Source organism: Ranitomeya imitator, chromosome 2, assembly GCF_032444005.1.
Source record: "Ranitomeya imitator isolate aRanImi1 chromosome 2, aRanImi1.pri, whole genome shotgun sequence".
NCBI classification, from domain to species: domain Eukaryota; kingdom Metazoa; phylum Chordata; class Amphibia; order Anura; family Dendrobatidae; genus Ranitomeya; species Ranitomeya imitator.
In genome coordinates, this window is record NC_091283.1 from 518,138,952 (window position 1) to 518,427,309 (window position 288,358).

The window sequence follows — 288,358 nt, forward strand, 5'->3', positions numbered from 1 at the left end:
ACCCGACTCGACCTGAAAAAAGGAAAAGTCGCTCAACCCTAGTTCCCACATCTTCCCTTTTTGCAATGTATGCATGTACCTCCTGCAACACATTGATATATTGTGTCACAGTCTCCCCTTCCCACTGGATGCGACCAAATAAATGCATGCACAACTTTCCAACATTAGTGGGGTCCCCATGCATCTCCTCTAAAACCTGGACCACTTTCTCAAACGTATTTTGCTCATGTGGAGGGCGGAACATCACTGAACACCAGGCCTCCCCGTCTACTGCAATTAACGCTATCTCTGCCTGTAACGCAGGGGCCATGGGGTGCATTCGCAGCATGCTCCTGACTAGTGTTGAGCATTCCGATACCGCAAGTATCGGGTATCGGCCGATACTTGCGGTATCGGAATTCCGATACCGAGATCCGATACTTTTGTGGTATCGGGTATCGGATACATAGAGATGTGTAAAATAAAGAATTAAAATAAAAAATATTGATATATTTACCTCTCCGGCGGCCCCTGGACTCAGCGCGGGTAACCGGCAGGCTTCGTTGTTCAAAATCAGCGCTTTTAGGACCTGAGAATCACGTCCCGGCTTCTGATTGGTCGCGGGCCGCCCATGTGACCGCCACGCGACCAATCACAAGCCGCGACGTCACCGCAAGCTATTAGCGCGCTCATTATTGAAAAATGAGCGCGTTAATGGCTTTCAAAGACGTAGCGGCTTGTGATTGGTCGCGTGGCCGCGACCAATCACAAGCCGCTACGTCTTTGAAAGTCATTAACGCGCTCATTTTTAAAAATGAGCGCGTTAATAGCTTGCGGTGACGTCGCGGCTTGTGATTGGTCGCGGCCACGCGACCAATCACAAGCCGCTACGTCTTTGAAAGCCATTAACGCGCTCATTTTTAAAAATGAGCGCGTTAATAGCTTGCGGTGACGTCGCGGCTTGTGATTGGTCGCGTGGCGGTCACATGGGCGGCCCGCGACCAATCAGAAGCCGGGACATGATTCTCAGGTCCTAAAAGCGCTGATTTTGAACAAAGAAGCCTGCCGGTTACCCGCGCTGAGTTCAGGGGCCGCCGGAGAGGTAAATATATCAATATTTTTTATTTTAATTATTTATTTTACACATCCCTATGGATCCCAGGGCCTGAAGGAGAGTTTCCTCTCCTTCAGACCCTGGGAACCATGAGAATACCTTCCGATACTTGATGTCCCATTGACTTGTATTGGTATCGGATATCGGTATCGGCGATATCCGATATTTTTCGGGTATCGGCCGATACTATCCGATACCGATACTTTCAAGTATCGGACGGTATCGCTCAACACTACTCCTGACTAGTTCAGTCCCACCACATCATGTTATCTCCTGTGAACTTTGGGAGGTTTCTGAGCATTGCCCCCAATGGCAGAAAGGACCTGGGGTACCCATAGTGGACTGGTCTGTGCATCTGTCCATGGACTGCATCCTGCTGACTATGCCAAATGTAATATGCAGGTGCTGGGATGCAGTAAAACAAATGCTGCAGATCAGGGGTTAGCTATATTTAGTTAGTCAACAGTAGGAAACTCCGCACAGGGAGACAGCAGGGTAAAAGGGTACAAAACTAAACTGAATAAAGGGTTGTTTAACTAAGAGTCTCTGGTTAATAGTTCACTTATCGTGGCTCCGCAGCCTGTCACTCGCTGAAGGTCCCGTGGGTAGCAGGATGCTGTTGGGGGTCGGTATGATGTCTGCTGGCATCCTCGCCCTGCACACTGTCTTACTTCTGGTGGCAGTGGGCGGTTTATGGTTTTGACTGCTGAGCCCCTAGTCCATATATCTGCGAAGCAAAAGAATAGAGCTCTCCACAGGATTCCTCCCGGAGCATGCTTCTTTGAGCAGCCGCCGTCACCTGAAGGGCTGCGCTGCAATGCTCTGCCCGGTGTGCGCCTCTCTGGATGTCAGATGACATCTGGATGTCCAAACTGCGATGCTCCATCGGTTGCACGCTCTCCTGTGCACCCGCCGGTATAGGTGAATCCCTCACGATGCAGCCCTTCCTCTACACACCGCAGCCTGTTGCTCTCCTCACAGCAGCTCTGGACCCGGTGTTTCAGCAGCTATGGCAGCCCGGTCCTCCTTCCTACACAAGAGAATTGGATACCAGTAAAATGTCACTCGGTTCACGCTCGCAGCAGAGTTTGAGCATAGGGTCATTAGTATATAGCATCTAATTCTCTCGCATGCGAGAATCGTCGGCTGCTACTCATCAGTGTGAGCAATGTTTTCCTCAACATTTCAGAGTTAAGCATATCTTTCTGATACATGCTGTATGTGGAACGTGCAGCATGTATCAGCTGTCAGGTTCTCTTAACCCCTTCATGATATGCGCCGTACTAGTACTGCTCTGCGGGAGGTGCATTTGTGCCATGAGCAGCACTAGTATGGCGCCACGATCACCGCGGCCTTGTAAGGAGGTGACGGAGACCCTCATCTGCCTCCTCCCTCTCCTTCCCAGTATATGGTCATTTATGTGTGTTATACTGTAAAGTTTGTTATGTGTATTAATCTACGTGCTGTGTTTGTCTTGTTTTAATGTGTTACCATTGTACCATGTAATATATATGTATGTTAGCTTAGGGGTAGGAAATGGTTAACTGAGGGGGCACGCTCAGCAGCTTCAAAGGAAGCAGGAAGCTCAGGCTTCCAGAGAGAGCTGGCCAGGCTTGGCCTTGGCAGGATGTGCCCCCTGCTGTGAACACACCATACCCCCTGGAAGGAACAGAGCTGCCAGTGGACTGTTGGGAAGCAAGAACAGGCACAAGGACTGTCTGTGCCTCACAAGAGACTTTTTGCTCCTGGAAGCCGACTGGGAGTTATTGCCTTCTCTGCTCCAGCCGTTGCTGTGAATAGGGACAGTGCAGGGATTGTTACCTTTCTTCTCTACCTCATCTTGATTAAACCAGTTGCCACTCTTGGGCCTGAAAGAGTGTGACATGTGGTGCATCTGTTCCAGCATAGAGAGCAGCCGTACATCTGAGGTAACCCAATGTGACTCGGTGCTGGGACTAGAACTGTAGAACTGTCTATTCATGTGAAAGGGGCCAGGGTGCTCACTGACTGTCACCTAGTGAACTCACCCACGACTAGCACCCCGTGCCACCTTGTTACATTTCACGTAGTCGGTAGGATCGAACCCAGCAGCCTTGAAACCCTAAGACTGTCTAAGAAGGATCCCGGGTCTACAACCAAGGCAGGAGCAGCTGAGATGGCATTCCTGGCACCTTTCCCCATTGGAACTGGACAAAAGGCTGACAGTGACTTTGAGAAGACTCCCGAGCTTTGTGGAGTGTTTGCCGGCATGAATTGTGACCGCTGTGAAAGAATTAAAGATGGCGGCTAACAGTGACTTAAAGATGGTTCCAAACACTGACCAGGAAACAGAGGTCAGTAGAGCAAAAATGAAGGAGGGTGCCACCATTCATGGGTGTCATGATGGAGATTTGGCACTAAAGGAAAGAAGGCCACCCCCATTTAGGGCGAGCGTAGAGAGAGCTCGCCCCTACAGGAGAACTTGGAGAAACGGGTGGAGAAGCAGGAATGTGAAAAGGTCCAAATCTGCTCGTGTGCTCTCACCCCGAAAGCGCCGTTTCGCTAAATGCTTCCTCTATGGGGGCGTCCCCTTTTCACATTTACTTACATTCAGGTATTATTATGTTTTTTGTGTCAGTCCTCCATTTAGTGACCACATCTGCGGTCTTTGTTATATTTAACACACTTGTGTGAAAGATCCCTAGACTGGTATTTGCAGACCATAGGATCATTTTCTTTATTGGCATATATGTGCTACACATTGTTTGCACAGAGCACTAAGCACTTTATACTAACACTTGCTAGTTTGTTATATAATTTTTCTAGTTAGCTATTTGATCATGGTTTACCCAAAAAACGGAGGGCGCTTCATTGTATAATTACTTGATTTTTTAAGAGATCTGATGTGTCAGGCTGATTATTTCTTTATATGTGCGCACATGAATTTTGTAATTGTTCATTCATATGTGGTTGGCATTATTTGTAGCACCTTCTGTTTACATATATGCAGCTTTCTGTTTGCACGATGCACCAGGCACTTTCAGTAGTATTTTGCTAGTCGTTGCCCTTTTTGTAGCATTATTTGCACATAGGGTGCATTGTCATTATTATTTAGTATGTCAGACTGATCATTTATCTAGGCATAGGTACGTACGTTTTTTTGTGAATTTTGGCACATTTTTCTAATCATACCTGTTATACAAACAATTTTTTCGGCACTGTTCATAGGTCTCCTCTGCAGTGTGTTCTTCTTTTTGTGTGGCTCCAGTAGCTTGTTTTGATATTTTTACATTATCTTAATATCATATTTAATAAAATTCATTATGTTTTAATTTTTGCTTGTATCGTCTATTCTACACTTTATCGAAGTGCTAGTGTGTGTTCAGTATTGTATTTGACGTTTTTTGCAAAGGATTTTTTTCAAGACTGTGTTTAATAATTATATACAGCATTTTGTATACATTATATAAGTAATACTGCTGTATATTTATTATACAGTGGGAGAAATAAGTATTTGATCCCTTGTTGATTTTGTAATTTTGCCCACTGACAAAGACATGAACAGTCTATCATTTTAAGGGTAGGTTAATTTTAACATTGAGAGATAGAATATCAAAAATAAAATCCAGAAAATCACATTGTATAAATTATATAAATGTATTTGCATTTTGCAGTGAGAAACAAGTATTTGATCTCCTAACAACCATTAAGAGTTCTGGCTCCTACAGACCAATTAGACGCTCCTAATCAACCCGTTACCTGCATTAAATACAGCTGTCTTACATAGTCACCTTTATAAAAGACTCCTGTCCACAGACTCAATTAATCAGTCAGACTTTAACCTCTACAACATGAGCAAGACCAAATAGCTTTATAAGGATGTCAGGGACAAGATCATAGACCTGCACAAAGCTGGAATGGGCTACAAAACTATACGTAAGACACTGGGTGAGAAGGAGATAACTGTTGGTGCAATAGTAAGTAAATGGAAGAAATACAAAATGACTGTCAATCGAGATAGATCTGGGGCACTATGCAAAATATCATCTTGTGAGGTTTCCTTGATTCTGAGGAAGGTGAGCGATCAGCCTTAAACTACTTGGGGGAACTTGTTAATGATCTCAAGGAAGCTGGGACCACAGTCACCAAGAAAAACATTAGTAACGCATTACGCCATAAAGGTTTAAAATCCTGCAGTGCCCGCAAGGTTCCCCTGCTCAAGAAGGCACATGTGCAGTCCCGTCTGATGTTTGCCAATGAGCACCTGGATGATTCTGTGAGTGATTGTGAGAAGGTGCTCTGTTCAGATGAGATAAAAATTGTGGTACTTGGCGTTAACTCAATTCGCTGTGTTTGGAGGAAGAGAAATGCTGCCTATGACCCAAAGAACACCGTCCCCACTGTCAAGCATGGAGGTGGAAACATTATATTTTGGGGGTGTTTCTCTACTAAGGGCAGAGGACTACTTCACCGCATCAATGAGAGAATGGATGGAGCCATGTACCATAAAACCCTGAGTGACAACCTCCTTCCCTTAACCAGGACATTAAAAGTGGGTCTTGGTTGGGTCTTCCAGCAAGATAATGACCCAAAAGATACAGCCAAGGCAACAAAGGATTGGCTCATAAAGAAGCACCTTAAGGTCATGGAATGGCCTAGACAGTCTCCAGACCATAATCCCATAGAAAACTTATGGAGGGAGATTAAGCTCCGAGTTGCCAAAATCTTAATGATTAAGAGATGATCTGCAAAGAGGAGTGGACCAAAATTCCTCCTGACGTGAACAAATCTCATCATTAACTACAAAAAAGTCTGACTGCTGTACTTGCCAACAAGCATTTTGCCACTAAGTATTAAGTCTTGTTTGCCAAAGGGATCAAATACTTATTTCTCACCGCAAAATGCAAATAAATTTATATAATTTATACAATTTGATTTTATTTCAGTGTTAAAATTAACGTACCCTATATAGTATATACACCGCTCCACTATATATTCCTTACCACAGTATATAGTGTGGAGCTGTGTACATTGTGTATACTCCTCCTATCTTGTATACATGGTGTAAATATAAGTATCTGCTCTAAGTGTGTATATATGAAAATTAGAAGCACTACGATTAATTGTGGAAAATGGAGGACTCTTTATTAGCCCATGTTGCAACTTTTCGGATCCATAACAGAACATTTCTCTGCTATGGAATTGAAATGTTACCACATGGGCTAATAAAAAGTCTTCCACTTTTCTCTTATTTAATCGGTATCCTGATTATTTTCTTGGTATAAATCCCTTTGATTTAAGCGTGTGTCCTAAAAGCATTTCACTCACTGCTTAATATTTGATGTTGCTCAGTTATGAGACATATATCATGACTGACATCACAACCCAGCTCAAGCTGGAAGTGCCGGGGTCCACAAGCTGTCGGGGACATGTCATGACAGGATCAGAGGCTGCTGGCTTGGGACACTGTGTGTGAAGGCGCAGGGCAGGAGAGGTGGGAGCCAGTACAGTGAGACGGCCAGAGAAGGAACATAAGAAGGGTGTTCTGGCAAAGTGTACTCCAAATTACCTGAGAGCTGGCTGGACCACTGACCAGGAGGACACAGCACTCCGGCTGGGGACTGCATATAACATCTGTGAGTAAAGAGTGGAAACTGCACTCTGCCAGGGCCTAGCTCTACCCGTGGAGAGCTGAAACATCTCTGCTGCATCATCATCTGCCCCAGAGGACCTGAACTGCAGCGTTGGCCATTTCCCTATTGCCGAGCACCACAGGTGGCATCACGAACAAATCCTCTATAAACTTTATTGCCCCTTTAATTGACTTTTATTGAATGCCCAGGGCCACGGACCGGGTCACTGCTGCCATGACAATCCCCCTAAAGACCTGTCAGACCCGGCCCGAGTACCCCACGGTCCTAGTGGGTGCTCCACCGGCACAGTTGAAAACAATGATTAGTGAGTGAGCCATCCGCTGTCGCTCCCTCTCCGTTCATTCCCCCTCTGTGTCTGAGCTCTGTGACGTCTTAGCACAGAGGGTGCAGTGACATCACTACAGTGCATCCTTTGTACTGAGCAGTGCAAAGGGTCAGAATATGCAGCGCCCCAGAGACCTGGTCGTTGCAGTATAGCGCTCTGCTACTAAGGGGAGCAGCAGTACGTCTGATGGCACTAAGGAGTTCTCCTGACCAGGTATCACTAGAACACATTACATTTCACACTCCGGCCACTAGGGGGAGAAAAAGGCTTTATTTATTGGGCCACTCCTCACACTGGTAAAACTAGAGGCTGGGGAGGAAGTTAGTCAGAAGCTGACTGGGTTGGAACCAGGCAACATCCTGTGGCAGGGGGTGTTGCAGGGAGAAGGCACAGGGGGGTCCCTGTCAGGCGTGGGAACCTGGCAGGTGCCTAGCGAACAGAACAGAACGTAACGGAACCGCACCTGCACAACTTGCGGCGGTATCCTAAGAGAGAGACAAGAAGGGAAGCATATTGTGGAACAGTGTAAACGAGATCAGCACAAAGGAGAGCCAGTAAGAGTCGTGCCGAGAGAGAAAGGCAACATCTTACTGAGGCGCGTAGTCGGTGGCCAGATCACCGTAGGAGTAACTGACTTCAGGCCTTACTTCAAATTCCGCTGGACAGTTGATTATAGGTTGGCTGTCTACCTTCTACACCTACGAAGACATAGGGGGCAACATTGGGAGAGGGGCATCTCTAGGGTCCCGGAAGACCTCCAAGCCTTCTCGTCAAACGGGTGGCATCCTAGCCAAAATATACCTGGGGGACGTTAGAAACTAGCAACATCTGGAACCAAAGAACAAGAGAGAGAGAAAGCTGTAGAGAATGAACGAACGAGAACAGCAGTTGTGAGGACTATTCCGAATGCTCAGCAGGGTAGGACTACAACACACAGGCGCTATTGGTAGGCAACGATTTCCATCTGCGAGGGAAACTCTGGATGTGCCCATCGGACCGGCCGGTCTCTGATAGCCCGGTTGAACGTGCTCTGGACTGAGTATATTGAAGCCTTCAGTAAAAAGGTAAAGAGACTGCAACCTTGTGTCCTCGTTATTGCCTGCACCTCACACCATCACCATCCACCTTACTGGGAAGCCCTGGGGATATATTTCACCTGTGGGAAGGTACACCATCCAGCTGCTATTCCATCACCCCAGCGGACCCCACAGCAGCGTCGGTCACCCTGACCGAACACCACAGGTGGCGTCACGAACCCCTGACAGACTGTACTACCACCTTCATTGGACGCCCCTTAGCAGGGTCACGACCGGGTCCAGCCACCGTGACAACCACAGAACAGAAGGAGAAGGGACTGGTACCGAGTGACTTGTGGCCCTGTGTCTGGGGGCGCTCCAAATACACTGAAGAGAGCAGAGAAGAAGGAGAAGGGGAGAAGTGAGTACGAGGGGCGATCCAAAAGTAATGATAATCGGTTATTTCTATTGCACACAGAAATTAAAATAAAATGTTTTCTTCTCTCTTAGGTACCCACTAGTCCAGGAAAAAAAAATTACTTAAATAGACCACGATTCCCGGGAGCTACATTCATTTGAATATGAACTGCCGAGGAGTGAACATCAAAATGGAAAAAAACGAGCTCAGAGCTGTCATCAAATACCTCTGCTTGAAAAAAATGACTACCAAAGACATACACAGCGACTTGGTGGAAATATTGGGGGACTTTTCTCCTCCATATTCCACAGTTGCACGCTGGGCCAAGGAATTTAAGCTGGGAAGAACATCGACGGAAAATGAACATCGTGAAGGACGCCCATCCACGTCCCTCAATGAAGAAAACGTGAAAAAAGTTGAAGAAGTTGTATTGGCAGATCGAAGAGTGACTATCAGGCATGTAGCTGAGGTCACAGGGATCTCATATGGCAGTATTCAAAGAATCCTTGCAAAAGAATTGCATATGAGAAAGGTCTCCGCGCGTTGGGTGCCAAAAATGTTAACCGACGAACAAAAGAAGAAACGAGTTGACATTTCAATAGCAAATCTCGAAAAGTTCCAAGCAGACAAGGAAAATTTTTTGTCACGTTTTTTGACCATGGACGAGACCTGGATCCACCACTTTGATCCCGAAACTAAACAACAATCGATGACATGGAAATGAGCCGACGAACCGACGCCGAAGAAATTCAAAGTGTCAAGCTCAGCAGGGAAGGTTATGGCGTCCGTTTTTTGGGACGCTGAAGGAATTATTATGGTGGACTATTTGGAGAAGGGAGCCACTATTACAGGCTCCTACTACGCAGAACAAATAAGAAGATTGCGGGAGGCTATCAAAGAGAAAAGGCGCGGCAAACTGCGGGCTGGAGTGTTGTTTCACCAAGATAACGCGCCGGCTCACAAAGCTGCTGTTGCCATGGCTACCATTCAAGAAGCTGGCTTTGAACTGGTGGAACACCCCCCCTATTCACCAGATCTAGCCCCCAGTGACTTCTTTCTCTTTCCTCGGCTCAAGGAACACCTCCGGGGCAAGAAATTTGACGACAATAGCGACGTGATAACCGCTGTTGGGGATTTTTTTGAGGGTCAAGATCAAGAATTTTTTTCGAAGGGAATTCTAAGTTTAGAAAAGAGATGGACTAAATGTATAGACTTGTTAGGAGACTATGTAGAAAAATAAATTTATTTTTTGACTATATTCATTGTGTTTAGTATTGATTATCATTACTTTTGGATCGCCCCTCGTATTTGATTATTTACTTTTTATGTATAGAGTATTATATAGGGACCTTTATACTGTATGAAGCTATATATGGGGCCCATAATACTATATGCAGTAATATATGGGGCCTATAATACTGTATGGAGCATTATGAGGGCCCATTATACTGTATGGAGGAATATGTGGGGCCCATTTTACTGTATGGATGAATGTATGGGGACATTATACTGTATGGATCATTATGTAGTGCTCATAATGCTGTATGGAGCACTATGTGGTGCCCATAATACTGTATGGAGGACTATGTGGTGCCCACAATACTGTATGGAGGACTGTGTTGCCCATAATACTGTATGGAAGACTGTGTGTGCACATAATATTGTATAGAGGACTATATGGTGCCCATAATACTGTGTAGAGGACTATATGGTGCCCATAACACTGTATGGAGGACTATGTGTTGCCCATAACACTGTATGGAGGACTATGTGGTGCCCGTAACACTGTATGGAGGACTATGTAGTGCCCAAAATACTGTTCGGTGGACTATACTGTCTGCACTCTGTGTGTAACTGTGTGTGACTGTAGACTTTTGAATCCCCCCAGGGCACGCACTGTGTGCTGCGAGGAGTCGCCGGTTTCTGAGCGATTGTAGAATTTACAATAGATATCACTCATGTAATGTAAGATGTCAGTGGCACTGTACCATACTTGTATTTCTCTGCTATATCTGTACATCATATATAACTAGTATCTGTTGATTTCATCCAGGAGAATGGGATGATTTTCTTTTCACTTGTCATCTGTTTGCAGTCATCTTTTTTCCTCAGCAGCTATCATTTACAGGATCATTTACATTCCCTATGTTACAGAATTGTAATGTATCTGTAAATATCAGATGCTATACTGTGGTATCCAGTTTTTTCCCCGCACCCATAGACTTGAATGGGTGAGTCTCATTCAATTACAGAATCAAATCGCAGCATGATCAGTTTGAGAATCGCACACGCCTGACTTATATGCTTGTTTACACGAGCCCTTGGCGGCATTAGACTACTGGATTGTCATTATTGGTTTATTATTTTCTACGTTCATATAGGCAAATAAAAATAAATCATGACAAACCTGTTTAAGTTATTTCAAATTCAGAAGTTATCCCTTATCTTCTGGATAGGGGATGCCTTTCTATTTGCTCTGGATCTGACCGCTGGGACCCACAGGATCCTGGGAAAGGTAGCATTGAAGAGCATCATGTAAATGGAGCTGTGGTCGATCATACGTACTGTGGTGTCATTCACATATGGGTCTTCAAATAACTCCTTTAGGAGAGTATTGAGGGGCACCACAAAGCAAAGCATAGCAAAATCCACTGATCGGGGGTGGGGAGTGTTATAGTATGTGGGCTGGTGGTGTTGGTGTGGCAGGGCTGCTTTTTTCTCCCGGTCCAGCCCTACTCATAGGCATACTCTAGGCTGTCAAGTTCTGGTCAGGAAACCCATGGACAGTCCGTGCATAATAGCATGGTCCGTACTCAAACTGTGACATACTCAGAAAAAGGTGAAAGGCATCTTTCAAGGCTTCTTGCAAGCTTTGCTGCTCTGCAGAGACACCTCTTGTGCTGGATCAGCAGGATTGTATTTGTGCCTCACATAAAGGACTCTATAATATTCTGGAGTTGGATTGCCATATCAGTAAGAAGCCAGTTATTACACACCTCAGAATGTGCACTCTATGTTGCCAAGTTTTCCTGCTAATGGCGTTAGAAATATGGTATTAATTACATTGTGGTGGTTGGCTCCAAAAAGGTCTGTATTTAGGAAATACAAACTGAGAGCTAAGTGATTTTCCTGTCAGTCTGTGGTAAGCATTATCCGGCAGATGGCAGAGTAGAATATCTATCTATCTATCTATTGTAAGATTACGCTACCTGAGTGTGTTGGGGGACACTCGCTTGGCACAAGATTCAAGCACTCAGGCACGGTACCTCACATGAGTCTGGTTTATTAAACTGCATAAACCATATGATGTACAGTCCATTGCAATCCAGCCACGAAACATTAAAGGACATCAGACAGTACATGTAGCAGATAGGCTTCTCTGCTGTATATTACAATTCCCCCAGTCCGGGGTTACCTTTCAGGAGTCCACTCCTCACACTGACTTCACGTCAGTCCCAGGTCCTCAACACAGACCATCCAGGTCTACGGTCTCCAGGTGCTTCCAGGAGGACTCCACTCCTAGGAGCCTCCAACACCGACCGTCCAGGACCTTGCAGCACCCAGGCCACTCTGTAGTGTCCAGCCAGGACACATGGAAGTCTGTCCACAGTTGCAGTCTCCCAAACACTCCCACTGTGTGCTACACACACCTACTTTTCATAGGTATAACCACACCCAGGTACCTGTCACATGGCTAGTCAGGTGAGTGTGACATCACCACAGGTCCTTCAACACAAAACCAACTTACGTATTCAGACACGCCTCTTTGGGTGGGTTTGTAGGTGACTAGACCCACCCATCTCTCCAATCACCTGGAAGCCTTCCCAATGTAAACAAATCCCTCAGTAGTAGATCTGCTTGAGCAAAACATACCCAGGCTTCCATCACAGGGCCACCTACCTCTGTGATACATAGCGTCCATCAATCACATGACCAGTTGCTGTTTCAACCCAATTATGTCTCCATGTGCATCCCGAAGTGCACATGCAGCGCCCCCTGGCTGCAACACTTGTCACTGCACCACACTATCTATCTATCTATCTATCTATCTATCTATCTATCTATCTATCTATCTATCTATCTATCCCATATCTATCTATCTATCCCATATCTATCTATCTATCCCATATCTATCTATCTATCTATCTATCTATCTATCTATCTATCTATCTATCTATCTATCTCATATCTATCTACAGTCATGGCCAAAAGTATTCACACCCCTGCAATTCTGTCAGATAATACTCAGTTTCTTCCTGAAAATGATTGCAAACACAAATTATTTGGTATTATTATCTTCATTTAATTTGTCTTAAATGAAAAAAACACGAAAAGAATTGTCCTAAAGCCAAATTGGATATAATTTCACACCAAACATAAAAAAGGGGGTGGACAAAGGTATTGGCACCCTTTGAAAAATCATGTGATGCTTCTCTAATTTGTGTAATTAACAGCACCTGTAACTTACCTGTGGCACCTAACAGGTGTTGGCAATAACTAAATCACACTTGCAGCCAGTTGACATGGATTAAAGTTGACTCAACCGCTGTCCTCTGTCCTTGTGTGTACCACATTGAGCATGGAGAAAAGAAAGAAGACCAAAGAACTGTCTGAGGACTTGAGAAACCAAATTGTGAGGAAGCATGAGCAATCTCAAGGCTACAAGTCCATCTCCAAAGACCTGAATGTTCCTGTGTCTACCGTGCGCAGTGTCATCAAGAAGTTTAAAGCCCATTCTTTGCGTCTGGAGGAGAGAAGGTTTTTCCACCAACATAGAAGAGGATTCTTTACTGTTAGGGCAGTGAGAATCTGGAATTGCTTGCCTGAGGAGGTGGTGATGGCGAACTCAGTCGAGGGGTTCAAGAGAGGCCTGGATGTCTTCCTGGAGCAGAACAATATTGTATCATACAATTATTAGGTTCTGTAGAAGGACGTAGATCTGGGTATTTATTATGATGGAATATAGGCTGAACTGGATGGACAAATGTCTTTTTTCGGCCTTACTAACTATGTTACTATGTTACTATGTTACTATGGCACTGTGGCTAACCTCCCTAGATGTGGACGGAAAAGAAAAATTGACAAGAGATTTCAACGCAAGATTGTGGGGATGTTGGATAAAGAACCTCGACTAACATCCAAACAAGTTCAAGCTGCCCTGCAGTCCGAGGGTACAACAGTGTCAACCCGTACTATCCTTCGACATCTGAATGAAAAGGGTCTGTATGGTAGGAGACCAAGGAAGACCCAACTTCTTACCCCGAGACATAAAAAATCCAGGCTGGAGTTTGCCCAAACTTACCTGAAAAAGCCTAAAACATTTTGAAAGAATGTTCTCTGGTCAGATGAGACAAAAGTAGAGCTTTTTGGGCAAAGGCATCAACATAGAGTTTAGAGGAGAAAGAAAGAGGCATTCAAAGAAAAGAACACGGTCCCTACAGTCAAACATGGCAGAGGTTCCCTGATGTTTTGGGGTTGCTTTGCTGCCTCTGGCACTGGACTGCTTGACCGTGTGCATGGCATTATGAAGTCTGAATACTACCAGCAAATGTTTCAGCATAATGCAGGGCCCAGTGTGAGAAACCTGGGTCTCCCTCAGAGGTCATGGGTCTTCCAGCAGGACAATGACCCAAAACACACTTCAAAAAGCACTAGAAAATAGTTTGAGAGAAAGCACTGGAGACTTCTAAGGTGGCCAGGAATGAGTCCAGACCTGAATCCCATAGAACACCTGTGGAGAGATCTAAAAATGGCAGTTTGGAGAAGGCACCCTTCAAATATCAGGGACCTGGAGCAGTTTGCCAAAGAAGAATGGTCTAAAATTCCAGCAGAGCATTGTAAGAAACTCATTGATGGTTACCGGAAGCGGTTGGTCGCAGTTTTTTTTGCTAAAGGTTGTGCAACCAAGTATTAGGCTGAGGGTGCCAATACTTTTGTCTGGCCCATTTTTGGAGTTTTGTGTGAAATGATCAATGTTTTGATTTTTGCTTCATTCTCTTTTGTGCTTTTTCATTTAAGACAAATTAAATTAAGATAATAATACCAAAGAATTTGTGATTGCAATCATTTTCAGGAAGAAACTGAGTATTATCTGACAGAATTGCAGAGGTGTGAATACTTTTGGCCATGACTGTATCTATCTATCTATCTATCTATCTATCTATCCCATATCTATCTACAGTTAGGGCCAGAAATATTTGGACAGTGACACATGTTTTGTTATTTTAGCTGTTTACAAAAACATGTTCAGAAATACAATTATATATATAATATGGGCTGAAAGTGCACACTCCCAGCTGCAATATGATAGTTTCCACATCCAAATCGGAGAAAGGGTTTAGGAATCATAGCTCTGTAATGCATAGCGTCCTCTTTTTCAAGGGACCAAAAGTAATTGGACAATGGACTCTAAGGGCTGCAATTAACTCTGACGGCGTCTCCCTCGTTAACCTGTAATCAATGAAGTAGTTAAAAGGTCAGGGGTGGATTCCAGGTGTGTGGTTTTGCATTTGGAAGCTGTTGCTGTGAGCAGACAACATGCGGTCAAAGGAACTCTCAATTGAGGTGAAGTAGAACATCCTGAGATTGAAAAAAAAGAAAAAATCCATCAGAGAGATAGCAGACATGCTTGGAGTAGCAAAATCAACAGTTGGGTACATTCTGAGAAAAAAGGAATTGACTGGTGAGCTTGGGAACTCAAAAAGGCCTGGGTGTCCACGGATGACAACAGTGGTGGATGATCGCCGCATACTTAATTTGGTGAAGAAGAACCCGTTCACAACATCAACTGAAGTCCAGAACACTCTCAGTGAAGTAGGTGTATCTGTCTCTAAGTCAACAGTAAAGAGAAGACTCCATGACAGTAAATACAAAGGGTTCACATCTAGATGCAAACCATTCATCAATACCAAAAATAGACAGGCCAGAGTTAAATTTGCAGAAAAACACCTCAAGAAGCCAGCTCAGTTCTGGAAAAGTATTCTATGGACAGATGAGACAAAGATCAACCTGTACCAGAATGATGGGAAGAAAAAAGTTTGGAGAAGAAAGGGAACGGCACATGATCCAAGGCACACCACATCCTCTGTAAAACATGGTGGAGGCAACGTGATGGCATGGGCATGCATGGCTTTCAATGGCACTGGGTCACTTGTGTTTATTGATGACATAAGAGCAGACAAGAGTAGCCGGATGAATTCTGAAGTGTACCGGGATATACCTTCAGCCCAGATTCAGCCAAATGCTGCAAAGTTGATTGGACGGCGCTTCATAGTACAGATGGACAATGACCCCAAGCATACAGCCAAAGCTACCCAGGAGTTCATGAGTGCCAAAAAGTGGAACATTCTGCAATGGCCAAGTCAATCTCCAGATCTAAACCCAATTGAGCATGCATTTCACTTGCTCAAATCCAGACTTAAGACGGAAAGACCCACAAACAAGCAAGACCTGAAGGCTGCGGCTGTAAAGGCCTGGCAAAGCATTAAGAAGGAGGAAACCCAGCGTTTGGTGATGTCCATGGGTTCCAGACTTAAGGCAGTGATTGCCTCCAAAGGATTTGCAACAAAATATTGAAAATAAAAATATTTTGTTTGGGTTATTTTTATTTGTCCAATTACTTTTGACCTCCTAATATGTGGAGTGTTTGTAAAGAAATGTGTACAATTCCTACATTTTCTATCAGATATTTTTGTTCAACCCTTCAAATTAAACGTTACAATCTGCACTTGAATTCTGTTGTAGAGGTTTCATTTCAAATCCAATGTGGTGGCATGCAGAGCCCAACTCGCGAAAATTGTGTCACTGTCCAAATATTTCTGGCCCTAACTGTATCTATCTATCTATCTATCTATCTGTCTATCTATCTATCTATCTAATATCTATCTATCCCATATCTATCTATCTATCTATCTATCTATCTATCTATCTATCTATCTATCTATCCCATATCTATCTATCCCATATCTATCTATCCTTCTATCTATCTATCTATCTATCTATCTATCTATCTATCTATCTATCCTTCTATCTATCTATCTATCTATCTATCTATCTATCTATTCCATATCTATCTATCTATCTATCTATCTATCTATCTATCCAATATCTATCTATCTATCCAATATCTATCTATCTATCTATCTATCTATCTATCTATCTATCTATCTATCCCATATCTATCTATCTATCTATCTATCTATCCCATATCTATCTATCTATCTATCTATCTATCTATCTATCTATCTATCTATCTATCTATCCAATATCTATCTATCTATCCAATATCTATCTATCTATCTATCTATCCAATATCTATCTATCTATCTATCTATCTATCTATCTATCTATTCAATATCTATCTATCTATCTATCTATCTATCTATCTATCTATCTATCTATCTATCTATCTATCCAATATCTATCTATCTATCTATCTATTCAATATCTATCTATCTATCTATCTATCTATCTATCTATCCAATATCTATCTATCTATCTATCTATCTATCTATCAGAAAAAATGAAACAGCACCGTACAAATGAATTCAGGGTGCAGGGCCCTGCAAACAAATATCCATTTGTATAAATAATAAAAAAGAAAAAAGGAGGCAGCACTCCAAAAAATGATGAAAAAAGTGGACTTTTCTCATTGAGAAAGGCAGGTCACTGCTGAAACGTTGCCACACCATATGGGCTAATAAAGTCCACTTTTTTCATAATTTATCGGAGTGCGGCCTCCTTTTTTCTATCTGTCTGTCTGTCTGTCTGTCCATCTATCTATATCTTTCTGTCTGTCTATCTTTTATATATCTGGAGTGGAATCTACCGAAAGGAAGTTCAATAGAAAACTATTGAACCACTGAACAACGTAGTCTGTCTCATTCTCATAGATTTGGGACACTATGTATATTAAATGTTAGATCCCAGATAATAAAAGTTTTATTTTAATAATTACATGGACATTACTTAGCTGCTATTGTGACGCCCAGGAGACCGGGATACCCAGCACCGGACCAATGGAGTCTGTCTCTTGAGGGGGATGTCACGGGTGGCTTGACCCGGTGCTGTGGCCTCAGGCAATGCACAGTGTAAGGGGTATCATGAGGGGACAGGCACTTACTTGATCAGCAGCAGGTTCTCCCAGCGGTGACGATCTCGATCCTGGATAGATGGCTATTGTCCAAATGAAAGACTGAGGCACTGAAACGTTTAACCAGTTTACTTTAACATAAAAGGATTTACAACCAGTCCTGTCACCGGAGTCTGTATGGGAACTCTGAGTTACTTTGACCCTGCCGGGGTCTTCGCCTCTTATTGTGCGCAATTTCTGTGTGGCCCTGCTGCTGTATGTGAACTGGCTGCCGGCCCAATCTGTCCCCTCCGGGTCCTGGTTCGACGGGCAACCCGAGTCCTTTTATCGGTTTACCCCCTCTGGGAGTACCGCTGAACTCTGTGTCTGTTGCTGCATCCGACCCTAGTGAAGCTGATATCACCTCACGTTTTTCCGGTTGCTGTATTATATATAATGAATACAGCCACGGATCCGGTATCCATCTTTGCGCCTGTTCTGGGTAGTGATTAATGCTACCCGGTTCTCACAATGTCCTTTTTCTCTATCCCTCTTCTCCTCAGGCCGGTGATTTAGGCCTGGTAACAGTCACAGGGCTGTTAGAGATTCAACTGTATGACCTCTCACTATCAGCTCCTTGGCCCAACTGCCATTTCTTCTCTCAGACCAGAATGGATCAAGGGGAGTCTCTGGAGCTCCCCCTTCTGGCCGGAGGTGGTAGTGCAGTCTTGCTATTTTAGTATTTGTACTTACTGTCAGTAACTATTTTTGTGGCAAATACCCCTAGGGGTGCCACATTCCCCCTTAGTTAAGAACAGTACTCCGGGACTGTGGGACAATAACATTTTGAAATAACAATTAATATGTACAGAGTCTTAAAAATGAAAAGTTACAAAAACCACTCAAGGAAACAAAAATAGAGTTCTGTAAAAAGTCACTTCAAATAGCGTCCATTAATACAGTTCTATCCTTGAAGGTATTAGGAAAGGCACTGTACTTAGTGTCCAGGAATTTAGTTCCATTTTTCCAACGGAGTTATCAATATAAAGTCTAAAGAAAGTTCAAAAAGAGCAAAAAGCAAAGTTCAAAAAGCAGTCTTTCCGGAGCTTTGATTTAGTGCCTCCGGGCTGATAAAAAGTTCAAGAATATGCAATAAGTTCATACAGACAAGTCTCTGTAGGCACTGGGCTTAAACGTTGCAGACTGATAGCAATGACTATACTACATTTTCTGTTTAACTATATACGGCATAACATATATACAATTCACATTATGAGCTTTATAGTTGGTAATCTGCATACCTGGCCGGTAATTGACCCTGGGTACTACGCTGTGATCTACGTAATAGAGGTGTCTCTTCATGTGGTGTACTACTGTCTACTGCGGATGTAGTATCTGCCCGCTCTGCTAAAGATAATTCCACGACTATGGAGTTGGCAAGTCCACCGTGAATGGGATTACTCTGACCAGGAATCTGTTCTTCCTGGCCTGGAACCTCCTGTAGTACGGGGTCAGCCTCTTCCTGTCTTGGGACTTCTGGTATTGGGTTCGGTGTTGGGTAAAAGGCCACCATGGGAACCACTACTGCACCATGGTATGTTAGTAGGGTTTTGGGAAAGTCTCCTATACAGGTGTGATACACTTCCTCTTCTTTTTCCTTTACTGGTTGAACCTGTATGGGTTGAATAACTTCTGGTTCTGGCTGGACAACGTCTGGCTCTTTCAATGCTTCCGGACATAATTTAAGATTGTCTCTTGACACTAGTACAGATGTTAAGCCTCCGTTTTTGCTAATGAGACACATTTTAGGATTATCCACTCTTGTTGGTAAAACTGTGTAGGGTACGGCTTCCCACTGATTGTCCAGTTTATTGGTTCGACGATTTCTCTTGAGCACTTGGTCACCCGGTCTTAATGGGGTCGCTAGAGCATTCTGGTTGAAAGTTCGCTCTTGTCTTTCTCTAGTTTGCTGAATGCTTCTTTCCACACTCTCTTGCACTTGGCGATACTGCTTTTGCCGTATGATATCCCAATTGGAGCCTTGAACTTCTGCGTCTGGTTTCAGAATTCCCATTTCTAGATCGATTGGTAATTGGCCGGGTCTTGCACGCATAAGGTAAGCTGGGGTGCAGTTGGTGGAGCTCACCGGGACATGATTATACAGATCCACCAAGTCAGGCAATTTCTCTGGCCATTGATTCCTTTCTGTCTCAGGTAAAGTCTTTAGTAGGTCTATTACAATATGGTTCATCTTCTCGCATAAGCCGTTTGTTTGTGGATGATAGGCCGTCGTCCGGATCTTTTTGCAACCATACATATTACAGAATTCTCTGAAGATCTCTGATTCAAAGGCTGTACCTTGGTCGGTGAGAACCTGTTCCGGATATCCATGGGGTCTACAAAAGTACGTTTGGAACGCTTTGGCTGCTGTTTTTGCTGTCAGATCTTTTACGGGTACTACTACCAAGAAACGTGAATAATGGTCCACGATGGTCAAGGCATAGACATAGCCGGACCGGCTTGGTGTCAACTTCACGTGGTCCATGGCTACAAGTTCAAGTGGTTGTTTGGTGATTATGGGCTGCAGTGGTGCTCTTTGGTTCTTTTGATCGTTTCTTCTGAGGTTACACGGGCCACAATTTCTGCACCACTGTTCGATTGATTTTCTCATCCCGACCCAATAAAATCTTTCTCTTAGAAGTACTTCTAACTTTTTCCAACCGAAGTGACCAGCACCATTATGGTAAGCTTCGAGGACCATCTTCACATCTTGTTTAGGCACAATAATCTGCCAAACCAATTCATGTGTTTTCGGATTGGTGTATCTTCTACAGAGCTTCCCTTGATACAGGAACATTTTGCCTCTCTCTTTCCAGAGTTGATGCGTCTCTTCTGGTGCATCCTCATAGGGATATGCACTTTGCTCAGTCAACAGTTCCTTCACCAACTTCACAGCCGGATTGCTGTCTTGGGTGTCAGCCCATCTATGGTGTGCTAACGGATTAAAATTCACCTCTTGTTGTTTCTGATAGGTACTTGACTGATGATGTTTTGCCTTGGGACGATGGAAGGCTGGTAGTTCAATTTCTTCAAGCTCCCCCGTTTCCTCTTCTACATCTCTCAAGTGTGGCATCCGGGATAGGGCATCGGCATTTCCATTCTTGCGACCTGCTCGATACTTGATTATGAAGTTGTAATTAGATAACCGGGCTATCCATCACTGTTCTAACGCACCTAATTTGGCTGTGTCCAGGTGGGTCAACGGATTGTTGTCAGTATAGACAATAAATTCTGCAGCGGCCAGATAGTGTTTGAAACGCTCCGTCACAGCCCAAACTACTGCCAGTAGTTCCAATTTGAAGGAGCTGTAATTTTCTGAATTTCTTTCAGTAGGCCGGAGCTTTCTACTTGCAAAGGCGATGACTTTCTCCCGACCTTCTTGCTTTTGTGACAGCACCGCTCCTAGTCCCACATTACTGGCATCGGTGTAGAGGATGAAAGGTTTATGGTAATCTGGGTATGCCAGAACCTCTTCTCCGGTTAGTGCCTTCTTTAGTTGTTCAAAGGAGTCTTCCCTTTCGTCGTTCCACTGAAAAGGAGGGTTTCGGTTTGAAGGTTTCTTCGTCTGCCCTACCAAGGTGTCTTGCAAGGGTGCTGCCAACTTGGTAAATCCTTTTATAAATCTGCGATAGTAACCCACCAATCCCAGGAATTGTCTCACTTCTTTTGCGCTGGTAGGTCTTGGCCAATCCCTTATGGCGCTTATTTTCTCGGGATCTGGTGCTACTCCCTCCGAACTCACGATGTGTCCCAGGTACTGTACCTTTGGCTTGAGAAGGTGACATTTGGATGGCTTGACTTTCATGCCATACCTGGATAAGGCTTCGAACACTTCTGCCAGGTCTATTAAGTGTTGTTCGTAAGTCTTTGAGTAGACGATCACATCATCTAGGTACAGGAGGACGGTCTCGAAGTTCTTGTGTCCGAGGCAGCATTCCATCAGCCGCTGGAAGGTACCGGATGCGTTGCAGAGTCCGAACGGCATGCGATTAAATTCACATAGACCCATTGGTGTGGTGAATGCCGTCTTTTCCTTATCTCTCTCAGCCACAGGGACTTGCCAATACCCGCTTGTTAAGTCTAAGGTGGAAAAATAATTAGCAGATTTCAAAGCAGTTAAGGACTCTTCTATCCTAGGCAAGGGGTAGGCGTCTTTATGGGTGATGTTATTAATCTTCCGGTAGTCTACGCACATTCTCATGGTTCCGTCCTTTTTTTTGACAATCACTAGAGGGGCCGCCCAGGGGCTACAGCTGTCTCTTATTACCCCGGCCTGTTTCATTTCCCTCAGCATATCTTTTGCACATTGATAGTGAGCGGGCGGTATGGGTCTATATCTTTCTTTTATTGGGGGATGGTCACCTGTGGGGATTGTGTGCTCTACCCCTTCTATCCGTCCGAAGTCCAATGGGTGTTTACTGAAGACTTGTTCATATTCCGTCACTAGCCTATACACCCCTTGTTTTTGATGGGTAGGTGTTGAATTTATGCCCACGTGTAGCTGTTGGCACCAATCCTCCATTTCTCCATCTGAGCCATTGCCTTCCACCTGACAGGTTGGTTCTAAGGGCTCAATGGTTGTGATGGCATTGTTGTCAACAGTATATAGCTTTGCCATTGTAGCATACCTTGGCAAAGTGACCTCTTCCTCTCCACAGTTCAAAAGTCGTACCGGCACTCGTCCCCGGTGTACCTCGACTATCCCTCGTGCTGTGAGTATAGTGGGCCTGCTGTCGGTGTACACTGGTTCTATTAAGGCTTGATAATCTCGTCCCTTAGTACCAATGGCTGCTCTACACCATACCAGCATTTCTGTTTTTGGTGGGATTACAATAGACGTTGGATCACTTACCCTCACACTGCCGATTTCTCCACCTGCAACTTCTACCTGTTGCCTTAACATCAATACTTTTATTTCCCTCCGGAGAACTCTCTGCTGGCAGGATTGGGCAGTTTCAGCAATTTGCTGTAAGACAGAAATGACTTCGGAAAAGCAGTTCTCTAACACATTCATTCCTATCAATACAGTTGGTTCACAGTTCCGCCGGTCAACATCAACAACAATTATACCCTGTTTATTCAGTTCTACTTTACCAATCTTTATGGTCATCTCCCTGAATCCTAGTTTCGGTACCAACTTACCATTACTGGCCCATATATCTAGTTCAACATCAGAGGGCCCTTTATCAATATCTGCATCAGCCCAGTACCTCTTATAAAGGATATACGGTATAGATGAAATCTGGGAACCTGTGTCCAGCAAAGCGTTGAGGGGAATTCCGTCCAGCACGATAGGGATAATGGGTCGTCCTCCGATGTACCTGTCGTGCCAGGGTGTTGGGCCTTGAAAGTTCATTCCTGCGAAGCGGCCCGCATTCCCAGGGGATTCCCGTTTAAATCACAATCTCGTGCAAAGTGGCCCGGCTGCTGGCAACGGCGGCAAATGGGCTGTCCATCCGGTTGGTAGCGGTCACGGGGTCGTCCTCTCCATGTCGGGTATCTCCGGGGTCTCATCCATGGAACATCCTCTCTACAGTTTGCCAACTCCATCTTGTGTCCTCTCATCTCCTGCATGGTTTTAGCCATTGAAGCAACAACATCAGCTAAAGAGTCAAGCTTTTGTTGAAGAGCCTCATTAGTACTGGGCCCCAGGGGCTTAGCAATGGCCCCAGACATAGCTGATGTCACTGGCACTCCCTGTTGTTGAGGTGCCTCTGCCATGGGTTGCGCAGGATCCTGATCCCGAGGTGCCTCTGCCAGCTGGAGACGTATAGCGCTCTCCTTTAATTGGGCAAATGTCAATTCAGGGTTCTTAAAAACAAGCATGCTCACATGCCCCCGGTGAGAAGGGGTGTAGAGTCCCTCAATAAATTGATCTCTTAGCAGTTTATCCGCTCCGGTGTTAAAAATGGGTTCAGCCAGTGTAAGTGATTTAAGGGCTTCCTGCAGGTTTAAGGCAAAGTCTCTCACGCCCTCATTAGCTTTTTGTTTGCAACTAAAGAATCGTATTTTAGCTTTGCTGCTGGCCGTGGTTTCAAATGTAGCTTTTAATCCAGCAAATATGCGTTCAACAGTGCCTTTTAGATCAGCTGCCCATGCTGTGACTTCTCGCTTAGCATGGCCACTTAACTGCATCATCAGGAGACTAACACGCTGAACTTCACCCACAGGGAACATGTCAAAATGGGCCAGCATCTTTTCTCTGAAATCGTCAAGGGTATTAGGCTCACCTTCATACATTGGAAGCCATGGGCCACCCGGGGTATATGGCATCAGCACCGGCATGATGGGCGCCACTCCTTGCACCGCAGCGCTGCCGGACTCTCTATTGACACTCTGTCTTTCAGCTGCATTAGCGTTGCCGAGTGCTGCGGCGTCTCCGTGCTGCGACATACTGTGCCCCCTTAGTTAATCCGGACCCTTCCGGTCCTCCGCTTCCGTCGGGATAGTGTAGGATTCGTTCCGCTGTGCAGCAGGATCGATTTTCCCCTTGCTCTGATGTCAGAGCGCTCAGCTTGGTGCCGCCCACAATGACACGCCCCCTGCTGCTCCCACCCACCACGCTCTGTAATGGCGGATTCTGAAGTTTTTCAGTTAGACTGGGGCTCAGGTGATGGCGTAGCTCAATTAACAGTCTCGTGCCTAACGGTTATGAAGTGATTACCTCAGGGGATGGCGGCCATCTTTACTCCATTATAACCAATGGGGAAAAGTCACTTTCAATAGTTTTCAATGGGGAATGGATTTTTCTTTAATAAAGTCAATTTTCAAGATTTTTCATCCCAGTTTTCACAGTTTTGGGCTCCAATCACGGCACACAATACCCGGTATACGGGCTGGCTAGATCCTGTTCGTGACGCCAATTGTGACGCCCAGGAGACCGGGATACCCAGCACCGGACCAATGGAGTCTGTCTCTTGAGGGGGATGTCACGGGTGGCTTGACCCGGTGCTGTGGCCTCAGGCAATGCACAGTGTAAGGGGTATCATGAGGGGACAGGCACTTACTTGATCAGCAGCAGGTTCTCCCAGCGGTGACGATCTCGATCCTGGATAGATGGCTATTGTCCAAATGAAAGACTGAGGCACTGAAACGTTTTACCAGTTTACTTTAACATAAAAGGATTTACAACCAGTCCTGTCACCGGAGTCTGTATGGGAACTCTGAGTTACTTTGACCCTGCCGGGGTCTTCGCCTCTTATTGTGCGCAATTTCTGTGTGGCCCTGCTGCTGTATGTGAACTGGCTGCCGGCCCAATCTGTCCCCTCCGGGTCCTGGTTCGACGGGCAACCCGAGTCCTTTTATCGGTTTACCCCCTCTGGGAGTACCGCTGAACTCTGTGTCTGTTGCTGCATCCGACCCTAGTGAAGCTGATATCACCTCACGTTTTTCCGGTTGCTGTATTATATATAATGAATACAGCCACGGATCCGGTATCCGTCTTTGCGCCTGTTCTGGGTAGTGATTAATGCTACCCGGTTCTCACAATGTCCTTTTTCTCTATCCCTCTTCTCCTCAGGCCGGTGATTTAGGCCTGGTAACAGTCACAGGGCTGTTAGAGATTCAACTGTATGACCTCTCACTATCAGCTCCTTGGCCCAACTGCCATTTCTTCTCTCAGACCAGAATGGATCAAGGGGAGTCTCTGGAGCTCCCCCTTCTGGCCGGAGGTGGTAGTGCAGTCTTGCTATTTTAGTATTTGTACTTACTGTCAGTAACTATTTTTGTGGCAAATACCCCTAGGGGTGCCACACTTTATTGTCTTCAATATGATTTCTTAATTATGACAAAGCTATGATCCGTGACTCCAACATAACTGCATTGTCTATTGGAAGTCTGAAGGAGTCTGAAATTGGTCTTCTCCCTTATTAGGCTATGTGCACACGTTCAGGTTTTTTCACGTTTTTTCGCGATAAAAACGCTATAAAAACTCATTAAAAACGCATACATTATGCATCCTATCATTTAGAATGCATTCTTCTTGTTTTGTGCACACGATGCGTTTTTTTCCGCAAAAAAAACGCATCGCGGTAAAAAAAGCAGCATGTTCATTAATTTTGCGGATTTTCAGCGTTTTTCCCGCTATTCTATGCATTTGGGAAAAAAACGCACAAAAAACGCACAAAAACGCGCCAAAAACGCATCAAAAACGCATGAAAAAATGCGAAAAAAACGCATGCAGATTTCTGGCAGAAATGTCCGGTTTTTGTCAGGAAAATTTCTGCAAGAAATCCTGACGTGTGCACATACCCTAAAAAGCTCAGGTTATGTCCACTCTTTCATACTTCACATAGATCTTTTGTGCAGGCTGGATTTATAAGTAACCATCACACATTAAGGGTATGTGCACACGTTCAGGTTTTTTCACATTTTTTTCGTTTTTTTTTTGCAATAAAAACGCGATAAAACCGCATTAGAAACTGCAGACATATGCATCCTATCATTTAGAATGCATTCTGCAATTTTTGTGCACATGATGCGTTTTTTTCTGTGAAAAAAAACCGCATCGCGGTAAAAAAAGCAGCATGTTCATTAATTTTGCGCTTTTTTTGCGTTTTCCCCACTATTCTATGCATTTGGAAAAAATGCAAGAAAAAACACATCAAAAACGCACAAAAAACGCATAAAAAACGGATTTCTGGAAATGTCAGGTTTTTGTCAGGAAAATTTCTGCCAGAAATCCTGATGTGTGCACATAGCCTTAATGAGACATATGAGTCCTAAAGCGAATCAGTCACCAGGTCACAATTGGCTAATTTTTGCTATTGTTTTATACCCGTTGCTCCCCTGAGTATTCTGCTTTTTTTTTTTAAATGCACCATACGGTTCCAGAGATATGTACCTTGTACTTTGTGCTAATTTCTATAGTCTTCACCAAGGGGGCGTTGCTCATTGTATAATTATGCAGAAACAAAAAAAAGCCAATATCTCTGAAACAATATGGTGCATTAATAAAATAAAACAAAACTGATTACACAGGGAGCAGCTGGAATAAAATGTGACAGGTCCTCTTTAAACAGTAGAATCTTTCAGGTCAAATTTGCCAAAAGTAGTTTCACTGCTGAGAGTAATAGGGTGTAACAAGTGAGTACAAGTGAGTACCTGGAATCATCCAGTGGTGATCACCTTGTTTCCATCGATGACTATAATTGTAGTTTTGCTATAATTTTCAGACATTGGATTTCGATTTGTGCTTCCAAAGGTTATATTATAAATGCACCTCAATTTACTGGTGTGTTAGCTCTATTATAAGCAGATTATTATTAATTGTTTGTCCTTAATATTTGATTTACAACATTGTGCCTTATTTTCAAGATGTCGGTGTGATGACATGTGGTAGACTTTGGTTAAAATGAGTTCTGTTGAAGGAGTTTGCTGTTTTTTTTTTTTTAAATAAATTGTCTTTTTAGGCCTCATGAACTTAATAAAATCCTATTATGGACCCTTAGGCTCCCCATGTCTTGTCTTATGGTGACTCAGAAAAAGATGGAGAATTCTTCATTTCCTTCCCACAAATTTCCCATGAAATTTGAGATAAAACAGAAATTCTGTATGTCATAGTATATGACTAAAGATTTTTTTAATCTGATTTGTATTCCAAATCCATACACCCCACATCTATCACAATTTCACATGCAATAGGCACATTTCCACTTTGCACCTAATTGTGGTCTGGTTCTATGTGACACATTTTGTAAACATTTTATTTTGCAGTTGAAATTAAACAAGACCAGAATATGGTCCTCATACAACATAGGACACAGCACATGCATAGATACGACCGATGACTTGGTGAACAATTAAGACAGGATCTGTTATTTCCGCCATGCACTCCTACATAAAACTTACTCAAGCATAAAACTTCAATGATGGAAATCAATATTATCTGGCTGAATTATGATGCTGTTTTATATGGCAGCAATGCTATGTTCACACTGGTTGTGATGTTGGCAAGATCGACTTCTAATATTTTTCTTGTCTTTTTCTGAAGAGGTTGTCCAGTTATAGATTATGTAACTTATCTAATACTAAATTAAACCAACATCTTTTAGAGAAACTTTGAGAACGTATATGCATGTTTAAATAAAGTACTGTTATCGTGAGATATGATTCGTTTTGTTAAGTTTTATTAAAAAGTTAAACCAAAAATTAAATAAAAAATATCTCCTAACACTCTATGCCACTAACATGGTTTCCATTTCCTACAGAAGAAAACAGTAAAATCCTTATAATAATAAACAACAATCTATTCACATTTATTTAAATATAGATAGTTTTACAGCTCTGCTTGGCATGCCAGTCTATGCCTCCAGAAAGGGATTACAAAATGATACCACGTGACATCAAAAAGTCACATAGATCTCTTCATAGCGTCTTTAGTTTTTTTTTTTTTTACGAGCATCTTCATTTCTTATCAGCCAGCTGGTTTTCCAGGGATTCAAGTCTTGCTGTCAGCTGAGATAGTAAAGAACGTTAAGGCAAATTTTTAGGATATTGGACAACTGTTTATAAGTGCTTTAACTTTCATTATATTTAAAAGGAAATGCATAGATAATTCTCTTTTTCACTAAAATGAACCATGGAGGAACCTGACTCACATATCTGTGGGCGCCGCTGGTGTCCGTCCGTGACCAATCCATCCAGAACATCCATGTGAACAGAATCTTACCAGGTAACAAGTGGAAAAACTAAAGATCAAAGTCTACAAGTTGAGGGTCTACGCTGGCCCTACACTTAAATGGGTTATGCCAAGAACAAAATGCATAACCTATTTGCATGTGGTTGGACCCCTAACGACCATATATTAATCTCCTACTGAAATAAGCATGTAGAATAAAAATCTTTGTGGAATAGCCACTTTAAGATAGCTGTCAACATCTATTCCTCCCAAGTCCTTGAGTTTGTATGTAAATTTAAATGGATAAAGAGAAATTAACAACATGCTCAAATTTGCTTGAGAGTTGCTGTACCAAATTTACATTGCCAAAAGGGTATTGTGAATATATACTCAGAAGAAAGCAGTCATAAGGGGAGGAAGGTATTAGCCGAAACGCATTTCGGGGTGGACGGGAGCGGCGTGCCTGTGGTCTTTTGATACTTTGCCTATTGGTATGTATATTCAACAAATTATTATGTAAATTAGGCACATTAACCCCTTAATGACCGCCAATACGTCTTTTAACTGACCTGAGATATAAGAAAATAGTCTCCCCATACAGATGACAATCCAGCATCTGTTGGTTGTACACTATAGCTGACAACTTGCTGTACCAGCCACGATCAGTATTTGCGCCTTCTAAATCTGTTTAACCCCTTAGATGCTGCTGTCAATAGTGACTACATCATTATACATGGTTAACAGAGGGCGGGGGCTTCTTCTTTATCCCAATTGGTGCCCTCAGATCATGATTTTGTTGTCCTGATGTTTGCGATGGCAATTCATGACCAAATAGTGGCCTTAGAGTCTGCCGGCTGTAGTAATCTGTTTAGAAGTTAGCAACATTTAGGTGGTAAAAATACACATTTTCATTTCTGTCATGCCATTTTGCATTAATTCCTGTAAAGCACCTGAAGGGTTAATAAACTACCTGACAGCAGTTTTCAATATGTTTAGGGGTGCTGTTTTTAAAATGGTATCACGTTTGGGGGTTTCCCAATATATGGGACCCCTAAAGTCACTTTAAATATGGATAAGTCCCTAAAAAAATAAATGTGGTAAATTTCTTTGAAAAAATGAAAAATTGCTGCTACATTTTTAAACCTCCTAAAATGCTAACAAAATAAAATAACATTTTACAAATGGTCCTGATGTAAAGCAGACATGTGGGAAATGTTATTTATTAATGGTTTGCTGTTGTATGACTATCTGGATTAAAGGGATAATCATTCAAATTTAGAAAATTGCTAATTTTTGAACATTTTTCTCAAATTTTTTATATTTTTTATAAATAAACACAAAAAATGTTGAACTAAATTTACCATTATCATAAAGTATAATGTGTCATGAAAAAACAATCTCAAAATCACTGGGATTTGTTGAAGCGTTGCAGAGTTATTACCACATAACGTGACACTGGTCAGATTTCAAAAATTTGGCTCGGTCACTAAGGGGTTAAATGTCAGTGCTGCTGGTTATTATGGCTGGTTAATACTTTTTTCTATACTCTTTACTGATGGATACCACTGTTGTTTGATTGGTACGGCCTCATGCACCTGCACCTGTCCCATTGTGTGTGCTGAGTTCGGCATGGGGGATTTCCCATCTGTCATTTTATGCCTGTTAACATTAATAAAGTTGTTTTGTATTTTCATATATTATGGCCTTATGACTGCTTTCTTCTGAGTATATATTCCTAGTGAATGAGCAGTTAGTCTGGTATGGTCCTGTCCAGTCATACGAATATTGCGGCTAATTAATTCACAAAAGAGTTCAATGTTACACTATTGACTAGTATGCTTTCCACTAAGTGTTTTTGGCCAAAAGGGTATTGTGCACGGTCAGTGTCGGGCTAGGGTGCAAAGGACCCACCAGTAACATTGACTCTGTTCAATTACATGCAAATATTACATTACCCTCACTCATAAATTCCTCTCTGCTTCTATATAATAATGAACTGGGTAGTTTCCTAAATGAATGATGAGATCCTGTCTTTATCTGTGCATAATGAAACAAGTGTATTGTGCTAACCACTGTTCATGTGTGTGTATGTGTGTGTGTGTGTGTGGGTATGGACTCATGGGCCAATGTGAGCTTTTACATGGATCCAATTGGATCTATGCAAAATAGTCTCCAAGCATGATACGATTCCCACAGCACCTACACCACCCATTGTGCTGAAGCATCACACGACTCCAGAGTCACATCTCCACTAGGACCTGCTCCTGCGACCTGTGCTTCTTTTGCCAGGTGCCACTGTATTCATTCTGCATCTGGCACTGGTGATAAAAGGGCATCTCAACCAGAAGCTCTGGATGGCACAGCTCTGCCAAGCCACTAAGATTAGGGTGGCTGGGACCTGCAGTGCTGTCCTGTCTGACAGTATGGGTGCGTGGTCTGTCCAGCTGGAGTTATCAGCTCCCTATATCAGTCTGTTGGAAAGCACCACACCCAGCTTAAGTTCCCAGCTTACTGCTGGAAGCTGCCAGATATAGCCTTATGCTCCTCTGGTTTAGTCCTGTTTACTTCCTGTCTAGTGTATTTGTTTCATGTTTTTTGACCTCAGCTTTTTTCGCTAACTATTCTTGTGCCTTCTGGTTTTGCACCTTCTCTGCTCTCTTGATTTGTACCTGGCTACCTGACCACTCCTGCCAGTCTGTATCTTCGAACAGAGGCTGCTTCTGTGGCCCTTGCCTTAGAACCTTGGGTAAGTCCAGATCCCTGTACAGGGATTAAAGGGTGAAGGCCAGGGCAACTCCTGGGAAACTGAGTGGCTTGAGCTAAGCAATTTTTACCTTCAATTGTATTTAGGATGAATAATATAATACTAGAACATAGAAAGGATATGTTTGTCTGCCAGGTTTCCTAGCGCCGTGAGGGTATTTGTCTGGAAACTGACGAGATGCTCACAGTCACAGGGGTTCTTAAACTCTGTCTCTCCCTTTATCTCCTCTGCAAATACAAAGTTTAATTTCTTTACTATTATGCTTCATTAATAAAACAAATTTCATGCAGAAAACATTTCCTTGGTTCCTAAGGAGAACATTCGACATATTCCTGTCTAAGTAAATCTTATCAAAAAGTTGGTCCTGTTGCAACTAGGTTAAATCACCTCAGGCAGACATTGTGTTATTTGTGTGCCTGGGCTAGAGAGGTTTAACTTGAGAAATACCATAGATCCAGTATGATAAAGATAATAACATAGGCATACTATATTACTTATTACAGATATGTATACATTTTCTGGTTTAGGATGTTATGCTAAAAGTTGTCCAAGAGTAGAAAAGGGTTGTGCTTCTTTTCCATAAATATTATCTCTGTGGTCAATATGGCTTGTTTGGTATTGCAGCTCATTCTCATTTATTGAGAGTCTGATAGCACAAAATGACTGTCGACACTAAGCACAGGGGTGCAGTGCACCCTGGCCAAGCAGTTCAGAGCACCTTTCAGCCCACCTATGTTCTACCTAATTCCAACTTTCTCTGATTTCTGTAAAGCTAGAGCTGTCAATCAAGGAAGAGGAGTGAAGAGATGCAAAACTAGTAAGCGGGAAGGTGCACCAAATGGTTTGGTCATACCAAGAGTGAATCAAATGCCTGTTTTGTTTTTCACAGTCATTTTAAACTGCCAGACTCACGTTAAGTGAATGAGTTTGAAAGTTTGCCTATGAACAATAGTGTTGTTGTTTCCATCATCGGACTGCGAGAGATGGCCCATAGGCCTCTTTTACACATAACATGACATAAGTATCATAAATGGCACTTAGTAAATGGACCGTTCTTTCACCAATGTAGCATTGGACCCAGGAGTATCAAGTCACAACTCTCACCTCATGATTAATAGGCTGATGTAGCTCTATCTTCATGGATCTGTCAATATCAAATCACCTAATTTTTCAATGGCTTACCAACGATCTTACATTCTTTCTCATTCAATGGTTGCTCACTAAACTCTTCTGTGATTATGTCCACAACTCAGGAGCCCTCTTATATTAAAGTACAGGAAAGGCCACTGGATGAAATTAGCGAGGGATGCTGGCAAGGCATATGCTCCATGTGATGGGTGTCTGGTAAAGGCACTAATAAGCCACTATGTTAGAGTTGGGCAACAAACTGAACATTAACTCATTGTGAAGGAAATTCCAAATGTTAGTTGGTGGCAGCAAATGATAATCATAATTTACATTTTACCCGCCATAGGAAGAGAACCCACCCTAGTCAGTAGTCAGTACATCTTACCTGGGCAAACATTAAGTTTTAGGTCTTCAGCAATTAAATTCATCGCAGTAAAGTCGCCTGTGTAGAAGGAATGCTTGTTCACAGGTTCTGATGCAATTTCATTGAGTTCATCTTCAACTGCTTTCCCAACACCCACAGCATACATAGTAATTCCTGCAAACCAGAATGTAGAAAATGTACTAACACCTACAGTAACCCAGTCCCTGCTCCATGTGAAATTTTGCAAATCCATGTGATTCAATCTTGATTGATTTTGTGTCAGTTAAAGCTTCTTAGTACTTACAAGTAAGTCAAATATACTGTAGGCCACACATTATTTTTCCCAAACATTTTGCCTTCTCTTACCTGCTTCCTTGGCTTTTTTGGCCCATTCAGAGATGTCATCTTGGGAACGACCATCAGTGAACACCAAACCTATTTTAGGGACATTTGGCCTGGCACCTTCCTGCTGAGAGAAGCTGTGCTCAACCATATGTTTCAAAGCCAGCCCGGTCATGGTGCCTTTCTCCATGTAAGCGATGTTATTTACAGCATTCTTGATATCATTAGCAGTTTTAAACTGGTTCAAAGAAAACTCAGTGCGCACGCGGCTAGAGTACTGAACAAGGCCAACATGTGTGCCATGGGCAGAAACATCCAAGGTATCTACGATCTTAATCACAAACTGCTTCACAAGCTCGAAGTTCTGGGGTCTGACACTTTTAGAACCATCAATCACAAATACCAAATCAACGTATCCAGTGGAGCATTCTAGGAAACAGAAAATCATGCCATTATTATACTATATTACCCAAAGGGAGCCTTAAAAAATCAATCATTTTTCGAGTGCATTGGAAATGTTGGGTTGGGGGAATGGATGGCTATAATAAACTCCTCTAAGCAATTTAGAAGAAATAAGAGATAAAGAGCACTTTTACTAACCCCTTTATTAATGTGTAATGTAAGATGTATAGATAGTTGGCAAAAGGAGAAATTTTGCTATGCACAGTAATACATTTGGAATAACTGGAAATATTAACTGATTTGTTTTGAAATAGGAGACTCTGAAAAGGAACCTGTCAACAAATATACCACATCCACCTCTAAATATAACAATAGCTGTCTACAGGTCTCCATTTCAGAAATGAACCTTAGAGCATAAAGTAAAAATTGTTATTACAGTAGTGAGCACTACCTTTAAAAAGTCAAGAGGTGGTCCTGGTCTTCTCCAGAGCCATATGTTCCTACCATTACAAGGCAGCTCCAGCGCATATGAAGCCGAGCCCAGTACATCTTACTTTACTGTGCGTGTGCCAGTTTCCATTGGAGCTACCTTTTAATGCCAAGACTACGTCACTCCAGAGGAAACTGGGATGCATTTCTTTCTCTGCTTCTCAATCTCTCTCTCTCGATCTCTGACAATCTCTCCCTCTCTCTTAATCTCTCTCTCAATCTCTCTCTCTCGATCTTTCTCTCGATTTCTTGCGCGATCTCGATCTCTCTCACTCGATCTCTCACTTGATCTCTTTCTTTCGATATCTCTCTCCCTTTCTCTTGCACTCTATACTGTATGTATATATATATATATATATACTGTATAATATACACAGTACAGACCAAAAGTTTGGACACACCTTCTCAATTAAAGATTTTTCTGTATTTTCATGACTATGAAAATTGTACATTCACAATGAAGACATCAAAACTTTGAATTAACACTTGTGGAATTATATACTTAACAAAAAAGTGTGAAACAACTGAAATTATGTCTTATATTCTAGGTTCTTCAAAGTAGCTACCTTTTGCTTTGATGACTGCTTTGCACACTCTTGGCATTCTCTTGATGAGCTTCAAGAGGTAGTCACCGGGAATGGTTTTCACTTCACAGGTGTGCCCTGTCTGGTTTAATAAGTGGGATTTCTTGCCTTATAAATGGGGTTGGGGCCATCAGTTGTGCAGAAGTCTGTTGAATACACAGCTGATAGTCCTACTGAATAGACTGTTAAAATTTATGGCAAGAAAATAGCAGCTAAGTAAAGAAAAACGAGTGGCCATCATTACTTTAAGAAATGAAGGTTAGTTAGTTTGAAAAATTGGGAAAACTTTGAAAGTGTCCCCAAGTGCAGTGGCAAAAACCATCAAACGCTACAAAGAAACTGGCTCACATGAGGACCACCCCAGGAAAGGAAGACCAAGAGTCACCTCTGCTTCTGAGGATACGTTTATCCGAGTCACCAGCCTCAGAAATTGTAGGTTAACAGCAGCTCAGATTAGAGACCAGGTCAATGCCACACAGAGTTCTAGCAGCAGAGACATCTCTGCAACCACTGTTAAGAGGAGACTTTGTGCAGCAGGCCTTCATGGTAAATAGCTGCTAGGAAACCACTGCTAAGGACAGGCAACAAGCAGAAGAGACTTGTTTGGGCTAAAGAACACAAGGAATGGACATTAGACCAGTGGAAATCTGTGATTTGGTCTGATGGGTCCAAATTTGAGATATTTGGTTCCAACCACCGTCTCTTTGTGCGACGCAGAAAAGGTGAACGGATGGACTCTACATGCCTGGTTTCCACCTTGAAGCATAGAGGAAGCACTGTTGGGGATTTATTCAAAATTGAAGGCATACTGAACCAGCATGGCTACCACAGCATCTTGCAGCAGCATGCTATTCCATTCGGTTTGCGTTTAATTGGACCATCATTTATTTTTCAACAGGACAATGACCCCAAACACACCTCCAGGCTGTGTAAGGGCTATCTGACCAAGATGGAGAGTGATGGGGGTGCTACGCCAGATGACCTGGCCTCTACAGTCACCAGACCTAAACCCTATCGAGATGGTTTGGGGTGAGCTGGACTGCAGAGTGAAGGCAAAAGGACCAACAAGTGCAAAGCATCTCTGGGAACTCCTTCAAGATTGTTGGAAGACCATTCCCGGTGACTACCTCTTGAAGCTCATCAAGAGAATGCCAAGAGTGTGCAAAGCAGTCATCAAAGCAAAAGGTGGCTACTTTGAAGAACCTAGAATATAAGACATAATTTCAGTTGTTTCACACTTTTTTGTTAAGTATATAATTCAACATGTGTTAATTCATAGTTTTGATGCCTTCAGTGTGAATGTACAATTTTCATAGTCATGAAAATACAGAAAAATCTTTAAATGAGAAGGTGTGAACAAACTTTTGGTCTGTACTGTATATACTGTATATCAAAGTGACAAATATTCTAATGTCCATATGTATAGTTAACTCTTCATCTACCGAATCTCTACTATGGATTATATATAAATTACTCTCTTTGGTGGAGGAAGAGTTAGCTAGTTGGCTATACTCTACATATGGTCAGTACAAGTAGTGTCATGTTGACTTATTATTCTCTCCTTATAAAGTATATATATCTTTACAGACAACATGCATCTGGCACATGGATACTCACTATTGCAGGTTTTTCCATCTGCTTGCAGTTCTTGTCCCTCTGGACAAATGCAGTGGTATGATCCAGGTGTGCTGACACACTTAAACTCACATCCGTGATCCACAATATTGCACATGTCAGTAGCTGAAAGTATATTAGAAATTACAATACAGAATGTAATTGTCCATGGAGAAGAGAAAACATTGATATTATTTTCTTGGCAAGCAATATTGCTTTTTTGATCCGAGCCCTTTTGAAAAATGAAAATTGTATAATAGTTATGCATGGTGGTCATGTGTTAAGTCTCACTGGGTAAGTTATTATAGTAACGCTCTGTTCACATTATATTCATGGCTTACATTTGGCATCTATGTTTACAAACTGGCATAGGACCCAAGTCATAAATGTATTCAAAATCGCATAGGTCTGCCATTGAGACTCATTGTAAAAAATATAACATAGTCCCGTATAATACTGTACATTTTTAATGAGATCCCCTTGTATTGAAAAGCATAGTTTTCTATACAGTTAAAAAGGTATACTGACACATAGTGGTCAAATATTTTTAGTAATGACAGTCTATGGCCACATTGATATATACCGTATGTAAAATGAACATAGCATTACAGAATGTTGTCTTCTTGTCCTTTACATGTTTCGACATAAGGTGGTCTTCACGGATAAAGAGGAGATTTTACCTTGGGCTTCTAGAAATATGGAAGACTAATCATCCTTTGAACCAGGGTGAATGATTCTCCTTGCATTGTTATTGCAGTGTGTCATTTATTATTATGGAAAGTTGGCTAAGATGTCTACAAAAGTGGTTACTCTCTTTCAGAAGTGACTAAACAGGAAATACCAGGCTTGCAGACCATGAACGTGAAGGATGATATTCATAAACTGAAGAAATGAAAACAGAGGCTAAAACAATTATTTTGCATTCTTCACATTGAAACTTTTTCTTGTTGGAGCAAACCATTTTGTTCATGGAGTGTATTAAATTCTGTATCGTCTCCAGTCTGAAATTAAATATGGAACTTTAACTACTGTTCTCGTGATTTCCTGCCCGAAGGGCCCTAGACTGTAAATCCTGCCAAGAAAAATTACATTGAGCACTTATCAAAGCCATAAGGTCTCACAACTGGAGTAGGACATAAAAAAACAGTATGAGAATTTCTGTATAAACATGATGGATAATGATAATCTCGCTATCGACTGACTGAAGGAGGATTGTGAAAAGCAAATTCTCAATGGTCCAAGATCATGAATAAGCAAATTTAATAGAATGCTATCAAACTATCATATAGGAAATTCCATAAGAACTTTAACCTCCAAAGTAGCTTCTTAACGAAATAAGTATTAATCAAATTATATTTATTTTAATGTGACATCAACTCTCTGTGCTTTGATTATATAAACAAGAAGTAACTTTGATATTTGAGGTGATGAAGAGTTAAGATGCCAAAAGAAATTTAAAATGAGGGAGTCAATTAAATATCTGTATACACAGTATGGCCTTAAGATCACTAGATGGCCATAGAGAAATAATTACCAAAATTTTCACAGCAGATAAACCACAGCCAAAAATGTTCTCCTCACAGGAAACTGATCTTTGTGAGGAACCCCCACTACAATGACAACCATATAGTAAATAATATTGGCATATCTTGCTGTTATTGTTTTCTGAGGACCACCCTACCAAGTTAGAAATCCTAGTTAGGAAACATCATTAATCATGCCTCTATTGACTGCCAGCCTTTGAAATATAGAAAGTTGAAGATTATTGTAAACACCAGGGCTGGACTGGCCATCTGGCAATTCTGGCAAATGCCAGATGGGCCTTTCTTGTCATAGGCTGCCTTGTCTGCTACATTGTTAACAGAATCGGTGTTCTCAAGACCTCCATACTGTTAAGAGTTGTAACGGAGCACAAAGTCGTTGACTCTGTCACTTACCCCAGCAGGCCTCAGGTATCATTAGAAATATTGGTCTTGTAGTAAATCTTGCTTTCCTCCACCCAGGGTAATAGTTGTAATATATCCCAATCTGGTGCTTGGGAATAGGGACAGCATGGGCTTGTGTGATTTCAAATGCCAGGGCTGAATTTGAGCCCCAGTAAACACCCTACATGTAGCAAGGTATAAATCAAACTTGGAAACGTTTCTCAAACACCTGGAAGGCTCCTGTTAAAAAATGGCAGAGCTTCTGGACAGTGAAATGAGTTGGCAAATCACCTAGAAATCACAGGAGCCTCCCAGAACCTCCTGAGAACCAGTGCTCTCTAAAGGTTTCTTGTTCCCGGTATCAGGATGATGCAGCATCAGACTAACCCTGGTGTCCATATGCACAAGGGGCAAGGCCTATAAAAGGGGTGTAATTGAGAAATATTTCCATCTTTAAGACAGTCATGATTACAGCTCATAATTCATCATGAATTCTAAAATGAAGAAAGGCCCCATGGGGATGATGTTCTCCTAAATCCTATTACTAGTCAATTTATTTTTTTTTAGCATGAAACCTGAAATAAACATATTAATATACTGAAGAAGACAACACAGCAGTTATTTTCTTCCTGGAATTATAATATCATGATAATGTTAAATGAGTATAAGGTGAGTAAAAATAATAAATGCAAATCAGAAAAAATAATTTTGTGAACCCTTGTCTTCTATGACAGAAGCTATAAAATAGGGATCCTTCCAATGGAGTCACATATGTCCTACATGTGAAGGGTTTCACCAATAATATGGAGTCCAAACCGCTCTGAAAAATTGATTCATAGTAATGAATCTACATACTGCACCTGTATGAACAGAAGAAGTATGAACATTTTTTACTTAGGTAGGTAGCAGTACATTTAAAAGCTTTGTGATAAGTGGTTGGTATTCACCAATTTATCAACCACCCTTATGGTTATTTTCCACCACGTAATTATTAATGAAGAAATTAATCAAGGACACATATGGAATCAACAAAGGTGACCCATTTGGGAACACCCATAATGTGACGGGACTTTACATTCCACTTACACAGACATGTCTTGCCATCGCTCTGAAGAGTGTAGCCCTCATTACAGCGGCAGTAATAGCCATTCAGGATACCCACACACTCATGCTGACAGCTGTGATTCCCATATGAACAGTAGTCAATCACTACAATCCAGAAGACAGATATTAATAATACACAGTTATGTGACTTGGATCCCTCAAACCCCATCAAATTATTTGTAATAATGCCTTCACAGTATCTGCGGGAATGTAAGACATTTTAGATTATTTGATGTTTCAGAAAGGAATCTTTGTGGAAAAAGGTCAATAAAATGAGGTAGTTTTAGCTCCAGTTGGATCAACATGAAAGTTGATTTCATTATTGTTTTAATGACACAAGCGCTGGTGTCTCGTTCAGACAGATCTTTCATGCAGGATTGAAATAAAAGCCCCTTGTTGTCTTTATGGGATTTCTTCAGTTTCATAATCAAGACCAGAAAAATGCTGTCTGTGAGGAGTCACTTGACTATAACATCTACTTACTAATCAAAAGCACAACATAAAAGTGTATAAGCAGCAACACTGGGATTAAGAAAAGACTCGGACTTTTGGGGGGCTCGGTTCTCAGGTATGACTTAAGTGGAAGTATTATGATGGTCACATGAAAGCTGGTTCTGTCAGATAGGGTTATCTACTGATTTGCTCATCTATGTAAGTCTTCAGTGTTATAAAAGATAGATGGGGAATAGAACAATGACAGTCCTGGGTAAGGGACAAAACCTCATGTACCATACCATTTGACGTACCATTGAAGAGAAAACAAATTTGAATCCAATATATGATTATGCTTGCTATGAAAGAAATCCCATTTCCAGAAAGTGCTCTGACTTTTTGATGCAGCCCTGTCTAAACCTTTCCTCTTGCACTAGATTGATGGATGGATCTTCCTTTTTTGAGGCAACAGCCTTATTGACATGCAGAGTACATGAGTAAGGACTTTGCCGACAGTAGGGAGAGTACCATAAATCCATTGAACTTGAAACTCGTGGTACACATGTGAGACTCAGGCACAAAACACTGCAATGTTTCAATAACGTGGAACTATCAATCAAAGGTAAAGGAGAGGCAATAGTTAAGGTTTACAGCAGAGAACCAGATCGCTTGACATAATTGGGATTGACTGCATAGCATTTTGTGAATTTATTTGAATGCTAGATAAAAATGTTATATTTTTTGTCTCCTACTCAGCATTGACAGACTCAGGATAAAACAAACTAAACCTGCCCATACAAATTAGACAAATTATAACAATAATAATCTAATGCAAACAGGGGCATCCTGGCAGTCCTCCAGTGGCAGGTATCAGGGAGGGTAGGTCTTGCATAAGAGGTTTGTACAATCCTTTGTTTTGTTGGAAGACAAGCCATTATTAACAATGTCGGGCAATGGCTTGTCTCCCTTTCCCTATTGGGTAAAGTTGAGTGTAGATTTTTTGAGAAAGTAAAGATTCATAAAATAAAGAACAGGTGCCTAAAAGTTACTTTATAAGTTTAGCCATGTTTAGACATAACTTCAGGTAGACCACCCAGAGTTGACTACGTAAGCGTGTATGGTAGAAGGTAAATGATGCCTTTACTAACATTTGAACAATAATTAGGCAAGTCCATTTCTGAGAAGCAGAAATACTGTTTCTGCGATTAGTGTACTAGCTTTCTTTTATTAATGGACGTGCTATATTATTCCATGTTTTCGAGTCGTAATTTTAGTTAAATAGTATTGTCATATCTGATCCAGATCTTTGTAACTTGGCCTAAAAATTATCTTATAATCATTAGCCAACTAATGTAAGTGTGTAAGGCAGCACCATCAATGTCCTCCATGCTTTTTCTGCTATATACACCGTACACTATTTCCCAATGAATTGAAGCTCTGAAAATAAATTGTAATATTGTTCATTACTCCTGAAACTCACAGCCTTTCCACAATAATTTACAGAGGAAAAAGCAAAGTAAGCGGCAATTAGTTGTACGCTTTTTATCTTAGTGCTTTTAAGCTAGGAGGTAGATATAGCAGGAACAGAAGACAATGGATGCCACAAATTTGCTGAACATACATACAATATTGATATAATGGTCTACTTACTAGTGCAGGTCTTTTTGTCATTGTTTAGCTGGAAGCCTGTTCGGCAGGCACAGGAATATGAGCCAAGGGAGCTAACACAGAGCTGTTCACAGCCGTGATTGCCTTGAGCGCACAGGTCTACCACTAGGAAGAGATAACTGAAAATTAAAACCAATTCCATTCATTTCATTAGCGCTGAGAAGCAGTGCCCGAGAATGGCCAGTACACAGGACAAGGAGCTGTGATATTTTAGCTGTCTAAATCCATGGAGCTGCAAACAGACGATCTGTGGAGGTGTTGGGTTGTTGGACCTCCGCCTATTTGATATTGATCACATATTCTAAGGATAGTTCATCAGTATTCAAATCCAGGAAAACCCATTTAGTTTAACAAATGAAAACCTCTATACTTCAAATACATTGGTTTTGGTAATCTTCTGTATAAAATACACCAATAGCACAAATCAATCAACACTACACTTTACATTAGTCTGGATAATGTGGATGTATTAGTTCTGCACACCACTGTCTGTATGTGTGTACCCAGATTGCCAAATAAATATCATCACAGCAAAAGTAAGAATCTAGAACATTGCAGTTACTATAAGTATCATCAAGATATTATATGCATTATCTTCAACTAAGAGGCTCACTGTAACTTACAAGAGTTGTACATTAATTGGCTAACCCCATCTTAAAAACTAAAAAAACAGTGCTTGAATGACATTGTTGTGTTAAATTAATGCTGCAGTCAATCAGCAGCTGGTATTAAGTTGCTTCACTCACACTTCCCTCAGATGAAACTTGGACGGCCAAGAGAAGTGTGAGCCTATTACAGTAGGCCCAGTACTGGCATCACTGAAATGGCACATACTATAAATACATCATAATTTGTATCATATGTACACTTTAACTATGAGTGACAAAATTTTAAAATAAAAAGCACAAAATCACATTGTATGATTTTAGAATAATTAAACTGAATTTTATTGCATGAAATAAGTATTTGATCATCTTCCAACCAGCAATAATTCTGGCTCTAACGCACCTGTTAGATTTTCTTTAACAAGCCTCCTACTCTGCATTCATTACCTGTATTAATTGCACCTATTTCAACTTGTTACCTGTATAAAAAACACCTGTCCACACACTCAATCTATCACACCCCAACCTATCCACCATGGCCAAGACCAAAGAGCTGTCTAAGGACACCAGGGACAAAATTGTAGACCTGCACAAGACTGGAATGGGCTACAGGACAATAGACAAGCAACTTGGTGAGAAGGCAACAACTGTTGGCACAATTATTGGAAAATGGAAGAAACACAAGATGACTATCAATCTTCCTCAGTGTTTGGCTCCATGCAGGATCTCGCCTTGTGGAGTAAGGATGAAAGCTCAGGAATCAGCCAAGAGCTACATGGAATGACATGGTCAATGACCTGAAGAGAGCTGGGACCATAGTCTCAAACATTACAGTTAGTAACACACTATGCCATCATGAATTAAAATCCTGCAGGGCACGCAAGGTCGCCCTGCTCGTGCCAGCACATGTCCAGGCCCGTTTGAAGCTTACCAATGACCATCTGGATGATCCAGATGAGGCATAGGAGAATGTCATGTGGTCAGATGAGACCAAAATAGAACTTTTTGATATGATCTCCACTCGCTGAGTTTGGAGAAATAAGAAGGATGAGTACAACCCCAAGAACATCGTCTCAGCCATGAAGCACAGTGGGGGAAACATCATACTTTGGGGTGCTTTTCTGAAAGTGGTCAGGACGACTGCAGCATATTGAAGGGAGGATGGTTGGGGTCATGTATAGTGAGATTTTGACCAACAACCTCCTTCCCTCAGTAACAGCATTGAAGATGGGTCGTTACTGGGTCTTCCAGCATGACAATGACCCGAAACACACTAAGGAGCTGCTCTGTAAGAAGCATTTCAAGGCCCAGGAGTGGCATTGCCAGTCTCCAGAACTGAACCCAATAGAAAATCATTTGGAGGGAGCTAAAACTCAATGTTGAAATGTTGAAAGATCTGGAGAAGATCTGCATGGAGGAATGGGCCAAAATGTCACATCTGACCTCTGTAATTGCAAACAAAGATTTTCTTTACCAAATATTAGGTTTGGTTTCTCTATTCTATCAAATACTTATTTCATGCAATTGAAGTTGAAGTGTACCTATCATAAAAATTACAGACCTCTCCATTCTTTGTAGGTGGGAAACCTTGCAAAATCAGCAGTGTATCAAATACTTATTTTCCCCACAGTATGTAATATATGGACATGCCAGGTGCCTAGTGGAGACCTATAATATTTGAGGCCGCTCTAACTAATAAATATGGATCCTAGCTGGAGACTTCACTCTATTATCAAGAATAGTTTATAATAGATAACCCCTTTAAACACTAAATCACCCCATGCATCTGAGTATAACTAATTTTTCTATATCATAAGTATATGAGAATATATTCTTACTTGAACAAGTCTTCTTGTCATTGTTGAGTTTGTAACCTGTACGACAGGCGCATGAGTAGGATCCAGGGGAACTGACACAAATATGCTCACAGCCCTGATTCCCCAAAGAGCACAGGTCTATAGCTAAAAAAATACATAGTTGTGTGTATTAGGCCATAAGACATATTGTGAGAGTATGTTAATGCACCTACCTTAAAATACATACACTGTGTGTTCAATTATTAGACAAGTGAATATTGTGACCATATCATCATTTTATGCCGATTTTCCAACTCAAAGATGTATAAATGTTAATGAAACAGATCAGGTGATGTGTAATGAGGTGGTACGGCCTAAGAATACAACACACTTTATCAGGGTGTGCAGAATTATCTGGCAGCTTGTTTTCCTCAGGCAAAAAAACTAAAAAGTAGAAAAAAATTGTTACAAGTGTTACAGTGGGATGCAGTAGTCTTGAAATTGCTGAGATATTGGGGTGAGATCAAAGAACCATCAAAAGATTTGTTGCAAATAGTCAACAGGGTCGCAAAAACGTGTTGAGATAAAAAAGGCAGAATAATTACCAAAGGTATGAAAAGAATCAAATGGGAAGCGACTAAGAAGCCATTATCCTCCAGTGCTGTCATATTCCAGAACTGCAACCTCCCATTTAATCAGTCCATAAAACCTTTGAAAAGTCTGTCTTTAGATACTTTTTGGCCCAGTCTTGACAATTCATCTTCTGTGTCTTGTTTAGTGGAGGTCAGGCTTCAGCCTCCTTACCTCGGCCAGGTCTCTGAGAACTGATCACCTTGTACTTCTGGGCCCTGCAGAGAGGTTGAAGTTCTGGAATATGGCAGCATAGGAGGATAGGAAGATGATCCAGACATTAGCAACTTCATGACTGCTGCATCCCTCTGTAAGACAATTTTTGACTTTTCGGAGTCAAGCTGCCTAATAATTCTGCATACCTTGATGAAGGGTGCTCATATCCTTAGGCCGCACCCTCCACATTACACAAATACACATCACCATCACCTGATCTGCTTCATCCAATAAGCATTTAAGATTATACAGCTTGAAGTTGGGAAATCTGCATAAAAATGATGATATGGTCAAAATACTCACTTGCCTAATAATTGTGCAGAGTGTATAAATATACATAGGTTTAGCCAATAACAAGTTTAATTGTAGTGCGTCTATGAGAAGATGTGATAGAGTTTACTGATAAAATAGATGTGTCTGTGTTTTGTCATATTTTTTTATAATCATATTTAATTGAGGGCATATTAGCAAAGTAGTCAGCAATATTAAGCAATGTTTGGTATACACTGTAAGTAATCATTACAGCCCTATACAGGAATTATATGTCAGTTTTATGTGCGCTACCTAAAAAAGAGTATTGTTTGGATACAGGATAGAATAGAGGCAATATTTGGCAGCAGCATCTTGGCACTGTACATGGATATTATGTTAACAGAATTTAGGATAAAAAAACATAGTTTAACATATATTTTAGACATTTAAAAAATCTTAAATTAGCAGAACAAAATTAAGCAGGAGTTATATGCATTCCACATGGTATTATAATCAAAATGTTTCACTAAATACTCCATAATAAGCAATAAGAGGAAAATATATCTAACTTTGACATGTAGAGGGTACAACATTTTTTTACCCCCACGGTCCCAATTTTCATAAAATCGGTCATGGTTTACTTGAAACCACAAGACCCTAAAGTGACTTTTAGGTCTTAGTTCTTACCTGAGCAAGTCTTCTTATCATTATTTAGCTTATAACCTGCTCTACAGGCGCAGGAATAAGATCCAGGAGAGCTGACGCAGAGCTGCTCACAGCCATGATTTCCTTGGGCACACAGGTCAATTACTGCAAAACAAAGTTTTTTTAGTGGGGTTTTTTTTGGCCATATTTGCTTTTGTAGCAAACAAATCAGTGGATCCTATTGAGTTCAATGTAACCAATAGAGATGGGAGGACCCCTGGATGTTCGGTTTCGGCGGCTTCAACCGAACAGTTAAAAAAAAGTTTGTGTTCAGGTACCAGAACAGTACCCGGACCTCATTCATTGAAATGGTGGGCCTGAACATCCAGTGTTTGTGGCAAACACTGCTTCTGATCAGTGGTAAAATTATTACCGCCAGTCAGAAAGCTGCGGTTCCCACGCTGTCAAATGACAGGGTGAGCCTGCAGCTGTGATCAGAGGTATAAAGTTTATTTCCAGTCACTGGTGTCGGCCGATGGGACTTCTGCTCCCATCAGCCTACGCCTGCTGCCGCTAATAGCGAGAGCAGGAGCGAATGATGGTAGTATTCATCAGCCGGCGCCTGCTCTCTAAATAAATAATAACAAAAAAAGATATAGGTTCCCCTGTATTTTTGATAACCAGCCAGGCATAACTCACAGCGGGGGGGCTGCAAAGTTCAGCTGTCAGTGTTAGCAAGGCTGGTTATCAAGAATAGAGGGTTCTCCACACAGTTTTTTTTTAAATTATTTAACAAAAAAATAAAAAAAACTATGTGGGGTTCCCCCCATTTTTGACAGCCAGCCTTGCTAAAGCAGACAGCTGGGGGCTGGTATTCTCAGGCTAGTAAGGGGCCATGGATATTGGCTCCCCCAACCTAAAAATAGCAGCCCGCAGTTGCCCAGAAAAGGCGCATCTATTAGATGCGCCAATTCTGATGCTTTGCCCAGCTCTTCCCTCTTGTCCGATACACCTTCCATTGGTGCACATTGGTGGTTATAGATATATATATATATATTCTTTCCTCCCATGTACAATTGCTATGTGCACCGTGCCTTGAGATATATTTAACCACTTGCATTGTAGCGGTGACAAGCGGGTTTATATTTGTAGGGCTGATGTCACCTTTGTATTGTCTGGTGACATCAAGCCCTTTTCTTAGTAATGGTTAGGTGTCTATAAGTTATTAGTAGCAGCAGATGTAGACTGATGGGAGCAGTAGTCTCATCAGCCCATGCCAGTGACCGAATGTAAACTTTATACCTCCGATCACAGCTTTTGGGCTCATGCTGTCATTTAACAGCATGGGAACAGCGGCTGTCTGACCGGTGGCAATGATTTTATCGCCGATCAGAAGCAATGTTTGCCGCGCTGTCATGCACGTGACAGCGCGACAAACACCTGGTGTATGGGGGGCCGAACCTGACCTGGGTGTATGGGTGGATGACAAACTCATATTCAGTGGCCAGTGTCAGGCAGCTGCTACAAAGGCAAATAAAATAATGGGATGCATTAAAAGAGGCATAGATGCTCATGAGGAGAACATAATTTTACCTCTATACAAGTCACTAGTTCGACCACACTTAGAATACTGTGCACAGTTCTTATCTCCGGTGTATAAGAAAGACATAGCTGAACTAGAGTAGGTGCAGAGAAGAGCGACCAAGGTTATTAGAGGACTGGGGGGTCTGCAATACCAAGATAGGTTATTACACTTGGGGCTATTTAGTTTGGAAAAACGAAGACTAAGGGGTGATCTTATGTTAATGTATAAATATATGAGGGGACAGTACAAAGACCTTTCTGATGATCTTTTTAATCATAGACCTGAAACCGGGACAAGGGGGCATCCTCTACATCTGGAGGAAAGAAGGTTTAAGCATAACAGACGCGGATTCTTTACTGTAAGAGCAGTGAGACTATGGAACTCTCTGCCGTATGATGTTGTAATGAGTGATTCATTACTTAAATTTAAGAGGGGAATGGATACCTTTCTGGAAAAGCATAATGTTACAGGGTATATACACTAGATTCCTTGATAGAGTGTTGATCCAGGGAACTAGTCTGATTGCCGTATGTGGAGTCGGGAAGGAATTTTTTTCCCCAATGTGGAGCTTACTCTTGTCACATGGTTTTTTTTTGCCTTCCTCTGGATCAACATGTTAGGGCATGTTAGGTTAGGCTATAGGTTGAACTAGATGGACTTATAGTCTTCCTTCAACCTTAATAACTATGTAACTATGTAACTATGAACAGTAACCAGGCCGAACAGTAGGTGTTCGGTACGGACGCCGAACTTTACTGTTCGGGATCACCCATCTCTAGTAACCAACACTTACTGATGTGGAAAGCTTTATCCAAATCTCATACATTGCCAGAGAGATTGCAGAAAATGTCTGCCAGCAAAGTCTGAGTTACTTGTAAGGATTTTAATACAATATAAGGATTACCCAAGTACATGACCATCAGATATTAGGGTCTGCGGTGGAAAATCTTCCACTCCAGAAAAAAGTCCAATGCAGTGTTGAAAGTAAAAGATAAGCTTTCATATGGGCACATAGGAGAATGATCGTTAATGCATTGGTGCATGAAATACATTAAAAAAGATCCTTCAGTTTCCCTGATAATTGACCCAGTAAGGCTGCAGTAAATAATAAAGTAGTAATAATGTTTATTTGGTGAATGCACCTACTAGAACATGTCTTTCCATCTGCATTAAGTTTGTAGCCTGGTTTACAGTCACAATAGTAGGAGCTGGGAATACTGACACAGGTATGTTGGCATCCATGGTCCATTTCAGTGCACATGTCCACACCTAAAAAGAAAAAGAGTTATGTACTTTAAATGAACGAGTTCTGATAGTTTTAATAGATTTCTTGTGTTCAGAAACATGAACATTAATAACACAGCACTTGTATTTTGTATACGCAATATCAGGTGCTTATATAAGGTTTAAGTGGGGTGAGAAAGATCCATTAAAGATGCTGCCTCTGGCAAAAGCCAATATTTTATTTGAATTTAAAGAATGTTGGCATCTACCTTACCACACAGTGATTTTAAACGGAATTTGTCAGCAGATTTTTGCTATGTAATCTGACAACAGCATGACGTAGGGGTTGAGTCCCTGATTCTAGTGATATATCACTTAGTTTACTAGGGTGCAGCAGTTCTGACAGAGGCACAGTTTTCTCTGCTGCAGATGTAGCAGAGCTCGGAGTGCTGAGCTCTGTCTGTATAACCCCGCCCACACCACTAATTGGCAGCTTTCTGTATACAATGGATATTGACAGAAAGCAGCTGTGGGAGTGGTTGGACAAGGAGGCATGAGACCCTAATCCTGTAGTGATATTCTCCAGCTAATAAAGCACTGATTTTTATCGAAACCGCAAAACAAAGCCCAGTATGTGACATGGAATAAGGGACTTTGCCCCTACATCATGCTGCTCACAGATTATATAGCAAAAACCTGGTGAGTTAGAAATCTATATATTTACACTCATTCTGCTGTTGCTACACTGGAAACCAGCTTATTGTGCACTGACTTGTTTGTGGGCCTGGGATAGACGTTTATATCTACACTGCAGCCAATCAGAGGAGGCGAAGCTGCAGCGGGAGTTGAGAACAGCAGCCTGGACCAATAATAAAGTAGGAGGCGTGTCTCAGACTACTCGAGACTCCTGTAGGAACAGTTGCTTGGTTGTAGTCACAGATCATAGCTCTGCCCTAATACAACTGAAAAGCAGACAAGAAGCAAAATCTGAGAAAGTAAAAATGCGAGTAAGAAGCCCCTGTAGGTTCTGATTTGCAATAATATATTTGAGATCAGGACTGGAAAATTGCTTTTACAGAGATTATGTTATAACAGCATCTCAACAACATCATGTGATCTAGGGGAACCATATACAGTCAATATTCCAAAAGCGAAGCATTACTCACCACATAGCTTATCTTGGAACTGGATTGCAAATTGCTGAATTAGATCAAATGACTCTACATAAAACACGTGGTCGTCAATCGGAGGTGATGCCATTGCACGGAGAGAGTTAACATCTGCTCTCTGGACCCCAACAGCATAGATCTCAATTTGAGCTTCGCGGGCTTGTGCAGCCACCTCTGTAACGCGATCCTGAGGCCTGCCATCGGTCACAATAACAGCGACCCTGGGAATCCTTTTAGAAAGTGGTCGAGCTCCTTCTTCAACAGTAAATGCAACGTTCATGGTATACTGTATTGCCAGACCAGTCATGGTCCCTTGTGCTAGAGGGATAATATCATTGATGGCCTTGTGCATCTCAGCCTTTGTAAAGTGTGACTTGAGAGAATACACATTTTGCACTTGGCTAGAGTATTGTACCACACCGACCCTTGTGTGAGTAGGTCCAATCTCAAGTGAATTCACCATATCAATCATGAACTTTCTCATATTTTCAAACTCAAATGGTCGAACACTTCTTGAGCTGTCAATGATGAAGACCAGATCCATAGGACCAGCTTTACATAATTGTTCTGGAACAAAGAAGAGATGACTAACATTATCAATGCCATTAAAACAAAAAATGGTGGTAAAGAGAGGGGAAGAATATTACACATTAATAAACACCCTGACCGATAGGATGGGTTGCATCCTTCTAATATTCACATAGACCTTATTCTTTCTCTCTGGCTGCATCATGGGTGCAGTAGTGAAGAAGAAGGAAAGGTTATCTAATCCAGGAAGAGCTTTCCGATAGGACAAATGAACATAATTCTCTAATTGTTTTACATTGTCTACCATGGAAATATCCTACATATGCATTACATTTCTAGACAACCACATATGTTTAGCTCAGACATCTAAATGTAACCACATCGGGGAAGGAAGTCCAATGTGTTTTATTGACGTAAACTTGGCCTAATCCAATGTTTGCTTTTAGCTGGAGTGTGGACACTGTTAACAAAAGACTTCTCTATAAATAAGCTGGACAAGGCTACAGACCTTTCCCTGCAGTGTCTCAGTGAATGGCATCTCCTGAGGCTTGATAAATCTATCTGCAGCTTGCAGGCTCCTCTGCGCTGCTGAGACCACGTCTATGCTGTATCAACAGGAATTCATTTGATGCCACATAATGACCTCTTTATTTGAACATATCTGAGCCATATTGTTGAAGGAAACCCTACCATAGCTGCAAAATGGTATCATTAGAGAAATGAACAGCTTCTAGTAACTGATATGTAAGCAAAATTAATCATTCTTACGGGAAGGTTTGCAAGGGTCTACAGAGCTTTATCTTCCACTGCACGCATTAAGCACTAAGACACGTTCACACATTCAGTATTTAGTCAGTATTTTACTTTAGTATTTGTAAACCAAAACCAGGAGTGAAAAATACAGAAATAGTGACGTGTTTCTATTAAACTTTTCCTCTGATTGTTCCACTCCTGGTTTTGGCCTACAAATACTGATGTGGGATCCAAGAAGTATCATTTCTCCTTGCGGAGAGTGACATGTTAAGCATTCCGAGATGAGGAGACTTAAAACCGCAATGTTCCTCTGGGAAATATGCAAATTGTCTCTTCAGAGAGGACAAGGACAAGAACTCTAGAGCCACCTACAGGAAGTAGCAATCCTAAAAGTCAATGTTGACCCTTTAACGAGCCTTGTCACATGACTCAGGAGAAAAGCCAAAACCAGAACTTCAATTTGCGGACACTGTTTCGGGGTACTGCTCCTTATCAGTGCAAAGTGTGAGATCTGGTTTGGCTGTGTGAGAGGTGTCTGACCGAGATCCAAGAAGTATTGTTTCTCCTTGCGGAGAGTGACATGTTAAGCATGCTGTGATAAGGAGACTTAAAACCACAATGCTCCTCTGGAAAATATGAAAATTGTCTCTTCAGAGAGGAAGAGGACTAGAACGCTAGTGCCACCAATTGGAAGTAGCAATCCTAAAAATCAATGTTGACTCTTTAACAAGCCTTGTCATATGACTCAGGATAAAAGCCAAAACCACAATCTCAAATATCAGACACTGTGTTTTGGGGTACCGCCTCTCGTCAGTGCAAAGTCCGAGATCTGGTTTGGCTGTGTGAGAGGCGTCTGACTGGGATCAAAGAGGTATAATTTCTCCTTGCGGAGAATGACATGTTAAGTCTCCTCATCTTGGCATGCATAACATGTCTTTCTTACATGTTATGTTATCATGGGGTCCGATCGTTGCCATGGTGACCCGACGTTGTTATGATGACATCCGGGTCACCAGGCTACAGAAAGCCCCTTAGACCACAGGCAGAGCATGTTCTAAGAGGCCTGTGTCAGTCCAGCACTGATAATTATAAACCTTTGCAATTGCATTGTGATTAGGCTGCTCAAAGAGAAAGTCCCATAAAGGGACAAAGTAAAAATGTAAGAAATAAATTGTAAAAATATATATTTTTAAAAATCACAAAATAAATAAATAAATAAATATATATATATATATATATATAGAGCACCCATATAGCACCGCATAAAACTATCACACTAGTTAACCCCTTCAGTTAACATCGTAAAACAAAAAAAATGGGGAGTGGGGAGAACTATGCTTTTTCATTGCTTTTTCATCACACTGCCAAACAAAAACTGGAATTAAACGTGATCAAAAAGACGAATTCAAATAAAAAGGGTATGACTAAAAAAGTTATCTTGTCCTGTAAAAAAGCAATCTACCATATAGGTCCATCAGTGGAAAAATAAAAAAAAAGTTATAGCTCTCAGAATACAGCAATGCAAAAATTCTTTTTTTCTGTAAAATAGTTTTTATTGTGTAAAAGCGCCAAAATATAAGAAACTATATAAATTGGGTATCGCTGTAATCGTACTGACCTGAAGAATAAAGCTGCCTTATCAATTATACCGCATTAAAAAAACCCATTCATTCATTCTGCCTACTCAAAATTGGAATTGAAAGTGATCAAAAAACTTTATGTGCCCCAAAATGTTACCAATAAAAACATCAACTCGTTCTGCAAAAGACATGCCCTCACATGACTCTGTCGGCTGAAATGTGATGATGCAAAAACTATTTTTTGCAATAAAAAGCGTCGTTTTAGTGTGACAGCAAGCACACATAAAAAAAAGATATAAATCTGGTATCGCTGTAATCGCACCGACCCGATCTGTTTTTGCAATGAAAAGAGTTTTTTAGTAAGTGACAGCAGCCATGCATAAATAACGAATATAAATCTGGTATAGCTGTAATCGCAATGACCCGAAGAATAATGTTGTCTAATTACTTATTCGGCATGAGGAACAGCGTAAAAAATAAATAAAAGCAATTCTTCACCTGCTGTTGATTTTTTCATTCTGCCTCCCAAAGATTGCAGAAAGGCTTGGCTCACATTTATCCTGCACTCTGCACTAAGCGCTTATACTGGGGTTTCCATGTAAATCTCTGAAATATGTGATTCAGGGGGAACCCCTGATGGAAGCTTCCCTATAATGGAGCAGATGGAGACACTGAAGATGCCATCTGGTCTATGATCCAGTGGTGTCCATATTTTAAGTGCGGTCTGCCACAGTTTTGGGCACTTCTGAAAAGATGGACAATGCTGAACGGAGATCAGATGGAGTCCAGAGTGACTCTGCTACCTCATTGAACTAAATGGATCTCTTTGTGGTTTCATCTGAATCACTTAGATTTAGATGGAACCCCCAAAGTAATTGCTCAGCGTAGAGCACCCGATAAATATGATCTAAAATGTTATGTAAAATCTTCCCAATAAAAGCTTCAATCCACATACACAAGAAAAGCAAGTCCCCACTCTGGTCCGTCATCTGTTAATGGAAATATAAGATGTTTCCACGTTACTGGTAGTACAAATACTCTTTAAAAGTGATATGGCTCCTCGTACCCAAAAAGAAATTCAGCAAATTCTGCATTCCGAAATCCAAATGTCCTCTCTAGTGTTGAGCCATCCCCCTAGTGATCGAGTTTGGTTCGGTTCGTCAAACTGGGGCGTGTTCGACGAATGTTCGTTGAATGTTCGACGAACACCGTTGAACCCCATTGAAACCAATGGCAGGCAAACACAAACACATACAAACACATACAAAACACATAGAAAACACATTAAAAGGTGTTCAAAAGCTGTCAAACTGCTCAGAAGACACAACAAACACATGGAAAAGTCACAACTACATATAGTCATGCGAAAAGAAAAGAGGTGGAGGAGTAAAAGGAGGAGGAGACACAGATATACTGTATGCATGTCATGCCCTTCTAAAATCAAGAAAGGCTGGAGTAAAAATCTAAAATCACCCTACCAACACCCAGACGGCGTTAAAAAAATAAATAAAATCTTTAGGTAGAATGGCAGTGGGTCCATTCAGAACACTTTCCTTAGAAGACGTAGGTGTACCCTCGTTGGGAGTTGTGCCAAAAAAGGAACGCAATATATTCAGACTAATCCACCATTTGTCATATCCAAGGGGCAGGTCAGTAAATGACAACATCGATGCGGAACCAAGTACAGTACTATGTACTGTACCTCCTTTGACGAGGCAATCAGGCAGGTCAAGAATTTGGGAAGGGGCACCCTAATGGCCAAAACAGACATTGAGGGGGCGTTCCGGTTACTACCTGTGTCTCCAAATAGTGTCCTCCCATTGGGCTGCTTCTGTAAAGGAGCATACTACATAGATCGCTGTTTGCCCATGGGGTGCTCCATATCCTGCTCACTATTTGAAGCATTTAGTTGCTTCCTCGAATGAGTCATCATGGACGTTTGTAAGGCAGCACATATTATCCATTACCTCGACGACTTCTTATGCCTTGGCCCAAAAATTCGCCACAGTGTGAATACACGCGGTAGACCACCTGTGAGAAGGAGAGTGCTGGAGGGAGAGTGGACACACCAGAGCCAAGGGGTTAGATTGAGAAAGGAAGAAGGCGGTGTAGCTTGCTTCATGGGTGGGGTACTCTGCTGAGTAGCAGAAATTGCTACTAGGCCCAAAAGGATTTCCTGAGCCAGATGCCGTTAAAAAATAGTACTTAGGTAAACAGGCAATGTAGCTTGCTTCATGGATGGGTACGCTGCTGAGTGGCATCAAATTCTACTAGGCCCAAAAGGATTTCCTGGGCTAGATGCCGTTAAAAAATAGTACTTAGGTAAACAGGTGGTGTAGCTAGCTTCACAGGCGGGCTACTCCGCTGACGTGCAGACACTGCTCCTAGGCCCAAAACTATTTACTGGGCTAGATGCAGTAAAAATTTAGATACACAGGCGGTGTAGTTAGCTTCACAGGCTGGCTACTCCGCTGATGTGCAGACACTGCTCCTAGGCCCAAAACTATTTACTGGGCTAAATGCAGTAAAAATTTAGATACACAGGTGGTGTAGCTAGCTTCACAGTTGGGCTACTCTGCTGACGTGCAGACACTGCTACTAAGCCCAAAACAATTTCCTGGGTTAGATGCAGTAGAAATTTAGGTACACAGGCGGTGTAGCTAGCTAGCTAGCTTCACAGGTGGGCTACTCAGATGACTATCAGACAATGCTACTAGCCCAAAAGTATTGGCTGAGCTAGATTACACCAAATGCTGTGATAAACACTTGCACAGCACTGGCACAGACCTGCCTGGCAAACAGTGCTAGGAACTGCTGTAACCTACCCTGAAAAGGGCTGATATTACAACTAGTCCCGACTCCTCCCGACTCCCTAAACCTATCTCTCTGAAAACTCACTCCAAAAAAAACCCTCAGACTGTATAGCACCCACAGCAGCAGCGGTGCCGTCTAACACTAAGCTGCAGCAGTGAGGAAATGGTGGCGACGGGGCAAATGGCTGGTTCTTATAGGGCAAGGACATGTGACATACACAGCCAATGACACATGCCCTTGCTTGTGTGCATCACATGCACATTGCTGTGTGTGTGTGTGCACTGCTGATAGGCTGAGAGACTGCACCGCCACACTGTAAATGCGGGAAAGAAAAAAAAATGGAGATCGGCATTATTTCAGCACAGATCTATCCCCCGCCCACTATACACTGAAACAGTCTATTAACAATGATAAACAATTTTAATGTGCAAATCAAGCTAGGCTTTTGGTGAACGAACAGTTATCGAACAGAAACTCGAACAGCTGAATTTTAAGCAAATTGTTCGAGTTTGATGAACGACTCGAACACCTCCCAAAACAGCTCGAATTTGAAATTGGCGAACAGTTCGTCTCGAACACCGCTCATCTCTAGTCCTCTCCCTTCTGAACCCCAGTGTGTCTTAACCACATTTATCGTCCATATGTTTAGAGTTTCTGTAGCGATGAGAGCCTGCCTAATGTATGGGGGCATGTCTCCAAAAGCATGAACTGGGCACTACAACGTTCTGGGGACTACAATGTACTGTGCACTACAATGGCAGTTTGCAATTTTCATTCAACAACAATGCTGCATGTGTCTGAAAAACACCCATGCAGTCAAAATCATCACTACACCTGTAGATAATTTCCCAAAGGGGTACAATTTCCAAAATGGAGTCGCTTGAGGAGGATTCTGCTCTTCTAGCACTTAGGGTTTCTGCATATGGCGTCTGCAAAATCTGAGCTCCAGGAGGCAAATAGCACTACCAAGTCTCACCATTTAGCTAAGCAGTACCCATTTTCCTGTGTGAAAATGTAACAAGTCTGTACTATAATATTGTACCCCTTCCATTCTGAGCTTTGCACTGTGCTGCAAAGTATTTCCTGATTACATATAGGGTATTGGCACACGCAAGAGAATTTTTCACAACAATCCGAGGTCGATATTTTCCTACTAACCCTTGGAAAAATTTAAAACTTGGAGCTAAAACAACATTTTAGTGGTGAAAATGTAATTATTCTTTCTTTACTGCCCAATGGTATAAAATTCTGTTATACACATGTGGTGTCAATATGATTACTGGAGCCCTAGCTGAATACATTGGGGGGTGTAGTTTGTAAAAGGTGGTAGCTTATGTGGGGTTTCTGCGGTTCTGGCACCTCAGGGGCTTGGCCATTGTGACATGACACCCTCAAACCATTCCAGCAAAATCTGAACTTCAATATGGTGCTTCTTCCCTTCTAAGCTTTGCACCGTGCCTCAAAAGTAGTTTTCGACCACAGAAATTGCAAAATAAATTTTGGGGTCCAATTTTTCCTCTTACCCTTGTGAAAACCAAAAAATTGAGGCTAAAAGAACATTTTTTTTTAGAAAAATATGATTTTTTATTTTCCCGGCTCTACATTATAAACTTTTGTGAAGCACCTGGGGAGTCAAGTTGCTCACCAGACATCTAGTTAAATTCTTTGAGTGGTATAGTTTCAAAAATGGGGTAACTTGTAGGGAGTTTCCACTGTTTAGGCACATCAGGGGCTCTCCAGATGCAACATGGCATCCACTAATGATTCTAGTCAATTTTAAGCTCCAAAAATTAAATGGTGCTCCTTCCCTTCTGAGCCCTGCTGTGCGTCCAAACAGTAGTTTCACCCACATATGCCTTTACGTTATAAACTTCTGTGAAGCACCTGGGGGTTCAAGATGTTCATCACACATCTAGATACATTCCTGAAGGGGTATAGTTTCTAAAATGGGGTCACTAGTGGGGAGTTTCCAAACACAGCATGGTGTCCATCCTCTATTCCAGCCAAGTTTGCATTCAAAAAGTCAAACATGCGCCTTCCCTTCTGAGCCCTATCATGCCCCCAAGCAGTAGTTTTCCCCCATATATGGGATAATGCCGTACTCAGGAGAAGCTGCACAACAAATTTTGGGGTCCATTTTCTCCTTTTTTCCTTGTGAAAATAAAACAGTTGGAGTCTAAAGTAAAATTTTTGTGAAAAAAGTTAAAGGTTCATTTTTTCCTTACACACTGCTTCAGTTCCTATGAAGCACCTGAAGAGGTAATAATGAATGTGGTTTTGAGAACCTTGAGGGATGCAGTTTTTAGAATAGTGTCACTATCGTTTTTTTTCTGTCATATATGCACTTGAGAGTCACTACAAATGTGATGTGATGTGAAAAATGAGAAATCGCTGGTCAACTTATAACCCTTCTAACTTCCTAACAAAAAAAAAGTTTCAAAAATTGTGCTGATGTAAAGTAGACATGTGGTAAATATTATTTATTAACTATTTTGTATGACATAACTCTCTGGTTTAACCCCTTCATGACCTTGGGATTTTTCATTTTTCCGTGATCGTTTTTCACTCCCCTCCTTCCGAGAGCCATAACTTTTTTATTTTTCCGTCAATTTGGCCATGTGAGGGCTTATTTTTTGCGGGACGAGTTGTACTTTTGATCGACATCATTGGTTTTAGCATGTCGTGTACTAGAAAACGGGAAAAAAATTCCAAGTGCGGTGAAATTGCAAAAAAAGTGCAATCCCACACTTGTTTTTTGTTTGGCTTTTTTGCTAGGTTCACTAAATGCTAAAACTGACCTGCCATTATGATTCTCCAGGTCAGTACGAGTTCATAGACACCTAACATGACTGGGTTATTTTTTATCTAAGTGGTGAAAAAAAATTCCAAACTTTGCTAAAAAAAAAAAAAAAAATTGCGCCATTTTCCGATACCCGTAGCGTCTCCATTTTTCGTGAGGGCTTATTTTTTGCGTGCTAAGCTGGCGTTTTTAATGATAGCATTTCGGTGCAGATACATTCTTTTGATCGCCCATTATTACATTTTAATGCAATGTCGCAGCGACCAAAAAAACGTAATTCTGGTGTTTTGAATTTTTTTCCCGCTACGCTGTTTAGCGATCAGGTTAATGCTTTTTTTTAATTGATAGATCGGGCGATTCTGAGCGCGGCGATACCAAATATGCGTAGATTTTATATTTTTTTTATTGATTTATTTTGATTGGGGCGAAAGGGGGGTGATTTAAACTTTTATTTTTTTTTATTTTTTGAACATTTTTTTCAACTTTTTTTTTTACTTTTGCCATGCTTCAATAGCCTCCATGGGAGGCTAGAAGCAGGCACAACTCGATCGCCTCTGCTACATAGCAGCGATCTGCTGATCGCTGCTATGTAGCAGAAATGGAGACCGGCGATCAGTAACCATAGAGTTCTCAAGGACCTCTATGGTTACAATGGAGACGCATCGCCGACCCCCGATCATGTGACGGGGGTCGGCGATGACGTCATTTCCGGCCGCCCGGCCGGAAGCGGTAGTTAAATGCCGCTGTCTGCGTTTGACAGCGGCATTTAACTAGTTAATAGGTGCTGGCAGATCGCGATTCTGCCCGCGCCTATTACGGGCACATGTCAGCTGTTCAAAACAGCTGACATGTCCCGGCTTTGATGCGGGCTCACCGCGGAGCCCTGCATCAAAGCAGGGGATCTGACCTCGGACGTACTATCCCGTCCGAGGTCAGATAGGGGTTAAGGGCAAAAAAATTAAAAGTTTGAAAATTGCAAAATTTTCCAAATTTTTCCTAAATTTACGATATTTTCACAAATAAACGCAAATCATAATGAACAAATTTTACCACTAACATGAAGTACAATATGTCTCAAAAAAGATCTCAGACTCAGTGGGATTCGTTGAAGCGTTCCAGAGTTATTACCACTTAAAGTGGCACTGGTTAGATTTGCTAAATTTTACCTGGTCATAAAGGTGAAAATAGGCTTTGGAGTGGGGGATAAAGGGGTCCTATACTGGTATATAATAGCCATGGTCTATGGGCTGAACCAGCCTCTGACATATTTTACTTTAAGAATAGGAAACATGTAATTTATTAATTTAAATAAAGTGACTATAGGGTCATCATACATGAATTCTGTATTAAACTTCTGGCAGTGTCTAAACTAGTGTTTTGAACCTCATGGCAAAAATATGTCTTATATTTCCATTCAAATTACTTCTTATAAGTGGATGTATAAGTTGTGATTAGGCTATACGTTGACCTAGTATTATCATTGGATCTAGTTTGTGCTTTATTTGGCTTGGTGTCGATATGTAGTGCTTGGTCATACTTGACAACTAGTAAAAAAGGATGTTCATAATTGTATTTTGCCTTTGGAAAACTTAGCTGTTGGATAGACTTTTCTGTACATACAAATGGTAAATGTAATTCAGCAGAATGATGATTATCCCATAACCCGCTCTAGAAATCTTCTTACCTTCAACTTTTGGCCTTGCCTCGACTTGGGTCCAGAGAACAAGGAGTAGTGTCGATAAATACAGCAGCTTCATCTTACAGCTTGGAAATCTGAAAGTGATTTTCTGCAGGAAACAACATGAATAAAGTGTGAAATATCATTTTAGACCATTTGTACTAGTTAAGAGAGATAGCTAAATTTATTTTTAATTAAGTTTATGCTTAGTGACCAAGAATTTCTCCTATCTTTAGTCAGGGAAAGATATCAGTGGATCTTTATGATTGCTGCAGTCAATCAACACTTAAAGGGAATCTGTCAGTAGGATCAATCTTCCTAAATCGTCAATATGGGCATGTGTCATAGGAAGTTGAATAAAATTATACCTTGATATCCGTGAGCCAATGTCTTATTCCAGAGAAACCATCATTTTTGTTAATATGTAAATGAGCTGTTAGTCATAGTGGAGAAATGCAGGCATCAACACAAAATTCAATGTTACTTTTCTCTTACGCTTTCCAAGATTTTCCAGGTCTTTCTCGTGGTATTGTGCAATAACAGTTCTAAATGCAAGACAGGGCCACCTGGATATGTTTGCCAAATGCAGTGGGATAAGAAAAAGCAGTCCAGTTATCTACAGTCATGGCCCAAATTTTTGAGAATGACACCAAAATTATATTTTCACATGATCTGCTACCCTCTGGTTTTTATTAGTGTTTGTCTGATGTTTATATCACATACAGAAATATAATTGCAATCATATTATGAGTACCAATAGGTTATATTGACAGTTAGAATGAATTAATGCAGCAAGTCAATATTTGCAGTGTTGACCCTTCTTCTTCAAGACCTCTGCAATTCTCCCTGGCATGCTCTCAATCAACTTCTGGACCAAATCCTGACTGATAGCAGTCCATTCTTGCATAATCAATGCTTGCATTTTGTCAGATTTTTGGGGTTTTTGTTTGTCCACCCGTATCTTGATGATTGACCACAAGATCTCAATGGGATTAAGATCTGGGGAGTTTCCAGGCCATGGACCCAAAATCTCTATGTTTTGTTCCATGAGCCATTTAGTTATCACCTTTGCTTTATGGCAAGGTGTTCTATCATGCTGGAAAAGGCATTGTTGGGTGCCAAACTGCTCTTGGACGGTGGGGAGAAGTTGCTCTTGGAGGACATTCTGGTACCATTCTTTATTCATGGCTGTGTTTTTAGGCAAGACTGTGAGTGAGCCGATTCCCTTGGCTGAGAAGCAACCCCACACATGAATGGTTTCAGGATGCTTTACAGTTGGCATGAGACAAGACTGGTGGTAGCGCTCACCTCTTCTTCTCCGAATAAGCTGTTTTCCAGATGTCCCAAACAATCGAAAAGGGGATTCATCAGAGAAAATGACTTTGCCCCAGTCCTCAGCAGTCCACTCCCTGTACCTTTTGCAGAATATCAGTCGGTCCCTGATGTTTTTTCTGGAGAGAAGTGGCTTCTTTGCTGCCCTCCTTGAAATCAGGCCTTGCTCAAAGAGTCTCCGCCTCACAGTGCGTGCAGAAGCACTCACACCAGCCTGCTGCCATTCCTGAGCAAGCTCGGCACTGCTGGTAGTCCGATCCCGCAGCTGAAACAGTTTTAAGATACGGTCCTGGCGCTTGCTGGTCTTTCTTGGGCGCCCTGGAGCCTTTTTGACAACAATGGAAGCTCTCTCCTTGAAGTTCTTGATGATGTGATAGATTGTTGACTGAGGTGCAATCTTTGTAGCTGCGATACTCTTCCCTGTTAGGCCATTTTTGTGCAGTCCAATGATGGCTGCACGTGTTTCTTTAGAGATAACCATAGTTAACTGAAGAGAAACAATGATACCAAGCACCAGCCTCCTTTTAAAGTGTCCAGTGATGTCATTCTTACTTAATCATGATTGAATGATCGCCAGCCCTGTCCTCATCAACACCCACACCTGTGTTAATGGATCAATCACTAAAACGATGTTAGTTGCTCCTTTTAAGGCAAGACTGCAATGATGTTGAAATGTGTTTTGGGGGTTAAAGTTCATTTTCTGGACAAATATTGACTTTGCAAGTTCAGTAATTGCTGTTAAGCTGATCACTCTGACATTCAGGAGTATATGCAAATTGCCATTAGAAAAAATGAAGCAGTAGACTTTGGAAAAATTAATATTTGTCTCATTCTCAAAATTTTTGTCCAAGACTGTATGTGCGGAACAGAGATCTGCCTGAGAATCTGCCTCCAGAATGTATTTCAAATCAAAGGGGGTGTTTCCAGTGTGAGACATGAAAGACATGTAATGACTGAAAGACTGCCCTCTGGATCTACATGTCTCACTGCATTTAAATAAGCTATGGAGGCTGACTCTCAGGGAGATCTATATCTTAATAGCTCATTTACATATTAAAAATGTTGATTTCTGAGGAAATCCTATTGAAAGAATAAAAGCATCCACACTACAGTATATATAAACAGAGAGATGGTGAGGAAACACTTAACTAATGTAAATGAATTTAAATCTCCTGGTCCAGATTAATTACATCCTAGAGTACTGAAAGAGTTAGCAGAGGAAATTGCAGAACTACTAGCTAGATTATTTGAAAAATCCTGAGAACAGTGGAGTCCCAGAAGTTTGGAGAAGGGCAAAGAAATGTTCCTTTCTTCATAAAAGGAAAGAAGATGGAGCCAGGAAATTACAGGCCAGTGAGCCTTACTTCTATACCAGGAAAGATATTTGTACAAATTATTAAACAGCATGTAAGTAAGTACTTGGATAAGAATATAGTGAATAACCAGACCCAGCATGGGTTTGTAGGAAACAAGTCATGCCAGGCTAATCTAATGTCCTTCAATGATGGAATCACTGACTGGGTGGATCAGGGAAATGCGATAGATATAGTATATCTTGACTTCAGATATTTGATAAAGTATCTCATATTATCCTTATTGAATAAATGACCAAGCATAGGATTGACAATGCTGCGGTTAGGTGGATTTAAACCTGGCTCAGTGCTCATGCTCAAAGAGTGGTGATAAATGGTTGCACATCCAAGAGTGGAAAAGTGTTTCAAGTGGAGTACCACAAGGCTCTGTCCTAGCCCCAGTGTTGTTCAACATTTTTATAAATTATCTAGATAAGGGAACTGAAGGTAAACTAATCAAATTTGCAAACGATGCAAAGCTAGGAGGGATAGCTAATACTAGAGTAGACAGAGAAAGGTTTCAGAAGGATCTAGATAAGCTTGAACAATGGGCAACTAATAAAATGGTATTTAACAGGGAGAAATGCAAGATTCTACATTTGGGCAAGAAAAATGAAAAAAAAAAAACTACAGAAATGAGAGGAATAGAACTAAGCAACAGCATGTGTGAAAAAGACATGGGTATACTAATAGATCACAGACTGCTCATGTGTCAACAGTGTGATGAGCAGCAAAAAAGGCAAACACATTTCTAGGATGTATTTAGCGAAGCATATAGTCTAGATCATGTGAAGTTATTATCCCCCTCTTCTCATCCTTGTCAGCCCTCATCTGGAATACTGTGTCCAGTTCTGGGCACTACATTAAAAAACACATTGAAAAACTGGAGCAAGTTCAGAGAAGATGTACCAGGATGGTGAACGGACTGCAAAGTATGTCCTATGAAGAACGATTAAATGATTTGGGAATGTTTAGCATTCAAAAAAGGAGGATAAGAAGAGACATAATAGCTATCTACAAATATCTGAAGGGATGTCACAGTGTAGAGGGATCATTTTTATTCTCATTTGAACATGGAAAGTCAAGAAACAATGAAATGAAACTGAAAGGGAGAAGATACAGATTAATTATTCTAAAAAACTTTTTGACAGAGAGGATGATCAATGAGTAGAACCGGCTGCCATGAAAGATGGTGAATTCTCCTTCAATGGAAGTCTTCAAACAGAGGCTGGACAGACATCTGTCTCAGATGGTTTAGTGAATCCTGCATTGAGCACAGGGTTGGACAAGATAACCCTGAAAGTCCCTTAAAACTCTAACATTCTATGATTCTATGATTCCATGAATCAAACATCGGATTTCAGATATCAAGGTATCATTTTATTCAGCTTCCTATTACCTGCATGTCCATATAGACAGCTTAGAAGGTTTGATCCTACTTATAGATTCAGGTTTAACCTTTAGAACATATCACAAAATATCTAAATATACACAAACTCAAAAGGAATCACACAACCTAAACCACAATTGATGTATTTTGGAAAGTCTCCTAGTGTTTAGGCACATAAGGTATCTGGGCTGACCATCTAATGTGTATGGGGGTCTTCAACTCTTCCTGATCAGCAGAAGTCAATAATAAGGATTGAACTATTGGATTTTAGAAACTTCATCCAATAGTCACAAAAAAGCTCTTACAATGAGCATCTATCGCTTTGGAGGGCTTGGAATGTCCCTTTGTTACATGAGCAGCCAATTGATTTCAATGGCCATATTTAATGTTTAATTTCCCCTACAGTAGGGTGGTTGGAAAATTAAACATTTGCTTCTGTTCTCCTTTAAAAATTACAAGTGATTGATGATAAACAAGGTATCATTCTAATGAAAAAAGCATTGTCAATGTGTGCAGCTCCTTCACTGAATATTTTATTGTTCTACCTTAAAGCGTGACAGTCAGCACAAAATTACTGCTCAAACAAGTGCTCAGTGAACCCTCGGTGTGGCCAAACATTTAAGTGCACCTTCTCAACTACTTATTTTTCCTCTATCGCCACCGCCTCCCTCTGCTTTAATAGCTATGGCTTTATAGAAGGTGGAAGGTAGATGGAAAACAAGGAGGTGGGAAGGTGCAATCAAGTCTTTAGCCACACCAAGGGTGCACAGAGCGCCAATACTTGGTTTGACCAGTCATTTTGTGCTGACATACTCGCTTTAACCCTTCAATGCACTATGATGTACAAGTATGCCATGGAAGTTCTTTAGTTGAGGCACCAAATTGCAGTCGCCCAGTATCATCAGGTGCTGATGTCATTGTTGTTGGTTTAAAAAAATCAGCTGATACCAAGATGGCATTGGTATTCAAAGTTGTTTTTTTTTTTTAATAGATTTCATATATATGTATACTAATATTTTCCTAAAATAAGGAAAAAAGAGTAAGTTTTCCACTAAAAAATTAAAAATTATGCAGTACTCCTAGTAATAAGCTTGAGCAAATTAAACAGAGTTTTGACTTCAGCCCAATTTTTGGGATAAGATCTCTCAGCAAAGTCAGCTTTTCATTTTGATTGGCCGAGTGCCAGTGAGTGTAGGCCTTATTAATACATTCACTGCGAAAAATTTCTTTTACTTGCACAGAAGATTCAGTGTACATAGACATATTATTACTTTGTGAAATATCTAAATTGACAACTAGATTTCCTGTAGTATTTCATAATTAGGCATAAAGATATGGTTCATACACACGCTATCAGTAAAGTTAGAAATATAAAAACTTAATACGGTTGTCTGGTCTTAGGCTACTTTCACACTGGCGTTGTTTTGAATACGTCGCAATGCGTCGTTTAGGGGAAAAAACACATCCTGCAAAGTTGTTTGCAGGATGCGTTTTTGCCCCATAGAGTAACATTACCGACGCATTGCGACGTATTGACACACGTCGCAACCGTCGTGCGACGGTTGCGCCGTGTTGTGGCGGACGTTTTTTGCTGTCGACGGACCGCTTTTTCCGACCGCGCATGCACCTCCCTGCACCTCACAATGGGGCAGCGGATGCGCCAGAGAAATGCATCCGCTGCACCCGTTGTGCGGCGCATCAAACGCTAGCGCCAAAATCTCGGCCCAACGCAATGCGACGGGCCGAATCCCCCAGGAGGAAGCGAGTGCGAAACGCGCGTCGGGGTTGTCAAGCGATAGCGTGCCACGAGGCTGGGGAACTGCGAGCTCATTCAGGTAATATGTATTGGGCAGATTGCCCATTATCTTGTATGTGTAGGTGGTCATAGGACAGGGGTGCTATCGGTATGGCCGGTGCTAATAGCATTGTTTTTGCTCAGAGGTGTTCCTTTGATGGCAGGAGCTTTTGGCCCTGGATTTTACCAATATTTTGGGACATGTGCAATATTTGACAATCTCTGTTGATTTGTATATTTGTAGGAATGGATAGACCCGGGGTCTAGAGTATTTTCTCTCTTTAGTGGACCACTGGTGGCCCATGAGCTATTATTTCTAGTGCACTGCCACTGTTAACAATTAAGCACTTACCATGAATGGATGTGTGAGCAATTTTATTAATGTCACTATATGATTGTGATATTATTTATGAAGAAACATCGGTTTTGTGACTATTTAAATCTATATTGGATATAATATATCTGCAGTTCCCGCCGCTTACCTTGACACAATGTGTAGTTTGATTTTGAGGCACCGTTTTAATGTTTTGTATTGTTTTGTTTATTTGTGAATAAAGGTTTGGTTTTAATATTCAAAACACTTCGTGACTGAGTTGAATGACTCTATGGTCAATATGTTTATAGTGTGAAAGTAGCCTTAAGCCACAAGTTTACAGTCACTTTATGTAATTGTAGACTTGTGAATCTTCACATCGCATGCACTGAGCGCTGTGAGGATTTTCCAGTGCTTAATGCAAATGCATTGAGCGAGGCCGGCCGTGAGTTGTCATATGACCACATGTGTGCGATTTGCAAGCTTCTGGCCACATTCTGACTAGACTGTATCTGGCCTTGCTCGATACACCTGCATTAAGCGAGACCAGATACAGTCTAGTCAACATGTGACCGCATGTATGCAAATCGTATACTTGTGGCTTGCAGTCATGCCCCCTCCTTTCCAGGCATATGCACTGAAGAATCCTCACACTGTGTGCGTGATGTGAGGATTCACAAGTCTGCAGTCACATATATAGACTTGTAGTTTAATACCTGGCAACCCTTTTAAGATATAAGTATATGCCACAATATAATCGCAAGTTAGCAGTTTAGTCACCCATATAGATAATTGTAGAATTGCAAGTGCCTGGAGGACTAGAATGCAAATTTAATCAGAGAACAGAGAAAGTGAGATGTGGGGGGAAAAGGGATCACTTGTTTAACTGGACAAATGTTGAAAGAATTCAGCTGGTGTCATGGCTTTTTGCGCCCCTCTTTGTTCATTTGTTCAATACTTCTTCCCTGTGTCACTTCTCATTGACACATAACTTAATTTATGGACATCTAGGTTTGATTTCTTTGCCTGTATAGATTGAATGAGTTGTTACCGACATCTGGTGAGAATTTCATGTCGATAGCATCTTTAGAAATATATTTACATAGAAAATTGGTGATGTGTTCAACACTTATTTGACCGCAGTATCCGATGCAGGGGTAATTTTTTTAATGCAAAATAATCTTAGTTACAGCACTTTAATTTTGAATAAGACACAGCATTTATAGAGGACTAAGTAGATAGTGTCACCTGGTTTCCTGTGTGTTTAGTGTAGAGAACCAAATACTGGCCTCTTTAAGAAAGACAATTTACCATTGCCCAACTTAGTTTTTGGTAATCTGACACATGTGAAAGAGCTGTAATAAGGTTAGCTTGCTCCTGAGACCAAACACTGTAAGAAAGTCGTGAGAGCCCCTCAAAAGGAAATAAAGAACACATTTCCAGCTCATTTGGTTTATGCAAGGTGAATTGAATGGCCCAGTATGGATTTGTTGGGATCACAGAGGGTATTATTCAGAGCAGAGTGTACAAAAACAATGGAATATTAATGGTGTGCATCATACTTCCTCTCCGACACAAAAACAACCATAAAACCCCAAGCTATGAAAGAACGACCAATTGTACAAATCTCTCATCCTTTTAATTCCACCTCCACTTCTTAGTTTTTATTGTTACAAGAGTATATTATTCCAACAGGAGTATATGAAATATGACTCAACACCTTGTTTCCTTTTAAGTTTTTGTGCGTAAAAATGAATGACCTTTATCTAAATGAGGGAAATAGCAAATATAAGCAAGGGGGACTAATAAGTATCAGAATGAAGGATTTAGGTAAGCCAGAATAAATTATTTTGTAGGCCTCTTGTCCCTGGTATTTTAGTATTTTAGCTCGAACCTAGCTAAATACATTACTATATTTGTGGCTCATATATAATCCAAGAAATTTGTGCCAAAATAACATCAAATTGAATTAAGGAAAGCAGGTTAACTTTTCTTAAATACTTAAAACGGAGATTTTTTTGTTCTCATTGAGAAATAAAGCGTTGAGGAACAGCAGAGGCCTAAGAAGTTTTTGAGCACTTGATCATGCCCCTGTACAACTCAGAAGTTGTGCTCAGCTATAATAAACCATGTAGATGAGACATTCTAGTTTGGTGTATTACTTTAGTTATGAGCAAGGTGAAATAATACTTGTCTTAGAAAAGTCATCAAAGGACATGGTTCTCATATGTCTTTGGCGTTAAGTGAAAGACGTCTTGTTAAACCTATTGAAGTCGGATTTATCTTCATCAGTTCCACCTTTTGGCAGACGACTTGAAAGATATTTAATTTCTGAAGTAGAGCAGTTTAAGAGTAGACATGAAACCACAAAAAACTAGGGTATTTATGGTATCAGTGGGAGATACAGCGGTCCTTGGAAGTCGTGAACCCCTCAGAAATTTCCATATTTATGCATAAATTTTAACCTAAAAAATCAGATTTTTACACACTTCCTAAATATAGATAAAAAGAACCAAATAAAACAAATGAGTCAAAAATATTAGATGTTTCCAATTTTTCAATGAGGAAAATGATCCAATATCACTTGTCTGTGGGTGTCAAAATTATGTGGACCTTTAGGATTAACAGATAATTTAAACGTGAAATTAGAATTTGGTGTTTTCAATCAATAGGATAACAATCAAGTGTGAATGTGTCACCAGTTTTATTTAACCCCTTAGCGACCGCCGATACGCCTTTTAACGGCGGCCGCTAAGGGTACTTAAAGCACAGCGCCGTTAATTAACGGCGCTGTGGAAAAAGTAAATAGCGCCCCCCAGAGTCGGATTTTCTCCGGGGTCTCGGCTGCCGGGGGTAGCCGAGACCCCAGAGAACATGATTCGGGGGGTTTTTTACTGACCCCGCATTTGCGATCGCTGGTAATTAACCGTTTACCGGCGATCACAAAAAAAAGCGATTTTTTTAATTTCTCTGTCCTCCGATGTGATCGCACATCGGAGGACAGAGAAAAGGGGTCCCAGGTAGGCCCCCAATACTTGCCTATCTCCCCCGATGCTCCTCGTGGCTCCCGGTGGGCGCCGCCATCTTCAAAATGGCGGGCGCATGACAGTGCGCCCGCCGGCCGGCCCCGCGGGAATCTTTGGTGTCTCTGCTGCCGGGGGTAGCCGAGACCCCAAAGAGCATGATCGGGGTCGGTTTTACTGACCCCTGTTTTGCGATCGCCGGTAATTAACTGTTTACCGGCGATCGCAAAAAAATAAAAAAATTAAAAAAAAGTAAAGTGTAATTCTCTGTCCTCTGATGTGATCGCACATCAGAGGACAGAGAAATAGGGGGATTCAGGGACCCTATCATACTCACCTGTGTCCCTGGATCCTCCTGCTGCTCCTCCTGGCCGCCGGCAAAAGAAAATGGCGGGCGCATGCGCAGTGCGCCCGCCATCTGTCTCCATCTGCTGGCTGGCAGGAGAACAGCAGTTGGGGCTAAAATTAGGGTTAGGGTTAGGGTTAGGGCTAGGGATAGGGCTAGGGTTAGGGTTAGGGCTGGGTTAAGGCTAGGGTTAGGGTTAGGGTTAGGGCTAGGGCTAGGGTTAGGGCTAGGGCTAGGGTTAGGGTTAGGGTTAGGGCTAGGGCTAGGGTTAGGGCTAGGGTTAGGGCTAGGGTTAGGGTTAGGGCTAGGGTTAGGGCTCGGGTTGGGGCTAAATTTAGGGTTAGGGTTGGGGCTAAATTTAGGGTTAGGGTTGGGACTAAATTTAGGGTTAGGCTTCTTTCACACTAACGTCAGTACGGGGCCATCGCAATGCGTCGGCCCGACATACCGACGCACGTTGTGAAAATTGTGCACAACGTGGGCAGCTGATGTAGTTTTTCAACGCATCCGCTGCCCAATCTATGTCCTGGGGAGGAGGGGGAGGAGTTACGGCCACGCATGCGCGGTCAGAAATGGCGGATGCAACGTACAAAAAACATTTCATTGAACGGTTTTTTGTGCCGACGGTCCGCCAAAACACAACTGATCCAGTGCACGACGGACGCGACGTGTGGCCATCCGTCACGATCCGTCGGAAATACAAGTCTATGGGCAAAAAACGCATCCTGCGGGCACATTTGCAGGATCCGTTTCTTGTCCAAAACGACGGATTGCGACGGATGCCAAACGATGCAAGTGTGAAAGTAGCCTTAGGTCTAAGGTTAAGGTTGGGGCTAAAGTTAGGGCTAGGGTTGGGGCTAAAGTTAGGGTTAGAGTTGGGATTAGGGTTAGGGTTTGGATTAGGGTTGGTATTAGGGTTAGGGTTGGCATTAGGGTTACGCTTGGGATTAGGGTTAGGTTTGGGTTAGGTTTGGGATTAGGGTTAAGGTTAGGGTTGTGATTAGGGGTGTATTGGGATTAGGGTTAGGTTTGGGTTAGGTTTGGGATTAGGGTTAAGGTTAGGGTTGTGATTAGGGGTGTATTGGGATTAGGGTTAGGTTTGAGGTTAGTGTTGAGATTAGGATTAGGGGTGTGTTGGATTTAGGTTTTTGATTAGGGTTATGGTTAGGGTTGACATTAGGGTTGTTTTGGGGTAAGGGTTGTGATTATGGTTAGGGTTAGTGATTAGGATTATGGATCAGGTTGGGATTAGGGTTAGGGGTGTGTTGGGGTTAGGGTTGGAGCTAGAATTGGGGGGTTTCCACTGTTTAGGTACATCAGGGGGTCTCCAAACACGACAGCCAATTTTGCGCTCAAAAAGTCAAATGGTGCTCCCTCCCTTCTGAGCTCTGCCGTGCGCCCAAACAGTGGGTTACCCCCACATATGGGGCATCAGCGTACTCGGGATAAATTGGACAACAACTTCTGGGGTCCAATTTCTCTTGTTACCCTTGTGAAAATAAAAACTTGGGGGCTACAAAATCTTTTTTGTGGAAAAATATATATATATATTTTTTTATGACTCTGCATTCTAAACTTCTGTGAAGCACTTGGGCATTCAAAGTTCTCACCACACATCTAGATAAGTTCCTTGGGGGGTCTAGTTTCCAAAATGGGGTCACTTGTGGGGGATTTCTACTGTTTAGGCACATCAGGGGCTCTCCAAACGCGACATGGCGTCCGATCTCAATTCCAGCCAATTCTACTTTAAAAACGTAAAACGGCACTCTTTCTCTTCCAAGCTCTGCGGTGCGCCCAAACAGTGGTTTACCCCCACATATTGGGTATCGACGTACTCAGGAGAAATGGCACAACAACTTTATTTGTCTAATTTCTCCTGTTACCCTGGTGAAAATATAAATTTGTGGGCAAAAAGATCATTTTTGTAGAAAAAATGCGATTTTTTTTCACAGCTCTACGTTATAAACTTCTGTGAAGCACAAGGGGGTTTAAAGTGCTCACCACACATCTGGATAAGTTCCTTAAGGGGTCTAGTTTCCAAAATGGTGTCACTTGTGGGGGGTTTCCACTGTTTAGGCACATCAGGGGCTCTCCAAACGCGACATGGCGTCCAATCTCAATTCCAGCCAATTCTACATTGAAAAAGTAAAACGGCACTCCTTCTCTTCCAAGCTCTGCGGTGCGCCCTAACAGTGGTTTACCCCCACATATTGGGTATCAGCGTACTCAGGAGAAATTGCACAACAACTTTTGTGGTCTAATTTCTCCTGTTACCCTTGTGAAAATAAAAATTTGTGGGCAAAAAGATCATCTTTGTAGAAAAAACGCGATTTTTTTTTTTCACGGCTCTACATTATAAACTTCTGTGAAGCACTTGGGGGTTCAAAGTGCTCACCACACATCTAGATAAGTTCCTTAAGGGGTCTAGTTTCCAAAATGGTGTCACTTGTGGGGATTTTCCACTGTTTAGGCACATCAGGGGCTCTCTAAACGTGACATGGCGTCCGATCTCAATTCCAGCCAATTCTGCATTGAAAAAGTCAAACGGCGCTCCTTCACTTCTAAGTTCTGCGGTGCGCCCTAACAGTGGTTTACCCCCACATATGGGGTATTGGCGTATTCAGGAGAAATTGCATAACAAAATTTATGGTTACATTTCTGTTTTTACACTTGTGAAAATAAAAAAAATGGTTCTGAATTAAGATGTTTGCAAAAAAAAAGTTAAATGTTCATTTTTTCCTTGTTTTTTACTTGTTTCAATAGTCAAAATAGACTTGGAGCTGTGATATTATGGTCACTTGTGTTATACATAGCAGGACTTTAGCTTTGCTATGTGTAACAGAAATATTCATCTGCTATGAACGCTGGCGACTGGGTTCTCCTGCAGACCCATCGGCGACCTGCAATCATGTGACAGGGGTGCAGATGGGTGGAGCTACTGAGGCGCTTCCGGCGCGGACATGTTAAATGCCGCTGTCAGAGATTGATTCCATCTGCGGCTGTTTCGGGCACATGATCAGATCAGATAAGCTGTCATGTGCCTGAAAAAAGATATAAATCTCAAGGCAGGGTATACATATAAATTAATCCAAAAGAAAATAAATTAAACAAAATTAGAACAAAGTAATAGCACTATTGCCTCAATGTATACCAGATGGACTATCAACCGGACTACTCGGTAATTACAGGAAAAAGGATGAAAAGAAACCGAACACAAGTCCAACAATTCACTAAAGGAAAATATTTATTGGGAATATACAACAACGTGGGGTAGGGGGGAATACCAAAGAAAAGGCGCTATACCAGGGGACGAAAACATTATTAAATACAAAGTTGATGTGGTAATAAGAAATAATTATAATATATTCAATAGACTGGCAAATTAATATAGCCAGATATTAATTCATATATATTATGCAAATACCTCACACCAGCAGGGTACTTATGACAGGTACGTGTATAAGCCAAAGGAAATAGAAGATAAAGTGCAGGTGCAAATACCACAAATGGCCAAAAGGTGCCGCTATATAGATAATGAAAATAAGCACTGACTGTGTGCAAAAGAATTAAAGATAATCCTGACTAAAGTCCACACGCTGATTACCTGATGCTGGAGTAAGGAGTCCCCTGGATGCGCCCTGCCCCAGAGATTGATTCCATCCGCGGCTGTTTCGGGCACATGATCAGATCAGATAAGCTGTCATGTGCCTGAAAAAAAGATGCAGACTCAGCACCGGAGCCCGCATCAAAAAGATTTGAGGCAATCTATGACGTAAAAGGTTTAAAGGGGTTATTCGGTATTTTATATTGATAACCTATTCTTAGGATAGGTGATTAATATTAGATTGATGGAGGTGTGACACCGGGCACCTTTGCTAATCAGCTGTTCTTGGTGCTGACAGCGGCAGGAAAGGATCAGCTTCAACTGTATAATATGCAAAACACTGAATAGTATAGAAAGCATCAACTGTGTAGTGGTTGCAGCAGGGTACTACAGATTTCAAATGAACAGGCATGGATATGCAGTACCCAACTGTCGCCACTATACAATTGACGGAGCTATGTAGTTCCACTCTACAACTGAGCACATCTAGCCACCATCAGCACTGAGAACAGTCAATCGGCGGAGGTGTCTGGTGTCAATCCCCCACTAATCTGGTACTGATTACCTTGGCCATCAACATAATGTACTGGACAACACCTTTAAAAAGAACTGTTATACTTCACATAGAGGGTTTAAAAATCTATTCTGGTAATGTGATGCTCATACAGATGCAAAGCTCGTTACTGTACAGTAAGTTATCAGGTCTTATAACGAACCATGCATCTGCTATAATATTAGGTAGCCACTGGAAAAGTAGGGAAATGTGGCCAGAATATACACCATGTAGACAAAAGTACTGGGACATACCTCTTAATCATTGAATTCAGGTTTGTCATCCAGTCCCATTGGAACAAGTATATAAAATCCAGCCCCTCACCATGCAGTCTGCTTTTACAGATGTGTGAGAAAGAATGAGTTCACGTCCCCCCGAAAATGCACTAAAGCGAAACGCGCGTTGGGGACTTTCTTCCACGTTCGGCCTTCAGGTTGGTTTTGCTTTCATTTATTGAGTATAGAGCTTGTCGTCCCCTACCTGAATTATATATATGTACCTTTCTTATTTAAGGGGCGCTCCATAGCAAAGGATTTTCATTTTGGTGATTTGACTATGGCTCTTTACAATGTCTTATTGTGCTGACTGGTTTTGCACTTATTTGTTTATAATACTACCTCATGCACTTGCACCTTTTAGAGCCTCCATACAGAACAAGTATATAAAATCCAGCCCCTCGCCATGCAGTCTGCTTTTACAGACATGTGAGAAAGAATGAGTTCTTAAGATCTCATTGATACCAGTGTGGTATTACAATAGGACATCACCACCTGTGGAACAAGGCAGTTCATGAAATTTCTTCCCTCCTAAATACTCCACAATGAACGGTTAGTGACATTATCGAAAAATGGAAGGAATCACAGCAACTGAGCCACAAATGTAAAGTCAGAATGGGGTTGGTGAGAGCTGGGTGCTGCTGCATAGTGCATAAAAGTCACCTATGATCTTCAGCTCTCATCTCTGCAGTCTCTTTACTTCCTAGTTTATGACAGAGCGGTCTCTTCTCCTTGAGTGACAGTTCTGGCAAGTATCAGAGCTGTAGTATTTGAACTATAAAGCTTAGCACAAGTTCTCTTGTAACAAATTCAGTTCTCAGTGGTTTGTTCTGGAGTGTGCAATATATTTACACGTAGACATAATAGTGCACTTAAACAAGCCCATTACTATGGAAAGTGAGTGCCATTATTAAGAAATCTGCTCTGGAAGCAGCCAATGGTGGAGGCTGGTGATTTATAACAGCAGCTTGTCAGGAGCTGAGAGGGAGTGAGGTGAGCCGCTAACTGTTGTATAGAAATCAATGGGCTGCACAGAGGTTCTTGGATCCTAGCAGTTAACGCCTCTCCTGGAATATAACTAATGGGCACACTTGGCCAGCGCCTGATGCCTGAGCCCCTTGGAAACATGCTAAACACTAGGTACCCTAAGTAAAATATTTAATTGCAGGATAATGATAGCAAATAGAAAAAGCAAGTCAATTGCAAACTGTCTAGGTAAATAAAGCAATTTAATAACATGAAAATACTTCAGAATTTCAAGACCTTTTGGACAATTGTATGCTTACAACTTGGTGAAAACCAACAGTTTGGGGAAGGCCCTTTCATGTTCTAGCATGACTGTGCCCCAACGCACAAAGCAAGGTTCTTAAAGGCATGGTTGGGGGAGTTTGTTCTGAAAACCTACACTGGTCAATACAAAACCCTCGTAATACTTTGTCCTTTCACTATTCGCATGGCGAAGAAATCACAGTAGAAGGAGCTAGATCACTGTACACTTGTAGAAACAATTTATAATGTGGATATCGGTCCTACTGGGTAGGCATCACCAGTTTGATGGTGGTCTTGAATACATTTTTTCTACTTGGTCCAGGAGCTACAATTTAATTATTTAGTCACAAAGTTTTGTGTGAGCAAAGTAATCAGTAGAGTACAATCCATAGATTCATAGGGATAGCAAAGTAAGTGCACCGTAATGATGGAAACGATGCGTGGTTCTTTATACTTCGGCTACTTTACAGGTTTGGAAGTAAATGACTTCTTTCCTCTTATTTCCAGCAGCTTGTGGCTAACAAGAACACTATTGCACAGGCCGTTAAACACCTCAAATAAGGCAACTGTCGGGGGACTCTGGGCATGTGGAGTCGAAAATTGCTGCTCTGTATTTTCCTGCTATATTCCATTGAAAAGGAACCACATTTTATAAGTCACACCTTGATAGCTGTGCATTTCTCTACATCCCTGGCTTCCTGTCTGCGGTATACAATACGGTCCTTTACTATAATGCAAATTTCTAAACCCTATGCGTCCTAATATGTAATAACACAAAGACAAGAAACCCCATAGATTAAAGACACCTGGAGTTATTTGTGGTTTAATTTAGCATGGCACAATGGTGAAAAATGTTACATGACACTTAAAAGATATGTCTGTTCCTTCCATCAAAACAAAGAGTCAATTCTTCTAAAGGAAGACGGCAGCTACAAAGACATGTTGAGGTTTACTGGTAGTAAATATGCCGAGGGCATTTCTGAAGGCAAAAAGCTCTTTTCTGGGTGAGTGCACATCGCGTCTGTTGACTTTTGTGGTAAGGAGCAAATAGGAACATGTAGAAAGAAACAGAGCAACCTACAGGTCAATATGATCAAGGTGTCAGTGAATACTTGTTGCATTAAAGATCTTATGCCTAAATGGCTTTTCAGGGTCAGTCATGGGTTTTTAATAATAATAACAATAATAATAATCTTTATTTATATAGCGCCAACATATTCCGCAGCGCCTTACAGTTTAACAGCTTCAAACACAACAGTCATAAGTAACAATACAATAATTAAAGCACAAAAAGACTACCCTGCTCGTGAGAGCTTACAATCTATGAGGTGGGGAGATACAAAGTAGAGGTGTGTATTTACAATCATGTATTTACAATGATGGTCCACCCATCTTCAGGGGATGGGGGATAGATGGAGATAGTGAATGGGCTACACACACACAAACATAAAATGACTTTGCTTAGTGAACGTAGTAGGCTGCTCTGAACAAATGTGTTTTGAGTGAGAGCCTAAAACTATGCAAGCTGTGGATGGTCCTAATTTCTTGGGGTAGAGCATTCCAGAGGATTGGTACAGCACGGGAGAAGTCTTGGAGTCGGGAGTGGGAGGTACGGATTAGTGCAGAGGTTAGTCGAAAGTCATTTGCAGAGCACATTGGTCGGTTAGGCTGATAGACAGAAATGAGGGAGGAGATGTAAGGGGGTGCTACACTGTGGAGAGCTTTGTGGGTGAGAACAAGTACTTTGAATTGTATCCTGTAATGAATGGGCAGCCAGTGTAACGACTGGCAAAGAGCGGACACGACCGAGTAAGGATTAGCCAGATGGATGACCCTGGCTGCTGCATTAAGGATGGACTGGAGAGGGGAAAGTCGAGTGAGGGGGAGGCCAATTAATAGAGTGTTACAGTAGTCCAGGCGGGAGTGGATCAGGGCGACAGTGAGGGTTTTTGTTGTTTCCATGGTGAGAAAAGGGCAGATTCTGGAGATGTTCTTTAGGTGTAAGCGGCATGAGCGGGCAAGAGATTGTATATGGGATGTGAAGGAGAGATCGGAGTCAAACATAACACCCAGACAGCACGCCTGCTGTCGGGGTGTTATTATGGTGCCACTCACGGAGAGGGAAATGTCAGATTTAGGGAGGTTAGTAGATGGCGGGAGCAGAAGAAGTTCAGTTTTGAAGAAGTTGAGTTTCAGATAGAGAGCGGACATGTCAGTGGCGTTCTGTAGTACAGCGGGAGTAAGGTCAGGGGATGACGTGTATAGTTGTGTGTCATCGGCATAAAGATGGCACTGAAAGCCAAATCTGCTGATGGTCTGTCCAATTGGGGCTGTGTAGAGGGAGAAGAGAAGGGGGCCAAGGACTTAACCCTGAGGTACCCCAACAGTGAGAGGAAGAGGAGATAAAGTGGAGCCAGAGAACAGAACACTGAAGGAGCGGTCAGAAAGATAGGAAGAGAACCAGGAGAGAGCAGTGTCCTTAAAGCATAGTGACTGGAGCCTAGAGAGTAGGAGAGGGTGGTCAACAGTGTCGAAAGCTGCAGAAAGGTCGAGAAGAATGAGCAGAGAGTGGTCACCATTACGTTTTGCTGTCAGAAGGTCATTGGTCACTTTGATGAGTGCAGTTTCTGTTTGTAGTCCTCATTTAAAGGGATTAACTGACAGTTAGGTAGTTGCTAAGATGTCACAGACTGCTCCTGCCAGCAATTCTACTTCTTCATTTAACTTCAGGTCAACAGAACAGCTCATTCTCTTCTGGGCTGCTCTGTCGATGATCTAACATCATCATGATTTGTAGCTGGCTCCCCACAGTTAGGGACCCGGGGAGCAGCCTGTCATTCAGCATGACATTGCCTGTAACACGCTATGAACAGAACAGAGCGGAAGAGAAGACACTGTTCTGTCATGACGTTACCGAATGCTGCAGAATTAGCACTGGGCAGAGCAGGCAGGTAGTTCACAACTACCTACTTGTAAGTTCTTAGGTCCATAAGAAAAATAAAATAGTCCCGGATAACTTCTTTAAGGGTTAAATATATAGAGAGCGACTTGAAAATGTATTCATACCCCGAGAACTTTTCCACATGTTTTTATGGTACACTCACAAACCAAAATGTATTTTATTGGGATTTAATCTGACATACCAAGTTGAAATGTAAAGGAAATGATACATGGTTTTCTAAATATTTTAAGTATGGAAATCTGAAAACTGTGATGTGCATTTGTACTAAGCCCCCACCAGTCAATACGTTGTAGGACCACCTTTCACTGCAATTACTACTGCATGTCTTTTGCAGTATGTCTCTACCAGCTTTGCATATCTAGAGTCTGATTATTTTGCTAATGCTTCTTTGCAAACTATTTCTAGCTCTGTGAGATTGGATGGAGACTGTCTTCAAACATCAATTTTCAAGTCTTGACATTTATTCTCAATGGGATTTTGGTCTGGACTGTGACTGGGCCATTTAAAGAAATTAATATGCTTTGATCACAGCCATTTAATTTTAGATCTGACAGTATGCTTAGGGATGTTGTCCTGCTGAAAGGTGAACCTACAGTATGCCTCAGTCTCAAGTCTTTTGCAGCCTCTAACTGGTCTTCCTCCAGGACTATATTTAGCTTCATTCATCTTCCCACCTACTCTTATCAGTTTGTCCCTGCTGAAGAAAAACATCCCCACCGCATGATGCTGCCATCACCAAGTTCAACGGTGGTTATGGCATTTTCTGGGTAATGTGTTAGTTTTCCGCCATGCATAGTGTTTTGCATTTAGCCCTAAAAGTTCAACTTTGGTCGCATCTGACCAGAGCACCTTTTTCAACATGCTGGCTGTGTCCCCTGCATGGCTTTTTGCAAACAGCAAACTGGACATTTTATGGATTTATTTAAAAATGGTTTTCTTCTTGCCACTGTTGCATGAAGGCCAGATTTTTGGAGTGTACAACTAATAGTTGTCCTATGGACAGATTTTCCCACCTGAGCTGTGGATTTCTTCAGCTCCTCCAGAGTGATCATTGGTCTCTTGTCTGCTTCTCTAACTAGTGCTCTTATTGCTTGGGAAGTGTTTTGGTGGACGGCCATGTCTTTGTAGGTTTGCCGATGTGCCACACTACTTCCATTTTTAGATGATGACTTGAACAGTGCTCAGCGAGATGTTCAGAGCTTGGGCTTATCTTTTTATAACCTCAACCTTCTTTAATCTTCTCCACAACTTTATCCCTGACCTGTCTGACGTGTTCCTTGGTTTTCACGATGTTGTTTGATTACTAATGCTTTTAGAAAATCCTCTGAGTCCTTCACAGAACAACTGTAGTCATAGTGAGAACAAATTACAAACAGTTGGACTCAATTTACTGATTATTTGACTTCTGGAGGCAATGGGTCACTCAGGATTTTATTTAACAGCATCAGACTATAGGGGGCTGAATACAAATGTATGTTACAATTTTCAGATTTATATGTTTAAAATAATTGGAAAACCATGTATCATTTCCATTACACATGAATGTAATTACACTATAAATACTATTTCAAGACACTCTATATATACACTCCAAGGCACTCCATTTTTTTTATATTTCCTTTCTGAATGTGGTGTAACCCTGCATACAGTTAGGTCCATATATATTTGGACAGAGACAACATTTTTCTTATTTTTGTTATAGACATTACCACAATGAATTTTAAACAAAACAATTCAGATGCAGTTGAAGATCAGACTTTCAGCTTTCATTTGAGGGTATCCACATTAAAATTGGATGAAGGGTTTAGGAGTTTCAGCTCCTTGACATGTGCCACCCTGTTTTTAAAGGGACCGAAAGTAATTGGACAATTGACTCCAATGCTATTTCATGTACAGGTGTGGGCAATCCCTTTGTTATGTCATTCTCAATTAAGCAGCTAAAAGGCCTGGAGTTGATTTGAGGTGTGGTGCTTGCATTTGGAAGGTTTTGCTGTGAAGTAAACATGCGGTCAAAGGAGCTCTCCATGCGGGTGAAACAAGCCATCCTTAAGCTGCGAAAACAGAAAATACCCATCCAAGAAATTGGTACAACATTAGGAGTGGCAAAATCTAAAGTTTGGTACATCCTGAGAAAGAAAGAAAGCACTGGTGAACTCATCAATTCAAAAAGACCTGGGCGCTTACGGAAGACAACAGTGGTGGATGATCGCAGAATAATCTCCATGGTGAAGAGAAACCCCTTCACAACAGCCAACCAACTGAACAACACTCTTCAGGAGGTCGGCGTATCAATATCCAAATCTACCATAAAGAGAAGACTGCATGAAAGTAAATACATAGGGTTCACTGCACGATGCAAGCCACTCATAAGCATCAAGAATAAAAAGGCTAGACTGGACTTTGCTAAAAAACATCTAAAAAAGCCAGCACAGTTCTGGAAGAACATTCTTTGGACAGATGAAACCAAGATCAACCTCTACCAGAATGATGGAAAGAGAAAATTATGGCGAAGGCGTGGTACAGCTCACGATCCAAAGCATACCACATCATCTGTAAAACACGGTGGAGGCAGTGTGATGGCTTGGGCATCCATGGCTGCCAATGGCACTGGGTCACTAGTGTTTATTGATGATGTGACACAGGACAGAAGCAGCCGAATGAATTCTGAGGTATTCAGAGCCATAGTGTGTGGTCAGATCCAGCCAAATGCAGCCCAACTGATTGGTCGTTGTTTCATACTACAGATCGATAGTGACCCAAAACATAAAGCCAAAGCAACCCAGGAGTTTATTAAAGCAAAGAAGTGGAATATTCTTGAATGACCAAGTCAGTCACCTCATCTCAACCCAATTGAGCATGCATTTCACTTGTTAAAGGCTAAACTTCAGACAGAAAGGCCCACAAACAAACAGCAACTGAAAACCACCGCAGTGAAGGCCTGGCAGAGCATCAAAAAGGAGGAAACACAGCGTCTTGTGATGTCCATGGGTTCAAGACTTCAGGCCGTCATTGCCAACAAAGGGTTTTCAACCAAGTACTAGAAATGATCATTTTATTTAAAACTATTGAATCTGTCCAATTACTTTTGGTCCCTTTAAAAACAGTGTGGCACATGTTAAGGAGCTGAAACTCCTAAACCCCTCATCCAATTTTAATGTGGACACCCTCAAATGAAAGCTGAAAGTCTGAACTTCAACTGCATCTGAATTGTTTTGTTTAAAATTCATTGTGGTAATATGTATAACCAAAATTAGAAAAATGTTGTCTCTGTCCAAATATATATGGACCTAACTGTATGTGTCATGCAGTCATGGCTCTCATCCAGTCAGATTTCACTTTCTGTGGCTGAAATTTGTTTCCAATTCATGCAATTCCATTAGTGTATCTGCTAAATGCTGGACACCTTAATTAAAACTAAAAGGCCCTCGTTATAGTTAAGCTATTTTAGTTTCCATGACTATCCTTGGGTTTGACATTTAAAATATAATCGGAGGGGCAGGGGAAGGTGCATTAGGGATCTTATTTCCTTAGCCTTTCACCCCTTCCTTTGCTTTGGGTTGGGGGGGGCACATTGGCTTCATCTGCCTGGGGCACCAATGCCTGGTCCCAACCCTGATTCTTCTTTGGGGATTTTAACCAATTTCTGACATCAGGCATAATAGTACGCTGATGTCAGACTCCCCCTGTTTGGTCCGGGCTCCGGCGCTGAGCCCGAACCTTTCTGGGCACATGACAGCTCATATATACAGCTGACATGTGCCCACAACAGCCGCCGATGGATCGCTAGTTAAATGCCGCTGTTAATCTGAAAGTGGACTTTAACTCGCGCGTCCAACAAGCCCGTTAAAAGTCCCGCCCATCAGTGACCCTGTCACGTGATTGAGGGTCACAACAGATCTCTATGGTTGTCATAGTCAGATTGCTATGAGCGCCTCCAGGTGGTTGGCACTCATAGCAAGTGAGAATTTCTGCTACACACAGGCGATCTGAGCATCGCCTGTATGTAGCAGAGCCGATTGGACAACTGCAGCTTCTAGTCTCCCATGGAGACTATTGAAGCATGCAAAAAGTAAAAATAAAATTAAAAACATTAAAAAAATATATATAAAAGTTCAAATCAGTCCCCCTTTCGCCCCATTCAACATAAAATAATTAAAAAAATGAAATATACACATATTTGGTATCGCCGGGTTCAGAATCGCCTGATCTATCAATATAAAAAAAATAATAATCTGGTCGCTGGTGTAAGAGAAAAAAAGTCAAAATGCCAGGATTACATTTTTTTTTTGGATGCTACAACATTGCATTAAAATGCAATAACGGTGATCAAAAGATCATATCTGCACTAAAATGGTATCATTATAAACGTCAGCTTGGCAAGCAAACAATAAGCCCTCACCCTACCCAAGATCACGATAAATTGAGATGCTAATGGTATCGGAAAAAGGTGCAATTTTTTTTTTTTTAGCAAACTTTGGAACTTTTTTGACCACCTAATTAAAAAATCCTATACATGTTTGGTGTCCATGAACTCGTAATGACCTGAAAAATCATAATGGCAGGTCATTTTTTGCATTTAATGAACAATGCAAAAAAAAACCCAAAAAACAACTGTGAGATTGCACTTTTTAAAATTTTCACTGCACTTGGATTTTTTTTTGCTTTTTTTCAGAACACGATATGTTAAAACCAATGGTGTCGTTCAAAAGTACAACTCGTCCTGGAAAATCAATCCCTCACATGGTCATTTTGACCAAAAAATTAAAAAGTTATGGCTCTGGGAAGAAGGGGAGCAAAAAACGAAAATGCAAAAACAAAAATACCTCTGGTCGTTAAGGGGTTAATTATCCAGATATTCATTGAGACATAGAGTCTTCTAGTTGTGATAAGAACTGTAAGATTTTCCTTTTTCGGTTGATGAACCAACCAGAGGAAATAACTGGATGGATCTCCTCCCGTCATAATATGATAAGTTATAATATGGTAATAATATTAACCAAAACATTACAAAGGGTAAACACAAACATTTTCAACTTTAGGAAAGCTAAAATCCATCAACTTAGGGAGTAGCTCAATTTCGTAGATTGGGATCATGGCCTGATAACTGGGTATACCGAAAATAAAGGGGGCATGTTTAAAGATATATTATTAGAATCCTGAGAATGTGAATACCTTCTGGTAACAAAATGTCCCGGAACAAAAATAAATCACTATGGTTAAATAGGACAGTTCTAAGTATAAGACAACAACAAAAGGCATTTAAAAAGTTGAGGGCCCTGAGGTAACAAATAGCATTCCTGTGTTATCACTTGTATATTATAGAGGTGCTACCTGTCACTGAAATCCTGCCTCCACTGATAAGGAACCTGCTAACAACTTTTCTTGAAAGGACTGGATGTATGAGACTAAAAATCCAAGTGGCAAGTGTGTAAAATGCAAGATCACTCGTTTATTTTTTCACTATGATCGTGATAGGAAAAAAACCCATTGGTATCATATTTTTAATAATACATTACGTAAAAAACCATTTACACAATAGGTAATTTTTCTGGTAACTACATTGATCTAAAGGCCTGTACTGAGATGGCTCATGTTAGGCAATCACCAAATCTTACTCAGGCACTGAATGCCATAGACAACAACAGTAACTACAGCCATTTTCACTGCACCATATCTAACGGCTAGCCAATTCATAATGTCCAGCTACTTTTATGTAAAATAATTATCATGCTCGTTAATGGGGATCTTCACTACTTGGACAACCCCTTCTAATTCCCCATGTTAGGCCCCATTAAAATAAAAACACTTATACTCACCTGTAGAGCCAGTGCCATTCCAGCAGTGTCCGCACTCACATTCCCGAGGCTCACGTCAGGTTGTTATGTCACTTGAGGCCCTGTGCCCAATTGTCACAGTCCCCGCCTTTGGACGTATTGAATACCAACAGAAAGCCAGGGCTCCGGCTGTTCTCTGACTTCCTCTTGATGTTTGATTTGTCAGAAGGCGGTAACAGTGACAATGGCATAGGCCTTGTGTGACATAACAACCTCACGTAAGCCCCGGGAGAGGGAGTGCCAACACCGCTAGAACGGCCTCATCACTGAGGGTGAGTATTCGTGTTTTTATTTTAATGGGGCCAAACATGGGGAATGAGAAGATTTTGTTCGAATAGAGGCTAACCAATAGAGGCTAACCCTTTAAGTGGCAGCTTTTTAAGAGTAAATTGAGCAATTACTTAGGGCCGCAGCCAGATTGCTCCCATTATAATCTGAAGTGCCACCATTGATATGGAGTGACAAAGCACGGAGCCAAGGATGGCTCCCTGCAACTCCCTTGCCTGCAATACACAATTATATCTGCATTTTAAGGATGCAGATAAAATTGAATACAGTAGCGGGGCCCTGACTCCTTGTCCAGCACTTTCTCTTTGACAAAGGTAGAACAATGATGTCAATTAACCACATGTGTCATTCAGCAGAATCCTGGTCAAAGAAGCCTATGCCGCTCACAGAAGCAGGGCTGCAAGAGATCATAGGCAGGTAAGTCATTTTTTAATTTTAATTTCTTTAGGGTTGAGTGGATAATGAATATGGGGGAGTGAGGCACAGTAGTAATGAGTTGGAATAAGGGATTCATATGGTGAAATATATTGGGGATAGAAGAACATAGTGGGTAATGAATTAGAGAGTAGAGCGTAAGATTGTGGTAGCATCGTACGCAGTGAAGAGGCAGTGACCCACAAAGTTCCAACACAAAAGTCTCTTTAATGTGTTTCCTCACAGCGTTAAAGTCCAATTCACACAAATGCATATAACCTTCAGTGTATATTATCAATGTTCAGCTCACACCAGTTCATAGCAATACATATCAAATGGATTTTGATTTGCAGTCCCTAAACAGGCCAGACTTCCCTTGTCCAGTTTCCCTTGGTGACTGCACGCCATTTTACAGTCTCCATACATACAACCTCATATGTTGCAGACACTACACATGCCAGCCCCTCCGACTAGTTTCCGTGGGTGTCCTGCATCACTGTATCACAATCTCTTACAGTCTCTTTACTCACACAGCTGTACACAGCTTAGGATATCCTCAGGATAGCAGCCGGGCACCATATCCACGTGTTTGCAAACTTTACACATGCTAGTCCTCTTTTGGGCACAGGACATCCACCTCCGGGCACAGGACTGTCCACATCTGTCTCTTTCAGGCACAGGACATCCACCTCAAGGCACAGGACTGTCCAAATCTGACTCCTTTGGGCACAGGACAGTCACCTCCGGGCACAGGACTGTCCACATCCGAGACCAGTACCATGAACGACTTGCATCACTGTATACCCTGCGGGAGCCAGGCTATTCAGCTGCCCTGGGTGCTCGCTCCGCTGGCCTGTGCCTCCATGCACTCAGCCAGCACTCTGCACACCAGCACATACCAGACTGACACTGACGTGCACCTCACACACCTGACACACCCATACCCCTTACTGCACGGCTTTTAAACACCCACAAACCACATGGAAAACCAGGAGCGGAAATCCGTGACTCCCATGCACTCCTATGGACTTTATCCGTCTGCATGCATAACATGGGGAGAACACATGAGTCACTGCCTCACAAGAGGTTAATGAATTGGGGGTTTAATGTGAGTAATAGATATATATATTCAAAGGGGGGAACATAGTGGCTACTGAAAGTGTATTTAAATGGGGGCTGCTTAGTGGCTACTTAATTTATTTTTTGAGGGGTTGGGGAAAATTGGCCAATTAATTAGTAGTTAAAAGGGTGAACCATAGTGGCTAGTTACAAGTTAATAATGTGGTGCATATTTGTATTCTGCGGCTATTTATGGGGAAAAAAAAGTATTTAGGGATCATATGTAAGTATCTTGTTAATTTCAGAGGCACTGTGATTTGTTGAAAAAGGGAGCAACAGCAGACTTATGTTATTATTATTATTATTTATTTATATAGCACCATTGATTCCATGGTGCTTTACATGAGAAGGGGTTACATACAAGTTACAGATATCACTTACAGTAAACAAACTAACAATGACAGACTGATACAGAGGGGCGAGGACCCTGCCCTTGCGGGCTTACATTCTACAGGATTATGGGGAACGAGACAGTAGGTTGAGGGTTGCAGGAGCTCCGGTGTTGGTGAGGCGTTAGCTTCGGTAGTGATGAGGCGGCAGCGGGGTCAGTGCAGGCTGTAGGCTTTCGTGAAGAGATGGGTTTTCAGGTTCCGTCTGAAGGATCCGAATGTGGTTGATAGTCGGACGTGTTGGGGCAAAGAATTCCAGAGGATGGGGGATATTCGGGAGAAGTCTTGGAGGCGGTTGGATGAGGAGTGAATAAGTGTGGAGGAGAGAAGGAGATCTTGGGAGGACCGGAGATCACGTGAGGGAAGATGTCGGGAGATTAGTTCAGAGATATATGGAGGCGACAGGTTGTGGATGGCTTTGTAGGTCAGTATTAGTAATTTGAACTGGATACGCTGAGCGAATGGGAGCCAGTGAAGAGATTTGCAGAGGGGGGAAGCAGAGAAGTAGCGAGGAGAGAGATAAATTAGTCAGGCAGCAGAGTTAAGAATGGACTGGAGAGGTGCAAGGGTGTTAGCAGGGAGGCCGCAGAAATGGATGTTGCAGTAGTCAAGGCGGGAGATGATGAGGGCGTGCACAAGCATTTTAGTAGATTGACGGTTGAGGGAAGGATGGATTCTGGAGATATTTTTGAGCTGTAGGCGACAGGAGGTGGAAAGAGCTTGGATGTGCGGTTTGAAGGACAGGGCAGAGTCGAAGGTTACTCTGAGGCAGCGGACTTCCGGTACGGGGGAAAGCATGATGTCATTGATTGCGATAGGTAGGTCAGGTAAGGAAGATCTATGGTATAGAGGAAAGATGATGAGTTCAGATTTGTCCACATTGAGTTTGAGGAAGCGAGAGGAGAAGAAGGAGGATATGGCTGATAGGCACTCTGGGATTCTGGACAGCAGAGCGGTGACGTCTGGGCCAGAGAGGTAGATCTGAGTGTCATCAGCATAGAGGTGGTACTTAAATCCATGGGACTTTATGAGTTGCCCCAAGCCAAGTGTATAGATGGAGAAGAGTAGGGGTCCTAGAACAGAGCCTTGGGGGACTCCAACAGAGAGAGGGTGGGATGAGGAGGTAGTGTGGGAGTGGGAGACGCTGAATGTGCGGTTGGAAAGGTATGAGGAGATCCAGGATAGGGCGAGGTCTTTGATGCCAAAGGAGGAGAGGATCTGTAGTAAGAGGCAGTGGTCAACCGTGTCGAAAGCAGAGGACAGGTTTAGAAGGAGGAGTACAGAGTATGTTAGGAAAACTCTCCACAGCCAAGTCAGTTAGAAGAAGTGGACAAGAAGGTCTGAGCAGATGGAGAAAGAAAACTAGTCTATCAGATGAGAGGTCAGTGAATGTAAATATTTTTTCTGTATCTATATTGTATGGTCTGCAGGGAGATGATGTTAATAACAGTCTTGTTTGTAAATCAACCTCACTTATTATCCATACTAGCATACTTTATTACATAATTTCCCAACTTATTATGTATAACACTGTACATTGATACATAGTGTCCTCGCTTACTGTACAGGTGCTGAATCCTCTGTGTATGGTTTCGCTTTTTTGCTACTCTTTTATTGCCTCACAAATGTGTACTTGAGCAACTATATGTCATGTGACGTGGTATTTGACATGTCTGTTGACTTGTGGCCTTCCTGTAACGGAACATATCACATGACACTTTGGGTGAATGGTAAATTCACAAAGTCTGGACACTCCAGGGCTTTGTTTCCCCTTAATCTGCCCCATGTGCACAGTGGTTACAATAAAGGTTGCACTGCAGGACCAAGAAAATGATGTGTTGCACAACATTGCTGGAGAGCAGAAGGACACCTTTTGATAAGGTTGGAGGACTTTTCTAATAAAAAAGAAGATTGTCCATGTCAAACAATCCCTTTAATCTTTTCCAGACGTAGGGCATAAAAGTACATCTTTTAGTCCCCAAATATGAATTGGGCTCCCCAAGTCCCAATAGCAGTGAACCAATGGGTTGTCATGGCAATTAGGGGCCTGCTGAAGCCCCCCAATGCTGTTATCATGATTCTTCTATGACTCTCAGCCTGTGTATGGTCTTTATAGGACTTTACACCACATTCCAAATTATTATGCAAATTGGATTTAAGTGTCATAAAGATTTGTTTGTTTTTTTCAAATAAATTTAAGGAAGGCATAGGATCTCAGGGCTCTTTCGATTACCGAAATCAATCTCAAACACCTGTGATAATTAGTTTGCACAATTGAAAGAAAACTAATTAAAATAAGACATTCCACATTATTAAGGTTTCAAGCATGGGAAAGAAAAAGGATCTATATGCTGTTGAAAGCATCAAATATTACAGTACCTTGAACAAGGAATGAAAACATTAGATATTTCACGAAAACTTATGTGTGATCATAGCACTGTGTAGAAATTTGTGGCAGATACAGAGAACAGATGTGTTTAGGCAGATAAAGGCATACCGAGGAAGGTTTCTGACAGAAGAATTGATAGAATTAAGAGAGCAGCTGCTAAAATACCATTACAAAGCAGCAAATTAATCTTCATCCCTGATAATGCACCTTCTCATGCTACAAAGAATATCTCTGAGTTATTGGTTGCAATGGGCATAAAAGAAGAGAAACGCATGGGGTGGTCACCACCTTCTACCCTGAAAACCCTTGGAGCATCCTAAAGCAAAAGATTTATGAGAGTGTGAGGCAGTTCACATCTAAATAGCAGCTCTAGCAGGCTACACTTACATCCTGCAAATAAATTCAAGCATACCTAACCAAAACTCACCAGTTCATTGGAAGAATTGCGAGGGTAATATCAAGGAAAGTGGTCCTATGTTAACATGTAACTTGGCCTGTTAGGCCAAATGCACACATTCAGTATTTGGTGAGTTTTTTTACCCCAGTATTTGTAAGCCAAAACATGGAGTGGGTGATAAATGCAGAAGGGGTGCAAATGTTTCTATTATGCTTTTGCTCTGACCGTTCCACTCCTGGTTTTGGCTACAAATACTGGGGTAAATAACTCACCAAATACTCAATGTGTGCATATGCCCTTAAGATGTTTTTGATAGAAACAGCTTCTGATTACAGTATAGGCAAGTGCGCACCACCAGATTTTCAAACGTAGTTGGAAGCAATGTTAGTCTATGTGGCAGGGCACATGTCTGATTTTTTCCTCGGACAGAGCCTGTCTGAGGAAAAAATCACAGTATGGCTGGAGTCACACACAATGTATAAAAAATCTGTCCTATTTTGTCTGCCGAGAATCGCACAAATGTTCTCCGTATGGTAATCCGTATGTCATCCGTGTGCAATGCCAGGATGCGTTTTTTTCTCAAAAAAGTATCCGTGTGTCATCCGTATGTCATCCGTATAGTGAGATTTTCTCACACACTTGCAAAACCAGCAAATAATGGCTGAGCCAATTTCCTGTCACCTGCGCCAGGCCTGAGAATTTCTCGTAAGTCACACGCATGGTCCGTGTGCTGTGCGATTTTTTCTCGCACCCATAGACTTGCATTGGCATTTCTCAGCTGAGATATGCGGACAATTGCAGCATGCTGCGATTTCACTCGCAAGTATAATACGGACGAGAAAAAAATGGATGATGGGATCTGCCCTATAGATTAACATTGGTCTGAGTGCTATGCGATTCTTTATCGCATCCGTAATCTGTATTACACTGTAGTGTGACCCCGGCCTATGTCTGATATTTAGATTGCACTGCTATGCAAGTCAATGAGTGTCTGGAAATCATTAGAATTAGACTGCACTCGGATGACAATTTATCCAATTTATCTGCGCTGGCACAATGGAGAAGATAGAGAACTTTTATTCTCTATCTTCCCCTTATCTGTGATATGATTGTCTCATCCAAGAGAATCGGATTATACTGTGCTGACACTGATCTAAAGGTACCGTCACACTGAACGATAGCGCTAGCGATCCGTGACGTTGCAGGGTCCTGGCTAGCGATATCGTTGAGTTTGACAGGCAGCAGCGATCAGAATCCTGCTGTGCCATCGTTGGTCGGAGCAGAAAGTCCAGAACTTTATTTCGTCGCTGGACTCCTGCAGACATCGCTGAATCGGCGTGTGTGACACCGATTCAGCGATGTCTTCACTGGTAACCAGGGTAAACATCGGGTTACTAAGCGCAGGGCCGCGCTTAGTAACCTGATGTTTACCCTGGTTACCAGGGGACTTCGCATAGTTGGTCGTTGGAGAGCTGTCTGTGTGACAGCTCTCCAGCGACCATACAGCGACGCTGCAGCTATCGGGAACGTTGTCTAGATCGCTGCAGCGTCGCTAAATGTGACGGTACCTTAACTGTGATATTTGCATCTGGGATGAAAGAATCTATGGCCATCTTTACCTGCTCTAGATGTGACCTCTTAAAGCGGCAAATTCAGCAAGAGACCATTTTCGGTTCTTTACAACCTATAAAATGTTTGGAAACTCTGTTGTGCATAAAAATTTGGAACATCGCATTTTGAGTTTTTTTTTTTTCGTTTTGAAAAGCAAAAATACTTTTATCATTGGGAGGTTTGTCCAATAACATTTCATTTATATTCTAACAGTTTAAGATTTGGACATTATACCGACTCATTTGCAATGATCATTTAGGAAAATCAGAGAAAATAGCACTTGCATAACAATTTGGAACATGGCGTATAGGAGAACATCTTTATAACTATGTATTGCAAAACTGTGGTCTTGCAGTTTATAGTGTAAGAAATCATATCATTGCTAATTCAAGTCCCCTATGGGGACTGAAAATTAAAAAAAAATATGAAAATTAAAATCACTCACTTTTTTGCAAATAAAAATAAAAAATAAAAATATTTGATATTGTTGTGTCTGTAAAAGTCTGGTCTTTCAATATATAAGATGAATTAATCCGATCGGGTAAAAGAAATTCTAACACCAAAATTGCATTTTTTTGGTTACCACAACACTGCAGAGAAAGAAGAGAAAATCAAAACATCGTATATATCCTGCAATGGCATCATTAAAGACATCAACTTGCCATGCAAAAAACAAACCATTTCAAAATTCCATTGAAGTAAAAATTAAAATGTTATGGTATCAGAAACTGGCAAACATTTTTATCATGAATTTTCAATTTTTTTTCACCACTTAAAAAAAAAAAAGCCATTGAAGTTTGATATCGCAGTAATCATACTGACCTTGAAAATCATGTTACTAAGTAATTTTTACCACACAGTGAATGTTATAGGCATAAAGCTCAAAAACCAATTGTGGAAATGCGGTTTTGCACCATATCTCCGCACTTGTAATTTTTTTCCTATATTACGGTACATTGAATGGTAAAATGAGTGGGACCATTTAAAACTACAACTTGTCCTACAAAAAAACAATATGGCTGCTGCTCAAGGAGCAACCAATCAAAGGACAGTTTTCACTTTGTACTCTGTCACAAAAATGAAAGCTGCACTATGATGGGTTTTTATGGGCAACCAAGTTTTAGACAAATTTTATGGATCTGCCTCATTATGTGCAACTCAATGGGGGATATTCATGAAACTATCTAAAAGAAAATTGTCTCTCACAACCGATCACGCTGCAGCTTTCATTTGATCAGAACGGTTTATGAAATTAAAGCTAGGCTCTGATCAGTTGCTATGGAAAGGGTGTTTTTCGACAGTTTTGATAAATGTTACAATCAATGGCATTGATTGAATGAGAAACAGCAAAGTATTGCAACTCCATCTGGTTTTGGGGAATGAACAGACCGGCCTTTCTGGAATAATAACCTACAATCTCTTACACCATTATTTCCTGTGGGAGTGACTTGTTCTATTCAGCATTCTGTCACCTTAGCTGTTGACCTCCAATAATAATGTAATGAAAACCAAACATTTTGCACATTTTACAGTTGCCTGAAGCCAAATATTATTCTGCAGGAGAGACTATACATTTAAATCAATTAGACCACAGGTCAAAATTCTTCTACAGAGGCGAATCATAGAGGTCATGTAACAGAGGACGCTCTGTGGCGGCCCTACCAGCACACAGACATCTCCTGAATACCTGCATTCAAGCATCTTCTGTGCCCTGGTAAAATAGCTCTACAAAACCTACATTCCAATCCGATCGAACAATCGCCCTTTCTAACCACACCAACACTGACGGCTATTTTTACCCGAGACCATAAAATCCAACTGTTCGCTAAATCTCCACTGCTCCATATGAGAAAATAATTCAGACCATGAAGGACACCTGAACAAATAGTTGAATGTCACTTTTTGTCTTTTCCAAGGTTTAATTTCTAAAAGCCTTTTTTGTTCATTTTCAAAATTACTGCATTGGATGAAAGTTATACTTATTTTATTAATGCCCATATAACTTTTCTGCCATTTTCTCAATTTCTTTGGTTTCACTACCATCATCAACATCTCCATCCTAATCAATAACAACATCATCACCACAATATATGATGCATTCCATTCTGATGCAATAATTCCTGCTGAACGTACAGTAGTGTCAGGGAGAACACCGCTGTCACCAATTTGACAAGCAATGCAACTCTGCTGCTTCCAATCGTCAGGAGAGTTGTGCAATTGACTGATGAGGGATGTACAAGGCTGCAGCTACTACTGGGCCAGTTATTGTGGAATTCCAGGGTGAGCATATGGTATATACAGTTGTGATGAAAAGTTTACATACCCCAGCAGCATTTTTGCTTTCTTGGCCTTTTTCCAGAGAATATGAATGATAACACCAAAACTTTTTCTCCACTCATGGTTAGTAGTTGTGTGAAGCCATTAATTGTCAAACTACTGTGTTTTCTGTTTTTACATCATAATTACAACCCAAAACATCCAAATGACCCTGATCAAAAGTTTACACACCCTGGTGATTTTGGCCTGATAACATGCACAGAAGTTGACACAAATAGGTTTGAATGGCTACTAAAGGCAACATCCTCACCTGTGATCTGTTTGCTTGTAATCAGTGTGTGCATAAAAGCTGAGTGAGTTTCTGGGATCCAGACAGACTCTTGCATCTTTCATCCAGCCACTGATGTTTCTAGATTGTGAGTCATGGGGAAAGCAAAAGAATTGTCAATGGATCTATGGGAAAAGGTAGTTGAACTGTATAAAATAGGAAAGGGCTACGAAAAGATATCCAAGGAATTGATAATGCCAGTCAGCAGCATTCAAACTGTGATTAACAAATGGAAAAGCAGGGGCTCTGTAAAAAAAAAAACATGGTCAGGTAGACCAACAAAAATTTTGTTCACAGCTGCCAGGAAAATAGTTTGGGATGCAAAGAAAAACCCACAAACAACATCAGCTGAAATACAGGACTCTCTGAAAACTAGCGGTTTCAAGGTGCATAATAAGGAGGCACTTGAAGAAAAATGGGCTGCTTGGTTGAGTCGCCAGAATAAAGCCATTACTGCACAAATGCCACAAAGTATCTCACCAACAGTACACTAAACAGCACTGAGACAAGCCTCAAAACTTCTGGAACAAGGTAATTTGGAGTGATGAGACCAAAATTTAACTTTTTGCCCACAACCATAAACTTTACAATTTGAGAGAGGTCAACAAGGCCTATGATTAAAGGAACACCATTCCTACTGTAAAGCACAGAGGTGGATCGCTGATGTTTTGGGGATGTGTGAACTACAAAGGCACAGGGAACTTGGTCAAAGTTGAAGGACAGATGAATGCAACATGTTATCAGCAAATAATGGAGGCAGATTTGCAATCATCAGCACAGGAAACTACGAATGGGACATACTTGGACAAAACACAAGGCCAAGTCGACCTGTCATTGGCTACAGCAGAACAAATTGAAGGTTCTGGAGTTGTCATCTCAGTCTCCTGACCTCAATATCATTGAGCCACTCTGACGAGATCTCAAGTGCGCAGTTCATGCAAGACAGCCCAGGAATTTACAGGAACTGGAGGCTTTTTGTCAAGAAGAGTGGTTAGCGTTACCATCTGAGAAAATAAAGAACCTCATCCACAACTACCACAAAAGACTTCAAGCTGTCATTGATGTTAGAGGGTACAGTACACGGTATTAAGAAACGGGGTATGTGAACTTTTGATCAGGGTCATTTGGATCTTTTGGGTTGTCATTATGATTTAAGTGAAAACAGAGTAGTTTGACAATAAATGGCTTCACCCAACCACTAACCATGAGTGGAGAAAAAGTTTTGATGTTATCACTCATATTCTCTGAAAAAAGGCCAAGAAAGCCAAATTTCTACGATGGTATGTGAGCAACTGTGCATCTCCAATTCCAAAGCATGGAATATACTGTATATACAGTTATGGCCGAAAGTGATTGGCCCAGAAAATGATTGCAATTACACATGTTTTGTTATACACATGTTTATTTCCTTTGTGTGAATTGTAACAAACCACAAAAAAACAGAAAAAACGCAAATTGGACATAATTTCACAGAAAGCCCCCAAAATAGGCCGGACAAAATTGTTGGTACTCTCAGCTTAATATTTGGTTGCACACCCTTTGAAACAAATAACTGCAATCAATTGCTTCCTATAACCATCAATAAACTTCTTACGCCTCTCAACTTTTGGAAACTGCTCCAGGTCTCTCATATTTGCAGAGTGCCTGCTCCCAAAATCAATTTTAAGATCTCCCCACAGGTCATTAATGGGATTTAGATCTGCACTAATTTCTGGCCACTTCAGAACTCTCCAGAGCATTGTTTCCATCCATTTCTGGGTGCTTATTGAAGTATGTTTGTGGTCATTATCCTAGGACACAAACCCAGCTTTCTTACACTTACATTGTGTCCAAAATCCTTTGGTAATCTTCAGATTTAATGATGCCTTGCACACAATCAAGGCACTCTGTGCCAGAGGCAGCAAAACAACCCCAAAACATTTTTGAATCTCCACCTTATTTGACTGTAGGTAATGTGTTCTTTTGTTTCTGGGCCTCATTCCATTTTCGGTAAACAGTAGAGTGGTATGCTTTGCCAGAAAGCTCTATTTTAGTCGCATCTGTCCACAAGATGCTTTTCCAGAAGGATTTTGGAGTGGAGTTTTGTGGTATCTCCTGCTTTTGCTCTTCATTTCATTAAAATGTGGACAGATAAATTGATCTGACACTGATGCACCCTGAACCTGGAGAATAGCTTAAAATTCTTTGGACCTTGATTGAGGCTGCTAATCCACCATCCAGACTAACCTTTCATTAATTGTTCTTTACCACGTTCAAGGAGATCAGCTACAGTGTTTCACGTTGGGGACAAAGGAGTATACAGATCTTTGTAGATGGACTAGTAACCTTGAGATTGTTAATATTTTTCAATACTTTTGGTTCTCAAGTTATAAGACAGTTCTTTTCTCCCCTTTCTGTTCTCCATGCTTAGTGTGGCACACACAGACACACAATGCAAAGATTGAGTCAACTTATCTCATTTCTGTCTGGTTTCAAGTGTGATTTTCATATTACTCACACCAATTTTATCGGGTCAATTTGGGTTTTTTGTGTGAAATGAAGTTCAATTTGTCTTTATTTTTCTCAGTTCTTTTGTGATGTTTCAATTCACACAAAGGAAGTAAACGTGTATAACAAAACACGTATAATTGCAATAATTGTCAGGGAGGAATATTTAATTTTTTGGAACAATTTCAAGGGTGCCAACACTTTCGGCCATGACTGTATAAATATGTATATGTATGTATATATATATATATATATAAATATATACAGAGGGGGATCAAAAAGTAGGTGGACCAAAAGTAGGTGGACAGAAAATAACATTTATTTTGATTATATATAAAATTACATTTACTAACACAAGCATAATATTGACAATTAAATTTTATTCTGAACAATAATACAAAAGCCCTTAAATTTTATCAACGCAGGTGCTCAAACTGTTTTACATCACAATTTGCACATCTCTAATGTTAAATAGTGTTGAGCATTCCGATACCGCAAGTATCGGGTATCGGCCGATACTTGCGGTATCGGAATTCCGATACCGAGATCCGATACTTTTGTGATATCGGGTATCGGTATCGGATCAATAGGGATGTGTAAAATAAAGAATTAAAATAAAAAATATTGATATGCTCACCTCTCCGGCGGCCCCTGGACATCACGCTGCTAACCGGGAGGCTTCTGTGTTTAAAATGCGCGCCTTTAGGACCTGCGAATGACGTCCCGGCTTCTGATTGGTCGCGTGCCGCCCATGTGACTGGCACGCGACCAATCAGAAGCCGTGACGTCATTCGCAGGTCCTCAATTCCAAGAATTAGGAGTTTAGTGAATGAGAATGACGTCGCGGCTTCTGATTGGTCGCGTGCCACCCATGTGACCGGCACGCGACCAATCAGAAGCCGCGACGTCATTCTCATTCACAAAAACTCCTAATTCTAGGAATTAAGGACCTGCGAATGACGTCGCGGCTTCTGATTGGTCGCGTGCCGGTCACATGGGCGGCACGCGACCAATCAGAAGCCGGGACGTCATTCGCAGGTCCTAAAGGCGCGCATTTTAAACACAGAAGCCTCCCGGTTAGCAGCGTGATGTCCAGGGGCCGCCGGAGAGGTGAGCATATCAATATTTTTTATTTTAATTCTTTATTTTACACATCCCTATGGATCCCAGGGCCTGAAGGAGAGTTTCCTCTCCTTCAGACCCTGGGAACCATGAGAATACCTTCCGATACTTGATGTCCCATTGACTTGTATTGGTATCGGATATCGGTATCGGCGATATCCGATATTTTTCGGGTATCGGCCGATACTATCCGATACCGATACTTTCAAGTATCGGACGATATCGCTCAACACTAATGTTAAATGCATATTCTCATTATACCAGCAAATACAATTATGTCTGTTAATATGGCTATATAACAGACTATAGACTAATGAGTGCTCACTGCTTTAATGAAGGTGCTCAGGAGAAAAAAAATAGTCCAAGATTGATTATCCTATAATCAAGAAGAAGCATCCTCCATTATTTCACAGATCACTACTCCAGGAACTTTTCTACATACTCCTTCTGAAGAACTTCGGACCAGGGACTTTGAGAGAGATCTTAGGAGGTTCACAGCATTGGACCTTCATAGCATTCATTACCCTGGCAGAGTACCATCGGGTACAACGCATCCCGAGGGGTCTAAGAGTACTACTAAGACCCACCCTGTTCCAAGATAATACGGAATTTTGTGCAAAGTTCGAATCAATACTTAATAAGTGTTCTATGGATTTAATTGTGTTAACAATTGATTTCTTACAGAAAGAAATTTCTGAACTCAAGACTAAAATCACATCATCAGAGTAACAATTGAAAAGTACCTCTTCTTCACCTGAGGACTTTAAGATTTTGAAAGATAAATTGGACAAAACTATCTCGGATCTTCGTGAAAATCTACAGGTCAGGAAAAGAAATAAGTTCCTGAGAGACACTGAGGACTATAGGAATAACCAGGTATACCGATGGCAGTCTACCAACTCCTTCAGAAATCAGAGGCCTATACGACGAGAATATAGTCCCATCTCTACCAGCTCGGACAGCTATTTTGGTACCACTCGCTCATCTTTTTTAGATCCACGTTGGGGCCGAGGCTATCGAGGAAGACGAGGAGGGGGAGGCGATTACGGACAAGAACAACAGGATGACAAGAAGATCTCAGGTACTGACATTCCCTCCAATATTGTCTACAATATCTCCTTGTATTGTCTTTCCCCATCCGAAATGACAATGTTACAAAAAGGTCTGACGTTCTGCCTGGTACCCAGGTTTAGCACGTTTCGGCTGGATCAGGAACTTCGTTGATTCTTCAGGAATGTGAGATTAAAAGCCCATTTTTCCAATTTATCTATGTCTACTGTTCCAGCACCTGAACTTGTAGAGACAGCTTTTACTTCCAAAGACTTGAATTTACATGTTCCGAGTTCTTTTCAACCACCACGCTCATACCATCCAGTGGAAACATATATTGACTGTTAGGGCTAGCGGAACGCACCAAATAATAAGACAGATAGAGTATGGTGCGTTCGCAGCCCGGGGTCCACCGTGCAGAGATGGAACCTGCTGCCAAGTAATGACGGACTATATGGCGGTACAAAGTGAATACACACACGGGTTAACCTCACCCTGTGTGAAGGAAGCGTACCCTGTTGCGTCACAGGACCGCGGTACTGCACCAAAAGCGCAAGCAAGGAGTCTTAGAACTCAATCCCAAGACACAGGATTTGAGTGCATAGAGACCTCATGCGCTCGACACCGCAACTGTGGTGTCAGCGTGACTGAAATAATTATAACAAAGAAGCACGAGAGTGCATGCGGTGCCGCACTGGCGAACGCCACTAACCACCCAGGCTTGGGTCAGGAAAGCGCTGTGAAAGCGCACGGCGCCACACTGGCGGTCACAGCAATTAGAGGCTGTAATGTGTGTAACGTGCTGATGGTTAAGTCGGGCGCTAGGTAGCAATCATCCACCTTCCGCGAGCAGTCATACAGTAGGGAGGGGATTTTAAAGAGCGACTTTCATCCATCGACATACATCCATCAATACACACACATTATCAAGACTATGCTAGCGCATGGCCGTGCGGTCATGCGCAGCTTATATAGTTGCAGCACGTTCAGGACCTTCCAATAAAGGACCAATGGGAAGCTGCTACCAAAGTTTTGCCCTTTCAGGACCTTCCTGGAGGACCAATGGCATGTGCTGCAGTACCTGAGCATGTGATCCTCGATCTCCAATGGGAGATCTTGCCCTGGGCATGCTCAGAAAGAGAAAAGCAGGACTTAGCCCCAAAAGCATCTGCTCTCCGCTGCCCAACACTGACTTCAATGGCAGAAGCAGGAAAAACAGCAGTAACTCTTTGTACAGAGTGAGACTGAGCAAGACGCTGGGACTGACGTCTCTGCTGAGCAGACTCCACTGCGGCTGGAGAAGAATGGGAGACCGCAGCGGAGATGGCTCGAGATTCCCCCTGTGCAGAAGTGGGAACTCGACACCTAACATTGACTTTGTTAAGAAAGATATTAAAGATGTTTTAGGGTCCATAGAGAGAGGGCACGTCCACGTTAAAAACAATCTCACTAGTGACGAGTATATGGCCTTGACAACTTTAAAAGAGAACAAAGAGTTAATTATAAAACCGGCGGACAAGGGGGCGCCATTATTATATTGGATCGGAGTTATTATATAGATGAGATACGTATGCAGCTTAATGATTCTGACACATATCAACCTATCAGTCATAATCCTACATTTGACATAGCTAGAGAGATCAAGGACCTCATAACTCACTATAGTCGATTGGGAACTATAGATGAAAAACTGGGGGGATTTTTGATTAATCCACATCCGGTTATACCTGTGTTCTACACCCTTCCCAAAATACACAAACATTTGCAAAAACCCCCAGGACACCCTACAGTAGCGTCAACCAACTCTATTCTTTCTCCTCTAGCCATTACTTTGGATAAAATTTTGTCCCCACCTTATACCGCTAATTGTATCTTTTCTGAAAGACACCACACATTTTTTGACGTCCCTACAGAGTTTGGGCACCTTACCCAGGGATTGTAAATTAGTAGCTATGGACGTTAACAGTTTATACACTAGTATCAGACATCAGGATGGAGTGGAAGCAGTTATGCTGTTCCTTTCTCGACATACAAATTTTTCTACCGACCAACTCAATTTTTGTAAAAATTTGCTTACACTTATTCTTACTCGGAATTTTTTTCTTTTTGAAGACCAATTTTATATACAAAAGAGAGGTACTGCCATGGGGTCCAACGTGGCACCCCCATATGCGAACATATTTATGGGGGAATTTGAGATATCCCATGTATATTCACATCCTAGTTACAAGTCACATATAATATACTGGAGACGTTTCATAGATGATATTTTTTTCATTTGGACTGGTGACGATGAGACCCTTATTTATAATTTTTTCAATTAGTCATGACTCTTGCTCTATGAATTTTTTGGATACAACAGTCATTATTAAGAAGGATGGAAGCATAGAAACAGATTTGCATGTTAAACCAACCGATAGGAATAGTTTGCTGAAATATGACAGTTGCCATCCCAAACATGTGAAAAGGGCTCTTCCCAAATCTCAACATGTCAGAGTTGATAGGATAGTGTCCAATCCAGATATCCGACAGATTAGACATCATGAAATGAACATTAAATTCCATAATAGAGGGTACCCTAATTATACATTGACCAATAATACTAACGATTAGAGTTGAGCGACCTTGACCTTTTTAGAGTCGAGCCGGGTTTCGCGAAACCCGACTATCTCAAAAGTCGGGTCGAGTGAAATCGGCCGATTATGGCGAAAAGTCGGGATCGACCGAAACACGAAACCCAATGCAAGTCAATGGGGCAGCATAGTCGGCAGTGAGTGGGGGCCAGGAAAACACCTAGAGTGCCCATTTTAATGTCAAAACCATCCATTCTTCTTAATGAAGCTTGTCAAGCGTAATTTACCTTATAATAATTGGAAGGCATTTGAAATTGGGGGTCATTTGGCTAAAGTTGTGTGGGGTAGGGCTGGTTCAAGTAATTAGTGGGCCCAGGAAATCTGGACCACGTCACGGCAGTGGAGCAGGGAGAGGTAAGTATTTCAACTTTGCAAGTGCTGTGATCCTGAGCAAGCAGGGGGGGCCCACTTGTTGGCATTGGCACTGGCACAGGGCCCCTCAAAGTACAGCGGTGTGTTTGCACGGCGGGGGCGCCTCCCACCGGCAGCAACACTTTTGCGTACTATGAGAGGCCCTGTGCCAGTGACGTCGCCAACTAGTATTCCTCCCCCCACCTGATGAAGGAACCTGCACTTTCATCTGCACCTTCCTCTTTGTCCCCGTGTAAGGTGGTATGGTATGCGGGAAGAGCAACCTGACTTTCAGCAGGGTCACAATGTTGTTGTGTAGCATGCACGGGGAATGTTGCGTTATGGGTCAATGTACCAGCAGACTCATCTATCACTGGCTGGGCAATGGGCACGATGAAGTGGAAACACAGATATAGGCCCAAAGAATAAAGTGGGCTAAATGCAGTTCAAAATTGGTAACACAGGAATAACCAGGGGGCATTGCAGTGGAGGACAACTGGAATGAGAGGCTGACACAGAGAGTAGGGCCAAATCAGTAAGTAGTCGAAATGCAGTTCAAAATTGGCAACCGTAGTAAACAGGCGGCACAGCTTTGTTCAGTGGAGGAGAACAGCAAGGAGTGGCAGACACCGATAGTAGGCCCCAACCCAACTAGTAGGCCAAATGCAGTCTAACATTAACAACTACTTAACGAGAGCCTGAAAATGGAATTTCAGGACAGGAAACCAGGAGAACAGCAAGGAGTGGCAGACACCGATAGTAGGCCCCAAACCAACTAGTACGCCAAATGCAGTTGTTCCATTTAACCACAATTTAATGAGAGCCTGAAGATAGAAGCTCAGGAAAGGCAACCTGGGGAACACCTTGGAGTGTAACACACCATCTCTCTCCACCCCATACCCATTTTGTAGGCCTAATGCAGTGTACTTTTCTACAACTACTAAACGAGAGTTGGAAGACCGAAGCAATGGCAAGGAAACCTGGGGAACACCTTGGAGTGTAACACACCATCTCTCTCCACCCCATACCCAATTTGTAGGCCTAATGCAGTGTAGTTTCCAAGAACTACTAAACGAGAGCCGGAAGATCGAAGCTCAGGAAAGGCAACCTGGGGAACACCTTGGAGTGTAACACACCCTCTCTCTACACCCCATACCCAATTTGAAGGCCTAATGCAGTGTAGTTTCCAAGAACTACTAAACGAGAGCCGGAAGATCGAAGCTCAGGAAAGGCAACCTGGGGAACACCTTGGAGTGTAACACACCCTCTCTCTACACCCCATACCCAATTTGTAGGCCTAATGCAGCGTAGTTTCCGACAACTACTAAACGAGAGCATGAAGATCGAAGCTCAGGAAAGGCAACCTGGGGAACACCTTGGAGTGTAACACACCCTCTCTCTACACCCCATACCCAATTTGAAGGCCTAATGCAGTGTAGTTTCCAAGAACTACTAAACGAGAGCCGGAAGATCGAAGCTCAGGAAAGGCAACCTGGGGAACACCTTGGAGTGTAACACACCCTCTCTCTACACCCCATACCCAATTTGAAGGCCTAATGCAGCGTAGTTTCCAACAACTACTAAACGAGAGCCGGAAGATCGAAGCTCAGGAAAGGCAACCTGGGGAACACCTTGGAGTGTAACACACCCTCTCTCTACACCCCATACCCAATTTGAAGGCCTAATGCAGTGTAGTTTCCAAGAACTACTAAACGAGAGCCGGAAGATCGAAGCTCAGGAAAGACAACCTGGGGAACACCTTGAAGTGTAACACAACGTCTCTCTACACCACGGAAGGGCTGATTCTTAGGAAGGAAGGCTGTTGGAAATAAGCATTGCGCGTCCGAGGGTGATTATATTCTTATTAGGTATATACTCACCCTCGGACGCGCCCTGCTTCTTTATTTGGAATGAATGTTTATTTGCAATGTGGTGTTGACTTTCTCTATTATTTTGGTAATTAATGATTTTATTATTTTCATTGTTTTGCATCTTCTCGGCAATAATATAAAGAAGACGCGACAGGACAACACTCGGTGGATGCCATATCTGTGTTTTCAATTTAAAAAACCTTTCAGTTAAATACTTGCAGGATAAAGTAATTGTAGCTGGTGGCCATTTTTAGTACTGTACCAGATTTTAGTTGTGTGTTTGTTTTTAATGTTAAAATGTCTGCATTTGATATCTCACCAGTATTTTCTTTTTTATAAGCAAAATACTTTTTTTTTTATTTTATGATGTTGGTTCAAGGGGTACATGGGCAGCAGTAGACAGGTCAGTGGAGGCCTAGTGGAAGGAGGGACCGCAGACAGGCTTCGAAGCCCTAACATAATAAATTGGGCTGCCTGTAGGCAGTTTAAAATTGGTTCCAGGGGAACACGGGCAGCAGTAGACAGGTCAGTGGAGGCCTAGTGGAAGGAGGGACCGCAGACAGGCTTCGAAGCCCTAACATAATAAATTGGGCTGCCTGTAGGCAATTTAAAATTGGTTCCAGGGGAACACGGGCAGCAGTAGACAGGTAAGTGGAGGCCTAGTGGAAGGAGGGACCGCAGACAGGCTTCGAAGGCCTAACATAATAAAATGGGCTGGCTGTAGGCAATTTAAAATTGGTTCCAGGGGAACACGGGCAGCAGTAGACAGGTCAGTGGAGGCCTAGTGGAAGGAGGGACCGCAGACAGGCTTCGAAGGCCTAACATAATAAAATGGGCTGGCTGTAGGCAATTTAAAATTGGTTCCAGGGGAACACGGGCAGCAGTAGACAGGTAAGTGGAGGCCTAGTGGAAGGAGGGACCACAGACAGGCTTCGAAGGCCTAACATAATAAATTGGGCTGCCTGTAGGCAATTTAAAATTGGTTCCAGGGGAACACGGGCAGCAGTAGACAGGTAAGTGGAGGCCTAGTGGAAGGAGGGACCGCAGACAGGCTTCGAAGGCCTAACGTAATAAAATGGGCTGGCTGTAGGCAATTTACAATTGGTTCCATGGGAACACGGGCAGCAGTAGACAGGTCAGTGGAGGCCTAGTGGAAGGAGTGACGGCAGACAGGCATCAAAGGCCTAACATCATAACATTGGGCTGTTGGCAATTTAAAATTGGTTCCAGGGGTACACGGGCAACAGTGGTCTGGTCAGTGGAAGTCTAGTGGAAGGAGTGACGGCAGACAGGCATCAAAGGCCTAACATAATAACATTTGGCTGTTGGCAATTTAAAATTGGTTCCAGGGGTACACGGGCAACAGTGGTCTGGTCAGTGGAAGTCTAGTGGAAGGAGTGACGGCAGACAGGCTAAGAAGGCCTAACATAACAAAATTGGGCTGGCTGTAGGCAAGTTTAAATTGGTTCCAGGGGAACACGGCCAGCAGTGGCCTGGTCAGTGTAGTAGTTGTAGAAAGAACGGACCGCAGACAGGCTTCGAAGGCCTAACATAACAAAAATGTCAAAACAATGGTATTGTCAGTGCCAGGCATTGAAGGATGTCAGCGCATAGACTAAACATTGGTGAAGCTGTGAGAGATAATTTTGCTAGTGGTAGAGCACTGTTTGAGCTGGGGGGGGAACTGTCTTGTGGCCGGCGGTACAGGCCCAGGGCCCCTCATATTACAATGGTGTGTCTGACGTTGGGTGCGCACCACCACCGCCAGAGACACTTTATTGTACTATGAGGGACCCAGTGGCAGTGCCGTCGACCAAAAGCGGGCACACCCACCTCTTCAGACAAACAGCACTCTCACGGGTGCTGGCGCAAAGTGGCGATACCACGGCCCCGTGTGGGGAGTTTGGCCATTTTGTTAGGAGTAAACATGTCGTATGCTGGACAATCAGGTGCAGAAAATTACGAGATTGGAAAAGTCATTCAGAAGAGTCCACAGGCAAGACCTTTTCATAGGAAAGTTAGGTGTCAGCCGGGCAAGGTGGGGCAAAAGATTTCGAAATCTAGTTGTGGGTCATTTTAATGAAGGTTAGATCATCTACATTTTGGGTAGCCAGACGAGTCCTTTTTTCAGTTAGTATTGAACCTGCAGCACTGAATACTCTTTCTGATAGGACACTAGCTGCCGGGCAAGCAAGCTCCTGCAATGCATATTCTGCCAATTCTGGCCAGGTGTCTAATTTGGATGCCCAGTAATCAAATGGGAATGACGGTTGAGGGAGAACGTCGATAAGGGATGAAAAATAGTTTGTAACCATACTGGACAAATGTTGTCTCCTGTCACTTTGAATTGATGCTGCAGTACCTGTCCTGTCTGCGGTCATAGCAAAATCACTCCACAACCTGGTCAGAAAACCCCTCTGGCCAACGCCACTTCTGATTTCAGCCCCTCTAACACCTCTGGTCTGCTGGTCCCTGGAGCTCGTGTGAGAACGATCACGGGCGCTGTGTGCAGGGAATGCCAGAAGCAAACGGTCAACAAGAGTTGATTGTTTTGTTGCTAATATTAGTTCCAAGTTCTCATGTGGCATAATATTTTGCAATTTGCCTTTATAGCGAGGATCAAGGAGGCAGGCCAACCAGTAATCGTCATCGTTCATAATTTTTGTAATGCGTGTGTCCCTTTTGAGGATACGCAAGGCATAATCCGCCATGTGGGCCAAAGTTCCAGTTGTCAAATCTGTGGTTGTGCTTGGTTGAGGGGCAGTTGCAGGCAAATCTACGTCACTTGTGTCCCTCAAAAAACCAGAACCCGCCCTTGCCACGCCACCAATTTCCAATGACCCCGGGAAAGCTTCCTCATTAAAAATATACTCATCCCCATCATCCTCCTCATCCTCCACCTCCTCTTCGCCCGCTACCTCGTCCTGTACACTGCCCTGACCAGACAATGGCTGACTGTCATCAAGGCTTTCCTCTTCCTCTGGTGCAGACGCCTGATCCTTTATGTGCGTCAAACTTTGCATCAGCAGACACATTAGGGGGATGCTCATGCTTATTATGGCGTTGTCTGCACTAACCAGCCGTGTGCATTCCTCAAAACACTGAAGGACTTGACACATGTCTTGAATCTTCGACCACTGCACACCTGACAACTCCATGTCTGCCATCCTACTGCCTGCCCGTGTATGTGTATCCTCCCACAAAAACATAACAGCCCGCCTCTGTTCGCACAGTCTCTGAAGCATGTGCAGTGTTGAGTTCCACCTTGTAACAACGTCTATGATTAGGCGATGCTGGGGAAGGTTCAAAGAACGCTGATAGGTCTGCATACGGCTGGAGTGTACAGGCGAACGGCGGATATGTGCGCAAAGTCCACGCACTTTGAGGAGCAGGTCGGATAACCCCGGATAACTTTTCAGGAAGCACTGCACCACCAGGTTTAAGGTGTGAGCCAGGCAAGGAATGTGTTTCAGTTGGGAAAGGGAGATGGCAGCCATGAAATTCCTTCCGTTATCACTCACTACCTTGCCTGCCTCAAGATCTACAGTGCCCAGCCACGACTGCGTTTCTTGCTGCAAGAACTCGGACAGAACTTCCGCGGTGTGTCTGTTGTCGCCCAAACACTTCATAGCCAATACAGCCTGCTGACGTTTGCCAGTAGCTGCCCCATAATGGGAGACCTGGTGTGCAACAGTGGCAGCTGCGGATGGAGTGGTTGTGCGACTGCGGTCTGTGGATGAGCTCTCGCTTCTGCAGGAGGACGAGGAGGAGGAGGAGGAGGAGGGGGTGCGAACGGCTACAGCCAACTGTTTCCTAGACCGTGGGCTAGGCAGAACTGTCCCAAACTTGCTGTCCCCTGTGGACCCTGAATCCACCACATTTACCCAGTGTGCCGTGATGGACACGTAACGTCCCTGGCCATGCCTACTGGTCCATGCATCTGTTGTCAGGTGCACCTTTGTGCTCACAGATTGCCTGAGTGCATGGACGATGCGCTCTTTAACATGCTGGTGGAGGGCTGGGATGGCTTTTCTGGAAAAAAAGTGTCGACTGGGTAGCTCGTAGCGTGGTACAGCGTAGTCCATCAGGTCTTTGAAAGCTTCGCTTTCAACTAACCGGTAGGGCATCATCTCTAACGAGATTAGTCTAGCTATGTGGGCGTTCAAACCCTGTGTACGCGGATGCGAGGCTAAGTACTTCCTTTTTCTAACCATAGTCTCATGTAGGGTGAGCTGGATTGGAGAGCTGGAGATCGTGGAACTAGCGGGGGTGCCGGTGGACATGGCAGACTAAGAGACGGTGGGAGATGGTATTGTTGCCGCCGGTGCCCTAGATGCAGTGTTTCCTACTACGAAACTGGAGATTCCCTGACCCTGACTGCTTTGGCCTGGCAAAGAAACCTGCACAGATACTGCAGGTGGTGCAGAAAATGGTGGCCCTACACTGCCGGAAGGGATGTTGCGTTGATGAGTAGCTTCATTGGCCGAGGGTGCTACAACCTTAAGGGACGTTTGGTAGTTAGTCCAAGCTTGCAAATACATGGTGGTTAAATGTCTATGCATGCAACTTGTATTGAGACTTTTCAGATTCTGCCCTCTGCTTAAGGTAGTTGAACATTTTTGACAGATTACTTTGTGCTGATCAATTGGATGTTGTTTAAAAAAATGCCAGACTGCACTCTTTCTAGCATCGGATACCTTTTCAGGCATTGCAGACTGAGCTTTAACCGGATGGCCACGCTGTCCTCCAACAGGTTTTGACTTTGCCACGCGTTTTGGCCAAGATACGGGCCCGGCAGATGGAACCTGTTGCGATGTTGATGCCTGCTGCGGCCCCTCCTCCTCCGCTTCAGAACTGCTGCCGCCTGCACCCTGTTCCCCCAATGGCTGCCAATCGGGGTCAAGAACTGGGTCATCTATTACCTCTTCTTGTAGCTCGTGTGCAACTTCGTCTGTGTCACCGTGTCGGTCGGTGGTATAGCGTTCGTGATGGGGCAACATAGTCTCATCAGGGTCTGATTCTTGATCAGCACCCTGCGAGGGCAATGTTGTGGTCTGAGTCAAAGGACCAGCATAGTAGTCTGGCTGTGGCTGTGCATCAGTGCACTCCATGTCAGATTCAACTTGTAATGGGCATGGACTGTTAACTGCTTCACTTTCTAAGCCAGGGACGGTATGTGTAAAGAGCTCCATGGAGTAACCCGTTGTGTCGCCTGCTGCATTCTTCTCTGTTGTTGTTTTTGCTGAAGAGGACAAGGAAGCAACTTGTCCCTGACCGTGAACATCCACTAACGACGCGCTGCTTTTACTTTTACCAGTTTCACGAGAGGAGGCAAAAGAGCTAGAGGCTGAGTCAGCAAGATAAGCCAAAACTTGCTCTTGATGCTCCGGCTTTAAAAGCGGTTTTCCTACTCCCAGAAAAGGGAGGGTTCGAGGCCTTGTGTAGCCAGACGACGAACCTGGCTCCACAGCTCCAGACTTAGGTGCAATATTTTTTTTCCCACGACCACCTGATGCTCCACCACTACCACTACCCTCATTACCAGCTGACAATGAACGCCCCCGGCCACGACCTCTTCCACCAGACTTCCTCATTGTTTTAAAAACGTTACCAAACGAACGGTATTTGTTGCTGTCACACAACTTACACGGTGAGCTATAACTTCAGTATGATTTAGCTACCCCTTTACAGGTGGGTGAGACCACAACGAAAATCAGCCACAATGTGTTACACACTCTGTTGTTGTTGGCAACAAATGAGATGGCACACACGCAGGACTGTCACTGAAGCGCAAATGTAAATATTTATCTCCCACTGATTTGTGTTTGTTTTTTTTAAAAGGGAGACTTCAGAAAAAAAAAAAATTAAAAAAAAATTATTTTTTACAGAAGAATTTATAAAACAAATAAAATGAAATGATTGTTTCAGGGAGAATTTAGGAAAAAAAAAAAAAAAAAAGGCTTTGTAGGGCCCACTGAGTGAGAGAGGACGCACACAGGAGTCAGGAGTGGCACACAAGCCCAGAGGCCAATATTAATCTCCCACCGATTGATTTAGTTATTTTTTTTGGTAGATTTTGGAACCCAAATCAAGCAAAAAAATTAATAGGCTTTCTATGGCCCACAATTGGGGAGAGAGAGAGAGATGGCACACCCAGGAGTCAAGACTGGCACACAAGCAGAAGGGGCAATATGAATCTCCCACAGATTTTTTTTTTTTTTTTTTTTTCAGGGAGACTTGAGAGAAAAAAAAATACAAAAAAAATGATTTTTTTCAGGAATAATTTAGAAACCAAAGAAAATAAAATGATTGTTTCAGGGAGAATTTAGAAAACAAATAAAACAAAAAATAGGCTTTCTAGGGCCCACTGAGTGACAGATGACGCACACAGGAGTCAGGAGTGGCACACAAGCCCAGAGGCCAATATTAATCTCCCACTGATTGATTTAGTTTTTTTTTTTGGTAGATTTTGGAACCCAAATCAAGCAAAAAAATTAATAGGCTTTCTATGGCCCACAATTGGGGAGAGAGAGAGAGATGGCACACCCAGGAGTCAAGACTGGCACACAAGCAGAAGGGGCAATATGAATCTCCCACAGATTTTTTTTTTTTTCAGGGAGACTTGAGAGAAAAAAAAATACAAAAAAAATGATTTTTTTCAGGAATAATTTAGAAACCAAAGAAAATAAAATGATTGTTTCAGGGAGAATTTAGAAAACAAATAAAACAAAAAATAGGCTTTCTAGGGCCCACTGAGTGACAGATGACGCACACAGGAGTCAGGAGTGGCACACAAGCCCAGAGGCCAATATTAATCTCCCACTGATTGATTTAGTGATTTTTTTTGGTAGATTTTGGAACCCAAATCAAGCAAAAAAATAAATAGGCTTTCTATGGCCCACTATTTGTGAGAGAGATGGCACGCTCAGGACTGGCACACAAGCCCAGAGGCCAATATTAATCTCCCACTTTTTTTTTTTTTTCCAGGGAAAATTTATAAACCCAATAAAAAAAATAATAATAAATAGGCTTTCTATGGCCCACTATCTGAGAGAGAGAGATAGCACGCTTAGGACTGGCACACAAGCCCAAAGGCCAATATTAATCTCCCACTGATTGATTGATTGATTTTTTCAGGTAGAATTATGAACCCAAATCAACCAAAAAAATAAATAGGCTTTCTATGGCCCACTATTTGTGAGAGAGATGGCACGCTCAGGACTGGCACACAAGCCCAGAGGCCAATATTAATCTCCCACTTTTTTTTTTTTTCCAGGGAAAATTTATAAACCCAATAAAATAATAAACAAATAGGCTTTCTATGGCCCACTATCTGAGAGAGAGAGAGATGGCACGCTTAGGACTGGCACACAAGCCCAAAGGCCAATATTAATCTCCCACTGATTGATTTATTGATTTTTTCAGGTAGAATTTAGAACCCAAATCAAGCAAAAAAATTAATAGGCTTTCTATGGCCCACTGAGTGAGAGATGGCACATACAGGAGTAAGGAGTGGCACACAAGCCCTGAGGCCAATATTTTTCTCCCACTGATTGATGTTGTGATTTTTTCTGGTAGATTTTGGAACCCAAATCAAGCAAAAAAATAAATAGGCTTTCTATGGCCCACTGAGTGAGAGATGACACAGACAGAGATGGCACTCTAGCAGAAATGTCAATCTTAATCTCCCACAAAAAAAAAAAAAGGAACTGTCCTTCAATTACTATCTCCCTGCAGTAATCTCAGCCAGGTATGGCAGGCAGCAATAAGGAGTGGACTGATGCACAAATTAAATAAAAAGTGTGGACAAACAAACAAGATAGCTGTGCAGAAAGGAAGGAACAAGAGGATTTGTGCTTTGAAAAAAGCAGTTGGTTTGCACAGCGGCGTACACACAGCAATGCAGCTATCAGGGAGCCTTCTAGGGCAGCCCAATGAGCTACAGCGCTGAGGAAAAAAAAAAAAAAAGGAGCTTCCACTGTCCCTGCACACCGAAGGTGGTGTTGGGCAGTGGAAATCGCTACAGCACAAGCGGTTTTGTGGTTAATGGACCCTGCCTAACGCTATCCCTGCTTCTGACGAAGCGGCAGCAACCTCTCCCTAAGCTCAGATCAGCAGCAGTAACATGGCGGTCGGCGGGAACTCCCCTTTATAGCCCCTGTGACGCCGCAGACAGCAAGCCAATCACTGCAATGCCCTTCTCTAAGATGGTGGGGACCAGGACCTATGTCATCACGCTGCCCACACTCTGCGTTTACCTTCATTGGCTGAGAAATGGCGCTTTTCGCGTCATTGAAACGCGACTTTGGCGCGAAAGTCGCGTACCGCATGGCCGACCACGCACAGGGGTCGGATCGGGTTTCATGAAACTCGACTTCGCCAAAAGTCGGCGACTTTTGAAAATGTTCGACCCATTTCGCTCAACCCTACTAACGATATTCGGACATCGATTACGGATCGTAAAACACCTCGTTTGGCATTTGTGAGGACATTTCACCCTTTCAATCATCTCTTTAACCAATGCATATTGAAACATTGGAATATCTTACAGAGGGCATACCCACATGTTAAGGAGTTTAACTCTAATCCTATTATTTGCAATAAAAGATCCAAGAATATAAATTTTTTGGGGGTTAGAGTAGATGTAGGTCCATCCAATAAAGGACATGCACAAAGGGTCCCCTCTACACCACGTAACGGAACTTTCCCATGTTTAAACTGTCTTCAATGCTTGAACATTACTAAAGGTGATTCTTTTACACACCCTAGGACAGGTCGAAGGTACCCTATTAAGGGACATTTTTCATGTGATTCATCCTTTGTGGTTTATCTCATAAAGTGTCCATGCCGTCTCAGATATGTGGGAGAAACAACCCAGCATATCCGGGACCGCATCTCTCAACATAAATCTACCATTAGGTGCGGGAGAACACTTCTTCCTATTCCAGCTCATTTCCAACAGCATAATCATGGCATTCCTCAATTAAAGTACCAAATCATTGATCATGTCCCTCCACTTAGAAGAGGTGGTGATAGAATCAGGAAATTGAAGGAAGGAGAGTCCTTCTGGATCCATACACCTCAGACCCTCACTCCGTTAGGTCTCAATAGAGAATATGAGTTTTTTTATTGATTCATTTTTACGGTTTGCTCATTGGCCAAACCTCTGTCTCTGTGTATCCTATTATTATCTTTTTTAATACCTTAGCCCTTTATAGGTATCTTAGTCCTTGAGTCATATTATAGTATATTCACTAGATATTTGGGTATGATGGATACTATGTATATAGGTATAGGTTTCTTTTACCTGCATGTGATCTTTATCTAAGTCTTCTACAAGAATAATCATCTGGGAATGTACTATTTGTATGTATATTATACAGCTGTGAAACATTTCTCTCTTTAATACCCTTTTTTTCTGTCCTTTTCTCAACAGTACACCAGCGGAGGTCCGAGATAAATCGTGCGCCTTTGTTAATTCACGCATGCGCACTCTCCATCTGTCTACATCGAGCCGTTCTCGGGTGTTTTTGGCTTTTTCCAGAGGGCACATGCGTACAACGCTCTGCGCTCTTTATTCCTGGTACCGGAAGCACTCACACACTTGTATATATAAAGCCGACACTGTGCATCCTTATCATTAGGACTCACAATTGCCGATCTGCACAGCTCTTGCTCCCGGACCCCGCACCACGGAGGCACACATTGTAACCATCTCTCTTATGAGATTTCTGCAGATAAGCCACCCGGACTATTTCAGTTCAAGCTGACTGGACAGTGTTCCTCTGTTTTACCCCCTTTCCCCCCCCCCCCCCTTTTTTGCCATGGGGATTTATAATACATTTCTTTATATCTACAGTGCTATTTAACAATTTTCCTATGAAGAATTTCTCCAAGTAAAGTATAAACCTATTTTTCATTTTCATACGCCGGGTGACGGATATTATACCCGATACCTATTACATCCATTATGATTATCAATTGTCACGTTTGGAAGGGGATTTTCCATTGTTGTTCTGGTTCTTATGGGTGACACAAGGGGTGCTTCTCTTTATAGGATTCCACATAGGGTTGCACCTATTATACTTACTTCATAATTTACAGATGGCTTTGCATATTATATGTCAAAATAATATGACGGGTTTTCTTATAGCATAGGTAATCATCTTATGATGTTTTTGTGAACCCTTTTTTCTTTGTTATTTCTTTATCATGTATTTTCTTTTATATACTTTTTGTTTTTATATATATTTCAGCTACAGACTTTTCTTGATAAAGGCTGGTTAGCCGAAACGTTGAATCTCATGTCTGTAAAGAGGTTTACATATTTGTGAAAAAATTTTAGTTTGGAAAACATTACTTTGGACAATTGGAGTCCTATCATTGGGAATTTCTTGTTGAAAAATAATAAATATCACCCGTATCATCTCTGTGTGCCGGAGTTTTTTTCTATTATCTTGTTAATATGGCCAGATAATTTGAAAGAAGCTTCATCACTTCACATAATGTTATCTAAAATTACTGTATTTTCTTCAATTTCTTTAAGCATTATCTCACTAAATTGCAGCCGCCTGTCTGGATCATCCTCCAATAAACCATGACTTAGATGTGGACAATAAGCTTTCCACCCATTAGATTTCAGGATTTGCTTGATGGAAGCTCGTGAAATTCCCAGCTCTATAGAGACTCATCTGGTGGACTTTTTTGGACTCTGAGCAAATGTTTCAGCAACAAGTTGTTTATTATTTTCTGTACAGGCTGTTTTGGGTCGACCAGTTTTTGGAGCATTAAGGATTGAGCCAGTGGCATCGAATTTGTCACGAATGCGGTAAATGGTTTGTCTCTTTGGGGCTTGAGTACCAAATGTTTCAACCCAATTTGCTCTAACTGTTCCAGAATTTTGAGATTTCCAATACTCCTTTAAAATCCATTTTCTTTGATCTGTATGTAAATTATTTGCCATTATGGGTTATCTGAATTATCTGAAAAGAAAACAGAATTGGGGGAGATTTATCTGTGAAAACTGGATCTGTGAAACTGACTCAGTTGCCCTTAGCAACCAACCAGATTCCACCTTTCATTTTCCAAAGAGTCTGTGAAGAATGAAAAGTGGAATCTAATTGGTTGCTAAGGGCAACTGAGTCAGTTTCACTTTACACCATGTTTGATAAATCTCCCACTTCATAACCCTGTTACACATACTGTCCACCTACTTTTGGACCACCCTGTATATGTTAATGCAATATGGTTGTCCCTTCATTACGACGTGGAAAATATATCTCCCATGAATATTGGATCAATGCAAACCTCAATACTCATCTCTGACCACTGGCTATAGAGAGTCTCAGATAGTTCCCTTGAACAGAGGAAGCTAAGAGGAAGCTCTGATTCTTAGCATATGAATCCTAGACTTGTTGGCTGTTTTTCAGCAGATCTCTGATGTAATTACCTGTTCAGTGCAGGAGGTCATACTTCAATGGAGGTTGAAGTGTCATCTCTTTCTCACTTCCCCTGTTATAATTCCCCATATGTTCAATGTGAGGATGATATGTGTCCTCTCCGAAGAAGTATTTATGGATTTTACATTTTTTCTCTATGACAAGTAGTAAATAACATAATGCATGGCATGTTGTGTTTTTACATGATAGATGACAAACATGTTCACTGACAATTGTCAAAAACAGGTGGCTATTTACTAACAGAGGGCAAGAGTGCAAATATGCACATCCAACCATAGTAACACATAGTTTCGAACAAGTCATTAGCTATGCAAATAAAAAGTGACCAGAGTAACATCTGTCTGATTTATTAGACGAGTTTTCTGGATAAGAAAGCCCTGCTCCAAATACCTTTTTAGATAAGCCTAGGTTAAAATATGCAGACTGGTCAAGGTGGGATTCCAGACCAACAGAAATATTCCACCTGAAATGCTGTAAGCACCTTCTCCAGGTCCATCAGAGCACCAAGTGCCTGTTGGGCTGAGCTGGGCAGATTACCTCTACACCTTGTAGTTTTGAAGAGGGCGTTATCATTCTTGGCTCACCGACATAGTGACAGTTCAAGCTCCCATCACCATAAAGCCCTGCTGCATCTATGAGGTCTACATGAATCACGACCCCAGCAACAGCTCATCCAAACCCAACCTGACAGAAACACCAATAACAGCAGCATGACAAAAGTAAGAATTAAGAAGATGGTAGAGGAAATTCAGGAGAGGTATGTCAGTGACTGTAGGAATGATATCATCATCTTCCAGAAATTGAAGATATACTGAAGTCTACATAGAGACTACATACTGGATATATAACTGGAGAAACTCCCAAACCCCAGTGTCCGCCAGATCCTGAACCAGTATAAACTCAGTAACCACAGTCTGGCCATCAAATTCGACACTCACTTGAGAAGACTCTCTGATCTCTTCTGGGATTTAAGTTTAATGGAGTAGGAAGAGAAAACATATATCTTACAGGAGGAAGAAGAGAACACGGTGGAGATAGCAGCACAATATGTGTGCGTACGCCACAGACTTCGCGAAAGAGAGATATAATATGTCATGGATTTCCATAGCCACCATCCATCATTCCTACAGCCCTACTCATCACCCCCACAGTCCCTAGCACTATTTCCTATGCACACTTGCTTTGGCAAGACTAATGTGGTCCTGCCAATAAAGCTTCTTTGAATCTGAATATAGAGAAGTCTAACTTGTTGAGAACCATTATCTAGTTAGGAGCTGCAAAGAGTGGTTCTTGTTCCAAAGTGTCCTACACATCCATTTATTACATAGACAGCCCCTTCATTTCAAGGTGTTCTGTGTAATACTTCATTCCTCCTATGGTGGTGCTGCAATAAGTTGCTTTCTTTTTAATGGATATCCCATAGTTTACAGCTGATATGAGCTGCTCATTAGCTTGCACAAGAGTCTTATTGATAAGAGTGGTATACACAATAAAAAGGATATCAAGTTTCCCCTTGCTAAAAAATACTGATGAATGTCTGAAGGATTGACTTAAAGGGCCACTGTCACCCCCCTCCAGCCGTTATAAACTAAAAGAGCCACCTTGTGCAGCAGTAATGCCGCATTCTAACAAGGTGGCTCTTTTAGTTTTGTGTTCATGTATTACTAAAATAAAGCGCTTTGAAACTTTTCAAAAATACCTGTCTTTGTCCACAGAGGCGGGTCCTCAATCCCCAGCTTGAACCGGTACTCTGCCGTCACTCACATCTTCAGGGGCTTTCGGCACCGCCCCCTCCGCGCTGTTTTCTCTTCAAAACCGGCGCCTGCGCTGTGTAAAACTGTGTTGGGCAGGCGCAGTAAGCTCTGGCCGTCTGACGTGCCAGCCAGGCTTGCAGACTGCGCCTGTGCGGGCAGTGCGGCCACCCACCTCGGGAATCCCTGCCCCGCACTGTGTTATGCATTATGCACAGTGCGGGGCTAGGATTCCTGGGCATGCGCACTGTGTGTGTCAGACTGTCACCCAGGTCCCCCGCCTTACAGTGTCTGTCTATTCAGCTGATCGTGCCTCCTCCTCCTAGCAATCGCCAGGAAAGAATTGCTAGGAGGAGGCACGATACCTATAGCATTCCCATTTTTCATGATCTCAGGTTGGTTGAGGGCTTATTTTTTACATGCCGAGCTGATGTTTTTAATTATACCATTTTGGTGCAGATATGCAATGTTGCGGAGACCAAAAGAACGTAATTCTGGCATTTTGACTTTTTCATGCTACGCCGTTTAGCGATCAGGTTAATCCTACTTTTTATTGATAGATCCTGTGATCCTGAACACGGCGATACCAAATATGTGTAGGTTTGATTTTATATTTATTGTTTTATTTTGAATGCAGCAAAAAGGGGGGTGTTAGGGCTAGCGGAACGCACCAAATAATAAGACAGATAGAGTATGGTGCGTTCGCGGCCCGGGGTCCACCGTGCAGAGATGGAACCTGCTGCCAAGTAATGACGGACTATATGGCGGTACTCATAAGTATACACACGTGGGTTAAACTTCACCCAGCGTGAAGGAAGCGATCCTGTTGCGTCACAGGACCGTGGTACCGCACATAGAGCGCGAGCAAGTAGTCAGCGAACTCAACCCCAACTAGGATTGAAGTCCGATTAGCCCCTTGCTGGCACAACACCGCAACTGGGTGTGTAAGGAAACTGAATAACAATATTAAGGCACAAGAGTGCGTGCGGTGCCGCACTGACGAACGCCACTAACCACCCAGGCTTGGGTAAGGAAAGCACAGAGGAAGTGCACGGCGCCGTACTGGCGGTCACAGCAACTGGACGCTGTAATGTGTGATTCGTGCTGTAGGATAAGTCGGGCGCTAGATAGCAACCATACACCTTCCGCGAACAGACATTCAATAGGGTAGGGGTATCCAAGGACGACTTGCACTCACAACATACACACATTAACAATTGTACACTAGCGCATGGCCGTGCGGTCATGCGCAGTTTATATAGTTGCAGCACAGGAAGTGGCCACAGAAACTTTGCCCTTCCAAGACCTGCCAAGAGGACCAATGGAATGTGCTGCAGAGCCTGAGCACATGACCCTCGATCTCCAACGGGAGATCTTGCCCTGGGCATGCTCAGTGTGTGCAGACAAGGACTTAGTCCCAGAGAAGTCCGCTCGCTGCTGGCCAGCACTGGCTTTAATGGCAGAAGCTGAAGAAGCAGCAGTAACTCTCTGTACAGAGTGAGACTGAGCAAGATGCTGGGACCGACGTCCCTGCTGAGCAGACTCCACTGTGGCTGGATAAGAATGGGAGACTGCAGCGGAGATGGCTCGAGATTCCCCTTGTGCAGAAGCGGGAACTCGAGACCTAACAGGGGGTGATTTGAACTTTTATATATTTTTTTATTTTTTTAATATTTTTAAAATTTTTTTTTTTACTTTTGCCATGCTTCAATATTGATTATATCCGTTTTCATCTAAAGGCAAGGAATATAAAGAAAACATAATACAATAAGATAAAGTCATCAAGGTATATAGCCTTCAGAGGAAAACAAAAAAGGTAATGTGCACACCATAACTCAAGGTAATCAAATAAAATAATGACAATACAAAATAGAGATAACAAGAGTGAATAAAGATACCCTGTCTGTGGTCACACACCAGTGTACCCCTTGACATGCGTTTCAATGTACAATCTTCTTCAGAAGGGGTGGCACTCTGGGTGTGACAGAGCACTTACTAACCTTCTGGCTTTGAAGATTGTTGCCCCAACAAGTAGCAGCCATTTTATCATGATTGATAGCTTACTCTCAGTGTGACATAAGGCACCAGGCAAGGAAATCAGTGAACCTCCAATCAAGCTAATGAGAGTCATTTCTAGAAAATGCAGCAACAGATGGAAGATATAAAGGTTTCTATAGATTTACATATGAAAACCTGCATGTCCATACCCAGTTTGGGGAGCTGAAGGGGGGATTGATTTTATGAACAGTCGGGAAGCATGCATCCGCGGTGGATCGATGCCACTTGCTTGGATAATACCTGATCTGAGCACGTTCACTCAACACTACTTACAATCTATAAGGAAAAGTGGGTGTGGAGGACACAATAGGTAGAACATACTTGTCATGCATGGTCCAGCCATCATAATAATAAATAGGGGTTAAGAAGATATAAAGCTGCATGATCCAGTTATCAGCCAATGTCTAAGTACAGTTACCAAGTGCTATTGGGTGCATGGACGATGTGGAGCCAGATGAATAAAAGGGAACAGATTCTGAGAAATAATTGGAAGGGGGAGCAGGAGAAAGTTAGATTAGTGAAGTGAGGTAATAAACCTGTCTATAGAGATGTGGTTTTATACCTCTTCGTGCCGCAGCCCTTTTTCGTTTGTGTGTTTTCGTTTTTTTCTCCCTTTCTTCCCAGAGCCATAATTTTTTTTATTTTTCAGTCAATATGGCCATGTGACTTGTTTTTTTGTGGGACAAGTTGTACTTTTGAACGACACCATTGGTTTTACCATATCGTGTACTAGAAAACGGGAAAGAAATTCCAAGTGCGGTGAAATTGCAAAAAAAGTGCAATCCCACACTGGTTTTTTGATTGGCTTTTTTGCTAGGTTCACTAAATGCTAAAACTGACCTGCCATTATGATTCTCCAGGTCATTACGAGTTTATAAACACCAAACATGACTAGGTTATTTTTTATCTAAGTGGTAAAAAAAAATTCCAAACTTTGCTGAAAAAAAAAAAAATTGTGCAATTTTCCGATACCCGCAACGTCTCCATTTTTCGTGATCTCGGGTTGGGTGAGGGGTTATTTTTTGTATGCTGAGCTGACGTTTTTAATGATTCCATTTTGGTGTAGATTTTATTTTGAATGGGGTGAAAGGGAGTGATTTAAACTTTTATTTATTTATTTTTTCATATTTTTAAAAACTTTTTTTTTTTACTTTTGCCATGCTTCAATAGCGGCCATGGGAGCCTGGGTGGCGCTCACAGCAATCCGGCATCAACAACCATAGAGGTCTTCAGGAGAGCTTTGGTTGTTATGCCGATGCACCGATGATCCCTGATCACTTAATGGGGGTCAGGGGTGCGCGCATTTCCGGTCAGATGACCAGAAGCGCACATTAAATGCCGCTGTCAGAGTTTGACAGCGGCATTTAACTAGTTAATACCGGCAGGTGGATTCCGATTCCACCCGCCACTATTGCGGGCACATGTCAGCTGTACAAAACAGCTGACATCACCCGGCTTTGAGGTGGGCTCACCGTCGGAGCCCACATCAAAGGGGGAGATGCGTATGTCGCAAAGGATTAAAGCACGCTTTAAAATGTGGGGGCTAGGTATTAATTGGATTTTCCAGGGTAGTGCATTCCTGAAAACTGGCGCAGCACGAGAGAAGTCTTGGAGACGAAAGTGGGAGGTTTGGACTATGGAGGATGTTAGTTACAGAATGGAGAGCACAGGCAGGGCGATGGACAGATGAGGGAGGAGATATATGATGGTTCAGAACTGTGGAGCGCTTTGTGGATGAGAGAGAGAAGTTGTAATCTGTAAGTCTCAATAGCACACTGTCAGAAACAAAAGTATCATCATGTTTATACTAGCACTAAAGATAATACTTACTAGGAAGAAGTAGCACCTTCTCCCTGTGCCTCTCTTCTTCTGTCTCACTCTATTATTGCTTTCTCTTCTTCCCTTCTCCTCTTGAGAAAACAGAATGTAACCTGATCTCTCAGTTAGCTGAAACTCTGTCTAGTCTAAAAAATACATTTTAGCTGTGTTTTTGCGCAAATAATGAGACAGGCAAAGAAGTGGCTCATAAGTGGAGAAAAATCATTTGCATACCTTCACTTCTCCTATTGATTTAAGCAAAGTTTGTTGAAATAATATTAACCAATTAAATGTAGCAAAGACATGAGGTATGTATGATGCCTATTCTAAATTGATGGATGATACATTTTTTTAGGTCTACTAATCAATGTGATGACTATTCTTCTGTGAATTATTACCCAGTCATTCCCACCAATGCTAACACTACATCCTGGTAAAAGGTACAAATATTAGTACTAGCTAATGTAAATTAGTGGTTGCCATGGTTACACCACTTTTGAATTATTGTCTTTAGAGTGTTTCCAGTCTTAGCCAGCTATTTACAAAACCCTGCTGATAGTAGACCCTATTCAAACCTATGCACATAAATCACTCTTGTATGGGTGAACTGTCTATATACCTAAGAAGAACAGACAGCTGGGGTGTTAAAATTGTCTGTAAATCTGCTGGGACATCCGAGAGGGTCAACATTCCAGAAATAGTAAGGGGGTGCAGAATTTAAACCTTCCCTTTAAGAAAAGGCTGGTTTGAAATGGCAATATATATATATATATATATATATATATATATATATATATATATATATATATATATATATATATAGACAAATGTATTGGAAATATGATTTTACTGCAGATTTAATGTCTATAGCCACTAATAGCTGCATAACTTGTGAATGCTCATAAGGAAACAATTATCTTCTATATGTCACCACTCGGCCACGGAAAGTCATATGTCACATGTAATTAATTACCCCAAAGCTTCAGGTTATGATGTATTAAAGCAGCATTTCAATCACCAAAGTAAACAGACATGGAAGACTACAAAGTTGTAGAAGGCACAGATCATTACTAATACTACACAATGCCACCAGTGTATACGGCTCTGCGTCTGACAACTGGATATAGTTTCCTAAAATAAACCTCTGGATTAAATAAGTGATTGCATTTGATAGAAAGCTATTTGTATTCATTGGGCAGTCATTCAAAGGAGAACATACGTAATAAAAAGGGGTCACAAATATCACATATCTACTATACCCAATCTGCCAGTCCAAAGAGCGCAGTCTGTTAGGTAAAGTCAGAAATACTTGGTTATAGGAGAAAAGCAACCTAATAATCTCTGTATTCTACTTTCTGAGATTTGTAGTCCTATAACTGGTGGACTCCCACATTCTTGGAGCCATTAATTGGATATCTAACTTGCAATCTGCTGGGATTTCAAATCCGACAAAATGCAAAAGTTCCTAAAACAATGTCCTGAAATAATTCTACATTGTTGCAGGTTCACAGGTTTTTACTAGTACAAGGAAAACAGTGGCAAATAATGTCATGCTGCCTGCCAAGAACGGCTGATCAAAGCCTCTTTAATGAAGTAATGTTTCCAAAGCATCTCCATGTATTTAAATGCTTCCTATCCGAGCCGTTATTACGCCTGGACCAATGAGAGATTGGTGAGACTGGCAGCATCCTGCTGGGGCAGACTGTACAATCCTGGCCCCCATCGGTGTGCTGGGTTATACACATTCCCTAAGACTTCATCTAAATGAATGCAGTCTGTGTACAGCGCCATGGAATATGCCACCGCTAGATCAATAGTAAATGTCTGTAAAATCAGTCACACATGCATTAGACATTGTCCCCCAAAATGTAAAGCCATCAGCAGTATCCCTGCCTCCAGCATCTGTCACATATTTCATCCTAAGTCAGAAAGCAGCCGCCAACATAAGAGCAAATAGGGGGTTCCTTACTGTGTCGTCTGTCCACCTTCTCTTTTCTAGCCTTGGTTTGAGGAGCACTGAGGTCCGTGCAGGTTTTTAATTCTGGGAGGTAAAAAGGGGGCCCCTCCCATCATGAAATTGGAACTGCTGCAGCCAGCCTAAAGAACAACACAGATTAGCACTAAAGCTGTCACCGTCCAGTTGCACAGGAGTTTTCCTGCTTGGGAAGACTATACATGCAGTATAGTATTATACTGTAGAGAAGTAAATCAGGAGGACCACTAGTGTCCTCACCTGTACCTGCTAATAGGAATGTGACGTTCACAAGTGACGTCATACTTCTACACTTTGCCCATTCTGCTCTTATGATGGAATTGTGTGTACAGAACTTTCCAATCCCTTATTATAAGCTCCGCTTGTAAATACCAAAAAAGACAAAAGTTTTCTAGGAGTTATACTTTTATTGGCTAACCCGAAAAAATATAATTGCAGGCTATCAAAGCCTTCATCAGGCAGGCTTACAAATGAGTGACTAAGACAAGAGCACAACACTAGAGATGTGATAACAAGACATTGGTGCATGGGTGGTATGGGGTGATGCCTCCTATAGATAAGCAATGGTTAAAACATTACAGGGCTTGTCCGGTCTACATCGATAAGTCTATGTGTGATTGCAGACATATGAAAACCCCCCAGGTGAACGAACTGTGCGCTGCGAGGATTCTCTGGTTTCTGAGCCGGAAACGGCGGTGATGTATGCGTTATACATACTCCCGGCCAGAGCCCAACTAGTGGGCCCGACCTTGCTCCACACACTTGTATGAGAGAGACAGCGCCCAGTAGATGGCTATGCTCACTGGATGGCCATGTCTCTAGATAGGGGGTGGCCTCGCTCAGTAAAAGTGTATGGAGCAAGGTTGGGCCCACTAATCGGGCTCTGGTCAGGAGTATGTATAACATATACATCACTGCCATTCCTGGCTTAGAAAACGGCGAATCGTCACAGCACACAGTGCATGCCCTGGGGGGATTCATAAGTCTGAAGTCACTGCAGACTTTTCATTTTAGACCGGACAACCCCTTTAAGTTTTTTTTTTACAAATGAAGTTGTGGTTGGAGTCAGTGTCGGACTGGGGTGACAAGGGCCCACCAGTAACATGGACTTTGGGGGGTCCACTTTTCACCTGCATGCAAATATTATACTACCTTCGTTAACAAATGTACCTATATCTCTATATAGTTATAAACTGGGTAGCGTGGTTAATGAATGATGAGATGCTGCTTTTTTCTGTACAGGATGGATAAAGTGAATTATGCCAAGTACTGCCCATACAGTGAGGTTGGGGGCCCAGATCTACAAAGGGGCCCACAGCGGGATTCCCCTTTTACCCTGTGGGCCAGTCCGAGCCTGTTTGCTACACCTGGAGGAAAGCCAATTATGGCAGCTAAATAGGAAAGGGTTCTTTACAGTAGGAGCAATCAGACTGGAATGCCGACCACAAGAGCTAGTAATGGCAGTTACTATAACAACATTATACAATATATAACTTTGAAAATAGGTTGAACTTAGGTCTTTTTTCAACCTATGTAATTATGTGAACTGTACTTTAGGAAAATGCTTGAAATGTAATTCCCTATAATATTATTTTACAAGTAATGTCCCCTTATTTTTTTCTGTGTAAAGTGCTAGCTATAAATCCAATCTCTGGATTTAAAAAGTGTAAAACACTCCGGAAACACTTGCACGTTTAATCTGTATTTCTTAGGGTGCCTAAGGGAAGCCATAATGATAGGTGCCTGCTTGGTAACAAGTGCAGTTATTTGCCTCTATAATGAAGGGAATTACCAATGATGAAAGGGTTAATACTTGGGTCCTGCATCAGTAATAGCCCCTGCAGTAACCATGACAACTGTTATGAGGTCATAAACAAGTGTGATAAAGAAGATTCCATAATAGAAGGCCGTGCTGCCACGATCAGCGCCATTACTGATGTGCCTGAGGACGTTGAGCTTGACCACCCCACGTAATGTGCCGACCTTGGTGAAATTTGGAGGTTCTAGCAGGGAAAGGGTTTGTCTGCTTTAGACACCCCCAGGACATGGGAAGGTAACCAAGGGGGTCCCCAGCACAGGATCCCCTTCTGTTACCCTCTACAAAGAGCTGGTCTCCTTTGGGAGTTCATGGCAGCACCTATGACTTTAATGGGTGATAAATTGGGATGGAGAAGGGGGGAGGGGGTATTTCTCCTATTAGGGGTTATCCATTATGAATAATCCCTCTAATCAAAAGTTTTAATTTATGAGAGGTGGACCTGGATCTGTAAGGAAGAAATGGTTCATCCATCTGAGCAATCAGATCAACTAAATTGGATCTAACATCCAATGTGGTGACCGATATCGCAGCCAGATCTCTCCCACATCTGGTTTATCACATTTATAGTCTATATTTGTTATGTCATTCTCTGTAAATCTGGTAAAATGTACAAATGTTAAAACTTGTTACATCTGCTATATATCGGCACTAACTCTCTAAGCCCAAGGGAAGGGCGATCCTCCAGCCATGGTTTCCTAGAGGTTTCCACCACAGGGGTTTTTCCTCTCCTGAGTGCTGGAGGGTGACTCTTCGTGAGTCAGGGGTTGTGCCATTTTTGCTGTCATGTGAATGTAAATAAAATTGAGAACGTTTGACACCAAATTATATTTATTTTGTGTGCATCTGTGTGATTCATTTTGTTTGGGAGTTAGGGTCCATCACATGTCACTGTGTCATAGGGCCGGACATCTGCCGGCCACAGTTTTGCCCCAGGTGTTGCTCCTGCACTGCTGAATATCATAGAGCAGAAAAGACAAGCACGTGTGCACTCATCATTGGAATAAGGACTTATATTACAGCAGGATTACAAACAGCTTCCTCGCCTCATTCACACAGTGAGTATTTTGGCCAGTATTTTACATCAGTATTTGTCAGCTAAAAAAACAGACAGGAGCAAACACTAAGACAAATAATAACTGAATGACTTTCACCTCTTCTGTGTTTTGGATCTGATCCCGGAGTCTGTTAACAAATACTGATGCAAAATATCGCCATGTAAAAGTGCTGTAAATCCTTACTGACTTCATCATTACATCGATGACAGCGCTGCAGTCAGTACCTTAGCTCAGTGACCATGCTTGAGTTGACATTATAAGCTGCTGAGCTCACTAATTGTCTGCAGCACTGTCGATGTGAAGTCAGCACTAGGGTTGAGCGACTTTTACTTTTTTAGGGTCGAGTTGGGTTTTGCGAAACCCGACTATCTCAAAAGTCGAGTCGAGTGAAATCGGCCGATTATGGTGAAAAGTCGGGGATCGACCGAAACACGAAACCCAATGCAAAGTCAATGGCTACATTTTTTTTCTCTCTCTCTCTCTCTCCCTCTCTCTCTCTCTCCCTCTCTCTCTCTCCGTCCCTTTTCTCTCTCTCTCTCTCTCTCTCCCTCTCTCTCTCTCTCCTCCGTCCCTGAACAGAAAAGCTGGTGTTACACATTGCAAATCGCTACAGCGCACAAGCGACAAAATGGCGATAGGCGTCCACGCCCCTAAGACCTATGCCATCACTCTGCCCACGCTCCTTCATTGGCTGAAAAAATGGCGCCAAGCGTGTCATACGAAACGCGACTTTGGCGCGAAGATCGCCGATCGCATGGTTGATCCCACACTAGGATCGGGTCGGGTTTCATGAAACCCGACTTTGCCAAAAGTCGGCGACTTTTGAATTTGTCCAATCCGTTTTGCTCAAGCCTAGTCAGCACTGTAGACAATAATAGATACCTTGAGTGGCACAAGACATTCAGCTCTGGAGCAGGGGAGAGTGTGTAAAGTACAGGGGAATAGAGATTTCACTTTCTGAATAACCTTCACAATAGTGGCAACCAAAGCCCCCATTCAAGGAATAATGGTAACCAAAGCTTTTCCACAAAAATCAATCACCCAAAAGCAGTATACAAAGATCCAAGGGTTCCTACAATTACCCCCCATTCAGTTTTCTCCTATAAAGAACTACCAAGACACTGTCACATCCAGCTTCAAACATCTCCTCTGACAGGTGGTGTCATCTTGTCTCCAGCGTACCATAATTAAATCATCTCAAAACCCCTAAGACCATTATATGTGCATCCAGATCTGCTCTTCTGTACAGGGCTGCTCACAAAATTCACCATTTTCAGATGTGCTCTTCATGTCTGTTTGCTAGAACTGGAGCTAATGCACCAAGCTGACAGACAGCTGCGAGCCACAATTCATGGGACCGCGAGACACATGTGGCTCCCGAGGTACAGGTTGGGGATCCCTGCCTTAGAGTGTAATTTCATTGATTGTGAGACGGGAGATGAGAGACAAGTCTGCTGCCAATGGGAGAGAATTTGTGGTCTAAATTATGAGATTGTGCAGCTAAGAAAAGAGTGCACAAAACCACGCAAAACAAAACATTTTGATACGCTATTTTGAAGAATAAGGAATATAGGGGTGTCCTTTGTCCGTGATCCTGGTGGTCAGTGTGGTTACAGTGAACATGTCTTGCTCTTGCCTCTGGACAGCTGTTATATCTTGCAGTAACTGACAATCCAGAGATATGAATAAGCGTTGTATTGTGAGCGGCAGCCAGGGCCGTAGTCATGGCCCACATAGGTGTCTGCTTTAGTGTGCCCTGACCACCCGCATCACATATATGGAGTCCCACTGTCTCACTTGCCTGGTTCTCAGAGGCCTCCATTAGACGCAGGGACACTCCTTCACATAAGGAGACAGAGTCCAATTCCAACTTAAAATGTAGAATTTTGCTTGTTTCCAATCGCAGCACGTCCACATCAGTTAGAGCATCAACACAGAGTTCTGCACAGTTCACATCCTTCGCTTTCCCTGTGCTCTTCCCTATGACCTTTAAGTTGTACCCGGTTTGTCCCGTTTTGAATGGTACTGTAACGTCCTCCCTGTTCACCTTTGCTATGTTCAGGATTCTCTTGTCTGTTTTGCCCCAGACATAAGGGCATCTGCCCAAGTAGAAGCTGCCACATTTTGGAGTGACCTGCGTTTCTGTTCTGCAGTGACTTCGGCTATCACCTCTGCTCTCACTTCTGCTGTCCTGCTGCTCTCACTTCTGCTGTCCTGGACAACTGGGCTTCACACTTAACATTAAGTGGCCCAATGCTTAGCTGGGGGCCCCCAGCCCAGCTGACCTTCCTGGGCTCCCTAGCCTGACTGACCCAAAACCAGGAAATCCTCCTGTCTTACCCACAGTTGGCCCCTCCTAGGTTAACTGTAACTGTTCCTCAGTTCCTATCTCTAATCTCAATGTGTGCTATAATGCCTCCTCTAGTGGGTAACCCAGACTCTTAGAGCTGCTCAAAATGTACAGAAACTGGCCAATACCCCATCACCATTTTTTTTCTAACAAAATTTAGAAAATTTAAGGGAAGCGACAGTTTAATAAAGAGATACAAGTCTCCTTTAGGAGCCTCTAAAAGCCAGCAATGGTCTTTGTCCTGCACCGGACAATGTAAAGTGCTAACGAATATATATGCCCTATCTAACAATTTGTAAACAGACATATATCCTGACAAGGGACATCTGAACGCTGGACTGGACATGGTTGCTGACTGTTGTGTCTGTGCAAATGCAGGTTGTGGGCAAGAGGCATCAGCGCCTCCTTCCTGGACAGCAAATTGGGAAGGGTGTAGCACAGGGGAATTGAATTACTCCATGCATTTAAATCAGGTACATAAAGCACCCATCCGGAGTCACTTCATTGATGCAAGAAATGCAATTTGTAAAACAGTAACAGACCTACAGTACATAGTGTCCTGATGGCACCGAAAAAAGCTATGTTGACCGCATGGAATCTCATTTATTCAGGAAACTTTTTTGAAAGTTTTTTTCCTCTTAATACAGTATATTGCAATCATCATATAGTATATCACTGTGTACTTACAATTGCTCATTTTGCTTTTCTACCCAGCTAATTCTTCTCTTTTCCATTAGCTCTATATCACGTGATGTAGAATTGTAGTTCTAATGATAACTCATGCAGAGAAGAGAGGCTTCCTGTTTCTACATAGAGCTTAGAAGGATTCAGCTAATCTGTTTTTAATCATGTGATGTCATAGACCTAATAGAAAAGAAAATAATGAACTGGGAAGAAGGGAAAAATGAAGGGCAGAACGGAAAAATGAGCAATTGTAAGTACACAGTGCCCTATAATATGATGATTGCAATATATTAAGAGGAGTGCGTTTTAAAATTTAGTTTCCTTCAGTTGACACATTTTGTGATGCCGTCAGATATTATAGCTTTTCTTCTAGAGTTTATTTAGGTGTCTGGTTCATGTAGGAAACTGGGCTCATAAGATGTGTTTCTCTTCAAGAACTGCAATGAGAAATCATATCTATCCCCTTCTATGGATTCATTTTCGTCAATGATTTTTAATTGATTTTTGTCATTTTTTGGTCACGATGTACATTTTTACCATAAGTGTGGTTTTTGTTTGAAAGGACTGAAAAAGATCAACATTTTCCAACTTCTACCTATTTGACAGTGAAAAGTGGACAGAATTATGACGCCACACAGATAGCGTCAATTTATCTATAAAAAAGCTGGACATGTGAGCATGCCCATAGACTATAATGAGTACTTGTTTATCATGGATAGAGACACTATGAGAATATTGGATGAGTGAAAATGATCTAATATTTCTCTATCTTATACTCATCATCGATTACAGGCTGTTAATAGCCAACAGCTGCATTCACAATTTTACAGAATAAATAGCAGTAATCTGCCGGCAGTAATTTCTGACTCAGTGCCTTGAGGTTTAGATTATTGATATGTAGAATAGGCCCGTATAATCAGATCAGTGGGACTCTACACCCCCCATAAAGATCAGCACAAGTTCTGTTAGAATGAGTCACAGCACTTGTTCAAGCACTACAACCAGTGTCGGACTGGGGTGACAAGGGCCCACCAATAACATTGACTTTGGGGGGCCACTTTTCACCTGCATGCAATTATTATACTACCTTCTTTCACAAATTTACCTATATCTCTATATAATAATAAACTGGGTAGCATGGTTAATGAATGATTAGATGCTGCTTTTTTCTGTACAGAGTAAATCAAGTGAATTATGCCAAGTACTGCCCATACAGTGGGGTTGGGAGCCCAGATCTACACGGGGCCCACGGGGGATTCCCCTGTTACTCTGTGGGCCAGTCCGAGCCTGGTTGGAGTAATGACTTGGGAGTTTGGTCATCTGGCTTATAAACTTGGATTATCTTTTGGAGGCATCACACCATTCACCCCATGCACAAATGTTCTGTTATAATATCCCTTAAATGTGCTCTTATCTCATCAATTAATTTGCAAATTTGCCTGATGAAGGAACCTCGGGGGTGTGAATGCTGCATATATAATTTTCTATTTAGCCAATAAAGGTATCATTCTTAGGACTTATTCACACATCTGATTTTTCCACAAATGAGAAAAATGTTTGATCAGAGTTTGATCCCAGAGTCATCCATTTTCCTTTTACCGTACATACTCGAGTATAAGCCGAGATTTTCAGCCCATTTTTTAGGCTGGCTGAAAGTGCCCCTCTTGGCTTACACTCGAGTCATTGTCTCAGGGGGTTGGCAGGGGAGGGGAAGCGGCAGCTGTCCATCATACTCACCTGCTCCCGGCACGTCTCTGCATTTCCCTGCTTCTCTGGCGCCGGCAGCTCTTCCTGTGTTCAGCGGTCACTGGTACCACTCATTAAAGTAATGTATATGGACGCGACTCCACTCCCATAGGGGTGGAGCTGCATATTCATTAATTTAATGAGTGGTACCAGTGACCGCTGAACACAGGAACAAGCTGCCGGTGTCAGAGACCATCGCGGAGAAGCAGGGACCACGCCGGGAGGGTGAGTATAATGGGTGAGGTGAGCCATGAAATATTCACCTGTCCCCGTTCCACCGCTGCGTACCGCTCCATCTTACGCGTCCTCGGTCTGTGATGTTCAGGTCAGAGGACGCGATGACATGTTTAGTGTGCGTGCCGCCCTCTGCCTGAACAGTCACTGCAGAGGACGTGGAATATGGAGCGGCTCTCAGCAGTGGAACGAGGACAGGTGAATATCGCAAATGCCGGTGTCCCCGCCTGCTCAGGACAAGAGGTGAGTATGTCACTTTTTTTTAAGTTGCAGCAGCAGCATATGGGGCAAATGTTTCTACGGAGCATCTTATGGGGCCATAATCAACCTTAATGCAGCATTATATGGGCCATATTTTCTATGAAGCATCTTATGGGGCCATAATCAGCCTTAATGCAGCATTATACCAATAGAGAAACAACTGAAGGAGCAATTCCCAGTATAACAATCTTTATTAAACAATCTTAATAAGAATATTACATTGCAAAAAACTTTCTTTTAAACACGTATAACAAAATGAGTACATTCCAGATGGTTTTACCTATCTGTAGAGAGGTTTAGCAGAAAAAGAGAATACAGAATCACAAAACTAAAGACCATGTAGTCATATTCAAATGCTATAGATGACCGTATATCTATCCAGCCAATCCATGGGTATCAAATGCTGATATCATAGGGATGAAAGTGCATATGTGCCAATCCAAAAGAAACTCACTCGTAATATACAGTAACAACGATCATTGCACTCCACCCTGTAGCCTATATCCATATATTAATCCCAAAAGATAGTCTGATTATAGTAACAACCGTATTATACCTGCAGTCATGGTGTCCTCAGTGTGATCCAGAAATTACTGCACCTCGACGCGCGTTTCACCACATCCGTGGCTTTGTCATTTGCCCCAAGTAATGAAGCATTACTCGGGCAAATGTTATACACATGTTTCTTTGCTTTTTGTGTATTGGAACAACACAAAAAAACAGGCCGGACAAAATTGTTGCCAACCTCAAAATAATATTTGGTTGCACACCCATTGGAATAAAGAACTGAAATCAATTGCTTCCTGTAACCATCAAAAAGCTTCTTATACCTCTCAACTGGAATTTTAGACCACTCTCACTCTGCTCCAAGTCTCTTAAGTTTGAAGGGTGCCTTCTCCCAATAGCAATTTTAAGATCTCTTCACATGTGTTCAATGGGATTTAGATCCAGACACATTTCTGGCCATTTCAGAACTCTCCAGCGCTTTGTTTCCATCCATTTCTGGGTGCTTCTTGATGTTTTGAGTCATTGTCCTGCTGAAAGACCCTTGACCTAGGATGCAAACCCAGCTTTTTGACATTAATTGTAATTGTATGAATTTTCTGGAAGAAATACTTCACTTTACGGAACAATTTCCAGGGTGCTAACACTTTCGGCCATGACTGTATTTAATTATGTATACAGCTTGTACTTTGAAATCTAATGACAGATCCACTGTAAGCAATAGGCAGATCATAAAGTAGCTCCTATTGGACCTTCAGCAATCGGTTATTTATTAGAAAACGTGATGTGCTTGATTATCCTACAACACCACCTCTTGGTTTATTTAGCACTGCACAGTGAACACTGAAATCAATGGCCCTGATTACTCCAAGCAGAAAGTCAATAAAAGTCTATAAAAGAACGGGGATAAATCACTCTATTGAAATTACATAATGATGTAAAGCGAAACTTGTCAGGAAAACACCATTGGATCCTAATATGCCCAATTTCTTTCACTTGCCTAGATAAGTGGAAGTATTTAGGGGCCAAAACAATACAGACACAATGTAACAGACCTAGTAATATCAGAGCGGGGTCGAGTTCTGAGGCCCATAGTGTGTAAAGGTGGTGAGTAGAGTTGAGCGACCTTGACCTTTTTAGAGTCGAGCCGGGTTTCGCGAAACCCGACTATCTCAAAAGTCGGGTCGAGTGAAATCGGCCGATTATGACGTAAAGTCGGGATCGACCGAAACACGAAACCCAATGCAAGTCAATGGGGCAGTATAGTCGGCAGTGAGTGGGGGCCAGGAAAACACCTAGAGTGCCCATTTTAATGTCAAAACCATCCATTCTTCTTAATGAAGCTTGTCAAGCGTAATTTACCTTATAATAATTGGAAGGCATTTGAAATTGGGGGTCATTTGGCTAAAGTTGTGGTGGGTAGGGCTGGTTCAAGTAATTAGTGGGCCCAGGAAATCTGGACCACGTCACGGCAGTGGAGAAGGGAGAGGTAAGTATTTCAACTTTGCAAGTGCTGTGAACCTGAGCAAGCAGGGGGGGCCCACTCGTTGGCATTGGCACTGGCACAGGGCCCCTCAAAGTACAGCGGTGTGTTTGCACGGCGGGGGCGCCTCCCACCGGCAGCAACACTTTTGCGTACCATGAGAGGCCCTGTGCCAGTGACGTCGCCAACTAGTATTCCTCCCCCCACCTGATGAAGGAACCTGCACTTTCATCTGCACCTTCCTGTTTGTCCCCGTGTAAGGTGGTATGGTATGCGGGAAGGGGGACCTGACTTTCAGCAGGGTCACAATCTTGCAGTGTAGCGTGCACGGGAAATGTTGCGTTATGGGTCAATGTACCAGCAGACTCATCTATCACTGGCTGGGCAATGGGCAGGATGAGGAGGAAACACAGATATAGGCCCAAAGAATAAAGTGGGCTAAATGCAGTTCAAAATTGGTAACACAGGACTAATCAGGGGGCATTGCAGTGGAGGAAAACTGGAATGAGAGGCTGACACAGAGAGTAGGCCCAAATCAGTAAGTAGTCGAAATGCAGTTCAAAATTGGCAACAGTAGTAAACAGGCGGCACAGCTTTGTTCAGTGGAGGAGAACAGCAAGGAGTGGCAGACACCGATAGTAGGCCCCAACCCAACTAGTAGGCCAAATGCAGTCTAACATTAACAACTACTTAACGAGCGCCTGAAAACGGAATTTCAGGACAGGAAACCAGGAGAACAGCAAGGAGCGGCAGACACCGATAGTAGGCCCCAAACCAACTAGTACGCCAAATGCAGTTGTTCCGTTTAACCACAATTTAATGAAAGCCTGAAGATAGAAGTTCAGGAAAGGCAACCTGGAGAACACCTTGGAGTGGAACACACCATCTCTCTACACCCCATACCCAATTTGTAGGCCTAATGCAGCGTAGTTTCCAACAACTACTAAACGAGAGCATGATGATCGAAGCATTGGCGAGGAAACCTGGGGAACACCTTGGAGTGGAACACACCATCTCTCTACAGTGGAACACACCATCTCTCTACACCCCATACCCAATTTGTAGGCCCAATGCAGTGTAGTTTCCAACAACTACTAAACGAGAGCCGGAAGATCGAAGCTCAGGAAAGGCAACCTGGGGAACACCTTGGAGTGTAACAAACCCTCTCTCTACACCACGGAAGGGCTGATTCTTAGGAAGGAAGGCTGTCGGAAAGAAGCAGGGCGCGTCCGAGGGTGATTATATTCTTATTAGGTATATACTCACCCTCGGACGCGCCCTGCTTCTTTATTTGTAATGAATGTTTATTTGCAATGTGGTTTTGACTTACTCTATTTTTTTGGTAAATAATGATTTTATTATTTTCATTGTTTTGCATCTTCTTGGCAATAATATAAAGAAGACGCGACAGGACAACACTCGGTGGATGCCATATCTGTGTTTAAAATTGAAAAAACCTTTCAGTTAACTACTTGCAGGAGAAAGTTATTGTAGCTGGTGGCCATTTTTAGTACTGTACCAGATTTTTGTTGTATGTGTTTGTTTTTAATGTTAAAATGTCTGCATTTGATATCTCTCCAGTATTTTCTTTTTTATAAGCAAAATACTTATTTTTATATTTTCTGATGTTGGTTCCAGGGGTACACGGGCAGCAGTGGTGTGGTCAGTGGAGGCCTAGTGGAAGGAGTGACCGCAGACAGGCATCGAAGGCCTAAAATAATAACACATGGCTGTAGGCAATTTTAAATTGGTTCCAGGGGTACACGGGCAGCAGTGGTGTGGTCAGTGGAGGCCTAGTGGAAGGAGTGACCGCAGACAGGCATCGAAGGCCTAAAATAATAACACATGGCTGTAGGCAATTTTAAATTGGTTCCAGGGGTACACGGGCAGCAGTGGTGTGGTCAGTGGAGGCCTAGTGGAAGGAGTCACCGCAGACAGGCATCGAAGGCCTAAAATAATAACACATGGCTGTAGGCAATTTTAAATTGGTTCCAGGGGTACACGGGCAGCAGTGGTGTGGTCAGTGGAGGCCTAGTGGAAGGAGTGACCGCAGACAGGCATCGAAGGCCTAAAATAATAACACATGGCTGTAGGCAATTTTAAATTGGTTCCAGGGGTACACGGGCAGCAGTGGTGTGGTCAGTGGAGGCCTAGTGGAAGGAGTCACCGCAGACAGGCATCGAAGGCCTAAAATAATAACACATGGCTGTAGGCAATTTTAAATTGATTACAGGGGTACATGGGCAGCAGTGGTGTGGTCAGTGGAGGCCTAGTGGAAGGAGTGACCGCAGACAGGCATCGAAGGCCTAAAATAATAACACATGGCTGTAGGCAATTTTAAATTGGTTCCAGGGGTACACGGGCAGCAGTGGTGTGGTCAGTGGAGGCCTAGTGGAAGGAGTGACCGCAGACAGGCATCGAAGGCCTAAAATAATAACACATGGCTGTAGGCAATTTTAAATTGGTTCCAGGGGTACACGGGCAGCAGTGGTGTGGTCAGTGGAGGCCTAGTGGAAGGAGTCACCGCAGACAGGCATCGAAGGCCTAAAATAATAACACATGGCTGTAGGCAATTTTAAATTTGGTTACAGGGGTACACGGGCAGCAGTGGTGTGGTCAGTGGAGGCCTAGTGGAAGGAGTGACCACAGACAGGCATCGAAGGCCTAACATAACAAAAATGTCAATACAATGGTATTGTCAGTGGCAGGCATTGAAGGATGTCAGCGCATAGACTAAACATTGGTGGAGCTGTGAGATAATTTTGCAAGTGGTAGAGCACTGTTTGAGCTGGGGTGGGGGGAAACTGTCTTGTGGCCGGCGGTACAGGCCCAGGGCCCCTCATATTACAACGGTGTGTCTGACGTTGGGTGCGCACCACCACCGCCAGAGACACTTTATTGTACTAGGAGGGACCCAGTGGCAGTGCCGTCGACCAAAAGCGGGCTCACCCACCTCTTCAGACAAACTGCACTCTCACGGGTGCTGTCGCCAAGTGTCGATACCACGGCCCCGTGTGGGGAGTTTGGCCATTTAGTGAGGTGTAAACATGTCGTATGCTGGACAATCAGGTGCAGAAAATTACGAGATTGGAAAAGGCATTCAGAATAGTCCACAGGCAAGACCTTTTCATAGGAAAGCTAGGTGTCAGCCGGGCAAGGTGGGGCAAAAGATTTCGAAATCCAGTTGTGGTTCATTTTAATGAAGGTTAGATCATCTACATTTTGGGTAGCCAGACGAGTCCTTTTTTCTGTTAGTATTGAACCTGCAGCACTGAATACTCTTTCTGATAGGACACTAGCTGCCGGGCAAGCAAGCTCCTGCAATGCATATTCTGCCAATTCTGGCCAGGTGTCTAATTTTGATGCCCAGTAATCAAATGGGAATGACGGTTGAGGGAGAACATCGATAAGGGATGAAAAATAGTTTGTAACCATACTGGACAAATGTTGTCTCCTGTCACTTTGAATTGATGCTGCAGTACCTGTCCTGTCTGCGGTCATAGCAAAATCACTCCACAACCTGGTCAGAAAACCCCTCTGGCCAACGCCACTTCTGATTTCTGCCCCTCTAACTCCTCTGGTCTGCTGGCCCCTGCAGCTCGTGTGAGAACGATCACGGGCGCTGTGTGCAGGGAATGCCAGAAGCAAACGGTCAACAAGAGTTGATTGTTTGGTTGCTAATATTAGTTCCAAGTTCTCATGTGGCATTATATTTTGCTATTTGCCTTTATAGCGAGGATCAAGGAGGCAGGCCAACCAGTAATCGTCATCATTCATCATTTTAGTTATGCGTGTGTCCCTTTTGAGGATACGTAAGGCATAATCCGCCATGTGGGCCAAAGTTCCAGTTCTCAAATCTGCGGTTGTGCTTGGTTGAGGGGCAGTTTCAGGCAAATCCACGTCACTTGTGTCCCTCAAAAAACCAGAACCCGGCCTTGCCGCGCCACCAATTTCCAGTGGCCCCGGAAAAGCTTCCTCATTAAAAATATAATCATCCCCATCATCCTCCTCGTCCTCCTCCTCCTCTTCGCCCGCTACCTCGTCCTGTACACTGCCCTGGCCAGACAATGGCTGACTGTCATCAAGGCTTTCCTCTTCCTCAGCTGCAGACGCCTGATCCTTTATGTGCGTCAAACTTTGCATCAGCAGACGCATTAGGGGGATGCTCATGCTTATTATGGCGTTGTCTGCACTAACCAGCCGTATGCATTCCTCAAAACACTGAAGGACTTGACACATGTCTTGAATCTTCGACCACTGCACACCTGACAACTCCATGTCTGCCATCCTACTGCCTGCCCGTGTATGTGTATCCTCCCACAAAAACATAACAGCCCGCCTCTGTTCACACAGTCTCTGAAGCATGTGCAGTGTTGAGTTCCACCTTGTTGCAACGTCTATGATTAGGCGATGCTGGGGAAGGTTCAAAGAACGCTGATAGGTCTGCATACGGCTGGAGTGTACGGGCGAATGGCGGATATGTGAGCAAAGTCCACGCACTTTGAGGAGCAGGTCGGATAACCCCGGATAACTTTTCAGGAAGCACTGCACCACCAGGTTTAAGGTGTGAGCCAGGCAAGGAATGTGTTTCAGTTGGGAAAGGGAGATGGCAGCCATGAAATTCCTTCCGTTATCACTCACTACCTTGCCTGCCTCAAGATCTACAGTGCCCAGCCACGACTGCGTTTCTTTCTGCAAGAACTCGGACAGAACTTCCGCGGTGTGTCTGTTGTCGCCCAAACACTTCATAGCCAATACAGGCTGCTGACGTTTGCCAGTAGCTGCCCCATAATGGGAGACCTGGTGTGCAACAGTGGCAGCTGTGGATGGAGTGGTTGTGCGACTGCGGTCTGTGGACGAGCTCTCGCTTCTGCAGGAGGACGAAGAGGAGGAGGAGGGGGTGCGAACGGCTACAGCCAATTGTTTCCTAGACCGTGGGCTAGGCAGAACTGTCCCAAACTTGCTGTCCCCTGTGGACCCTGCATCCACCACATTTACCCAGTTTGCCGTGATGGACACGTAACGTCCCTGGCCATGCCTACTGGTCCATGCATCTGTTGTCAGGTGCACCTTTGTGCTCACAGATTGCCTGAGTGCATGGACGATGCGCTCTTTAACATGCTGGTGGAGGGCTGGGATGGCTTTTCTGGAAAAAAAGTGTCGACTGGGTAGCTCGTAGCGTGGTACAGCGTAGTCCATCAGGGCTTTGAAAGCTTCGCTTTCAACTAACCGGTAGGGCATCATCTCTAACGAGATTAGTCTAGCTATGTGTGCGTTCAAACCCTGTGTACGCGGATGCGAGGCTAAGTACTTCCTTTTTCTAACCATAGTCTCATGTAGGGTGAGCTGGACTGGAGAGCTGGAGATCGTGGAACTAGCGGGGGTGCCGGTGGACATGGCAGACTGAGAGACGGTGGGAGATGGTATTGTTGCCACCGGTGCCCTAGATGCAGTGTTTCCTACTACGAAACTGGTGATTCCCTGACCCTGACGGCTTTGGCCTGGCAAAGAAACCTGCACAGATACTGCAGGTGGTGCGGAAAATGGTGGCCCTACACTGCCGGAAGGGATGTTGCGTTGCTGACTAGCTTCATTGGCCGAGGGTGCTACAACCTTAAGGGACGTTTGGTAGTTAGTCCAGGCTTGCAAATGCATGGTGGTTAAATGTCTATGCATGCAACTTGTATTGAGACTTTTCAGATTCTGTCCTCTGCTTAAGGTAGTTGAACATTTTTGACAGATGACTTTGCGCTGATCAATTGGATGTTGTTTAAAAAAATGCCAGACTGCACTCTTTCTAGCATCGGATACCTTTTCAGGCATTGCAGACTGAACTTTAACCGGATGGCCACGCTGTCCTCCAACAGGTTTTAGCTTTGCCACGCGTTTTGGGCAAGATACGGGCCCGGCAGATGGAACCTGTTGCGATGTTGATGCCTGCTGCGGCCCCTCCTCCTCCGCTTCAGAACTGCTGCCGCCTGCACCCTGTTCCCCCAATGGCTGCCAATCGGGGTCAAGAACTGGGTCATCTATTACCTCTTCTTGTAGCTCGTGTGCAACTTCGTCTGTGTCACCGTGTCAGTCGGTGGTATAGCGTTCGTGATGGGGCAACATAGTCTCATCAGGGTCTGATTCTTGATCAGCACCCTGCGAGGGCAATGTTGTGGTCTGAGTCAAAGGACCAGCATAGTAGTCTGGCTGTGGCTGTGCATCAGTGCACTTCATGTCAGATTCAACTTGTAATGGGCATGGACTGTTAACTGCTTCACTTTCTAAGCCAGGGACGGTATGTGTAAAGAGCTCCATGGAGTAACCCGTTGTGTCGCCTGCTGCATTCTTCTCTGTTGTTGTTTTTGCTGAAGAGGACAAGGAAGCGACTTGTCCCTGACCGTGAACATCCACTAACGACGCGCTGCTTTGACATTTACCAGTTTCACGAGAGGAGGTAAAAGAGCTAGAGGCTGAGTCAGCAAGATAAGCCAAAACTTGCTCTTGCTGCTCCGGCTTTAAAAGCGGTTTTCCTACTCCCAGAAAAGGGAGCGTTCGAGGCCTTGTGTAGCCAGACGACGAACCTGGCTCCACAGCTCCAGACTTAGGTGCAATATTTTTTTTCCCACGACCAGCTGATGCTCCACCACTACCACTACCCTCATTACCAGCTGACAATGAACGCCCCCGGCCACGACCTCTTCCACCATACTTCCTCATTGTTTTAAAAACATAAACAAACTAACGGTATTTGTTGCTGTCACACAAATTACACGGTGAGCTATAACTTCAGTATGATTTAGCTACCCCTTTACAGGTGAGTGAGACCACAACGAAAATCAGGCACAATGTTACACACTCTGTTGTTGGTGGCAACAAATGAGAGAGATGCCACACACGCAGGACTGTCACTGAAGCACAAATGTAAATATTAATCTCCCACTGATTTGATTTTTTTTTTTTTTTCAGGGAGACTTCAGGAAAAAAAAAAATAGAATAAAATGATTTTTTCAGGAAGAATTTAGAAACCAAAGAAAATAAAATGATTTTTTCAGGGAGAATTTAGAAAACAAATAAAACAAAAAAAGGCTTTCTATGGCCCACTGAGTGAGAGATGACGCACACAGGAGTCAGGAGTGGCACACAAGCCCAGAGGCCAATATTTATCTCCCACTGATTGATGTAGTGATTTTTTCAGGTAGATTTTGGAACCCAAATCAAGCTAAAAAAATAATAGGCTTTCTATGGCCCACAATTGGAGAGAGAGAGAGAGAGATGGCACACCCAGGAGTCAAGACTGGCACACAAGCAGAAAGGGCAATATTAATCTCCCACTGATTTGTTTTTTGTTTTTTTTTTTCAGGGAGACTTTAGGAAAAAAAAAAATAGAATAAAATGATTTTTTCAGGAAGAATTTAGAAACCAAAGAAAATAAAATGATTTTTTCAGGGAGAATTTAGAAAACAAATAAAACAAAAAAAGGCTTTCTATGGCCCACTGAGTGAGAGATGACGCACACAGGAGTCAGGAGTGGCACACAAGCCCAGAGGCCAATATTTATCTCCCACTGATTGATGTAGTGATTTTTTCAGGTAGATTTTGGAACCCAAATCAAGCTAAAAAAAATAATAGGCTTTCTATGGCCCACAATTGGAGAGAGAGAGAGAGATGGCACACCCAGGAGTCAAGACTGGCACACAAGCAGAAAGGGCAATATTAATCTCCCACTGATTTGTTTTTTTTGTTTTTTTTCAGGGAGACTTTAGGAAAAAAAAAATAGAATAAAATGATTTTTTCAGGAAGAATTTAGAAACCAAAGAAAATAAAATGATTTTTTCAGGGAGAATTTAGAAAACAAATAAAACAAAAAAAGGCTTTCTATGGCCCACTGAGTGAGAGATGACGCACACAGGAGTCAGGAGTGGCACACAAGCCCAGAGGCCAATATTTATCTCCCACTGATTGATGTAGTGATTTTTTCAGGTAGATTTTGGAACCCAAATCAAGCTAAAAAAATAATAGGCTTTCTATGGCCCACAATTGGAGAGAGAGAGAGATGGCACACCCAGGAGTCAAGACTGGCACACAAGCAGAAAGGGCAATATTAATCTCCCACTGATTTGTTTTTTTTTTTTTTTTTCAGGGAGACTTTAGGAAAAAAAAAATAGAATAAAATGATTTTTTCAGGAAGAATTTAGAAACCAAATAAAATACAATGATTTTTTCAGGGAGAATTTAGAAAACAAATAAAACAAAAAAAGGCTTTCTATGGCCCACTGAGTGAGAGATGACGCACACAGGAGTCAGGAGTGGCACACAAGCCCAGAGGCCAATATTTATCTCCCACTGATTGATGTAGTGATTTTTTCAGGTAGATTTTGGAACCCAAATCAAGCTAAAAAAATAATAGGCTTTCTATGGCCCACAATTGGAGAGAGAGAGAGATGGCACACCCAGGAGTCAAGACTGGCACACAAGCAGAAAGGGCAATATTAATCTCCCACTGATTTGTTTTTTTTTTTTTGTTTTTTTCAGGGAGACTTTAGGAAAAAAAAAAATAGAATAAAATGATTTTTTTCAGGAAGAATTTAGAAACCAAACAAAATAAAATGATTTTTTCAGGGAGAATTTAGAAAACAAATAAAACAAAAAAAGGCTTTCTATGGCCCACTGAGTGAGAGATGATGCACACAGGAGTCAGGAGTGGCACACAAGCCCAGAGGCCAATATTTATCTCCCACTGATTGATGTAGTGATTTTTTCAGGTAGATTTTGGAACCCAAATCAAGCTAAAAAAATAATAGGCTTTCTATGGCCCACAATTGGAGAGAGAGAGAGAGATGGCACACCCAGGAGTCAAGACTGGCACACAAGCAGAAAGGGCAATATTAATCTCCCACTGATTTGTTTTTTTTTTTTGTTTTTTTCAGGGAGACTTTAGGAAAAAAAAAATAGAATAAAATGATTTTTTTCAGGAAGAATTTAGAAACCAAATAAAATAAAATGATTTTTTCAGGGAGAATTTAGAAAACAAATAAAACAAAAAAAGGCTTTCTATGGCCCACTGAGTGAGAGATGATGCACACAGGAGTCAGGAGTGGCACACAAGCCCAGAGGCCAATATTTATCTCCCACTGATTGATGTAGTGATTTTTTCAGGTAGATTTTGGAACCCAAATCAAGCTAAAAAAATAATAGGCTTTCTATGGCCCACAATTGGAGAGAGAGAGAGAGATGGCACACCCAGGAGTCAAGACTGGCACACAAGCAGAAAGGGCAATATTAATCTCCCACTGATTTGTTTTTGTTTTTTGTTTTTTCAGGGAGACTTTAGGAAAAAAAAAAATAGAATAAAATGATTTTTTCAGGAAGAATTTAGAAACCAAAGAAAATAAAATGATTTTTTCAGGGAGAATTTAGAAAACAAATAAAACAAAAAAAGGCTTTCTATGGCCCACTGAGTGAGAGATGACGCACACAGGAGTCAGGAGTGGCACACAAGCCCAGAGGCCAATATTTATCTCCCACTGATTGATGTAGTGATTTTTTCAGGTAGATTTTGGAACCCAAATCAAGCTAAAAAAATAATAGGCTTTCTATGGCCCACAATTGGAGAGAGAGAGAGAGATGGCACACCCAGGAGTCAAGACTGGCACACAAGCAGAAAGGGCAATATTAATCTCCCACTGATTTGTTTTTTTTTTTTTTTTTTCATGGAGACTTTAGGAAAAAAAAAATAGAATAAAATGATTTTTTCAGAAAGAATTTAGAAACCAAAGAAAATAAAATGATTTTTTCAGGGAGAATTTAGAAAACAAATAAAACAAAAAAAGGCTTTCTATGGCCCACTGAGTGAGAGATGACGCACACAGGAGTCAGGAGTGGCACACAAGCGCAGAGGCCAATATTTATCTCCCACTTTTTTTTTTTTGTTCCAGGGAAAATTTATAAACCCAATAAAAAAAATAATAAATAGGCTTTCTATGGCCCACTATCTGAGAGACAGAGAGAGATGGCACGCTTAGGACTGGCACACAAGCCCAAAGGCCAATATTAATCTCCCTTTTTTTTTTAAGGGAGAATTTATAAAACCAAAAAAAAATAAATAAATAGGCTTTCTATGGCCCACTATTTGTGAGAGAGATGGCACGCTCAGGACTGGCACACAAGCCCAGAGGCCAATATTAATCTCCCACTTTTTTTTTTTTTTCCAGGGAAAATTTATAAACCCAATAAAAAAAATAAAAAATAAATAGGCTTTCTATGGCCCACTATCTGAGAGAGAGAGAGATGGCACGCTTAGGACTGGCACACAAGCCCAAAGGCCAATATTAATCTCCCACTGATTGATTTATTGATTTTTTCAGGTAGAATTTAGAACCCAAATAAAGCAAAAAAAAAAAAAAAATGGGCTTTCTATGGCCCACTGAGTGAGTGATGATGCACACAGGAGTCAGGAGTGGCACACAAGCCCTGAGGCCAATATTTTTCTCCCACTGATTGATGTAGTGATTTTTTCAGGTAGATTTTAGAACCAAAATCAAGCAAAAAAATAAATAGGCTTTCTATGGCCCACTGAGTGAGTGATGATGCACACAGGAGTCAAGAGTGGCACACAAGCCCTGAGGCCAATATTTTTCTCCCACTGATTGATGTAGTGATTTTTTCAGGTAGATTTTATAACCCAAATCAAGCAAAAAAATAAATAGGCTTTCTATGGCCCACTGAGTGAGAGATGACACAGACAGGGATGGCACTCTAGCAGAAATGTCAATCTTAATCTCCCACAAAAAAAAAAAAAAAAACAGGGAGTGTCCTTCAATTACTATCTCCCTGCAGTAATCTCAGCCAGGTATGGCAGGCAGCAATAAGGAGTGGACTGATGCACAAATTAAATAAAAAGTGTGTACAAACCAAAAAGATAGCTGTGCAGAAAGGAAGGAACAAGAGGATTTGTGCTTTGAAAAAAGCAGTTGGTTTGCACAGCGGCGTACACACAGCAATGCAGCTATCAGGGAGCCTTCTAGGGCAGCCCAATGAGCTACAGCGCTGAGGGGGAAAAAAAAAAAATGTAGCTTCCACTGTCCCTGCACACCGAAGGTGGTGTTGGGCAGTGGAAATCGCTACAGCACAAGCGGTTTGGTGGTTAATGGACCCTGCCTAACACTATCCCTGCTTCTGATGAAGCGGCAGCAACCTCTCCCTAAGCTCAGATCAGCAGCAGTAACATGGCGGTCGGCGGGAACTCCCCTTTATAGCCCCTGTGATGCCGCAGACAGCAAGCCAATCACTGCAATGCCCTTCTCTAAGATGGTGGGGACCAGGACCTATGTCATCACGCTGCCCACACTCTGCGTTTACCTTCATTGGCTGAGAAATGGTGCTTTTCGCGTAATTGAAACGCGACTTTGGCGCGAAAGTCGCGTACCGCATGGCCGACCCCGCACAGGGGTCGGATCGGGTTTCATGAAACCCGACTTTGCCAAAAGTCGGCGACTTTTGAAAATGAACGACCCGTTTCGCTCAACCCTAGTGGTGAGGATGATGTTGCATCCTGTAACATCCCCTAGATGTTAAATGTATGATAATGTATTTTACATGAGTTTTACTGTATTGTAACTGTCCTGCATTGTAGTTAAAGGGGATCTGTTAGCCTCCGGGACGTATATGATCTAATAATATGGGCATACAGTTGATAGAATGTTATACTAGTCCTACCTGTATGCCTCATATTAATGGTCTTGATGCTGAGAAATGTTATATTCTTACTTTATGTTAGGCTGGTTTCACATTAACGTTTAAAAACGCAGCGTGTTAAACGCAAACGCATGTGGTGAAAAAAACGCGTTTAAACGCTGCGTTTTTTAGACGCATGCGTTTTTGCATGTGTTAAAACAAATGTGGTGTTTTTACGCGTTTACATGAGTTTTTTCCTGCGTTTGCGTTTTTGAAACGCATCATGAGAAGTGTGTGACAGCTGCCAATCATCAAAATCAACTAGAAAACCCACTACAAACAGAAATAGCTATGGTTAGGGTTAGGGTTAGGATCCCTAGTAACCCTAGGGATCCTAACCCTAACCCTAACCCTAGGGATCCTAACCCTAACCCTAGGGATCCTAACCCTAACCCTAGTGATCCTGATCCTAACCCTAACCCTAACCCTAACCCTAGGGATCCTAACTCTAACCCTAACCCTAACCCTAACCCTAGGGATCCTAACCCTAACTCCTTAAGGTTAGGGTTAGAGTTGGGGGGGCTCAGCAGTGTTTATTCTTGTGTTTTTCTATTAAAACGCATGCAAACGCATGTGCTTAAAAACGCATGCGTTTACATAGACAGCAATACTTATTTTGCGGCAAAAAACGCATGCGTTTTTTTGCCGCAAAAAAAACGCCACTAGAAATTACTACATGTTGCATTTCTGCAACAAAATGCATGCATAGAAATGATGCATGCGTCGTCAAAACGCGGCAAAACGCATGCAAAAGAACGCATGTGTTTTTAATGTTAAGTATAGGAAAAAAAACGCATGCTTTTTTTTGCGCTAAAACGCAGTGGCAAAAAACGCAAATGTGAAACCAGCCTTAATGATTTCTTCAAGACACCGGGGCGTGCGGTGCCTGGGAAAAAATCTCTGCCTTCTGTCCTCATTATAATACTACCCACTCCTATCAGTGTCAGTTATGGCCCCGGAATCCTGCTCGTGCGCCCTGCACTCCCTCAGAAATACATACCTCATCTTTCTTTCTATGGGTGCTGCATTAGGGAGGACGTACTGGGCCACAGGCCTTTAGAGGGAGGATGACATGACAGGGTTGAGGAGACATACAGGGAGTGGAACAGAAAAAAGGGGGCAGTTCAACAAAGGCTAAGGGGATTTGAATAGCAGGATAGGGATTGGGCTATGGAGGGGGCAAGGGGTGGAGTTGAGGGGAACATTGTAAAAGAGAGTTGCCATCTTAGTGGGGCAACCATTTTAGGTGCTCCCATCATAGTTTAAACAAGCTCCCACCCACCCGCCCTTATTAATGTAATAGTTGAAGATTTAGCAAGGGACTTATATGTATGCAAGTTTTTCCCTTTTTAGGGTTATGATGCTGTTTTATTATGTTTAAGTATGCTTTGTCACGGCAGTGGGGGCATAAGGGGGAGGTCCTCGAGGTTGGTGGTGCTAGTAAATGGCGGCTCGGAAGGGGGGGATCATCAATGGTCCTGAATTCCCCCTTGGGTGGTTTAAGTGGAATGGAACTTAATGGTCACACGGAGGAGAGAACAGGGATCCGTGAGTAATTATGGCGAAGAGTGGCCGGTCGAATCTATTAGGGTCTCTAAGCTGGTGCCTAATGGCTAGAGGCATGACTAGACCTGGGAAGGCCAAGTTTCTGGTTTTTGAACTGAGGCGGTTAAATGTTAAATGTTGTTCAATGTTTATAAAGGCTGCTGTGGCCAATTTATCCAAAATTGAAAGTATGTTGAGTCATTATTGGGTCAAGGATGGGTATTTAGTTAGGTAGGGTGGAGGGGGTCGGGCTATTTTATTTGGAATAAGTTGGGTGAAACTCACAGGTATCACGAATATCCAATTGTCATAGGGATCTTCTACGCAGGCAGTGGAGAGTCACTGCGACCTCTGGTGTGAGTGCCGATAAGGGGCTATCCCCACTTCTTCCCTGCATAGTCATCTCTAGGAACTATGTGTACATGGGGATGACTACGTAGGGAGGAAGTGGGGAGAGCACATTTTCGGCGCGCACACTGGAGGTCCCTGGAGCTGAAGTAGGTACCTGTATGCCCATATTAATAGGTTATATACTTCTGGGGGCTGACAGATTCCCTTTAATATCATCAAAAAACTTGGCACTCAAGTGAAGTGTTGTTGAAAATAAGAGTTCCTTTAATTTTGCATACATTATTTGCTGTGAGCGTATTTGGTCTGCACTCAGACCTTCATCAGAACTGTATGCCTGTGAAGCAGGAACCTGAAGTATAGGTGCATGGAATAGTGTGTAGCGTCACTGAGGTAGGAGCTTACTATAGCCCATTCTCTAAGTAGGATATAGTCAGCAGTGGGGACCGCAGGGATCTGTGCTAGGACCGATTATTTTTAACCTTTTTATTAATGACCTTGTGGATGGGATTGAGAGTAAAGTTTCAGTCTTTGCTGACGACACCAAACTATGTAGGATACTAAAATCTGACCTTAATATTACAATATTGCAAACCATCTGGATAAGATGACTGAATGGGCAAACACTTGGCAAATGAGGTTTAATGTAGATAAATGTAGAGTAATGCACCTAGGATGGAGTAATCCTATAGCTGCACATACATTAAATGGGACCATACTTGGGAATACAGAACAGGAGAAGGACTTGAGTATTCTGGTTACAGCTGAGCAGCAGTACTCAATGTCAAGCAGCAGCCACAAAAGCAAACAAGATTTTAGGATGTATAAGAAGAGAGATAAAATCCTGTCATCCCAACGTATTGTTACCCCTTTATAAATCACTGGTGAGGCCACATTTAGAATATGGGATCTAGTTTTGGGCTCCACATTTTAAAAAGGATATTTAGAACTTAGAGTCAGTTCAAAGGTGGACAAATAGACTATTACAAGGGATGGAAGGCCTCTCATGATGAGAATCTTCAAAAGTTGGGCTTGTTTAGGTTAGAAAAAAGCTACCTCAGAAGGGATCTTATTTACATGTATAAATATATGTGTGGTCAGTACAAAGTTCTGGCACATGACTTATTCCTTCCAAAGACCTACCAGGGGGCACTCATTATGGGTGGAGGAAAGGCAATTCAAGCAGCTAAATAGGAAAGGGTTCTTTACAGTCAGAGCAGACTGTGGATTGCCCTACCACAAGAGGTAGTTATGGCAGACTCCATGACAGCTTTTAAAAAAGGGCTGAATGATTTCCCCAATACACATAACATTCCGGTTATAGTTAAATTAGAGACAAAATGTACAATTGAGGTGGAGAAAGGTTGAACTTGATGGACCGACGTCTTTTTTTAACCTATGTAGCTATGTGACTAAGAATAGTTTGGGGAAGGCCTGTTCTGTTCCAGCATGACTGTGCCCCAGTGCACAAAGCAAGGCCCATAAAGGCATGTTTGGGTGAGTTTAAAGTGGAAACACTTGACTGGCTGCACAGAGCCTTTCTCTCACCCCATTGAACACATTTTGGATGAACTAGAACAAAAATTGTGAGCCAGGCCCTTTCATCCAACATCTAAGTCTGACTTCACAAATGCTCTTCTTGATTAATGTTCAAAAATTTCTTCAAAATGTTGTAGATAGTCTTCTTAGAAGAGTGAAAGTGTTATGACTGCAAATGGGAAGCCAAGTTCATATTAATGTCTATAGCTTTAAAATGGGAAGTCGAAAAAGCTCATAGATGTAATGTGTAGGTGTTCCAACACTTTTGTCAATATAGTGTATTCACCACTGATTTTTTTTCTTTTTCTACTACACCTAAATTCCTATTTATTAGCAATTATCCACATTTTACTCTTAATTATTTTGTTCCATGATGTCCACTGGAAAATAAGTGTGTTTATATACCAAATAGACCTGTTACTATTAAGGATGAATTACCGTAGTTCTTGTAATAAATAAAATTAATGAAATCTATTAAAATCTTCCAGGACACTGTCTGTACTTTACTTGCTCTTGGCGTCATTGTGTCATCTTAGTCATAAGTGGAACTTTGGATACCAGGATCCATCATTTGCCGGTTTGCCTAAAACTATGTAATAAGATGCTACAGTGCTTGGTACTGTGAAAGTTGATATCAGTGATTACATGTAATGGAAAATTCCATCGTGACCTCAGTTTCAGTGTTACTGGCATTATTACATTTGTGCACTGGACTTTGCATTCCAGGCACCAAAGAGAATTTTTAACTTTCTAGGAAAATTGCTTTGAAACTTTTTTGTAGAGTAAAATCTTATGGCCACTGTACTTCTATTTTGCTCAGTGTAATCTGACTGTGACTATGGCAACTTGCAGGGCTCCTCAGTGCCGCCCTACTCACCATATTCACCGTGTGGCTTTTCCTCGCATCAGGCCGGCTCACTGACTTTTGCCTCTTGCAGCACTCCTGCATCTGAATGTGGTTCCGTGGCTGGTTTCTGCTGGAATTTAAAGGGGGTGTCCACTACTTTCAATTAACTCCCCAGTGTATCCCTCCAGGGCCCCTGATGAATTTTCGAAATACCTTATGTTGCCGTTTTTGCCTGTGAGCGGCGCTATGGCGGCAGCTGAGTCCAGGTCACGTGACCTCCAGGCTGCAGCTGCCACTAATTTTCACCAACGTCATGTCAATTTCCAGACTCATCAAGAGTGACTGGGCTGTGGGCAGTGCTGGGGGCTACCTGCGGGGCTGTGCTGGGATCTGCGGGCGTGCGGGGCTGGGGTCTGCTGGCCATGCTCATGTGCTGGGGTCTGCTGGCTGGCCGCGCTCGTGTGCTGGGATGTGGGCCGTTGCGGCGGCGGGTCTGCACGGTGAATCTGCAGTTGGTGGATCTGCTGGCGGTGGGGGTTGTGCATGGTGGGTCTGCGGAAGGTGCTGGAATGTGCGAGCGGGGGTTCTGTGGGACTGTGTGGTGGGTCTGCTTTGTGCAGTGGTTCTGCTTCGGACGGGGTGGTCATTGGTGTGTGTGTCTCTGTGTGCAGGCATCGTCCAATGGGACTACAAGTCCCATCGGGCTCTGCCTGCTACAGTGACAGTGAGTGACACATTAGCCAATGATGGTACAGTAGTACAGGTCCTTCTCAAAAAATTAGCATATAGTGTTAAATTTCATTATTTACCATAATGTAATGATTACAATTAAACTTTCATATATTATAGATTCATTATCCACCAACTGAAATTTGTCAGGTCTTTTATTGTTTTAATACTGATGATTTTGGCATACAACTCCTGATAACCCAAAAAACCTGTCTCAATAAATTAGCATATCTCACCCATCCAATCAAATAAAAGTGTTTTTTAATAACAAACAAAAAAACCAACAAATAATAATGTTCAGTTATGCACTCAATACTTGGTCGGGAATCCTTTGGCAGAAATGACTGCTTCAATGCGGCGTGGCATGGAGGCAATCAGCCTGTGACACTGCTGAGATGTTATGGAGGCCCAGGATGCTTCAATAGCGGCCTTAAGCTCATCCAGAGTGTTGGGTCTTGCGTCTCTCAACTTTCTCTTCACAATATCCCACAGATTCTCTATGGGGTTCAGGTCAGGAGAGTTGGCAGGCCAATTGAGCACAGTAATACCATGGTCAGTAAACCATTTACCAGTGGTTTTGGCACTGTGAGCAGGTGCCAGGTCGTGCTGAAAAATGAAATCTTCATCTCCATAAAGCATTTCAGCCGATGGAAGCATGAAGTGCTCCAAAATCTCCTGATAGCTAGCTGCATTGACCCTGCCCTTGATGAAACACAGTGGACCAACACCAGCAGCTGACATGGCACCCCACACCATCACTGACTGTGGGTACTTGACACTGGACTTCAGGCATTTTGGCATTTCTTTCTCCCCAGTCTTCCTCCAGACTCTGGCACCTTGATTTCCGAATGACATGCAAAATTTGCTTTCATCAGAAAAAAGTACTTGGGACCACTTAGCAACAGTCCAGTGCTGCTTCTCTGTAGCTCAAAAGTGGCTTTACCTGGGGAATGCGGCACCTGTAGCCCATTTCCTGCACACGCCTGTGCACGGTGGCTCTGGATGTTTCCACACCAGACTCAGTCCACTGCTTCCTCAGGTTCCCCAAGGTCTGGAATCGGTCCTTCTCCACAATCTTCCTCAGGGTCCGGTCTCCTCTTCTCGTTGTACAGCGTTTTCTGCCACATTGTTTCCTTCCAACAGACTTACCATTGAGGTGCCTTGATACAGCACTCTGGGAACAGCCTATTTGTTGAGAAATTTCTTTCTGGGTCTTACCCTCTTGCTTGAGGGTGTCAATGATGGCCTTCTTGACATCTGTCAGGTCCCTAGTCTTACCCATGATGGGGGTTTTGAGTAATGAACCAGGCAGGGAGTTTATAAAAGCCTCAGGTATCTTTTGCATGTGTTTAGAGTTAATTAGTTGATTCAGAAGATTAGGGTAATAGGTCGTTTAGAGAACCTTTTCTTGATATGCTAATTTATTGAGACAGGTTTTTTGGGTTATCATGAGTTGTATGCCAAAATCATCAGTATTAAAACAATAAAAGACCTGACAAATTTCAGTTGGTGGATAATGAATCTATAATATATGAAAGTTTAATTGTAATCATTACATTATGGTACATAATGAAATTTAACACTATATGCTAATTTTTTGAGAAGGACCTGTAGTTCCATCATCCAGCTAATGTGTTGAATGTAAAAAAAAAACACATACACAGTGCATACATACAACATACATTACACACATACAGTACATACAACATACAGACATACAACATACATACAACATACATTACACACATACAGTACATACAGACATACAACATACAGACATACAACATACATTACACACATACAGTACATACAACATATAGACATGCAACATACATTACACACATACAGAACATGCAACATACACCATGCAACATGCAACATGTGACACGCATCATGCAACATATAACATGCACCATGCAACATACGACATGCACCATGTGACATGCAACATAATACATGCAACATGCAACATACGACATGCAACATGTGACATGCAACATGCGACATACAACATGCACCATGCGACATTCAACATGCACCATGCGACATGCAACATACGACATGCAACATGTGACATGCAACATGCACCATGCGACATACAACATGTGACATTCTACATGCACCATGCGCCATGCACCATGTGACATGCACCATGCGACATGCAACATACGACATGCAACATGGGACATGCGACATGCAACATACGACATGCAACATGGGACATGTGACATGCAACATGGGACATGCGACATGCAACATGCGACATGCAACATGCGACATGCACCATACGACATGCAACATGCGACATGCACCATATGACATGCACCATGTGACATGCAACATACGACATGCACCATGTGACATGCACCATACGACATGCAACATGCACCATGTGACATGCACCATGCGACATACAACATGCACCATGCGACATGCGGCATGCAACATGCAAAATGTGACATGCAACATGTGACATGCAACATACGAGATGTAACATGCGACACACAACATGCACCATGCGACATGCACCATACAACATACCCCATGCAACATAAAACATGCAACATGCCACGTACAGTACATACATACAGTACATACAGTACAGACCAAAAGTTTGGACACACCTTCTCATTTAAAGATTTTTCTGTATTTCCATGACTATGAAAATTGTAAATTCACACTGAAGGCTTCAAAACTATGAATTAACACATGTGGAATTCTATACTTAACAAAAAAGTGTGAAACAACTAAAATTATGTCTTATATTCTAGGTTCTTCAAAGTAGCCACCTTTTGATGACTGCTTTACACACTCTTGGCATTCTCTTGATGAGCTTCAAGAGGTAGTCACCAGAAATGGTCTTCCAACAATCTTGAAGGAGTTCCCAGAGATGCTTAGCACTTGTTGGCCCTTTTTGCCTTCACTCTGTGGTCAGCTCACCCCAAACCATGTCGATTGGGTTCAGGTCTGGGTGATCATCTGGCATAGCATCCCATCACTCTCCTTCTTGGTCAAATAGCCCTTACACAGCCTGGAGGCATGTTTGGGGTCATTGTCCTGTTGAAAAATAAATGATGGTTCAACTAAATGCAAACCGGATGGAATAACATGCCACTGCAAGATGCTGTGGTAGCCATGCTGGTTCAGTATGGCTTCAATTTTGAATAAATCACAAACAGTGTCACCAGCAAAGCACCCCCACACCATCAGTCATCAAAGCAAAAGGTGGCTACTTTGAAGAACCTAGAATATAAGACATATTTTCAGTTGTTTCACACTTTTTTGTTAAGTATATAATTCCACATGTGTTAATTCATAGTTTTGATGCTTTCAGTGTGAATTTACAATTTTCATAGTCATGAAAATACAGAACAATCTTTAAATGAGAAGGTGTGTCCAAACTTTTGGTCTGAACTGTACATACAACATACACATAGACATACAGTACATTAAACATAGAGAACATACTCACCATCACTTGTCACCTTGATCCCCGAAGCCAGTGTCACCTGTAAAAAATATTAAAATAATAAACAAACAATATACTCCCTGATCCACAGAAGTCCAATTAAAACGAGTGTCCCACAACGATCTCCCTTAGAGAACAGCAGTATTAGCTGATGCGACCACTCTCCAGGGGCTCCAGGAATACAATGATGGAGGGTATCCTTCCACTATGTATTCCCCACAATGTATTCCTATGCCCCTGTGGAGAAAATAGTCCGTAGTCTCACTTCTGGCACTGCTTTGTGGGAAAATTCTCACAGCTTTGCCATTAAGTGAGACCCTGAACTGAGGTAACCTCAGTGATGCACTGCAGGAGCCATTGTCTCCTGTCAGTGTGTCACTGTAGGTCCTATAGAGCAGTGACATCAGTCAATGTCACTGTTCTATAGGGGAGATTGTCGTTTTTAATTGGACTGCGTCGGACAGGGAGTATACGGTTTATTATTTTTAATTTTTTTGCAGGTGATCGAGTATGGTAAGTATGGTTAAATTAAGAATATTAAAATACTTTTTTCTGGCTGTGTCTTTATTTTTTTTAACCCTTTCACTACTATAGGATTAATAATGGATAGGCGTCATATTGAAGCCTCTCCATTATTAACCAGGCTTAATGTCACCTTACAATAGCAAGGTGACATTAACCCCTTATTACCCTATATCCCACCGCTACTGGGGAGTGGGAAGAGAGGGGCTAAGTGCCGGAATTGGCGTATCTTACAGATGCGCCATTTCTGGGGTGACTGCGGGCTGGTATTTGTAGCCGGGGGGGGCAATATCCATGGCCCCTCTCTAGGCTATGAATATCTGCCTGCAGCTGTCAGTTGTCTGCATAGCCTTTCTGGCTATAAAATATAGGGGGCACCCCACGTCATTTTTTGGGGGGTCCCCCATTTTAATAGCCAGTAAAGGCTACGCAGACAGCTGCGGGCTGATATTCATAGCCTGGGAGGGGCAATGGGTGTTACCCCCTTCAAAAGGCTACAAATATTGGCCCTGGCTGTCGGCTTTCCCCCTCTGGTGCAGAAAATTGCCTTTTTTTTTTCATTTTTTTTAACTGAAACATATTGCTCATTAACCCCTCTTTCTGCCAGCTGCCGCAATAGTACGTCTGCTGGCAGTATCCCCTGCTTTGAGGTGGGCTTCGGCGGTGAGCCCACTTCAAAACTGCAACATGTCAGCTGTTATATATATAGATATATAGATATATCTCTGTATGTATCTATCTATCCATTCCATATCTATCTATCTAGCTACCTATCTATGTGTGTGTAATGGAGTGTGGGTTGGACAAATGTAAAAGAGGAGGTTGGACAGAAATGACATCTGGGCTTAGAGGCCTGTGCAATGCATCATGGAACTTGTAGTATTAGAGCACAATAAGTCAGGAGAAAGGAAGTTGTCGATTAACCCCATGAGAGCTGGATCCAGCACTGAAGATGTGCTGCTACAGCATGATAAAAGGTAATATAGCTAAAATAAACACAGTGGATGATTTCAGTGGCACATAATAGCAAGATTTATGAAAAACAAAAAAAAGTTATTGTAGTGGACAACTTCTTTAACCCCTTTCTGCCACTGGACGTACTATTCCGTCCATGTGGGGTGGGCCCTACTTCCCAAGGACGGAACAGTTTGTCCAGCGCGATCGGCCGCGCTCACGGGGGTAGCACGGCCGATCGCGGCCGGGTGTCAGCTGCCTATCGCAGCTGACATCTGGCGCTATGTGCCAGGAGCGGTCACGGACCACCCTCGGCACATTAACCCCTGGCACACCGCGATCAAACATGATCGCGATGTGCCGGCGGTATAGGGAAACGTCGCGCAGGGAGGGGGCTCCCTGCGGGCTTCCCTGAGCCCCCCGCAGCAAGGCGATGTTACCTCCCTCCCTGCTCCAGGCCCGGATCCAAGATGGCCACGACATCCGGGTCCTGCAGGGAGGAAGGTGGCTTACCAAGTGCCTGCTCAGAGCAGGCGCTTGGTAAGCCAGCAGTGCTCTAAGTCAGATCACTGATCTGACAGAGTGCTGTGCAAACTGTCAGATCAGTGATCTGTGATGTCCCCCCCTGGGACAAAGTAAAAAAGTTAAAAAAAAATTTTCCACACGTATAAAAAAAATAAATTCTTAAATAATGAAAAAAAATATATATTATTCCCATAAATACATTTCTTTATCTAAATAAAAAAAACGAAACAATAAAAGTACACATATTTAGTATCGCCGCGTCCATAACGACCCAACCTATAAAACTGTCCCACTAGTTAACCCCTTCAGTAAACACCGTAAGAAAAAAAAAAACGAGGCAAAAAACAACGCTTTATTATCATACTGCTGAACAAAAAGACAGATATAAATAACCATGGTACTGCTGAAAACGTCATCTTGTCCCGCAAAAAACGAGCCGCCATACAGCATCATCAGCAAAAAAATAAAAGTTATAGTCCTCAGAAAAAAGCGATGCAAAAATTATTATTATTTCTATAAAACAGTTTTTATCGTATAAAAGCGCCAAAACATAAAAAAATGATATAAATGAGGCATCGCTGTAATCATACTGACCCAAAGAATAAAACTGCTTTATCAATTTTACCAAACGCGGAACGGTATAGACGCCTCCCCCAAAAGAAATTCATGAATAGCTGGTTTTTGGTCATTCTGCCTCACAAAAATCAGAATAAAAAGCGATCAAAAAATGTGACATGCCCAAAAATGTTACCAATAAAAATGTCAACTCGTCCCGCAAAAAACAAGACCTCACATGACTCTGTGGACCAAAATATGAAAAAATTATAGCTCTCAAAATGTGGTAACGCAAAACATATTTTTGGCAATAAAAAGCGTCTTTTAGTGTGTGACGGCTGCCAATCATAAAAATCCGCTAAAAAACCGCTGTAAAAGTAAATCAAACCCCCCTTCATCACCCCCTTAGTTAGGGAAAAATTAAAAAAAAATTATTTATTTCCATTTTCCCATTAAGGTTAGGGCTAGGGTTAGGGCTAGGGTAAGGGTTAGGGCTAGGGTTAGGGCTAGGGTTAGGGCTAGGGTTAGGGTTAGGGCTAGGGTTAGGGTTAGGGCTAGGGTTAGGTTTAGGGTTAGGGCTTGGGTTAGGGCTAGGGTTAGGGCTAGGGTTGGGGCTAGGGTTGGGGCTAGGGTTAGGGCTAGGGTTGGGGCTAGGGTTGGGGCTAGGGTTAGGGTTAGGGTTAGGGTTGGGACTAGGGTTAAGGCTACAGTTAGGGTTGGGGCTAAAGTTATGGTTAGGGTTGGGGCTAAAGTTAGGGTTAGGGTTTGGATTACATTTATGGTTGGCAATATGTTATGACCTGGTGGTTAGGAGCACCCGGAATGACCTGATGGTTAAACTCACAGGACAAGCTCTGGGAAGTGGGAACTTTGCTGACCGCAATCCCTAATCCTATCACACACACTAGAAATAGCCGTGGAGCGTACCTAACAGGCCTAGACGCCTCGGCACAGCCTTAAGAACTAGCTAGCCCTAGAGATAGAAAATAAAGCCTACCTTGCCTCAGAGAAATTTCCCCAAAGGAAAAGGCAGCCCCCACAAATATTAACTGTGAGTTAAGATGAAAGTCACAAACACAGAAATGAAACAGGTTTAGCAAAGGGAGGCCAGACTAACTAAATAGACAGAGGATAGGAAAGGTATCTTTGCGGTCAGCACAAAACTACAAAAGACCACGCAGAGTGTGCAAAAAGACCCCCGCACCAACTCACGGTGCGGAGGCGCCACCCTGCATCCCAGAGCTTCCAGCTAGCAAGACAAAATCATGAAAGCAAGCTGGACTAGAAAACCATGAGCAGAAAATAACAAACGGGGACTTAGCTTCTTGCAGGAAGAGACTGGTCTCCAGAAGATCCAAGAGCGAACTGAACCAGCACAGGAACATTGACAGCTGGCATGGAGTAACGATCTGAGTGGAGTTAAATAGAGCAGCCAACCAAAGGATAAACCACGTCACCTGTGTAAGGAACCTCAGAAGCAGCAGCTTCACTCACAGCCACCAGAGGGAGTCCATGGACAGAACTCGCCGAAGTACCATTCACGACCACAGGAGGGAGTTCGACAACAGAATTCACAACAGTACCCCCCCCTTGAGGAGGGGTCACCGAACCCTCACCAGAGCCCCCAGGCCGATCAGGATGAGCCAAATGAAAGGCACGAACTAGATCAGCAGCATGAACATCAGAGGCAAAAACCCAGGAATTATCTTCCTGACCATAACCCTTCCACTTGACCAGGTACTGGAGTTTCCGCCTCGAAACACGAGAATCCAAAATCTTCTCCACCACATACTCCAACTCCCCCTTGACCAACACCGGGGCAGGAGGATCAACGGAGGGAACCATAGGCGCCACGTATCTCCGCAATAACGACCTATGGAACACATTATGGATGGCAAAAGAAGCTGGAAGGTCCAAACGAAATGACACAGGATTAAGAACCTCAGAAATCTTATATGGCCCAATGAAACAAGGCTTAAACTTAGGAGAGGAAACCTTCATAGGAACATGACGAGATGACAACCAAACCAAATCCCCAACATGAAGTCGGGGACCAACACGGCGCCGGCGGTTAGCGAAACGTTGAGCCTTCTCCTGGGACAATGTCAAATTGTCCACCACATGAGTCCAAATCTGCTGCAACCTGTCCACCACCGTATCCACACCAGGACAGTCCGAAGGTTCAACATGCCCTGAAGAGAAACGAGGATGGAAACCAGAATTACAGAAAAAAGGAGAAACTAAAGTAGCCGAGCTGGCCCGATTATTAAGGGCGAACTCAGCCAAAGGCAAAAAGGACACCCAATCATCCTGATCAGCAGAAACAAAGCATCTCAGATATGTTTCCAAAGTCTGATTAGTTCGTTCGGTTTGGCCATTAGTCTGAGGATGGAAAGCTGAAGAAAAAGACAAATCAATGCCCATCTTAGCACAAAAGGACCGCCAAAACCTCGAAACAAACTGGGAACCTCTGTCCGAGACGATGTTCTCTGGAATGCCATGCAAATGAACCACATGCTGGAAAAACAATGGCACCAAATCAGAGGAGGAAGGCAATTTAGACAAGGGTACCAAATGGACCATCTTAGAGAAGCAATCACAAACCACCCAAATGACCGACATCCTTTGAGAAACAGGGAGATCAGAAATAAAATCCATGGAAATATGCATCCAGGGCCTCTTCGGGACCGGCAAGGGCAAAAGCAACCCACTGGCACGAGAACAGCAGGGCTTAGCCCGAGCACAAGTCCCACAGGACTGCACAAAAGAACGCACATCCCGTGACAAAGAAGGCCACCAAAAGGATCTAGCCACCAAATCTCTGGTACCAAAGATTCCAGGATGACCAGCCAACACCGAACAATGAACCTCAGAGATAACTCTACTAGTCCATCTATCAGGGACAAACAGTCTCTCCGCTGGACAATGGTCCGGTCTATCAGCCTGAAACTTCTGCAGCACGCGCCGCAAATCAGGGGAGATGGCAGACAAAATTACCCCCTTTTTAAGAATACCCGCCGGCTCCGGAACACCCGGAGAGTCAGACACAAAACTCCTTGACAGGGCATCAGCCTTCACATTCTTAGATCCCGGAAGGTATGAAACCACAAAATCAAAACGGGAGAAAAAGAGCGACCATCGAGCCTGTCTAGGATTCAACCATTTGGCAGACTCAAGATAAGTCAAATTCTTGTGATCCGTCAAGACCATCACGCGATGTTTAGCTCCTTCAAGCCAATGTCGCCACTCCTCGAATGCCCACTTCATGGCCAACAACTCTCGATTGCCAACATCATAATTGCGCTCAGCAGGCGAGAATTTTCTAGAAAAGAAGGCACATGGTTTCATCACCGAGCCATCAGAACTTCTTTGCGACAAAACAGCCCCTGCTCCAATCTCAGAAGCATCAACCTCGACCTGAAACGGAGCGAAACATCTGGCTGGCACAACACAGGGGCAGAAGAAAAACGACGCTTCAACTCCTGAAAAGCCCCTACAACCGAAGAGGACCAATTGACCACATCAGCACCTTTCTTGGTCAAATCAGTCAACAGTTTAGCAATACTAGAAAAATTAGCGATGAAGCGACGGTAAAAATTAGCAAAGCCGAGGAACTTCTGCAGGCTCTTCACAGATGTCGGCTGAGTCCAATCATAAATGGCCTGAACTTTAACAGGGTCCATCTCGATAGTAGACGGGGAAAAAATGAAACCCAAAAATGAAACCTTCTGAACTCCAAAGAGACACTTTGACCCCTTCACAAACAAGGAATTCGCACGAAGGACCTGGAACACCATTCTGACCTGCTTCACATGAGACTCCCAATCATCCGAAAAGACCAAAATGTCATCCAAATATACAATCATGAATCTATCCAGGTACTCTCGAAAGATGTCATGCATAAAGGACTGAAACACAGATGGAGCATTAGAAAGCCCGAATGGCATAACCAGGTACTCAAAATGGCCCTCAGGCGTATTAAATGCTGTTTTCCATTCATCGCCCTGTTTAATTCGCACAAGATTATACGCCCCTCGAAGATCTATCTTGGTGAACCAACTAGCCCCCTTAATCCGAGCAAACAAATCAGACAGCAGCGGCAAAGGATACTGAAATTTGACTGTGATCTTATTAAGAAGGCGGTAATCAATACAAGGTCTCAAAGAGCCATCCTTCTTGGCCACAAAAAAGAACCCTGCTCCCAATGGTGACGACGACGGGCGAATATGACCCTTCTCCAAGGACTCCTTTATATAACTCCGCATAGCGGCGTGTTCTGGCACCGATAAATTGAACAGTTGACCCTTAGGAAACTTACTACCAGGAATCAAATCAATAGCACAATCACAATCCCTATGAGGAGGTAGGGCACCGGATTTGGGCTCATCAAAAACATCCCGGTAATCCGACAAAAACTCAGGGACTTCAGAAGGAGTGGAAGACGAAATTGACAGCAATGGAACATCACCATGTACCCCTTGACAAACCCAGCCGGACACAGACATTGATTTCCAATCCAATACTGGGTTGTGGACCTGTAGCCATGGTAACCCCAAAACGACCACATCATGCAGATTATGCAACACCAAAAAGCGAATATCCTCCTGATGTGCAGGAGCCATGCACATGGTCAAATGAGTCCAGTACTGAGGCTTATTCTTGGCCAAAGGCGTAGCATCAATTCCTCTCAATGGAATAGGATACTGCAAGGGCTCCAAGAGAGAACCACGGCGCCCGGCAAACTCCAAGTCCATCAAGTTCAGGGCAGCGCCTGAATCCACAAATGCCATAACAGAATAGGACGACAGAGAGCAAATCAGAGTAACGGACAAAAGAAATTTAGACTGTACAGTACCAATAGTGGCAGACCTAGCGAACCGCTTAGTGGGCTTAGGACAATCGGAGATAGCATGAGTGGATTCACCACAGTAAAAACACAGCCCATTCCGACGTCTGTGATCTTGCCGTTCAGCTCTGGTCAAAGTCCTATCACTGTTGTGAATTCTGTGGTCAAGCTCCCTCCTGTGGTCATGAGTGGTACTTCGGCTGGTTCTGTCTATGAGCTTCCTCTGGTGGATGTGAGTGGGGCTGCGGCTTCTGAGTTTCCTTTCTCAGGTGACGAGGTTAAGTCGTTAGGTGTTTCTCTATTTAACTCCACCTAGTTCTTTGTTCCTGGCCTCCAGTCAATGTTCCAGTATTGGTCTTGCTTTCTCCTGGATCGTTCTTGTGGCCTGTCTGCCCTGCATAAGCTAAGTTTTGCTTGTGTTACTTTTGTTTGCTATTTTTTCTGTCCAGCTTGCTATATTGGTTTTTCTTGCTTGCTGGAAGCTCTGAGACGCAGAGGGAGCACCTCCGTACCGTTAGTCGGTGCGGAGGGTCTTTTTGCCCCCTCTGCGTGGTTGTTTGTAGGTTTTGTGCTGACCGCAAAGCTTTCTTTCCTATCCTCGGTCTATTCAGTAAGTCGGGCCTCACTTTGCTAAAATCTATTTCATCCCTGTGTTTGTATTTTCATCTTAACTCACAGTCATTATATGTGGGGGGCTGCCTTTTCCTTTGGGGAATTTCTCCGAGGCAAGGTAGGCTTATTTTTCTATCTTCAGGGCTAGCTAGTTTCTCAGGCTGTGCCCGAGGCGTCTAGGTCTGGTCAGGAACGCTCCACGGCTACCTTTAGTGTGGTATGATAGGATTAGGAAATGCGGTCAGCAGAGTTCCCACGTCGCAGAGCTCGTCCTATGTGATTAGCAACTATCAGGTCATTTTCTGTGCTCGTAACCACCAGGTCCATTGTGGTTCTGAATCACCTGTTCATAACATATCACACTGCATAGGCTCAGGCCTATGCTCAGAGAATACCGCCAGATGGTGCACAGCTTTGCGCTCACGCAAGCGCCGATCAATCTGAATGGCCAAGGACATAGACTCATTCAGACCAGCAGGCATGGGAAATCCCACCATGACATCCTTAAGGGCTTCAGAAAGACCCTTTCTGAAAATTGCCGCCAGGGCACACTCATTCCACTGAGTAAGCACAGACCACTTTCTAAACTTCTGACAGTACACCTCCGCTTCATCCTGACCCTGACACAAAGCCAGCAAGATTTTCTCTGCCTGATCCACTGAATTTGGTTCATCATAAAGCAATCCAAGCGCCAGAAAAAACGCATCAACATCACGCAATGCAGGATCTCCTGGCGCAAGGGAAAATGCCCAGTCTTGAGGGTCACCACGCAACAAAGAAATAATGATTTTTACTTGTTGAACGGGGTCACCAGAGGAGCGGGGTTTCAAAGCTAGAAACAGTTTACAATTATTTTTGAAATTCAGAAACTTAGATCTATCCCCAGAAAATAAATCAGGAATAGGAATTCTAGGCTCTAACATAGGATTCTGAACCACAAAATCTTGAATGTTTTGTACCCTTGCAGTGAGATGATCCACACAAGAGGACAGACCTTGAATGTCCATCTCTACACCTGTGTCCTGAACCACCCAAAGGTCTAGGGGAAAAGAAAGACAAAACACAGTGCAAAGAAAAAAAATGGTCTCAGAGCTTCTCTTATCCCTCTATTGAGATGCATTAACACTTTGGGCCAGCTGTACTGTTATGACCTGGTGGTTAGGAGCACCCGGAATGACCTGATGGTTAAACTCACAGGACAAGCTCTGGGAAGTGGGAACTTTGCTGACCGCAATCCCTAATCCTATCACACACACTAGAAATAGCCGTGGAGCGTACCTAACAGGCCTAGACGCCTCGGCACAGCGTTAAGAACTAGCTAGCCCTAGAGATAGAAAATAAAGCCTACCTTGCCTCAGAGAAATTTCCCCAAAGGAAAAGGCAGCCCCCCACAAATATTAACTGTGAGTTAAGATGAAAGTCACAAACACAGAAATGAAACAGGTTTAGCAAAGGGAGGCCAGACTAACTAAATAGACAGAGGATAGGAAAGGTATCTTTGCGGTCAGCACAAAACTACAAAAGACCATGCAGAGTGTGCAAAAAGACCCCCGCACCGACTCACCGTGCGGAGGCGCCACCCTGCATCCCAGAGCTTCCAGCTAGCAAGACAAAATCATGAAAGCAAGCTGGACTAGAAAACCATGAGCAGAAAATAACAAACGGGGACTTAGCTTCTTGCAGGAAGAGACTGGTCTCCAGAAGATCCAAGAGCGAACTGAACCAGCACAGGAACATTGACAGCTGGCATGGAGTGACGATCTGAGTGGAGTTAAATAGAGCAGCCAACCAAAGGATAAACCACGTCACCTGTGTAAGGAACCTCAGAAGCAGCAGCTTCACTCACAGCCACCAGAGGGAGAAAATGGACAGAACTCGCCGAAGTACCATTCATGACCACAGGAGGGAGTTCGACAACAGAATTCACAACAGCAATAGGTTTGGGATTAGGGTTAGGGGTGTGTCAGGGTTAGAGGTGTGGTTAGGGTTACTGTTGGGATTAGGGTTAGGGGTTTGTTTGGATTAGGGTTTCAGTTATAATTGGGGGGTTTCCACTGTTTAGGCACATCAGGGGCTCTCCAAATGCGACATGGCGTCCGATCTCAATTCCAGCCAATTCTGCATTGATAAAGTAAAACAGTGCTCCTTCCCTTCCGAGCTCTCACGTGTGCCCAAACAGGGGTTTACCCCAACATATGGGGTAGCAGCGTACTCAGGACAAATTGGACAACAACTTTTGGGGTCCAATTTCTCCTGTTACCCTTGGGAAAATACAAAACTGGGGGCTAAAAAATAATTTTTGTGGGAAAAAAAAGGATTTTTTATTTTTATGGCTCTGCGTTATAAACTGTAGTGAAACACTTGGGGGTTCAAAGTTCTCACAACATACCTAGATAAGTTCCTTGTGGGGTCTAGTTTCCAATATGGGGTCACTTGTAGGGGTTTCTACTGTTTAGGTACATTAGGGGCTCTGCAAATGCAATGTGACGCCTGCAGACCATTCCATCTAAGTCTGCATTCCAAATGGCGCTCCTTCCCTTCCGAGCCCTCCCATGCGCCCAAACGGTAGTTCCCTCCCACATATGTGGTATCAGCGTACCCAGGACAAATTGGACAACAACTTTCAGGGTCCAATTTCTCCTGTTACCCTCGGGAAAATACAAAACTCGGGGCTAAAAAATAATTTTGGGGGGAAAATTTTTTATTTTTATTTTCACGGCTCTGCGTTATAAACTGTAGTGAAACACTTGGGGATTCAAAGTTCTCACAACACATCTAGATAAGTTCCGTGGGGGTCTAGTTTCCAATATGGGGTCACTTGTGGGGGGTTTCTACTGTTTAGGTACATATGGGGCTCTGCAAACGCAATGTGACGCCTGCAGACTAATCCATCTAAGTCTGCCAAATGATGCTCCTTCCCTTCCGAGCTTTGCCATGCGCTCAAACAGTGGTTCCCCCCCACATATCGGGTATCAGCGTACTCAGGACAAATTGGACAACAATATTTAGGGTCCAATTTCTCCTGTTTCCCTTGGAAAAATACAAACCTGGGGGCTAAAAAATAATTTTTGTGGCGGCTCTGCGTTATAAAATATAAAATAATTTTTGTGGGAAAAATTTTTTGTATTATTTTTACGGCTCTGCATTATAAACTGTAGTGAAGCCCTTGTTGGGTCAAAGTGCTCACCACACATCTAGATAAGTTCCTTAGGGGGTCTACTTTCCAAAATGGTGTCCCTAGTGGGGGGTTTCAATGTTTAGGCACATCAGTAGGCTCTTCAAACGCAACATGGCGTCCCATCTCAATTCCTGTCAATTTTGCATTGAAAAGTCAAACGGCGCTCCTTCCCTTCCGAGCTCTCCCATGTGCCCAAACAGTGGTTTACCCCCACATATGGGGTATCAGCATACTCAGAACAAATTGCACAACAACTTTTGGGGTCCAATTTTTTCTCTTACCCTTGGGAAAATAAATTGGGGGCGAAAAGATAATTTTTGTGAAAAAAACGATTTTTTATTTTTACGGTTCTGCATTATAAACTTTTGTGAAGCACTTGGTGGGTCAAAGTGCTCACCACACATCTAGATAAGTTCCTTAGGGGGTCTACTTTCCAAAATGGTGTCAATTGTGGGGGGTTTCAATGTTTAGGCCCATCAGTGGCTCTCCAAACGCAATATGGCGTCCCATCTCATTTCCAGTCAATTTTGCATTGAAAAGTCAAATGGCGCTCCTTCGCTTCCGAGCTCTGTCATGTGCCCAAACGGTGGTTTACCCCCACATGTGGGGTATCGGCGTACTCAGGACAAATTGTACAACAACGTTTGTGGTCCATTTTTTCCTGTTACCCTTGGTAAAATAAAACAAATTGGAGCTGAATAAATTTTTTGCGAAAAAAAGTTAAATGTTCATTTTCATTTAAACATTCCAAAAATTCCTGTGAAACACCTGAAGAGTTAATAAACTTCTTGAATGTGGTTTTGAGCACCTTGAGGGGTGCAGTTTTTAGAATGGTGTCACACTTGGGTATTTTCTATCATATAGACCCCTCAAAATGACTTCAAATGAGATGTGGTCCCTAAAAAGAAATGGTGTTGTAAAAATGAGAAATTGCTGGTCAACTTTTAACCCTTATAACTCCCTAACAAAAAAAAATTTTGGTTCCAAAATTGTGCTGATGTAAAGTAGACATGTGGGAAATGTTACTTCTTAAGTATTTTGTGTGATATATGTCTGTGATTTAATTGCATAAAAATTCAAAGTTGGAAAATTGCTAAATTTTCTAAATTTTCGCCAAATTTTCATTTTTTTCACAAATAAACACAGGTAATATCAAATAAATTTTACCACTATCATGAAGTACAATATATCACGAGAAAACAATGTCAGAATCACCGGGATCCGTTGAAGCGTTCCAGAGTTATAACCTCATAAAGGGACAGTGGTCAGAATTGTAAAAATTGGCCCGGTCGATAACGTGCAAACCACCTTTGGGGGTAAAGGGGTTAATGCTGCTGTGCCCTGCAGAGATTAGATTCAGGCTCTTTATTAGGCAGCTCCTCCTTCCACTCCTGTCCTGAACTTTGGTTCCTTGTCTGTTTGTCTGCTATTGTCCTAGTTGTGTATGTTTTGTTTCCCTTGTTATTGACTCAGCATTCTGTCTGATCTCTCTGCTCCTGACCTCCTTTACGTATCCTGAAGCTTTTCTTCGTGCCCTGACCTCAGATCACATCTTTGTCTTCACCCTCCTATAAATCGTACCCATTCCTCTAACCCACCTGACAGTGGCTGAAGTCCCAGGGACTTTCCTGGAGTGGTACATGAGGTCTACCAGCTTATCCTCACCATTTGAGACTCTAGAGAAGACCGGGTAGACACCTAGTCATGCCCCTCAAGGGAAAGCCCAGCCTATGGCTCAGTGGGTCCTCACCCACCAGCATTACACTGACCTGCAGTGCCTATTTTAAATCTGCAATATGTGAATTTCTCTTGCGGGTACTCTGAGTTTTATGTACGCATTTTACTAGTACAATTTCATTAGGAACTGAAAATCTACAGGCAAGAAATGCATATGCATTTTTAGCTTGTTTCCACTTTGGAAACACACTAAAAACACATGTAATACACCTATGACTGTATAAGTAGAGCTTTATCACAGCCAAACACCAGGAAGTATGAAAAGCAAAGCAGCTTTATTTAAAACAAATACCAATTATCAACAAGAGGCAAAAACAACAATGTAAAATACAGTGTAAAACATGCATGTTAAAAAAGCGCACTGACAAATGAAAGGAAAAAAAACTCCGCAAGTAATCTAATTTACCTAATAGGAACAGAAATACTGCAGAAATTCTGCAATATCAAAAACTCTTTAAAAAAAGCTCCATGTCCGAGACGAAGCCTCAGTGAAACACGTTGATGGCTGTAGAGGGCTGTCCATGCTCGGCGACCATCAAACTTAACTGAACTGGAATTGTTTTGTAAAGAGGAATGGTCAAAAATATCTTCATCCAGGATCCAGGAACTCATTAAAAGCTACAGGAAGCGACTAGAGGCTGTTATTTTTGCAAAAGGAAGATCTACTAAATGTTAATGTCACTTTTCTGGTGGGGTGCCCATATTTATGCACCTGTCAAATTTTGTTTGAATGCAGATTGCACATTTTCTGTTAGTACAATAAACCTCATTTCAAGGCAGAAACATTACTGTGTCCAACAGTTATTAGATATATGAAACTGAAATAGCTGTTGCAAAAAAAAACAATTTTTATAAAACATTAAGCTTAAGATTAATAGGGGTGCCCAAACTTTTTCATATAACTTTATTTAACTATATATTTATGTGTTTCACGTCAGTTTTGCCTGATACCTTTTCAGCATTGTGCCTGTTTTATTTGGTTTTTATTGGTATATTGAATAAAGGAAATGTTTTTACTTGAATATCTTTTCTAGCATTTATCTCTTTTTCGGTTCCAATATGAAAAAAACTCACCAAATACTTATCGTGAGAATCTAGCCTTGGAATAAGGCCGGTTTCACACGTCAGTGGCTCCGGTACGTGAGGAGACAGTTTCCTCACGTACCGGAGACACTGACTCACGTAGACACATTAAAATCAGTGTCTCTGCACATATCAGCATGTTTTCACGGACCATGTGTCCGTTTGGAAAACACGGAGACATGTCAGTGTTCGTGGGAGCGCACGGATTACACGGACCCATTAAAGTCAATGGGTCCATGTAAAACACGTACCGCACACAGATGTTGTCCGTGTGCAGTCCGTGTGCCGTGCAGGAGACAGCGCTACAGTAAGCGCTGTCCCCCCAGCGTGGTGCTGAAGCCGCCATTCATTTCTTCTCTCCAGCAGCGTTCGCTGGAGAGAAGATATGAAAAATCTTTTTTTTTTTTTTTGGTGTTTAAAAAAAAGATCCCTGTCTCCAACCCCCTCCCACCCCCTGTGCGCCCCCCCCCACCCGCTGTTAATAAAATACTTACCCGACTCCCTCGCTGCTTCTTCTCCTCGCCGCAGCTTCTCCTGTATGAGCGGTCATGTGGTGCCGCCCATTACAGTGATGAATATGCGGCTCCACCTCCCATCACGCCCCCGGAAGAAGCTAGGGCAAAACGTGCGTCGGGGCGTATTAGGAAGGCACGTACAGCTGGCACCTTGTACTTTATTTGGTCTTCTGGGTCACAACTTGTCTCAGGTATTTACAACTCTGCATGTGATTATTATACCTTATACAGAACCCGGAATAGCTTTTACTACATAGGATCTGGTTATTATGGGTTATTTTCTATGCATGGTATATACATAGTATATGGTACCGTTATGGCATAATATCTGGGATTGATGTTACCCCCTATGATATGCATATTGCATAAATAGATGACCTTTAATGGGACCTAAAAAATTCAATATTTTATAGCAGACTATATAGAGTGGATGTACTGATATGGTTATTTAACCTTTATTAATAAATTAAAGCAGTACATGATATTACTCCATCTAAAGGGAAAATAAATTCCTAAATGCTGCTATATATTTATATGGAATGCTATGTATCGTGTCCTTCTACACACTCTGTTTTTGTGATGTCTTTTCTGCCTTGTGGAGTTTAAATTTTCAAAATAAAGAAATGTGTTTTAACATATGGTTCTCTTCTTGCGGCTAATGAGATATAAGTCCGCTTTTTGTTGGTTATTAAAGGCTTGAGGTGCCATAGAATTGAATTAAGACGGGACATGGAGGTTTTTTTGTACAGATGCAGTCTGCATGATTAGATCCTTAGATTCAAATTTCTCAAATCTGAATTTAGTTGATGATTTAACATACCGTATATGAAGAAACCTGCCAGAATCTAGATGGAAATGCTTCAGGAAGTAATTAACACAGTGGTGTACCACCGATGGCGACAGGTCACGTGGCCGCTATGGGGCCCATGAATCAAGGGTAGGCTTTTGCTGCCCTCCCTCACCACTCATCTCATGTTCAACTGTATTGCCATCATGTTAGTGTTCCTCCTCCATCATTCTTCCTCTGCGTCCAATGTCCCAGTGCATCGGGTGCGATGACTTCACTACATTTAGCAAGCTGCGCTGAGATGTGTGGCGCTTCAGAGCGGAGCTGCCGGGGAATGAGCAGGAGGGGTGATTATTTTTTCCTAAATCAATGATTCCAATGTGGTGGCCACAATACTGTATGGAGGACTACAGGGAGTCCATTATAATGTATAGAGGACTATGAGGTGCATTATACTGCATGGAGGACTATAAGGTGCATTATACTACATGGAGGACTATAGGTAGGGAGTGCATTATACTATTTGGAGGACTATGGGGTGCATTATACTATATGAAGAACTATAGGGAGTGCATTATACTATATGGAGGACTATGGGGAGTGCATTATACTATATGGCGGACTATAGGGAGTGCATTATACTATATGGAGGACTATGCATACATGCACTGTGCATTCTTTTACATGGAGAACCATATGGAAGGCTACGTGGGGACTATAATATTTAGAGGGTTATAGTGGGCAATTTTCTTTGGACACTGTTGGTGGTATGTTGGCCCATTCCTCCATGCAGATCACCTCTAGAGCAGTGATGTTTTGGGCCTGTCGCTGGGCAACGCGGACTTTCAACTCCCTCCTAAGGTTTTCTATGGGGTTGAGATCTGAAGACTGGCTAGGCCACTCCAGGACGTTCATATGCTTCTTACGAAGCCACTCCTTCATTGCCCTTGTAGTGTGCAATGAATCCACGTTTCATCTTCAATGCCCTTGCTGATGGAAGGAGGTTTGCATGCAAAATCTAACAATACATGGCCTCATTCTTTCTTTCATGTACATGGATCAGTCGTCCTAGTCCCTTTGCAGAGAAACAGCCCAAAAGCATGATGTTGCCACCCCCATGCTTCACAGTAGGTATGGTGTTCTTTGGATGCAACTTAGCATTCTGTCTCTTCCAAACATGATTATTTTTGTTTCTATCAAACAGTTCTACTTTGGTTTCATCAGACCATATGAGATTCTCCCAATTCTCTTCTGGATAATCCAAATGCTCTCTAGCAAACTTCAGATGGGCCCGGACACATACTGGCTTAAGCAGGGGGACACGTTTGGCACTGCAGGATCTCAGTCCCTGGCAGTGTAGTGTGTTACTGATGGTAGCCTTTGTTACAGTGGTCCCAGCTCTATGCAGGCCATTCACTAGGTCACCCCGTCTGGTTCTGGGATTTTTGCTCACTGTTCTTGTGATCATTTGGACCCCACAGGGTGAGATCTTGCGTGGAGTTCCAGATTGAGGGAGATTATCAGTGGTCTTGTATAGCTTCCATTTTCTTATTATTGCTCTTGCAGTTGATTTCATCACACCAAGCTGCTTGCCTATTGCAGATTCAGTCTTCCCAACCTGGTGCAGGGCTTCAATTTTGTTTCTGGTGTCCTTCGACAGCGCTTTGGTCTTCACCATAGTGGAGTTTGGAGTGTGACTGTTTGAGGTTGTGGATAGGTGTCTTTTATACTGATAACCGGTTCAAACATGTGCCATTACTACAGGTAATGACTGAAGGACAGAGGAGCCACTTAAAGAAGTTACAGGTCTGAGAGAGTCAGAAATCTTGCATCTTTTTAGGTGACCAAATACTTATTTTCCACCATAATTTGCAAAATAAATCTTGCCAAATTAGACAAGGTGATTTTCTGGATTTGATTTCTCATTTTGACTCTCATTGTTGTCGTCTACCTATGATGTCATTTACAGGCCTCTCTCATCTTTTTAAGTGGGAGAACTTGCACAATTGGTGGCTGACTAAGTACTTTTTCCCCACTGTATGTGGGAGCCTTTATATTTCATTAAAAGACTATGTGGGGGCCATTATACTGTATGCAAGTAGTTATAAAGTGTGAAGGTTTGTGTGGGGTCCATCATACTGAGAGGTGGGCTGTATTGGGGGCATTATACTATTTGGAGTGCTAGTGGGGCCATTATACAATGTGGAGAGATGTGGAGCCATTATACTCTATGTAGGCCTATTTTACTACATTGAGGGCTGTAGGGGGGAGTCACAGTTTGCGGATTACACTGTGTTGGGAGTCCCCATACTTTGCCAGGGGAGTTGAGGTGGGGTGCAGTAGGGGTATAATACTGCGTGTGGAGGTTACTGTGAAGGAATTCAATGTGGGGGGATCATACAGTACAGTGCTTGCAAGACACTTTTGTTGGCATCATACTTTATGATTGCAATGAAAAAGGAATCTATGACTTCAGTATGAGGAAAATTATTTTGTAAAGAATGAAAAGTTGTGATATATGCTTTGCTGTGACACTGCTGAATACTTATTATTTTTTTTGTGGTGGCCCAATTAGAACTTCTGCAAAAAGGCCCCAGGATTTCCATTTATGCCCCTGATTAGGGATGAACAGTCCGTGGGTTTTTGGGTTCCGCAGGTTCAACTAAACTACTGCTAAAAGTTTGGTTCAGGTCTGAAATTGACTCTAAACCTGAACCCAATAAAAGTCAATGGGGACCTGAACTTTGGTGTTGCAAAATGGCTGTAAAATGGTCGTCGTAAGGTCTATGGGGCTGCAAAAGGAAGCAAAATGGGGATAAGAGCAGGAAAATTGCCCTGCAAACAAATGTGTAAAGAAAATGACTTAAATCCCTTAAATTAGTCAGTAAACATTGAGTTAATTAGTTTACCCAACAGGCTGGATAAAATCAATAGAATGGGTTGAGGCTAGACAGTACATAGTCCAAAAAAATATAAGTCAGTGTAGAATATTCTTATCAATTACATGTGTAAATAACCATCCACTCTTTGAAACTCACCAGAGTTGAATCACATTAGTAAGAAAAGCAGACAGCTGTGAGCTGGTGTTATTTGGGTTGAGCGAAACGGATCGGTCATTTTCATAAGTCACCGGCTTTTGGCAAAGTCGGGTTTCATGAAACCTGACCCGATCCCTGTGTGGGGTCAGCCACGCGGTCGGCGACCTTCGCGCCAAAGTCGCGTTTCATATGACGCATTTAGCGCCATTTCTCAGCCAATGAAGGAGGACGCAGAGTGTGGGCAGCGTGATGACATAGTTCTCGGTCCCCACCATCTTAGAGAAGGGCATGGCAGTGATTGGCTTGCTTTCTGCGGCGTCACAGGGGCTATAAAGGGGCGTGCACGCCGACTGCCATCTTACTGCTGCTGATCTGAGCATAGGGAGAGGTTGCTGTATATGGCAAATCTGTGCATCTGTGCCAGTCCAGTCTGTGATATCTGTCTGTCATTTTCTGCCACAGAAACTATACTGTAATACAATGGGCCAGATTTATTCACTAGTCTCCCATAAAAAAAAAAAAAGGGGAGATTAATATTGGCAAATCTGTGCATCTGTGCAAGTCCAGTCTGTGGTATCTGTCTGTCATTTTCTGCCACAGAAACACTACTGTAAAACAGTGGGCCAGATTTATTCACTAGTCTTCCATATAAAAACAAAAAGGGGAGATTAATATTGGCAAAACTGTGCATCTGTGCCAGTCCAGTCTGTGTTATCTGTCAGTCATTTTCTGCCACAGAAACAATACTGTAAAACAGTGGGCCAGATTTATTCACTAGTCTCCCATAAAAAAAAAGAAGGGGAGATTAATATTGGCAAATCTGTGCATCTGTGCCAGTCCAGTATGTGGTATCTGTCTGTCAGTCATTCTCTGCCACAGAAACTATACTGTAAAACAGTGGGCCAGATTTATTCACTAGTCTCCCATAAAAAAAGAAGGGAGATTAATATTGGCAAATCTGTGCATCTGTGCCAGTACAGTCTGTGGTATCTGTCTGTCATTTTCTGCCACAGAAACAATACTGTAAAACAGTGGGCCAGATTTATTCACTAGTCTTCCATATAAAAACAAAAAGGGGAGATTAATATTGGCAAATCTGTGCATCTGTGCCAGTCCAGTCTGTGGTATCTGTCAGCCATTTTCTGCCACAGAAACAATACTGTAAAACAGTGGGCCAGATTTATTCACTAGTCTCCCAGAAAAAAAAAAAGAAGGGGAGATTAATATTGGCAAATCTGTGCATCTGTGCCAGTCCAGTCTGTGGTATCTGTCTGTCATTTTCTGCCACAGAAACTATACTGTAAAACAGTGGGCCAGATTTATTCAGTAGTCTTCCATATAAAAACAAAAAGGGGAGATTAATATTGCAAATCTGTGCATCTGTGCCAGTCCAGTCTGTGGTATCTGTCAGTCATTTTCTGCCACAGAAACAATACTGTAAAACAGTGGGCCAGATTTATTCACTAGTCTCCCAGAAAAAAAAAGAAGGGGAGATTAATATTGGCAAATCTGTGCATCTGTGCCAGTCCAGTCTGTGGTATCTGTCTGTCATTTTCTGCCACAGAAACAATACTGTAAAACAGTGGGCCAGATTTATTCACTAGTCTTCCATATAAAAACAAAAAGGGAGATTAATATTGGCAAATCTGTGCATCTGTGCCAGTCCAATCTGTGGTATCTGTCAGTTATTTTCTGCCACAGAAAATATACTGTAATACAGTGGGCCAGATTTATTCACTAGTCTTCCATATAAAAAAAAAAAGAACGGGAGATTTTTATTTCCAGTGTGTGCATCTGCATCAGTCCTGATAGTGGCATATCTGTCAGCCACTGTCTGCCACTGAAGCTGTGTACTCTAAGGCTACGTTCAGACTAGCGTTGTGCGCCGCTGTGTCGGCGACGCGACGCACAACGCACCGAAAAATGCGGCAAAACGCACGCAAAAACGCTGCGTTTTGCGACGCGTGCGTCGTTTTTTGCCGAAAATTGGACGCAAGAAAAATGCAACTTGTTGCGTTTTCTTGGTCCGACACTTGCGTCGCAAAACGCAACAAGCAAAAACGCATGCGTCCCCCATGTTAAACATAGGGGCGCATGACGCGTGCGTCGCCGCTGCGTCGCCCGACGCGGCGCCGACGCACACTAGCACAACGCTAGTCTGAACGTACCCTAATACAGTGGGCCTGATTTTCCCTGCAGTCTCACACACCTATAAAGGGAGATTGAAATTCACAACAAGTTTGTGTCCACCTTGTAACTGGTTTTACAGTACCAAATACCGTTTGCTAGTTTGGTTACATATTTCCAATAATGAGGAAGTCTGGTGGAAGAGGTCGTGGCCGTGGGCGGTCATTGCCAGCTGGTAATGATGGTAGTGGTGGTGGAGCATCAGGTGGTCGTGGGAAAAGCAATATAGCACCTAAGTCTCGAGTTGTTCAGCCACCGTCATCATCTGGCTACACAAGGCCTCGAACGCTCCCTTTTCTGGAAGTAGGAAAGCCGCTTTTAAAGCCAGAGCAGCAGGAACAAGTTTTGGCTTTCCTGCTGCCTCTGCCTCTAGCTCTTTTGCCTCCTCTTCGGAAAGTGCAAAATGTAAAAGCAGCACGTCATCAGTGGATGTTCCCGGTCAGGGACTAGTCGGTTCCTTGCGTTCTTCACCCAGAACAACAGAGAAGGATGTGTCAGGCGACACAACGGGTTACTCCATGAAACTCTTTACACATACTGTTCCTGGGTTAGAAAGGGAAATTGTTAACAGGCCATGCCCATTACAAGATGAATCGGACATGGAGTGCACAGATGCACAGCCACAGCCAGATTATTATGCTGTTCCTTTGACTCAGATCACAACATTGCCCTCGCAGTGTACTGATCCAGAATCTGACCCAGATGAGACTATGGAGCCCCGTCACGAACTCTATAGCACCGGCTTACACGGTGACACAGAGGAAGGTGCACAGGACATAGAAGAGGAGGTCATAGATGACCCAGTTGTTGACCCCAATTGGCAGCCATTGGGGGAACAGGGTGCAGCCGGCAGTAGCTCTGAAGCGGAGGAGGAGCCGCAGCAGGCATCAACATCGCAACAGGTTCAATCTGGCAGGCCCGTATCTGGCCAAAAACGTGTGGCAAAACCAAAAACAGTTGTAGGACAGCGTGGCCATCTGGTTAAAGTAGCTCAGTGTGCAATGCCTGAAAAGGTATCCGATAGTAGGAAGAGTGCAGTCTGGCATTTTTTTAACCAAGATCCAAATGATCAGTGCAAAGTCATCTGTAAGAAATGCTCAAGGATCTTCAGCAGAGGTCAGAATGTTAAAAATCTAAGTACAAGTTGCATGCATAGACATTTAACGACCATGCACTTGCAAGCCTGGACTAACTACCAAACGTCCCTTAACGTTGTTGCACCCTCTCACAATGAAGCTAGTCAGCAATGCTACATCCCTTCCCTCACTGTAAGCCCACCGTTTACCACACCACCTGCAGCAAATGTGGAGGTTTCGTCGCAAGGCCAAAGCAGTCAGGGAATCACCAGGTTCTTGGTAGGAAACACTGTATGTAGGCCAACAGCAAGAATACCATCACCAACCCTCTCTCAGTCTGCCATGTCCACCGGCACCCCCGCTAGTACCACCATATGCAGCTCTCCAGTCCAGCTCACCCTACAAGAGACTCTCGTTAGGAAAAGGAAGTACTCATCCTCTCATCCGTGTACACAGGGTTTGAACGCCCACATTGCTAGACTAATCTCGTTAGAGATGATGCCCTACCAGTTAGTTGAAAGCAAAGCTTTCAAAGCCCTGATGGACTACGCTGTACCACGCTACGAGCTACCCAGTCGACACTTCTTTTCGAGAAAAGCCATCCCAGCCCTCCACCAGCATGTAAAAGACCGCATTGTCCATGCACTCAGACAATCTGAGTACAAAGGTGCACCTGACAACAGATGCATGGACCAGTAGGCATGGCCAGGGCCGTTACGTCTCCATCACGGCACACTTGAAGATCCGAGGCTAAGTGCCAGAATTTGCACATGTAATGGATGCATCATTTCTGGGGCGGTTGAGGGCTGGTGTTATTCATCTCGGAGGGGACCATTATCCATGCCACCTTCCCAGCCTATTAAGATAAGCCCCCAGCTGTCTGCATTTCCTTATTATTAAAAATAGGGAGAACCCCACATTAATTGTTTTGGTCCCCCCTTTTTAATAACCAGTAAAGGCTAAACAGACAGCTTTTAGCTCATATTAATAGGTTGGAAGCCTTTATGGATATTGGCTTCTTCCCAGAATAATGACACCAGCCCCTAGCTGTCTGCTTTCCCCCAGTCTGTGGATGGATACCATGTTTTGGCATAGGTGGTTTTCCTTTTGGATGCTGCCCTTCCCATGGTTGTTCCTTCCCGGTGAAAGACCTGGCTATTTATTGCTTGCGTTCAGAAACACGTGATGGTGTCTCCGCGGCTTTTCTACATGCATTTGCATATTTCCCATAAGGGATGAGAGCAGTGTTCTGGATCACTGCGTTGAGAAACACGTGATGGTGTCTCCGCGGTGTTGGATGTTTTGATCTCCCCGAGGTCATTCATCCTTATGTTTATAGTCCTTTTACTAGGCACTGCTCCTAATAGCCAGTTTCCTACTCCACACTGATGAGGGGCAAATACCCCAAAACAGCTGTCTGTGGATGGATACCATGTTTTGGCATAGATGGTTTTCCTTTTGGATGCTGCCCTTGCTATGGTTGTTCCTTCCCGGTGAAAGACCTGGCTATTTATTGCTTGCATTGAGAAACACGTGATGGTGTCTCCGCGGCTTTTCTACATGCATTTGCATATTTCCCATAAGGGATGGGAGCAGTGTTCTGGATCACTGCATTGAGAAACACGTGATGGTGTTTCCGCAGTGTTGGATGTTTTGATCTCCCCGAGGTCATTCATCCTTATGTTTATAGTCCTTTTACTAGGCACTGCTCCTAATAGTCAGTTTCCTACTCCACACTGATGAGCAGCAAATACCCCGAAACAGCTGTCTGTGGATGGATACCATGTTTTGGCATAGGTGGTTTTCCTTTTGGATGCTGCCCTTCCCGTGGTTGTTCCTTCCCGGTGAAAGACCGGGCTATATATTGCTTGCATTGAGAAGCACGTGATGGTGTCTCCGCGGCTTTTCTACATGCATTTGCATATTTCCCATAAGGGATGGGAGCAGTGTTCTGGATCACTGCGTTGAGAAACACGTGATGGTGTCTCCGCGGTGTTGGATGTTTTGATCTCCCCGAGGTCATTCATCCTTATGTTTATAGTCCTTTTACTAGGCACTGCTCCTAATAGCCAGTTTCCTACTCCACACTGATGAGGGGCAAATACCCCAAAACAGCTGTCTGTGGATGGATACCATGTTTTGGCATAGATGGTTTTCCTTTTGGATGCTGCCCTTCCCATGGTTGTTCCTTCCCGGTGAAAGTCCTGGCTATTTATTACTTGCGTTCAGAAACACGTGATGGTGTCTCCGCGGCTTTTCTACATGCATTTGCATATTTCCCATAAGGGATGGGAGCAGTGTTCTGGATCACTGCGTTGAGAAACACGTGATGGTGTCTCCGCGGTGTTGGATGTTTTGATCTCCCCGAGGTTATTCATCCTTATGTTTATAGTCCTTTTACTAGGCACTGCTCCTAATAGCCAGTTTCCTACTCCACACTGACGAGGGGCAAATACCCCGAAACAGCGGTCTGTGGATGGATACCATGTTTTGGCATAGATGGTTTTCCTTTTGGATGCTGCCCTTCCCGTGGTTGTTCCTTCCTGGTGAAAGACCTGGCTATTTATTGCTTGCATTGAGAAACACGTGATGGTGTCTCCGCGGCTTTTCTACATGCATTTGCATATTTCCCATAAGGGATGGGAGCAGTGTTCTGGATCACTGCGTTGAGAAACACGTGATGGTGTCTCCGCGGTGTTGGATGTTTTGATCTCCCCAACGTCATTCATCCTTATGTTTATAGTCCTTTTACTAGGCACTGCTCCTAATAGCCAGTTTCCTACTCCACACTGATGAGGGGCAAATACCCCGAAACAGCTGTCTGTGGATGGATACCAAGTTTTGGCATAGGTGGTTTTCCTTTTGGATGCTGCCCTTCCCATGGTTGTTCCTTCCGGTGAAAGACCTGGCTATTTATTGCTTTCGTTGAGAAACACGTGATGGTATCTTCGCGGATTTTCTACATGCATTTGCATATTTCCCATAAGGGATGAGAGCAGTGTTCTGGATCACTGCGTTGAGAAACACGTGATGGTGTCTCCGCGGTGTTGGATGTTTTGATCTCCCCGAGGTCATTCATCCTTATGTTTATAGCCCTTTTACTAGGCACTGCTCCTAATAGCCAGTTTCCTACTCCACACTGATGAGGGGCAAATACCCCGAAACAGCTGTCTGTGGATGGATACCATGTTTTGGCATAGGTGGTTTTTCTTTTGGATGCTGCCCTTCCCGTGGTTGTTCCTTCCCGGTGAAAGACCTGGCTATTTATTGCTTGCGTTGAGAAACACATGATGGTGTCTCCGCAGCATTTCTAAATGTATTTTTTTATTGATAGATTGGGCAATTCTGAACGCGGCAATACCAAATATGTGCAGGTTTCATTTTTTTATTGTTTTATTTTGAATGGGGCGAAAGTGGGATGATTTAAACTTTTATTTTTTACATTTTTTTTTTTACTTTTGCCATTCTTCAATAGCCTCCATAGGAGGCTAGAAGATGGCATAGCCTGATCGGCTCTGCTACATAGCAGCGATCATCAGATTGCTCCTATGTAGCTGAATTGCAGGCTTGCTATGAGCGCCGACCACAGGGTGGCTCTCACAGCAAGCCAGCATCAGTAACTGTGGTTACTGTGCCGACGCATCGGCGATGCACGCATTTCCGGCCCGATGGCTGGAAGCGCCGGTTAAATGCCGCTGTCAGCGTTTGACAGCGGCATTTAACTAGTCAATAGTGGCGGGTGAATCACGATTTCACCCGCCGCTATTGCGGGCACATGTCAGCTGTTCAAAACACATCGTTTTTAGGCTCCCCCCTATTTTTAATAACCAGTGTTACAGAACCCCCAGCACCAAGAATATGTTATGCAGTACATATTATGTATAATAAGTTCCATGTGAAATGCATCAGTCCACAGGCTGCGCCCCTGGACAAGATATTCTCTTTCTGACCTCCCCCCACCTTTGTAATTCCCACAGTAAATAGTGGCAGGCTCCGGCCCCCTGCGGCTATTGTAATGCATGTCTGGCCAGCTGTTTTCCTATTGGCCTGCCCTGTGTATCTGTGTTATATATTCTGTGTGCTGTAAATAAAGGTTGTTCTTAGACTGGAAATACGTGGGGACACAAAAGAGAATGGTAAAACCAAAAACACTCAGTTTGAAAAAATGTTTGCAGTAATCCGCAAGTGCTAGTAAAAGATGTAAATAACAGGGTATTTGGTTGATACGTTTTTTGCAAAAAATGTATACTAAGCTGCTCTACCAATCTTCACGGTATACCCATATCAGAGCAGTCCTAACTAATGTATGCAATCCCTATCTGATGTATTTAAAAACCTGATCATCTGTATATTACCTGTGTGAACAGGGTTCAGAGAGGAAAAATCCATGTGTGCATACAGGGCAGAACAGCTTTTGTGCAGCTAGCCCAAGAGGAGTGGTGGAACTCCCCAGTCTTGTAGACACAAGAGAACAATCATGGAAACAGGAACACATGGGCTACTTGCACAGTGAACAAGTCTGTAAGAACATGTTCACACACCACCAAGAAACCTGAAGACACAAAAGAGAATGGTAAAACCAAAAACACTCAGTTTGAAAAAATGATGTAAGTAACAGGGTATTTGGTTTTACTAGCACTTGCGGATTACTGCAAACATTTTTTCAAACTGAGTGTTTTTGGTTTTACCATTCTCTTTTGTGTCTTCAGGTTTCTTGGTGGTGTGTGAACATGTTCTTACAGACTTGTTCACTGTGCAAGTAGCCCATGTGTTCCTGTTTCCATGATTGTTCTCTTGTGTCTACAAGACTGGGGAGTTCCACCACTCCTCTTGGGCTAGCTGCACAAAAGCTGTTCTGCCCTGTATGCACACATGGATTTTTCCTCTCTGAACCCTGTTCACACAGGTAATATACAGATGATCAGGTTTTTAAATACATCAGATAGGGATTGCATACATTAGTTAGGACTGCTCTGATATGGGTATACCGTGAAGATTGGTAGAGCAGCTTAGTATACATTTTTTGCAAAAAACGTATCAACCAAATACCCTGTTATTTACATCTTTTACTAGCACTTGCGGATTACTGCAAACATTTTTTCAAACTGAGTGTTTTTGGTTTTACCATTCTCTTTTGTGTCTTCAGGTTTCTTGGTGGTGTGTGAACATGTTCTTACAGACTTGTTCACTGTGCAAGTAGCCCATGTGTTCCTGTTTCCATGATTGTTCTCTTGTGTCTACAAGACTGGGGAGTTCCACCACTCCTCTTGGGCTAGCTGCACAAAAGCTGTTCTGCCCTGTATGCACACATGGATTTTTCCTCTCTGAACCCTGTTCACACAGGTAATATACAGATGATCAGGTTTTTAAATACATCAGATAGGGATTGCATACATTAGTTAGGACTGCTCTGATATGGGTATACCGTGAAGATTGGTAGAGCAGCTTAGTATACATTTTTTGCAAAAAACGTATCAACCAAATACCCTGTTATTTACATCTTTTACTAGCACTTGCGGATTACTGCAAACATTTTTTCAAACTGAGTGTTTTTGGTTTTACCATTCTCTTTTGTGTCTTCAGGTTTCTTGGTGGTGTGTGAACATGTTCTTACAGACTTGTTCACTGTGCAAGTAGCCCATGTGTTCCTGTTTCCATGGAAATACGTGGGGTAGCAGTCAGCTTTTATATGCTCTCACGTAATCAAGGAAGTCCAGCCAGCGTCCTTCATTCAGAATCCAGCAAAAGCAGATTGGACCTCCTGAAACACGGGGTGGTACTGAAAGAGGTACCCCAGCTTGGTAGACCCTGTTACAACCAGCTAAGGTAAATCAGACAGCTGTGGGCTGTTATTAATAGGCTGAGCAGCTCCATGGATATTAACCTTTTCCCAGACTAAAAATACCAGCTCACAACTGTCTGTTTTCCCTTAGCTGGTTTTAAAAAGGAAGGATACTGTATGTTGTTTTATTCTTAAAATTGTTTATTTATTTTAACTGTCCTTTCAATCACAGCCATGTCATTACTTGACATGGCTGTGATTGAGCAAATAGTGCCCACAGCCTTAAAGGGACACTGTCACCTGAATTTGGAGGGAACAATCTTCAGCCATGGAGGCGGGGTTTTTGGGTGTTTGATTCACCCTTTCCTTACCCGCTGGCTGCATGCTGGCTGCAATATTGCATTGAAGTTCATTCTCTGTCCTCCGTAGTACATGCCTGCACAAGGTAATCTTGCCTTGCGCAGGCGTGTACTATGGAGGACAGAGAATGAACTTCAATCCAATATTGCAGCCAGCATGCAGCCAGCGGGTAAGGAAAGGGCGAATGAAACACCCCAAAACCCCGCCTCCATGGCTGAAGATTGTTCCCTCCAAATTTAGGTGACAGAGTCCCTTTAAAACTTGTTGATTGGCTGCACTGCAGCCTTTCAACAAGCTTTATTAGACTTCTGGACCTGAACAGGAAACCAAACATACAGTAGAAAGTCTGTGTTCAGGGTCCGTATCGAACACTAGAAGTCCACTACGAACTCTGAACTTTATAGTTTGGGTTTGCTTAACCCTACCTCTGATCAAACATTATGGATTTTATCATGTCTAATCATTGGTTCCCATGAGACATAAACTACTGCTTTTCTCTCACACAATTGAAACATGTATACTGGCCAAACTGAGATTGCATGCTCATGAGAAAGTTGAGACAGATAGCAGTACTAGAAATGACTATATATGTGACAGCTACAGAATCTATACGGCCAAGAGTAGCGTTTCTTATAGTAGCTCAATTGTTGAATTCTTCTGGTGCTTATCCTAACCACTAGTCAATCCGCAACAGACACACAGAAAATAAAATTCTTACACATTAAAACAAATGTATATCTTGATTCTCCTAATAATGTAGATCAGGGGTGTCAAACTGCATTCCTCAAGGGCTGCAAACAGGTCATGTTTTCAGGATTTCCTTGTACTGCACAGGTGATAATTTAATCACCTACACACATAATGATTACAGCACCTTGTGCAAAGCTAAGGAAATCTTGAAAACACGCATGGTTTGCGGCCCTCGAGGAATGCAGTTTGACACCCCTGATGTAGATAATGCATAGATTAATAATATTATAATGTCTGATGTTTTACCTACATTACCTGATTTCTCTATATTATTTAAATGCATGCAGAATGGAGAACTATGATTATGATTCCAGATTCTTCACCCCATCCCTGTGTTCCCGAGCCTCACTAATAAGCCACTCTCTGTATGTGTACATTCCAGCTTACAGTCTCCCATCTGCTTTTCCTAACTTGTCAGATTAAGGGTTCACTGTGATTCTTCAAAAATTTTGATCTTCCACAAGCTGTCATATAATTTATTTACACTTACATATTCCATCAACATGGCTTTTTCATATGGCCCATAGAATTTAAGTTATTCTGACATTTAGCGTTTAGCGTTTTATAAGGATTGGCATAGCAGGGCTTATAAAAACAAAAACATTGGAACATGTTGTTGCAAGGTAGAATATGCAATATGAGAGATAATTTGGAATAAAAAGGAAACAAGTATAGGCTAAGGTGAGGTTCTTTCGTAATCAATTAGAAATTTCCCTGTAGCATAAATATTATGAAATGTACTTTGCAATGCACTTCTTATTGAACTGGTATAAGCATCCACACGTGTGTATGATAGACATGACCATGAGGCTGCTGTAGGAGCCAAGATCAAGTTAACACACTCTGTTTATCTCAAATTGAACCCTTTTCCCCCAGGAACAGCAGTGGTACCCAACAATAACGGGTGGAATTGACCAATAACTAGAAACATCAACATCTCAGGCCGATTCATACATTAGTTATTTGGGTGAAAGTGCTGTCTGCTATTTTTGCGGATCAATCATAGCCCCATTTGATCAATGTTCCTTGTTACATATCCTTTGTTTGAAGACCATGACAATGACAAAAAGACTGACTGGCACTTCCAAGCTAATGTGAACAGGTGCCAACTAGGAGCAGCTACCTCCATATATAATAAAAATTGCAGAAGTTCTGCTGTGCTTCTATTATAGTTCTCCTCTGATCATCCCACTCCAGATTTTGTCTTACAAATACTGATGTAAAATAATGACCAAATAATGACTTGTGAATGAGGCCTTATGTCACTTCTTTTAACCACTTCAGGGTTCGGTAATTCTGGAAATGCAGTGGACTATTTATGGGGCCATGATACTATGTGGATGACAGTTTATGGGGCCATCGTACCATGTAGAGGACTAGTTGTGGGATCATCATACTTTGTAGAAGTCTATTTGTGAGGCCCATACTATGTTGAGGTCTATTTGTGGGGCCATCATACTATGTGGAAGGCTTTTTGTGGAGGCCATCATACTATGTGGGCGATATTTATGGGGGCCATCATACTATCCGAAGGAGCATTTGTGGGGCCATCATACTATGTGGAGGGCTATTTGTGAGGGCCATCATACTATGTGCATGACTATTTGTAGAGGCCAACATATTATTTGGAATGCTATGGAGGGCTGTTATACGGTGTGGAGAGTTGTGCAAAGGCCCTTACACTGTGTGGAGGGTTGTGTAGGGGCCATTATACTGTTTGGAGTGCTAGTGGGGGTCATTATAGTGTGTGGGAACACTAAGAGGCTTCTATAGTGGCAAAATTACCTTGTAAGGGCTGCAAAATGGTAATAAAAGCTTTTCTGTTCCCCTGCCAAATATTTGTTTTTCTTGGAGGGGCAAAATTAGGACTTTTGATATGGGGCCCCATTATTTATATGCATGCTTCTTCCTAATGGTGTGCTCACACTGAGACTTTTTGATGCATTATTCGAGTGGAAACTGAGTGGAAGCTCCAAGTTTTTGAGGAGTTTTTAGCATTTGAAGAGGATTTGGAGAGTTTCTGCTCAGTTTCTGCTTCAAAACATCATCATAGCTGAGATTGTTATTGCTGTTCTCTCAAGTAGGTTATGAAAATCTTGCAACGTTAGAAGATTTCAGCTTATTTCACCTCCATAGATCAACTGTGCAACTTTTTTTCATTAATGTCATAATGGAATAATCATTGATCTTTCCATGCATATTGTTTTATTCAGGGGTGTCAAACTGCATTCCTCGAGGGCCGCAAACCATGCGTGTTTTCAAGATTTCCTTAGCTTTGCACAAGGTGCTGTAATCATTATGTGTGTAGGTGATTAAATTATCACCTGTGCAGTACAAGGAAATCCTGAAAACATGACCTGTTTTCGGCCCTTGAGGATTGCAGTTTGACACCTCTGGTTTTATTAACTCTTTCATATTTTGATGTATCTCCTAAGCTTTATATGTGTTATTTTATTGAATTTAAAATTACGATTTTTGCAAAATTAACATTTTCATGACATAACCACCCTTTTGTCTTAGAGGTTGTATGCCTTGACTGCTACACATTTTATGCGCTCTGGTATTTTGGATTAAAGGGAATCTGTCACCCCGGGACACTTGTGAGGACATCTAGTGAGGTATGCAGTATGTCTGTCCATATTTGAACACTTCATTCTTGGAGTATGCAATTGTGCATGTGGAGCGCCCCCAGATGCAGGGCCGCGGGTTACTCGGTACGGGTCCTCTCTGTCTCCGTTCTAGGGTTGTCACAGTGGCTGGACCCGGTCCGTGACCCTGCTAAGGGGCGTCCAATGAAAGGGGGTGATGAAAGTCGGCTAAGGTTTCGTGACGCAACCTGTGGCATTCGGTCAGGGTGACCGACGCTGCTTGGGATCCAGTGTTGTGATGTGATGGCAGCTAGATGGTATACCTTCCCACAGGTGAAGTATATCCCCAGGGCTTCCCAGTAGTGTAGGTGGTGTTGATGTGAAGCATGGTTAATAACGAGGACACAGGGTTGCAGTCTTTTTACCTTTTACTGAAGACTTCGGGATCCTCAATCCAGAGCACTGCTAACAGGGCTGCCTGAGACCGGCTGGTCCGAAGGCACATCCAGAGTTCCCCTTGCAGGTGGAAATCAGTGCCTACCACTAGCGCCTGTGTGTTGTAGTCCTTCCCTGCTGAGCATTCGGGATAGTCCTCACAACTCTCGTGTTCGTTCTTTCTCTCTCTCTCTCTGTCCCCCAAGTTTATCTGGATAGGACGCACCCGTTTGACGGGAAGGCTCGGAGCTAATCTGGGACCCTAGAGACACCCCTCTTCACGCTTGCCCCCTATGTCTTCTTAGGTGATGTATGGTAGACAGCCAACCTATAATCAACTGTCCTGCGGTATTTGAAGTAGTGCTTGGAGTCAGTTACTTCCTCGGTGTTCCGTTCACCGGCTACGCGCCTCAGTAGGATGTTGGCGTTCTCGGGGCACGACTCCTACTGGCTCTCCTTTGTGCTTTGATCTCATTTCTCACTTTTCCACAATATCCTTCTCTTCGTATCCTTTCTTAGGATACCGCTGCAAGGTAGTGCAGGTGCGGTTCCGTCACTTTCTACTCTTTCTGCTAGGCCCCTGTCAGGAACCCACCCCTGACAGGTCCTCCCTGGACTCTCCCAGGCTGCGTTCTGTTTTAACTTCCTATCCGACCCCTAGTTTTACCAGTGTGAGGAGTGGCCTAATACATAGTGCCTTTTGCTCCCCCTAGTGGCCGGAGTGTGAAGTGTAATGTGTGACTGTGATACCTGGTCAGGTGAACTCCTTTAGTGCAATCAGACATAACATCACTCCCCTTTGTGGCAGAGTGACATTACTGCAACGACCAGAACTCTGGGGCGCTGCACATGATTTACCCAAAATTAATTAATGGCCTAAGAGCAACACACTGGTAGGTAGTGATTGTGACCTTTCCAAGTGTAGCTAGCTTTATATTCCACTGTTTGACATATACAATAATTTGACAGTCATATGAAATTTACTTTTTATTTATGTTTCCATAAAGAATTTAGCAATTTGTTAAAATATTAGTAGTTTACTATTTTGGCCAATTTCTTCATTATATAGGAAGTGTAGCACGTCCCATATTGTGGCTCTAGTGTGGAGTCGGCTCAGGAGCTGAGTTTGCTCCAAAGCTTGCGCCTGCAGTGTTGTACAGCCACTAACAGCAGCAATTAAAATGTGTTCCAGTCACTACAATTAAGTCCCTTAAATACAACTGGTAATCACCAAACAAAGTAAGGCATCCTGCTTGGGTGTCCTTTCGGGAGCCCATCGGTCCTCCCTGGATGTGCTTTTGGGTTATCAATGGATTGCCATGGCATCCAGTGGCCTATGGAAAGCTCCTATGGTTGCCATTTTGGGATTCCTGTGTAGCCCATCCACAAAGGGCTTCATAGGAGACTGTAATTGTTTTACTAATTTTTTTAATGTCATTGTTTTTAAAGGGGAAAAGAGGTGCAATTTAAATTTGCAGTTTTCTATATTTTTTTACTTTTTAGCTTTTTTTTAGTTCGCACTGGGAACTTGAACCTATGATCGCTTGATTGCGACAACAATACAACAATACAATAATAATAGTGTTAAAAAACCAATTGATCCTTACTTACCATGCCTTGGTCCAGTACTATGTCTTTGCCGCTGCCTCAGTTTCTATTGATGGGCTTCAGCAGTAATGCCACATTGACATCGCTGCAGTCAATCATTGAGCTAAAGGGCTCAGTCGACAATGCGCTGGACCCAGGAAAAGCTCTGTTTGTTTTTTAACGTATCACTTAGTTACAGGCAAAAGTATGTTGAAAGGACAACCCCTTTATTGATGTGGCCATGTAATATATAGACGTGCCAGTTCCTCATCGGAAGACTTGCTCTTTGCTGTTCCTCTCACTATTAACACATGATATCTTTTTAGCGTGTTTGAAAATGAGTTTACCTTTTAGGTAAGGACCAAGCCTTTCTGGATGGCACGTTCTGTGTGACACTGGTGACTGTGATCAATAACTCTTCTGTGTGCCGAGCAGCACAGGATGAATAAGTAGTGTCTCATTGACAGGATGGCGGTGCTCCAGCACAGTGGTTTGTGTGACATCATCATAGCCCGCAAGTCAAACCAGGAGTCTTTATAAGTGCCTGAGCAATGAGACGCGATTACCACTTGTTAAATATGTCCCTGCCTAACTTATTATTTGTGCAATAAACAGATCGGCACTGTTAATTGTGAATGTTCTGCTGGAAAGAATCTGGTGAGTCAATGGATAAAAGTGATCCTCAGATATATTTCTCTGTTAACATGTGCACTATATATATAAAACTTTAACCATCAACTGTTTATTGAAAAAAGGATTGAAGGTGCTGGAACCACTAACAGCTCTCACCACAGTAGACTGGACTGTCGCTTTGATCAGAAAAGATTTGCTACATCTAATATAAATGTTTTCTTTAATAACATTTCAGGTAATGGAGCCATAAATATAATATACCAAGACGTTCAAACCTCACTCATATAGTCACGGCCATATCTAAAGTCTGTCCCTGCCTTAACTTTACAGAAGTATGCTATAAATTGGTCCTTTCTGGCTGATAGATGACCAAGGGCTTTTAGCCATGAATTAAGATTTGTATTAAACAACCATTTATGAATAAAGCAGGAATTATTTGAGATGGATTTCCTAAAATTTTCAAGTCCTGGTGAATTTGAACCCGGTGCCATTTCAGATATTGATGCAGATTACGTCAGCCATAGAGCGAGTTCACATGACGTCAGACATGGCTGCACAGGCTTGCCCATAATGCTTTGCAGCTACGACATCAGATGGCCTAGCATAGTCAATCAGGGAGGGCTATCATAGGTAGTATAAAAGATACGACTAGGCAAGCAGTAGCTATTTTAGCATTTTACAGACTAGAGGTAGAAGGTCAGGGTGCATAGCTTATTATTACAGATAAGGGAGGTAATGGCCTAAACAAGAGTGTGGTGTGGTGTACTAGAACATTGGAATAGTAATCACTGTCAGTGAATAATAATACAGAGATTGTAATGATAGGGAGGTGCTGGACCTGCAGAGTCTGCTTGACAGCGAATTGATTGATTCTTGATTTACTACAGTACAGCATCAAAATTACACAATTTTTTTCATTCTTGATGCACTAAAAACAAGGAAGGCAGTTTACATCCCCTGAGTCTTAATTTTGCTACTGAAGAAAAACACTGAAATCAAGGCTTATATGTCTGAAAAAGCCATAAGCAACATAAAAAAGGTTTTAAAGATATAAGAAAAATCTCAGCATTCCACAAATTGAAATGCATCATTCTACCTCACAATGTATGCTTATTTTAAAAAAGTAAAAAATTTCTTTACACACTTGTTGTAATAGTCCAATATCACATCCCTACAAGCCACGAGTGTAATATGGCTTGTTGGTGCTTGGTTTTGGAATGTGAAAATACCTATCTTTTCTTGTCGTATCCTTAATTAGTAAAGACCTGTGGGGTGTTATGTTTTTTCAATTTTAATTTTAATTTTGCATTTATATTTTTGCTTGATAGCACTGCTTGCTGTTGCCTCAAACTACAAAAATTACAAGTGGGGAGAATTAAAAAGAAACAGTTAACGTTTTGCATAAGTATCTTGTTGGTCGAATTTAAGAAGTATACACGTCTCAATACCTGTTGCGGCAAGTTCCTTTTTTGGCATGTACTTGCCTAGCAATGTGAGTTACAGGATTTTTGTCAGGGTGGGGAGTATTTCTACAAAAAATATATTACAAAAAAGTTATTGTTCTGTGTAACTGTTTAACTAGTTTAATTTAAAAACCGTGCTTGTCACACAATTCTGCTGCTGGTACATACCTAGTAACATACCTTTTTAGGGTTACAGAATTTATGTAAGGGGGGCAGAACTGAAACCATCTACAGTTAGGGCCAGAAATATTTGGACAGTGACACAAGTTTTGTTATTTTAGCTGTTTACAAAAACATGTTCAGAAATACAATTATATATATAATATGGGCTGAAAGTGCACACTCCCAGCTGCAATATGATAGTTTCCACATCCAAATCGGAGAAAGGGTTTAGGAATCATAGCTCTGTAATGCATAGCGTCCTCTTTTTCAAGGGACCAAAAGTAATTGGACAATGGACTCTAAGGGCTGCAATTAACTCTGAAGGCGTGTCCCTCGTTAACCTGTAATCAATGAAGTAGTTAAAAGGTCAGGGGTGGATTCCAGGTGTGTGGTTTTGCATTTGGAAGCTGTTGCTGTGAGCAGACAACATGCGGTCAAAGGAACTCTCAATTGAGGTGAAGCAGAACATCCTGAGGCTGAAAAAAAAGAAAAAATCCATCAGAGAGATAGCAGACATGCTTGGAGTAGCAAAATCAACAGTTGGGTACATTCTGAGAAAAAAGGAATTGACTCGTGAGCTTGGGAACTCAAAAAGGCCTGGGTGTCCACGGATGACAACAGTGGTGGATGATCGCCGCATACTTAATTTGGTGAAGAAGAACCCGTTCACAACATTAACTGAAGTCCAGAACACTCTCAGTGAAGTAGGTGTATCTGTCTCTAAGTCAACAGTAAAGAGAAGACTCCATGACAGTAAATACAAAGGGTTCACATCTAGATGCAAACCATTCATCAATACCAAAAATAGACAGGCCAGAGTTAAATTTGCAGAAAAACACCTCAAGAAGCCAGCTCAGTTCTGGAAAAGTATTCTATGGACAGATGAGACAAAGATCAACCTGTACCAGAATGATGGGAAGAAAAAAGTTTGGAGAAGAAAGGGAACGGCACATGATCCAAGGCACACCACATCCTCTGTAAAACATGGTGGAGGCAACGTGATGGCATGGGCATGCATGGCTTTCAATGGCACTGGTTCACTTGTGTTTATTGATGACATAAGAGCAGACAAGAGTAGCCAGATGAATTCTGAAGTGTACCGGGATATACTTTCAGCCCAGATTCAGCCAAATGCTGCAAAGTTGATTGGACGGCGCTTCATAGTACAGATGGACAATGACCCCAAGCATACATCCAAAGCTACCCAGGAGTTCATGAGTGCCAAAAAGTGGAACATTCTGCAATGGCCAAGTCAATCTCCAGATCTAAACCCAATTGAGCATGCATTTCACTTGCTGAAATCCAGACTTAAGACGGAAAGACCCACAAACAAGCAAGACCTGAAGGCTGCGGCTGTAAAGGCCTGGCAAAGCATTAAGAAGGAGGAAACCCAGCGTTTGGTGATGTCCATGGGTTCCAGACTTAAGGCAGTGATTGCCTCCAAAGGATTTGCAACAAAATATTGAAAATAAAAATATTTTGTTTGGGTTATGTTTATTTGTCCAATTACTTTTGACCTCCTAAAATGTGGAGTGTTTGTAAAGAAATGTGTACAATTCCTACATTTTCTATCAGATATTTTTGTTCAACCCTTCAAATTAAACGTTACAATCTGCACTTGAATTCTGTTGTAGAGGTTTCATTTCAAATCCAATGTGGTGGCATGCAGAGCCCAACTCGCGAAAATTGTGTCACTGTCCAAATATTTCTGGCCCTAACTGTATATATATAATTGCCTAAGGGTTTTTCCGTCTGTCTGTCTGTCCTGGAAATCCCGGCTCTCTGATTGGTCGAGGCCGCCAGGCCTCGACCAATCAGAGACCGGCACAGCATCGACGTAGAAATCCCGCGTCTCTGATTGGTCGAGGCCGACAGGCAACGGGCACAGCGACGATGATGTCATAAAGGACGTAGAAATCCCGCGTCATATACTACGGGGACATGCATATTCTAGAATACCCGATGCGTTAGAATCGGGCCACAATCTAGTCTATATATATAATTGTCTAAGGGTTTTTCTGTCTGTCTGTCTGTCCTGGAAATCCGGCATTTCTGATTGGTCGAGGCCACCAGGCCTTGACCAATCAGCGACGGGCACAGCATGGCGATGATGATGTCATAAAGGTTGCCTCGACCAATCAGCGACGGGCACAGTCTGCTGCGAATTCGCCTCGACCAATCAGCGACGGGCACAGTATTGACGTAGATGTCATAATGGTTGCCATGGCGACGATGATGTCATAAAGGTTGCCTCGACCAATCAGCGACGGGCACAGTCTGCCGCGAATTCTGGAATCATCATTGTCCATATACTACGGGGACATGCATATTCTAGAATACTCAATGCGTTAGAATCGGGCCACAATCTAGTTAAATATAAATACAAAAGAAAAAGTTAGTTGCTGTTACTAGTCCATTTGTGAACTCCACAACAATACTGTGGGTTATGGTTGCGCTTGGAAGCTGAGTGCCTACCTCCTGACATTTGTTGTTAGGTTGTCCTTTTTGATCATGATAAATGAATATTTTAAACACAAAATGTTATGGTAAACAAAAAATTGGCACTGGCAACAGACATGGTTGTGTGATTGAAAAAACCCTACTACCACGACAAAAAATGTGGAAGCTGCTAGCGGCAACATCAGCACTGCTGGCACTAGCTATCCCAACACCAGTAGTATGAAACCCAGGGCACAGTTTGCCTCTTTTGCCTCTGGAAAGCGTATTAGTGGAGAGGAAGTGGAGGCTGTAATGGAATACTGTATATTTGACATTCCTCAACTCAGTCACAGCAGGATGATGTTCTCTCTGACAGTAACACTATTAACTTGAGCCAGTGTTATGCTCAGTCCACCTCTTCTGCCTCCGTAATACCTAATGTTGCATATAGCAGAATTTCAAATTCATGAACGACATCTGTATCTGGTCTTTACTAGGGCCCTTTAGCCAACAAGCAGCATACATCTTAATGTTGATTTATTGGAAGAGATGAACAACAAACCTTTGTCTTCGGGTAGCATGGGTCCATAGGAAATGCAGGACATGATCGAATTCCCTAGCTGTGCTGCTTGCTCTGAAAGTTGTAGTGTTAGAGGAAGGGCAGGCTCCAGGCTTTCATTGGCCCCGAGTAAAAGAGTCTCAGTGGGCCCCTTTAACACATAACACATATCACAGTTCATGATGCACAGATACGGCAGAGAAATATAGGTATAGTACATTGCAGAAGATTTCACTTACTTTTTACATGACATGAGTGATATCAATAGTTCAGAAACCAAACTGTATAGTCCTCCATACAGTATTAAATATTGCTCCATAAAGCATTATGGGCACCACATAGCGCTCCATACAGTATAATGAGCCTCATATATTGCTCCATAAAGTATTATGGGCACCACATAGTTTTCCATACAGAATAATGAGGCCCATATATTAAGGGCACCACATAGCGCTACATACAGAATAATGAGTCCCATATGTTGCTCCATACACTATTATCGGCACCATATAGTGCTCCATACAGAATAATTAGCCCCATATATTGCTCCATACTATATTATGAGCACCACATAGCGCTCCATACATAACAATGAGCCCCATATATTGCTCCATACAGTATTATGAGCACCACACAGTGCTCCATAGAGAATTATGAGCCTCATATATTGCTCCATAAAGTATTATGGGCACCACGTAGTTTTCCATACAGAATAATGAGCACCATATATTAAGGGCACCACATAGCGCTACATACAGAATAATGAGCCCCATATGTTGCTCCATACACTATTATCTGCACCATATAGTGCTCCATACAGAATAATTAGCCCCATATATTGCTCCATACTATATTATGAGCACCACAAAGCGCTCCATACATAATAATGAGCCCCATATATTGCTGCATACAGTATTATGAGCACTACATAGTGCTCCATACAGAATAATAAGCCCCATATATTGCTACATAAAGTATTATGGGCACCACGGAGTGCTCCATACAGAATAATGAGCCCCATATATTGCTTCATACAGAATAATCCTTGGCCAGTTCCAGAGGGTTGCTTGTGCGCACGTCTCCAGTCACCTCGGCGGACACACACTCCTGGATCTTGCCAGCGCCCTTTCTATTTGCGCATTTCTTATACCTGCATCTCTATGTGGGACACTGGACCTGAGCTGTCCCAAAACTTACCAGAGAACACCTCCAGCTCGGGGTTCAGTTGGGTCCCCATGACTAGTGTTGAGCGATACCGTCCGATACTTGAAAGTATCGGTATCGGATAGTATCGGCCGATACCCGAAAAATATCGGATATCGCCGATACCGATATCCGATACCAATACAAGTCAATGGGACATCAAGTATCGGAAGGTATTCTCATGGTTCCCAGGGTCTGAAGGAGAGGAAACTCTCCTTCAGGCCCTGGGATCCATAGGGATGTGTAAAATAAAGAATTAAAATAAAAAATATTGATATATTTACCTCTCTGGCGGCCCCTGAACTCAGCGCGGGTAACCGGCAGGCTTTGTTCAAAATCAGCGCTTTTAGGACCTGAGAATCACGTCCCGGCTTCTGATTGGTCGCGGGCCGCCCATGTGACCGCCACGCGACCAATCACAAGCCGCGACGTCACCGCAAGCTATTAGCGCGCTCTTTTTTGAAAAATGAGCGCGTTAATGACTTTCAAAGACGTAGCGGCTTGTGATTGGTCGCGGCCACGCGACCAATCACAAGCCGCGACGTCACCGCAAGCTATTAACGCGCTCATTTTTAAAAATGAGCGCGTTAATGGCTTTCAAATACGTAGCGGCTTGTGATTGGTCGCGTGGCCGCGACCAATCACAAGCCGCGACGTCACCGCAAGCTATTAACGCGCTCATTTTTAAAAATGAGCGCGTTAATGGCTTTCAAAGACGTAGCGGCTTGTGATTGGTCGCGGCCACGCGACCAATCACAAGCCGCTACGTCTTTGAAAGCCATTAACGCGCTCATTTTTAAAAATGAGCGCGTTAATAGCTTGCGGTGACGTCGCGGCTTGTGATTGGTCGCGTGGCCGCGACCAATCACAAGCCGCTACGTCTTTGAAAGTCATTAACGCGCTCATTTTTCAAAAATGAGCGCGCTAATAGCTTGCGGTGACGTCGCGGCTTGTGATTGGTCGCGTGGCGGTCACATGGGCGGCCCGCGACCAATCAGAAGCCGGGACGTGATTCTCAGGTCCTAAAAGCGCTGATTTTGAACAACGAAGCCTGCCGGTTACCCGCGCTGAGTCCAGGGGCCGCCGGAGAGGTAAATATATCAATATTTTTTATTTTAATTCTTTATTTTACACATCTCTATGTATCCGATACCGATACCCGATACCACAAAAGTATCGGATCTCGGTATCGGAATTCCGATACCGCAAGTATCGGCCGATACCCGATACTTGCGGTATCGGAATGCTCAACACTACCCATGACCTCTACTGCCACAACCTTTAGAGGGAGACTATCGGGGTTACACTCTATTCCTAAATTGGCGACCCCTGTGGCATACAGCTTAGCATCTTCGGGTTCTACGCCTGAAACAACATTTTCACTTTCTCCTGCCATTACCTCTAGGGGGAGCCTATCGGAATTACACTCTGTCCCTAGGTTGGCAACCCCTATGGCAGATATCTTGTCAATCCCTTCACTGGCTCCCCATTGCCCAGAGACTCCAGTACAAAACCCTAACCATGACGTACAAAGCCATCCACAACCTGTCTCCTCCATACATCTGTGACCTCATCTCCCGGTACTTACCTACACGCAACCTCCGATCCTCACAAGATCTCCTACTCTACTCCCCTCTTATCTCCTCTTCCCACAATCGTATACAAGATTTCTCTCGCGTATCACCCCTACTCTGGAACCCTCTACCACAACACATCAGACTCTCGCCTACCATCGAAACCTTCAAAAAGAACCTGAAGACCCACCTCTTCCGACAAGCCTACAACCTACAGTAACCACTGATCGACCAAACCGCTGCATGACCAGCCCTATCCTCGCCTACTGTATCCTCACCCATCCCTTGTAGATTGTGAGCCTTCGTGGGCAGGGTCCTCACTCCTCCTGTACCAGTTATGACTTGTATTGTTTAAGATTATTGTACTTGTTTTTATTATGTATACCCCTCCTCACATGTAAAGCGCCATGGAATAAATGGCGCTATAACAATAAATAATAATAATATCTCACCAACTGCCATTTATCCATGACCTCTTCATCACCAACAAATTCCCCTTCCTCGGCATCACTGAAACCTGGCTCACCCCCTCTGACTCAGCCTCTCCAGCTGACCAAAGAACTGAGATGGGCTTCCAGGGTCGGTGAGCAGAGATGGAAGAGATCCCATTCTGCCGACCACTTCATTGCATACTCCATAAAATCTCAAACATCTCAACTTACAATCACTCTCTGAGTCCCTTCTTCCTCTTACAGACATAGCCTCCCTTCATGACACAGATGCTGCTGCCACTTTTTATAACACCACAATAACAGCAACACTTGATTCGGCTGCCCCGCTCATGCATAGCAAAACTCATACACTCAACAGCAGCCCTGGCTGACCAGCCTAGCCAAAGAACTTAGACGGGCTTCTATGATCGCTGAGCGGAGATGGAAACGATCCCGCTCTACCGACCACTTCACTGCATACAAGCAGTCCCTCGCCAGCTTCAAGTCCATGCTCACTGCTGCAAAACAAACTTATTTCTCATCTCTCATATCCTCCCTGTCTCACAACCCTAAACAGCTTTTCAACACTTTCAATTCTCTACTCCGTCCCCCAGCACCTCCTCCCTCACCTCTCAATTCTGCTGAAGACTTAGCCTCTTTCTTTAAACAGAAGATCGATACCATCAGAGAAAGCTTTGGCTCCCAGCCCCCAATGCCTCTCTTATCTGCTCAACCTGTTCCTACAAAACCAGCTTCTTCACCATGACAGAAGATCAGCTCTCCTCCCTCCTGTCTAGATCACATCTCACCACTTGCACGCTTGATCTGCTCCCATCCCACCTCATCCCTAACCTCATCACAGTCTTCATCCCAACCCTAACACACCTCTTCAACATCTCAATCATAACTGATGTCTTCCCCTCATCCTTCAAACATGCCAAGATCACACCCATCCTCAAAAAGACCTCCCTCGACCCTCCCTCTGTCTCTAGCTATCGCCCGATATCTCTTCTCACTTATGCTTCAAAACTACTGGAACAACATGTCCATCTTGAACTGTCCTCCCACCTCTCCTCTCCTCCTGCTCCCTCTTTGACCAGTTACAATCTACCTTCTGACCCCATCAATCAACTGAAACTGCCCTATCTAAAGTCACCAATGACCTACTAACCACTAAGAGCAAGCGACACTACTCTGTCCTACTTCTCCTGGACCTGTCTTCTGGCTTTGACACTGTGGACCATTCCTTCCTGCTACAGATTCTATCATCTCTTGACATCACAGACTTGGCCCCATCCTGGATCTCATCATATCTAACAGACCGAACTTTCAGTGTCTCCCTCTCCCACACCACCTCCTCACTTCGCCCTTTGTCTGTCGGTGTCCCTCAAGGCTCAGTTCTAGGACCCCTACTCTTCTCCATCTATACCAAAATCCCACACTGTCTGTCTGCTATCTCAACCTTCTTTTCTGCTCGTTTTCTAAAACTGAACATGGACAAAACAGAATTCATCATCTTTTCCCATCTCATCTCACTCTACCCCTCCACCAGACCTATCCATCAAGGTCAATGGCTCCTCACATTCCCCAGTCCCGCTTGCACGGTGCCTCAGGGTGATCCTAGACTCTGCCCTCTCTTTCAAGCCACATATCCAAGCCCTTGCCTCCTCCTGCCATCTCAAACTCAAAAATATTTCCCGGATCCTTGCATTCCTCGACAACAAAACCACAAAAACAATAGTATACGCCTTTATCATCTCCTGCCTTGACTACTGCAACCTTCTACTCTCTGACCTCCCCTCTAGCACTCTGGCACCACTCCAATCCATCCTACACTCTGCTGCCCAACTAATCTACCTGTCTCCCTGCTATTCCCCAGCCTCTCCCCTATGCCAAGCCCTTCAGTTCCAGGGTGCCTAGGTCCCTTAGCCTGACCCAATGCTGCATGGAGGCTGGCAGAGACCGCACCATTTAGTCAACCACGATTCTCTCCATCATCTCGGTTGGGGAAAAAATCTCAGGCTGGAGCCACTCCTCCACCAACTGCAATAAGTCATTTGCCTGAGGCCTGGTGGATCGAGACCACTGGTACACCCAATGATCGCCCCTTACCTTTGGGGTCTCTTTATGACTCTGCTGATTGCCTCTCACCTTGGGGATCTCCTCTTTACACCGCTGAAGCTCTGGTAGCTTCCACTGCAGCGCCTCTTGCTGCTGCTGCAACTGCAGCTCCTGCTGCTGTAGAACCTCTGCATTGACCACTGAAACTTCAGCGCCTCTTGCTGAAGCCTTTGCTTACTGAGCACAACCTGATCTAAAAGTTCCTCCATTTCTCCAGCAGACTTGCACAATGATCTGCAGCACTCTGTGGGGTATGCCTTAGTTCACACTGCCCACACTCTTTCCACCAAATGTAGTGCTGCGGTAGCACCGTACGCAGTGAAGAGGCAGTGACCCACAAAGTTCCAACACAAAGTTTCTTTAATGTGTTACTTCACACAGTCCATTCCTCACAAGTGCATAGAATTCATGTTTAGTTCACATAAACATTGCACTGCATAATACACGGCATCTTCTAAGTCACAGTCACTACATACGCCGGACTTCTCTTTGCCCAGTTTCCGTGGGGCGACTGCAGGTCATGACCAAGTCTCTTACACACACGCAGCTTCATATGTTGCAGATACTACACACGCCAGTCCTACTCTGACTATTTCCGTGGGAGTCCTGCACCGCTTTATCACAGTCTCTTTACTCATACAGCTTTTACTCATAACTCCATTGGTTTGCAGCCACTAAGCACGCTGGTCCTCCTCTGACCAGCTCCTGTGGGTGGCGGCAGCGCTGCATTAGCTGTGGAGGTTAGGTGTCTCTGCTCCCCTGGCTGCTTGGCTCTGCTCTGTCCTGTGTCACCGCACACCGACAAAGCTCCACAGAGCCTCTTGCTCTGTCCTCCTCCAAACACCAGCTGGACACTGACCCTGACACCTGACACACACATACCCTTTACTGCAGGGTTTTTAACAAACAAACCTGTGGCGTCCTGCCTCATGGAAAACCGGACCGGAAATGAAAGGTACTGCACCATTAACATACTGCAGTCAGTTTCATAACACAAAACCTAGAGCAGGTTTTCCCTAAATCTTTCTTGGACAAACAGTATGTCCAAGACTAACCTTATTTATTATTATTATACACTGCTCAAAAAAATAAAGGGAACAATTAAACAAAAGAATATAACTCCAAGTAAATCATACTTCTGTGAAATCAAACTGTCCACTTAGGAAGCAACACTGTTTGACAATCAACTTCACATGCTGTTTTGCAAATGGAATAGAAAAGAGATCGAAATTATTGGCAATTATCAAGACACACTCAATAAAGGAGTGGTTCTGCAGGTGGGGACCACAGACCACAGACCACATCTCAGTACTAATGCTTTCTGACTGATGCTTTGGTCACTTTTGAATGTTGGTTGTGCTTTCACATTTGTTGCAGTATGAGACTGACTCTACAACCCACACAAGTGGCTCATGTTGTGCAGGTCATCCAGGATGGCACATCAATGCGAACTGTGGCAAGAAGGTTTGCTGTGTCTGTTAGTGTAGTGTCGAGAGGCTGGAGGCGCTACCAGGAGACAGGCCAGTACACCAGGAGATGTGGAGGGGGATGTAGGAGGGCAACAACCCAGCAGCAGGACCGCTATCTCAGCTTTTGTGACAAGGAGGAACAGGAGGAGCACTGACAGAACCCTGCAAAATGACCTCCAGCAGGCCAAAAAAGTGCATTTGTCTGCACAAACGGTTAGGAACCAAATCCATGAGGATGGTCTGAGTGCTCGACGTCCACAGGTGGGAGTTGTGCTGACAGCCCAACACCGTGCAGGATGCTTGCCATTTGACACACCAGGATTGGCAAATTCGCCACTGGCGCCCTGTGCTCTTCACAGATTAAAGCAGGTTCGCAATGAGCACATGTGACAGAGTTCACACCGTGGAGAGCAATCTGTTGCCTGGAACATCCATCTGCGTGACCGGATTGGCAGTGGGTTAGTAATGGTGTGGGGTGGCATTTCTTTGGAGGGCTGCAGAGTCCTCCATGTGGTTGCCAGAGGTAGCCTGACTGCCATTAGGTACCGAGATGAGATCCTCAGACCCCTTGTGAGACCATATGCTGGTGCGGTTGGCCCTGAGTTCCTCCTAATGCACGACAGTTTCAGACCTCATGTGGCTGGAGTTTGTCAGCAGATCCTGCAAGATGAAGGCATTTGAAGCTATGGACTGGCCCACCCATTCCCCAGACCTGAATCAGATTGAACACATCTGGGACATCATGTCCCGCACCACCCACCAACGTCACATTGCACCACAGACTGTCCAGGAGTTGGCAGATGCTTTAGTCCAGGTCTGGGAGGAGATCCCTCAGGAGACCATCTGCCGCCTCATCAGGAGCATACAGGCACGTAGAGGCCACACACACTACTGAGCAACATTTCCTTTTCTTGAGGCATTTCCATTGAAGTTAGATTAGCCTGTAACTTCATTTTCCACTTTGATTTTGAGCATCATTCCAACTCCAGACCCTCATGAGATATTAGTTTTGATTTACATTGATCATTTTTAGGCTTTATTGTTCTCAACACATTCCACTATGTACTGAATAAAGATTTACAACTTGAATATTTCATTCAGTGATATCTAGGATGTGGGATTTTAGTGTTCCATTTATTTTTTTGAGCAGTGTATTTAACCTACTTTGCAGTCACCGCTACGCCCGTTACCACCATTCACACCTATGGACTTCATACGTCTCCATGCACAACCTAGGGAGAATACACAGCGACATCTACCTGTGACATTGGTCACTGCTTCATCATTGCAATCACAGCTACACCTGTGACTGCAATACCCCTCATGGCCTCACTGTGCCTCTGTGCGCATTCTGGGGAGCACAAACAGCGCTCCCTAGCTGTAACAGGGGTTACTGCCTCGCACTACATAGAGGTAATATCCCTTATCCTGCAGGGGGTGTAGCATTTCCCACACAATTTCCCACTCACCCCCACCCCCACCCCCAGGATGGGGGGGGGGGGCATTCATGGGGGTCAATCTGGGTGTCCTTCCCTTCACAGACCCTAAATCTGTGGGTTTACTCTGAGGTATTCTCACACAGCTTGTACAGTTTGTTTGCATACCTGGCCCTCTTACTGAACATGTATTGTCAAAATTTTAGCCTTCCTTTGAAATGAACCAGAGATTCACCTATGCAGACGTCCGTTTGGGGGTTGTACGCCTCCGCAAATTTTCTGCTGAAGTGGTCAACAACTTGCCAAATTTTACATAAACTATCAAAGTTCGGATCGTCTCGGGGAGGACACTGCGCATTATCACTATAATGCAAACATTTTTGGATTGCTGCAAATCTTGTCTTTATCATGGCCATACTGTAGAGTATATCAGTGTTTCAGTATTGCCAAAGCTGTTTTTTGACTATGCCCATATGCAGCACAATGCCTCAAAATGTAATTATTTCTGCTGCATTTACAGGGGTTCATCTGGCATATGATGATGTGGGATTTTGGGTGAAAAATTTGGAATGACGGGCTGCAAATTTTCGGGGGTGCAATCCATATGGGATCAATTGCTGTAGGGATTGCCTGAATTTTTTGTATCAAAAATATTACAGTGATGTTCACTACACCCATGCCCTACCTATAAAGTTACTCGCCGCTAAGAATTCTTTTTTGCAAAAGAAAAATGGACATCATTAACATTGCGACGTACTGTCCCTTAAAGCACTAGTTAAGAAGTTAACCTGCGCTAACTATTCTTTTTTCTTTTTTGCAACAGAAAAACAGACGTCACTTACACTGTGACGTACACTCCTCTAATGCACTAGCTATAAGTTTTCCCCTGCGCTAACCATTCTTTTTTTTAGCAAAAGAAAAATGGACGTCACTAACACTACAACGTTTGCTCCCATGATACACTAGCTATAAATTTACCCATCACAAACAATTCTTTTTTTTTTGCAAAAGAAAACCTAACGTCAATAACACTGCGACGTACGCTCCTGTTGCTAAAAATTTACTTGGTGCTCGAACTATTCTTTTTTTGCTAAATAGAAGCAGAAGTCACCAACACTGCAGCATACACTCCCCTAATGCAATAAGTATTTTCTCGGCACTAACAATTCTTTTTTTTGCAAAAGAAAAACGCTACCTCCTTACCTATGAAGCTACTCTGTACTAACTACTATTACTTTTTTTTCTAAAAGAAATTCAGACGTCACTTGCGCTGCGATGTCCACTACTATACCTATAGCTTAAAAATGAAAAAGTTCCTTGCACAGACTCTGATCAGCTGCTATACTTATCAGCATGCTGCGGCCATGGGAAGAGCATGACTGCTTAGTACAGGACTCCGTGCATACGGAAAAAGAGCAAACAAAGTGTGCCAAAAAATACAATTGAGAGTGGGGGGGACTGCATGTGAGGGGATGAAGGAAGATCTGGAATGGGGATTTGGGAACTGCTGTTGCTGTGATCATAGACCTGTCACACAGCAGCCAGCACACATCACAGCACAGCACAGGATATCGCTGGAGACAGATTACATTGGCTACCAATTAGTTATTCTCTCTCTGGTAAGAACACCTATGGGGTCTACAACTGCTCTGCACACCAACTCTGAGAAAAAGATGGCATGCAAAGCGGTGATTGCTGATTGGTCAGAACTATTTTTCAGCCAATTAGCGCCAAACGGGTTTATCAGATGAAGTTGTGATGATCCCATCAATTGTTACTACTGTGATTGATGCTGTGTCATAATTTTTTTAAAACTTTATTGTCACATCCATAGAGATATCCAGAAAACATATAATCATGGTTATACACTCCCTGACAGAAGTTATGTTGCTTATCCATGTTATGTAAATAAAAGCTTATAACCTGAAGTTAAATTGAGCCATTGGTTGTATAAATTATTCTTTTGAAAGCTGAAACCCTCCGAAATGTGGCTTAGTGGTCAGATTTTGGCAAGACAAAGGTTTTGTCGCCCACAGAAAGTAATGTGATATTCAAACAAATAATTAACTTAAAATACAAATATATGTTGAATAACATTGGTGAATGAAGGTGTGGTGCTATTAGAGTCATATTTAATATTCTGTGTGACTTCCATGAGCTTGAAGGACTGCATCCATGCAGTCAACAATGATTCATACAATTTATTAATGAAGTCATCAGGACTAGCAAAGAATGCAGTCTTACATGCCTCCCAGAGTTCATCTAGATTCTTTGGTTTTGTCTTCCAAGTTCTCTCTTTCATCCTACGCCAAACATGCTCAATGATGTTCATGTCTGGTGACTGGGCTGGCCAGTCCTTGAGCACCTTGATCTTTTTTGCCTGGAAGAACTTGTAGAGATGGATGTATGAGATGGAGCACCATCCTGCTGCAGAATTTTACCCCTTTTATGATTTGAAATATAAGAGGTAATTCTTCTTGATATTTTAGGCTATTGATATTGCCTTCCACCTTGCAAATGTTTCATACACCCCCATACTGAATGTAACCCCAGACCATGATCTGTCCACCACCAAATGTAACAGTTTTCTGGGTGTATTTTGGATCCATACGGGCTTCAGTAGGTCTCCTGCAGTATTTGCGGCGGCTGTGGTGTAATTCCACTGAAGATTCATCAGAGAAATCCCCCCTTTGCCACTTTTCCAGCGTCCATCTGTTTAGCAGGCTGTGGGACTTTGCAAATGCCACACAGTTTTTTATTTGCCTTTTGTTTAGTGCTGGCTTCTGGGCACTGATTCGTCCATGGAGGCCATTTTGAGACAGAATCCTTCAAACTATTCTAGTTGACACAGGGACTTGAGGTGACCAGGCCTCCAGTGGAAGAGGGGCTTGCTTTAGATTTTCTAACCAACAAACGTTCCTCCTGAGCAGTTGTCTTGTCAAACACATCTCCAGTCTCTTCAAATCTTTTTTTAATTCCTTGTACTTGACGTTGAGACACATTAAAGGTGCCAGCCACCGCCGCAGTGGATCTGGTCTTCAGCCTCTTGATAATCTGGGCTTTGGTCGCAGGGTGGATTTTTGGCATGTTGTCAGAGCTCAAGTTGCAGTTCAAGTGAAGGTCTGGGGTGCTTGGTTTCTTTTTATACACACACACACTAATTATCTGATCATTTACTGAGCACAGGTGAGGATGTAAACTAGGATTGGGTGCATTATATGACCTGGCAACAAAACCTTTGTCTTGCCAAAATCTGACCATTCTGTGTCCATTAACTGATCAATATTTCTGCATTGATGCCAATTTATTTTCTTAATCTAAACCACATTTCGGAGTGTTTCAGCTTTCAAAAGAATAATTTTTACAACCAATGGATGAATTTAACATCAGGTTATAAGCTTTTATTTACATAACATGGATAAGCGACATACCTTCTGTCAGGGAGTAAAGGAGAGAGAGACATATCAAAGTTCATCTCCCCATCGTTATTAAATTGATCACAGAGTATCCAAAATCACCAATGAGAAGAATATAAAATTAAATCCAAATTTATTTCAAAATAATACATGTTAAAAAATATGAACCAAATAGTAGCTGATACATGTTGGAGGATTCAAAATAGGAGGTTGATCAAGTATAGAAAAAGGAGGTGCAAGAGAGTGGTCAGACTATGGGTAGAAATAGTATTTATATATATTTTTTTCAAACCAAGGGATACTGATAGGATTCAGATAACATATATAAGCAAATAAATAAATATAAATGAAGTTTATCAGTCCACATGGAGAGAGATGCAGTGTATTGCTTTTCCATAATGGAGTCAATGGACCATACACCGAACCACAGATGCCTCAATGCAAGTTTCGCTGTTTTGCTTTCTCAAGCACACTTCCCTTGAGAAAGCAATACAGCGAAATGTGTGTTGGGGCACTGTATCAGCTACTATTTGGTTCATGTTTTTTATTATTATTTTGCAATAAATTTTTATTTAATTTTAATTTTTAGATACGCTGTATCCTGTTATAGGTTGTTTATTGTTGCATCACTGTGACTGGCTTGTCAAAATTGATCAGAAAATCACAGTTATCACCGACGTGTGGGGGCGACGTGAAGGGTTGGCCTGCTAGTAGAGACAGCAAGCAGCCATCTCAACTCGGACACTGCGTAATGCAGCGTGGTGACTGGAAATAGCAACGCTGTATATGTGCTGCTGTTTGTGGGAACGGACTTCCCACAGCCTGTCGTGAAGGGGTTAATCAGAAGGACAAAGGAGAAGTGACTTCTAAATTGGGAAAGAGTAAGATTCTATGATAAGATATATTGCAACTTTTACATTACCTTGTAATATTGATTTGTGCAAAGTTTGCTGAAATAACAGTGACCATTTACAATTGATGTATTTATATTAGCTACATTCTTACTTTAACCCCTTCCCGACCTGTGACACAGCGTATGCGTCATGAAAGTCGGTGCCAATCCGACCTGTGATGCATATGCTGTGTCACAGAAAGATCGCGTCCCTTCAGATCGGGTGAAAGGGTTAACTCCCATTTCACCCGATCTGCAGGGACAGGGGGAGTGGTAGTTTAGCCCAGGGGGGGTGGCTTCACCCCCTCGTGGCTACGATCGCTCTGATTGGCTGTTGAAAGTGAAACTGCCAATCAGAGCGATTTGTAATATTTCACCCATTATAACGGGTGAAATATTACAATCCAGCCATGGCCGATGCTGCAATATCATCGGCCATGGCTGGAAATACTAGTGTGCCCCCACCCCACACCACCGATCGCCCCCCCAGGCCCACGATCTGGCCGGTACACTGCTCCGGCTCCCCTCCATCCAGTGCTCCGCTCCCCCCCGTGCTCTTGTCCGCTCCCCCCGTGCTCCAATCACCCCCCCGTGCTCCAATCACCCCCCCCTGCATTCAGATCCACCCCCCCGTGCTCCGTTCCACCCCCCCGTGCTCCGTTCCAGCCCCCCGTGCTCCGTTCCACGCCCCCCGTGCTCCGTTCCACGCCTGCCGCGCTCCGATTCCCCCCCCCGTGCTCCGATCCCCCCCCCGTGCTCCGATCCCCCCCCGTAGTCCCCTCCCACCCCATCATACTTACCGATCCAGCCGGGGTCCCGTCCGTCTTCTCCCTGGGCGCCGCCATCTTCCAAAATGGCGGGCGCATGCGCAGTGCGCCCGCCGAATCTGCCGGCCGGCAGATTCGTTCCAAAGTGCATTTTGATCACTGAGATAGATTATATCTCAGTGATCAAAATAAAAAAAATAATACATGACCCCCCCCCCCTTTGTCACCCCCATAGGTAGGGACAATAAAAAAATAAAGAAAATTTTTTTTTTCCACTAATGTTAGAATAGGGTTAGGGTTAGGGGTAGGGTTAGGGTTAGGGGTAGGGTTAGGGTTAGGGCTAGGGTTAGGGTTAGGGGTAGGGTTAGGGGTAGGGCTAGGGTTAGGGCTAGGGTTAGGGCTAGGGGTAGGGCTAGGGGTAGGGCTAGGGTTAGGGCTAGGGTTAGGGTTAGGGTTAGGGCTAGGGTTAGGGCTAGGGTTAGGGCTAGGGTTAGGGGTAGGGTTAGGGGTAGGGTTAGGGCTAGGGTTAGGGTTTCGGTATGTGCACACGTATTCTGGTCCTCTGCGGATTTTTCCACAAATTTATCAAATCCGCAGTGCTAAACCGCTGCGGATTTATGGCGGATTTACCGCGTTTTTTTCTGCGCATTTCACTGCGGTTTTACAATTGCGATTTTCTATTTGAGCAGTTGTAAAACCGCTGCGGAATCCGCACAAAGAAGTGACATGCTGCGGAATGTAAACCGCTGCGTTTCCGTGCAGTTTTTCCGCAGCATGTGTACAGCGATTTTTGTTTCCCGTAGGTTTACATTGAACTGTAAACTCATGGGAAACTGCTGCGGATCTGCAGCGTTTTCCGCAGCGTGTGCACATATCTTTAGAATTAGGCTATGTTCACACGGTGCGGATTTGGCTGCGGATTGGCCGCTGCGGATTCGCAGCAGTATTCCATCAGGTTTACAGTACCATGTAAACATATGAAAAACCAAATCCGCTGTGCCCATGGTGCAGAAAATACCGCGCGGAAACGCTGCGTTGTATTTTCCGCAGTATGTCAATTCTTTGTGCGGATTCCGCTGCTTTTTACACCTGTTCCTCAATAGGAATCCGCAGGTGAAATCCGCACAAAAAACACTGGAAATCCGCGGAAAATCCGCAGGTAAAACGCAGTGCCTTTTACCCGCGGATTTTTCAAAAATGGTGCGGAAATATCTCACACGAATCCGCAACGTGGGCACATAGCCTTAGGGTTAGGGTTGGAATTAGGGTTGTGGTTAGGGTTGTGATTAGGGTTATGGCTACAGTTGGGATTAGGGTTAGGGGTGTGGGGGGGTTAGTGTTGGAGGTAGAATTGAGGGGTTACCACTGTTTAGGCACATCAGGGGGTCTCCAAACGCAACATGGCGCCACCATTGATTCCAGCCAATCTCGTATTCAAAAAGTCAAATGGTGCTCCCTCACTTCCGAGCCCTGAAGTGTGCCCAAACAGTGGTTTACCCCCACATATGGGGTACCAGCATACTCAGGACAAACTGCGCAACAATTACTGGGGTCCAATTTCTCCTGTTACCCTTGTGAATCTAAAAAAATGCTTGCTAAAACATCATTTTTGAGGAAAGAAAAATGATTTTTTATTTTCACGGCTCTGCGTTGTAAACGTCTGTGAAGCACTTGGGGGTTCAAAGTGCTCACCACATATCTAGATAAGTTCCTTGGGGGGTCTAGTTTCTAAAATGGGGTCACTTGTGGGGGGTTTCTACTGTTTAGGCACACCAGGGGCTCTGCAAACGCAATGTGACGCCCGCAGACCATTCCATCAAAGTCTGCATTTCAAAAGTCACTACTTCCCTTCTGAGCCCCGACGTGTGCCCAAACAGTGGTTTACCCCCACACATGGGGTATCAGCGTACTCAGGAGAAACTGGACAACAACTATTGGGGTCCAATTTCTCCTGTTACCCTTGGGAAAATAAAAAATTCTGGGCTAAATAATTATTTTTGAGGAAAGAAAACGTATTTATTATTTTCACGGCTCTGCATTATAAACTTCTATGAAGCACTTGGGGGTTCAAAGTGCTCACCACACATCTAGATAAGTTCCTTTGGGGGTCTAGTTTCCAAAATGGGGTCACTTGTGGGGGGTTTCTACTGTTAAGCCACATCAGGGGCTCTGCAAACGCAACGTGACGCCCACAGAGCATTCCATCAAAGTCTGCATTTCAAAACGTCACTACTTCACTTCCGAGCCCCGGCATGTGCCCAAACAGTGATTTACCCCCACATATGGGGTATCAGCGTACTCAGGAGAAACTGGACAACAACTTTTGGGGTCAAATTTCTCCTGTTACCCTTGGGAAAATAAAAAATTGCAGGCTAAAAGATCATTTTTGAGAAAATAATTTTTTTTTTTTTTTTCATGGCTCTGCGTTATAAACTTCTGTGAAGCACTTGGGGGTTCAAAGTCCTCACCACACATCTAGATTAGTTCCTTTGGGGGTCTAGTTTCCAAAATTGGGTCATTTCTGGGGGATCTCTAATGTTTAGGCACACAGGGGCTCTCCAAACGTGACATGGTGTCCGCTAATGATTGGAGCTAATTTTCCATTTAAAAAGCCAAATGGCATGCCATCCGTGCGCCCAAACAGTGGTTTACCCCCACATATGGGGTATCAGCGTACTCAGGACAAACTGGACAACAATATTTGGGGTCCAATTTCTCCTATTATCCTTGGCAAAATAGGAAATTCCAGGCTAAAAAATCATTTTTGAGGAAAGAAAAATTATTTTTTATTTTCATGGCTCTGCGTTATAAACTTCTGTGAAGCACCTGGGGGTTTAAAGTGCTCAATGTGCATCTAGATAAGTTCCTTGGGGGGTCTAGTTTCCAAAATGGGGTCACTTGTGGGGGAGCTCCAATGTTTAGGCACACAGGGGCTCTCCAAACGCGACATGGTGTCCGCTAACAATTGGAGCTAATTTTCCATTCAAAAAGTCAAATGGCGCGCCTTCCCTTCCGAGCCCTGCCGAGTGCCCAAACAGTGGTTTACCCCCACATATGAGGTATCGGCGTACTCGGGAGAAATTGCCCAACAAATTTTATGATCCATTTTATCCTACTGCCCATGTGAAAATGAAAAAATTGAGGCAAAAAGAATTATTTTGTGAAAAAAAAGTACTTTTTCATTTTTACAGATCAATTTGTGAAGCATCTGAGGGTTTAAAGTGCTCACTAGGCATCTAAATAAGTTCCTTGGGGGGTCTAGTTTCCAAAATGGGGTCACTTGTGGGGGAGCGCCAATGTTTAGGCACACAGGAGCTATCCAAACGCGACATGGTGTCCGCTAACGATGGAAATAATTTTTCATTCAAAAAGTCAAATGGCGCTCCTTCCCTTCCGAGCCTTACCATGTGCCCAAACAGTGGTTTACCCCCCCATGTGAGATATTGTTGTACTCAGGAGAAATTGCCCAACACATTTTAGGATCCATTTTATCCTGTTGCCCATGTGAAAATGAAAAAATTGAGGCTAAAAGAATTTTTTTGTGAAAAAAAAGTACTTTTTCATTTTTACGGATCAATTTGTGAAGCACCTGGGGGTTCAAAGTGCTCACTATGCATCTAGATAAGTTCCTTGGGGGGTCTAGTTTCCAAAATGGGGTCACTTGTGGGGGAGCTCCAATTTTTAGGCACACGGGTGCTCTCCAAACGTGACATGGTGTCCGCTAAAGAGTGGAGCCAATTTTTGATTCAAAAAGTCAAATGGCGCTCCTTCCCTTCCAAGCCCTGCCGTGCGCCCAAACAGTGGTTTACCCCCACATATGAGGTATCAGCGTACTCAGGACAAATTGGACAACAACTTTCGTGGTTCAGTTTCTCCTTTTACCATTGGGAAAATAAAAAAATTGTTGCTAAAAGATAATTTTTGTGACTAAAAAGTTAAATGTTCATTTTTTCCTTCCTTGTTGCTTCTGCTGCTGTGAAGCACCTGAAGGGTTAATAAACTTCTTGAATGTGGTTTTGAGTACCTTGAGGGGTGCAGTTTTTAGAATGGTGTCACTTTTGGGTATTTTCAGCCATATAGACCCCTCAAACTGACTTCAAATGTGAGGTGGTCCCTAAAAAAAATGGTTTTGTAAATTTCGTTGTAAAAATGACAAATCGCTGGTCAAATTTTAACCCTTATAACTTCTTAACAAAAAAAAATTTTGTTTCCAAAATTGTGCTGATGTAAAGTACACATGTGGGAAATGTTATTTATTAACTATTTTGTGTCACATATCTCTCTGGTTTAACAGAATAAAAATTAAAAATGTGAAAATTGCGAAATTTTCAAAATTTTCGCCAAATTTCCGTTTTTATCACAAATAAACGCAGAATTTATTGACCTAAATTTACCACTAACATGAAGCCCAATATGTCACGAAAAAACAATCTCAGAACCGCTAGGATCCGTTGAAGCGTTCCTGAGTTATTACCTCATAAAGGGACACTGGTCAGAATTGCAAAAAACGGCAAGGTCTTTAAGGTCAAAATAGGCTGGGTCATGAAGGGGTTAATAGTTATAGTGTCTTAAGTTCAAATTCTGTTTCTGTCATGTACTATTGTAAGATTGTTTTAGACAGCTCTGGCGTTGCTTAGGTCCCCAAGTAGAAAAAAAAATAAGTTTAATTTCTGGTGCCAGGAAACATTTTTCCGTGCCCAGTTTGATTCACCAGCTGAAGGAGCGATGACATGATAATCACTGACTTATCCAACTCTAACATTCTGAATGTGACATACAGGAATGCAAAAATGGTTGGTAGCATCCCTTTCACATCCCACCATTTATTCTAGTGCACATCCATCATGACATACCAGACCTTCAAAGAACTATGTGTGAGGAGAGGACTTTCCAAAAAAATATCCAGTAGTTTTTTTATAACATCGAAGTGAGCAAATTATTATATTTTGAAGAAAAATTATTGATCATTCCAAAATATGATTGCAATAAAATAAAGGAAGCAATGGTTTTATATGTGAAATTAAAGAGAACTACATATAAAGTTACTGTCAGGAATTAATATGATGGCAATCCTGAACAGTTATTCAAATAACGGCAGATAACAGCAAGTATTTCCACTAGTTTCCTTGCAGCATGAGACAGTTGATTTCACAAATATGTTCAGGGCCTCCAAATACATTGGCCAGTCAGTTGAAACCGACGATACAAGCAGGTTCGTCCAATGTTAGTCTAATATGTTAAACCCAATCCATACATCAATATTGATGGGTTTGGAAAATGCTTTGATGTATTTGTAAGCCTTCGACTATTGTCAGGGGAGATATCGATCTCACATGTCCAATTTTGGACTACCGATTGTCACGACCTCCTCTGCTCTGTTCCTTCTTGGACAAAGGAGTAGGTAGTGGTCTTGATGCTGGGTTGTTGCCCTCCTACAGACCCATCTCCGAATTTACTGGCCTGTCTTCTGGTATCTGCTCCATACTCTGGACATTCTGCTGACAGACACAGCTACACTTCTTGTCACAGCTCGCATTGATATGCCATCCTGGATGAGCTGCACTACCTCAGCAACTTCTGTGGGTTGTACTGTAAACACCACCTCATTTTCAATATAATGTATTGAGTAAACTTGCCTTTACATGCAACTGGCTCTTTAAAAGCCTAAGGCTGCATGCCCATGATGAGGAATAGTAGCGTTTTGGATGCAGCGTATTTTTGCTGCTTCCATAATGCTGCATTCTACATTACAAGCACAGTGGATGTGATTTATAGAAACGTCATGCTCAGCGTCGGAGTGGAGCACTTTGAGCCTACCAGAGAAAATCATTCTTGGGGCCCACTATGCAGCTGCATAGAAATAAATATACAACCACAAATTGGGTGGTAAAGCACGCTAATAACAGGGTATAAAATAAGGTAGTACACATTTTAATTATGTAGCAGGGGTTGAGGTAACCCCCTCATAGAATATAATGTAGCCCCCTCATATAATATAATGTAGCTTCCCTCATGGAATATAATGCAGCCCCCATCATGGGATGTAATGTAACCCCCCTCATGGAATATAATGCAGCTCCCCTCATGGAATATAATGCAGCCACCCTCATGGAATATAATGTAGCCTCCCTCATGGAATATAATGCAGCCCCTCATAGAATATAGTGCAGCCCCCCTTATAGGGTATAATGCAGCATCCCACAAAATATAATGCAACCCCCTCAAGTTGTAATGCAGTCCCCCCATAGAATATAATGTAGCACCCTCATAGGGTATAACGCAGCCCCCTCATACAGTGTAATGCAGCCCCTCCACACAGAATATAATGTAGCCCCTCAGAGTAAAATGCAACCTCTTCATAAGGTATAATGCAGCCCCCCATAGAATATACTGTAGCCCCCTCCTAGGGCATAATGCAGCCCACCTCATATAGAATGATGTAGCCCCTAGAACATAATGTAGCCCCTTCTGAGAATAATGCAGCCCCCCACAGAATAAAATGTAGCCCCCTCAAAGTATAACACAGCTCCCCTCATAGGGTATAATGCAGCCCCCCTCCATCATTGTCCTCATCACCACCTCCATCATTGCCTTCTTACCCACAACCCTTTCATTGCCCATTCCAACACTACCATCATTTTCCTTTCCACCACCTCCATCATTGCTTTCTTCCCCACCACCCCATCATTGCCCATTCCACCACCTCCATCATTGCCTCCTCCCCCACAACCACCATTGTCCTTTCCACCACCTCATCATTGCTTTCTCCCCCACCACCGCCATCATTGCCCATTCCAACACCTCCATCTCCCACCACCACCACCACCATCATTGTCCTTTCCACCACAACCATCATTGCCTTCTCCCCCACCACCCCATCATCTTTCCACCATCACCAAATTGCATTCTTAAGCCACCATTCCCATTACTGCTCTCTCCATCACCCACATCATTGCCAATCTCCAATACACACACAGCACCACACACACACAGCACCACACACACAGCACCACATACACACAGCACCACACACACAGCACCACAAACACACACAGCACCACACACACACACAGCACCGGACTACATACACTCACGCAGGCAGACAAAGAGACACAGCAACACTCCCCTATCCGCACGTTCCCCGCAGCACATCTTCAGCATCGGCAGCTTTCTCTCTGAAACAGCCGCACTGAAAAATGACATCATCCAGCCACGCTGTGTCAGACAGAAAGCGCCGAGCTGCGGACAGGAAGTAGGATGGCATCGGATCCCTGCAGCTCCACTTCACTGCCAAGCTGCACGGATTAGCTGCCCTGCAGGGGCCCACCTCCGGGGCCCCAATGCAGCCGCTCTAGATTTACATGCGGGCAGTGTGAGACTCAGCCTGTGGCTAACACTGCCCGCTATGTGAAATGAATACTCACTTCTCTCCATGCCCATGGGGGCATGGGGAAGCATGAATACTCATTTTTCTTTAGCAGCGGGGACAGGCTCTTATCTCCAGCTGCTGCTCAGCTGACTCAGGGGCCCCATAGCTGCTGGGTATGCCGCTATTAGCAACACACCACTGGCTTTGAGGGCCCTAAGCAGCTGCTGGCGAGTATGCCAGCTGCTGTCAGTGCCTGGGCACACCGGAGAATCCTCCCGTTCTCCGGTGGGCCAGTCCGACACTGTCTATGCCCACTGTGATTCTTTTTAATGCTGTGTAAACTCACCTGCGGTGTGGGTTTCCGAGTATGTAAATTCCTGTAGTGTAGACACTTAATCTCATGTGCATATTCTCTCCAATAGACTTTCTTTAGATGCAATAAATCTGCATAGTTCCAAAGCACAAGTGCATAATGTAGAACGCGGCATTTTGTACTCAGCGAAAATACGCTGCTTCTAAGATGCTACATATCAAATCCTCTGTATTGCTGAATATTATGATCACGACATTAAAAACTTGATGAGCCTAAATTGCTTGATGGTTTTAACAAAGAACCAGAGTGACTGCAGATTACATTTAGATTCCTGTTAATACTGAACCATGTGACTGCATTCTAGTTTGGGTCATAAAATTGATTTATTTATTCATGTGAATACTCACCACTTGCCCCCTTAGCGTTTGATGACATGAACAATCATATCCCAGAATCGAGCAATAATAACACAGGTCAACAAAAAAAAATTTTTTTTCTGGTGTCCAAAATATTTTAATGAATTTGGGGTATTTCTGGGGTGCTGATTCTGAATATGCTATCAGTTTTGCCAGATTGGCTCAAGTTTTTGAGATTTTTGGTATCTTATTTATATTGGGCAGCACGGTGGCGCAGTGGATAGCACTGCAGCCTTGCAGCGCTGGGGTCGTGGGTTCTAATCCCACCCAGGACAACATCTGCAAAGAGTTTGTATGTTCTCTCCGTGTTTGCGTGGGTTTCCTCCGGGCACTCCGGTTTCCTCCCACATTCCAAAGACATACTGATAGGGATTCTAGATTGTGAGCCCCGTCGGGGACAGTGATGATAATGTGTGCAAACTGTAAAGCGCTACGGAATATGTTAGCGCTATATAAAAATAAAGATTATTATAGCACTTGTTGGTAAATGCGACGCATCATCTCATTAATTTCTTTGGATTAGTACTTGAACTGAGCAGTTCTCAATATAGTTTTGTGTTAATTAGTGTTCTAAAAGTTTGTTCATAGCTTGATTTTTGCACTAACTTTATGTTGTTGTCTGTTTTCCAGTGAAAAGCATGAACTCATCAAGAAGAAGTTGTCTTAACGATCCAGACTCATTCTGTTACATTTGTGGTGAATACACACTGCCAATACACACTTCATCATCATCAGGTGGGGGAAGGTCAGGTAACATGGTAAACACAGGTACAGGCACATCTTCACAATGAGGGACAGGCCTTCTTGCAGATTCCATGTTAGGATACTCCCATTTTCGTTTCTTATGCTTATTGAATCCTTGCACTTGCACTGCACAGAAATAACAGTCATCATGATGATTTTTTTGTTCTCTCCACACCATTGGAACACCAAATTTGAAGCTTTTTCTTTGTCCTTTGCTCCATTTTCGTAATAATTCGATACATGCTTTGCACACTATGTGTGGTGCCCAAAACTTGTCTTGGTCCCCAAGCATAACCCCAAAATAGGCAAAATACACTTTTTTTACGAAGTCTGTTATGTTTCTTCTATGTTTTGGCAGTGTGTATTCACCACAAATGTAACAGAATGAGTCTGGATCGTTAAGACAACTTCTTCTTGATGAGTTCATGCTTTTCACTGGAAAACAGACAACAACATAAAGTTAGTGCAAAAATCAAGCTATGAACAAACTTTTAGAACACTAATTAACACAAAACTATATTGAGAACTGCTCAGTTCAAGTACTAATCCAAAGAAATTAATGAGATGATGCGTCGCATTTACCAACAAGTGCTATAAATAAGATACCAAAAATCTCAAAAACTTGAGCCAATCTGGCAAAACTGATGACATATTCAGAATCAGCAGCCCAAAGTTACCCTAAATTCGATGAAATATCTTTGGCACCAAAAATGCTGTTGACCAGTGTAATCATAGTGTGTACATTCTAAAGAGTGGACCTGGGGATGCTCACAACCATTATAATGCACTCAATAATTACACATTTCCCTAGCAATCTCTAATAATCATTTTATAGTTTATCGTGTATTACCACATATCATTTACTATTCACTACCCTATAATTTGCATTTTATAGCGCATTGCTTAGTAATGATTGCATTCTAGAATCCCAGGTCTTCATTTCCCTGCAGCTTTAATAGTTGGTGAAGAGGCTAAAATATGTGGTCACTTTCAATAGCTGACACTTTTACATGCAATCCCATTAGGACGCAGCACAAAGCACATCTTGTTTCTTGTGTATTGTGTGGACTTCTTTGGAAGCAGCTCCTGCATCAGAAGCCAGGCCCTTTTAACTGCAGATAAGACCCATCCTGACTCTAAAGGTCATTCTCATACAATGTTCTGTTCACTTGGGTTCATTTCAGCATTTCAACGTTGCTTTGCACGAGGTCAAGTTTCTGAAACCAATCTTCCATATAGAGAGAGAATGAAGAGGACACTGTGAGAGTTTCTTATGTCACACACTGATACATTTCATATTCTTTGTAGTTTAAAGAAATAACAGCTGTCTTAAGGTAAGATCTGAGTTATTTGTCTCAATAAAAATGGAACTGCAAACATCTTGGAGCAAAAACAATTTATGGTCCTGTTACAACGAACAACATACTGGTAAACAGTGATTCCCTAATTGAGACAGCACATGCCACTGTATGCTTGGACTAGGGGGTGTGGTGCAAATAAGCAGGTCCAACTCCTTGTTAACTGCACTGACAATGCCCAGTCTAAAGTCCACCCAGCCTCAATAATGTGTGTGCAGCCCAGAAGAAGAAAGCAGAAAAGAAAATACAGTGTGGAAAATGTCGAGTGGCACATAGGTTATATATTATAAACAGTGTGTCCATAAAGTCATGGTGCACTTTTGACCTTGAAAGCAGCAAAAAACGACAGAAATGTGAAATCTGCTCCAAATAAAAGAAAAACTCTCCCAGTTTCATACCTATTCAATGCAGTTCAATGTGAACTCCATTTTTTGCCTTACACACATCCAAACAATAGCATGGTTTATGATGTCACAGACCTGGCAGTGTATTAATCAGAGTTCAGTTTATCAGGGGTTAATCTGACTGGGGGCTCAGCAACAGCTTAAATGAGTTTGTGTTGCTTGATTGGTTCATGATATCTCTCCTCAAGAACAAGTCTGATATGATTGGGCCAGAGAAAGGGCACCAAAATGTCAACTATAAAAGTGCACCATGACTTTACTGACACACTGTATTTCAAAATGGCATTTTGCATGGATTATGAAAGCAAGAAAAAATGTATTCACTGTCAGCTAATTGGTCAGCAAATGGAGATCCTAGAGAAAGCCCTTCTTAGCTAACAGTCTACGGTCTTGGTGTGGTGCACAGAGTTAGAAGTACACATCGGACTGGCTTCCAGGTCAGAAATCTTCAAAAAGGTCTGTAAAGGGCATTTTCCAGCACAAGAAAAAAAAGCAAGTGAAAACATAACTTACAATAAAAAGGGTTAAAAAGGATATTTAAGAGGTGCATATGGTTAAAAAATGTAATCCATTTACTTGTGTGCTTCAGGTTGAAAACATGAAACGTATATATATCATCATGCATTTTTTAACCATGTGCACTTTCTAAATATCCTAATATAAATATCTAAATATCAAAATATTTGCCATATGTTTTTTATGTTCCAAATATCATGGCAAAAAGTATAATGTCAAGTCTTCCCTTTTAGACAACAACATACCTAGTGCCAAACTGAAAACTTGGCTCCCTTTTGCTTCTAGCAAATGGCTGTAAATTTTATAAACCTTTTATTGTGAGTGCAGGCATCTTCATCAGTTTTTGTAACAATGTTCCATTATTGATGCAGCTGCCATTATCAGTACACTTCTTTATTGTTGGTACGATCTTCAATTGTTGGTACAGTATTCCATTGTTGAAGACCTTCCATTTTTTTCATAATTCTTCACTCTTGGTACAGGTTTCCACTGATAATGTAGTTTCCATATTTGGAGCAATCTTCCATTTTTTGTACAATACTTCATTATTGAAGTCTTTAATTTTATACAGCTTCCATCTTACAGTCTTCAATTGTTCGTGTAGTTTTACCTTGTTGTTACACTCTCCTATTGATGAAGCAGCGTCCATTGTTGGCATAGTATTCCATTTTTAGAGTAAGGCTACTTTCACACTAGCGTCGGAATCTCCCCGTCGCAATGTGTTGGGGAGAGATTCCGACGCTAGCGTTTAACGCATTGCACAATGGAGGCAGCGGATGCATTTCTCCGGCGCATCCGCTGCCCCATTGTAAGGTGCAGGGAGGTGGGGGCGAAGTTCCGGCCACGCATGCACGGTCGGAAAAAGCGGTCCGTCTGGAGCAAAAACGTTACATGTAGCGTTTTTTGCTCCCGACGGTCCGCAGAAGCACGACGCATCCGTCGCACGACGGATGCGACGTGTGGCAATCCGTCGCAATGCGTCGTCAATACAAGTCTATGGGGAAAAAACGCATCCTGCAAGCACTTTTGCAGGATGCGTTTTTTCTGCAAAACGACGCATTGCGGCAGATTGCGGTTAACGCTAGTGTGAAAGTAGCCTTATCTTTCATGTTATCCTCCATTGCGACTGTAACTTTCATTGTTGACGTAGCCTTCTATTGGTGGTACATTGTACTAATTGTTAGTGCAGTCCTCTACTGTCATGCTGCTGCTGTCATACTTCTGTAGTCTTCCATTATTGGTGTAGTCTTCCATAGATGATGCTGTCCTACAACTTTGTGCAGTATTTTATAGTTTATGAGCTTTAATGGTTGGTGCAGCCTTTGTTTTTAGGGCAATCTACCATTGTTAACCTCTAGAAGGTGTATACAGCTTTCAGAAAAGAGGACCCCAAATAATTTAATGAAATGCATTTATGTGTGCACCAGGCAGCACAGTGGCTCAGTGGATAGCACTGCTGCCTTGCAGCTGGAGTCCTGGGTTCAAATCCCATCAAGGACAACATCTGCAAGGAGTTTGTATGTTCTCCTCATGTTTGCGTGGGTTTCCTCCGGGTACTCCGGTTTTCTCCCACATTCCAAAGACACAAACTGATAGGGAATTTAGATTGTGAGCCTCATTGGGGACAGTGATGATAATGTGGGCAAAACTGTAATGCGCTGTGGATAATATCGCTATATAAAAATAAAGATTATTATTATTATGTGTGTTTTTTTATTACATTAATACCAAAGTTTTCGATTTTTTTTTACATTATTTTAGTGACTTTACAAAATCTGAATTATGTAAAAAAATGTTGTTTGTTGCCATTTTGCGAGATGCATTTTTGTAAGTTTTCACTGATGGAGCTGTGAAAAGGATTACTTTTGTGTGCTGAGCTGTAGATTTTTGCGGTACAATCTTGGAGTATGAACCAAATTTTTGTGATAATTTGTTATTGCATTCTTTGGAAAAGTGTAGCTACCAAAAAACAGCAATTTTTGATTTTTTTTAATTTACGGTTTATTTAGTTACAGTGGCTTCCAAAAGTATTGGCAATTTTGGGGTTTTGCTACCTTGCATACAGGAATTTCACTTTTTTTTAGGATTTGCATTAGTTCATGTAAAGAATAGGGTTGAGCGAAACGGGTCGAACATTTTCAAAAGTCGCCGACTTTTGGCTAAGTCGGGGTTTCATGAAACCCGATCCGACCCCTGTGCGGGGTCGGCCATGCGGTACGCGACTTTCGCGCCAAAGTCGCGTTTCAATGACGCGAAAAGCGCCATTTCTCAGCCAATGAAGGTAAACGCAGAGTGTGGGCAGCGTGATGACATAGGTCCTGGTCCCCACCATCTTAGAGAAGGGCATTGCAGTGATTGGCTTGCTGTCTGCGACGTCACAGGGGCTATAAAGAGGCGTTCCCGCCGACCGCCATCTTACTGCTGCTGATCTGAGCTTAGGGAGAGGTTGCTGCCGCTTTGTCAGAAGCAGGGATAGCGTTAGGCAGGGTCCATTAACCACAAAACCGCTTGTGCTGCAGCGATTTGCACTGTCCAACACCACCCTCGGTGTGCAGGGACAGTGGAAGTTTTTTTTTTTTTTTTTTTCCCCTCAGCGCTGTAGCTCATTGGGCTGCCCTAGAAGGCTCCCTGATAGCTGCATTGCTGTGTGTACGCCGCTGTGCAAACCAACTGCTTTTTTCAAAGCACAAATCCTCTTGTTCCTTCCTTTCTGCACAGCTATCTTTTTTGTTTGTCCACACTTTTTATTTCATTTGTGCATCAGTCCACTCCTTATTGCTGCCTGCCATACCTGGCTGAGATTACTGCAGGCAGGGAGATAGTAATTGTAGGACATTCCCTGTTTTTTTTTTTTTTTTTTTTTTGGTGGGAGATTAAGATTGGCAATTTGGCATTTCTGCTAGAGTGCCATCCCTGTGTGTGCCATCTCTCTCACATAGTGGGCCATAGAAAGCCTTTTCATTTTTCTGTATTTTTTTTTGTGGGGTGTATAAATTCTCCCTGATAAAAATACAGTGGGAGATTAATATTGGCCTTTGGGCTTGTGTGCCAGTCCTGAGTGTGCCATCTCTCTCACAAATAGTGGGCCATAGAAAGCCTATTTATTTTTTTTTTTGGTTTTATAAATTCTCCCTGAAAAAAAGGGAGATTAATATTGGCCTCTGGGCTTGTGTGCCAGTCCTGAGCGTGCCATCTGTGCCAGCCCTGAGCGTGCCATCTCTCTCACAAATAGTGGGCCATAGAAAGCCTATTTAATTTTTTTTTTTGTTTTATAAATTTTCCCTGAAAAAAGGGAGATTAATATTGGCCTCTGGGCTTGTGTGCCAGTTGTGAGCGTGCCATCTGTGCCAGTCCTGAGCGTCCCATCTCTCTCACAAATAGTGGGCCATAGAAAGCCTATTTTATTTTTTTTGGGGGTTTTAGAAATTCTCCCTGAAAAAAGGGAGATTAATATTGGCCTCTGGGCTTGTGTGCCAGTTGTGAGCGTGCCATCTGTGCCAGTCCTGAGCGTGCCATCTCTCTCACAAATAGTGGGCCATAGAAAGCCTATTTAAATATTTTTTTGGTTTTATAAATTCTCCCAGAAAAAAAGGGAGATTAATATTGGCCTCTGGGCTTCTGTGCCAGTCCTGAGCGTGCCATCTGTGCCAGTCCTGAGCGTCCCATCTCTCTCACAAATAGTGGGCCATAGAAAGCCTATTTTATTTTTTTTTTGGGTTTCAGAAATTCTCCCTGGAAAAAAAAAGGGAGATTAATATTGCCCTTTGGGCTTGTGTGCCAGTACTAAGCGTTCCATCTCTCTCTCTCTCTCAGTCAGTGGGCCATAGAACGCATATTTTTGGTTTTATTTGTTTTCTAAATTCTCCCTGAAAAAATCATTTTATTTTATTTGGTTTCTAAATTCTTCCTGATAAAATCATATTTTTTTTATTATTTTTATTTCTAAAGTCTCCCTGAAAAAAAAAAAAAAAAAACAACCAAAAAAACAGTGGGAGATTAATATTGGCCTTTCTGCTTGTGTGCCAGTCTTGACTCCTGGGTGTGCCATCTCTCTCTCTCTCTCTCTCTCTCCAATTGTGGTCCATAGAAAGCCTATATTTTTTTTCCTTGATTTGGGTTCTAAAATCTACCAGAGAAAATAACTACATCAATCATTGGTAGAAAAATATTGGCCTCTGGGTTTGTGTGCCACTCCTGACTCCTGTGTGCGTCATCTCTCAGTCAGTGGGCCATAGAACGCCTATTTTTGGTTTTATTTGTTTTCTAAATTCTCCCTGAAAAAATCATTTTATTTTATTTGGTTTCTAAATTCTTCCTGATAAAATCATATTTTTTTTATTATTTTTTTTTCTAAAGTCTCCCTGAAAAAAAAAAAAAAAAACAGTGGGAGATTAATATTGGCCTTTCTGCTTGTGTGCCAGTCTTGACTCCTGGGTGCGTCATCTCTCAGTCAGTGGGCCATAGAACGCCTATTTTTGGTTTTATTTGTTTTATAAATTCTCCCTGAAAAAATCATTTTATTTTATTTGGTTTCTAAATTCTTCCTGATAAAATCATATTTTTTTTATTATTTTTTTTTCTAAAGTCTCCCTGAAAAAAAAAAAAAAAAAACAACCAAAAAAAACAGTGGGAGATTAATATTGGCCTTTCTGCTTGTGTGCCAGTCTTGACTCCTGGGTGCGTCATCTCTCAGTCAGTGGGCCATAGAACGCCTATTTTTGGTTTTATTTGTTTTATAAATTCTCCCTGAAAAAATCATTTTATTTTATTTGGTTTCTAAATTCTTCCTGATAAAATCATATTTTTTTTATTATTTTTTTTTCTAAAGTCTCCCTGAAAAAAAAAAAAAAAAAAACAACCAAAAAAAACAGTGGGAGATTAATATTGGCCTTTCTGCTTGTGTGCCAGTCTTGACTCCTGGGTGTGCCATCTCTCTCTCTCTCTCTCTCTCTCTCTCTCTCTCTCCAATTGTGGTCCATAGAAAGCCTATATTTTTTTTCCTTGATTTGGGTTCTAAAATCTACCAGAGAAAATAACTACATCAATCATTGGTAGAAAAATATTGGCCTCTGGGTTTGTGTGCCACTCCTGACTCCTGTGTGCGTCATCTCTCAGTCAGTGGGCCATAGAACGCCTATTTTTGTTTTTATTTGTTTTATAAATTCTCCCTGAAAAAATCATTTTATTTTATTTGGTTTCTAAATTCTTCCTGATAAAATCATATTTTTTTTATTATTTTTTTTTCTAAAGTCTCCCTGAAAAAAAAAAAAAAAAAAAAAAACAAAAAAAAAACAGTGGGAGATTAATATTGGCCTTTCTGCTTGTGTGCCAGTCTTGACTCCTGGGTGTGCCATCTCTCTCTCTCTCTCTCTCCAATTGTGGTCCATAGAAAGCCTACATTTTTTTTCCTTGATTTGGGTTCCAAAATCTACCAGAGAAAATAACTCCATCAATCATTGGTAGAAAAATATTGGCCTCTGGGCTTGTGTGCCACTCCTGATTCCTGTGTGCGTCATCTCTCACTCAGTGGCCCATAGAAAGCATATAGTTTGTTACATTTGTTTTCTAAATTCTCCCTGCAAAAATCTATTTTTTTTTTTTGGGGGGGTTTCTAAAGTGTTCCTGAAAAAAATAAAAATAAAAAAAAAATAATAGTGTGACATTAATATTAACATTTGTGCTTCAGTGACAGTCCTGCGTGTGGGGCATCTCTCTAATTTGCAGCCACCAAAAAAAGAGTGTGTAACATTGGGCCTGATTTTCGCTGTGGTCTCACCAACCTGTAAAGGGGTAGCTAAATCATACTGAAGTTATAGCTCACCGTGTAAGTTGTGTGACTGCAACAAATAACGTTAGTTTGGTTACGTTTTTAAAACAATGAGGAAGTCTAGTGGAAGAGGTCGTGGCCGGGGGCGTTCATTGTCAGCTGGTAATGAGGGTAGTGGTAGTGGTGGAGCATCAGGTGGTCGTGGGGGAAAAAATATTGCACCTAAGTCTGGAGCTGTGGAGCCAGGTTCGTCGTCCGGCTACACAAGGCCTCGAACGCTCCCTTTTCTGGGATTAGGAAAACCGCTTTTAAAGCCGGAGCAGCAAGAGCAAGTTTTGGCTTATCTTGCTGACTCAGCCTCTAGCTCTTTTGCCTCATCTCGTGAAACTGGTAAAAGTAAAAGCAGCGCGTCGTTAGTGGATGTTCACGGTCAGGGACAAGTCACTTCCTTGTCCTCTTCAGCAAAAACAACAACAGAGAAGAATGCAGCAGGCGACACAACGGGTTACTCCATGGAGCTCTTTACACATACCGTCCCTGGCTTAGAAAGTGAAGCAGTTAACAGTCCATGCCCATTACAAATTGAATCTGACATGGAGTGCACTGACGCACAGCCACAGCCAGACTACTATGCTGGTCCTTTGACTCAGACCACAACATTGCCCTCGCAGGGTGCTGATCAAGAATCAGACCCTGATGAGACTATGTTGCCCCATCACGAACGCTATACCACCGAACGACACGGTGACACAGACGAAGTTGCGCAGGAGGTACAAGAAGAGTTATTAGATGACCCAGTTCTTGACCCCGATTGGCAGCCATTGGGGGAACAGGGTGCAGGCGGCAGCAGTTCTGAAGCAGAGGAGGAGGAGGGGCCGCAGCAGGCATCAACATCGCCACAGGTTCCATCTGCCGGGCCCGTATCTTGCCCAAAACGCGTGGCAAAGCCAAAACCTGGTGGAGGACAGCGTGGCCATCCGGTTAAAGCTCAGTCTGCAATGCCTGAAAAGGTATCCGATGCTAGAAAGAGTGCAGTCTGGCATTTTTTTAAACAACATCCAATTGATCAGCGCAAAGTCATCTGTCAAAAATGTTCTACTTCCTTAAGCAGAGGTCAGAATCTGAAAAGTCTCAATACTAGTTGCATGCATAGACATTTAACCACCATGCATTTGAAAGCTTGGACTAACTACCAAACGTCCCTTAAGGTTGTTGCACCCTCGGCCAATGAAGCTAGTCATCAACGCAACATCCCTTCCGGCAGTGTAGGACCACCATTTAGCGCACCACCTGCTGTATCTGTGCAGGTATCTTTGCCAGGCCAAAGCAGTCAGGGTCAGGGAATCACCAGTTTCGTAGTAGGAAACACTGCATCTAGGGCACCGGCGGCAACAATACCATCTCCCACCGTCTCTCAGTCTGCCATGTCCACCGGCACCCCCGCTAGTTCCACGATCTCCAGCTCTCCAGTCCAGCTCACCCTACATGAGACTATGGTTAGAAAAAGGAAATACTTAGCCTCGCATCCGCGTACACAGGGTTTGAACGCCCACATAGCTAGACTAATCTCGTTAGAGATGATGCCCTACCGGTTAGTTGAAAGCGAAGCTTTCAAAGACCTGATGGACTACGCTGTACCACGCTACGAGCTACCCAGTCGACACTTTTTTTCCAGAAAAGCCATCCCAGCCCTCCACCAGCATGTTAAAGAGCGCATCGTCCATGCACTCAGGCAATCTGTGAGCACAAAGGTGCACCTGACAACAGATGCATGGACCAGTAGGCATGGCCAGGGACGTTACGTGTCCATCACGGCACACTGGGTAAATGTGGTGGATTCAGGGTCCACAGGGGACAGCAAGTTTGGGACAGTTCTGCCTAGCCCACGGTCTAGTAAACAGTTGTCTGTAGCCGTTCGCACCCCCTCCTCCTCCTCCTCCTCGTCCTCCTGCAGAAGCAAGAGCTCGTCCACAGACCGCAGTCGCACAAACACTCCATCCGCACCTGCCACTGTTGCACACCAGGTCTCCCATTATGGGGCAGCTACTGGCATACGTCAGCAGGCTGTATTGGCTATGAAGTGTTTGGGCGACAATAGACACACCGCGGAAGTTCTGTCCGAGTTCTTGCAGCAAGAAACGCAGTCGTGGCTGGGCACTGTAGATCTTGAGGCAGGCAAGGTAGTGAGTGATAACGGAAGGAATTTCATGGCTGCCATCTCCCTTTCCCAACTGAAACACATTCCTTGCCTGGCTCACACCTTAAACCTGGTGGTGCAGTGCTTCCTGAAAAGTTATCCGGGGTTATCCGACCTGCTCCTCAAAGTGCGTGGACTTTGCGCACATATCCGCCGTTCGCCTGTACACTCCAGCCGTATGCAGACCTATCAGCGTTCTTTGAACCTTCCCCAGCATCGCCTAATCATAGACGTTGCAACAAGGTGGAACTCAACACTGCACATGCTTCAGAGACTGTGCGAACAGAGGCGGGCTGTTATGTTTTTGTGGGAGGATACACATACACGGGCAGGCAGTAGGATGGCAGACATGGAGTTGTCAGGTGTGCAGTGGTCGAAGATTCAAGACATGTGTCAAGTCCTTCAGTGTTTTGAGGAATGCACACGGCTGGTTAGTGCAGACAACGCCATAATAAGCATGAGCATCCCCCTAATGCGTCTGCTGATGCAAAGTTTGACGCACATAAAGGATCAGGCGTCTGCACCAGAGGAAGAGGAAAGCCTTGATGACAGTCAGCGATTGTCTGGTCAGGGCAGTGTACATGACGAGGTACCGGGCGAAGAGGAGGTGGAGGATGAGGAGGATGATGGGGATGAGTATATTTTTAATGAGGAAGCTTTCCCGGGGGCACGGGAAATTGGTGGCGTGGCAAGGCCGGGTTCTGGTTTTTTGAGGGACACAAGTGACGTAGATTTGCCTGCAACTGCCCCTCAACCAAGCACAACCGCAGATTTGACAACGGGAACTTTGGCCCACATGGCGGATTATGCCTTGCGTATCCTCAAAAGGGACACACGCATTACAAAAATGATGAACGATGACGATTACTGGTTGGCCTGCCTCCTTGATCCTCGCTATAAAGGCAAATTGCAAAATATTATGCCACATGAGAACTTGGAACTAATATTAGCAACAAAACAATCAACTCTTGTTGACCGTTTGCTTCTGGCATTCCCTGCACACAGCGCCCGTGATCGTTCTCACACGAGCTCCAGGGGCCAGCAGACCAGAGGTGTTAGAGGGGCAGAAATCAGAAGTGGCGTTGGACAGAGGGGTTTTCTGACCAGGTTGTGGAGTGATTTTTCTATGACCGCAGACAGGACAGGTACTGCAGCATCAATTCAAAGTGACAGGAGACAACATTTGTCCAGTATGGTTACAAACTATTTTTCATCCCTTATCGACGTTCTCCCTCAACCGTCATTCCCATTTGATTACTGGGCATCCAAATTAGACACCTGGCCAGAATTGGCAGAATATGCATTGCAGGAGCTTGCTTGCCCGGCAGCTAGTGTCCTATCAGAAAGAGTATTCAGTGCTGCAGGTTCAATACTAACAGAAAAAAGGACTCGTCTGGCTACCCAAAATGTAGATGATCTAACCTTCATTAAAATGAACCACAACTGGATTTCAAAATCTTTTGCCCCACCCTGCCCGGCTGACACCTAGCTTTCCTATGAAAAGGTCTTGCCTGTGGACTATTCTGAATGACTTTTCCAATCTCGTAATTTTCTTCACCTGATTGTCCAGCATACGACATGTTTCCACCTCAAGAAATGGCCAAACTCCCCACACGGGGCCGTGCTATCGCCACTTTGCGCTTGGACCCTTGAGAGTGCTGTTTGTCTGAAGAGGTGGGTGTGGCCGCTTTTGGTCGACGGCACTGCCACTGGGTCCCTCATAGTACAATAAAGTGTCTCTGGCGGTGGTGGTGCGCACCCAACGTCAGACACACCGTTGTAATATGAGGGGCCCTGTGCCTGTACCGCCGGCCACAAGACAGTTCCCCCCCCCAGCTCAAACAGTGCTCTACCACTAGCAAAATTATCTCTCACAGCTTCACCAATGTGTAGTCTAGCCGCTGACATCCTTCAATGCCTGGCACTGACAATACCATTGTTTTGACATTTTTGTTATGTTAGGCCTTCGAAGCCTGTCTGCGGTCCCTTCTTTCTACAACTACTACACTGACCAGGCCACTGCTGGCCGTGTTACCCTGGAACCAATTTAAAAGTGCCTACAGTCAGCCCAATTTTGTTATGTTAGGCCTTCGAAGACTGTCTGCCGTCACTCCTTCCACTAGACTTCCACTGACCATACACTGCTGCCCATGTACCCCTGGAACCAATTTAAAGTGCCTACAGCCAGCCCAATTTTGTTATGTTAGGCCTTCGAAGCCTGTCTGCGGTCACTCCTTCCACTAGACTTCCACTGACCAGACCACTGCTGCCCGTGTACCCCTGGAACCAATTTAAAAGTGCCTACAGCCAGCCCAAGTTTGTTATGTTAGGCCTTGGAAGCCTGTCTGCGGTCACTCCTTCCACTAGACTTCCACTGACCAGACCACTGCTGCCCGTGTACCCCTGGAACCAATTTAAAAGTGCCTACAGCCAGCCCAAGTTTGTTATGTTAGGCCTTGGAAGCCTGTCTGCGGTCACTCCTTCCACTAGACTTCCACTGACCAGACCACTGCTGCCCGTGTACCCCTGGAACCAATTTAAAAGTGCCTACAGCCAGCCCAAGTTTGTTATGTTAGGCCTTGGAAGCCTGTCTGCGGTCACTCCTTCCACTAGACTTCCACTGACCAGACCACTGCTGCCCGTGTACCCCTGGAACCAATTTAAAAGTGCCTACAGCCAGCCCAAGTTTGTTATGTTAGGCCTTGGAAGCCTGTCTGCGGTCACTCCTTCCACTAGACTTCCACTGACCAGACCACTGCTGCCCTTGTACCCCTGGAACCAATTTAAAAGTGCCTACAGCCAGCCCAAGTTTGTTATGTTAGGCCTTCTAAGCCTGTCTGCGGTCCATTCTTTCAACTACTACTACACTGACCAGGTCACTGCTGCCCGTGTACCCCTGGAACCAATTTAAAATTGCCTACAGCCAGCCCAATTTTTTAATTTTAGGCCTTCGATGCCTGTCTGCGGTCCATTCTTTCAACTACTACTACACTGACCAGGTCACTGCTGTCCGTGTACCCCTGGAACCAATTTAAAATTGCCTACAGCCATGTGTTATTATTTTAGGCCTTCGATGCCTGTCTGCGGTCACTCCTTCCACTAGGCCTCCACTGACCACACCACTGCTGTCCGTGTACCCCTGGAACCAATTTAAAATTGCCTACAGCCATGTGTTATTATTTTAGGCCTTCGATGCCTGTCTGCGGTCACTCCTTCCACTAGGCCTCCACTGACCACACCACTGCTGTCCGTGTACCCCTGGAACCAATTTAAAATTGCCTACAGCCAGCCCAATTTTTTTATTTTAGGCCTTCGATGCCTGTCTGCGGTCCATTCTTTCAACTACTACTACACTGACCAGGTCACTGCTGTCCGTGTACCCCTGTAACCAATTTAAAATTGCCTACAGCCATGTGTTATTATTTTAGGCATTCGATGCCTGTCTGCGGTCCATTTTTTCAACTACTACTACACTGACCAGGTCACTGCTGCCCGTGTACCCCTGGAACCAATTTAAAATTGCCTACAGCCATGTGTTATTATTTTAGGCCTTCGATGCCTGTCTGCGGTCACTCCTTCCACTAGGCCTCCACTGACCACACCACTGCTGCCCGTGTACCCCTGGAACCAATTTAAAATTGCCTACAGCCAGCCCAATTTTTTTATTTTAGGCCTTCGATGCCTGTCTGCGGTCCATTCTTTCAACTACTACTACACTGACCAGGTCACTGCTGCCCGTGTACCCCTGGAACCAATTTAAAATTGCCTACAGCCATGTGTTATTATTTTAGGCCTTCGATGCCTGTCTGCGGTCACTCCTTCCACTAGGCCTCCACTGACCACACCACTGCTGTCCGTGTACCCCTGGAACCAATTTAAAATTGCCTACAGCCATGTGTTATTATTTTAGGCCTTCGATGCCTGTCTGCGGTCCATTCTTTCAACTACTACTACACTGACCAGGGCACTGCTGGCCGTGTACCCCTGGAACCAACATCAGAAAATATAAAAATAAGTATTTTGCTTATAAAAAAGAAAATACTGGTGAGATATCAAATGCAGACATTTTAACATTAAAAACAAACACACAACTCTAATCTGGTACAGTACTAAAAATGGCCACCAGCTACAATTACTTTCTCCTGCAAGTAGTTAACTGAAAGTTTTTTTAAATTGAAAACACACATATGGCATCCACCGAGTGTTGTCCTGTCGCGTCTTCTTTATATTATTGCCGAGAAGATGCAAAATAATGAAAATAATAAAATCATTAATTACCAAAATAATAGAGAAAGTCAACACCACATTGCAAATAAACATTCATTCCAAATAAAGAAGCAGGGCGCGTCCGAGGGTGAGTATATACCTAATAAGAATATAATCACCCTCGGACGCGCAATGCTTATTTCCAACAGCCTTCCTTCCTAAGAATCAGCCCTTCCGTCGTGTAGAGAGACGTTGTGTTACACTCCAAGGTGTTCCCCAGGTTGCCTTTCCTGAGCTTCGATCTTCCGGCTCTCGTTTAGTAGTTCTTGGAAACTACTCTGCATTAGGCCTTCAAATTGGGTATGGGGTGTAGAGAGATGGTGTGTTCCACTCCAAGGTGTTCCCCAGGTTGCCTTTCCTGAGCTTCGATCTTCCGGCTCTCGTTTAGTAGTTGTTGGAAACTACGCTGCATTAGGCCTTCAAATTGGGTATGGGGTGTAGCGAGAGGGTGTGTTACACTCCAAGGTGTTCCCCAGGTTGCCTTTCCTGAGCTTCGATCTTCCGGCTCTCGTTTAGTAGTTCTTGGAAACTACACTGCATTAGGCCTTCAAATTGGGTATGGGGTGTAGAGAGAGGGTGTGTTACACTCTAAGGTGTTCCCCAGGTTTCCTTGCCATTGCTTCGGTCTTCCGACTCTCGTTTAGTAGTTGTAGAAAAGTACACTGCATTAGGCCATACAAAATGGGTATGGGGTGGAGAGAGATGGTGTGTTACACTCCAAGGTGTTCCCCAGGTTGCCTTTCCTGAGCTTCTATCTTCAGGCTCTCATTAAATTGTGGTTAAATGGAACAACTGCATTTGGCGTACTAGTTGGTTTGGGGCCTACTATCGGTGTCTGCCACTCCTTGCTGTTCTCCTCCACTGAACAAAGCTGTGCCGCCTGTTTACTACGGTTGCCAATTTTGAACTGCATTTCGACTACTTACTGATTTGGCCCTACTCTCTGTGTCAGCCTCTCATTCCAGTTGTCCTCCACTGCAATGCCCCCTGGTTATTCCTGTGTTACCAATTTTGAACTGCATTTAGCCCACTTTCTTCTTTGGGCCTATATCTGTGTTTCCACTTCATCGTGCCCATTGCCCAGCCAGTGATAGATGAGTCTGCTGGTACATTGACCCATAACGCAACATTCCCCGTGCACGCTACACAACAACATTGTGACCCTGCTGAAAGTCAGGTTGCTCTTCCCGCATACCATACCACCTTACACGGGGACAAAGAGGAAGGTGCAGATGAAAGTGCAGGTTCCTTCATCAGGTGGGGGGAGGAATACTAGTTGGCGACGTCACTGGCACAGGGCCTCTCATAGTACGCAAAAGTGTTGCTGCCGGTGGGAGGCGCCCCCGCCGTGCAAACACACCGCTGTACTTTGAGGGGCCCTGTGCCAGTGCCAATGCCAACGAGTGGGCCCCCCCTGCTTGCTCAGGTTCACAGCACTTGCAAAGTTGAAATACTTACCTCTCCCTGCTCCACTGCCGTGACGTGGTCCAGATTTCCTGGGCCCACTAATTACTTGAACCAGCCCTACCCCCCACAACTTTAGCCAAATGACCCCCAATTTCAAATGCCTTCCAATTATTATAAGGTAAATTACGCTTGACAAGCTTCATTAAGAAGAATGGATGGTTTTGACATTAAAATGGCCACTCTAGGTGTTTTCCTGGCCCCCACTCACTGCCGACTATGCTGCCCCATTGACTTGCATTGGGTTTCGTGTTTCGGTCGATCCCGACTTTACGTCATAATCGGCCGATTTCACTCGACCCGACTTTGGACATAGTCGGGTTTCGCAAAACCCGGCTCGACTCTAAAAAGGTCAAGGTCGCTCAACTCTAGTAAAGAACATGTCTACAACTGTGAACATTTGGTATTCTTTGTATTGTGACGCAAACAACAAATAGGACAAAATAACTGAAAACTTCAGTGTGGATAACTATTCACCCTCCTAAGGTCAGTAGTTTGTAGAGCCTCCTTTTGCTTGCTGCAATTATAGCTGCAAGTCACTTTGGATAAGTCTCTATGAGCTTTCCACATCTTGCACTGGGATTTTTGCCATTCCTCCAAACAAAACTGCTCCAGTTCCATCAAGTTAGATGGTTTCCTATGGTATACAGCGATCTTCAAGTCTGACCACAAATTCTCAATTGGATTAAGGTCTGGGCTTTGAGTAGGCTATGCAAAAACATTTGCACCTTTTCCCTTAAACAACGTGAGTGTTGCTTTAGCAGTATGCTTTAGGTCTTTGTCTTGTTGAAAGGTGACTTATTCCAGTCTCAAATCATTGACAGACTGGAACAGGTTATACTCAAGAATATCCCTGTATTTTTCACCATTCATCTTCCCCTCAACTCAGACCATTTTCTCTGTTTCTGCCCTTGAAAAATATGGTTATATGGTTTTCTGGGTGTGATGAACTGAGTTGGTTTGGCTCCAGAAATAGCATTTACCTTCATAGCCAAAAAGATTCATTTTGGTTTCATCTGACCACAGCACCTTCTTCCGTACATTTGGGGAGTCTCCCACATATCTTTTGTCAAGCTCAAAACAAGCCTTACAATTTGTGTGTGTAAGTAAAGGCTTGTTTCTGCCCACTCTTCCATAAAGGCTGCCTCTATGGAGTGTATGTCTTTGGTCTCTGTGGTGCCTTTCTGATTATTGCCCTCCTTTTCTGTGATGAGAGTTTTGGTGGGCGGCCCTCTCTCGGCAGGTTTGTTGTGGTACCAAGTTCTTTCCAGTTGATGATAATGGATTTGGTTGTAATCTGGGGGATCATCAGAGACTGGGATATATTTTTTAGCAAATTAAATACTGTATTTTATTGGAAAATGTTTTGATAATTAAGAGAAATGTAACAACAGCAATATAATCTCTAGTTTTATTAAACTAATTTCAAACACCTTGAAATAATCTCTAGTTTTAAAATCCAAACCCAAATCTCATAGATAGTGAGGGTATGTTCTATATTATTTTGTCTCAGTCACTGCACTCCAAATCTGCCAATTTGGCCTTTAAGATAGAGGTAGAACATTTTGATCACTTCAAGCTGCATGAAGCCAGGAATGGATGGAGAGTGCAATGCACCCAATTAAGGGGGCTATTAGTTCTTACATACTGTGATAAACAGGTTCAATTTTATGCATTGAAAAATAAAAATTATGATTTATCTTTATAATGGTCGGAGCTTTGTTTTTATGATAGAGGGCTTCAAATTCCCTATGTAGCTTGATATTTTTATAGAGTGAAATGATACAATTCTGCTATTTGCATCCATCATTTTGTAAAGTTTTAAAGCTTACTGTATAATGTTTATACCTTATACAGTGGCCATGTCACATTTGAGAATGTCCTAATTTATATTACAAGTACTTCTCACTAAATTAGAATATCATCAAAAAGTCAATTTATTTCAGTTTTTCGATACAAAAAGTGAAACTCATTTATTATATAGAGTCATTAAAAACAGAGTGATCTATTTCAAGTGTTTATTTTTATGTTGACGATTATGGCTTACAGCCAATTAAAACCGAAAAGTCATTATCTCAGTAAATTAGAATACTTTATAACACCAGCTTGAAAAATGACAGAAAAACGACTGGCACATCCAAACTAGTGTGAATAGGTGCAAACCAGGAGCAGCTACCTCCATATACAATAAAAAAAAAAAAGGTTGCACTCTATCGTGCCAAAGCATGTGGAATATGAAATACATGAAATATGAATAGCAAAATGGCTTTTTGAACATTACCATGTGGTTTTTAATTACATCTAATCACACTTGGTTCCGGCCAACCCATATGTAGCCTTTACTGACTGAGGTGTCCACATTCACCCATGCATACAGACTTTAGCCTTCGGTAAGTGTTCACATTTGGACAGGGAGGTCAGGGACCCATCAGATTAATGAGACCACATTGATGATGGTTGATGGGCTCACACTATTTAGCCAAATTCTGTGCAAAGCGTCTCACAAATATTTTTCCTAATGGTCAAAAAGCCATTTTGCTATTCATATTTCATGTATTTCATATTCAATATGCTTTGGCATGATAGAGTGCAACCTTTTTTGTATATTTTATATGGAGGTAGCTGCTCCTGGTATGCACCTATTCACACTAGTTTGGATGTGCCAGTGGTTTTTCTGTCATTTCTATGTTAGCTTACTGACTGAGCACTCCTCCCTTCACCATGTGGTTTTTAATTACATCTAATCCGGCCAACCCATATGTAGGCTTTACTGACAGAGGTGTCCACATTCACCCATGCATACAGACATTAGTCTTCGGTAAGTGTTCACATTTGGACAGGGAGGTCAGGGACCCATCAGATTAATGAGACCACCTTGACGATGGTTGATGGGCTCACACTATTTGGCCAAATTCTGTGCAAAGCGTCTCACAAATATTTTTCCTAATGTTCAAAAAGCCATTTTGCTATTCATATTTCATGTATTTCATATTCACCATGCTTTGGCACGATAGAGTGCACCCTTTTTTTGTATATTGTATATGGAGGTAGCTGCTCCTGGTATGCACCTATTCACACTAGTTTGGATGTGCCAATCGTTTTTCTCTCATTTCTATGTCAGCTTACTGGCTGAGCACTCCTCCCTTCACCATGTGGTTTTTAATTACATCTAATCACACTTGGTTCCGGCCAACCCATATGTAGCCTTTACTGACTGAGGTGTCCACATTCACCCATGCATACAGACTTTAGCCTTCGGTAAGTGTTCACATTTGGACAGGGAGGTCAGGGACCCATCAGATTAATGAGACCACATTGATGATGGTTGATGGGCTCACACTATTTAGCCAAATTCTGTGCAAAGCGTCTCACAAATATTTTTCCTAATGGTCAAAAAGCCATTTTGCTATTCATATTTCATGTATTTCATATTCAATATGCTTTGGCATGATAGAGTGCAACCTTTTTTGTATATTTTATATGGAGGTAGCTGCTCCTGGTATGCACCTATTCACACTAGTTTGGATGTGCCAGTGGTTTTTCTGTCATTTCTATGTTAGCTTACTGACTGAGCACTCCTCCCTTCACCATGTGGTTTTTAATTACATCTAATCCGGCCAACCCATATGTAGGCTTTACTGACAGAGGTGTCCACATTCACCCATGCATACAGACATTAGTCTTCGGTAAGTGTTCACATTTGGACAGGGAGGTCAGGGACCCATCAGATTAATGAGACCACCTTGACGATGGTTGATGGGCTCACACTATTTGGCCAAATTCTGTGCAAAGCGTCTCACAAATATTTTTCCTAATGTTCAAAAAGCCATTTTGCTATTCATATTTCATGTATTTCATATTCACCATGCTTTGGCACGATAGAGTGCACCCTTTTTTTGTATATTGTATATGGAGGTAGCTGCTCCTGGTATGCACCTATTCACACTAGTTTGGATGTGCCAATCGTTTTTCTCTCATTTCTATGTCAGCTTACTGGCTGAGCACTCCTCCCTTCACCATGTGGTTTTTAATTACATCTAATCACACTTGGTTCTGGCCAACCCATATGTAGGCTTTACTGACAGAGGTGTCCACATTCCCCCATGCATACAGACATTAGCCTTCGGTAGGTGTTCACATTTGGACAGGGAGGTCAGGAACCCATGAGATTAATGAGACCACCTTGACGATGGTTGATGGGCTCACACTATTTGGCCAAATTCTGTGCAATGCGTCTCACAAATATTTTTCCTAATGTTCAAAAAGCCATTTTGCTATTCATATTTCATGTATTTGATATTCGACATGCTTTGGCACGATAGAGTGCAACATTTTTGTATACCAGCTTGAAAAATTATTTTAAAATCGGAAATGTTGGCCTACTGAAATGTATGTTCAGTAAATGCACTCAATACTTGGTCGGGGCTCCTTTTGCATCAATTACTGCATCAATGCGGTGTGGCATGGAAGCACTCAGCCCATGTACTGCTGAGGTGTTATGGAAGCCCAGGTTGCTTTGATAGAAGCCTTCAGCTCATCTGCATTGTTGGGTCTGGTGTCTCTCATCTTCCTCTTTACAATACCCCATAGATTCTCTATGTCAGTGATTTTCAACTTTTTTTGAGCCGCGACACACTTTTTATACTTAAAAAATCCCGAGGCACACCACCAACCAAAATGGCACAAAATGGTGCGTCCAGGTTTGAGATGAAAGTCTGCAGTCATTCTATGTGACTGCAGGCTTCTGAATTCTCACAGCGCAAGCACTGCACACTTTCAGGATTCTCCCTTGCCGGTGGCCAGAGTGGACGGTCATGACAGCACAAGTATGTGATTTGGATACTTCTGGCCACATTCTAACTAGACGTGTCCGGCCTCAGTCAATTCATTTTCATTGATTGAGGCCACACATGTCTAGTCAGCACGTGACCGCATGTATGTAAATCACCAACATCAGAGAATTATGATAGCAGTGTGCACTGTGAGAATTCAGAAGTCTGCGGTCACATAGTATGACTGCAGACTCATCACAACCTTGGACATCCCCTTTAATGTTCCTAACAAATAAAAATGAGAATTAGTATCACAAAAAAAACACATTTACATCCAGGTACCTGATAGATGACGTTGTTTGTGGAGGCGCCTCTTTCTTTTCATCTTCACCTTGTCCAGATGCCATGATGACTCTTCTCATCCACTGGCAGAGCTCGTTTCTGCAGACTTCCATCTTCTCCTGTCTTCTGCAGCACATCCCGACACAACACCCTTAAAGATAGCAGTGTTATTATAATGCTCCGGAACAACAATATCTGCCCTAGGCTGAGCCCCTGAGTAAATAATTGCCCCTAACTTTATTCCCAGCACATAATATGACCCTCACTGTCCCTCTTATGGTACATGCCATCCACACTACACTCTCTCTCTTTTCCATACTTCACACTGCCTTCTCATACGGTGTCCCTCATAGAGAGCCCAGTCTCTCTACTGTGCCCCTTCATTACACTCCTCCTACTTGGCATACTGTCTCCTCCTGGCTGTTACCCTCACACTACTCAGTATCTATTATGTGTCCACTCACACTTTCATCCCCCCATACTGTCTGCACACATTTCTAATAGCCTCCTCCTGTACATCCCCCCCGCTAACATACTCCTTTGCTCTCTCCATATTTCCTCCTCACACATTCCCCCCTCACACATTCCCCCGACTCCCCATACTGTCCTCACACATCCCATCACCGTTGCTCCCAGTACTGTCAGCACACATTTTTCCCCTCGCTACTGTGTCCACCCCCATCTCCCCACTCACCCCCACAGAATATATCCACTCCCCTTCCGATAGAATAAATCCATCCCCTTCCACACAGAATAAATGCACCCTGCCCCACACATGCTAAATAAATTCCAGCCCCCCCCACGTACACACTGAATAAATCCCCCACACACTGAATAAATCCCCACACACACTGAATAAATCCCCCCCACACACTGAATAAATCCCCCCCACACACTGAATAAATCCCCCCCCACACACTGAATAAATCCCCCCCCACACACTGAATAAATCCCCCCCCCCACACACTGAATAAATCCCCCCACACTGAATAAATCCCCCCCACACTGAATAAATCCCCCCACACACTGAATAAATCCCCCCCCACACTGAATAAATCCCCCCCCACAGAATAAATCCCCCACACACACTGAATAAATCCCCCCCACACACTGAATAAATCCCCCCCCACACACTGAATAAATCCCCCCACACACTGAATAAATCCCCCCACACACTGAATAAATCCCCCCCCACACTGAATAAATCCCCCCACTCACTGAATAAATCCCCCCCACACACTGAATAAATCCCCCCCCACAGAATAAATCCCCCCACACACTGAATAAATCCCCCCCACACTAAATAAATCTCCCCCCACACACTGAATAAATCCACCCACACACTGAATAAATCCCCCCCCACACACTGAATAAATCCCCCCCACACACTGAATAAGTCCCCCCACACACTGAATAAATCCCCCCCACACACTGAATAAATCCCCCCACACATTGAATAAATCCCCCCACACACTGAATAAATCCCCCCACACACTGAATAAATCCCCCCACACACTGAATAAATCCCCCCCACACACTGAATAAATCCCCCCCCACACACTGAATAAATCCCCCCCCACACACTGAATAAATCCCCCCACACACTGAATAAATCCCCCCCACACACTGAATAAATCCCCCCCCACAGACTGAATAAATCCCCCCCCACACACTGAATAAATCCCCCCACACACTGAATAAATCCCCCCACACACTGAATAAATCCCCTCCCACACTGAATAAATCCCCCCCACACACTGAATAAATCCCCCCCATACACTGAATAAATCCCCCCACACTTAATAAATCCCCCCACACACTTAATAAATCCCCCCACACACTTAATAAATCCCCCCACATACTCCCCATAAACCCGCCCCACGCTGAATCTTCGGTGTCTTCAGCTCAGGAGCACTTACCACCAAGTCTCTTCTTTCTCCTGCGCGCCGGATAGTGGCGTCAGCAGCGTGATCACATGACTTGATCACGCTGCTGGCGTCGCTCTGACCCAGCGGTCAGAGCCTCAATTGTACTCGCAGCTGGTAGATGTCTGCGAGTACAATTGATCTCCGGGAGCCGGCGCGCTGCAGCTTCTCTGTGCCGGCTGTCAGCTTGACAGTCGGCACAGAGAACAGCTGACTCCCGTTCCCCGCGGCACACCCGACCATGTGTCGCGGCACACTAGTGTGCCGCGGCACACTGGTTGAAAAACACTGCTCTATGTGGTTAAGGTCAGACGAGATTGCTGGCCAATCAAGCACAGTGATACTGTTGTTTTTAAACAGGTATTGGTACTTTAGGCAGTGTGGACAGGTGCCAATTTCTGCTGGATAATGGAATTTCCATCTCCAAAAAGTTTGTCGGCAAAGGGAAGCATGAAGTGCTCTAAAATTTCCTGGTAGACGGCTGTGCTGACTTTGGTCTTGATAAAACACAGTGGACTTACACCAGTATATGACATGGCTCCCCAAACCTTCACTGATTGTCTAAACTTCACACTAGATCTTCAGCAGATTAGATTGTGTGCCTCTCCACTCTTCCTCCAGACTCTGGGACCTTGATTTCCAAATTGAATGCAAAATTTACTTTCATCAGGAAACTGTTATGGACCTGGTGGTTAGGAGCACCCGGAACGACCTGATGGTTAAACTCACACAGGACAAGCTCTGGGAAGTGGGAGCTCTGCTGACCGCAACCCCTAATCCTATCACACAACTAGAAATAGCCGTGGAGCGTACCTAACTCTGCCTAGACGCCTCTTCACAGCCTAAGAGCTAACTAGCCCTAGAGATAGAAAATAAAGCCTACCTTGCCTCAGAGAAATTCCCCAAAGGAAAAGGCAGCCCCCCACATATATTGACTGTGAGTTAAGATGAAAGTCACAAACACAGAAATGAAACAGGTTTCAGCAAAGAGAGGCCAGACTTACTAAACAGACTGAGGATAGGAAAGGTATCTTTGCGGTCAGCACAAAAAACTACAAAAAGACCACGCAGAGTGTGCAAAAAGACCTCCGCACCGACTCACGGTGCGGAGGTGCCACTCTGCATCCCAGAGCTTCCAGCTAACAAGGCAAAATCATGATAGCAAGCTGGACAAGAAAACAATGAACAAATAATTAACTAGCAGGGACTTAGCTTCTGCTGGAGTAGACAGGTCACCAGAAAGATCCAAGAGCGAACTGAACCAGTACAAGAACATTGACAGCTGGCATGGAGTAATGATCTGAGTGGAGTTAAATAGAGCAGCCAGCCAAAGAATAAACTACGTCACCTGTGGAAGGAACCTCAGAAGTAGCAGCTCCACTCACAGCCACAACAGGGAGTCCATGGGCAGAACTCGCCGAAGTACCATTCATAACCACAGGAGGGAGTCCGATAACAGAATTCACAACAGTACCCCCCCCTTGAGGAGGGGTCACCGAACCCTCACCAGAGCACCCAGGCTGATCAGGACGAGCCAAATGAAAGGCACGAACTAGATCGGCAGCATGAACATCAGAGGCAAAAACCCAGGAATTATCTTCCTGACCATAACCCTTCCACTTGACCAGGTACTGGAGTTTCCGTCTCGAAATACGAGAATCCAAAATCTTCTCCACCACACCAACACAGCGCCGGCGGTTAGCGAAACATTGAGCCTTCTCCTGGGACAATGTCAAATTGTCCACCACATGAGTCCAAATCTGCTGCAACCTGTCCACCACAGTATCCACACCAGGACAGTCCGAAGACTCAACCTGCCCTGAAGAGAAACGAGGATGGAAACCAGAATTACAGAAAAAAGGCGAAACCAAAGTAGCCGAGCTGGCCCGATTATTAAGGGCGAACTCAGCCAAAGGCAAAAAGGACACCCAATCATCCTGATCAGCAGAAACAAAGCATCTCAGATATGTTTCCAAAGTCTGATTAGTTCGTTCGGTTTGGCCATTTGTCTGAGGATGGAAAGCCGAAGAAAAAGACAAATCAATGCCCATCTTAGCACAAAAGGACCGCCAAAACCTCGAAACAAACTGGGAACCTCTGTCCGAGACGATGTTCTCCGGAATGCCATGCAAACGAACCACATGCTGGAAAAACAATGGCACCAAATCAGAGGAGGAAGGCAATTTAGACAAGGGTACCAAATGGACCATCTTAGAGAAGCGATCACAAACCACCCAAATGACCGACATCCTTTGAGAGACAGGGAGATCTGAAATAAAATCCATGGAAATATGCGTCCAGGGCCTCTTCGGGACCGGCAAGGGCAAAAGCAACCCACTGGCACGAGAACAGCAGGGCTTAGCCCGAGCACAAATCCCACAGGACTGCACAAAAGAACGCACATCCCGCGACAGAGATGGCCACCAAAAGGATCTAGCCACCAAATCTCTGGTACCAAAGATTCCAGGATGACCAGCCAACACCGAACAATGAACCTCAGAGATAACTCTACTAGTCCATCTATCAGGGACAAACAGTTTCTCCGCTGGACAACGGTCAGGTCTATCAGCCTGAAACTTCTGCAGCACCCGCCGCAAATCAGGGGAGATGGCAGACAAAATTACCCCCTCTTTGAGAATACCCGCCGGCTCAGGAACACCCGGAGAGTCAGGCACAAAACTCCTTGACAGGGCATCCGCCTTCACATTCTTAGAGCCCGGAAGGTACGAAACCACAAAATCAAAATGGGAGAAAAACAGCGACCATCGAGCCTGTCTAGGATTCAACCGTTTGGCAGACTCGAGATAAGTCAAATTCTTGTGATCCGTCAAGACCACCACGCGATGCTTGGCTCCTTCAAGCCAATGTCACCACTCCTCGAATGCCCACTTCATGGCCAACAACTCTCGATTGCCAACATCATAATTGCGCTCAGTAGGCGAGAATTTTCTAGAAAAGAAGGCACATGGTTTCATCACCGAGACATCAGAACTTCTTTGCGAAAAAACAGCCCCTGCTCCAATCTCGGAAGCATCAACCTCGACCTGAAACGGTAGCGAAACATCTGGCTGGCACAACACAGGGGCAGAAGAAAAACAACGCTTCAACTCCTGAAAAGCCTCTACGGCCGCAGAGGACCAATTGACCACATCAGCACCTTTCTTGGTCAAATCAGTCAACGGTTTAGCAACACTAGAAAAATTAGCGATGAAGCGACGGTAAAAATTAGCAAAGCCCAGGAACTTCTGCAGGCTCTTCACAGATGTCGGCTGAGTCCAATCATAAATGGCCTGAACTTTAACAGGGTCCATCTCGATAGTAGAAGGGGAAAAAATGAAACCCAAAAATGAAACCTTCTGAACTCCAAAGAGACATTTTGACCCCTTCACAAACAAGGAATTCGCACGAAGGACCTGGAACACCATTCTGACCTGCTTCACATGAGACTCCCAATCATCCGAAAAGACCAAAATATCATCCAAATATACAATCATGAATCTATCCAGGTACTTTCGGAAGATGTCATGCATAAAGGACTGAAACACAGATGGAACATTAGAAAGCCCGAATGGCATAACCAGGTACTCAAAATGGCCCTCGGGCGTATTAAATGCTGTTTTCCATTCATCGCCCTGTTTAATTCGCACAAGATTATACGCCCCTCGAAGATCTATCTTGGTGAACCAACTAGCCCCCTTAATCCGAGCAAACAAATCAGACAGCAGCGGCAAAGGGTACTGAAATTTGACTGTGATCTTATTAAGAAGGCGGTAATCAATACAAGGTCTCAAAGAACCATCCTTCTTGGCCACAAAAAAGAACCCTGCTCCCAACGGTGATGACGACGGGCGAATATGACCTTTCTCCAAGGATTCCTTTATATAACTCCGCATAGCGGCGTGCTCTGGCACAGATAAATTAAACAGTCGGCCCTTAGGAAACTTACTACCAGGAATCAAATTAATAGCACAATCGCAATCCCTATGAGGAGGTAGGGCACTGGATTTGGGCTCATCAAATACATCCCGGTAATCTGACAAAAACTCAGGGACTTCAGAAGGAGTGGAAGGCGAAATTGACAGCAATGGAACATCACCATGTACCCCCTGACAACCCCAGCCGGACACAGACATAGATTTCCAATCCAATACTGGATTATGGACCTGTAGCCATGGCAACCCCAAAACGACCACATCATGCAGATTATGCAACACCAAAAAGCGAATATCCTCCTGATGTGCAGGAGCCATGTACATGGTCAATTGAGTACAGTAATGAGGCTTATTCTTGGCCAAAGGCGTAGCATCAATTCCTCTCAATGGAATAGGATACTGCAAGGGCTCCAAGAAAAAACCACAGCGCCTGGCAAACTCCAAGTCCATCAAATTCAGGGCAGCGCCTGAATCCACAAATGCCATAACAGAATAGGACGACAAAGAGCAAATCAGAGTAACGGACAAAAGAAATTTAGACTGTACCGTACCAATGGTGGCAGACCTAGCGAACCGCTTAGTGCGCTTAGGACAATCGGAGATAGCATGAGTGGAATCACCACAGTAAAAACACAGCCCATTCCGACGTCTGTGTTCTTGCCGTTCTGCTCTGGTCAAAGACCTATCACATTCCATAGGCTCAGGCCTATGCTCAGAGAATACCGCCAAATGGTGCACAGCTTTGCGCTCACGCAAGCGCCGATCGATCTGAATGGCCAAGGACATAGACTCATTCAGACCAGCAGGCGTGGGAAATCCCACCATGACATCCTTAAGGGCTTCAGAAAGACCCTTTCTGAAAATTGCCGCCAGGGCACACTCATTCCACTGAGTAAGCACAGACCACTTTCTAAACTTCTGACAATATACCTCCGCTTCATCCTGACCCTGACACAAAGCCAGCAAGATTTTCTCTGCCTGATCCACTGAATTTGGTTCATCATAAAGCAATCCAAGCGCCAGAAAAAACGCATCTACATCACGCAATGCAGGATCTCCTGGCGCAAGGGGAAATGCCCAGTCTTGAGGGTCACCACGCAACAAAGAAATAATGATTTTTACTTGTTGAACGGGGTCACCAGAGGAGCGGGGTTTCAAAGCTAGAAACAGTTTACAATTATTTTTGAAATTCAGGAACTTAGATCTATCCCCAGAAAACAAATCAGGAATTGGAATTCTAGGCTCTAACATCGGATTCTGAACCACAAAATCTTGAATGTTTTGTACCCTTGCAATGAGATGATCCACACAAGAGGACAGACCTTGAATGTCCATATCTACACCTGTGTCCTGAACCACCCAGAGGTTAAGGGGAAAAGAAAGACAAAACACACTGCAGAGAAAAAAAAATGGTCTCAGAACTTCTCTTATCCCTCTATTGAGATGCATTAATACTTTGGGCCAGCTGTACTGTTATGGACCTGGTGGTTAGGAGCACCCGGAACGACCTGATGGTTAAACTCACACAGGACAAGCTCTGGGAAGTGGGAGCTCTGCTGACCGCAACCCCTAATCCTATCACACAACTAGAAATAGCCGTGGAGCGTACCTAACTCTGCCTAGACGCCTCTTCACAGCCTAAGAGCTAACTAGCCCTAGAGATAGAAAATAAAGCCTACCTTGCCTCAGAGACATTCCCCAAAGGAAAAGGCAGCCCCCCAAATATATTGACTGTGAGTTAAGATGAAAGTCACAAACACAGAAATGAAACAGGTTTCAGCAAAGGGAGGCCAGACTTACTAAACAGACTGAGGATAGGAAAGGTATCTTTGCGGTCAGCACAAAAAACTACAAAAAGACCACGCAGAGTGTGCAAAAAGACCTCCGCACCGACTCACGGTGCGGAGGTGCCACTCTGCATCCCAGAGCTTCCAGCTAACAAGGCAAAAACATGATAGCAAGCTGGACAAGAAAACAATGAACAAATAATTAACTAGCAGGGACTTAGCTTCTGCTGGAGTAGACAGGTCACCAGAAAGATCCAAGAGCGAACTTAACCAGTACAAGAACATTGACAGCTGGCATGGAGTAACGATCTGAGTGGAGTTAAATAGAGCAGCCAGCCAAAGAATAAACTACGTCACCTGTGGAAGGAACCTCAGAAGCAGCAGCTCCACTCACAGCCACCAGAGGGAGTCCTGTTGTGAATTCTGTGGCAGAGCTCCCTCCTGTGGTCACAAGTAGTACTTCGGCTGACTCTCTATATGAGCTTCCGTTGGTGGAGGAAAGTGGTACTGCGGCTTCTGAGTTTCCTTCCTCAGGTGATGTGGTGAAGTCGTTAGGTGCTGCTCTATTTAACTCCACCTAGTGCTTTGATCCTGGCCTCCAGTCAATGTTCTAGTATTGGACTTGCTTCCTCCTGGATCGTTCCTGTGGCCTGCTGCTCTGCATAGCTAAGTTCCGCTTTTGTTATTTTTGTTTGCTGTTTTTTTCTGTCCAGCTTGCTTATTTGGTTTTTCTTGCTTGCTGGAAGCTCTGGGACGCAGAGGGTGTACCTCCGTGCCGTTAGTCGGTACGGAGGGTCTTTTTGCCCCCTTTGCGTGGTTGTTTGTAGGGTTTTGTGTTGACCGCAAAGTTACCTTTCCTATCCTCACTCTGTTCAGAAAGTCGGGCCTCACTTTGCTAAATCTATTTCATCTCTACGTTTGTCTTTTCATCTTAACTCACAGTCATTATATGTGGGGGGCTGCCTTTTCCTTTGGGGTATTTCTCTGAGGCAAGGTAGGCTTATTTTCTATCTTCAGGCTAGCTAGTTTCTCAGGCTGTGCCGAGTTGCATAGGGAGCGTTAGGCGCAATCCACGGCTGTTTTTAGTGTGGTTGGAGAGGATTAGGGATTGCGGTCAGCAGAGTTCCCACGTCTCAGAGCTCGTTCTATGTTTTTGGGTTATTGTCAGGTCACTGTATGTGCTCTGACTTCTATGTCCATTGTGGTACTGAATTACCTAATCATAACAGTACTGGAGGCCCAAAGTACTAATGATTCTCAATAGAGGGAAAAAAGAAGTTCTGAGACCATTTTTTTTTCTCTGCACTGTGTTTTGCCTTTTTTTTCCCCTAGACATTTGGGTGGTTCAGGACACAGGTGTAGCGATGGACTTAAGGTCTGTCTTCATGTGTGGATCAGCTCACGGCAAGAGTACAAAATATTCAAGACTTTGTGGTTCAGAATTCTATGTTGGAACCAAGAATTCCTATGCCTGATTTGTTTTTTGGAGATAGAACTAAATTTCTGAGTTTCAAAAATAATTGTAAACTATTTCTGGCTTTGAAACCTCGCTCCTCTGGTGACCCAGTTCAACAAGTTAGGATCATTATTTCTTTTTTACGTGGCGACCCTCAGGACTGGGCATTTTCTCTTGCGCCAGGAGATCCTGCATTATGTAATATTGATGCGTTTTTCCTGGCGCTCGGATTGCTGTACAATGAACCTAATTCAGTGGATCAGGCAGAGAAAAATTTGCTGGCTCTGTGTCAGGGTCAGGATGAGATAGAGGTATATTGTCAGAAATTTAGAAAGTGGTCCGTACTCACTCAATGGAATGAAGGTGCGCTCGCAGCTATTTTCAGAAAGGGTCTCTCTGAAGCCCTTAAGGATGTCATGGTGGGATTTCCTATGCCTGCTGGTCTGAATGAGTCTATGTCTTTGGCCATTCAGATCGGTCGACGCTTGCGTGAGCGTAAATCTGTGCACCATTTGGCGGTATTATCTGAGCATAAACCTGAGCCTATGCAGTGCGATAGGACTTTGACCAGAGTTGAACGGCAAGAACACAGACGTCAGAATGGGCTGTGTTACTACTGTGGTGATTCCACTCATGCTATCTCTGATTGTCCTAAGCGCACTAAGCGGTTCGCTAGGTCTGCCACCATTGGTACGGTACAGTCAAAATTTCTTTTGTCCGTTACCTTGATCTGCTCTTTGTCATCTTATTCTGTCATGGCATTTGTGGATTCAGGCGCTGCCCTGAATTTGATGGACTTGGAGTATGCTAGGCGATGTGGGTTTTTCTGGGAGCCCTTGCAGTGTCCTATTCCATTGAGAGGAATTGATGCTACGCCTTTGGCCAAGAATAAGCCTCAGTACTGGACCCAGCTGACCATGTGCATGGCTCCTGCACATCAGGAGGTTATTCGCTTTCTGGTGTTGCATAATCTGCATGATGTGGTCGTGTTGGGGTTGCCATGGCTACAAGTCCATAATCCAGTATTAGATTGGAAATCCATGTCTGTGTCCAGCTGGGGTTGTCAGGGGGTACATGGTGATGTCCCATTTCTGTCTATTTCGTCATCCACCCCTTCTGACGTCCCAGAGTTCTTGTCTGATTACCGGGATGTATTTGATGAGCCCAAGTCCGATACCCTACCTCCGCATAGGGATTGTGATTGTGCTATCGATTTCATTCCTGGTAGTAAATTCCCTAAAGGTCGACTGTTTAATTTATCTGTGCCTGAGCACACCGCTATGCGGAGTTACGTGAAGGAGTCCTTGGAGAAGGGGCACATTCGCCCGTCATCGTCGCCTTTAGGAGCGGGGTTCTTTTTTGTGGCCAAGAAGGATGGTTCGCTGAGACCTTGTATAGATTACCGCCTTCTAAATAAGATCACGGTTAAATTTCAGTACCCCTTGCCGCTGTTATCTGATTTGTTTGCTCGGATTAAGGGGGCTAGTTGGTTCACCAAGATAGATCTTCGTGGTGCGTATAATCTTGTGCGTATTAAGCGAGGCGATGAATGGAAAACTGCATTTAATACGCCCGAGGGCCATTTTGAGTACCTAGTAATGCCATTCGGACTTGCCAATGCTCCATCAGTGTTTCAGTCCTTTATGCATGACATCTTCCGAGAGTACCTGGATAAATTCCTGATTGCATACTTGGATGATATTTTGGTCTTCTCGGATGATTGGGAGTCTCATGTGAAGCAGGTCAGAATGGTGTTTCAGGTCCGGCGTGCTAATTCTTTCTTTGTGAAGGGATCAAAGTGTCTCTTTTGTGTTCAGAAGATTTCATTTTTGTGATGGACCCTGTTAAGGTCCAAGCCATCCATGATTGGACTCAGCCGACATCTCTGAAAAGTCTGCAAAAGTTCCTGGGCTTTGCTAATTTTTATCGTCGCTTCATCTGCAATTTTTCTAGTATTGCTAAACCATTGACCGATTTGACCAAGAAGGGTGCTGATGTGGTCAATTGGTCTTCTGCTGCTGTGGAAGCTTTTCAAGAGTTGAAGCGTCGTTTTTCTTCTGCCCCTGTGTTGTGTCAACCAGATGTTTCGCTTCCATTCCAGGTCGAGGTTGATGCTTCTGAGATTGGAGCGGGGGCTGTTTTGTCGCAGAGAAGTTCTGATTGCTCGGTGATGAAAGCATGCGCCTTCTTTTCCAGGAAGTTTTCGCCTGCTGAGTGAAATTATGATGTTGGCAATCGAGAGTTGCTGGCCAAGAGGTGGGCATTCGAGGAGTGGCGTCATTGGCTTGAAGGAGCTAAGCATCGCGTGGTGGTCTTGACTGATCATAAGAACTTGACTTATCTCGAGTCTGCCAAGCGGTTGAATCCTAGACAGGCTCGTTGGTCGCTGTTTTTTGCCCGTTTTGATTTTGTGGTTTCGTACCTTCTGGGCTCTAAAAATGTGAAGGCGGATGCCCTGTCTAGGAGTTTTGTGCCCGACTCTCCGGGTTTATCTGAGCCGGCGGGTATTCTCAAAGAGGGAGTAATTGTGTCTGCCATCTCCCCTGATTTGCGGCGGGTGCTGCAAAAATTTCAGGCTAATAAACCTGATCGTTGCCCAGCGGAGAAACTGTTTGTCCCTGATAGGTGGACGAATAAAGTTATGTCTGAGGTTCATTGTTCGGTGTTGGCTGGTCATCCTGGAATCTTTGGTACCAGAGAGTTAGTGGCTAGATCCTTTTGGTGGCCATCTCTGTCGCGGGATGTGCGTTCTTTTGTGCAGTCCTGTGGGATTTGTGCTCGGGCTAAGCCCTGCTGTTCTCGTGCCAGTGGGTTGCTTTTGCCCTTGCCGGTCCCGAAGAGGCCCTGGACACATATCTCTATGGATTTTATTTCAGATCTTCCCGTCTCTCAAAAAATGTCAGTCATTTGGGTGGTTTGTGATCGCTTCTCTAAGATGGTTCATTTGGTACCCTTGTCTAAATTACCTTCTTCTTCTGATTTGGTGCCTTTGTTCTTCCAGCATGTGGTTCGTTTACATGGCATTCCAGAGAATATCGTTTCTGACAGAGGTTCCCAGTTTGTTTCGAGGTTTTGGCGAGGTTTTTGTGCAAGGATGGGCATTGACTTGTCTTTTTCCTCGGCTTTCCATCCTCAGACCAATGGCCAGACCGAACGAACCAATCAGACCTTGGAAACATTTCTGAGATGCTTTGTTTCTGCTGATCAGGATGACTGGGTGTCATTTTTGCCTTTGGCTGAGTTCGCCCTTAATAATCGGGCCAGCTCGGCTACCTTGGTTTTGCCATTTTTCTGCAACTCTGGGTTCCATCCTCGTTTCTCTTCAGGGCAGGTTGAGTCTTCGGACTGTCCTGGTGTGGATACTGTGGTGGACAGGTTGCAGCAGATTTGGACTCATGTAGTGGACAATTTGACCTTGTCCCAGGAGAAGGCTCAACGTTTCGCTAATCGCAGACGCTGTGTGGGTCCCCGACTTCGTGTTGGGGATTTGGTTTGGTTGTCTTCTCGTCATATTCCTATGAAGGTTTCCTCTCCTAAGTTTAAACCTCGTTTCATTGGTCCGTATAGGATTTCTGAGGTTCTTAATCCTGTGTCTTTTCGTTTGACCCTTCCAGATTCTTTTTCCATCCATAACGTATTCCATAGGTCATTGTTGCGGAGATACGTGGCACCTATGGTTCCATCTGTTGATCCTCCTGCTCCGGTTTTGGTGGAGGGGGAGTTGGAGTATATTGTGGAGAAGATTTTGGATTCTCGTGTTTCAAGACGGAAACTCCAGTATCTGGTTAAGTGGAAGGGTTATGCTCAGGAAGATAATTCCTGGGTCTTTGCCTCTGATGTCCATGCTCCCGATCTTGTTCGTGCCTTTCATATGGCTCATCCTGGTCGTCCTGGGGGCTCTGGTGAGGGTTCGGTGACCCCTCCTCAAGGGTGGGGTACTGTTGTGAATTCTGTGGCAGAGCTCCCTCCTGTGGTCACAAGTGGTACTTCGGCTGATTCTCTCTATGAGCTTCCGTTGGTGGAGGAAAGTGGTACTGCGGCTTCTGAGTTTCCTTTCTCAGGTGATGTGGTGAAGTCGTTAGGTGCTGCTCTATTTAACTCCACCTAGTGCTTTGATCCTGGCCTCCAGTCAATGTTCTAGTATTGGACTTGCTTCCTCCTGGATCGTTCCTGTGGCCTGCTGCTCTGCATAGCTAAGTTCCGCTTTTGTTATTTTTGTTTGCTGTTTTTTTCTGTCCAGCTTGCTTATTTGGTTTTTCTTGCTTGCTGGAAGCTCTGGGACGCAGAAGGTGTACCTCCGTGCCGTTAGTCGGTACGGAGGGTCTTTTTGCCCCCTTTGCGTGGTTGTTTGTAGGGTTTTGTGTTGACCGCAAAGTTACCTTTCCTATCCTCGCTCTGTTCAGAAAGTCGGGCCTCACTTTGCTAAATCTATTTCATCTCTACGTTTGCCTTTTCATCTTAACTCACAGTCATTATATGTGGGGGGCTGCCTTTTCCTTTGGGGTATTTCTCTGAGGCAAGGTAGGCTTATTTTCTATCTTCAGGCTAGCTAGTTTCTCAGGCTGTGCCGAGTTGCATAGGGAGCGTTAGGCGCAATCCACGGCTGTTTTTAGTGTGGTTGGAGAGGATTAGGGATTGCGGTCAGCAGAGTTCCCACGTCTCAGAGCTCGTTCTATGTTTTTGGGTTATTGTCAGGTCACTGTATGTGCTCTGACTTCTATGTCCATTGTGGTACTGAATTACCTAATCATAACAGAGTCCATGGACAGAACTCACCGAAGTACCATTCATGACCACAGGAGGGAGTTCGATAACAGAATTCACAACAGGAAACAACACCTTGGACCACTGAGCAACAGTCCAGTTCTTTTTCTCCTTCGCCTAGGTAAAACACTTCTGGCATTGTCTATTGGTCATGAGTGGCTTGGCACAAAGAATGCAACACTTGTAGCCCATGTCCTTGATTCGTCTGTGTGTGGTGGCTCTTGAAGCGATGACTCCAGCAGCAGTCCACTCCTAGTGAATCTCCCCAAAATTTTTGAATGGCCTTTTCTTAGCAAATCCTTTTAAGGCCGCAGTTATCCCAGTTGCTTATGCACCTTTTTCTACCACACTTTTTCCTTCGACACAACTTTCCATTAATATGCTTGCATACAGCCAGCTTCTTTATCAATGACCTTTTGTGGCTTACCCTCCTTGTGTCATTGTGGAAAGTGCCAATGACTGCCTTCTGGACATCCATCAAGTAAGCAGTCTTACATGATTGTGGAGCCTACTAAAACAGACTGGTGGAACTTTTGACACGGTTAGGAAGCCTTTGCAGGTGTTTTTTTGTTAATGATTCTAATTTACTGAGATAATGACTTTTGGGTTTTCATTGGCTGTAAGCCATAATCATCAACATTGACAGAAATAAACACTTGAAATAGATCACTCTGTTTGTAATGACTCTACATAATATATGAGTTTCACTTTTTGTATAGAAGAACTGAAATAAAATTACTTTTTAATGATTTTCTAATTTAGTGAGAAGCACTTATGTAACTAACTTTCAACTAATTGTTTTCTGCAAAGACAGCTGCTTACAGGTTGATGTGCTTCTTTTAACTTTATTTTTATATGTATGGTTACACAGGAAATTTGGAATCTGGTATCAGAAAATGGAGATCCCATAGCTATTAAGACATATAAATACTTTAATTGTAACTGAAAAATGGAAAGTAAAATAGGGTGCTGCTAACAGGTAGCTTTAAAATTAGTTCAAAATACAGACACTAATCCAGTGCATTTCTGAGCCACAATTCTCTGATGGCCAAAGCTTTAAAAGGGAACCTGTCACCAGGTGGCCGATACAAGTTATGGTCACCCCATTTCAGGGATAAATATACAGCATTCTATACTGCTATATATAAGCCCCCAATCAGACGTATAAGAGAAGAAAAATAACTTTTATTATGCTCACCTGCAGGGTGGTCCAATTCCGAAGGGTATCGCTCTTCTTGGTCCGGCGCCTCCCATCTTCTTACGATCCCCATCCTCCTGCTTGTTTCATGTGGACGATGCATCCCTGCGGCATCCACACAAGCACCCTGGAATTGCGCTCCTGTACAAGACATACTTATCTGCTCTGCTGAGGGCAGAGCAAAGTACTGCCGTGTGTAGGTGCCGGGAAATGTCAGAGAGGCCCAGCGCCTAGCACTGAAGGACTTTGCTCTGCCCTCAACAGGGCCGATAAGTATGCCTGCACAGGAGTGCGATTTCGGGGAGCCTGTGTGGATGATGCAGGGACATCCACATGAAGCAAGCAGGAGGACGGCATCACAAGAAAATGGGAGACGTTGGACCAAGATCAGCAATGCCCCTCGGACCGGACCGCCCTGCAGGTGAGTATAATAAAAGTTATTTTTCTTCTCTTACAGCGTAATTGTCCGAAGCCCATTTTGCAGGAGGTTCTGATGTAAGCCTTGAAAGGTCCACAAAACGGATGCCAGAATGCAATGTGGAAGCGCCCTTAAGGTCAATAGAAGAGATTTGAGTTATTTCATGTGTTGTTCTCACAAATGCAATGACATCCATGTACAGAACTCTGTGGCAGGGCCACCATCAGAACATTGCTGCCCTGACTGGCATCGGGGGCCTGGGGGGAAGAGGGGGTCCGCATTGGGCCCCGTTTCATCTGCCCATAGGGCCCTGGCCCCAGCGGCAGGCTTCTGATGGTACAGTAACTGAACCTGCATCGCACGGGCCCGCAAGGCAGTAGTTAAAGCCACCAGCCAATTGGAGGCTGGCAGCTGACGTCAGCGCGCACGTCGCTGGCGTATGACATCAATGTCATTCACTGGCGAGTCCACACTGAAATGCCTGAGACGTCAGCGCTGGATTGTGGCCAGGTAAGGAGAAAGGTGTTGTTTTTTATTTTTACTGAATGCAGCAAGCCCGGGATAGTATGTGAGACACGGGGGGCAGAATGTGAGACACCGGGGCTTGATGGAGATACAAGGGGCAGGAATGGAAACACAGGGGGCAGGAATGGAAACACAGGAGGCGGGAATGGAAACAACACAGGGGCAGGATGGAGACACATGGGGCAGAATGTGAGACACGGGGTAGGATGTGAGACACATGGGGCAGGATGTGAGACACAGGAGGTAGGATGTGAGACACAGAGGCAGGATGGAGACACAGGGGGAAGAATGTGAGACACAGGGGGCAGAATGTGAGACACGGGGAAGAATGTGAGACAGCGGGAATAATGTGATACACGGGGCAGAATGTGAGACACAGGGGGCAGGATGTGAGACATGGGGGCAGGATGGAGACATGGGGGAAGAATGTGAGACACAAGGGGGCAAGATGTGAGACACAGGGGGCAGAGTGGGAGACACAGGGGGCAGAGTGGGAGACACAGGGGGCAGAATGTGAGACACTGGGGGCAGAATGTGAGACCCAAGGCAGAATATGAAACACGGGGGCAGAATATGAGACACGGGGGGCAGAATGTGCGTCACAGGGCAGGATGTGAGACAGGGTGCAGGAAGTGAGACACAGGGGGCCGAATCTGAGACACAGGGGGGCAAGATGTGAGACACAGGGGGAAGAATGGGAGACACAGGGAGCAGAATGTGAGACACAGAGGGCAGAATGTGAGACACAGGGGGCAGAATTTGAGACACGGGGCAGAACGAGAGACACAGAGGGCAGACTGTGAGACATGGGGCAGCATGTGAGACACAGGGGGCAGGATGTGAGACACAGGGGGACAGGATGTGAGACACAGGGGGACAGGATGTGAGACACAGGGGGAGCAGAATGTGAGACATAGGGGGCAAGATGTGAGACACAGGGGGCAAAATGTGAGACACAGGGCAGAATGGGAGACGGGGTAGAATGTGAGACAGGGGGGCAGAATGTGAGACACAGGGACAGGATGGGAGACAGGGTGTAGGATGTGAGACATGGGGGCAGGATGGGAGACACAGGGGGATGGATGTGAGACACGGGACAGAATCTGAGACACGGGGCAGGATTGGAGACACGGGGCAGGATGGAGACAGATGGGGCATGTTGGAGACAGATGGGGCAGGATCATGGTGCAGGATGGATACGATGGAGACTGATAGGGCAGTAGGATCATGGGACAGATGGGTCAGGATCATGGGACAGATGAGTCAGGATCATCAGACAGAAAGGGCAGGATCATGGGGACAGATGGGGCAAGATCATGGGACAGATGAGGCAGGATGGGGAGATCATATGGGGAAGAATAGATACTCATAAGGGCAGAATGGGAAAACACATGGCTGGAGCCAGGAATGAGATACACAAGGCCAGGATGGGGGATAGTATTACGATAGGGGCTAATTAAGGGATATTATTACTGCAGTATTTATATTATTTTTTGAGGATACTGTTTTAAATGGGGGGCATTCCTGTTACTGTGCAGAGCGTCACTATGTCACCTATTTTTCTTCATCTGGTGTAGTGTAGAAGTTGGGAAAAAAACTAAGTAATGTATTCTGCAAGTGGAGCTCTAGATAACTGTTATTTCCTGCAGAGACAAGTCCTGACTGGAAGAAATTATGTCGGTCTGTGCTGGATTAAGATGAAAAGCAAAGCTGAAGGACTTCATCTAGAGACGTCACTGATGAGTCAGTGTATTACCTATACACTATATACAGAGTTCCTGTGTACTATGTCACCAGTGATCACTGCATTACCTGTATAATGGCACTATATACAGAGCTCCAGTGTATAATGGCACTAGTGATCACTGTATTACTTGTACACTGACACTATACACTGTATAATATATACAGAGCTCCTGTGTATAATGTCACTGGTGATCACTGTATTACCTGTACACTGACACTATACACTGTATAATATATACAGAGCTCCTGTGTATAATGTCACTGGTGATCACTGTGTTATCTGTACACAGACACTGCATACTAAGTACAGATCTCCTGTGTATAATGGCACTTTTGGTGATAATATTGTGTGTTTTTTATTAATGATCAGTATTGCAGTATTCAGTCACTATGTGGTGGTAATATGTTGTTTGGCCATGGTGTGACGGTATTTCTCCCTTGTATGTGCTATTATTCAGTCACTGTGGTGGTAATATGTGGTCTGGTCATGGTGTGGTGATATTTGTTCCCTGTATGTGGTATTATTGGTAGCCATTTGGTAGTAATATGTGATCTTGACATGCTGCAGTGGTATTTGTTCCTTGTATGTGCTATTATTCGGTCACTGTGGTGGTAATATGTGATCTGGACATAGTGTGGCAGTATTTGTTCCTTGTATGTGGTATTATAGGTCACTGTGGTGGTAATATGTGGTTTGGCCATGGTGTGGCGGTATTTGTTCCCTGTATTTGGTATTATTCATCACCATGAGGTGGTAATATGTGGTCTGGTCATGGTGTGGCGGTATTTGTTCCCTGTATGTGGTATTATTGATCACCATGTGGTAGTAATATGTGATCTTGACATGGGGTGGCGGTTTTTGTTCCTTGTATGTGCTATTATTCGGTCACTGTGGTGGTAATATGTAATCTGGACATGGTGTGGCAGTATTTGTTCCTTGTATGTGGTATTATAGGTCACTATGTGGTGGCAATATGGTGTCTGGTCATGGTGGGGTGGTATTTGTCCTTTTGGATGTGATATTATTGGTCATTTTAAAAATTGAAAATTAAATAAAAAATATACCTAAATTGTATTGCATAGTTTAACAAATTTCTACTAGGTTAGCGTAGAGTAGGGCCGGGCCAAAAGAGTCTACCTTATTGTGGTGGCAGATTAGAAAAATCTTTTGGCCAAAACAAAAGCTGCTGGCTATTTGTATGATCTGGTGATGGGAACTGTTAATGTGTGATTGGTGAGAAATTGAGTGTTTCCAAGAGAGAGCGGTGGGACTGTGGACAGTTTGAGGAGTGGAGATGGGGCTGGGGTGGAGAGCGGGCAGAGTCAAAAGGGGGCCCCAAAAATGTTGCCAGTATGGGACTCCAAAATTCCTAGTGGCAGCCCTGCTCTGTGGAAAATATACCCAATATCTAATGTGCTTGATTGTATATTTTCCATGTAGGGGGTAAATATACTTAACAAATTTTAGATTAGAAATTTCCAACCACTTTAAATATCACTAAAAGGCCATGTTCCCATATTCAGTATTTGGTCAGTATTTTAAATCAGCATTTATAAACCAAAACTAGGAACGGAACAACCAGAGGAAAGGCATAATAGAAAAATGTCACCACTTCTGTATTTATCACCCACTCCTGATTATGGCTTACAAATGCTGAACTCATGAACATGGTCAAAGAATTAAATTTTCACACTGTTTCCTACTGTACTTTATGAGCACAATGCAATTTCTCTATAACAAAAGGTGAATACCTGTGCAATCTAAAAATTAAAAAATATGAGGGAGCTTCAAACAAAGTTGAGTATGTGTATAGAGCAGAGAACATAATCCTGAGAGCCATAACTTGGCTGTTATGAACTGGTGATTCAGAAACACAATGGACCTGGTGGTTAAGAGCACACAAAGTGACCTGATAGTTACTAACAACATAGGACGAGCTCTGAGACGTGGGAACTCTGCTGACCGCAATCCCTAATCCTATCACACCACACTAGAGGTAGCCGTGGAGCGCTCCTGACCAGACCTAGGCGCCTCGGGCACAGCCTGAGAAACTAGCTAGCCCTGAAGATAGAAAAATAAGCCTACCTTGCCTCAGAGAAATTCCCCAAAGGAAAAGGCAGCCCCCCACATATAATGACTGTGAGTAAAGATGAAAATACAAACACAGAGATGAAATAGGTATTAGCAAAGTGAGGCCCGACTTACTGAATAGACCGAGGATAGTAAAGATAGCTTTGCGATCAGCACAAAAACCTACAAACAACCACGCAGAGGGCGCAAAAAGACCCTCCATACCGACTAACGGCACGGAGGTGCTTCCTCTGCGTCCCAGAGCTTCCAGCAAGCAAGAAAAACCAATATAGCAAGCTGGACAGAAAAAATAGCAAACAAAAGTAACACAAGCAGAACTTAGCTTATGCAGGGCAGACAGGCCACAAGACGATCTAGGAGAGAGCAAGACCAATACTGGAACATTGACTGGAGGCAAGGAACAAAGAACTAGGTGGAGTTAAATAGAGCAGCACCTAACGACCTAACCTCGTCACCTGAGGAAGGAAACTCAGAAGCCGCAGCCCCACTCACATCCACCAGATGAAGCTCATGGACAGAACCAGCCGAAGTACCACTCATGACCACAGGAGGGAGCTTGACCACAGAATTCACAACAGTACCCCCCCCTTGAGGAGGGGTCACCGAACCCTCACCAGAGCCCCCAGGCCGACCAGGATGAGCCAAATGAAAGGCACGAACCAGATCGGCAGCATGAACATCAGAGGCAAAGACCCAGGAATTATCTTCCTGACCATAACCCTTCCACTTAACCAGGTACTGGAGTTTCCGTCTCGAAATACGAGAATCCAAAATCTTCTCCACTATATACTCCAACTCCCCCTCAACCAAAACCGGAGCAGGAAGATCAACGGATGGAACCACAGGTGCCACGTATCTCCGCAACAATGACCTATGGAATACATTATGGATGGAAAAAGAAGCTGGAAGGGTCAAACGAAAAGACACAGGATTAAGAACCTCAGAAATCCTATATGGACCAATGAAATGAGGCTTAAACTTAGGAGAGGAAACTTTCATAGGAATATAACGAGATGACAACCAAACCAAATCCCCAACACGAAGTCGGGGACCCACACAGCGCCTGCGGTTAGCGAAACGTTGAGCCTTCTCCTGGGACAATGTCAAATTGTCCACTACATGAGTCCAAATCTGCTGCAACCTATCCACCACAGTATCCGCACCAGGACAGTCCGAAGACTCAACCTGCCCTGAAGAGAAACGAGGATGGAAACCAGAATTGCAGAAAAATGGCAAAACCAAAGTAGCCGAGCTGGCCCGATTATTAAGGGCGAACTCAGCCAAAGGCAAAAAGGACACCCAATCATCCTGATCAGCAGAAACAAAACATCTCAGATATGTTTCCAAGGTCTGATTGGTTCGTTCAGTTTGACCATTTGTCTGAGGATGGAAAGCCGAGGAAAAAGACAAATCAATGCCCATCCTAGCACAAAAGGCTCGCCAAAACCTCGAAACAAACTGGGAACCTCTGTCAGAAACGATGTTCTCCGGAATGCCATGTAAACGAACCACATGTTGGAAAAACAATGGCACCAAATCAGAGGAGGAAGGCAATTTAGACAAGGGTACCTAATGGACCATCTTAGAGAAGCAATCACAAACCACCCAAATGACCGACATCTTTTGAGAGACGGGAAGATCCGATATAAAATCCATAGAGATATGTGTCCAGGGCCTCTTCGGGACCGGCAAGGGCAAAAGCAACCCACTGGCACGAGAACAGCAGGGCTTAGCCCGAGCACAAATCCCACAGGACTGCGCAAACGAACGCACATCCCGCGACAGAGAGAGCCACCAAAAGGATCTAGCCACCAAATCTCTGGTACCAAAGATTCCAGGATGACCAGCCAACACCGAACAATGAACCTCAGAGATAACTCTACTAGTCCATTTATCAGGGACAAACAGTTTCTCTGCTGGGCAACGGTCAGGTCTATTAGCCTGAAATTTTTGCAGCACCCGCCGCAAATCAGGGGAGATGGCAGACAAAATTACCCCCTCTTTGAGAATACCCGCCGGCTCAGGCAAACCCGGAGAGTCGGGCACAAAACTCCTAGAAAGGGCATCCGCCTTCACATTCTTAGAGCCCGGAAGGTACGAAACCACAAAGCCAAAACGGGAGAAAAACAGCGACCAACGAGCCTGTCTAGGATTCAACCATTTGGCAGACTCGAGATAAGTCAAGTTCTTGTGATCAGTCAAGACCACCACGCGATGCTTAGCTCCTTCAAGCCAATGACGCCACTCCTCGAATGCCCACTTCATGGCCAGCAGCTCTCGATTGCCAACATCATAATTACGCTCAGCAGGCGAAAACTTCCTGGAAAAGAAGGCACATGGTTTCATCACCGAGCCATCAGAACTTCTTTGCGACAAATCAGCCCCTGCTCAAATCTCAGAAGCATCAACCTCGACCTGGAATGGGAGCGAAACATCTGGCTGGCACAACACAGGGGCAGAAGAAAAATGACGCTTCAACTCCTGAAAAGCTTCCACAGCAGCAGAAGACCAATTGACCACATCAGCACCCTTCTTGGTTAAATCAGTCAACGGTTTAGCAATACTAGAAAAATTATTGATGAAGCGACGATAAAAATTAGCAAAGCCCAGGAATTTTGCAGACTCTTCAGAGATGTTGGCTGAGTCCACTCATAAATGGCCTGAACTTTAACAGAGTCCATCTCGATAGTAGAAGGGGAAAAAATGAAACCCAAAAATGAAACCTTCTGAACACCAAAGAGACACTTTGACCCCTTCACAAAAAAAGAATTAGCACGCAGGACCTGGAACACCATTCTAACCTGCTTCACGTGAGACTCCCAATCATCCGAGAAGACCAAAATATCATCCAAATACACAATCAGGAATTTATCCAGGTACTCTCGGAAGATGTCATGCATAAAGGACTGAAATACTGATGGAGCATTGGAAAGCCCGAATGGCATAACCAGGTACTCAAAATGGCCCTTGGGCGTATTAAATGCTGTTTTCCATTTGTCGCCCTGTTTAATACGCACAAGATTATATGCACCACGAAGATCTATCTTGGTGAACCAACTAGCCCCCTTAATCCGAGCAAACAAATCAGACAGCAGCGGCAAGGGGTACTGAAATTTGACTGTGATTTTATTTAGAAGGTGGTAATCAATACAAGGTCTCAGCGAACCATCCTTCTTGGCCACAAAAAAGAAATAATGATCTTAACTTGTTGAACTGGGTCACCAGAGGAGTGGGGTTTCAAAGCCAGAAATAGTTTACAATTATTTTTAAAACTCAGAAACTTAGCTCTATCTCCAGAAAACAAATCAGGAATAGGAATTCTAGGTTCTAACATAGAATTCTGAGCCACAAAGTCTTGAATATTTTGTACTCTTGCAGTGAGATGATCCACACAAGAAGACAGACCTTTAATGTCCATCACTACACCTGTGTCCTGAACCACCCAAATGTCTAGGGGAAAAGAAAGGCAAAACACAGTGCAGAGAAAAAAAAATGGTCTCAGAACTTCTCTTTTCCCTCTATTGAGAAGCATTAATACTTTGGGCCTCCAGTACTATTATGAACTGGTGATTCAGAAACACAATGGACCTGGTGGTTAAGAGCACACAAAGTGACCTGATAGTTACTAACAACATAGGACGAGCTCTGAGATGTGGGAACTCTGCTGACCGCAATCCCTAATCCTATCACACCACACTAGAGGTAGCCGTGGAGCGCTCCTGACCAGACCTAGGCGCCTCGGGCACAGCCTGAGAAACTAGCTAGCCCTGAAGATAGAAAAATAAGCCTACCTTGCCTCAGAGAAATTCCCCAAAGGAAAAGGCAGCCCCCCACATATAATGACTGTGAGTAAAGATGAAAATACAAACACAGAGATGAAATAGGTATTAGCAAAGTGAGGCCCGACTTACTGAATAGACCGAGGATAGTAAAGATAGCTTTGCGATCAGCACAAAAACCTACAAACAACCACGCAGAGGGCGCAAAAAGACCCTCCGTACCGACTAACGGCACGGAGGTGCTTCCTCTGCGTCCCAGAGCTTCCAGCAAGCAAGAAAAACCAATATAGCAAACAGAAAAAACAGCAAACAAAAGTAACACAAGCAGAACTTAGCTTATGCAGGGCAGACAGGCCACAAGACGATCCAGGAGAGAGCAAGACCAATACTGGAACATTGACTGGAGGTAAGGAACAAAGAACTAGGTGGAGTTAAATAGAGCAGCACCTAACGACCTAACCTCGTCACCTGATGAAGGAAACTCAGAAGCCGCAGCCCCACTCACATCCACCAGATGAAGCTCATGGACAGAACCAGCCGAAGTACCACTCATGACCACAGGACGGAGCTTGACTACAGAATTCACAACACTTGGCATTGATTCCGAGCAGCAAAAGAATAGAGGATATTATTGAGAGATGCCACCAACAGATGTAAAACAACTCTAGAGGAGTTACAAACTCCCATTAATAAGATAAAAACGACTGTGTATATGATGGTTTTCCAGGTGCTTCACCGGTTACAGCCATATTGAGAAGTCGCAAAGAAACTAAAAAATAATGATGGTGGTAGAATCAAGATGTTTTTGTGCAGCTGGCTCTGAATTAAGCAAATTATATGGAGATATGCAGCACAGTGGCTCAGTCGTTAACATCGTAGTGCTGGGGACTTGAGTTCAAATCCCACCAAGAACAACATCTGCATGGACTTTGTATATTCTCCCCGTGTTTGTGTGGGTTTCCTCTGGGTTCTCAGGTTTCTTCCCACACTCCAAAGACATACTGATAGGGAATTTAGATTGTGAGCCCCAGTGGGGACAGTGATGCTGACGTTTGTAAAGTGCTGTAGAATTATTGGTGCTATATAAGCGAGAAAAAAAACTAAAAACCTAAGGTTATGCAGTTGTAGTTTAAAACACAGCAGTGATAACATCTTGGAGTTGCCATCAGAATCCAGAGCTCCGTCCAATTGGGAATTTACAATTGTACAAACGTTCATTCTCAGATCATAGGCAACATCACAGAGCTTTATTGAAATTAAAGTGGCCTATTCATAGTCTACATTTCCATATAACTGACTTATGGACATTCACTTACATTTGTCATAAGGAGCTTGTGGTGCTCTTATGAAGCTTGAATAATTTTTGAAAAAGAAGAATGCAGAATATGTCCATGTGAGAATAATCTTACATTCTTTTCATACTATCACTATATTCAGAAGGCAACACTTAAAATACTGGAGCTAGGATCACCTCAGTCGTGTAATATTTCACAAACACCTGATATATCACAAATAATATATCACCTATTGAAAATGAAGTAAGAGACTTCTAAAAATAATAATAAAACATACATGTTATTGATGAATTAAAATTACAAAACCTAAAAATAGGTACAAAATTAGTGATGAGCGAGGATGCTCGTTACTCATGTTTCTCCGAGCATGCTCGGGTAGTCTCCGAGTATTTCGGGGTGCTTCGGCAACTCTCGATAGTGATGTTGGCAAAGCTAATTCTGGTATGGTTCCTGTGTGAAACTTATGCCAGTGTGGGTGTAAATACTTATTAAAATCTCCTATAATAAGAGCTGGAGAATCTGAAAGATTAGATATAAAGGTAGATATACCAATAAGATAGAAGAATATACAGAGCCACCATAATAAATTAGATACCATAAAAGGAACAAGACCTTATTGTATTTAAAGGGTAGGTTTCTATGCACCATGAGCATCACGCCCCTTGAGTAAGTAAAATATACGGAGTGATACTCATATGACATCCATCAGCGGTGTAGTAGGTGAGTTTTTTCTCGTACCATATGGGCCTCAGACAGATAAACTATCTCAGGCTGATATTTTTGTAGTCAGGAGTATAATGCGCAACTTTAGTTTGGATCACCCAGACCCCTAATGTTCCATGCTATAATATCTATATGCCATGACATTTTAAACAAGATATACAATTTTTGTCAGAATGTAAAGTGCTTTAACCTGTCAGTACAGGAGAACAGTCAGGTTATTAGTCAGGAAAAATATCTTAAACTGATACAAAACAGATAATAACTAATATAGTAATAACCAATTTATATATTTCGCCACACATTCCTCTCAGCCTGAGAGGACTGGGGCCACTTACAAATATGTGACTTGGTAGCATCAATAATACTTTATCACAATTTTTTTTAAAAGAAAAACCCATTTGCTACCTGCTTCAGTTATAACAAGATTATTGCTTAGATACCTGTAACTTAGGCTACTTTCACACTGGCGTTTTTTGCAATACGTCGCAATGCGTCGTTTAGGGGAAAAAACGCATCCTGCAAAGTTTTTTGCAGGATGCGTTTTTGCCCCATAGATTAACATTAGCGATGCATTGCGACGCATTGACACACATTGCAACCGTCGTGTGACGGTTGCGCCGTGTTGTGGCGGACCGCCGGGAGCAAAAAACGTTACATGTAATGTTTCTTGCTGCCGACGGACCGCTTTTTCCGACCGCACATGCACGGCCGGAACTCTGCCCCCACCTCCCCGCACCTTACAATGGGGCAGCGTATGCGCAGGAAAAATGCATCCGCTGCCTCCGTTGTGCCTCCGTTTCAATGCTAGCGTCGGAACCTCGGCCCGACGCACTGCGACGGGCCAAGTCTGACGCTAGTGTGAAAGTAGCCTTATGGAATATGAAGTTCCGCTCTTTCCTCATCCCCTTGCAACATTGATCAGTGTTGTAATTTTTGTTCCTACTTCTCATGGAATTTACCGTATTCTGTAGGATTTTTTCATTAATGTCCATCCATAACAGAGCATCAGGTGGGGATTCGAAGACATGTAATTTCCCCTTTGCCGCCACACGCAGTTTAGCATTTTAAAGCATGGAGTACGGCACTAGTAGGAGCCTCTGCCTCTTTTAATTTAAAGATATTTTTCGATTTATTTAGTTCCGTTGAGAAATCTGAGTATATGGAGACTATATACATCTATAAAAAGATCTTTTTTATCTCTAGCATTTGTTAAGATGGTATCTCTGTCCCGGAAATGTAGCAAATGTATAAGAATTAGTCTTGGTTTAGCAAACACAGGAAGCTTTCTAGAGGGCATTCTGTGAGCCATTTCAATTGTAGTAAATGGAGAGAATGAATCTTTCCCCATAGTATTTGTCAGACATTTTTCAAAAAAGGTCACAGAAATTTGGTCTTTGCCTTCTCAGGTAATCCTACTTTAAGTTATTTCTACACAGCTTATTTTCTAGGTCTTGTACTTTTTCAATTAATAGAGAGATCTTATACACAGTTTTAGTGATCTGTGGCATTTTGTCCTCCATATAGCTTATTCTCTCACCCATCTCCTCCATGATATCATTTACTTTTGGGGGGCTTGTTTAATGAGATGAATGTCCTCTTTATTGTCCCCCATGTGCTCAGAAAGAGCATTCAAATTTGAATTAGACAGGGATACAGCTGAAAATACATCTTTTATGGTTGGTTCTGCAGGGGAGACTGCGGGAGGCTGGGTGACTGCACATACCTCCATTGTTGAATTGTCTCCAGTCTCATGGAGCATAGAGTTGTTTACCAGTACCTCATGCTTTGACGCTATGTTGTCTGAGTGACCGGATGCATTCATCCCCAGCAGCAGCTCCAGTTCAGGTAACATCTGGTTCGCTTCCCGTTTACCAGTAGACTGCACCGGAGTCCCGGAGACTCTGATGAATTTCTCCAGCCTCGTGGCAGCATCTATCTCTGACAGCGGGTTCATCTTGGTTGTGCGATCCTCCTCACATGCCTGCCAGGCCATGTCCCAGGTATGGGCACTTTTAGTCTGACTTACCAGTAGGTGGCATCACTAGTTAGAGTGCCTAGGGCAGCATAAACACCAGATATGACCCTGATTTTCATTCATATGCAAATTAGGCGTTATGCGCTCTAGGTGTGACAGAACACTTAAAGAAGAACTGCCTTCACAGTATCTTCACCTAGATTGATAGCTCACTGTTTGATTTCCTTGCTTGGAGTCTGACTATATATTCTTGGTGAGCTATCAATCAAGATAAAGAGGCTGGTGCTAGGTGCTGAAATATGGGGAGGGAGTGTTTAAGTGCTCTGTCATACCCCAAAATTTAGGCTTTAAACCATTAATCCCATATGACGTACTATCCCGTCGAGGTGACCTGGGACTTAATTCCCAGTGACGAGATAGTACATTATAGTGGATCGGTCGCGCTCACGGGGGAAGCTAATGTGAATTCTGTTGTCGAAATCCCTCCTGTGGTCGTGAATGGTACTTCGGCGAGTTCTGTCTATGGGCTCCCTCTGGTGGCTGTGAGTGAAGCTGCTGCTTCTGAGGTTCCTTACACAGGTGACGTGGTTTATCCTTTGGTTGACTGCTCTATTTAACTCCTCTCAGATCGTTACTCCATGACAGCTGTCAATGTTTTTGCATTGGTTCAGTTCGCTCCTGGATCTCTCTGGTGACCTGCCTTCTCCTGCAGAAGCTAAGTTCCTGATAGTCATTATTTGTTCACTGTTTTCTTGGTTTTCATGATTTTGTCTTGCTAGCTGGTAGCTCTGGGATGCAGAGTGGCCCCTCCGCACCGTGAGTCGGTGCGGAGGTCTTTTTTGCACACTCTGCGTGGTCTTTTGTAGGTTTTTGTGCTGATCGCAAAGTTACCTTTCCTATCCTCTGTCTATTTAGTAAGTCTGGCCTCCCTTTGCTGAAACCTGTTTCATTTCTGCGTTTGCGACTTTCATCTTTACTCAGTCAATATATGTGTGAGGCTTCCTTTACCTTTGGGGAATTTCTCTGAGGCAAGGTAGGCTTTATTTTCTTTCTCTAGGGCTAGATAGTTCTTAGGCTGTGACGAGGCGCCTAGGTCTGGTCAGGAGCGCTCCACGGCTATTTCTAGTGTGTGTGATAGGATTAGGGCTTGCGGTCAGCAGAGCTCCCACATCCCAGAGCTCGTCCTGTATGAGGTTTAACTATCAGGTCATTCCGGGTGCTCCTAACCACCAGGTCATAACAGGGAGCGCGGCCGAGTGTCAGCTGACTATCGCAGCTGACATCCGGCACTATGTGCCATCAGCGGTCACGGACCGCCCCCGGCACATTAACCCCCGGCACACTACGATCAAACATGATCGCAGTGTTCCAGCGGTACAGGGAAGCATCGTGCAGGGAGGGGTCTCCTTCCTCCTCCTCCCTACAGGCCCCGGATCCAATATGGCCACGGGGCAGGTTCTGGGTCCTGCAGGAAGGTGGCTTGCAAGCGCCTGCTCAGAGCAGGTGCCGGGAAGCCTCTAGCAGTGCACGTCAGATCGCTGATCTGACACAGTGCACTGCAAAGTATAACATGATGCCTACCCTGGGGCAATGTTGTAAAGTTACAAAAAAATATTCATATCTGTAAAAAAAAAAAATCCTAAATAAAGAAAAAAAATATTGTTCCCATAAATACATTTCTTTGTCTAAACAAATCAAAACACTAAAAGTACACATATTTAGTATTGCCACGTTCGTAATGACCCGACCTATAAAACTGTCCAACTCGTTAACCCCTTCAGTGAACACCGTAAAAAAAACCGAGACAAACAACAGCGCTTTATTATCATACCGCCGTACAAAAAGTGGAATAACACGCGATCAAAAATACGGATATAAATAACCATGGTACCGCTGAAAACATCATCTTGTCCACAAAAAACGAGCTGCCATACAGCATCATCAGCAAAAAAATTAAAAAGTTATAGTCCTCAGAATAAAGCGATGCAAAAATAATTATTTCTTCTATAAAATAGTTTTTATCATATTTATCATATAAAAGCGCCAAAACATAAAAAAAATATAAATGCGGTATCGCTGTAATCGTTCTGACCCGAAGAATAAAACTGCGTTATCAATTTTACCAAACGTGGAACGATATAAACACCCCCCTCAAAAGAAATTCATGTATAGCTGTGTTTTGGTCATTCTGCCTCACAAAATCGCAACAAAAAGCGATCAAAAAATGTCACGTGTCCGAAAATGGTACCAATAAAAACGCCAACTTGTCCTGCAAAAAACAAGACCTCACATGACTCTGTGGACCAATATATGGAAAAATTATAGATCTGAAAATGTGGAGACGCAAAAACTATTTTTTGCAGTAAAATCCGTCTTTTAGTGTGTGACAGCTGCCAATCATAAAAATCCGCTAAAAACCCCGATATAAAAGTAAATCAAACCCCCCTTCATCACCCCCTTAGTTAGGGAAAAATAATAAAATTTTAATTTTTTATTTATTTCCATTTTCCCATTAGGGTTAGGGTTGGGGTTAGGGTTAGGCTTGGGGCTAGGGTTAGGGCTAGGGTTAGGGTTGGGGCTAGGGTTAGAGTTAGGGTTTGGGCTAGGGCTAGGGTTAGGGTTGGGGCAAGGGCTAGGGTTGGGGCTAGGGTTAGGGCTAGGGTTAGGTTTAGGGTTGGGGCTAGGGTTAGGGTTAGGGCTAGGGTTAGGGCTAGGGTTGGGGCTAGGGTTGGGGTTAGGGCTACAGTTAGGGCTGGAGCTAAAGTTAGGGTTCGGGTTGGGGCTAAAGTTAGGGTTAGGGTTTGGATTACATTTACGGTTGGGATTAGGGTTAGGGGTGTGTCAGGGTTAGGGGTGTGGTTAGGGTTACATTAGGTTTAGCGTTAGGGGTGTGTTGGAGTTAGGGGTGTGGTTAGGTTTGGGGTTAGGGGTGTGGTTGGGATTAGGGTTGTGGTTGGGATTAGGGTTAGGGGCATGTTCGGGTTAGGGGTGTGGTTAGGGTTATGGTTAGAGTTGGGATTAGAGTTAGGGGTGTGTTTGGGTTAGGGTTTCATTTAGAATTGGGGGTTTCACCTGTTTAGGCACATCAAGGGCTCTCCAAACGCGACATGGCATCCGATCTCAATTCCAGCCAATTCTGCATTGAAAAAGTAAAACAGTGCTCCTTCACTTCCGAGCTCTCCCGTGCGCCCAAACAGGGGTTTACCCCAATATGTGGGGTATCAGCGTACTCAGGACAAATTTGACAACAACTTTAGGGATCCAATTTCTCTTAGTATCCTTGGGAAAATAAAAATTTGTGGGGCTAAAAAATAATTTTTGTGGAAATAAAATGATTTTTTATTTTCACGGCTCTGCGTTATAAACAGTAGTGAAACACTTAGGGGTTCAAAGTTCTCACCACACATCTAGATAAGTTCCTTGAGGGATCTAGTTTCCAATATGGGGTCACTTGTGGGGAGTTTCTACTGTTTAGGTACAGTAGGGGCTTTGCAGACGCAATGTGACATCTGCAGACCATTCCATCCAAGTCTGCATTCCAAACGGTGCTCCTTCCCTTCTGAGCTCTGCCATGCGCCTAAATGGTGGTTCCTCCCACATATGGGGTATCAGTGTACTCAGGACAAATTGGACAACAAATTTTGGGTTCCAATTTCTCCTTTTACCCTTGGGAAATTGCAAAACTGGGGGCTAAAAAATAATTTTTGTGAAATTTTTTTTATTTTTTATTTTCACGGCTGTGCATTATAAACTGTAGTGAAACACTTGGAGGTTCAAAGCTCTCACAACAATGTTTAGGCACATCAGGGGCTCTCCTAACGCAACATGGCATCCCATCTCTATTCCAGTCAATTTTGCATTGAAAAGTCAAACTACACTCCTTCCCTTCCGAGCTCTGCAATGCGCCCAAACAGTGGTTTACCTCCACATATGGGGCATCGGCGTACTCAGAGTCAGGACAAATTGCACAACAACCTTTGAGGTCCAATTTCTTCTCTTACCCTTGGGAAAATAAAAACTTTGTGGCAGAAAGATAATTTTTGTGAAAAAATATGATTTTTTATTTTTACGGCTCTGCATTATAAACTTCTGTGAAGCACTTGGTGGGTCAAAGTGCTCACCACACATCTAGATAAGTTCCATAGGGCCCCCAGGAGGAAGCTGTCGCGAAACGCGCGTCGGGGTTTGCGGCACGGTGGAGTACGCCACGCGGCTATACACAGAGTGCATCACGCTTATTAGGTAATATGTATTGTTGAGTTTCGGTAGTTTCCATTTATATTTAGCGGCATTACTATTGGGCTGCAAGGGCTGTGCTGAGGAGAGGTAGATTTTAGGTTACTGATACAACCACGGTATATAGGTTGCACATTGATCAGAGGCCTGGGAAACTAAGTATGTTACGTTGGTATTGTTTGGATGATTGACATTTGGTTAGGGGCATTTAACATAGTAACATAGTAACATAGTTAGTAAGGCCGAAAAAAGACATTTGTCCATCCAGTTCAGCCTATATTCCATCATAATAAATACCCAGATCTACGTCCTTCTACAGAACCTAATAATTGTATGATACAATATTGTTCTGCTCCAGGAAGACATCCAGGCCTCTCTTGAACCCCTCGACTGAGTTCGCCATCACCACCTCCTCAGGCAAGCAATTCCAGATTCTCACTGCCCTAACAGTAAAGAATCCTCTTCTATGTTGGTGGAAAAACCTTCTCTCCTCCAGACGCAAAGAATGCCCCCTTGTGCCCGTCACCTTCCTTGGTATAAACAGATCCTCAGCGAGATATTTGTATTGTCCCCTTATATACTTATACATGGTTATTAGATCGCCCCTCAGTCGTCTTTTTTCTAGACTAAATAATCCTAATTTCGCTAATCTATCTGGGTATTGTAGTTCTCCCATCCCCTTTATTAATTTTGTTGCCCTCCTTTGTACTCTCTCTAGTTCCATTATATCCTTCCTGAGCACCGGTGCCCAAAACTGGACACAGTACTCCATGTGCGGTCTAACTAGGGATTTGTACAGAGGCAGTATAATGCTCTCATCATGTGTATCCAGACCTCTTTTAATGCACCCCATGATCCTGTTTGCCTTGGCAGCTGCTGCCTGGCACTGGCTGCTCCAGGTAAGTTTATCATTAACTAGGATCCCCAAGTCCTTCTCCCTGTCAGATTTACCCAGTGGTTTCCCGTTCAGTGTGTAATGGTGATATTGATTCCCTCTTCCCATGTGTATAACCTTACATTTATCATTGTTAAACCTCATCTGCCACCTTTCAGCCCAAGTTTCCAACTTATCCAGATCCATCTGTAGCAGAATACTATCTTCTCTTGTATTAACTGCTTTACATAGTTTTGTATCATCTGCAAATATCGATATTTTACTGTGTAAACCTTCTACCAGATCATTAATGAATATGTTGAAGAGAACAGGTCCCAATACCGACCCCTGCGGTACCCCACTGGTCACAGCGACCCAGTTAGAGACTATACCATTTATAACCACCCTCTGCTTTCTATCACTAAGCCAGTTACTAACCCATTTACACACATTTTCCCCCAGACCAAGCATTCTCATTTTGTGTACCAACCTCTTGTGCGGCACGGTATCAAACGCTTTGGAAAAATCGAGATATACCACGTCCAATGACTCACCGTGGTCCAGCCTATAGCTTACCTCTTCATAAAAACTGATTAGATTGGTTTGACAGGAGCGATTTCTCATAAACCCATGCTGATATGGAGTTAAACAGTTATTCTCATTGAGATAATCCAGAATAACATCCCTCAGAAACCCTTCAAATATTTTACCAACAATAGAGGTTAGACTTACTGGCCTATAATTTCCAGGTTCACTTTTAGAGCCCTTTTTGAATATTGGCACCACATTTGCTATGCGCCAGTCCTGCGGAACAGACCCTGTCGCTATAGAGTCACTAAGTCATTTGGCTTAGTTTATACGGCCACAGATACCAGGCTAAACATGGATACGATTGCGTTACATTTATCATCCCTGAATAATCCCACAGCACCAAACGTATTGCAAACTACCTCGTAAGCCCACATATGAGGATACTAATCTGGCATTATTGTACAATATCTTCTTAGGACATCAATATAATGTGAATGAGCACAAGTGTGAGCTAATTGCTGTAGTAATCTGGGCTACCAAGTGATGATTCATGCCATGGCCCTATTTTTGGCGTGAACTGTGGTTGAAGTATTTTCTCAGCATGCTTTATGCTTGAAGCACAGTATAGTGTATAGATATCTTCTGTGGAAATTTTTCCCTAGTCTAAATTTAGGCTTAAGTTGTTTATGGACTTTTAAGATGTCTGTTATGCAGTAATGGTTTTTACCTAATATTCTTGTCTATAATACGTCTAACTATCTTGAAACTTGCATATTTGAAACTCTATTTTGTGCGTGTTGCATATACTTACCTGCCGGTATTACGATTTTTGTGGTTTAGTGGCACTATTTTATTATATGTTGTTTGTCTGATTTAAATAAAGTTATAACTTTTTATCAAAAAAATAATCACACTTTTTTGAGTCGACTTAGTTTAATTACTCATGGTTGACATATATGTTAATAGAATTATAAAAGTGTTACCCGTTCCAGTGTATGGGAAATGGGTTTGGGTTATATGTTGACAAGTTCCATAGGGGGTCTTCTTTCCAAAATGGTGTCACGTGTGGGGGGTTTTAATGTTTGGGCACATTAGGGGCTCTCCAAACGCAACATGGAGTCCCATCTCAATTCCAGTCAATTTTGCAGTGAAAAGTCAAACGGCGTTCCATCATTTCCGAGCTCTGCCATGCGCCCAAACAGTGGTTTATCCCCACATATGGGGTATTGATGTACTCAGGACAAATTGTGCAACAACTTTGGGGTCCATTTTCTCCTGTTACCCTTGGTAAAATAAAACAAATTGGAGCTGAAGTTAATGTTTTGTGAAAAAAGTTAAATGTTCATTTTTTTTAAACATTCCAAAAATTCCTGTGATTCACCTGAAGGGTTAATAAACTTCTTGAAAGTGGTTTTGAGCATCTTGAGGGGTGCAGTTTTTAGAATGTTGTCACACTTGGTTATTTTTTATCATATAGACCCCTCAAAATGACTTCAAATGTGATGTACTGCCTGAAAAAATGGTGTTGTAAAAATGAGAAATTGCTGGTCAACTTTTAACCCTCATAATTCCCTAACAAATAAAAATTTTGGTTCCAAAATTGTGCTGATGTAAAGTAAACATGTGGGAAATGCTACTTATTAAGTACGGTATTTTGTGTGACATATCTCTGTGATTTAAGGGCATAAACATTCAAAGTTGGAAAATTGCAAAATTTTCAAAATTGTTGCCAAATTTCCTTTTTTTCATAAATAAACGCAGGTAATATCAAAGAAATTTTACCACTATCATGAATTACAATATATCACGAGAAAACATTGTCAGAATCATCAGGATCTGTTGAAGCGTTCCAGAGTTATAACCTCATAAAAGGACAGTGGTCAAAATTGTCAAATTGGCCCGGTCATTAACGTGCAAACCACCCTTAGGGGCTCAAGGGGTTGAAATCACTTGTATTCTGCATTTTACACCACTAAGTTTGCTCTCTCTAATTTTTTCCTCTCTCTCAGCTAGTGGGAAGAGACACGCTGACATTATGTTTCCCATACACAGCACACATAGACATGAGGAACTGCTGCTTTGCCATGTAGCACATGCTCATAAGAAGCAGCAGTACTAAGTAGTATAGCCAGGTACGGACTGGGGCTGAAATTCAGCCCTGGCATTTGAAATCACAGAGACCCATGTTGTCTCCGTCCCCAAGCACCAGATGGAATATATTTCTAATCTTTCCCTGGATGGAGGAAAGTAAGATTTACTACAAGACCAATATACTAATGATACCCGTGGCCTGCTGGGGTAGAGAGTTTGTGCTCCATCTCAATTCTTAACATTATGGGTATCTTGAGAACATCAATTCTGTTAGCCATGTTGCAGACAAGGCAGCCCACAACCAGACAGGCCCTTCTGGCATTTGCCAGAATTGCCAAATGGCCAGTCCGGCCGTGAGTATAGGTGTGAATCCAGTTCTGTAGTGAGCACCATACGTGCCTGTGGCCCTAACAGTTCTTCTTCCCACCTTCTTGCTCCATAGCCTTTAATAGGGGGTTGTAATCTATTCCCTCAATAATTTAGCTATTCTCCTTGTTTTGCGTGTTTTGACAAAGACATATTTGAGCATTTTTTTCCAAACTGAATTATGAGTTTAAGAGCCGGAGGTGAGATCACTCATAATTGGAGAAAAAAAAACATATTTCTCCGATAAGATATAAAAACGTTTCTTGTATTTGCTTGTACTATTGATTTACATGTTGAAATGATAGTACCAAGGGACCAATTTGGACAGCGAAAAAAATTACTGTAGATGCTGTTTTAAAAAAACACATAATTGGGGATTGCTCAAACTTGATTTCCTTGCAGCTATAAATACATACAAGATCTCGTGACGTAATCTTAAAAGTATTTATAGGCACAAGTAGCTCTATGGACAAACACACTGCCGTCCTCAGTCAACACACTCTGTCAGAACACTTATTATGTGTAATATTTCCTTCTGCAACCAACACATGGTCTCCAATCAAAGACGTCTTTATGCTTTCAGTAACCATTCGCTGTTTAAACCAGGCAATGAGTTAGGAGGCAATCAAGAAATTCTCTCAAAAAACATGGATACCATTACACTGTAGAACATGTCAATAAACATTGTAAACTTTACTGCTTGTTCTGCAGCTTGATCTCCCATTAAGTTACTTGCTTGAAAATGAGACCATTTTGGAAATGCTCTGCACTAGATGTAAACTTCCTTTGCCTCCCAGACAAATAAAAATCAACCAGTGTTTTGTCTGGATGGTTGTGATGGAGAATGTGGAATTTTTGCTCTCCCGGAAAAGTCTTTTTTTTCCCCTCATCCTTGAGCACTTTCACTATAAACGTGGCTTCTGTTCCTGACTGGTAGGAAAGATTAATGGAGACTGACTACAGAACATCATTGTATCTGGGAAGGGGAGAGGGGATACTGGAACTAGAGGCATTGGATATGAGAATTAGCACAATGCTGCTTTTTTTTGAGAAAATGTATACGATGCCAGAAGGTACAAAAACAGCAGGAGTTTCTCAGAAGGTATTTACCAATACTACACAGAGTCAAATCTAGCCTTGGAAAAGCAGTGGATTTGCCTAGGGCACCATATGCTCCAGTGAAGCCAAGGAGGAACTGTGTAACGTATTACTGACTATTCATGCTTATGTAACTAAATACATAATATATAAAGCTATGCCCTATATCTTGGATCTAAAAGAGACATCTCATTCAGACTAGTTTGATTTCCTCATGCTTGCATTCATTTTTGCACTCAGGGTATTCTTGTTTCCTCTGTTACTTCATAGAGTAGGTTAATAAGCACACTATTATTAGTACTCATAATTGTATATAAGTATGCGTGCTTGGGTATCATTGATCTGGGCTTGTACAAGACTTCACTATACATTGATGCCATAAAGAAAAATTGCAAATAAATATGGGCATTTATGAGTGGTTAAGTGCAGGTACTGTTCAGAAGAGGGTTAACTGAGAATGATGCTGACCTAGAACACTGCACTACATGTTCTTGTTACGTACAACCATGCAATGATTCCATGCACTTTCTGTTAAAGTCGTTACCTGTAGCTTTGCTATTTTTTTCTCCTTTGAGGCTAAGAACTTTAACCATGTACTGTTCGGGTCTAACCTTAATGACGTCACCACTCGTCACATACAGCCGCGTTCTCATGTTCATCTCAGTATGTTCCGGCTGGTGTGGTAAGAGGTCACATCACTGATATGACTGCTCACCAAACCATCCAGATTGTTGTGGGACATTGGTGTTAATGGATTATCGGTGGAAAGGCGTGTATTTTTATTTTTAGTTTTGTTCAATAAATGGGTAAAGAGGGTTGGGACCACGATGGGTGCTAATATGAGCTCACTGAGGCTGTGTTCCCAGCCGGGCTGAACTGCTGTGACCTTGGTGAGTTCCCCGCTAGCACTGTGAGAAAAACTCTCACGGTGCAGGCGGAGATCTCACCGCAGCTCATTCATCAGTGGTTCTCAGCCTGGACGGTCGCATGTTAGTATTTCTCATGCTGTGTGATAGCATGGGAAAAACCGGTGTGGAGTTCTGATAGAGGGTGGCGTTACCGCCGTTAGAGAGGTGCAGGCTCATGCTGTCAGATGTCACTGTGACCCTGCAGCAGGGCCAGACTGGCCATCGGGCCCTTCTGGCAAATGCCAGAAGGGCCGGTGGCAGTAGTGGGCCGCTCGCCAGCACCAACTCCCCCCCGCACGACTCACCCCCCCCGCCAGCGCCGCCGCATTCAATTATACCGGCTTCTCCCATCATTCCCCGCTCTGCCTCTGACATTGCGGGTGCGCGATGACGTCATATCATCGCGTACCTGCTGTGTGTCGGGTGGGCAGACTGCAGCTGCTGAGACGGGAGCTGGGAGCAGTGCGGGGCACGAGGAGAGGTGAGGACAGTGTTTGTTTTTTTTTTAAATATATCAATGAGTGATAACTGGATTGTGGGACTATTGGGGGGCTGTATTACATTCTATGGGGGGTGTGCTGTATTACATTCTGTGGGGGAATTTATTACATTTTATTGGAGCTGGCTGCATTGCATTCTATGGGGGCTGGCTGCATTACATTCTATGGGGGGTGGCTGCATTACATTCTATGGGGGGCTGGCTGCATTACATTCTATGGGGGGCTGGCTGCATTACATTCTATGGGGGCTGCCTGCATTACATTCTATGGGGGCTGTGCTGTATTACATTCTAAGAGGGCTGTGTCATGTTACATTCTTTGGGGGCTGGCTGCATTACATTCTAAGAGGGCTGTGCTGCATCACTTTCAATGGGGGCTGTGCTGTATTACATTCTATGGGGGTTGGCCGCATTACATTCTATGGGGGCTGACTGCATTACATTCTATGGGGGCTGTGCTGTATTACATTCTAAGAGGGCTGTGTCATGTTACATTCTTTGGGGGCTGGCTGCATTACATTCTAAGAGGGCTGTGCTGCATCACTTTCAATGGGGGCTGTGCTGTATTACATTCTATGGGGGTTGGCCGCATTACATTCTATGGGGGCTGACTGCATTACATTCTATGGGGGGCTGGCTGCATTACATTGTATGGGGGGCTGGCTGCATTACATTCTATGGGGGCTGGCTGCATTAAATTCTATGGGGGGGGCTGCATTACATTCTATGGGGGAGGGCTGTATTACATTCTATGGGGGAGGGCTGTATTACATTCTATGGGGGAGGGCTGTATTACATTCTATGGGGGAGGGCTGTATTACATTCTATGGGGGAGGGCTGTATTACATTCTATGGGGGGCTGTATTACATTCTATGGGGGAGGGCTGTATTACATTCTATGGGGGAGGGCTGTGTTACATTCTATGGGGGGCTGAATTACATTCTCTGGGCACTACATTATATTCTATGGGTGGCTGTATTATATTCTATGGGGAGGTGAGCTGTATTACATTCTATGGGGTGCTGTATTATATTCTATGGGGGGCTGTATTATATTCTATGGGGTGCTGTATTACATTCTCTGGGGGCTACATTATATTCTATGGGGGACTGTATTATATTTTATGAGGGGTGATTGCAGCATACTCTATGAGGGGGCTACATTACATTCTATGGGGAGCTGCATTATACTATATGAGGAGGACTGCATTGTATTCTATGGAGGGGCTACATTATATTCTATGGGGGCTACATTATGCTCTATGAGGGGGCTAACATATATTATATATGCAGGGGCTGCATTATACTATATGAGGGGGCTGCATTATATTCTCTGGGGGTTACATTATACTCAGGGGGCTACAATATATTCTGTGGGGTGGCTGCATTATACTCTGGGGTGGCATCATTATACTATATGTGGGATGCATTACACTGTATCGAAGACTATGGGGAATACATTATACTATATGAAGAACTATGGGGCGCATTATACTATGGAAAGTGAATTGTACTACATGGATGACAATGGCGGGGCATTATACTATATGGAGCACTATGAGGAATGTATTATACTATTTTGAGGACTGAGGAGTGTATTATACTATATGGAGGAATTGCAGTGTATTTTAATATATGGAGGACTGAGGAGTGTATTATACTATACGAGGACTGAGGAGTGTATTATACTATATGGAGGACTGAGGAGTGTATTATACTATATGGAGGACTGAGGAGTGTATTATACTACATGAAGGACTATGAGGAGTGTATTATACTATATGGAGGCGTGTATTCTACTATATGGAGGACTGAGGAGTGTATTATACTATATGGAGGACTGAGGTGCACATTATAATATATGGAGGACTATGGGGTATATTATACTAAACAAGCAAAATGCTGCCTATTCATCGAGTGATTGGATTATTTATGTGGGAACAAAAATCCTTGTTCTCAGCAGCACATCGCCCGTGTAAACTGTAGTTGTTCTGCTGATAACATGATACTGTATGGGGACAGATTTATCTAATTGTGATTGTTCTGTTCCCCATCATTCTTGCTCAGTTGGTGTAAAGAGGTCGGGAAACAAGCGAACTACTTCAGTATTGTCGATCACACTCGTCTAGTGGCCTGAGATCAGCGCATGTAAATACAGCAGAAATGCTTCGCAGGGAGACCAGGCAAGGATGATGACAGTTGTAGTTAGCACCCGGCGCCTGGGAATAGCGCTAACTCTACTGCTTTTCCCAGCCGCCACAGCATTTAATTCTGGTATGTGTAATGGTTTTTAGGGTTGATGTCAGCTGCTATCAATCCCTGGTGTAAGTAATGGAGAGGTGTCAATCAAACACCCCCACTACTAGCCCAGACTTGGCGAGATCCAGCGACACTGAAGAGCGCTGATGGTAGTAACAATACCGCTCTTCACAGTTGCCGAGCTCAGTGCAAGATCCGGAATATCTGAAGAGCGGTGACGTTACTGCTGTCACCGCTCTTCAGAGTCACCGGGTCTCGTGCTGCTCAGTCGAGCCAAAAGTGGCTGTAGGCAAAGTTTATGGAGCATCAGAATGAGGTTTCATAGCCTTTGGTCATCTCAATCCCTTCATTATCTACGAGATCCAGTTATGTAGGTAAAGTAGCGGCTTTTCATGGTAATACAACTAAAATCCATAAATAGGACTGAGCTGTAATGCTGGATACAGCTGTAATTATATGTTATATAGTCGTGTTACACTCCCCTCACTTCTTATAACCTGCAAGTGTACAAAGATATTATACAGTCACCATGTGACAAGTGGGCCTGTGTAACTTCAAATGCCAGGACTGAATTTTAGTCGCAGTCCGGCCCTGCCCCGCAGAGATACCGTGACCTGCGGTAAATACATATTCAAATAAAAATAAGAAACACGTTTTACTGAGAGAGCATGTCAGGAAGTCTTTAAGGTTAGTGTACAGAAGCTGCAGCGCTGACAGCTTCTATAGCATACAGATCTGCATGCTATAGAAGCGATCAGCCTGCACAAAATGATTGTCCCATAGTGGGACAAAGTGTTAAAGTAAGAATGAAATAAAAAGAAAGTTAAAAAATAATTGTAAAATTATTTAAAAAATAATAAAAAATAATAATAAAAAAATCAATATTTATTCTATCACTAAAAAAATATTTAAATGAAAAAAAAATCTAAACAATAAAAGTACACACATTTGGTATCCCTGTGTCCATAATAACCCAGCATATAAAACTGTCCCACTAGTTAACCACTTTAGTGAACACCATAAAAAAAAGCAAAAAACAATGCTTCATCATCATACTGCCGAACAAAAAGTGGAATAACACGAGATCAAAAAGATGGATATAAACAATCATGGTACCGCTGAAAATGTCATCTTGTCCCGCAAAAAACAAGCCCCCATACAGCTCCATCAGTGAAAAAATAAAAATGTGATAGCTCTCAGAATAAAGCCATGCAAAAATTATTATTTTTCATATAAAATAGTTTTTATTGTATAAAAGCGCCAAAACATAAAAAAATATAAATGAGGTATTGCTGTAATCGTACTAACCCAAAGAATACAACTGCTTTATCAATTTTACCACATGCGGAACGGTATAAACCCCCCCCCCCAAAAAAAAAAATAAAAAATACATTCATGATTTGCTGGTTTTTGTTCATTCTGCCTCCCAAAAATCAGAATAAAAAGCGATCAAAAAATGGTACCAAAAAAATTTTCCACTACTCGTCCCGCAAAAAACAAGACTCACATGACTCTGTGGGCCAAAATATGGAAAAATTATAGCTCTCAAAATATGGTGATGCAAAAACTATTTTTTGAAATAAAAAGCATCTTTTAGCGTGTGACAGCAGCCAAACAGAAAAACCCGCTATTGCGCTTCTTTCACATGTCCTGATATTTCCAGTGCCGGAGATGTCAGTGTCCATGAGTGTAATACTTGCAGTACACGTGTGGCATGCATGTGCCGCATCAGTAACACAAGCACAGGCGCCAGGGATGAAGCGTTACAGTACATTCTCCCCTGCCTGTGCTGATCGCCGGCAGAGCAGGGTAGAATGATGAGAGCCATGTTTAGCGCTGGGGAACAGCGCTTACTGTAACGCTTCTTCCCCGGCGCCGATGCGTGTCACATGTTTTGCGTATGCACGTGTGCTGGATGTTTTGTGGCCCGTGCTGACATAAAAGAATGAACGTATCAGCATGTTTTGCCCTTGGATACACGGTCCGTGGAAACACACTGACATGTGCACAGATCCATTCACTTGAAATAGGCAAATAGTGCTCCGTTCCTCCCGAGTGTCTCCGCATGGCTACCTAATGGTATAAAATTCTATGACACACCCATGATGTCAATATGATCACTGCACCCCTAGATGAATTCATTGAGAGATGTAATTCATAAAATGGGGTCACTTATGGGGGTTCTTCTGTTTTGGCAGCTCATAGGCTCTCCCAGTGCGTCATTGCATCTGCAAACCATAACAGTAACATCTCACGCTCCTTCCCTTCTGAGCTCTGCCATGTGCCCAAACAGTGGTTTACCCCCACATATGGGGAATCAGCGTACTCAGGACATATTGAACAATAACACTTGGAGTCCAATTTCTTCTGCTACCCTTGGGAAAAAATTGGGGGTAAAATGATCATTTTTGTGGAAAAAATATGATTTTTTATTTTTACGGCTCTACGTTATAAACTTCTGTGAAGCATTTGGGGGTTCAAAATTCTCACCACACATCTAGATAAGTTCCACGGGGGGTGTAGTTTCCAAAATGGGGACACTTGTGGGGGGTTTCCACTGTTTAGGCACATCAGGGGCTCTCCAAACACGACATGACGCGCGCAGACCATTCCATCAGTTTGCCTTCCATAACATTACTACTTCCCTTCCGAGCCGCGACGTGTGCCCATACAGTAGTTTTCTCCCACATTTGCATTATCAGCGTACTCAGGCCAAATTGGACAACAACTTTTGGTTCCAATTTCTCCTGTTACCCTTGGGAAAATAAAAAATTGAGGACTAAAAGATCATGTTTGTGTAAAAAATATGATTTTTTATTTTCATGCCCGTGCATTATATACTTTAGTGAAACATCTGGGGGTTCAAGGTTCTCACCATATATCTAGATAAGTTTCTAGTTTCTAAAATGGTGTCACTTGTGGGGGGTTTCCACTGTTTAGGCACATCAGGGGCTCTCCAAAGGAGACATGGCATCCGATCTCAATTCCAACCAATTTTGTGTAGAAAAAGTCAAATGGCGCTCTTTAACTTCGGAGCTCTGCCATGCGCCCAAACAGTAGTTTACTCCCACATATGGGGTATAAGCGTACACAGGACAAATTGCACAACTTTTGGGGTCCTGTTACCCTTGGGAAAATTAAAATTGGGGGTGAAAAGATCATTTTTTAAAAAAAATATGATTTTAATTTTACAGCTTAACGGTACAAACTTCTGTGAAGCCCTTGGGAGTTCAAAGTGCTCATCACACATATAGATAATTTCCTTGGGGGGTCTAGTTTCCAAAATTGTGTCATTTCTGGGGGGTTTCCACTGTTTAGGCACATCAGGGGCACTCCATATGCGACATAGCATCCGATCTCAATTCCTGCAATTTTGCAATCAAGAGTCAAACGGCATTCCTTCACTTCCGAGCTCTACCATGCGCCCAAACAGTAGTTTACCCCTACATATGGGGTATCAGCATACTCAGGACAAATTGCACAATAACTTTAGGGGTCCTGTTACCCTTGGAAAAATTAAAATTGAGTGAAAAAAATCATTTTTGTGGAAAAAATATGATTTTATAATTTTACAGCTTTTTCGTTATAAACTTCTGTTAAGGCCTTGGGGGTTCACAATTCTCACCACACATCTAGATAAGTTCCTTGGGGGTCTAGTTTCCAAAATATTGTCACTTGTGGGGGAATTCCACTGTTTAGGCACATCAGGGGCTCTCCAAAGGTGACATGGTGTCTCAATTCCAGCCAATTTTGCATTGAAAAAGTCAAACGGCGCTCCTTCCTTTCCGAGTGCTACTATGCGCCCAAACAGTTGTTCTCCCCCACATATGGGGTATCAGCATACTCAGGAAAAATTGCACCATAATGTTTGTGGTCCAATTTCTCCTGCTACCCTTGGGAAAATAAAAAAATGGATGCCTTCAGTGTGAATGTACAATTTTCATAGTCATAGTAAAGTTGTGACATACATATTACACACAGATTACAAGTAAACAGGTACCAGTATTTTCAAAATTATATCATGTGTGCATATTTAGGACTAAATAAAAGGGACAACTGTAAACAGAAATCCTAATACTCCACAAAGAACCACAGTCCATAAATCCCATAAAACATACCTTTATTAAACATACAAAATATATAAAATAGAACAACGGACAAGATACATCGGGACCAGTAGGGGCTAGTGAGAAAACTATACGGCAGTAAGAAACAGGGCTACAGGGTACTCCCCACCGTGTCAGCACATCATGTCACAAAGTATATACTCCAATGAGTGATGTACATAAACACACAGAGCAGGACACTGGTAGTTAGCACTAAGGCCAGAAGTAATCCATCAATAATAAGGTGCAAGTGCATATGTAGCAAGGAAATCTCGCTGCATACCGGCCAAAAACCAGCATATAATAGAGAGGTGTTTACCTGATGACATCCCCTGAGGAAGGAGCCGCGTTCAGGCTCCGAAACGCGCGTCGAGGTTGGCTCAGGTCCCCCACCGGCCAGCAGACATCAGGTAAACACCTCTCTATTATATGCTGGTTTGTGGCCGGTATGCAGCGAGATTTCCTTGCTACATATGCACTTGCACCTTATTATTGATGGATTACTTCTGGCCTTAGTGCTAACTACCAGTGTCCTGCTCTGTGTGTTTATGTACATCACTCATTGGAGTATATACTTTGTGACATGATGTGCTGACACGGTGGGGAGTACCCTGTAGCCCTGTTTCTTACTGCCGTATAGTTTTCTCACTAGCCCCTACTGGTCCCGATGTATCTTGTCCGTTGTTCTATTTTATATATTTTGTATGTTTAATAAAGGTATGTTTTATGGGATTTATGGACTGTGGTTCTTTGTGGAGTATTAAAATTTTCATAGTCATGAAAATACAGAAAAATCTTAAATGAGAAGGTGTGTCCAAAATTTTGGTCTGTACTGTATCTCTATAATTTAAGGGCATGAAAATAAAAATTTGGAAAATTGCAAAATTTTCAAAATTTTCTCCAAATTTCTGTTTTTTTCACAAATAAACGCAAGTCATATCAAAGAAATTTTACCACTATCATGACGTACAATATGTCACAAGTAAACAGTGTCCGAAACACCAGGATCCATTGAAGTGTTCCAGAGTTATAACCTCATAAAGGGACAGTGGTCAGAATTGTAAAAATTGGCCTGGTTATTAACATGCAAACCACCCTTGAGGGTAAAGGGGTTAAAATCAGTCCAATTTTGTTCCTGCAAAGTCAAACAAGTTTAATGCAAGTTTCATGCGTTTTCGTGCGAGTACAAGCCAACACCTAGCATCCCATTTAACATAAAAAAAATTCTCTTTTTCTTCACCAAATTTGGGGATGCGTCTTATAATCAGGTGCATCTTATAAAGCGAAAAATATGGTAAAATACAGTAAGTATTTGATATCTTGCTGATTTTGTAAGGTTGCTCACTGACACACATGAACAGTCTATAATTTTAAGGATAGGTTAATTTTAACATTGACAGATAGAATATCAACAATAAAATCCAGAAAATCACATTGCATAAATTATATAAATTTATTTATATTTTGCAGTGAGAAATAAGCATTTAATCTCCTACCAACCACTAAGGCTGCCGTCACACTAGCAGTATTTGGTCAGTATTTTACATCAGTATCTGTAAGCCAAAACCAGGAGTGGAACAAATAGAGGAAAAATATAATAGAAACATATGCACCACTTCTGCATTTATCACCCACTCCTGGTTTTGGCTTACAAATACTGATGTAAAATACTGACCAAATACTGCTAGTGTGACGGCAGCCTAAGAGTTCTGGCTCCTGTATGCAATGAGGCCCTGCGAGGCTCAAATGAAATTTTGTTTTTTATGTTATGTTTTGTTATGTATAACCAATAAAATCTGGTTAAACTAAAAGAGTTCTGGCTACCAAAATAGCGCCGGCTGCACCTGCACAGTAGCATCTATCGCGTTTCAATAGAATGAAGCAGTAGCATCTATTGGATCGCAATAGATGCTACTGCGCAGATGCGGCTGCTAGCATCATTTTGAGTAAGATAATTTTTATTTTACAACAAAACTATATGTCTAAATTAAATGAAAACAGGCATATTATCCACCTTATAGTCCAAAAACAAAGAAAAGAGATGTCAATCACCATCCGGTAAAACATTCCTTTATTTAGTCCACAACACAGGTACAGCAGGAGAGGAGCAGGTACCTTGTGTGGACTACGGCTGTTTCGTGCCAGCTGCACTTCAACAGGTCCACCTTATCATGCTACAGCACAGGCGTCACCGGCGCCTGCCTGATGAATGTGATTTTTTTTAAACCATATTGTACGCAGTATTTAAAATAGGGGGCAGATCACTGAGGGATCAGTGTCCTGTCATAAGCTATAAGGATGAATATTTAACCAGATCATCACATAAAGACTCCCACAGGTAACCATCATTTCTGTCCAGGCCTATTTCATGAGTTTTTTATTTTTTTTAATTCTGTGGAAGCAATGTCTGACTTTCATTTGTTCATTGTCATAGATTTTTTATTTATTATTACGTTTGTCAGATTCAAGTTATTTCTATGACCATTGTGGGTTTTTCTGTCATTAAACGATGGGTACGAACAATTTTGACCATGTTTGTATACAGCAAAATTACTCACTTGCCATGAGCTCTGACCACTGGGTGGCGTTCACAGCAAGCCAGTGTTAGAGGGTTGAGTTCCCGCTGCTGCACAGGGGGAATCTCGAGCCATGTCTGCTGTGGTCTCCCATTCTGCATCAGCCACAGTGGAGCCTGCTCAGCAGAGATGTTGGTCCCAGCATCTCGCTCAGCCTGATACTGTGCAAAAGGGCTACTGCTGCCTTTCCAGGCTCTGCTTTTGTAGCCAGCACTGGTCAGCGGCGAGCAAGCTTTTCTGAGACTAAGTCCTGCTTTGCACACACTGAGCATGCCCATGGGAGGACCTCTCAATGGAGACCGGGGGTCACACGCTCAGGTCCTGTAGCAGCTCCAATTGGTCCACTAGGAAGGTCCTTGTCTGCTGCAGCTATATAAGGTTTGCATGGCCGCACGGTGATGCGCTAGTATCAACCTATGTTATGAGCTTTGCTACTTGGTGGCCATGTCTGCATGTGGTCAGGGTTGGCTGAAATAAGCCCCTAGAATACCGTCACCTCTGGTGAGGAGTTTTGTATGCTTGGATTCAGGGCCCGGCTGAAATAAGCCCCTAGAATACCGGCACCTCCGGTGAAGGGTTGTTTGTGTGTTATGCTGTCTGCATGGCCACTCTTTGCTTTGCTCAGTTAGGTAGCTGTGTTCCTCTGTGAGCTTAACAGGGCACAGTGTTTTCATATCTTTGTGATTCTGTGAAGTTAACTGAGTTCGCTTATACCGCCATATAGTGCCGCCAATTACTTTGCAGCAGATATCTCTGCACGGTGGACCCCTGGCTGCGAATGCACCTTGTTGTTTCCTTCCTATACTCGGTGTGTTCTGCTAGCCCTAACAGCCAGCACTGACAACCATAAAGGTCTCCAGGAGACTTCAGGTTGCCATGCCAACACGTCGGTGACCCGCGATCACGTGAAGGGGGTCGCCGATGTGCATATTTCCGGCGTGATTCCTGGAAGCTCAAATTAAATGCCGCTGTCAGTGTTTGACTATGCCATTTAACTGATAGTAGCCGCTGGAGCCCACATCAAAGGGAGGGAGTCTGTCATCAGCATTCTATTACACCCGATGTTGGAAAGAGGTTAAACAACAACCACAAGACCGATTTCATCAACCCAGGTATCATTTTAATCAGTATAACGTTGCCGACCTGATAATGTGTGTAGTTTACTGAGCACAATGCTGCTGACAGGTTGACTTGTTTCATCTCTGCCATTGTTCCTTGACCACATCTTTAAACCATCATTTCAGAGAAAAATATACTGGCTGCATTCGAGTAGCCGGGTCCCGATTCTTGCTGCCCATGGATTGATTGGCATGAATCAAGTGACAAGTTCCCTTTAAGCAAAAAACAACTGGAGTGTTCACTATCAAAAATGGTAACTGATGTCTGGAACATAAGTTCGCTTAAGGTGAAATATGTACCAGTTGCGTGTTTGTCATTGCATACAGATAGGAAATTCTTCCAGATGAACCCAAGACTGATTTTGTTTGTGCAACTTATTTCCAATCTTACTTGATACAATCTAAATACACTACTAGTTAAGCCTTTTGGCTACTTGGTCAATGTGGTTTCCTAAGACTTCATGTTTGATGTTTCAAGAGGTTTAATGTGGTTTTCTGAAATTTTGTAAGGTAAACATGTCTTGTGTAATGCAAGTTAATAAGAGCTGCACAAAACTACAGCAAGCGAGGATCTCATCTCATGTGGTCTGTAGTTACTGGACATTCTATGCAATCATGTCTCCCCAAGGAAAGATCATTATGTACAGTGTCTTCACTCTGGGTAATTGACATCCAGATATTGCACTGTATGTAACAAAGAATCTTTGTAAAACAGTCCTAACGCAACTTACATCTTTCCTCAGTCCCATGTTGTTGGATTCTACTCCCACAAATTTGGGTATAAGGCCGGGGTCACACTTATGTGCACACGTTGCGGATTCTCTGCAGATCCGCAGTGTTTTTTGAGGTGCAGAAGCGCTGCAGATCCGCAATTGATTTACAGTACAATGTAAATCAATGAGAAAAAAAATGTTGTGCACACTTTGCTGAAAATCCGCTGCGGAAACGCTGCGGTTTAAAAGAAGTAGCATGTCACTTCTTTTTTGTGAATCTGCAGCGTTTTTGTACCCATTCAATTATAGAAAACCGCAGGGGTAAAAATCGCAGCAAATCCGCAAGAAAACCGAAGCAAAAACGCACAAAAAACACTGCGGAACCACACAAAAAACCGCTGTGGAACCGCAGGTGCGTTTTCTGCCAGGAGAAGCAGAATCCGCACCAGAAATTCCTTAGCCTAATCCGCAACGTGTGCACATAGCCTTATTTACGTATGGAAAATCAGTCCAATTCTCCCTGCCGAGGGTCACATGAGTGTTCTCTGTATGGTCATCCGTGAGTAATGCGTTTGCATTGCGATGATGCAAGTTTCTTGCACCTACAGTACAGACCAAAAGTTTGGACACACCTTCTCATTTAAAGATTTTTCTGTATTTTCAGTCATGAAAATTGTACATTCACACTGAAGGAATCAAAACTATGAATTAACACATGTGGAATTATATACTTAGCAAAAAAAGTGTGAAAAAACTGAAAATATGTCTTATATTCTAGGTTCTTCAAAGTAGCCATCTTTTGCTTTAAATAAGAAGGTGTGTCCAAACTTTTGGTCTGTACTGTATGTATCTGTATGACATCCGTATGATACGCGTATGGCTTTACATTTCTCACTGACTTTCCCCATTGAATTAAATTGCTCACTGGGCTGAAATGAGGAAAATGTGTGCGTATTTGTCGCAAGCTAGACGAATGATCCGTGTGGTGTCCGAGTTTTTCTCGCACCCGTAGGCTTGCATTGATGAGTCTCGGATGATATACGCAAACAATTGCAGCATACTGCGATTTTACATGCACATAGAATACGCCTAAGAAAAAATACTGAGCTTCCCCATAGATTAACACTGGTCCGAGTGCTATGCGATGTTTACTCTTACGCTAGAGTGGCCTAAAGGTACCTTCACACATAACGATTTCGTTAACGATATCGTTGCAACGTCATGCTTTTTGTGACGTAGCAACGATCCCGCTAACGATCTCGTTATGTATGACAGTGACCAACGATCAGGCCCCTGCTGGGAGATCGTTGGTCGCTGGGGAATGATCAGGACCTTTTTTTGGTCGCTGATCACCCGCTGTCATCGCTGGATCGGCGTGTGTGATGCCGATCCAGCGATGTGTTCACTTGTAACCAGGGTAAACATCGGGTTACTAAGTGCAGGGCCGTGCTTAGTAACCCGATATTTACCCTGGTTACCATTGTAAAAGTAAAAATAAAAAAAAAGTACATACTCACATTCCGATGTCTGTCACGTCCCCCGCCATCAGCTTCCCGCACTGATTGTGTCAGCGCCGGCCGTAAAGCAGAGCACAGCGGTGACATCACCGCTGTGCTCTGCTTTACGGCCGACACTGACAGTCAGTGCAGGGAAGCTGACTGTTTCTTTTTTTTTTTACTTTTACAATGGTAACCAGGGTAAATATCGGGTTACTAAGTGTGGCCCTGCACTTAGTAACCCGATGTTTACCCTGGCTACCCGGGGACTTCGGCATCGTTGAAGACAGTTTCAACGATGCCGAAGTCTTTCCCATGATCGTTGGTCGCTGGAGAGAGCTGTCTGTGTGACAGCTCCCCAGCGACTACACAACGACTTACCAACGATCACGGCCAGATCGTATTGCTGGTCATGATCGTTGGTAAGTCGTTTAGTGTAACGGTACCTTAAGAGTCGTTTACAAGTTTGGGGTGAGAGGAGCTAGGTCTCAAAAAGCCCTTTATATCTTGTGCTCCCAGCAATTTAGACAGTAGTAAAAAACGCACAATTATGATAAGAGTCTTCATAAGAAACAAAGGTAAGCTGTGTGTAGATATGTAAAGTGTACAATATTAGACATTAAACTATACAAAGCATGCTTTTCCACCAAATGGGTCTTTTTTGCCTCCTAGTTATAGCAACTGGTGGTCTCCCTTTCAAATGAACGTTATCACTTTTTTAACGCATATAATATACTGTCAATATTCCATAAATATGGATCAAACATACATTAGATATGAGATAGTTTTCCAAGAAATTAGAATAAATTTAAACAAATTTATCTAGCCCATACTGGAACTATAGGTTACAGATAATGCACTAAATGGGGGCTTTTGCTCCTTTTGGTTGTGCCCTAGTACTAGTTAATCCCTTCAGGACATGCGCCGTACTAGTACTGCGTGTGTCGTGTCTCCCCCTTTGATGTGGGTTCTGGCACTGAACCCACATTTTTCCTGGCACATGTCAGCTGCGATCCACCCGCAGCTGTTAACCTGGTAAATGCCGCTGTCAATCTCTGACAGCGGCATTTAAAAGGTGCTTCCAGCAAGTGCACCGGAAATCACGCCCATCAGTGACCCCGTCACATGATCGCAGGTCACCGATGGGTTGGCATGACAACCAGAGGTCGGCGAGCAGCTCTCACAGCACATAAGCAATTCTGCTACATACAGGCGATCTGATCATCGCCTGTATTTAGCAGAGCCGATCGGGTTACGACAGATTCTAATCTCCCATGGAGACTATTGCAGCATGCCATAAGTAAAAAAAATGCTGATATATATATATATATATATATATATATATAAGTTCAAATCAATCACCCCCTTTCAAAATAAAACAATAAAAAAATCAAACATACACATATTTGGTATCGCCGCGTTCAGAATCGCCTGATCTATCATGCTATAAAAAGAAGTAATCCAATCAGTAAACGGCGTAGCGGAAAAAAAAGTCAAAACGCCAGAATTACGTTTTTTTGGTCGCCACAACATTGCATTAAAATGCAATAATTGACGATCAAAAGATCATATCCACACCAAAATGGTATCGTTAAAAACATCAGCTCGGCACACAAAAAATAGGCCCTCAGCAAACTTGAGATCTCGAAAAATGGAGACGCTACGAGTCTCGGAAAATGACGTAATTTGTTTTTAACAAACTTTGGATTTTTTTTTACCACTTAAATAAAAAAGAACCTATACATGTTTGGCATCTATGAACTCACAATGACCTGGAGAATCATAATGGCAGGTCAGTTTTAGCATTTGGTGAATATGGTAAAAAAAATTCAAAAAACAGTTGTGGAATTACACTTTTTTCACCGCACGTGGATTTTTTTTTCCCTGTTTTTGAGTACAGGATATATTAAAACCAATGGAGCCATTCAAAATTAGAACTTGTCCCACAAAAACAAGCCCTCCCATGGCCATATTGAAGGAAAAATAAAAAAGTTATGGCTCTGGGAAGAAGGGGAGCGAATAGCAGAAACATAAAAAAGAAAAAGGGCTCCGTTGGAAATAGTATTTATTGATGGAAAGGTATGGAGATGAGCAGATCAGGGAAAATTCAATGTTGCCTGTTTGCCGGGTATTCCAGGGAAACTGTATTTCACACAGAAGCTATTGTCCACAAATTTGATTCCCCTTATAATGCGCTGTGATTACTCCAGAAATTATAGAAATTTAAGATGTAAAAAATGAAAAAAATACTTATACTTGCTTGCCTTACCTCTCACATACGCCATTACTCACCACAACCTGTCCAGTACTTGCTGCATGTTCAGACAGCCTCAGCTTGTGCTAAAATCCCTGGGCATCTCACACTTGGCTGGACTTGGATTAGGCGTGTGCATGTGCATGCAAGGTCACTGCACACGCTGTGATGCCACAAGGCTGTGACCTTCTGTGTGCTTGCGCAGAATCTTCCTGGGCCTCATTAAAACCATAAGTACTGGCTTAGTGTGAGTGACCCAGGTATTTTAGCATGAGCCGTGACAACCTAAAAATGCGACAAGGACCAGAGAGGCCAGAGAGGTGAGTGATAAGGTGAGTATAAGATTTTTTTTTATTTTTCGACATTTTGATGGCCTTCCATGGTTCACAAAAATGTTGGACAGTGGCCATCACCTTGCTAACTCCATTTGGAAGAGAAGTACAAAAAATTTGCATTTTGATGAATGTGGATTTTTGTAATATTAGAGTACAATTAAATTATACTCAACTTTATTGTCTCTAGTGTGAATAAAATGAAGAATATAATATAATCAGGGGCATAACTACAACAGGTGCAGGGGTTGCAATCGCACTGGGCCCTGGAACCTAGAGGGCCCTAAAAGTCCCTTTGGCCTATAGAAAAAGACTATTGCTATTAAATATTTAAAATATTTGGGGGTCCCCATTGGAGCTTTTGCATCAGGGCCCATGAGCTTCAAGTTACGCCACTGAATATAATCCATATTTACTGGATGAGACTGGATCAAGCATTGAATGGAGTGGTATAAGACGGACCACCACTGAAGCATAAGAAAATCTTTTGCTTATAGTGTGATGAATAGTGTTGAGCATTCTGATACTGCAAATATCGGGTATCGGACGATATTTGCGGTATCTGAATTCCGATACCGAGTTCCGATACTTTTGCAATATCGGATACCAGAAACGGAAGTTCCCATAATGCAAAGAGCCGGTTTAATTAAATTCAGCCAATGAGGAATCATTAGAAGTGTGGGCACATCCTGTTCTGCATGTTAGGCATGTAACTACTGGCATGGCTGTGATTGGCTGCTGAAATGATGTCATGATGCACTATAAAAGTCGCCGCAGCCATTTTGGGTTCACTCTGCTGTGAATTCAGTTAGGGACAGGACGCTGTGTTCTGACTGAGGGCCAGTTTTGAGATAGCGATTTGCTTCATTGTGCTTTACCCAGCCTAATTTAGCAACCGCTGTGTGAGAACCTTGTTTTTGCCTTGCAGCACTGTTCACGGCTGTCTGCAAGGTGTCTGTGTGAGTGCAGCTCACTCTGTAGTCTGGTCTGCAGCCACAGCAGGTTGTAGTCAGCTCAGGGTGCGTCACCGCCTCATACTGTTCCATTGTCCTTTTTTCAATTAGTGCAGCCTGCTGCACATTTTTTCAAATTTATCTTATTAGTGGGTTTCTATCCGTATCCTGCTAGATTGTGGAAAAACACTATATAGGATTACATAGAGGAGCTTTTTGGCCTTGCAGCGCCTTTCTCAGCTGTCTGGACGGTCTCTGTGTGAGTGCAGCTCACTCTGTAGTCTGGTCTGCCGCCACAGCTGGTTGTAGTCAACTCAGGGTGCATCACTCCCTCATACTGTTCCATTGTCCTTTTTTCAATTAGTGCTGCCTGCTGCACATTTCTTCAAATTTATCCTATTAGTGGGTTTCCATCCATATCCTGCTAGATTGTGGAAAAACACTATATAGGATTACATAGAGGAGCTTTTTTTGGCCTTGCAGCGCCATTCACGGCTGTCTGCACGGTCTCTGTGTGAGTGCAGCTCACTCTGTAGTCTGTTCTGCAAAACAAACAAAAAGTTAATAAAGCTCACCAAACACTCCACTTTACAGTTGTGTAGGCCTCATTAGCTCATATTAAAGTATAGTTCACATTTTATAAAATTAGTGTTTCTTATACCTGTTAGCAGCTGTTCAGGAATAAGCACACTAAGCCCTTAGTACTTTTCTGCCTATCTTTATCAGTCTACCAAGATATAGAAGGCAGGGAGTAAGGCACGTGGTCGTGGGCGTGGAGGTGGAGCAGGGAGAGGACGTGGGGATTCTGTGCCTGCTGCGGGCACCGGTGACTCATCATCCCCCAGCTTTAGCAGGGAACAGTCCTTCATGCGCAGCTTTGTAGGAGCTCGCCGTACCCCGCTGCTGCGGGACGAACAAATTGAAGCCGTTGTCGGATGGATGACAGCTAATGCATTGACTTCAATTAGTGCCACATCCTCTCAGGCACAGAGCACTGAAGAGCACCCATCTGTCTTTTCACCACCTGACAAATTGCCCAGGCAGTCAGAGAGCCCAGGACAGGAGCCATCTCTACTGTTCTCTGAATCTCTTGGCTTGGAAAAAGGGGGCCAGCCAAGCAGCATTCGAGAAATGGAAGAAGAGGCAGTATGCAGTGATGCCCAACAGCTTTGTCTCTCTGAATCTGAAGAGGCAGGTGGGCCAGTGCCT

The 288,358-nt window shown here is 43.2% G+C and overlaps 1 protein-coding gene across 4 annotated transcripts; it reads right to left on the reverse strand.

Moving 5' to 3' along the window:
- Nucleotides 1-27,720: 27,720 nt before the first annotated feature.
- Nucleotides 27,721-184,781, reverse strand: MATN4 (matrilin 4). 4 transcript variants are annotated; one of them, XM_069751764.1, is made up of 13 exons: nucleotides 121,154-121,204; nucleotides 59,331-59,433; nucleotides 49,169-49,738; nucleotides 47,925-48,047; nucleotides 45,236-45,358; nucleotides 43,493-43,615; nucleotides 41,032-41,154; nucleotides 38,932-39,054; nucleotides 35,924-36,046; nucleotides 32,856-33,260; nucleotides 32,511-32,663; nucleotides 31,120-31,224; nucleotides 27,721-28,078 (listed from the first exon to the last, which is right to left on the reverse strand). In XM_069751764.1, the coding sequence occupies exons 2-13, from the start codon at nucleotides 59,401-59,403 to the stop codon at nucleotides 28,020-28,022; spliced, it is 2,103 nt and encodes a 700-aa protein (XP_069607865.1). In that variant the 5' UTR covers nucleotides 59,404-59,433; nucleotides 121,154-121,204; the 3' UTR covers nucleotides 27,721-28,019. The 4 variants fall into 4 exon arrangements, with proteins under 4 accessions (XP_069607865.1, XP_069607864.1, XP_069607862.1 ...); XM_069751761.1 differs by lacking the exon at nucleotides 121,154-121,204 and adding an exon at nucleotides 184,656-184,781 and having other exon boundaries at nucleotides 27,877-28,078; XM_069751763.1 differs by lacking the exon at nucleotides 38,932-39,054 and having other exon boundaries at nucleotides 121,154-121,218.
- Between the last annotated feature and the right edge of the window lie 103,577 nt (nucleotides 184,782-288,358).

Coding starts and splice junctions, on each gene's coding strand:
- MATN4 (XM_069751761.1), bottom strand. Junction 48,048..49,168: donor GTTCCAAGATAAGCTATGTG/GTGAGTAATGCT, acceptor TTTTCTTTTTAG/GTGTGGACATGTGCACTGAA. Junction 31,225..32,510: donor AAAACTTAATGTTTGCCCAG/GTAAGATGTACT, acceptor TTGTATTTGCAG/AGGAGATAAAGGGAGAGACA.